The sequence below is a fragment of the Aotus nancymaae genome, unplaced genomic scaffold (assembly GCF_030222135.1).
Source record: "Aotus nancymaae isolate 86718 unplaced genomic scaffold, 86718_ANA_hifiasm-v0.15.2.pri h1tg000062l, whole genome shotgun sequence".
NCBI classification, from domain to species: Eukaryota; Metazoa; Chordata; class Mammalia; order Primates; family Aotidae; genus Aotus; species Aotus nancymaae.
Genome location: NW_026988476.1, coordinates 45,262,977 through 45,551,334, shown reverse-complemented (window position 1 = coordinate 45,551,334; position 288,358 = coordinate 45,262,977). Strand labels below are relative to the sequence as shown.

The following is a 288,358-nucleotide window of genomic DNA, read 5'->3' as shown; positions in this document are numbered from 1 at the left end:
ATATAAACCCTCTCAAAGTACTCTTTTATACTGAATATAATCACACTGGAAGTACTCTTTTATAAAAAATATACTCCCTCTCAAAGTACTCTTTTATATTGAATATAGTCACACTGGATGTACTCATTTATAAAAAATATACTATCTCTCAAAGTACTCTTTTATACTGAATATAATCACACTGGAAGCACTCTTTTATAAAAAATATACTCCCTCTCAAAGTACTCTTTTATTGAATATAATCACACTGGAATTAATATTTAATTTTTAATATAATCACACAGGAAGTACTATTATATAAGAAATAAACACCCTCTCAAAGTACTCTTTTGTATTGAATATAATCATACTGGAAGTACTCTTTTATAAAAAATATACTCCTTCTCAAATTACTCTTTTATACTGAATATAATCACACTGGATGTACTCTTTTATAAAAAATATACTCCCTCTCAATGTACGCTTTTATATTGAATGTAATCACACTGGAAGTACTCTTTTATAAAAAATGTACTCCCTCTCAATGTAGTCTTTTATATTGAATATAATCACACTGGAACAATTATTTTATTTTTAATATAATCACACAGGAAGTACTATTATATAAGAAATATAGACCCTCTCAAAGTACTCTTTTATATTGAATATAATAACACTGGAAGTACTCTTTTATAAAAAATATGCTCCCTCTCAAAGTACTCTTTTTTATTGAATATAATCACACTGGAACTACTCTTTTATTTTTAATATACTCACACAGGAATTACTCTTTTATAAAAAATATAGACCCTCTCAAAGTACTCTTTTATATTGAAAATAAACACACTGGATGTACTCTTCTATAAAAAATATACTCCCTCTCAAAGTCTTATTTTATATTGAATATAATCACACTGGAAGTACTCTTTTATAAAATATATACTCCCTCTCAAAGTACTCTTTTATATTGAATATAATCACACTGGAAGTACTCTTTTATAAAAAATATACTCCCTCTCAATGTACTATTTTATATTGAATATAATCACACTGGAAGTACTCTTTTATAAAACATATACTCCCTCTCAAAGTACTCTTTTATACTGAATATAATCACACTGGAAGTACTCTTTTATAAAAAATATACACCTCTCAAAGTACTCTTTTATACTGAATATAATCACACTGGAAGTGCTCTTTATAAAAAATATACTCCTTCTCAATGTACTCTTTTATACTGAATATAATCACACTGGAAGTACTCTTTTATAAAAAATATACTCCCTCTCAATATACTCTTTTATATTGAATATAATCACACTGGAAGTAATCTTTTATAAAAAATATACTCCCTCTCAAAGTACTCTTTTATATTGAATATAACCACACTGAAACTACTATTTTATATTTAATATAATCACACAGGAAGTACTCTTTTATAAAAAATATAGACCCTCTCAATGTATTCTTTTATACTGAATATAATCACACTGGAAGTACTCTTTTATAAAAAATATACTCCCTCTCAAAGTACTCTTTTATATTGAATATAATCACACTGGAACTACTCTTTTATTCTTAATATAATCACACATGAAGTACTCTATTATAAAAAACGTAGACCCTCTCAAAGTAGTTTTTTATATTGAATATAATCACACTGGAAGTACTCTTTTATAAAACATATACTCCCTCTCAAAGTACTCTTTTATACTGAATATAATCACACTGGAAGTACTCTTTTATAAAAAATATACTCCCTCTCAAAGTACTCTTTAACATTGAATATAATCACACTGGAACTATTCCTTAATTTTAATATAATCACGCAGGAACTACTCTATTATAAAAAAAATAGACCCTCTCAAAGTAGTCTATTATATTGTATATAATCACACTGGAACTACTCTTTTATTTTTAATATAATCACACAGGAAGGACTCTATTATAAAGTACTCTATTATAAAAAATATACTCCCTCTCAATGTACTCTTTTATACTGAAAATAATCACACAGGAAGTACTCTTTTATACAAAATATGCTCCCTCTCAAAAGACTCTTTTATACTGAATATAATCACACAGGAAGTACTCTTTTATAAAAAATATTCTCCCTCTCAATGTACTCTTTTATATTGAATAAAATCACACTGGAACTACGGTTATATTTTAAATATAGTCACACAGGAATTACTCTTTTATAAAAAATATACTACCTCTCAAAGTACTCTTTTATATTGAATATAATCACACTGGAACTACCCTTTATTTTTAATATAATCACACAGGAAGTAATCTATTATAAAAAACATTGACCCTCTCAAAGTAGTCTTTTATATTGAATATAACCACTCTGAAAGTACTCTATTATAAAAAATATACTCTCTCTCAGTGTGCTCTTTTTTACTGAATATAATCACACAGGAAGTACTCTTTTATAAAAAATATACTCCCTCTCAATGTACACATTTATACTGAATATAATCACACAGGAAGTACTCTTTTTTAAAAAATATAGACCCTCTCAAAGTACTCTGTTATATTGAATATAATCACACTGGAAGTACTCTTTTATAAAAAATGTACTCCCTCTCAAAGTAGTCTTTTATATTGAATATAATCACACTGGAACAATTATTTTATTTTTAATATAATCACACAGGAAGTACTATTTCATAACAAATATAGACCCTCTCAAAGTACTCTTTTATATTGAATATAATCACACTGGATGTAGTCTTTTATAAAAAATATACTCCTTCTCAAATTACTCTTTTATACTGAATATAATCACACTGGAACTACTCTTTTATTTTTAATATAATCACACAGGATGTACTCTATTATAAAAAACATAGAACCTCTCAAAGTAGTCTTTTATATTGAATATAACCAGTCTGGAAGTACTCTACTTTAAAAAATATACTCCCTCCCAATGTGCTCTTTTATACTGAATATAATCACACAGGAAGTACTATTTTATACAAAATTCGCTCCCTCTCAAAGTACTCATTTATACTGAATATAATCACACTGGAAGTAATCTTTTATCAAAAATATACTCCCTCTCAAAGTACTCTTTTATATTGAATATAATCACACTGGAACTACTCTTTATTTTTAATATAATCACTCAGGAAGTAGTCTATTATAAAAAACATAGACCCTCTCAAAGTAGTCTTTTATATTGAATATAACCACTCCTTTAGTACTCTTTTATAAAAAATATACTCCCTCTCAATGTGCTCTTTTTTACTGTATATAATCACACAGGAAGGACTCTATTATAAAAAATATAATAACACAGGAAGCACTCTTTTAAAAAAAATATAGACCCTCTGAAAGTACTCTTTTATACTGAATATAATCACACTGGAAGTACTCTTCTATAAGAAATATACTCCCTCTCAAAGTACTCTTTTATATTGAATATAATCACACTGGAACTACTCTTTTATTTTTAATATAATCACACAGGAAGGACTCTATTATAAAAAACATAGAACCTCTCAAACTAATCATTTATATTGAATATAACCACACTGGATCTACTCTATTATAAAAAATATACTCCCTCTCAATGTACTCTTTTATACTGAATATAATCACACTGGAAGGGCTCTTTATAAAAAATATACTCCTTCTCAATGTACTCTTTTATACTGAATATAATCACACTGGAAGTACTCTTTTATAAAAAATATACTCCCTCTCAAAGTCCTCTTTTATACTTATTATAATCACACAGGAAGTACTCTTTTATAAAAAATATACTCCCTCTCAAAGTACTCTTTTATACTGAATATAATCACACAGGATATACACTTTTATAAAAAACATACTCCCTCTCAATGTACTCTTTTATACTGAATATAATCACACTGGAAGTACACTTTTATAAGAAATATACTCTCTCTCATAGTACACTTTTATATTGAATATATTCACACTGGAACTACTCTTTTATTTTTAATATAATCACACAGGAAGTACTCTATTGTAAAAAACATAGACCCTCTCAAAGTAATCTTTTATATTGAATATAACCACACTGGATGTACTCTATTATAAAAAATATACTCCCTCTCAATGTACTCTTTTATACTGAATATAATCACACTGGAAGTGCTCTTTATAAAAAATATACTCCCTCTCAAAGTACTCTTTTATACTGAATATAATCACACTGGAAGTACTCTTTTATAAAAAATACACTCCCTCTCAAAGTATTCATTTATATTGAATATAATCACACTGGAACTACTCTTTTATTTTTAATATAATCACGCAGGAAGTACTCTATTATAAAAAACATAAACCCTCTCAAATTCCTCTTTTATATTGAATATAAGCACACTGGAAGTACTCTTTTATAAAAAATATACTCCTTCTCAAATTACTCTTTTATACTGAATGTAATCACACTGGAAGTACTCTTGTATAAAAAATATATACCCTCTCAAAGTACTCTTTTATATTGAATATAATCACACTACAACTACTCTTTTATTTTTAATATAATCACACAGGAAGTACGCTTTTATAAAAAATATAGACCCTCTCAAAATACTCTTTTATACTGAATATAATCACACTGGAAGTACTCTTTTATAAAAAATTTACTACCTCTCAAAGTACTCTTTTTTATTGAATATAATCACACTGGAACTGCTCTTTTATTTTTAATAAAAACACCCAGGAAGTACTCTATTATAAAAAACATAGACCCTCTCAAAGTACTCTTTTATATTGAATATAACCACACTGGATGTACTCTATTATAAAAAATATACTCCCTCTCAATGTACTCATTTATACTGAATATAATCACACTGGATGTACTCTTCTATAAGAAAATATACTCCCTCTCAAAGTACTCTATTATATTGAATATAATCACACTGGAACTACCCTTTTATATTTAATATAATCACACAGGAAGTACTCTTTTATAAAAAATATAGACCTTCTCAAAATACTCTTCTAAACTGAATATAATCACACTGGAAGTACTCTTTTATAAAAAATATACTCCCTCTCAAAGTACTCTTTTATATTGAATATAATCACACTGGAACTACTCTTTTATTTTTAATATAATCACATTGGAAGTAGTCTGCTATAAAAAACATAGACCTTCTGAAAGTTGTCTTTTATATTGAATATAACCACTCTGGAAGTACTCTATTATAAAAAATATACTCCCTCTCAATGTGCTCTTTTATACTGAACATAATCACACAGGAAGTACTCTTTTATAAAAAATATACTCCCTCTCAAAGTACTCTTTTATACTGAATATAATCACACTGGAAGTACTCTTTTCTAGAAAATATACTCCCTCTCAAAGTACTCTTTTATATTGCATATAATCACACTGGAACTACTCTTTTATTTTTAATATAATCTCACAGGAAATACTCTTTTATAAAAAATATAGACCCTCTCAAAGTACTCTTATATACTGATTATAATCACACTGGAGATTCTCTTTTATAAAAAATATACTCCCTCTCAAAGTACACTTTTATATTGAATATAATCACACTGTAATTACTCTTTTATAAAAAATATACTCCCTCTCAAAGTACTCTTTTATACTGAATATAATAACACGGGAACTGCTCTTTTATAAAAAATATACTCCCTCTCAATGTTCAATTTTATATTGAATATAATCACACTGGAAGTACTCTTGTATAAAAAAATACTCCCTCTCAAAGTACTCTTTTATATTGAATATAATCACACTGGAACTACTATTTTATTTTTAATATAATCACACAGGAAGTACTATTTTATAAAAAATATAGATCCTCTCAAATTACTCTTTTATATTGAATATAATCACACTGGAAGTACTCTTTTATAAAAAGTATACACCCTCCCAAAGTACTCTTTTATATTGAATATAATCACACTAGAAGTACTCTTTTATAAAAAAATATACTCCCACGCAAAGTACTCTTTTATATTGAATATAATCACACAGGAAGTACCCTTTATAAAAAATATACTCCCTCTCAATGTACTCTTTTATATTGAATATAATCACACTGGAAGTACTCTTTTAAAAAAAATATACTCCCTCTCAAAGTACTCTTTTATATTGAATATAATCACACTGGAACTACTCTTTTATTTTTAATATAATCACACAGGAGGTAGCCTTTTATAAAAAATATAGACCCTGTCAAAGTACTCTTTTATACTGAATATAATCACACTGGAAGTACTCTTTTATAAAAAATATACTCCCTCTCAAACTACTCTTTTATATTGAATATAATCACACTGGAAGTACTCTTTTATAAAAAATATACTCCCTCTCAAAGTACTGTTTTATACTGAATATAATCACACTGGAACTACTCTTTTATTTTTAATATAATCACCCAGGAAGTTCTCTATTATAAAAAACATAGACCCTCTCAAATACTCTTTTATATTGAGTATAACCACACTGGATGTACTCTATTATAAAAAATATGCTCCCTCTCAATGTACTCTTTTTTACTGAAAATAATCACACTGGAAGTCCTCTTTTATAAAAAATATACTCCCTCTCAATGTACTCTTTTATATTGAATATAATCACACTGGAACTACTCATTTATTTTTAATATAATAACACCCGAAGAACTCTTTTATAAAAAATATAGACCCTCTCAAAGTACTCTTTTATACTGAATATAATCACACTGGAAGTACACTTTTATAAAAAATATACTCCCTCTCAAAGTACTCTTTTATACTGAATATAATCACACTGGAAGTACGCTTTTGTAAAAAATATACTCCCTCTCAATCTACTCTTTTATACTGAATATAATCACTCAGGAAGTACTGCTTTATAAAATATATACTCCCTCTCAAAGGACTCTTTTATATTCAATATAATCACACTGGAACTACTCTTTTATAAAAAATATACTCCCTCTCAATGTACTCTTTTATATTGAATATAATCACACTGGAAGTACTCTTTTATAAAAAATATACTCCCTCTCTAAGTTCTCTTTTTTATTGAATATAATCACACTGGAACTAGTCTTTTATTTTTAACATAATCACACAGGAAGTACTCTTTTATAAAAATATGTAACTTTTCAAAGTACTCTTATATATTGAATATAATCACACTGGAAGTACTCTTTTATAGAAAATATACTCCCTCTCAAAGTACTATTATATACTGAAAATAATCACACTGGAAGTACTCTTTTATAAAAATATACTCCCTCTCAATGTACTCTTTTATACGGAATATAATCACACAGAAAGTACTCCTTTATAAAAAATATACTCCCTCTCAAAGTACTCTTTTATTCTGAATATAATCACACTGGAAGTACTCTTTTATAAAAAATATACTCCCTCTCAATGTACTCTTTTATATTGAATATAATCACACTGGAAGTAATCTTTTATAAAAAATATACTCCCTCTCAAATTACTCTTTTATATTGAATATAATCACACTGGAACTACTCTTTTATTTTTAATATAATCACGCAGGAAGTACTCTTTTATAATAAATATATATCATCTGAAAGTACTCTTTTATATTGAATATAATCACACTGGAAGTACTCTTTTATAAAAAATATACTCCCTCTCAAAGTACTCTTTTATAATGAATATAATCACAGTGGAATTACTCTTTTATAAAAAATATACTCCCTCTGAAAGTACTCTTTTATACTGAATATAATCGCACAGGAAGAACTCCTTTATAAAAAATATACTCCCTCTCAAAGTACTCTTTTATACTGAATGTAATCACACAGGAAGTACTATTTTAAAAAAAATATACTCCCTCTCAAAGTCCTCTTTCATATTGAATATAATCACACTGGAAGTACTCTTTTATAGAAAATATACTCCCTCTCAAAGTACTCTTTTATATTGAATATAATCACACTGGAAATACTCTTTTATTTTGAATGTAATCACACATTAAGTACTCCGTTATAAAAAACATAGACCCTCTCAAAGTACTCTTTTATATTGAATATAACCACACTGGATGTACTCTATTACAAAAAATATACTCCCTCTCAATGTACTCTTTTATACTGAATATAATCACACTGAAATACTCTTTTATTTTTAATATACTCACCCAGGAAGTACTGTGTTATAAAAAACATAGACCCTCTAAACGTACTCTTTAATATTGAATATAACCACACTGGATGTACTCTATTATAAAAAATACATTCCCTATCAATGTACTCTTTTATACTGAATATAATCACACTGGAAGTACTCTTTTATAAAAAATATACTCCCTCTCAAAGTACTCTTTTATATTGAATATAATCACACTGGAAGTACTCTTTATGAAAAATATACTCCCTCTCAAAGTACTCTTTTATATTGAATATGATCACACTGGAAGTACTCTTTTATAAAAAATATAGACCCTCTGAAAGTACTCTTTTATACCGAATGTAATCACACTGGAAGTACTCTTTTATAAAAAATATACTCCCTCTCAATCTACTCTTTTATGTTGAATATAATCACATTGGAACTACTCTTTTATTTTTAATATAATCACACAGGAAGTACTCTTTTATAAAAAATATACTCCCTCTCAAAGTACTCTTTTATACTGAATATAATCACACAGGATATACACTTTTATAAAAAACATACTCCCTCTCAATGTACTCTTTTATACTGAATATAATCACACTGGAAGTACACTTTTATAAGAAATATACTCTCTCTCATAGTACACTTGTATATTGAATATAATCACACTGGAACTACTCTTTTATTTTTAATATAATCACACAGGAAGTACTCTATTGTAAAAAACACAGACCCTCTCAAAGTAATCTTTTATATTGAATATAACCACACTGGATGTACTCTATTATAAAAAATATACTCCCTCTCAGTGTACTCTTTTATACTGAATATAATCACACTGGAAGTGCTCTTTATAAAAAATATACTCCCTCTCAAAGTACTCTTTTATACTGAATATAATCACACTGGAAGTACTCTTTTATAAAAAATACACTCCCTCTCAAAGTATTCATTTATATTGAATATAATCACACTGGAACTACTCTTTTATTTTTAATATAATCACGCAGGAAGTACTCTATTATAAAAAACATAAACCCTCTCAAAGTCCTCTTTTATATTGAATATAAGCACACTGGAAGTACTCTTTTATAAAAAATATACTCCTTCTCAAATTACTCTTTTTTACTGAATGTAATCACACTGGAAGTACTCTTGTATAAAAAATATATACCCTCTCAAAGTACTCTTTTATATTGAATATAATCACACTACAACTACTCTTTTATTTTTAATATAATCACACAGGAAGTACGCTTTTATAAAAAATATAGACCCTCTCAAAATACTCTTTTATACTGAATATAATCACACTGGAAGTACTCTTTTATAAAAAATTTACTACCTCTCAAAGTACTCTTTTTTATTGAATATAATCACACTGGAACTACTCTTTTATTTTTAATATAATCACATTGGAAGTAGTCTGCTATAAAAAACATAGACCTTCTGAAAGTTGTCTTTTATATTGAATATAACCACTCTGGAAGTACTCTATTATAAAAAATATACTCCCTCTCAATGTGCTCTTTTATACTGAACATAATCACACAGGAAGAACTCTTTTATAAAAAATATACTCCCTCTCAAAGTACTCTTTTATACTGAATATAATCACACTGGAAGTACTCTTTTCTAGAAAATATACTCCCTCTCAAAGTACTCTTTTATACTGATTATAATCACACAGGAAGTACTCTTTTATAAAAAATACACTCCCTCTCAAAGTACTCTTTTATATTGCATATAATCACACTGGAACTACTCTTTTATTTTTAATATAATCTCACAGGAAATACTCTTTTATAAAAAATATAGACCCTCTCAAAGTACTCTTATATACTGATTATAATCACACTGGAGATTCTCTTTTATAAAAAATATACTCCCTCTCAAAGTACTCTTTTATATTGAATATAATCACACTGTAATTACTCTTTTATAAAAAATATACTCCCTCTCAAAGTACTCTTTTATACTGAATATAATCACACGGGAACTGCTCTTTTATAAAAAATATACTCCCTCTCAATGTTCAATTTTATATTGAATATAATCACACTGGAAGTACTCTTGTATAAAAAAATACTCCCTCTCAAAGTACTCTTTTATATTGAATATAATCACACTGGAACTACTATTTTATTTTTAATATAATCACACAGGGAGTACTATTTTATAAAAAATATAGATCCTCTCAAATTACTCTTTTATATTGAATATAATCACACAGGAAGTACTCTTTTATAAAAAGTATACACCCTCCCAAAGTACTCTTTTATATTGAATATAATCACACTGGAAGTACTCTTTTATAAAAAAATATACTCCCACGCAAAGTACTCTTTTATATTGAATATAATCACACAGGAAGTACCCTTTATAAAAAATATACTCCCTCTCAATGTACTCTTTTATATTGAATATAATCACACTGGAAGTACTCTTTTAAAAAAAAATATACTCCCTCTCAAAGTACTCTTTTATATTGAATATAATCACACTGGAACTACTCTTTTATTTTTAATATAATCACACAGGAGGTAGCCTTTTATAAAAAATATAGACCCTGTCAAAGTACTCTTTTATACTGAATATAATCACACTGGAAGTACTCTTTTATAAAAAATATACTCCCTCTCAAACTACTCTTTTATATTGAATATAATCACACTGGAAGTACTCTTTTATAAAAAATATACTCCCTCTCAAAGTACTGTTTTATACTGAATATAATCACACTGGAACTACTCTTTTATTTTTAATATAATCACCCAGGAAGTTCTCTATTATAAAAAACATAGACCCTCTCAAATACTCTTTTATATTGAATATAACCACACTGGATGTACTCTATTATAAAAAATATGCTCCCTCTCAATGTACTCTTTTATACTGAAAATAATCACACTGGAAGTACTCTTTTATAAAAAATATACTCCCTCTCAATGTACTCTTTTATATTGAATATAATCACACTGGAACTACTCATTTATTTTTAATATAATAACGCCCGAAGAACTCTTTTATAAAAAATATAGACCCTCTCAAAGTACTCTTTTATACTGAATATAATCACACTGGAAGTACACTTTTATAAAAAATATACTCCCTCTCAAAGTACTCTTTTATACTGAATATAATCACACTGGAAGTACGCTTTTGTAAAAAATATACTCCCTCTCAATCTACTCTTTTATATTGAATATAATCACAAAGGAAGTACTCTTTTATAAAATATATACTCCCTCTCAATGTAATCTTTTATATTGAATATAATCACACTGGAAGTACTCTTTAAAAAAAAATATCCCCCCTCTCAAAGTACTCTTTTATAGTGAATATAATAACACTGGAAATACTCTTTTATAAAAAATATACTCCCTCTCAAAGTACCATTTTATATTGAATATAATCACACTGGAAGTACTCTTTTATAAGAAATATACTCCCACTCAATGTACTGTTTTATATTGAATATAATCACACTGGAACTACTCTTTTATTTTTAATATACTCACACAGGAAGTACTCTATTATAAAATACATAGACCCTCTGAAACTACTCTTTTATAGTGAATATAACCACACTGGATGTACTCTATTATAAAAAATATACTCCCTCTCAAAGTACTCTTTTATACTGAATATAATCACACTGGAAGTACTCTTTTATAAAAAATATACTCCCTCTCAAAGTACTCTTTTATACTGAATATAATCACACTGAAACCACTCTTTTATAAAAAATATACTCCCTCTCAAAGAACTCTTTTTATACTGAATATAATCACACAGGAAGTACTCTTTTATAAAAAATATACTCCCTCTCAATATACTCTTTTATATTGAATATAATCACACTGGAAATACTCTTCTATAAAAAATATACTCCCTCTCAAAGTACTCTTTTACATCAAATATAAGCACACTGGAAATACTCTTTTATTTTTAATATAATCACACAGGAAGATCTCTTTTATAAAAAATAGAGAGCCTCTCAAAGTACTCTTTTATACTGAATATAATCACACTGGGAGTACTCTTTTATAAAAAATATACTCCATCTCAATGTACTCTTTTATATTGAACATAATCACACTGGAACTACACTTTTATTTTTAATATAATCACACAGGAAGTACTCTTTTATAAAAAATATAGACCCTCTCAAAGTACTCTTTTATATTGAATATAATCACACGGGAAGTACTCTTTTATAAAAATATCCTCCCTCTCAAAGTACTCTTTTATATTGAATTTAATCACACTGGAACTACACTTTTATTTTTAATATAATCACACAGGAAGTACTCTTTTATAAAAAATATGGAACCTCTCAAAGTACTCTTTTATATTGAATATAATCACACTGGAACTACTCTTTTATTTTTAACATAATCACACTACGTACTCTATGATAAAAACATAGATCCTCTCAAAGTACTCTTTTATATTGAATATAACCACACTGGATGTACTTTATTATAAAAAATATACTCCCATTCAATGTACTCTTTTATACTGAATATTATCACACTGGAAGTACTCTTTTATAAAAAATATACTCCCTCTCAAAGTACTCTTTTATATTGAATATAACCACACTGGAACTACTCTTTTATTTTTAATATAATCACACAGGAAATACTCTTTTATAAAAAATATAGACCCTCTCAAACGACTCTTTTATATTGAATTTAATCACACTGGAATTACTCTTTTATAAAAAATATACTCCCTCTCAAAGTACTCTTTTATATTGAATATAATCACACTGTAACTACTCTTTTATTTTTAATATAATCACACAGGAAGTACTCTTTTATAAAAAATATATATCCTCTCAAAATACTCTTTTATATTGAATATAATCACACTGGAAGTACTCTTTTATAAAAAATATACTCCCTCTCAAAGTACTTTTTTATACTGAGTATAATTACACTGGAAGTACTCTTTTATAAACAATATACTCCCTCTCAAAGTATTCTTTTATACTGAATATAATCACTCAGGAAGTACTGCTTTATAAAATATATACTCCCTCTCAAAGGACTCTTTTATATTGAATATAATCACACTGGAACTACTCTTTTATGAAAAATATACTCCCTCTCAATGTACTCTTTTATATTGAATATAATCACACTGGAAGTACTCTTTTATAAAAAATATACTCCCTCTCTAAGTTCTCTTTTGTATTGAATATAACCACACTGGAACTAGTCTTTTATTTTTAATATAATCACACAGGATGTACTCTTTTATAAAAATATGTAACTTTTCAAAGTACTCTTTTATATTGAATATAATCACACTGGAAGTACTCTTTTATAGAAAATATACTCCCTCTCAAAGTACTATTATATACTGAAAATAATCACACTGGAAGTACTCTTTTATAAAAATATACTCCCTCTCAATGTACTCTTTTATACGGAATATAATCACAGAGAAAGTACTCCTTTATAAAAAATATACTCCCTCTCAAAGTACTCTTTTATTCTGAATATAATCACACTGGAAGTACTCTTTTATAAAAAATATACTCCCTCTCAATGTACTCTTTTATATTGAATATAATCACACTGGAAGTAATCTTTTATAAAAAATATACTCCCTCTCAAATTACTCTTTTATATTGAATATAATCACACTGGAACTACTCTTTTATTTTTAATATAATCACACAGGAAGTACTCTTTTATAATAAATATATATCATCTGAAAGTACTCTTTTATATTGAATATAATCACACTGGAAGTACTCTTTTATAAAAAATATACTCCCTCTCAAAGTACTCTTTTATAATGAATATAATCACAGTGGAATTACTCTTTTATAAAAAATATACTCCCTCTGAAAGTACTATTTCATACTGAATATAATCGCACAGGAAGAACTCCTTTATAAAAAATATACTCCCTCTCAAAGTACTCTTTTATACTGAATGTAATCACACAGGAAGTACTATTTTAAAAAAAATATACTCCCTCTCAAAGTCCTCTTTCATATTGAATATAATCACACTGGAAGTACTCTTTTATAGAAAATATACTCCCTCTCAAAGTACTCTTTTATATTGAATATAATCACACTGGAAATACTCTTTTATTTTGAATGTAATCACACATTAAGTACTCCGTTATAAAAAACATAGACCCTCTCAAAGTACTCTTTTATATTGAATATAACCACACTGGATGTACTCTATTACAAAAAATATACTCCCTCTCAATGTACTCTTTTATATTGAATATAATCACACTGAAATACTCTTTTATTTTTAATGTACTCACCCAGGAAGTACTGTGTTATAAAAAACATAGACCCTCTAAACGTACTCTTTAATATTGAATATAACCACACTGGATATACTCTATTATAAAAAATACATTCCCTATCAATGTACTCTTTTATACTGAATATAATCACACTGGAAGTACTCTTTTATAAAAAATATACTCCCTCTCAAAGTACTCTTTTATATTGAATATAATCACACTGGAATTACTCTTTATGAAAAATATACTCCCTCTCAAAGTACTCTTTTATATTGAATATGATCACACTGGAAGTACTCTTTTATAAAAAATATAGACCCTCTGAAAGTACTCTTTTATACCGAATGTAATCACACTGGAAGTACTCTTTTATAAAAAATATACTCCCTCTCAATCTACTCTTTTATGTTGAATATAATCACATTGGAACTACTCTTTTATTTTTAATATAATCACACAGGAAGTACTCTATTATAAAAAACATAGACCCTCTCAAAGTACTCTTTTATACTGAATATATCCACTCTGGATGTACTCAATTATAGAAAATATACTCCCGCTCAGTGTACTCTTTTATACTGAATATAATCACACTGGAAGTACTCTTTTATAAAAAATATATGCCCTCTCAAAGTACTCTTTTATATTGAATATAATTACACTGGAACTACTCTTTTATTTTTAATATAATCACACAGGAAGTACTCTTTTATAAAAAATATAGACCCTCTCAAAGTACTCTTTTATATTGAATATAATCACACGGGACGTACTTTTTTTATCAAAAATATACTCCCTCTCAAAGTACTCTTTTATATTGAATATAATCACACTGGAAGTACTCTTTATAAAAAATATACTCCCACTCAACGTGCTCTTTTATATTGAATATAATCACACAGGAAGTACTCTTTTATAAAAAAAAATAGACCCTCTGAAAGTACTGTTTTATACCGAATATAATCACACTGGATATAGTCTTTTATAAAAAATATACTCCCTCTCAATCTACTCTTTTATATTGATTATAATCACACTGGAACTACTCTTTTATTTTTAATATAATCACACAGGAAGTACTCTATTATAAAAAACATAGACCCTCTCAAAATCGTCTTTTATGTTGAATATAGCCACACTGAATGTACTCTATTATTAAAAAATATACTCCATCTCAATGTACTCTTTTATACTGAATATAATCACACAGGAAGTACACTTTTATAAAAAATATAGACCGTCCCTAAGTACTATTTTATATTGAATATAATCACCCTGGAAGTACTCTTTTATAAAAAATATACTCCCTCTCAAAATACTTTTTTATACTGAATATTATCAGAGAGGAAGTACTCTTTTATAAAAAATATACTCCCTCTCAAAGTACTCTTTTATACTGAATATAATCACACATGAAATACTCTTTTATAAAAAATATTCTCCATCTCAATAAACTCTTTTATATTGAATATAATCACACTGGAAGTACTCTTTTATTAAAAATATACTTCCACTCAAAGTACTCTTTTATATTGAAGATAATCACACTGGAAGTACTCTTTTATAAAAAATATACTCCCTCTCAAAGTACTATTATATACTGAATATAATCACACTGGAAGTACTCTTTTATAAAAATATACTCCCTCTCAAAGTACTCTTTTATACGGAATATAATCAAACAGAAAGTACTCCTTTATAAAAAATATACTCCCTCTCAAAGTACTCTTTTATACTGAATATAATCACACAGGAAGTACTCTTTTATAAAATATATACTCCCTCTCAAAGTACTCTGTTATATTGAATATAATCACACTGGAAGTACCCTTTTATAAAAAATATACTCCCTCTCAAAGTACTCTTTTATTCTGAATATAATCACACCGGAATACTCTTTTATAAAAAATATACTCCCTCTCAATGTACTCTTTTATATTGAAAATAATCACACTGGAAGTAATCTTTTATAAAAAATATACTCTCTCTCAAAGTACTCTTTTATATTGAATATAATCACACTGGAACTACTCTTTTATTTTTAATGTAATCACACAGGAAGTACTCTATTATCAAAAACAAAGACCCTCTAAACGTACTCTTTAATATTGAATATAACCACACTGGATGTACTCTATTATAAAAAATTCATTCCCTATCAATGTACTCTTTTATACTGAATATAATCACACTGGGAGTACTCTTTTATAAAAAATATACTCCCTCTCAAAGTATTCTTTTATATTGAAGATAATCACACTGGAAGTACTCTTTTATAAAAAATATATGCCCTCTCAAAGTACTCTTTTATAATGAATATAATCCCAGTGGAATTACTCTTTTATAAAAAATATACTCCCTCTCAAAGTACTCTTTTATACTGAATGTAATCACACAGGAAGTACTCTTTTATAAAAAATATACTCCCTCTCAAAGTACTCTTTCATATTGAATATAATCACACTGGAAGTACTCTTTATAAAAAATATACTCCCTCTCAAAGTACTCTTTTATATTGAATATAATCACACTGGAAATACTCTTTTATTTTTAATATAATCACACAGGAAGTACTCTTTTATAAAAAATATACTCCCTCTCAAAGTACTCTTTCATATTGAATATAATCACACTGGAAGTACTCTTTATAAAAAATATACTCCCTCTCAAAGTACTCTTTTATATTGAATATAATCACACTGGAAATACTCTTTTATTTTTAATATAATCACACATTATGTACTCCGTTATAAAAAACATAGACCCTCTCAAAGTACTCTTTTATACTGAATGTAATCACACATTATGTACTCTTTTATAAAAAATATACTCCCTCTCAAAGTACTCTCTCATATTGAATATAATCACAATGGAAGTACTCTTTATAAAAAATATACTCCCTCTCAAAGTACTCTTTTATATTGAATATAATCACACTGGAAATACTCTTTTATTTTTAATATAATCACACATTATGTACTCCGTTACAAAAAACATAGACCCTCTCAAAGTACTCTGTTATATTGAATATAACCACACTGGATGTAATCTATTACAAAAAATTTACTGCCTCTCAATGTACTCTTTTATACTGAATATAATCACACTGAAATACTCTTTTATTTTTAATATAATCACACAGGAAGTACTCTATTATAAAAAACATAGACCCTCTTAAAGGACTCTTTTATATTGAATATAGCCACAGTGGATGTACTCTATTATAAAAAATACATTCCCTCTCAATGTACGGTTTTATACTGAATATAATCACACTGGAAATACTCTTTTATAAAAAATATACTCCCTCTCAAAGTACTCTTTTATATTGAATATAATCACACTGCAACTACTCTTTTATTTTTAATATAATCACACAGGAAGTACTCTTTTATAAAAAATATAGACCCTCTCAAAGTACTCTTTTATATTGAATATAATCACACGGGACGTACTTTTTTTATCAAAAATATACTCCCTCTCAAAGTACTCTTTTATATTGAATATAACCACACTGGATGTACTCTATTACAAAAAATATACTCCCTCTCAATCTACTCTTTTATGTTGAATATAATCACATTGGAACTACTCTTTTATTTTTAATATAATCACACAGGAAGTACTCATTAAAAAAAACATAGACCCTCTCAAAGTACTCTTTTATATTGAATATATCCACACTGGATGTACTCAATTATAGAAAATATACTCCCGCTCAGTGTACTCTTTTATACTGAATATAATCACACTGGAAGTACTCTTTTATAAAAAATATATGCCCTCTCCAAGTACTCTTTTATATTAAATATAATTACACTGGAACTACTCTTTTATTTTTAATATAATCACACAGGAAGTACTCTTTTATAAAAATTATAGACCCTCTCAAAGTACTCTTTTATATTGAATATAATCACACGGGACGTACTTTTTTTATCAAAAATATACTCCCTCTCAAAGTACTCTTTTATATTGAATATAATCACACTGGAAGTACTCTTTATAAAAAATATACTCCCACTCAACGTGCTCTTTTATATTGAATATAATCACACAGGAAGTACTCTTTTATAAAAAATATAGACCCTCTGAAAGCACTGTTTTATACCGAATATAATCACACTGGATATAGTCTTTTATAAAAAATATACTCCCTCTCAATCTACTCTTTTATATTGATTATAATCACACTGGAACTACTCTTTTATTTTTAATATAATCACACAGGAAGTACTCTATTATAAAAAACATAGAACCTCTCAAAATAGTCTTTTATGTTGAATATAGCCACACTGGATGTACTCTATTATTAAAAAATATACTCCATCTCAATGTACTCTTTTATACTGAATATAATCACACAGGAAGTACACTTTTATAAAAAATATAGACCGTCCCTAAGTACTATTTTATATTGAATATAATCACCCTGGAAGTACTCTTTTATAAAAAATATACTCCCTCTCAAAATACTTTTTTATACTGAATATTATCAGAGAGGAAGTACTCTTTTATAAAAAATATACTCCCTCTCAAAGTACTCTTTTATACTGAATATAATCACACATGAAATACTCTTTTATAAAAAATATTCTCCATCTCAATATACTCTTTTATATTGAATATAATCACACTGGAAGTACTCTTTTATTAAAAATATACTCCCACTCAAAGTACTCTTTTATATTGAAGATAATCACACTGGAAGTACTCTTTTATAAAAAATATACTCCCTCTCAAAGTACTATTATATACTGAATATAATCACACTGGAAGTACTCTTTTATAAAAATATACTCCCTCTCAAAGTACTCTTTTATACGGAATATAATCAAACAGAAAGTACTCCTTTATAAAAAATATACTCCCTCTCAAAGTACTCTTTTATACTGAATATAATCACACAGGAAGTACTCTTTTATAAAATATATACTCCCTCTCAAAGTACTCTGTTATATTGAATATAATCACACTGGAAGTACCCTTTTATAAAAAATATACTCCCTCTCAAAGTACTCTTTTATTCTGAATATAATCACACCGGAATACTCTTTTATAAAAAATATACTCCCTCTCAATGTACTCTTTTATATTGAAAATAATCACACTGGAAGTAATCTTTTATAAAAAATATACTCTCTCTCAAAGTACTCTTTTATATTGAATATAATCACACTGGAACTACTCTTTTATTTTTAATGTAATCACACAGGAAGTACTCTATTATCAAAAACATAGACCCTCTAAACGTACTCTTTAATATTGAATATAACCACACTGGATGTACTCTATTATAAAAAATTCATTCCCTATCAATGTACTCTTTTATACTGAATATAATCACACTGGGAGTACTCTTTTATAAAAAATATACTCCCTCTCAAAGTATTTTTTTAAATTGAAGATAATCACACTGGAAGTACTCTTTTATAAAAAATATATTCCCTCTCAAAGTACTCTTATATAATGAATATAATCCCAGTGGAATTACTCTTTTATAAAAAATATACTCCCTCTCAAAGTACTCTTTTATACTGAATGTAATCACACAGGAAGTACTCTTTTATAAAAAATATACTCCCTCTCAAAGTACTCTTTCATATTGAATATAATCACACTGGAAGTACTCTTTATAAAAAATATACTCCCTCTCAAAGTACTCTTTTATATTGAATATAATCACACTGGAAATACTCTTTTATTTTTAATATAATCACACAGGAAGTACTCTTTTATAAAAAATATACTCCCTCTCAAAGTACTCTTTCATATTGAATATAATCACACTGGAAGTACTCTTTATAAAAAATATACTCCCTCTCAAAGTACTCTTTTATATTGAATATAATCACACTGGAAATACTCTTTTATTTTTAATATAATCACACATTATGTACTCCGTTATAAAAAACATAGACCCTCTCAAAGTACTCTTTTATACTGAATGTAATCACACATTATGTACTCTTTTATAAAAAATATACTCCCTCTCAAAGTACTCTTTCATATTGAATATAATCACAATGGAAGTACTCTTTATAAAAAATATACTCCCTCTCAAAGTACTCTTTTATATTGAATATAATCACACTGGAAATACTCTTTTATTTTTAATATAATCACACATTATGTACTCCGTTATAAAAAACATAGACCCTCTCAAAGTACTCTTTTATATTGAATATAACCACACTGGATGTAATCTATTACAAAAAATTTACTGCCTCTCAATGTACTCTTTTATACTGAATATAATCACACTGAAATACTCTTTTATTTTTAATATAATCACACAGGAAGTACTCTATTATAAAAAACATAGACCCTCTTAAAGGACTCTTTTATATTGAATATAGCCACAGTGGATGTACTCTATTATAAAAAATACATTCCCTCTCAATGTACGGTTTTATACTGAATATAATCACACTGGAAGTACTCTTTTATAAAAAATATACTCCCTCTCAAAGTACTCTTTTATATTGAATATAATCACACTGCAACTACTCTTTTATTTTTAATATAATCACACAGGAAGTACTCTTTTATAAAAAATATAGACCCTCTCAAAGTACTCTTTTATATTGAATATAATCACACGGGACGTACTTTTTTTATCAAAAATATACTCCCTCTCAAAGTACTCTTTTATATTGAATATAACCACACTGGATGTACTCTATTACAAAAAATATACTCCCTCTCAATCTACTCTTTTATGTTGAATATAATCACATTGGAACTACTCTTTTATTTTTAATATAATCACACAGGAAGTACTCATTAAAAAAAACATAGACCCTCTCAAAGTACTCTTTTATATTGAATATATCCACACTGGATGTACTCAATTATAGAAAATATACTCCCGCTCAGTGTACTCTTTTATACTGAATATAATCACACTGGAAGTACTCTTTTATAAAAAATATATGCCCTCTCAAAGTACTCTTTTATATTAAATATAATTACACTGGAACTACTCTTTTATTTTTAATATAATCACACAGGAAGTACTCTTTTATAAAAATTATAGACCCTCTCAAAGTACTCTTTTATATTGAATATAATCACACGGGACGTACTTTTTTTATCAAAAATATACTCCCTCTCAAAGTACTCTTTTGTATTGAATATAATCACACTGGAAGTACTCTTTATAAAAAATATACTCCCACTCAACGTGCTCTTTTATATTGAATATAATCACACAGGAAGTACTCTTTTATAAAAAATATAGACCCTCTGAAAGCACTGTTTTATACCGAATATAATCACACTGGATATAGTCTTTTATAAAAAATATACTCCCTCTCAATCTACTCTTTTATATTGATTATAATCACACTGGAACTACTCTTTTATTTTTAATATAATCACACAGGAAGTACTCTATTATAAAAAACATAGACCCTCTCAAAATAGTCTTTTATGTTGAATATAGCCACACTGGATGTACTCTATTATTAAAAAATATACTCCATCTCAATGTACTCTTTTATACTGAATATAATCACACAGGAAGTACACATTTATAAAAAATATAGACCGTCCCTAAGTACTATTTTATATTGAATATAATCACCCTGGAAGTACTCTTTTATAAAAAATATACTCCCTCTCAAAATACTTTTTTATACTGAATATTATCAGAGAGGAAGTACTCTTTTATAAAAAATATACTCCCTCTCAAAGTACTCTTTTATACTGAATATAATCACACATGAAATACTCTTTTATAAAAAATATTCTCCATCTCAATATACTCTTTTATATTGAATATAATCACACTGGAAGTACTCTTTTATTAAAAATATACTCCCACTCAAAGTACTCTTTTATATTGAAGATAATCACACTGGAAGTACTCTTTTATAAAAAATATACTCCCTCTCAAAGTACTATTATATACTGAATATAATCACACTGGAAGTACTCTTTTATAAAAATATACTCCCTCTCAAAGTACTCTTTTATACGGAATATAATCAAACAGAAAGTACTCCTTTATAAAAAATATACTCCCTCTCAAAGTACTCTTTTATACTGAATATAATCACACAGGAAGTACTCTTTTATAAAATATATACTCCCTCTCAAAGTACTCTGTTATATTGAATATAATCACACTGGAAGTACTCTATTATAAAAAATATACTCCCTCTCAAAGTACTCTTTTATTCTGAATATAATCACACCGGAATACTCTTTCATAAAAAATATACTCCCTCTCAATGTACTCTTTTATATTGAATATAATCACACTGGAAGTAATCTTTTATAAAAAATATACTCTCTCTCAAAGGACTCTTTTATATTGAATATAATCACACTGGAACTACTCTTTTATTTTTAATAAAATCACACAGGAAGTACTCTATTAACAAAAACATAGACCCTCTAAACGTACTCTTTAATATTGAATATAACCACACTGGATGTACTCTATTATAAAAAATTCATTCCCTATCAATGTACTCTTTTATACTGAATATAATCACACTGGAAGTACTCTTTTATAAAAAATATACTCCCTCTCAAAGTATTCTTTTATGTTGAAGATAATCACACTGGAAGTACTCTTTTATAAAAAATATACGCCCTCTCAAAGTACTCTGTTATATTGAATATAATCCCAGTGGAATTACTCTTTTATAAAAAATACACTCCCTCTCACAGTACTCTTTTATACTGAATGTAATCACACAGGAAGTACTCTTTTATAAAAAATATACTCCCTCTCAAAGTACTCTTTCATATTGAATATAATCACACTGGAAGTACTCTTTATAAAAAATATACTCCCTCTCAATGTACTCTTTTATATTGAATATAATCACACCGGAAATACTCTTTTATTTTTAATATAATCACACAGGAAGTACTCTTTTATAAAAAATATACTCCCTCTCAAAGTACTCTTTCATATTGAATATAATCACACTGGAAGTACTCTTTATAAAAAATATACTCCCTCTCAAAGTACTCTTTTATATTGAATATAATCACACTGGAAATACTCTTTTATTTTTAATATAATCACACATTATGTACTCTTTTATAAAAAATATACTCCCTCTCAAAGTACTCTTTCGTATTGAATATAATCACAATGGAAGTACTCTTTATAAAAAATATACTCCCTCTCAAAGTACTCTTTTATATTGAATATAATCACACTGGAAATACTCTTTTATTTTTAATATAATCACACATTATGTACTCCGTTATAAAAAACATAGACCCTCTCAAAGTACTCTTTTATATTGAATATAACCACACTGGATGTAATCTATTACAAAAAATTTACTGCCTCTCAATGTACTCTTTTATACTGAATATAATCACACTGAAATACTCCTTTATTTTTAATATAATCACACAGGATGTACTCTATTATAAAAAACATAGACCCTCTTAAAGGACTCTTTTATATTGAATATAGCCACAGTGGATGTACTCTATTATAAAAAATACATTCCCTCTCAATGTACGGTTTTATACTGAATATAATCACACTGGAAGTACTCTTTTTTAAAAAATATACTCCCTCTCAAAGTACTCTTTTATATTGAATATAATCACACTGCAACTACTCTTTTATTTTTAATATAATCACACAGGAAGTACTCTTATATAAAATATATAGACCCTCTCAAAATACTCTTTTATACTGAATATAATCACACTGGAAATACTCTTTTATAAAAAATATACTCCCTCTCAAAGTACTCTTTTATATTGAATATAATCACACTGGAACTACTCTTTTCTTTTTAATATTATCACCCAGGAAGTACTCTATTATAAAAAACATAGACCCTCTCAAAGTACTCTTTTATATTGAATATAACCACACTGGATGTACTCTATTATAAAAAATATATTCCCTCTCAATGTACTCTTTTATACTGAATATAATCACATTGCAAGTACTCTTTTATAAAAAATATACTCCCTCTCAAAGTACTCTTTTATATTGAATATAATCACACTGGAACTACTCTTTTATTTTTAATATAATCACACAGGAAGCACTCTATTATAAAAATATAGACCCTCTCAAAGTTCTCTTCTATATTGAATATAATCACACTGGAAGTACTCTTTTATAAAAAATATACTCCCTCTCAAAATACTCTTTTATATTGAATATAATCACACTAGAAATACTCTTTTATAAAAAATATACTCCCTCTCAAAGTACTCTTTTCTACTGAATATAATCACACTAGAATTACTCCTTATAAAAATATACTCCCTCTCAAAGTACTCTTTTATATTGATTATAATCACACAGGAAGCACTCTTTTATAAAAAATATACTCCCTCTCAAAGCACTCTTTATACTGAAAATAATCACACAGGAAGTACTCTTTTATGAAAAATATACTCCCTCTCAAAGTACTCTTTTATACTGAATATAATCACACAGGAATTACTCATTTATAAAAAATATACTCCCTCTCAATGTATTCTTTTATACTGAATATAATCACAGTGGTACTACTCTTTTATTTTTAATATAATTACACAGGGAGAACTCGTTTATAAAAAATATAGACCCTCTCAAAGTACTCTTTTATATTGAATATAATCACACTGGAAGTACTATTTTATAAAAAATATACTCCCACTCAAAGTACTCTTTTTTACTGAATATAATCACACTGGAACTACTCTTTAATTTTTAATATAATCACAAAGGAAGTACTCTATTATAAAAAACTTAGACCCTCTCAAAGTACTCTTTTATATTGAATATAACCACACTGGATGTGCTCTATTATAAAAAATATACTCCCTCTCAATGTCCTCTTTTATACGGAATATAATCACTGGAAGTACCCTTTTATAAAAAATACACTCCCTCTCAAAGTACTCTTTTATATTGAATATAATCACACTGGAACTACTCTTTAATTTTTAATATAATCACAAAGGAAGTACTCTATTATAAAAACATTGAACCTCTCAAAGTACTCTTTTATATTGAATATAACCACACTGGATGTACCCTATTATAATAAATATACTCCCTCTCAATGTACTCTTTTATACCGAATATAATCACTGGAAGTACTCTTTTATAAAAAATATACTCCCTCTCAAAGTACTCTTTTATATTGTATAAAATCACACTGGAACTACTCTTTTATTTTTAATATAATCACACAGGAAGTTCTCTATTATAAAAAACATATACCCTCTCAAATTACTCTTTTATATTGAATATAACCACACTGGATGTACTCTATTATAAAAAATAAACTCCCTCTCAATGTACTCTTTTATACTGAATATAACCACACTGGAAGTACTTTTTTATAAAAAATGTACTCCCTCTCAAATACTCTTTTATACTGAATATAATCATACTGGAACTACTCTTTTATTTTTAATATAATCACACAGGAAGTACTCTTTTATAAAAAGTATAGAACCTCTCAAATTACTCTTTTATATTGAATATAATCACACTGGAAGTACTCTTTTATAAAAAATATAGACCCTCTCAAAGTACTCTTTTATATTGAATATAATCACACTGGAAGTACTCTTTTATTAAAAATATACTCCCTCTCAAAGTACTCTTTTATATTGAATATAATCACACTGGAAGTACTCTTTTATAAAAAATATAATCCCTCTCAAAATACTCTTTTATACTGAATATAATCACACAGGAAGTACTCATTTATGAAAAATATACTCCCTCTCAATGTACTCTTTTATATTGAATATATTCCCACTGGAAGTACTCTTTTATAAAAAATATACTCCCAATCAAAATACTCTTTTATATCGAATATAATCACACTGGATCTACTCGTTTTTTTTTAATATAATCACACATGAAGTACTCTATTATAAAAAACATAGACCCTCTCAAAGTATTATTTTATATTGAATATAACCACACTGGATGCACTCCATTATAGAAAATATACTCCCTCTCAATGTACTCTTTTTACTGAATATAATCACACTGGAAGTACTCTTTTATAAAAAATATACTGCCTCTCAAAGTACTCTTTTATATTATATATAATGACACTGGAACTGCTCATTTATTTTTAACATAATCACACAGGAACTACTCTTTTATACAAAACATACTCCCTCTCAAAGTACTCTTTTATACTGATTATAATCACACAGGAATTACTGTTTTATAAAAAATATACTCCTTCTCAAAGTACTCTTTCATACTGAATATAATCACACAGGAAGTACTCTTTTATAAAAAATATAGACCCTCTCAAAGTACTCTTTTATACTGAATATAATCTCACTGGATGTACTCTTTTATAAAAAATATACTCCCTCTCAAAGTACTCTTTTATATTTAATATAATCACACTCGAACTACTCTTTTATTTTTAATATTATCACCCAGGACGTACTCTATAATAAAAAACATATACCCTCTCAAAATACTCTTTTATATTGAATATAACCACACTGGATGTACTCTAGTATAAAAAATATACTCCCTCTCAATGTACTATTTTATACTGAATATAATCACACTGGAATTACTCTTTTATAAAAAATATACTCCCTCTCAAAGTACTCTTTTATACTGAATATAATCATACTGGAACTACTCATTTATTTTTAATATAATCACACAGGAAGTACTCTTTTATAAAAAATATAGACCCTCTCAAGTTACTCTTTTATATTGAATATAATCACACTGGAAGTACTCCTTTATAAAAAATAACGACCCTCTAAAAGTACTCCTTTGTATTGAATATAATCACACTGGAAGTACTCTTTTATAAAAAATATACTCCCTCTCAATGTACTCTTTTATATTGAATATAATCACACTGGAAGTACTCATTTATAAAAAATATACTCCCTCTCAAATTACTCTTATATACTGAATATAATCACACAGGAAGTACTCTTTTATAAAAAATATACTCCCTCTCAAAGTACTCTTTTATACTGAATATAATCACACAGGAAATACTATTTTAAAAAAAAACATACTCCCTCTCAAACTACTCTTTTATATTGAATATAATCACACTGTAACTACTGTTTTATTTTTATTATAATCACACAGGAAGTACTCTTTTATAAAAAATATAGACCCTCTCAACGTTCTCATTTATATTGAATATAATCACACTGGAAGTACTCTTTTATAAAAAATATACTCCTTCTCAAAGTACTCTTTTATATTGAATATAATCACACTGGAAGTACTCTTTTATAAAAATATACTCCCTCTCAAAGTATTCTTTTATACTGAATACTATCACACAGGAAGTACTCTTTTATGAAAAATATACTCCCTCTCAAAGTACTCTTTTATACTGAATATAATCACACAGGAAGTACTCTTTTATAAAAAATATACTCCCTCTCAATGTATTCTTTTATATTGAATATAATCACACTGGAAGTACTCTTTTATAAAAAATATACGCCCTCTCAAAGTACTCTTTTATATTGAATATAATCACACTAGAAGTACTCTTTTATACAAAATATACTCCCTCTCAAAGTACTCTTTTATATTGAATATAATCACACTGGCAGTACTCTTTTATAAAAAATATACTATGTCTCAAAGTACTCTTTTATACTGAATATAATCACACTGGAAGTACTCTTTTATAAAAATTATACTCCCTCTCAAAGTACTCTTTTATACTGAATATAATCACACAGGAAGTACTCTTTTATAAAAAATATACTCCCTCTCAATGTATTCTTTTATATTGAATATAATCACACTGGAAGTACTCTTTTATAAAAAATATACGCCCTCTCAAAGTACTCTGTTATATTAAATATAATCACACTAGAAGTACTCTTTTATAAAAAATATGCTCCCTCTCAAAGTACTCTTTTATATTCAATATAATCACACTGGAAGTACTGTTTTATAAAAAATATACTATCTCTCAAAGTACTCTTTTATACTGAATATAATCACACTGGAAGTACTCTTTTATAAAAAATATACTACCTCTCAAAGTACTCTTTTATATTGAATATAATCACACTGGAACTACTCTTTTATTTTTAATATAATCACACAGGAAGTACTCTTTTATATTGAATATAATCACACTGGAAGTACTCTTTTAAAAAATATATACTCCCTCCCAAAGTACTCTTTTATACTGAATATAAACACACTGGAAGTACTCTTTTAAAAAAAATATACTCCCTCTCAAAGTACTCTATTATACTGAATACAATCACACAGGAAGTACTCTTTTATAAAAAATATACTCACTCTCAAAGTATTCTTTTATATTAAATATAATCACACTGGAACTACTCTTTTGTTTTTAATATAATCACACAGCAAGTACTCTTTTATAAAAAATATAGATCCTCTCAAAGTACCCTTTATATTGAATATAATCACACAGGAAGTACTCTTTTATAAAAAATATACTCCCTGTCAAAGTACTCTTTTATACTGAATATATTCACACTGGAAGTACTCTTTTATAAAAAATATACTCCCTCTCAAAGTACTCTTTTATATTGAATATAATCACACTGGAACTACTCTTTTACTTTTAATATAATCACACAGGAAGTACTCTATTATAAAAAATATAGACCCTCTCAAAGTTCTCTTTTATATTGAATATAATCACACTGGAAGTACTCTTTTATAAAAAATATACTCCCTCTCAAAGTACTCTTTTATATTGTATATAATCACACTGGAACTACTCTTTATTTTTAATATAATCACACAGGAAGTACTCTTTTATAAAAAATATACTCACTCTCAATGTACTCTTTTGTACTGAATATAATCACACAGGATTTACTCTTTTATAAAAAATATTCTCCCTCTCAAAGTACGCTTTTATACTGAATATAATCACACTGGAAGTACTCTCTTATAAAAAATATACTCCCTCTCAAAATACTCTTTTATATTGAATATGATCACACTAGAAGTACTCTTTTATAAAAAATATACTCCCTCTCAAAGTACTCTTTTCTACTGAATATAATCACACTAGAAGTACACTTTTTTAAAAAATATACTCCCTCTCAATGTACTCTTTTATATAGAATATAATCACTGTGGAAGCACTCTTTTATAAAAAATATACTCCCTCTCAACGTACTCTTTTATACTGAATATAATCATACTGGAGCTACTCTTTTATATTTAATATAATCATACAGCAAGTACTCTCTTATAGAAAACATAAATCCTCTCAAAGTACTCTTTATATTGAATATAACCACAGAGGGTGTACTCTATTATAAAAAATATCCTCCCTCTCAATGTACTCTTTTATATAGAATATAATCACACTAGAAGTACTCTTTTATAAAAAACATACTCACTCTCAAAATACTCTTTTCTACTGAATATAATCACACAGGAAGTACTCTTTTAGAGAAAATTTAGACCCTCTCAAAGTAGTCTTTTAAATTGAATATAATTACACTGGAAGTACTCTTTTATAAAAAATATACTCCCTCTCAAAGTACTCTTTTATATTGAATATAATCATACTGGAAGTACGCTTTTATAAAAAATATACTCCCTCTCAAAGTTCTCTTTTATATTGAATATAATCACACTGGAATACTCTTTTATGAAAAATATACTCCCTCTCAAAGTACTCTTTTATACTGAATATAATCACACTGGAAGTACTCTTTTATAAAAAATATACTCCCTCTCAAAGTACTTTTTTTTTCTGAATATAATCACACAGGAAGAACTCTTTTATAAAAAATATACTCCCTCTCAATTTACTTTTTTATATTGAATATAATCACACTGGAACTACTCTTTATTTTTAATATAATCACACAGGAAGTACAGTTTTATAAGAAATATAGACACTCTCAAAGTACTCTTTGATATTGAATATAAACACACTGGAAGTACTCTTTTATAAAAAATATATACTACCTCTCAATGTACTCTTTTATGTTGAATATAATCACCCTGTAACTACTCTTTATTTTTAATATAATCACACAGGAAGTACTGTTTTATAAGAAATATAGACCCTCTCAAAGTACTCTTTTATATTGAATATAAACACACTGGAAGTACTCTTTTATAAAAAATATACTCCCTCTCAAAGTACTCTTTTATACTGAATATAATCACACTGGAAGTACTCTTTTATAAAAAACATAGACCCTCTCAAAATACTCTTTTATATTGAATATAACCACACTGGTAGTACTCTATTATAAAAAATATACTCCCTCTCAATGTACTCTTTTATACTGAATATAATCACACTGGAAGTACTCTTTTATAAAAAATATAGAACCTCTCAAAGTACCCTTTATATTGTATATAATCACACTGGAAGTACTCTTTTATAAAAAATATCCTCCCTCTCAAAGTACCCTTTTATACTGAATATAATCACACTGGAAGTACTCTTTTATAAAAAATATACTCCCTCTCAAGGTATTCTTTTATACTGAATATAATCACACAGGAAGTACTCATTTATAAAAAATATACTCCCTCTCAATATACTCTTCATATTGAATATAATCACACTGGAAGTACTCTTTATCAAAAATATACTCCCTCTCAATGTACTCTTTTATATAGAATATAATCACACTGGAACTACTCTTTTATTTTTAATATAATCACACAGGAAGTACTCTTCTATAAAAAATATAGACCCTCTCAAAGTACTCTTTTATATTCAATATAATCACACTGGAAGTACTCTTTTAAAAAAAATATACTCCCTGTCAAAGTACTCTTTTATATTGAAAATAATCACACTGTAACTACTCTTTTATTTTTAATATAATCACACAGGAAGTACTCTTTTATAAAAAATATAGACCCTCTCAAAATACTCTCTTATACTGTATATAATCACACTGGAAGTACTCTTTTATAAAAAAATATACTCCCTCTCAAAGTACTCTTTTATATTGAATATAATCACAGTGGAAATACTCTTTTATTTTTAATAAAGTCACACAGGAAGTTCTCTGTTATAAAAAACATAGACCCTCTCAAAGTACTCTTTTATATTGAATATAACCACACTGGAAGTACTCTATTATAAAAAATATACTCCCTCTCAATGTACTCCTTTATACTGAATATAATCACACTGGAAGTACTCTTTTATAAAAAATATACTCCCTCTAAAAGTATTCTTTTATATTGAATATAATCACCCTGGAAATACTCTTTTATTTTTAATATAATCACACAGGAAGTACTCTTTTAGAAAAAATATAGACCCTCTCAAAGTAGTCTTTTATATTGAATATAATTACACTGGAAGTACGCTTTTATAAAAAATGTACTCCCTCTCAATGAATTATTTTATATTGAATATAATCTTACTGGAAATATGCTTTTATAAAAACTATACTCCCTCTCAAAGTACACTTTTATATTGAATATAATCACACTGGAAGTACTCTTTTATAAAAAATATACTCCCTCTCAAAGTACTTTTTTTTTCTGAATATAATCACACAGGATGTACTCTTTTATGAAAAATATACTCCCTCTCAATATACTATATTATATTGAATATAATCACACTGGAAGTACTCTTTAATAAAAATATACTCTCTCTCAAAATACTCTTTTATATTGAATATAATCACAATGGAACTACTCTTTTATTTTTAATATAATCACACAGGAAATACTCTATTATAAAAAACATAGAACCTCTCAAAGTACTCTTTTACATTGAATATAACCACACTGGAAGTAATCTGTTATAAAAAATATACTCCCTCTCAATGTACTCTTTTATACTGAATATAATGACACTGAAAGTACTCTTATATAAAAAATATAGACCGTCTCAAAGGACTCTTTTATATTGAATATAATCACACTGGAAGTAATCTTTTATAAATAAAATTCTCCCTCTCAAAGTACTCTTTTATATTGAATATAATCACCCGGGAACTACTTTTTATTTTTAATATAATCACACAGGAAGTACTCTTTTATAAATAATATAGACCCTCTCCAAGTACTTTTTTATACTGAATATAATCACACTGGAAGTACTCTTTTACATAAAATATACTCCCTCTCAAAATACTCTTTTATATTGAATATAATCACACTGGAACTACTCTATTATTTTTAATATAATCACACAAGAAGTACTCTATTATAAAAAACATAGACCCTCTCAAAGTACTCTTTTATATTGAATATAACCACACTGATAGTACTCTATTTTAAAAAATATGCTCCCTCTCAATGTACTCTTTTATACTGAATATAATCACACCGGAAGTACTCTTTTATAAAAAATATAGACCCTCTCAAAGTACCCTTTATATTGTATATAATCACACTGGAAGTACTCTTTTATAAAAAATATACTCCCTCTCAAAATACTCTTTTATACTGAATATAATCACACTGCAAGTACTCTTTTATAAGAAATATACTCCCTCTCAAATTACTCTTTTATACTTAATATAATCACACAGGAAGTACTCATTTATAAAAAATATACTCCCTCTCAATATACTCTTTTATATTGAATATAATAACACAGGAAATACTTTTATTAAAAATATACTCCCTCTCAATGTACTCTTTTATATTGAATGTAATCTCACTGGAACTACTCTTTTATTTTTAATATAATTACACAGGAATTACTCTTTTATAAAAAATATAGACCCTCTCAAAATACTATTTTATATTGAATATAATCACACTGGAACTATTCTTTTAGTTTTAATATAATCACACAGGAAGTACTCTGTTATAAAAAACATAGACCCTCTCAAAGTACTCTTATATAGTGAATATAACCACACTGGAAGTACTCTATTATAAAAAATATACTCCCACTCAATGTGCTCTTTTATACTGAATATAATCACACTGGAAGTACTCTTTTATAAAAAATATTCTCCCTCTCAAAGTACTCTTTTATACTGAATATAATCACACAGGATGTACTCTTTTATAAAAAATATACTCCCTCTCAAAGTACCCTTTTATACTGAATGTAATCACACAGGAAGTACATTTTATAAAAAATATACTCCCTCTCAATGTACTCTTTTATATTGAATATAATCACACTGGAATTACTCTTTTATAAAAAATATACTCCCTCTCAAAGTACTCTTTTATATGGAATATAATCACACTGGAACTACTCTTTCATTGTTAATAGAATCACACAAGAAGTACTCTTTTATAAAAAATATAGACCCTCTCAAACTACTGTTTTATATTGAATATAATCACACTGGAAGTACTCTTTTATAAAAAATATATTCCCCCTCAAAGTACTCTTTTTTATTGAAGATAATCACACTGGAACTATTCTTTTAGTTTTAATATAATCACACAGGATGTACTCTGTTATAAAAAACATAGACCCTCTCAAAGTACTCTAATATAGTGAATATAACCACACTGGAAGTACTCTATTATAAAAAATATACTCCCACTCAATGTGCTCTTTTATACTGAATATAATCACACTGGAAGTACTCTTTTATAAAAAATATACACCCTCTCAAAGTACTCTTTTATATTGAATATAATCACACTGGAAATACTATTTTATTTTTAATATAATCAAACAGGAAGGACTCTTTTTGAAAAAATATAGACACTCTCAAAGTAGTCTTTTATATTCAATATAATCACACTGGAAGTACTCGTTTATTAAAATTATACTCCCTCTCAAAGTACTCCTTTATATTGCATATAATCACACTGGAAGTACTCTTTTATAAAAAATATACTCCCTCTCAAATGTCTCTTTTATATTGAATATAATCACACTGGACGTACTCTTTTATAAAAAATATACTCCCTCTCAAAGTACTCTTTTGTACTGAATATAATCACACTGGAAGTACTCTTTTATAAAATATATACTCCCTCTCTAAGTACTCTTTTGTACTGAATACAATCACACAGGAAGTACTCTTTTATAAAAAATATACTCCCTCTCAATGTACTCTTTTATACTGAATATAATCACACAGGATGTACTCTTTTATAAAAAATATACTCCCTCTCAAAGTACTCATTTATACTGAATATAATCACAAAGGAAATACTCTTTTATAAAAAATATACTCCCTCTCAAAGTACACTTTTATATTGAATATAATCACATTGGAACTACTCTTTTATTTTTAATGTAATCACACAGGAGGTACTGTTTTATAAAAAATATAGACGCTCTCTAAGTACTCTGTTATACTGAATATAATCACACTGGAAGTACTCTTTTATAAAAAATATACTCCCTCTCAAAATACTCTTTTATATTGAATATAATCACAATGGAACTACTCTTTTATTTTTAATATAATCACACAGGAAGTACTCTTTTATAAAAAACATAGACCCTCTCAAAGTACTCTTTTACATTGAATATAAGCACACTGGAAGTACTCTGTTATAAAAAATATACTCCCTCTCAATGTACTCTTTTATACTGAATATAATGACACTGGAACTACTCTTATATAAAAAATATAGACCGTCTCAAAGGACTCTTTTATATTGAATATAATCACACTGGAAGTACTCTTTTATAAATAAAATTCTCCCTCTCAAAGTACTATTTTATATTGAATATAATCACACTGGAACTACTTTTTATTTTTAATATAATCACACAGGAAGTATTCTTTTATAAAAAATATAGACCCTCTCAAATTACTTTTTTATACTGAATATAATCACACTGGAATTACTCATTTACAAAAAATGTACTCCCTCTCAAAATACTCTTTTATATTGAATATAATCACACTGGAACTACTCTATTATTTTTAATATAATCACACAGGAAGTACTCTATTATAAAAAACATAGACCCTCTCAAAGTACTCTTTTATATTGAATATAACCACACTGGTAGTACTCTATTATAACAAATATACTCCCTCTCAATGTACTCTTCTATACTGAATATAATCACACTGGAAGTACTCTTTTATAAAAAATATACTCCCTCTCAAAATACTCTTTTATACTGAATATAATCACACTGGAAGTACTCTTTCATAAAAAATATACTCCCTCTCAAAGTACTCTTTTATAATGAATATAATCACACAGGAAGTACTCATTTATAAAAAATATACTCCCTCTCAATATACTCTTTTATATTGAATATAATCACACTGGAAGTACTCTTTTATAAAAAATATATTCCCTCTCAAAGTACTCTTTTATATTGAATATAATCACACTGGAACTATTCTTTTAGTTTTAATATAATCACACAGGAAGTACTCTATTATAAAAAATATAGACCCTCTCAAAATACTCTCTTATACTGTATATAATCACACTGGAAGTACTCTTTTATAAAAAATATACTCCCTCTCAAAGTGCTCTTTTATATTGAATATAATCACAGTGGAAATACTCTTTTATTTTTAATAAAGTCACACAGGAAGTACTCTGTTATAAAAAACATAGAACCTCTCAAAGTACTCTTTTATATTGAATATAACCACACTGGAAGTACTCTATTATAAAAAATATACTCCCTCTCAATGTACTCCTTTATACTGAATATAATCACACTGGAAGTACTCTTTTATAAAAAATATACTCCCTCTAAAAGTATTCTTTTATATTGAATATAATCACCCTGGAAATACTCTTTTATTTTTAATATAATCACACAGGAAGTACTCTTTTAGAAAAAATATAGACCCTCTCAAAGTAGTCTTTTATATTCAATATAATCACACTGGAAGTACTCTTTTATTAAAAATATACTCCCTCTCAAAGTACTCTTTTATATTGAATATAATCACACCGGAAGTACTCTTTTATAAAAAATATAGACCCTCTCAAAGTACCCTTTATATTGTATATAATCACACTGGAAGTACTCTTTTATAAAAAATATACTCCCTCTCAAAGTACTCTTTTATACTGAATATAATCACACTGGAAGTACTCTTTTATAAAAAATATACTCCCTCTCTAAGTACTCTTTTGTACTGAATATAATCACACAGGAAGTACTCTTTTATAAAAAATATACTCCCTCTCAATGTACTCTTTTATACTGAATATAATCACACAGGATGTACTCTTTTAGAAAAAATATACTCCCTCTCAAAGTACTCATTTATACTGAATATAATCACACTGGAAATACTCTTTTATAAAAAATATACTCCCTCTCAAAGTACACTTTTATATTGAATATAATCACATTGGAACTACTCTTTTATTTTTAATATAATCACACAGGAGGTACTGTTTTATAAAAAATATAGACGCTCTCTAAGTACTCTGTTATACTGAATATAATCACACTGGAAGTACTCTTTTATAAAAAACATAGACCCTCTCAAAGTACTCTTTTACATTGAATATAAGCACACTGGAAGTACTCTGTTATAAAAAATATACTCCCTCTCAATGTACTCTTTTATACTGAATATAATGACACTGGAACTACTCTTATATAAAAAATATAGACCGTCTCAAAGGACTCTTTTATATTGAATATAATCACACTGGAAGTACTCTTTTATAAATAAAATTCTCCCTCTCAAAGTACTATTTTATATTGAATATAATCACACTGGAACTACTTTTTATTTTTAATATAATCACACAGGAAGTACTCTTTTATAAAAAATATAGACCCTCTCAAAGTACTTTTTTATACTGAATATAATCACACTGGAATTACTCATTTACAAAAAATGTACTCCCTCTCAAAATACTCTTTTATATTGAATATAATCACACTGGAACTACTCTATTATTTTTAATATAATCACACAGGAAGTACTCTATTATAAAAAACATAGACCCTCTCAATATACTCTTTTATATTGAATATAACCACACTGGTAGTACTCTATTATAACAAATATACTCCCTCTCAATGTACTCTTCTATACTGAATATAATCACACTGGAAGTACTCTTTTATAAAAAATATACTCCCTCTCAAAATACTCTTTTATACTGAATATAATCACACTGGAAGTACTCTTTCATAAAAAATATACTCCCTCTCAAAGTACTCTTTTATAATGAATATAATCACACAGGAAGTACTCATTTATAAAAAATATAATCCCTCTCAATATACTCTTTTATATTGAATATAATCACACTGGAAGTACTCTTTTATAAAAAATATATTCCCTCTCAAAGTACTCTTTTATATTGAATATAATCACACTGGAACTATTCTTTTAGTTTTAATATAATCACACAGGAATTACTCTATTATAAAAAACATAGACCCTCTCAAAGTACTCTTTTATATTGAATATAACCACACTGGAAATACTCTATTATAAAAAATATACTCCCACTCAATGTGCTCTTTTATACTGAATATAATCACACTGGAACTACTCTTTTATAAAAAATATACACCATCTCAAAGTACTCTTTTATATTGAATACAATCACACTGGAAACACTACTTAATTTTTAATATAATCACACAGGAAGGACTCTTTTAGAAAAAATATAGACCCTCTCAAAGTAGTCTTTTATATTCAATATAATCACACTGGAAGTACTCTTTTATTAAAAATATACTCCCTCTCAAAGTACTCTTTTATATTGAATATAATCACACCGGAAGTACTCTTTTATAAAAAATATAGACCCTCAAAGTACCCTTTATATTGTATATAATCACACTGGAAGTACTCTTTTATAAAAAATATACTCCCTCTCAAAGTACTCTTTTATACTGAATATAATCACACTGGAAGTACTCTTTTATAAAAAATATACTCCCTCTCTAAGTACTCTTTTGTACTGAATATAATCACACAGGAAGTACTCTTTTATAAAAAATATACTCCCTCTCAATGTACTCTTTTATACTGAATATAATCACACAGGATGTACTCTTTTAGAAAAAATATACTCCCTCTCAAAGTACTCATTTATACTGAATATAATCACACTGGAAATACTCTTTTATAAAAAATATACTCCCTCTCAAAGTACACTTTTATATTGAATATAATCACATTGGAACTACTCTTTTATTTTTAATATAATCACACAGGAGGTACTGTTTTATAAAAAATATAGACGCTCTCTAAGTACTCTGTTATACTGAATATAATCACACTGGAAGTACTCTTTTATAAAAAACATAGACCCTCTCAAAGTACTCTTTTACATTGAATATAAGCACATATATACCATGGAATACTATGCAGCCATAAAAAAGAAATTAGTTCAACCATTGTGGAAGACAGTGTGGCAATTCCTCAAGGACCTAGAAATAGAAATTGCATTTGACCCAGCAATCTCATTACTGGGTATATATCCAAAGGATTATACATCGTTCTACTATACGGACACATGCACACGAATGTTCATTGTAGCGCAGTTTGCAATAGCAAAGACCTGGAACCAACCCACATGCCCATCGATGATAGACTGGACAGGAAAAATGTGGCACATATACACCATGGAATATTATGCAGCCATCAAAAACGATGAGTTCACGTCCTTTGTAGGGACATGGATGAACCTGGAAACCATCATTCTCAGCAAACTGACACAAGAACACAAAATCAAACATCACTTGTTCTCACTCATAGGTGGGTGTAGAACAATGGGAACACATGGACACAGGGAGGGGAGAACTATACACGGGTCTGTGGGGGTGGGGTGGGGGGGACAGCAGGGGGTAGGGAGTTGGGGAGAGATAGCATGGGGAGAAATACCACATATAGGTGAAGGGGAGGAAGGCAGCAAATCACACTGCCACGTATGAACCTATACAACAATCTTGCATGTTTTTCACATGTACCCCCAAACCTAAAATGCAATAATAATAAAAAAACCCTAGATGAAAACCTAGGCAATACCACCCAGGGCATAGACATAGGCAAGGGCTTCATGACAAACACACAAAAAGCAATGGCAACAAAAGCCAAAATAGACAAATAGGATCTAATTAAACTTAAGAGCTTCTACATAGCAAAAGAAACTATTGTTAGAGCTAACTGGCAACCAACAGAAGGGGAAACATTTTGCAATCTACCCATCTGAGAAAGGGCTAAAAACGTGAATCTACAAAGCACTTAAACAAAGTTTCAAGAAAAAAAAAAAAAAACATAAAAAAGTAGGCAAAGCATATCAACAGATACTTCTCGAAAGCAGACATTTATGCAGCCAACAAACATGAAAAGAAGCTCATTGCACTGGTCATTAGAGAAATGCAAATCAAAACCACACTGAGATACCACCTCATGCCAGTTAGAATGGCCATCATTAAAAAATCAGGAGACAACAGCTGCTGGGGAGGATGTGGCAAAATAGGAATGCTTTTCCACTATTGGTGGGAGTATAAATTAGTTCAACCATTGTGGAAGACAGTGTGGCAATTCCTCAAGGATCTAGAACTAGAAATATCATTTGACCCAGCAATTCCATTACTGGGTATACACCCAAAGGATTATAAAACATTATATTATAATGACACAGACACACATGTTTATTGAGGCAATGTTTACAATAGCAAAGATTTGGAACCAACCCAAATGCCCATCAAAAATAGACTGGATAAAGAAAATGTGGCACATATATACCATGGAATACTATGCAGCCATAAAAAAGAAAGAATTCATGTCCTTTGCAGGGACATGGATGAAGCTGGAAACCATCATTCTCAGCAAACTGACACAAGAACAGAAAACCAAACACTGCATGTTTTCACTCATAAATGGGTGTTGAACAATGAGAACACATGGACACAGGGAGGGAAACATTACACATTGGGGCTTGTTGGTGGCTGGGGGTGCCTAGGGGAGGGATAACATGGGATGGAAGAATCAGGGAGGGATAACATTAGGAGAAATACTTAATGTATATGACGGGGGGATGGATGCAGCAAACCACCATGGCACCTGTATACCTATGTAACAAACCTGCACCATCTGCACATGTACCCCAGAACTTAAAGTATAATTAAAAAAATAAAAAGAACAATTATTTTGTATACAAGACAGCTGAAAAGGAAAAATCTACCATGTCCATATAGGAATAATTTGTGCTGTGTGCCAATAAGAACCTGGTTTAGGTTTCTATGCCAATTTACAACTCCCATACTGTACCAGGGAAGGTTAGTGGCTATGGAAAATACCACCAGGGTGTGCTATCTAAAGACACATCCATTAGTGTGTTAACTATAAAAAAGGAACATTGCACAGTTTAAAAACAAATCTTACAGAGACTTTTCAATTATTTTCTTTAAAAGGAGTGAATTGTGTATAGGAGAATTAAATGCTTTGCAGACAAGAAAAAAAAAACAGTAGAACCAACTATTACTACTGTCTCCTCCTCCTTCTTCCCCTCCTCCTCCTCCTCCTTCTTCTTCTTCCTCTCCTTCCTTTTACTCCTCCTGCTTTTTCCTCCTCCTTCTCTTCATCTTCCTCCTCTTCCTCTTCATCTTCCTCCTCTTCCTCCTTTTCCTCACTTTTTCAGCCTTGACATCTCTCATTTTTTTTGCTGCATCAGGATTTCCTTTAGCTTGGTATGCATCAGTACCCTTTACATAGTTTCTTTTCAGCTTTACAGCCTTCTTCTCATAAGGTTGCTTGTCATTTGCAGAAGTGTTATTACACATCTCTCCCAGTTTCTTTGCCTTATCACCAATAGATAGACTGGGATATTCTTTTTTGACTTTTGGGCAATATTCGGAACAGAACAAGAAAAAAGCCAAAGGAGACCTCTCTGATGGAAAGAGTTCCTTGAAATTTTTTGCATCCCCTTTAGGAAATATAGATTTTCATTACTTTTTCATATCCACCTTTGCCATGTTTTCACATTTTCCTTTCTCTTTAGCAGACATGATCTTCCACTTCTCTGAGCACTTCTTGGAGAACTCTGAGAAGTTGACTGAAGCATCTGGGTGCTCCTCCCAACAAGTGTGCACAAAGACTGCATATGAGAACATTTTGACTCTCAGCTTCTTAGGACCTCCTTTGCCCATGGTTAGTTATTTCCTCTCAATGAGGCAGAGTCATCCAGTGCCCATTCAGCTCTCACTTGCCCCAGCACTGTCTCTATGGAGCTCAATGTACTGCCATAACTGTGCTTCCATTCTTTATTTTTGTTAGGAAGTATTCTGTGATATTCTTTTCCCCCTCCTTCTTCACCTCCTCTCTTTACTATCTTCATCCCATTCTCTTTTTACCATTCTTCTTACTATCCTCTAAGCATCATTCTCACCACCTTCTCTTCATCATGTGATTTTTTTGTAGTGTAATGTGATTATGCACTATATTAAAATATTAACTCCTTAGTGTGAATTACAGTAATATAATTTAGACCTTTTTTTCACTCCTCACACATATCTGGCAAAACTTTGACTCTGGATTAATAAAACCATCTGCTTTCTCCATTCATACACCTGGGTTCCTGAGCATTGGTAGAGAAAAATCACACAGTCTGTGCCTTGGAGCCACGAAAAATTCTTAGTCTCCAACTTCAGCTCACCTTCAAGTTGCCTAGCAGCATTTCCACATGTACTACAACATCTCCTTAAGGCCCAAGAGATAAGACATCCTAAGATCATATTAAGAATATTATTGCAATGATGAGACAGGATTCTAGCTGGGCAGTAGAAAAAAACTTCCCTTTCACCCACTCCTTCTACTAAAATCCTTCCAATCCTTCCAATACCATTTCTGCAAGACCAGGATGGTTTTCTTAATTCCATAATTGCCCCCTAATGTCTCTTCTCCATATAAGATCCAGAGTAAGTCGTTAAAAATGCAAAACTGACTGGATAATTCCCCTGCTTACTCTCATTGGCCTCCTGCCACACTTACAATAAAACATACTTCTTACTAAGGCCTATCAAACCTGACACAATCTGGCCACTCCCCACTTCTTCCCTAATCTTCTCTAGTCACATTAGTATTCTTCCTGATCCTCAAACCTGAAGCGCATGCCCACTTCTTTTGTGCTTGCTTTTCCCTTGTACTGGAACACTCTTCTTCAGAGTTGGACATGGTTCCCTCCCTTCTTTCATTCAGGTCTCTGTTCATATGTCACCTTCCTCTGCCTACATACTGATCCACTTTCTTGTACCATTAGCCTGAGCACAGAGAAATGTCAGTACTGAGATCTACTTATAGCATCATAATGGAACTTTATTATGCTGCATGTTACATACGTTCACGTTCCATTCCTTACTGTGTCCTTGGGCCTCCAACAGGCTTATACATGGAAAGATAAATACATCTTTGTATTCATCAGAAAGAATATAAACTTGGCAAAGACACCGTGTAGAATGGCAACAGCAGGAGAAGGGCATGGAGAGTAAGGACAAGAGAATCCTCATCTGAGTTTGCCCATTCAGGCCCTGGGTGCTTTTTTTTAAATTTTATTTATTTTTAAATTTATGTACAGTAAAATTTACTGTTTGTGGCGTATACTTCTATGAATTCTGACGTATGACTAGAGTCATTTATCTACTCCCACAATCAAGATATGAAGCAGTGTCATCACTCCCCAAAACTCACTCATCCAGCCAATTTATAGTCAATCCCTTCCCCACCCACTCCCAACCTCTGGCAACTACTTATGTGTTCTCCATCTCTATTGCTTTTAGACCCTATTATTGTTACTCTAACCATTATTTGAAGTCTAGCTAGTCCTAATAATATCTGCAGGAGTCATTCAAATCAGAACTTGAGGATAGCTAAATAATTAGTTGAGCATGACTGAAAGAATATTAACTTAAGCATAGATATATTTAATAAACAAAATGGAAGCTTTACTGAGAATGTGATATAGACTCTCAGGGCAAAACCTCAGCTGGAGTGGTTAGAATAATTTCCATGTTGGTCTGGCTTGGCTCAGATTCCTCCTCTCCTGAGAAGGAGGAGCACTATATGTTCATTCAGGCTTCTGCTAATTCCCTTCCCAATATCTGTTCCTGTCCCTCATAAATTACCTTTATATACGACTGCCTTAATATTAATTGCAGTATTTCCATTGGACTTACCAAAGTCCAAAGATCCTTTTAAGCACTGAATAAACTGTCACTGAATTGCTGAAGGTTATTATAATGATGTCTGCAAAATGCTATTTTTCTATGCAGTTCCTGCAACTCCCACTCTCCTTCCATTTGAGCCCTGCCTTCTGAGTCTGCTCCCTCACTTAGGAACCAGCTGCTTCTTACCCTGAGTGTTCTGTGCTCTGGCCTCGATTCTTTGGTTTGCCACATCTAGGTTTTGAGTGTGACCTGGGACAAGAGGGTTTAAAAGTTAGAGTCCAACTTCCACCCTGGTTACTGTGGCCTTATTGTATCATATCACATCCACTAATCACTCATGTCTACTAGAAACTCTGACCCATGAATTACATAGTGGCATTGAGTTTCCCACAGTAGGAATTAAAAGTAGGAATAACAAGAAAGCTCACAGGTTAGCTCCTGTACCTGCAACTGTAGCATCAAAACTGCAAGTTAACAAATCTGGCAGGCTATGATTGCAAAGTGGCTTCAACAACATTTGATGATTCATAGCTTTGCTTAGGCCTTGTCTCATATAATATAGTGGAACTATACTAGATTCTAGCTCTGAATTCACCTTGGAGGTCTCTTTATTTCCTAGTTCCAGCCACTCTTCACAATATTCCTGAGGGAGATATGTGTCCAAAGGGGCAAAGGAAAACAAAGAAGCCCTTTAGTATTAGTCTGGTATGACCATATGGCCAGGTTTGCCAGGACAATGGTAGATATAAGGTGCAATTATCATAGCACATTTTTCACTCTCAAAGTATACCCATTTTGATGATATATCATATGGTTACCCTAATTATATACAGCAAGCATAGTCTCCCTTTCCCTGCAGCTCTGGAGGGAATATGGAATCACCAAAAGTCAGACAGACAAGGTGAGTGGTAGAGCATCAAAGAAAGGAACCAAAGTTGTTTATACCATGGAGTAGTAAAATTGGCAGCCAGCATTTTGCAATGCTTCTCAGAGTGGAAACAACACCTATACAGAGGGTTCTTAGGATGGAACTTGAATTTTCACAAATGTAGAGACTAAGGACAAATATGAAACTAGAAAGTAACATCCCAGAAAAGAAATGTTGTCAAGCAGGAAGGAGATGCTGGAAAGCCATGCAGATTGGATCAGTAGTTAAGAACTCTATTCTGACCAATAGTTAAGAACTATTATTATCTTTTCAGTACTAGTATATATGAAAAGATTTATTAAATGACAAATAGTTCTTATTCCAAGGTATGTTTTGTTGTTCTCAACAAATCTATCAGTTTCACAAAATCCTGAGTTGAATAAGCCTTAAGCAGGTTTGGTGGACCCAACATGAGTTTTACAATAATAATTCCAAAACCCGGAGTGGAGAAAATCAGATAATCAGCACTGGTAACAAAATGCTTTCTTAACATAGCTTATTCCTGTCTAGGCATGTCGTATGTTTCAGAAGTCCATGGTAATTCTATGCTTGTTATGATAACAGAGAGACACTTTTGCAGTTTTACCACCATGTAAGTAGAATGACATTTGGGGCAAAGATAAGGGAGACATGTCATGAGTAAGAAAATAGGTGCTGGTTCTGCAATGTCACTTGAGGACATTCTTGTGGCTTTTGACTTGTGGTTTAGTTTATTCCTTCTGGGTACTGCATTTGTGTGTCAGGTGAGCTGGGATGTGATTGGTTTTTATGGTTCTTACAAGTAATAAAATATTAACTGTAGTCAGTTTTGTTTTTGCTACCATAAGCCCCACACTTGCTCCTGCCATTAAGTATTTAGATGGCCCTGTGACCATGATGTAACTTCTCTAGGCCTGAGGTTCCTTATCTCAGGACATAAACAGAGCTTTGGATTTCATTAGATGCTATCTACAGTTCCTTATAGCTCTATGATTTTACTTTGTATTTCTAGGAAGGTATCTGTGTTTACAAATCTTAAGTTTATGTGACAAACCCCTGAGAAGGAGCACTATGTGTTCATCCAGGACAATACCTAAGACAAAAAGTAAATAAAAAATAAAACAGTGATTTCATACTTCAGGCAGCCTGGAAGAAGGTCTTTCAGGGAAGCCTCCCTTCTCTTCTCCCAACTCCTTCCTTCCTGTTAGAAAAGGCTAATTGGTCACATTCCAGGCGTCTCTGTGAACCATTTGCATTCCTGGATGGGATCATCATGCACTGAATACCATGTACATGGGTACAGCATGAATTCTTCTTACTTATACCCACAAGTCTCATCCTAGCTGTCTCTTGCATATTATCTTTCTCACTCATGCAGAAACAAATGAAAAACTGAGCTAGGTTCCATTGGCTTTCTTGCCCTCTTCTCTCTCTTGAGCACTGAAGTTCTTCCTACAGGACTCCTGTCCTTTTGGTATCCCTCTTTCTGGAACATGAGAAGATCCTGGTATCCAAATGTAGGCCACATGCCCCTATTAAGCATAGCAGAACATGGCATGGGCCTGGGGGATGGGAGTATGAGCTTTAAGGTCCAAGTGGGGTTACCATATAATATCTGGCAGCTCTACCTTAGTTATATAAGTGTTCTATACAACATTTCTATACAACATATTCTATGCAACATTTCCCTGAAACAAAAGAACCACTTTATGATTGTGGTCTGAATTGAAAACAAGTCCTGTTATTGGACAAAATTATAATAACTATGATATGATATTTCAGTATCAGCTCCAGGGCCAGGTCAATAATAGCCACTTATAAGGATTACTATTTAATCACATGTGAGCTGCTTCATTTATACAGTTGTGACAGCCCTGAAGAATGATTATACTCCTTACTTAATGGTTCCTATAATATCTTAGGTAATGTCACTAGAAGTTAAAAATTCAACATATTTTACCCCACAATATAAAATGTCTTGTATTTCACTTCAGAAAAGTAATTTTGGTATGTGTCACACCACACAGCATCCAGATCCAAATAAAACAGTTGTTCTTTCCATACATCTATGTCTTTGTCTTCATGAGTTAATACAGAAATCTAATTCTTTCTAATGGCTTAGGCTGGACTGCAGCAATTTCTGTTCTTATGCAACAGAGTGATTCTTTAAATACTTGGATATGTTTTTGCCATCTGAATTCTTATTGGTAAGAACCCAGAGCTTTGGGTCTGCTTTTCTCTTGCTTCTATAAAAGTTATTAGAGACCCATACCAATCAAGGTGCAAATTACATTTAAAACTGCTGGCCAGAAATGGTGGGTCATGCCTGTAATTCTAGCACTTTGGGAGGCCAAGGCAGAAAGACTGCTTGAGGCCAGGAGTTCAAGACCAGCCTGAGCAACATAGCAAGACCCATCTCTACAAAAAATCATGTGCCTATAGTCCTAGCTAGCTACTCAGATCACTTGAGCCAAGGAGTTCAAGGCTACAGTAAGCTATGATCACACTGCTGCAATCCAGCTTGGGCAATAGAGTGATACTCTTGTCTTTAAAACAAAAAGAAAAATTACCACAGTCTTTATGCATGTTGGCTTGGGAATCTCTCCATCTATTTGGATGGTCTTTGCCCAATGACAGATTCCTTGGCCTCCACCTCAATTCAGTTTCAGGCCTTGCTGGCTTTCTTTATCTATATCCATTTGGAAATTAGATCAATTTTTAGCTACTTTACCTCTCGTAGAGCTTGGCTTTAGGTGACTGTCTTCGGGTAAAAGCCAAAGAGCAAGTAAACCCATTGATGCAGCCCATTTAGGTCAGCCTTGTTGAGGGAAAAAACAGGGTAAAGAAGGGTGGAGAGAAAGGACAAATGGAAAGAATCCAGCACAATGGAGAACTCGATGTTGGGAATTTTGTTCTTCTTGAGGTTTTCCCTCATTTTGACTCTGAAGCATCCTTCTTTCACCCAGCAAACAGATCTCTTATAACCTCATTCTACAGGTTCCCTAGATAAGTTCAGACAGGTTGAAGTCCTAAGGTGACCGCACTGAGCATACCAAAATGGGACCTTACCTCACAAAGTGGTGATTCCCAAAGGTATATTTTTCTGAGCATGAGAATTCTTGGCTCTCACCGTGAATGAATTCTCTCTGCCTTTTACTCTTTCACTGTGAAGAAAACAACTGATATATATCCAATGCCAACAGACAAATTGCCGTGGTAGTTCCAAGATGGCTGTCCTATGGGTGTTCTTGAATGGCATGTAATTTTAGAGTAGTCTTTCTTTAATTTATTTGAGGACTATATACAAGCCATTGTGTTAAATGTTATGGGTTACTATGGACTGAATGCTTGTGTTCCCTACCTCTGAATTCGTGTGTTGACACCCTAACTCCCAGTGTGACTATATTCTGAGATACAGCCTATAAAGTGGTAACTAAAGTTAAATGAGGTCATAAGGATTGGACCCTGATCTGATAGGAATAGTGTCCTTAGGAGAAACAACACCAGGGTGACCACTCTCTCTCATGAACATGCTCTCTCTCTCTCTCTTCTCCTCCCTCCCTCCCTTCCCACACACACAGAAGAAAGGTCATGTAAGGACATAGGAAAAAGAAGCCTTCTGCAAGTCAGGAAGAGAGCCCTTACCAGAAACTAATTTGACTAGAACCTTAATCTTAGACTTTCCATCCTCCAGAACTGTGAGAAAATTGATTTTTGTTGCTTAAGTTATGCCATCTATGGTATTTTATTACAGCAGTGGAGTGAATATAGAGGTATAACAAAAACTATTGCCCTAGAGAAGCTTACAGTTCAGAGAGAATATACTCTGATTCCATTGGAGTGGAAGTGAGTACCTAAATACTACCTAATATTAGGCAGAATAAAATGAGAGTTAAAAAGGTGTTGCAATAAAAACGCCTGTGAAGGCTCAGGGGAGAGGAGTTAATTACAAGAATATGACAAAACGTTTTAGAGAGGACACAGCAGAAAAAGTTTTGGCTCTGTTCAGCCTGATATACCTCCTTAAACAGCCTGATATACCTCCTTAAATAGGTGATCCTGTCTCTACATTATACACCATGTTTTGACATGGACCACCTACCTCGTGTTCAACAAACCTATGGTTTGCATTGAACCTACCCATTTTCCAGTCTTCTGACCACTGACTTTAACACTGATTTTTCAACTTCTCCCATCTGAAAGATAGGATTCACAATAATATTTTCTTGGCCACAGCACTGGCTCACATAAACTGGGCTTCTGCCTCCTCATGCTGGAAATTGAGCTTAGGATCAATTTTGACTTTGGTCTTCCCTGCTGACATTCTCACTTGGTGCTACCATTTTCCTAGGTTTCTGCTGGACCCAGACAAGTTGGATCTTGAGAAAGGGAAATAGTTTAATGGAAAGAAAATGACGTTTCAACATTAAAAATGAAATCAACATTAAAACCTGAGGCACAACAAAAGCAAATCCAAAACTCTTGAAACAGTACCCTTTTATTATGGAAAGAAGAATAATGTGTGATTGAAATTTTTGCATACTTTGTACTCTGTGTTCTGAAATCTGCAATCAGAGTGTCAGAAGTTGTTGAAATGCCCACTATAATCTGTGAATTGTCTTACGTAGCTGTATTTCTTGTTTTGTTGACAGAGTTGGTAAGAGTTTTCTGCTTGTGTATTGTGAAAAGTATAAATTTTTTCTTTTTTTTTAATTACATTTTAGGTTTTGGGGTACATGTGAAAAACATGCAAGATTGTTGCATAGGTGCATATGTGGCAGTGTGATTTGCTGCCTTCCTCCTCTTCACCTATATGTGGTATTTCTCCCCATGCTATCTCTCCCCAACTCCCCACACCACGCTGTCCCCTCCACTCCCCAACAACAGACCCCAGTGTATAGTGCTCCCCTCCCTGTGTTCATGTGTTCCCATTGTTCAACACCTCTCTAGGAGTGAGAACATGTGATGTTTGATTTTGTGTTCTTGTGTCAGTTTGCTGAGAATGATGGTTTCCAGGTTCACCCATGTTCCTAAAAAGGACACAAACTCATCGTTTTTGATGCCTGCATAATATTCCATGGTGTATATGTGCCACATTTTTCCTGTCCAGTCTATCATCGATGGGCATTTGGGTTGGTTCCAAGTCTTTGCTATTGTAAACTGTGCTGCAATGAACATTCGTGTGCATGTGTCCATATAGTAGAACAATTTATAATCCTTTGGATATGTACCCAGTAATGGGATTGCTGGGTCAAATGCAATTTCTATTCCAGTTCCTTGAGGAATTGCCACACTGTCTTCCACAATGGTTGAACAAATTTACACTCCCACCAACAGTGTAAAAGTGTTCCTATTTCTCCACATCCTCTCCAGCATCTGTTGTCTCCAGATTTTTTAATGATCGCCATTCTAACTGGCATGAGATGGTATCTCAATGTAGTTTTGATTTGCATTGCTCTAATGGCCAGTGATGATGAGCATTTTTTCATATGCTTCTTGGCCTCATGTATGTCTTCTTTTGTAAAGCATCTGTTCATATCCTTCATCCATTTTTGAATGGGCTTGTTTGTTTGTTTGTTTGTTTTGTAAATCTGTTTTAGTTCATTGTAAATTCTGGATATCAGCCCTTTGTCAGATGGGTAGATTGCAAAAATTTTTTCCCATTCTGTTGGTGACCGATTCACTCTATTGACTATCTTTCACCATGCAGAAGCTGTGGAGTTTGATTAGGTCCCATTTGTCTATTTTGGCTTTTGTTGCCAATGCTTTTGGTGTTTTGGTCATGAAGTCCTTGCCTACGCCTATGTCCTGAATGGTTTGCCTAGTTTTTCTTCTAGGGTTTTTATGGTGGTAGGTCTTATGTTTAAGTCTTTAATCCATCTGGAGTTAATTTTAGTGTAAGGTGTCAGGAAGGGGTCCAGTTTCTGCTTTCTGTATATGGCTAGCCAGTTTTCCCAACACCACTTATTAAACAGGGAATCCTTTCCCCATTGCTTGTTTGTGTCAGGTTTGTCAAAGATTGGATGGTTGTAGATGTGTTGTGTTGCCTCCGAGGCCTCTGTTCTGTTCCATTGGTCTATATCTCTGTTTTGGTACCAGTACCATGCTGTTTTGATTACTGTAGCCTTGTAGTATAGTTTGATGTCCAGTAGTGTGATGCCTCCCGCTTTGTTCTTTTTGCTTAGAATTGACTTGGCTATGTGGGCTCTCTTTTGGTTCCATATGAAGTTTAAGGTGGTTTTTTCCAGTTCTGAGAGGAAAGTCATTGGTAGTTTGATGGGGATAGCATTGAATCTGTAGATTACTTTGGGCAGTATGGCCATTTTCACGATATTGATTCTTCCGAACCATGAACATGGAATGTTTCTCCATCTGTTTGTGTCCTCTCTTATTTCGTTGAGCAGTGGTTTGTAGTTCTCCTTGAAGAGGTCCTTTACATTCTTTGTTAGTTGTATTCCTAGGTATTTTATTCTCTTTGTAGCAATTGTGAATTGCAGTTCATTCTTGATTTGGCTCTCTTTAAGTCTGTTATTGGTGTATAGGAATGCTTGTGCTTTTTGCACATTGATTTTGTATCCTGAGACTTTGCTGAAGTTGCTTATCAGTTTCAGGAGATTTTGGGCTGAGATGATGGGGTCTTCTAGATACACAATCATGTCATCTGCAAATAGAGACAATTTGACTTCCTCCTTTCCTAGTTGAATACCCTTTATTTCTTTTTCTTGCCTGATTGCTCTGGCTAGACCTTCCAGTGCTATATTGAATAGGAGTGGTGAGAGAGGGCATCCTTGTCTAGTGCCAGATTTCAAAGGGAATGCTTCCAGTTTTTGCCCATTCTGTATGATATTGGCTGTTGGTTTGTCATAAATAGCTTTTATTATTTTGAGATAAGTTCCATCGATACCTAGTTTATTGAGGGTTTTTAGCATAAAGGGCTGTTGAATTTTGTCGAAGGCCTTCTCTGCATCAATTGAGATAATCATGTGGTTTTTGTCTTTGGTTCTGTTTATGTGGTGAATTACATTTATAGACTTGTGTATATTGAACCAGCCTTGCATCCCCGGGATGAATTCTACTTGATCCTGGTGGATAAGCTTTTTGATGTGCTGTTGTAATCGGCTTGCCAGTATTTCATTGAAGATTTTTGCATCTATGTTCATCATGGATATTGGCCTGTAGTTTTCTTTTCTTGAGTCTCTGCCAGGTTTTGCTATCAGGATGATGTTGGTCTCATAAAATGATTTGGGAAGGATTCCCTCTTGTTGGATTATTTGGAATAGTTTCAGAAGGAATGGTACCAGTTTCTCTTTGTATGTCTGGTAGGATTCGGCTGTGAACCCATCTGGACCTGTGCTTTTTTTGGGTGGTAGGCTCTTAATTGCTGCCTTGACTTCAGACCTTGTTATTGGTCTGTTCAGGGTTTCAACTTCTTCCTGGTTTAGGCTTGGGAGGAGGCAAGTGTCCAGGAATTTATCCATTTCTTCCAGGTTTCCTAGTTTATGTGCATAGAGTTGTTGTAATAATCTCTGATGATGGTTTGAATTTCTGTGGAATCTGAGATGATATCCCCTTTATCATTTTTTATTGCATCTATTTGGTTATTCTCTCTTTTCTTTTTTATTAGTCTGGCTAGTGGTCTCTCTATTTTGTTGATCTTTTCAAAAAACCAGCTCCTGGATTTCTTGATTTTTTGAAGGGTTTTTCATGTCTCTCTCTCCTTCAATTCTGCTTTTATCTTAGTTATTTCTTGTCTTCTGCTAGGTTTTGAGTTGTTTTGATCTTGCTCCTCTAGCTCTTTCAATTTTGACTTTAGGGTGTCAATTTTAGATCTCTCCTTTTTTCTCATGTGGGCACTTATTGCTATATATTTTCCTCTAGAGACTGCTTTAAATGTGTCCCAGAGATTCTGGTATGGGGTGTCTTCATTCTCATTGGTTTCGAAGAACATCTTTATTTCTGCCTTCATTTCATTGTTTATCCAGTCAACATTCAAGAGAAAGTTGTTCAGTTTCCATGAAGATGTGCGTTTCTGGGTTGGTTTCTGAATTCTGAGTTCTAACTTAATTGCACTGTGGTCTGAGAGACTGTTTGTTATGGTTTCTGTTCTTTTGCATTTGCTGAGGAGTGATTTACTTCCAATTATGTGGTCAATTTTAGAGTAGGTGTGATGTGGTGCTGAGAAGAATGTATATTCTGTGGATTTGGGTTGGAGAGTTCTGTAAATGTCTATTAGGTTTGCTTGTTCCAGGTCTGAGTTCAAGTCCTGGATATCCTTGTTAATTTTCTGTCTGGTTGATCTGTCTAATATTGACAATGGTGTGTTGAAGTCTCCCACTATTATTGTGTGGGAGTCTAAGTCTTTTTGTAAGTCTTTAAGAACTTGCCTTATGTATCTGGGTGCTCCTGTCTTAGGTGCATATATATTTAGGATCATTAGCTCTTCTTTTTGCATTAATCCTTTTACCATTATGTAAGGTCCCTCTTTGTCTCTTTTGATCTTAGTTGCTTTAAAGTCTATTTTATCAGAGATAAGAATTGCAACTCCCGCTTTTTTTCTGTTCTCCATTTGCTTGGTAAATCTTCCTCCATCCCTTTATTTTGAGCCTATGTGTATCCTTGCATGTGAGATGGGTTTCCTGGATACAGCACACCGATGGGTTTTGGCTTTTTATCCAATTTTCCAGTCTGTGTCTTTTGATTGGGGCATTTAGTTCATTTATGTTTAGGGTTAATATTGTTATGTGTGAATTTGATCCTGCCATTTTGATGCTAGCTGGCTGTTTTGCCCGTTAGTTGATGCAGATTCTTCATTGTGTTGATGCTCTTTACCATTTCGTGTGTTTTCAGAGTGGCTGGTACTGGTTGCTCTTTTCTATGTGTAGTGCCTCTTTCAGGATTTCTTGTAAAGCCGTTGTGGTGGTGATGAAATCTCTGAGTACTTGCTTGTTCAGAAAGGATTTTATTTATCCTTCACTTATGAAGCTTAGTTTGGCAGGATATGAGATTCTGGGTTGAAAGTTCTTTTCTTTAAGGATGTTGAATATCGGCTCCCATTCTCTTCTGGCTTGTAGGGTTTCTGCTGAGAGATCTGCTGTGAGTCTGATGGGCTTCCCTTTGTGGGTAACCCGACCTTTCTCTCTGACTGCCCTTAGCATTTTCTCCTTCATTTCAGCTCTGGTGAATCTGATGATTATGTGCCTTGTGGTTGCTCTTCTTGAGGAATATCTTTGTGGTGTTCTCTGTATTTCCTGGACTTGAATATTGGCCTGCCTTGCTAGATTGGGGAAGTTTTCCTGGATAATATCCTGAAGAGTATTTTCCAGCTTGGATGCATTCTCTGTGTCACATTCAGGTACACCTATCAAACGTAGATTAGGTCTTTTCACATAGTCCCATATTTCTTGTTGACTTTGTTCATTCCTTTTTACCCTGTTTTCTCTAATCTTGCCTTCTCATTTTATTTCATTCAATTGATCTTCGACCTCTGATATCCTTTCTTCTGCTTGGTCAATTTGGCTGTTGAAACTTGTGCATGCTTCGCAAAGTTCTTGTGTTGTGTTTTTCAGCTCCATCAATTCACTTAAATTCCTCTCTAAGTTGTCCATTCTCGTTAGCATTTTGTCAAATCTTTTTTCAAGGTTCTTAGTTTCTTTGCATTGGGTTTGAACATGTTCTTTTAGCTCACTAAAGTATCTTATTACCCACTATCTGAAGGCTGATTCTGTCATTTCATCACACTCATTCTCCATCCAGTCTTGTTCCCTTGCTGGTGAGGAGTTGTGATCCCTTGTAGGAAGAAAGGTGTTCTGGTTTTGGGTGTTTTCATCGTTTTTGTGCTGGTTTCTTCCCATCTTTGTGGATTTATCCACCTGTCAGCTTTGTAGTTGTTGACTTTCTGATTGGGTCTCTGAGTGGACGTTCTGTTTGTTGTTGATGAAGCTATTTCTGTTTCTTAGTTTTCCTTTTAACTGTCTGACCTCTCTGCTGTAGGACTGCTGAGGTCCGCTCCAGGTCCTGCTTGCCTGGGAATCACTTGCAGCAGCTGCCGAACCGTAAGGGTTGCCCCAGCTTCTTCTTCTGCTTTGTCCCAGAAGGATACCTGCCAAATGTCTGTCTGAGCTCTCCTTTATGAGTTGACTCTTTGGATATATGGGGGTCGGGAGCTGCTTGAGGAAACAGTTCTTTATATTAGCTCAAGTGATGAGCTGTGAGCCCCGTTGTTCATTCAGAGCTGCTGGGCTGGTAAATTTAAGTCTGCAGCAGCAGAACTCATAACCCCCCCACCTTTTTTTTCCCCAGGTGTTCTGTCCCAGGGAGTTAGGGCTTTATGAGTCTCAGCCGTACTGCTGCCCTTTTTTTTTTCTTCAGGGCTGCCCTGCCCACAAGGAGGCAGCCTAGTCACTCTCAGCCTGCAGAGGCTTCACTGAGCTGCTGTGGGCTCTGCCCAGCTGCCATGTGAACTTCCCTGCAGTCCTGTTTATATGGGTGTAGTTAGAGCTGCTTCCACAATGTTGGCCCACCTCTGCAATCACGGACTTTCTCTGTAATGGCGCATTGCCGTAGCAACAGCCGGCTGCCTCAGTAATGGTGGACGCCCCTCCCCCACAGAGCTGGACCATCCCAGGTTCAGCTGTGTTTGCTGTCAAACTCTCAAAAGAGAGCCTTTCCAATTGCTGTTTTTCTTTATTTTGCTTTTGTTTTTGTGGGGGTGGGACCAGCCAGACCTGATCTCCTGGCTCCCTGCCTCAGAGCCTTTTATTTTTTCATTGAAGGTTGGCTCTCTACCAGGCGACCTGGTCTCCTGTTGAATAGGTGCCGGGATCTGTGTGTTTTCCCATGTGGTGACCCACTGTGCCACTGAAACTGCAGCTCTGAGATTCGCAGCACTTTTTTTTTGCCCGGGAATCTTCTGGCCTGTTTCCCTGTTTCAGCTCCCCTTGCTGGCTAAGTGGGAACACAGTCCCATTTACACTGCTCTGGGAGTGGTTGCACTGGCTGAAACCATGGCTCTTAGATTCATGGTGCTTTTTTTGCCCAGGAATCTCCTGGTCTGGCTCCCTGTTTCAGCTCCCTTTGCTGGCTAAGTGGGAACACAGTCCTGTTTACTCTGCACCCAGAGCTGCTGCACTGGGAAGCAGGCAATACAGCCGCACCAGCCACACCAGCCACGCTGGTGACCCGTGGGCTCCTCTGCCTGTGAATCTCCTGGTCTGTGGGCAATAAAAATCCGTCTGGAAATGCGGCATCCACTCACCCTCTGCACTTTCATTCGGAACTGCAATCCTGAGCTGGATCTAACTGGCCATCTTTGACTGGGGACCGAAAAGTATTATTATTAAAAACCCTTCCTTTGATATCTGAACCACTTAGTAATACAATCTTAGTAATGAGAACCTTTATCTTAGCAATTCAAATGGTCAAGAAGTTTTGAAAGGGTTTATTGTGGCCATCACAAAGTGGTAGGTCCTGCCCTATGACCTAAGAAATTCTAAAATTTATAGTGATAATAGGGTGATACAGATTGATAATATACATTTTTAAAATTTCATCTCTGAGCAATGACTGGTAGGATTTTTAACTACTACTTTAAGCAATTAAATAATTTTCTTTTATGTTCTAAACCTAGGCAAACAGAGACATTGAAGGCCTTTAATACAATAGGGATTTGGGCATGTTATGTTATTAAAGTTGTAAAAGTGGAGAGTTCTTTAATCTCATTTGTTGAGTAGTCTCTCAGCAACTGCATAAATTATTAATTCTAAAACTGCATTGATGTGTTTATAACATACTGACGTGTGACAATAGCACAAAGGAAGGGGAAGAAATGGAGCTATATCAGAGCAAATTTTTATATACTATTAAAATTACAATGGTATTAATCTGAACTTGATTGCTAATGTTAAGACATTAATTGCAATCTCCAAGGAAACCACTAAGAGTATTTCTCAAAAAAATATAGTAAAAGAAACAGCAAGGGAATTAAAATTATATGCTAGAAAATATTTATTGGCTGGATGTGGTGGCTCATGCCTGTAATCCCAGCACTTTGGGAGGCCAAGGTGGGTGGATCATGAGGTCAAGATTCGAGACCAGCCTGGCCAATATGGTGAAACCTCATCTCTACCAAAAATACAAAAATAAGCCAGATGTGGTGGCACGTGCCTGTATTCCCAGCTACTCAGGAGGCTGAGGCAGAAGAATCGGTTGAATCCAGAAGGCAGAGGTTGCAGGGACATTGTGCCACTGCACTGAAGCCCGGGTGACAGAGTGAGATTCTGGCTCAAAAAAAAAAAAGAAAAGAAAAGAAAAAAATATTTAACACAGAAGAAAGAAGTAATAAAGGAATAAATATACAAAAAAGATGTAACACATATAGAAAACAAATAGAAACATATGTGTGCATGTGTCTTTATAATACAATGATTTATAATCCTTTGGGTATATACCCAGTAATGGGATTGCTGGGTCAAATGGTATTTCTAGTTCTAGATCCTTGAGGAATTGCCACACTGTCTTCCACAATGGTTGAACTAATTTACACTCCCACCAACAGTGTAAAAGTATTTCTATTTCCCCATATCCTCTCCAGCCTCTGTTGTCTCCTGATTTTTTAATGATGGCCATTCTAACTGGCATGAGATGGTATCTCAATTGGTTTTGATTTGCATTTCTCTGATGACTAGTGATGATGAGCTTTTTTCCATATGTTTGTTGGCTAGGTGAATGTAAACCTGCACATTGTGCACATAACCCCAGAACTTAAAGTATGATAATAATAATAAAGAAAACAAATAGAAAATAGCAGACATAAATCCTACCTCATTAGTAATTTTAACAAATGTAAACTAAACACGAATCAAATTTAGTAAACAAAACACTCCAATCAAAAGGCCAATAACTGTAGAATAAATAAAAACATGATCCAACTATATGCTGTCTACCATATAATGCACTTTAGATTCAAATGTGCAAATAGGTTGAAATAAAAAGATGGAAAAACATATAGCATGCAAATGGTAAACAAAAGGGAATGGGAACAGCTATATTGATATCAGATGAAATAGACTTTAAAACAAAAGTGTTACCAGAGGACTTTTCTAATAATAAAATGATCAATGTATTAGGAACATAAATAAATGGGTCAATTCAACAAACACAAAACTATTACAAATATATGCACTTAACAACAGAGTTCCAAAATACATGAACCAAAAATTGAGAGAATTGAAGAAGGCCTAAGACAATTCAACAATAATAGAGATTTCATTAACCCAGTTTCAATAATGGATAGAATCAATAGACTATCAACAAGAAAGCAGAAGATTTGAAAAATGCTATAAACCAGCTAGACCTAATAGACATCTGTGAACACTCCACCTCAAAGAGCAATGTACACATTCTTCACAAGTGCCCATGATATATTCTCCAGAAAACATCATATGTTAGGCCATAAAACAAGCCTCAATAAATTTTTCCTACAACAAAAATGGAATAAAATTTAAAAATCAATAAGAGAAGAAAATTTGGAAAATTCTCAGATATGTAGAAATTGAATGACATAATCCTAAATAATCGATTGGTCAAAGATGAAATCACAAGGGAAATTAGGAAATACTTTAAGATGAATAACAATGAAAGTACAATATATGGAACACAAGCTATACTTAGGAATTTCTAGCTCTAAAGACCTATATTTAAAAAGAAGAAAGATCTCAAGTAGAAAGCCTAAATGTCTGCCTTAATAAACCAGAAAAAGAAGAGTAAACTAAATTCAAAGCAAGTAGGAGGAAGAAAATAACAAAGATTAAAGTAGAAATAAATAAAACAGAAACTAGAAAAACAATAGAGAAACAGCAATGCTAGAAGTTGGTTCTTTGATATGATTCACAAAACTGATATATCTTTAGCTAGACTGAAAAGGAAAAGAGAAGGGAAGACTTAAATTCTATCATTAAGAATAAAGCAGGGGGTGGGGATCTACCTACCTTACAAAAACTAAAAGGACTGTAAGGGAATGAGTAATTGTTTGCCAATGAACTCAGTAGCCTAGATGAAATGTGTGTTATTCGTAGAAAGACAAACTAGTCAAACTGACTCGAAAATACATAGAAAATCTGAATAGATCCATAACAAGTAATGATATTGAATTTGTAATAATAATTAAAATTTTCCTATAAAAATCCCAGGCCCAGATGATTTACCAATAAATTCCACTCAACTTTTAAAGAATTAACACCAATCTTTCTCAAGCTCTTCCATTAAAAAATAGAATACTTCCCAATTCATTCATTACCATCATACCAAAATCAGACAGACTTCACAAGAGAAAAAATCTACAGACCAATATTCCTTATGAATGTAGATGTTACAACCATCAATAAAATACTAGCAAACCATGTCTAGTCATATAAAATATCCAGTGTTTTACACCATGACCAATTGGAATTTATTTTAAGAACACAAAGTCAGGTAAACATCTGAAAATCAACTAATATAATACCAATAGAATTTTAAAAAACAAAACCCACATGATCATCTAAATAAACACAGAAACAAATTGACAATTTCTAACATCCTTTCTTAATAAAAACTCAGCAAATTAGGAATAGAAGGAAATTTCCTCAACCTAACAAAAGACCATCCATGAAAAACCCACAGCTAATATCATACTTGATAGTGAAAATCCTAATATCGTTAGGATGGTAATACTCCCCTAAATGATCTGCAGATTCAAAACAATTTGTATCATAACTCCAGCTAGCATGTTTCACATAGATTGACAAGCTTATCATAAAATTCATATGGTAATACAAGTAATTCAGAATAACCAAAATAATCTTGAAAAAGAACAAAGTTTAAAGACTTACAGTTTCTGATTTCAAAACTTACTACAAAACTACACTAATGATAGTGCAGTACTGGCATAAGATTAAATATATAGATCAATGGTAAAGAATTGGGAATACAGGGGGAAAAAAGTCCTTCTATTTATGGTCAACTGGTTTTTAGCAACGCTGTAATATAATTCAATGAGAAAGGTAGTCATTTCAACGAATGGTCCTGGGACCACTGGATGCCCTTATACAAAAAAATAAAGTTGGACCCTTTCCTCATACACTATACAAAAATTATTTCAAAATGAATCATAAGCCTAAATGTAAGAGCTAAAACTATAAAACTATTAGAACAAAGCAGGAGTAAAAATCTTCCAGGAATGACCTCTTAGATATGATACCAAAAGTACATGCAACAAAAGAAGAAAATAAACTGGACATTAACAAAATTAAATTAAAAGCTTCCATGTTTCAAAGGACATCATCAATAAAGTGAAAAGACAACCCACAGAATGAGAAAAAACATTTGCAAATTATATATCTGATAAAGGTCTAATACCCAGAATAAAGCACCCTTACAACTCAACAATAAAAAGACAAAAAATTCAATTAAAGAATGGGCAAAGGAATTGAATAGACATTTCTTCAAACAAGACAAATAGTCAGTAAGTATATGAAAAGATGTTCAGTGCCATTAGTCATCAGAAAATGCAAACTGAAGACAATGAGATACCCATTTTACACCCAATAGTATGACTATAATAAATAAGATAGAAATAACAAGTATTGGCAAGGATGTGAAGAAATTGGAAACCTCATACACTACTGTTAAAACGTAAAATAGTGCAGCTGCTTTGGAAAACAGTTTGGCAGTTCATCAAAAGTTAAATGTGGTTACCTAAAGACCCATCGTTTTCACTCCTAGATATATACTGATGAAAACTGAAAATATGTCTATGGACAAACTTGCACAGATGTTCACAGTAGCATTATTCATAAAAGCTAAAATGTAGACAACTCAATTGCCCAACAACTAATGAATGGTTAAACAAAATGTGATATAACCAGTTAATGAAATATTACAAGGCTATAAAAATAAAGGTATCAGTACAAACTACAACACAGATGAACTTGGAAATATTAGGCTGGTTAAAGACTCCAGACACAAAAGGCTATATATAATTCCATCTTTATGAACTATCCAGAATAGGCAAATCCATAAAGACAGAAAGTAGATAAGTGGTTTCCAGAGATTGGTGGTAGGGGAGAATGGCGAGTATATGCTAATGAGTATGAGGTTTCTTTTGGGGCTGATTAAAATATTCTAAAATTAGACCTTGGTGATTGTACAACTCTGCAAATACACTAAAACCCACTGCATTGTACGATTTTAAAGGGTGAATTTTAAGGTATGTAATTTATGTCAACAAAGCTGTTATTTATTAAATACCTGGCCTACATTGGACATTTAATAAATGTAGGTTGGTTTTATTCCCATCAACCTCAATTCAAATTACAGAGCTGTTGCTATTTCCTGCTGAGGGTTTTACACCTTTTATCTTCTCAGTCCTTGCAGTGGCCAGATGGGACCACCTAATGATTGCCAGTGAAGGAATTGGAAACAGCTGCCCAGATTGTTGGGCTAGGGAGAGGAGCTGTGGCAAAGCATGGTAAACCCAAAAGTGGGGAAGAGATTCAGGATCTCACTAGAGGTTGTTTAGACAATAAGCTTGGGGAAAGGGTAGAGGATAAACATTGAGGTAAGAGACCAGTGGCCTGTGATCCGGAGGCACCTCAATTCAGTTGACAGCTTCTTATATCCCTCTTTCTGAGTTTCATTCAGCTGCCAGCTTGATTTCTTAGAGAGCTAGGGCAGGTGTCCTACTGCTTGTACTCACAGATATTTAGTCATTTTCCTCCTGGGAAACTGTATTTTATATGAATAATTATGTTACTGAGCACAGCCAGGAAAAACAAAGGAGAGTTGAGATTTCAAACTACCCTGAATACGAGTGAAAAAAAGACGGTTGAGATTTATTGGGCATATTAGCAACAGGTAAACTAAATATAACTGTATTAATGGGCTGTATAAGTTTCTTTTAATTTTTAATGTTTCATGGGTATGTAGTAGGAGTATGTATTTATAGGGTACATGAGATATTTTGATACAAGCATGCAATGCACAATAATCACATCAGGGTAAATGGAGTATCCATCACTCAAGCATTTATCCTTTCTTTGTGTTACAAACCTTCCATTTATAGTCTTTTAGTTATTTTTTAAATGTACAATCATGCATAATCACCTTATTTTACTATAAAATCGTAGATCTTATTCAGTCTAACCATATTTTGGTATCCATTAAATATCCCAACTTCCCCAATCCTAAACTCCTTCCCAGCCTCTAGTAACCATTATATCCATGGTAACCATTATATCCATTGTATTCCATTGTATATCCATTGTATCCATTGTATCTCTGGTAACTCTCTATATCCATGAGTTCAATTGTTTTAATTTTTAGCTCCTACAAATGAGTGATAACATGTGAAGTTTGTCTTTCTGTGCCTGGCCCATTTCACTTGGCATAGTGGCCCTCAGTTCTATCCATGTTGTGGCAAATGACAGAATATTGTTCATTTTTATGGCTGAATAGTATTCCATTGTGTATAGGTGCCACATTTTCTTTATCCATTCATCTGTTGATGGACACTTAGGTTTCTCTCAAATCATGGCTATCGTGAATAGTACTGCAATACACATGGAAGTGTAGATATCTCTTTGATATATTGATTTCCTCTTTTTTTTTTTTTTTTTTTTTTTTTTGGCTATATACCTAGCTGCCTAGCAGTGGCACTGCTGGTAATTCTATTTCTAGTTTTCTGAGGAACCTCCATACTGTTCTGCATAGTGGCTGTACTATTACATTTACACCAACAATATACAAGGGTTATCTTTTCTCTGCGTGCTCACCAGCACTCATTATTGCCTTGTTTTTGCATAAAAGCCATCTTAACTGGTGTTATCTCATTGTAGTTTTGATTTGCATTTCTATTGAGCGTCTTTTATATGTCAGTTTGCAATTTGTATATATTCTTTTGAGAAAAGCTGTTGACATCTTTTGCCCATTTTAAAATCAGATTATTACATTTTTCCCTTTGAGTTATTTGAGCTTCTTGTATATTCTGGTTAGTAATCCCTTGTCAGATAGATAGTTTGCAAATATTTTCTACCATTTAGTGAGTTGTTTCTTCACTTTGTTGATTCCTTACTTTGCTATACAGAAGATTTTTAACTTGATATGATCCTATTTGTCCATTTTTGCTTAGACTGTCTGTGTTTATGGGGTATTACTCAAGAAATCATTGCCCAGTCCAATGCCCTGGATAGTTTTCCAATGTTTTCTTGTAAGAGTTTTGTATTTTGAGGTCTTAGACTTAAGTGTTTAATCCACTTTGATTTTATTTTTGTGTATGGTGAGAGATAAGGGTTGAATTTCTTTCTTTTGTATATAGATACTCAGTTTTCCCCGCATATTTTATTGAAAAGACTACCTTTTCCCCAATGTATGTTCTTGGCATTTTTGTCAAAAATGAGTTCACTGTAGATTTATAAATTTATTTCTGGGTTCTCTGTTCTGTTCCTTTGGTCTATGTGTCTGTTTGTTTGCAGGAACCATGGCGTCTTAATTACATTAGCTCTGTAATATAATTTGAAACTGGTAATAAAATTCCTCCAGTTTTTTTCTTTTTGCTCAAGGTGGCCTTGGCTATTCTGGGTCTTTTGTGGTTCCATATAAATTTTAGGACTTTTTTTCCTATTTCTGTGAAGAATGTCATCAATGTTTTCACAGGGATTGCAATGAATCTGTAGATTGCTTTGGGAAATATGGACATTTAAACAATATTCTTTCAATCCATGAAGATGGAATATTTTTCTGTTTTTTGTCTTCTCAGTTTCTTGTGTCAGTGTTTTATAGTTTTTATTGTAGAGATCTTTTACTACTTTAGTCTATTCCTAGGTATTTAATTGTATTTGTAGTTAATGTAAATGGGGTTACATTCTTAATTTCTTTTTCAGATTGTTCATTGTTGGCATATAGAAATGCTACTGACTGACTTGAACCACAGGAGTTCCAGAACAGCCTGGGCAACATGGAAACACCTGATTTCTATAAAATATACAAAAATTAACCAGGCATGGTAATGCATGCCTGTGCTCTCAGCTACTCAGGAGGCTGAGGCAGGAGGATAGCTTGAGCCCAGGAGGATCAGCCATGATCACACCACCACACTCCAGCCTGAAGGACAGAGTGAGACCAAAACCAAAGACACATTGTAGTAAGAAAATTACATATATCTGATGAAAATTCATGAGAAAATTGTCAACAAAATACTAGCAAACTAAATTAAACAACACATTAAAAAGATCATTCATCATGACCATGACCGTCATGGGGTAAAGTGGGATTTATCCTATGAATGCAAGGATGGTTCTACATACACAAATCAATTAATGTGATGCATCACATTGACAGAATGAAGGACAAAAACCATATAATCATTTTAATAGATGATGAAAAAGCATTTGATAAAATTCAACATTTCATAAAAACCTTCACAAAACTGGATACAGAAGGAAGATACCTCAACACAATAAAAACCATTTATGACAGACCCATAGCTAGTATAATACTGAATGAGGAAAGACTGAAAACCTTTCCTCTAAAATCTGAAACAAGAATGTTCACTTTGACCACTGTTATTCAGCATAGTACTGAAAGACCTAGCTAGAGCAAACAGACAAGAGAAAGAAATAAAGGGCATCCAAAATGAAAAGGAAGAAGCCAAAATCTCTTGTTTTCATAATGATCACACCACTTCACTCCAGAGTAATATTGGCCTCATAGAATGAGTTTGGAAGTATTCTCTCTCCTTCTATTTTCTAGAATAGTTTGAGTAAAATTGGTCTTAGTTTTTTGTTTTTGTTTTCTTTGAGACAGAGTCTTGCTCTGTCACCAGGTGCCAGGCTGGAGTACAGTGGCAGGATCTTGGCTCATTGCAACCTCCACCTCCCAAGTTCAAGCAATTCTCCTGCCTCAGCCTCCTAAGTAGTTGGGACTACAGGTGCACACCACCACACCCAGCTAATTTTTGTATTTTTAGTAGAGACAGCGTTTCACCATGTTGGACAGGATGGTCTTGATCTCTTAACCTCATGATCAGCCCACCTTGGCCTCCCAAAGTGCTGGCATTACAGGCATGAGCCACCGCACCCCACTGGTCTTAGTTCTTTAAGTGTTTGGCAGAATTCAACACTAAAGCCATAAAATCCCATGCTTTTCCTTGCTGGGAAACTTTTTATTATAGCTTCCATCTCATTACTTGCTATTGGTCTGGTCAGGTTTTAGATTTCTTCATGGTTCAACCTCAATAGGCTGTATATGACTAGAAAGTTTTCCATTTCCTCTGGTTTTTCAATTTATTGGCATATACTTGCTCATAATAGTCTCTAATGGTCCTTTGAACTTCTGTGGTATTGATTGTAATGTCTACTTTTTCATCTCTGATTTTATTTATTTGGGTCTTCTCACTTTTTTCTTATCCTAAATAAAGGTTTATAAATTTTATCTGTTCAAAAAATCAACTTTTCTTTTCATTGTTTTTTGTATTGTCCTTTTCATTTCCATTTCATGTATTTCTGCTACTAATACAGCATTTTGTTCACTTTTGCTTTTTTAGAAAAGCAAAAATAATGATACATCATCAGGGTGTTTTTGAAATTTTTCTTCTACTTTGATGTAGGTATTCATTGCTATAAATTTTCCTCTTAGTACTTATTTTGTTATATCTCATAGGTTTTGATATGTTGTGTTTCCATTTTCATTTGTTTCAAGATATTTTAAAATTTCTCTCTTAACTTCTTCATTGATCTTCTGGTATTCAGGAGCATATTATATAATTTCCATGTATCTGTATAGTTTCCAAAGTTCTTATCAATTTCTAGTTGTCTTCTATTGTGGTCAGAGAAAATACTTGATATTATTTCTATTTATCTGAATTTTTAAATATGAGTTTTGTGGCCTATCATTATGGTCTATCCTTGAGAATGATCCATATGCTGAGGAGAAGAATCTATATTCTGTAGCTATGGATGAAGTGTTCTATAAATATCCATTAGGTTTATTTGGTCTATAATACAGATTAAGTCCAATGTTTCTTTGCTGATTTTCTGTTTGGATGATCTAATTGGTATTCAATTAGGAAAAGAGGAAATCAAATGGTCTCTATTTGCAGATGACATGATTGTATATTTAGAGGACCCTATCATCTCAGTACATCTCCTTAAACTGACAAGCAACTTCAGCAAAGTCTCAGGATATAAAAATCAATGTGCAGAAATCACAAGCATTTCTATACACCAATAGCAGACTAACAGAGAGCCGAATCATGAGCAAACTCCCATTCACAATTGCTACGAAGAGAATAAAATACCTAGGAATACAATTTCAAAAGGATGTAAAGGACCTCTTCAAGGAGAACTACAAAACACTGCTCAAGGAAATAAGAGAGGACACAAACAGATGGAGAAACATTCCATGCTCATGGTTAGGAAGAATCAATATTGTGAAAATGGTGATACTGTCCAAAGTAATTTACAGATTCAACATGATCCCTATCAAGCTACCAATGACCTTCTTCACAGAACTGGAAAAAACCGCCTTAAACTTCATATGGAACCAAAAGAGAGCCCACATAGCCAAGACAATCCTAAGCAAAAAGAACAAAGCCAGAGGCATCGCACTACTTAATTTCAAACTATACTACAATGCTACAGTAATCAAAACAGCACGGTACTGGTACCAAAACAGAGATATAGATGAATGGAAAAAAACAGAGGCCCTGGAGGCAATGCCACACATGTACAAGCATCTGATCTTTGAGAAACCTGACAAAAACAAACAATGGGGAAAGGATTCCCTGTTTAATGTATGGTGTTGGGAAAACTGGCTAGCCATATACAGAATGCAGAAACTGGACCCCTTCCTGACACCTTACACTAAAATTAACTCCAGATGGATTAAAGACTTAAACATAAGACCTAAAACCACAAAAACCCTAGAAGAAAATCTAGGCAACACCATTCAGGACATAGGCATAGGCAAGGACTTCATGACTAAAACACCAAAAGCAATGGCAACAAAAGCCAAAATAGACCAATGGGATCTAATTAAACTTAAGAGCTTCTGCACAGCAAAAGAATCAATCATTAGAGTGAACTGGCAACCAACAGAATGGAAAAAAAATGTTTGCAATCTACGCATCTGACAAAGGGCTAATATACAGAATCTACAAAGAACTAAAGCAGATTTACAAGAAAAAAGCAAACAAACCCATTCAAAAGTAGATGAAGGACATGAACAGACACTTTTCAAAAGAAGACATTTATGCAGCTGACAAACATATGACAAAAATGCTCATTATCACTGGTCATTAGAGAAATGCAAATCAAAACCACATTGAGATACCATCTCACACCAGTTAGAATGACAATCATTAAAAAATCTGGAGACAACAGATGCTGGAGAGGATGTGGAGGAAAAGGAACACTTTTACACTGTTGGTGGGAGTGTAAATTAGTTCAACCATTATGGAAGACAGTGTGGCAATTCCTCAAGGATCTACAACTAGAAATACCATTTGACCCAGCAATCCCATTACTGGGCATATACCCAAAGGATTATAAATTGTTCTATTATAAAGACACATGCACATGTATGTTCATTGTTGTGCTGTTTACAATAACAAAGACCCGGAACAACCCAAATGCCCATCGATGATAGACTAGACAGGGAAAATGTGGCACATATACACCATGGAATACTATGCAGCCATAAAAAAGGATGAGTTCGTGTCCTTTGTAGGGACATGGATGAACCTGGAAACTATCATTCTCAGCAAACTGACACAAGAACAGAAAGCCAAACACCACATGTTTTCACTCATAGGTAGGTGATGAACAATGAGAACACTTGGACACAGGGAAAGGAACAACACTCACTGGGGTAAGTGGGGGATTGGAGGGAGGGGTAGGGGAGGGACAGCATGGGGTGGGAGGTTGAGGAGGGATAACACCTGGAGAAATGACTGATGTAGGCAATGGGGGGATGGAGACAGCAAACCATCATGGCATGTGTACCTATGCAACAATCCTGCAGGATGCAGCATGTGCACATGTACCCCAGAGCCCAAAGTACAATTAAAAGAAAAAAGAAAAAAAATAGCAGAAAGCTTTCCAAATCTGGTGAAATACATACATATGCAGGTATAGAAAAGTTAAAAGTCTCCAATCAGATTCAATACAAACAAGACTACACCAAGACATTATAATCAAACTGCCAAAAATCAAAGACAAAGAAAGGATCCCGAAAGAAGCAAGAGAAAAGAAGCAAATTATATTTAAGGGATTTCTGAAAAGTCTGTCAATGGATATCTCAGCAGAAACCTTATAGACCAAGAGAGAGTGAGATAATATATTCAAAGTGTTGAAGGAAAAAAACTGCCAACCAAAAATCCTGTATCTGGTAGAGGTATTCTTCCATAATAAAGCAGAGGTAAAGACTTACCCAGACAAACAAAACACCTGAGTTTATCACCCAGAGACCTGCCTTTTAAGAAATGCTAAAAAGGGTTCCTCAAACTGAAAGAAAAATATGCTTATTAGTAACACAAAAAAATATATAAAAGTATAAAGCTAGTTAGTAAAGCAAATTCTTGTGAAAGCTAGTAAAAAAGTCATCAAGGAAATGCAAATTAAAAGCACAATGAGATATTACTTCACACCTATTACAGTGGTTATTAGCAAAAAAGACAAAAGATAAGCATGGACAAGAACATGTAGAAAAGAAAACCCTTGTACACTATCACTGTTGGTGAGATTATGAATAGTACAGCCATTATGGAAAATAGTATGGATATTGTTCAAAAAATTAAAAATTCAACTATCATATGATCCAGCAATCTGACTACTGTGTATATATCCAAAGAATATGAAATCAATATGTCAAAGAGATACTTGCACCGTCCTGTTCATGCTGCAACATTATTCACAATCGCCAAGATACTGAATCTACCTAAGTGTTTATCAATGAATGAATGGATAAAGAAAACATATACATACATAATGAAATACTATTCGATCTTAAAAAGGAAGGAAACCCTGTCACATGTGACACCATGGATGGCCCCAGAGGACATAGTTAAGTGAAATAAGCCAAGCACAGAAGAAAAAATACCATATGGTCTCATTTATATGTAGAACTTTTGGAAGTCAAACTTACAGAAACAGAGAAAACAGTCACTACCTGAGGCTGAGGAGGTTATATAGATTGAGGAGATATTGGTCAAAAGACAAAAAATTTCAGTTAGGAAGAATAAGTTTAAGATATCTATTGTTCATTATGATGACTACAGTTAATAACAATATATTGTATAATTGAAAATTGCTAAGAGAGTATATTGGAAGTGTACTCACCACAAGAAATAAGTATGTAAGATACTACATATGTTAAATAGTTTTATTTGCCATTATATGATATACACATATATTAAAACATCATGTTATATACCACAAGTATATATACATATATTTCACTTGTCCGTTAAAATATATAAATTAAAATTTTTTTTTAAGTTCTTTGCTTTTCACCCAGGAGCCTTGTGTCTTCTGCCAACATTCCTGAAACTATGTCAGGCTTAGATGTTAGCATGCAAGTCGGGTTAAATCTCAGATCCCATGAAAAGCAGGGAAAAGAATGATGGTAGGAAGTTTCTACTCTAGTTATGGCTAGTATTTAAGTAATTATTATACAGCACCCATCCAACTTGAAGTTTAACTTTATTTAACATAATCTATGTATAAAAAGATTTGTATTTCTCCTATTGACATAACTTTGATTTCATTTATTGCAAACTTGGGCCATTATGTCAAATATAGAGCATCCTCCATGTCCTATGCTATATTACAAAGCATTCTGACATCAAGTAACAGTAAAAACCACTCTGTTCAAATTGGTTTTTCCCTATCCCTGAGTTTCTCCCCCAACTACAGGAAGGAGAATATAGAAATAATTGTCTCATCTGCCTCTACCTCAGTAGAAATATTACTAAAATATAGTTATAAATATGACAAATTACATGCAAAACCCAACTAGAAATTTCTAGTAAGCACTTGGATGCTACTTGGAGAAAATGTGAGAACTAAAAATATGGTAATTTGAATATCAGTCACAAGTTTGGCTAAGATATACCACTTTATTTTTCTACATTTCAACTTTCCAATCCTGAGCCTCCATTGCACTGGCTGACAGGAAAATTGATCTCTGCCATTCTTGGGGATATCCTTCTTCCTGGGTTGTACTATAATTTCAGTATCTTTCACAGTGCGAGGGTAAGAAAGGGAATTTAAACATTTCTCACTGAAGTCTGTTGCCCTATATCCAATGGTCTCTACAATTCTAGATGTGCTCTGCTGCTTTTATGCCAGTTTAGTAGCTGTGGATCTTTTTTAGGCTGCCTGTGTCCTGTCTGCCTAAATGCTCCAAGAGTCATTTTTCTCTGGCTGCTCTCTTTCTCTCTGCTGTCACCCTAGTGGCAGTAGCTAATGTGCCAGTGCCTTATCTTGGGACCCCAAAGAATTCATTTTTATCTCCTATCCTCAGTCTAAGAAGTTGCTATTTTAATCTGAGGTAGATCTCTGTACTTTCATGTTTCTTTTGAAACATGCCATTTATGCATAGGAAACGTCTCCCTTTCTTTTAACGTCCCCTTTCAGTTTTCCTGAGTGCTTACGCTTTTGGAATGCAACAACCAAGAATTGTGGAGTATTTCTGCTTTTTGTTCATCTGCGTACCTCCTCCAAGGCAATGATCACAGAAGAGGGAAAATACAGAGATGGAAACTCCATAGATTCATATCTCAAAATAGTTTTCAGACACACAGATTGCATCAGAAGCTGAGTAAAGGCAAAGTCATAAAAATTAATCAAATATTTTTTAATCTATTACATAAAAATCCAAAGGCCCATCTTGCACTTTAAACTGTACTTCTGCCATTCAATTTTTCTATTTCAGTCCGTGGTGATTTTATTTCCTTCTAAACTCATGGAAACTAATTGCTACTATTTTCATTTTGCAGTAATAATCAAGTGCTACCTTGTCACTTAGTTTGTTCTCCAAGTATACTGAGGTTTCACCTATAATTTTTTATGTTGCCCAACTAATATGTATTCATTACAAAGAATTTGGGGATTTAACTTTGTGCCATGGCAGGCAAATTATTTAAACTAATGCTCATACTGAAAACATCAAAAAATAATCAATAAAATAGGTTTTAATTTCCTTAAGAGTACTGAAGAATTGAAAAGATTTTAAGGAACTAGCAGGCCAAAATTCAAGGGAAGGCTGAAATTCAAAGAAAAAAAGCCATTAACACCAAAGCCACTTTAGGCCTGAAGGCTCTGTCCTTTCTGCATAACTTGAATTCCCTTTTGGCAAACTTGCAGGGTGGTGGAGATAGAAGTCAAATCCAAATGGGAAGAGAGAGTTTAGTAGAAGATTTTCCCAAATTAAATTGTAACCCAAAAAGCTATACCCTTAGGGTCTAAGGTGTGTACCCAGATGTAATTCAAGTTAAGGATCTTGAGATGTAGAGATTATCTCTGATTAACTAGGTGGGCCCAGAGTCATCACAAGGGACCTTATAAGAGGGAAAATCAGAGTCAGAAGTAAGAGACATGATGGTGGAAGCAGAGCCTGAATGATGTGAGAAAGGGGCCAAAGTATACAGGCAGCCTCTAGAAGCTGAAAAAAGGAAACAGATTCTCCCGTAGAGTCTCCAGAAAGAATGCAGCCTGGCAGAAACCCTGATTGCAAACTTCAGGACTGTAGCAGGATATACATGTATTGTTTTAACCCATTAAGTTTGTGGTCATTTGTTACAGCAGCAATAGGAAACATATACATTATAGGTCTAAAAGAATCCCCACAAATAATTGTCACAAACATGAGCCATACACTGCCAAAATAGCAAGTGTGGAAAAACACAAGGCACAATGAATGAAACCAGCAGAAACAACAGAAGAAATAGATGCACAAAGTATTCAGACATAAGAATCATCAGATGCAAATCTGAAAACCCTCTATGCCTACTATGTTTAAAGAAACACAAGATAAATAGAAACTTTCTGTAGAGAAAGGTAAAAATCAGACCCCAAATGACCAATTAGAAACTTACAGAAATAAAAAATAAAATACATAGTAACCACAATTTAAAATGTAATGGATATGTTTATCAGCAGATTAGAGCCAGCTGAAGAAAGAATAAATAAAAATATTAAAAAATTATCCAGAATACATCATATAAAACAAAAAGACAGCCAGGCGCAGTGGTTTATGTCCATAATCCCAGCAGTTTAGTAGGCCAAGGCAGGCAGATCACCTGAGGTCAGGAGTTCAAGACCAGCCTAATCAACATGGTGTAATGCCGTCTCTACTAAAAATACAAAAATTAGCCAGGCATGGTTGTGGGCCCCTGTAATTCCAAATACTTAGAAGGCTGAGATAGAAGAATCACTTGAACCCAGGAGGCAGAGTTTGCAGTGAGCCGAGATCATATCATTGCACTTCACACTAGGTGAAAAAGCAAGACTCTGTGTCAAAAAAAAAAAGGATATAAAATGTGAAAGAAAAATTTTAAAACATTCTAATATACATGTATCAGAATCCCAGAAGGAAAGAAAAGAAAGAATAAATAGAGGCAATACAGTATTTGAAAAAAATATGGCTAAGAATTTTCCATAACTCATGAAAGACAACAATTCCCAGATTTAAATAGAACAAATTGGACAAATAAAAAGAAATCACCATCTAGGTACATCACAGTGAAAATGCAGAACACCAAAGATAATGTCTTAAAGGGAGCCAGATGTAAAATATCACATTCAAAAGCACAACTGTTATGCTTATGACTGATTTTTTGAGTAACCATGGAAGACAGGAGACATCTTTGACTGTTCTTAAAGGCAATAACTGCCAACTTGGAATTCTACATACCAAGAGAAAACATTTTTGAGAGTGAAGGTAAAGTAAAAACAATCAGAGACATAAAAATCAAGAGAGTGCAACTAGCAGTCCTACACTAATGAAAATTTTAGAGGATGTACTGCAGGCAAAGGAAAGTAATTTCACAGAAGGTGTGAGATACAAAAAGGCATAAAGAGCAAAAAAAAAAAAACTGCATATATGTGGGTAAATTTAAATGAATAATGATTTAAAAGAGATAAAATAATGTGAGATAAAGAAAGTTATAATACAGAATTAAAATATTCAATAACATATAAGTTAAGGTGGGAGAAAATGATCTTGATGTGTTCTAAGAAACTTACATTATTCTGGAGGAATGTAAAGGTATTGATTAACTCTACACTTTGAAAAAGTTAGTTATAAATTATTAAATTTCTAGTATTGCCACTAAGAAAACAGGAACCTAATGGATAACTTCCAAACTAGAAGCAAAATGAATTAAAAAGATTGCTTTTAAGTGACCAAAAAGAAGGCAAGAAAGGAGAGAAAAAGAAACATAGAAAAGATGGAAAAAGTAAAAATCACAAAATAACATGATAGCTGTAATACACAATGCTGTAGGTAAAAAACATAGATTCAGGCTGAGTAAAATTACAAAATATAACTACTATATGGTGTTTACATAAAACACATTTAAACAATGACTCAAATAAAATAATTATTAAAAATACCATACAAATATTAAATTCCTCCCCAAAAAGCTAGTGCAGCTGTAACTATATTAATCTCAAACAAATAAATGCAAAGGCAGAAAGCATTATTGAAGATAAAGGGGAACATTTCATTATGAGAAAGCTGTAGTTGGCCAGAAAGATACAAGCACTTTAAATTCATACAATGCCAATAACATAGTCTCACAATGTGTAAAGCAAAATTTCATTAAATCTAAAAGCATAATGGAACATTTTTAATGCACCTCTCAAAAATGTATATAAAAGAATACAAAATAATCCATGAATATACAGCAGACTTGAATACAATGAGCAAGCTCGACCTAAATAAAAGATTATTGCTGAATATACACAGTATTTTCAAGCACACATGGAATGTTCTACAAAATTGAGCTATAAAGCAGGTCTCAACAAATTTAACATGATTAAAATCATACAGAGAATACTCTCTTGCCACAGTAAAATTAAGCTGGAAATCAATAACCAACAATAGTCAAAACAGAGAGACCAAATGTGGGCACCGCTTAAGTCCTGTTGGAGAAGATCAGAACTTGGAAAAAATGGTCAAGCCATTGGCAGTGAGGATAGAAGGTGGAAAATATAGGATATATTTAGAAAGCGAAACAGCTACAGCAATGTAGGATGCATAGTGGATAGTAGGGCCATCAAGTAGAACTGGAAATACTTGTAAAGAGGTTGGAGAGAGAAATGAGTTCGATTTGTCTGCAGAACTAGTCAAAAATTATGTTTCCTTCCAGTCTTATTCCTATATATTTCCTTATTTAACACAATAATAATAGTAATACTATTATTTAATAATATAATTTATATTCCTTATTTTTACTTAATATATAACACAGACATTTGTACATGTGATCACATACACTTGATAAAATGGTAATATAATATTCTTTCCAGATAATATCATAGTTTACTTAGCCAGTCTCTAATTGCTGAACAGCCTTTGAAAGAACATTTTGATTAAGTTTTATGAACAAAGTTTTAATAAAATATTTAGGATTACTTCTTTAGGATATATTCAAGGAAATTAGGATGGGCATTGTGGCTCACACCTGTAATCTAGCACTGTGGGAGGCTAAGGCAGGAAGATCACTTGAGGTCAATAGTTCAAATGCCAGCCAGGGCCACATAGCAAGACACTGACTCTCATTAGAAAAGGAAAAAAAAAAAAAAAGAAGTGTAATTACTAGGTCAAAAGACATAAACATTTTTAGGGCATTTGACACATTGCCAAAATGTCGTCTACAAGATTTGTATTGATTTACATTTCCATCGGCAATAAATGAAGTCTCATTAATAATATTAGAAACCACATTATCAATTGTTAAAAATCTGTTTAATTCATACTTATGAAAAATAGAAAATTGTCTTAATTTAAAGTTTTCTGATTACTATGAGGAAGAACATTCCCCGTATTTGCTGGAGACATGTTTTCTTTTCTGTGAATTCATCCCTTTGTATATCAATTTAAGTCTTAGTATTTTACCAAATTTATATCAAAATTACCAAATTAATTGTGATTTCTTTTTCTTCCAGGCTTATGTTTGTCTCCTAATTTTAACTGCGGGTTTTTTTGGAGGGGGGATAAACAGAAGTTTTTAACAATCACACGGGTAAATATTTATTTACTTTTTTCATTACTTTTTGGCTGCCTTCTTCTAAAAATTTGACGAATACTATTCCTTTTCCTATGTTTTGATTTGTTTTTAGATATGTAACTCAAACCATCTGAAATTGATTTTGATGCTTGATGTGAAGTGAGAATCTATGCTTTTCCCCCAAAATTGCTAAACAATTGCTGCAACATAATTTATTGAATAACTCTATATTTTTCTCTTGATTATATGTCTTTTATGTACATTGGATTCATATTATATTCAAGTTTATTTCAGGGCTATCTTGCACCAAAAGGTATAAAGGTATTTATAACTGCACTGTTAAAATGTGCTTTAATATCTAGTAGATATTTTTGAATACCATCTGATAAGATATTATTTTGTTGCTTTCCTTATAGAAATATTCCTAGTGAGGATTATTCATTGATTGCCTATGTCTTAAAACACCAACATAAAGAACCAAAAAAAAATTACAACAGTATAACATGGTCATAGAAGCAGTGTAAATAATATAAAGGGGATAAAGCAAAAAGAAAACAGCTTCCCCTGTGTCCCTTTAAACTCTCAGTTCTGCTTGTTGAGGACCACTCTTAACATTTTGTTGTATTTTTCCAGAAACTGTATGTATGTGTATATGTACAAACACACACACATATGTACACACTATAAAAAAAAACACATATAATGTTTATTCTCCATTTTCAAAAATTGGATCATATTATACCCTCAGTCCTCAAACTTATTTTTTAACCTCACTTTTCATAATAGTAGCAGTTTCTTTATCCAGAACAAACTTTAAAATAACTAGTGCAGGAGAGAGATACAAGATGGCTGGTTAGGAGCAGCTCAGGATCGCAGCTCCCAGTGAAAGCGCAGAGGGTGAGTGGACGCCGCATTCCCAGATGGATTTTTATTGCCCACAGACCAGGAGATCCCCAGGTGGAGGAGCCCCACAGGTCACCAGCACGGCTGTTTTGGCCAGCACAGCTGTTTTGCCAGTGCCCCAGTGCAGCGGTTCCTGCTACAGAGTTCCCCTGCCCCCCCATTAGCCAGCAAGGGGAGCTCCAGGAAGCTCCAGGAAGCTCTGGGAAGGCAGAGTCACTCACTCATCTTATTGAAAAAAAGGGGACTGAAACAGGGAGCCAGGCCAGGAGATTCTCAGGCAAAAAAGCACCACGAATCTCAGTGCCGCTGTTTCAGCCAGCACAGTGGGTTGCCGCACGGGAAATCACACAGATCCTGGTGCCTTTTCAACAGGGGACCATAACACCTGAGAGAGAGCCGACCGTTCAACTAAAAAACAAAAGGCTCTGAGGCAGGGAGCCAGGTGATCAGGCTTGGCTGGTCCTACACCCACAAAAAAAAAAAAATTAGCAATTGGAAATGCTCTGGGTTGAGAGTTTCACAGCAAGCACAGCTGAACCTGGGATGGTTCAGCTCTGTAGGGGAGGGCCATCCGCCATTACCGAGGCACTCCACCACTACGGAGGCAGTCCGCCATTGCTGAGGCAGCCTGCCATTGCCAAGGGAACCCGCCATTGCTGAGGCAACCCACTATTTCAGAGAGAGTCCATCATTACAGAGGCGGGCCACCATTGCTGAGGCAGTTCTAACTACACCCATATAAACAAGACTGCAGGGAAGTTCACACGGCAGCTGGGCAGAGACCACAGCAGCTCAGCAAAGCCTCTGCAGGCAGACAGTGACTAAGCTGCCTCCTTGCTGGGCAGGGGAGCCCCGAAAAAAAAAAAAAGGCACCAGCACAGTGGAAACTCATAAATAAAGCCCTAACTCCAGGGGACAGAACACCTGGGGGAAAAAAAGGGGTTTATGAGTTCTGCTGCAGCACACTTAAACATACCTGCCCAGCAGCTCTGAATGAACAACAGAGTTCACAGCTCAGCACTTGAGCTATGATAAAGGACAGACTGCCTCCTCAAGCAGCTCCCTGACCCCCACATAACCAAAGAGTCACCTCATAAAGGAGAGCTCAGACTGACATTTGACAGGTATCCTTCTGAGACAAAGCAAAAGAAGAAACTGGTAGCAACCCTTACTGCGCTGCAGCTGCTGCAGGTGATCCCCAGGCAAGCAGGGCCTGGAGTGGACCTCAGCACTCCTAGAGCAGAGGGGCCAGACTGGTAGAAGGAAAACTAAGAAACAGAAATAACTTCATCATCAACAAACACGACATCCACTCAGAGACCCAATCAGAAAGTCAACAACTACAAAGTCGACAGGTGGATAAATCCACAAAGATGGGAAGAAACCAGTGCAAAAAGGATGAAAACAGCCAAAACCAGAACACCTCTCCTCCTACAAGGGATCACAACTTCTCACCAGCAAGGGAACAAGACTGGATGGAGAATGAGTGTGATGAAGTGACAGAATCAGGCTTCAGATGGTAGGTAATAAGAAACTTCCATGAGCTAAAAAAACATGTTCTAACCGAATGCAAAGAAACTAAGAACCTTAAAAAAAGATTTGATGAAATGCTAATGAGAATGGACAACTTAGAGAAGAATATAAGTGAATTGATGGAGCTGAAAAATACAACACGAGAACTTCACAAAGCATGCACCAGTTTCAACAGCCAAATTGACCAAGCAGAAGAAAGGATATCAGAGGTCGAAGATCAACTCAATGAAATAAAATGAGACGGCAAGATTAGGGAAAACAGGGTAAAAAGGAATGAACAAAGTCAACAAGAAATATGGGACTATGTGAAAACACCTAATCTACCTTTGATAGGTGTACCTGAATGTGACGAAGAGAATGCATCCAAGCTGGAAAATACTCTTCAGGATATTATGCAGGAAAACTTCCCCAACCTAGCAAGGCAGGCCAATATTCAAGTCCAGGAAATACAGAGAACACCACAAAGATATTCCTCAAGAAGAGCAACCCCAAGGCACATAATCGTCAGATTCACCAGGGTTGAAATGAAGGAAAAAATGCTAAGAGCAGTCAGAGAGAAAGGTTGGGTTACCCACAAAGGGAAGCCCATCAGACTCACAGCAGATCTCTCAGCAGAAACCCTACAAGCCAGAAGAGAGTGGGAGCCAATATTCAACGTCCTTAAAGAAAAGAATTTTCAACCCAGAATTTCATATCTAGCCAAACTAAGCTTCATAAGTGAAGAAAAACAAAATCCTTTGAGAACAAGCAAGTACTCAGAGATTACATCACCACCAGGCATGCTTTACAAGACATCCTGAAAGAGGCACTACACATAGAAAAGAAGAACCAGTACCAGTCACTATAAAAACATACCAAATGGTAAAGAGCATCAACACAATGAAGAATCTGCACCAACTAATGGACAAAACAGCCAGCTAGCATCAAAATGGCAGGATCAAATTCACACATAACAATATTAACCCTAAACATAAATGGACTAAATGCCCCAATCAAAAGACACAAACTGGAAAATTGGATAAAAAGCCAAAACCCATCAGTGTGCTGTATCCAGGAAACCCATCTCACATGCAAGGATACACATAGGCTCAAAATAAAGGGATGGAGGAAGATTTACCACGCAAATGGAGAGCAAAAAAAAAGCAGGAGTTGCAATTCTTATCTCTGATAAAATAGACTTTAAAGCAACTAAGATCAAAAGAGACAAAGAAGGTCATTACATAATGGTAAAAGGATCAATGCAACAAGAAGAGCTAATGATCCTAAATATATATGCACCCAATACAGGAGCACCCAGATACAAAAGGCAAGTTCTTAATGACTTACAAAAAGACTTAGACTCCCACACAATAATAGTGGGAGACTTCAACACACCATTGACAATATTAGAAAGATCAACCAGACAGAAAATTAACAAGGATATCCAGGACTTGAACTCAGACCTGGAACAAGCAAACCTAATAGACATTTACAAAACTCTCCAACCCAAATCCACAGAATATACATTCTTCTCAGCACCACATCACACCTACTCTAAAATTGACCACATAATTGGAAGTAAATCACGCCTCAGCAAATGCAAAAGAACAGAAACCATAACAAACAGTCTCTCAGACCACAGTGCAATCAAGTTAGAACTCAGAATTCAGAAACCAACCCAGAACCACACATCTTCATGGAAACTGAACAACTTTCTCTTGAATGTTGACTGGATAAACAATGAAATGAAGGCAGAAATAAAGATGTTCTTCGAAACCAATGAGAATGAAGATACCACATACCAGAATCTCTGGGACACATTTAAAGCAGTCTCTAGAGGAAAATATATAGCAATAAGTGCCCACATGAGAAAAAAGGAGAGATCTAAAATTGACACCCTATTGTCAAAATTGAAAGAGCTAGAGGAGCAAGATTAAAAAACTCAAAGCTTAGCAGAAGACAAGAAATAACTAAGTTAAAAGCAGAATTGAAGGAGATAGACACAGAAACCCTTCAAAAAATCAATAAATCCAGGAGCTTCTTTTTAAAACGATCAACAAATTAGACAGACCACTAGCCAGATTAATAAAAAAGAAAAGAGAGAATTACCAAACAGATGCAATAAAAAACGATAAAGGGGATATCACCACAGATTCCACAGAAATTCAAACCATCATCAGAGATTATTACAAACAACTCTATGCACATAAACTAGTAAACCTGGAAGACATGGATAAATTCCTGGACACTTGCCTCCTCCCAAACCTAAACCAGGAAGAAGTCGAAATCCTGAATAGACCAATAACAAGGTCTGAAGTCGAGGCAGCAATTAAGAACCTACCACTCAAAAAAAGCCCAGGTCCAGATGGGTTCACAGCCGAATTCTACCAGATATACTAAGAGAAACTGGTACCATTTCTTCTGAAACTATTCCAAATAATACAAAACGAGGGAATCCTTCCCAAATCATTTTATGAGACCAACATCATTCTGATACCAAAACCCGGCAGAGACTCAACAAGAAAAGAAAACTACAGGCCAATATCCATGACGAACATAGATGCAAAAATCTTCAATAAAATACTGGCAAGCCGATTGCAACAGCACATCAAAAAGCTTATCCACCAGGATCAAGTAGGATTCATCCCGGGGATGCAAGGCTGGTTCAACATACGCAAGTCTATAAACATAATTCACCACATAAACAGAACCAAAGATAAAAACCACATGATTATCTCAATTGATGCAGAGAAGGCCTTTGACAAAATTCAACAGCCCTTTATGCTAAAAACCCTCAATAAACTAGGTATCGATGGAACATATCTCAAAATAATAAAAGCTATTTATGACAAACCAACAGCCAATATCATACAGAATGGGCAAAAACTGGAAGCATTCCCTTTGAAATCTGGCACTAGACAAGGATGCCCTCTCTCACCACTCCTATTCAATATAGTACTGGAAGTTCTAGCCAGAGCAATCAGGCAAGAAAAAGAAATAAAGGGTATTCAATTAGGAAATGAGGAAGTCAAATTGTCTCTATTTGCAGACGACATGATTGTATATCTAGAAGACCCCATCATCTCAGCCCAAAATCTCCTAAAACTGATAAGCAACTTCAGCAAAGTCTCAGGATACAAAATCAATGTGCAAAAATCACACGCATTCCTATACACCAATAACAGACTTAAAGAGAGCCAAATCAAGAATGAACTGCCATTCACAATTGCTACAAAGAGAATAAAGTACCTAGGAATACAACTAACAAGGAACATAAAGGACCTCTTCAAGGAGAACTACAAACCACTGCTCAATGAAATAAGAGAAGACACAAACAGATGGAGAAACATTCCATGCTCATGGTTAGGAAGAATCAATATCGTGAAAATGGCGATACTGCCCAAAGTAATTTACAGAGTCAATGCTATCCCCATCAAGCTACCAATAGCCTTCTTCACAGAACTGGAAAAAACCACCTTAAACTTCATATGGAACCAAAAGAGAGTCTGCATAGCTAAGTCAATTCTAAGCAAAACGATCAAAGCGGGAGGCATCACACTACCGGACATCAAACTATACTACAAGGCTACAGTAATCAAAACAGCATGGTACTGGTACCAAAACAGAGATATAGACCAGTGGAACAGAACAGAGGACTTGGAGGCAACACAACATATCTACAACCATCCGATCTTTGACAAACCTGACACAAACAAGCAATGTGGAAAGGATTCCCTGTTTAATAAATGGTGTTGGGAAAACTGGCTAGCCATATGCAGAAAGCAGAAACTAGACCCCTTCCTGACACCTTACACTGAAATTAACTCCAGATGGATTAAAGACTTAAACATAAGACCTACCACCATAAAAACCCTAGAAGAAAACCTAGGCAAAACCATTCAGGACATAGGCGTAGGCAAGGACTTCATGACCAAAACACCAAAAGCATTGACAACAAAAGCCAAAATAGACAAATGGGACCTAATCAAACTCCACAGCTTCTGCACAGCAAAAGAAACAGTCAGTAGAGTGAATCAGCAACCAACAGAATGGGAAAAAGTTTTTGCAGCTTACCCATCTGACAAAGGGCTGATATCCAGAATTTACCAAGAACTAAAACAGATTTATAAGAAAAAAAACAAACAAGCCCATTCAAAACTGGGCGAAGGATATGAACAGATACTTTACAAAAGAAGACATACATGATGCCAACAAACAAATGAAAAAATGCTCATCATCACTGATCATTAGAGAAATGCAAATCAAAACTACATTGAGATGCCATCTCACACCAGTTAGAATGGCGATAATTAAAAAATCTGGAGGCAACAGATGCTGGAGAGGATGTGGAGAAATAGGAACACTTTTACACTGTTGGTGGGAGTGTAAATTAGTTCAACCATTGTGGAAGACAGTGTGGCAATTCCTCAAGGACCTAGAAATAGAAATTCCATTTGACCCAGCAATCCCATTACTGGGTATATATCCAAAGGATTATAAATCGTTCTACTATAAGGACACATGCACACGAATGTTCATTGTAGCGCAGTTTACAATAGCAAAGACCTGGAACCAACCCAAATGCCCATAGATGATAGACTGAACAGGGAAAATGTGGCACATATACACCATGGAATACTATGCAGCCATCAAAAACGATGAGTTCGCGTCCTTTGTAGTGACATGGATGAACCTGGAAACCATCATTCTCAGCAAACTGACACAAGAACGGAAAATCAAACACCACATGTTCTTACTCATAGGCGGGTGTTGAACAATGAGAACACATGGACACAGGAAGGGGAGCACTACACACTGAGGTCTGTTGGGGGGAAATAGGGGAGGAACAGCGGGGGGTGGGGAGTTGGGGAGAGATAGCATGGGGAGAAATGCCAGATATAGGTGAAGGGAAGGAAGGCAGCAAATCACACTGCCACGTATGCACCTATGCAACAATATTGCATGTTCTTCACATGTACCCCAAAACCTAAAATGCAATAAAAATTTAAAATAAATAAATAAATAAATAAATAAATAAATAAATAAAAATAATAATAATAAAATGTTAAACAGAAAAAAAAAGAACTTAAGAGAAAATAGCCTTTTCTCTTAAGGCTATATTCTCTTGTATGTATGTAATAACATACAAGACTATGTTATATTTACTTTTTAAATTTGTGTATATAAAAATATTAAAATGTACCCAAATTTAAAAAGTAAATATAACATAGTATTGTATGGTTTTCTGTGTATGAAGAAGTAATTTTTTGACAATTGTAACAGTAATGTCAATAAAGAGAAACTACTTGAAAAAATAAATAACTAACTAATGCAGTTCCAAAATATCCCACCAAAGTTTTGTCTGGAATTATATCAAATCTTATACAAATTAACAGGCATATTGAATTTCCTTCACTTGGCAATATCAAGGAAGTGCTTCCTCTAGCCCTTAGGTCTTTGCTAAGGAATTTTCCACATCTACTTCAGTCCCATTTTTCACCCTTTCAACACTCTAACTCTTAACGACCCTTTAGTTATTATTAATAGCTTAGGATATTTTTTCCCACAAGCCTTTGTATATACATTTTTCCTGGACTTAGTGTTTTAATAAAAATCATAGTAATTCTAATGGGTTTTGGAGATTCTGATGGGATTTCTTGATATCTAAGAATATAACTTGAAAATAATAAAAGTTTATTTCTGGTTCATCTTTATTGCACTGATCAGAACTTCCTATGCAATATTAAGTAATAATGGTATGGTAGTATTATGCCTACTCTTACTGAATATGCCTTTTGGGTTTTACTTTAAAATATGTTATTTACTGGGGGTTCAAAATAAGTACTCTTTACCATGTTAAGAAGGTGAATGTTTACTTCTATTCTTGCAGATAATATATTAGGAATGACTTTGATTTTATTAAATGTCTTTTTGGCATCTGTTGAGATGATTGTGATGTTTTAAATGACTTATTTACATTAAGAAATATAAATAATTTTCTCTAAATAGAAAAATATTTCCCATTATGGAATCTTGATTATATTCCTAGAATAAAATTAAAATTAAAAATACATATTGTTGCTTTCTTTTTCTCATATTTTCTTTAGAAGTTTTTCAACTATGTTAAATAAAAAGGGTTAGCAAAAATCTCTTTTTTTATTTGATAGAAGCATTTAGAATCATAAAACATCAACATTTAAGGGGTAAGTATTCTCCACTCAGGCTAGAAATGAGAAAGTTATAAATGAAGAAGTTGATGTTCTTGTTCATGAAAACAGTATCTTGTGAATTTCATTAGCATGAACCGATATAATCTAATCATCCCTGGATGAATCAATTTCCTCAAACTGCAGATCTTAGGAATGGATACTGTATTTGGGTAGAGCTGTAAAGCATAATAATAACTATGAGAACTGACTAAAAGCAGTCACCCATACAAATTCTCATTACCAATTCCTAGGTCAAAGACTGTTTATAAGGTCAAAAATATTACAAAATTACTTCACTGGGTAGATAATGTAGATTTTTTATATTTTTCAGTTATTTTGACTATCTGAGGACTTAAACCAGTGGTCCCCAACCTTTTTGCCACCAGGGACCAGTTTCATGGAAGACAGGTTTTTCATGGATTTAGGGGTTGAGGGATGAGGGACTGTTTTAGGATGACACTGTTCCACCTCAGATCATCAGGTATTAGATTCATAAGGAGCGCACAACCTAGATCCCCAGCATGTGCAGTTGACAGTAGGATCGGGACTCCTATGAGAATCTAATGCCGTGTCTGATCTGACAGGAGACGGAGCTCAGGCAGTAAAGCTGGCTTGCTGCTCCCCTCCTGCTGGGCAGCCCAGTTCCTAACCAACTACGATCAGTATGAGTCTGCAGACTAAGGGTTAGGGACCCCTAGCTTTAACTGTATATTAACCTCTGTTAACCAGTACCTTTGAAGGGATTTTATTTTCATTTAACTTTAAAGGGGTTCTACTTTTCCTCTCACCATTCTGCAACCCAAATATATTTTAAAGCATCTGAAACATACAACAAACTTTATATTCAAAACTACCAGCAACTTTGGTAATGCTTAAGACAATACGCAAGTAATTCAGATGTCATTTAACCTCTTTAATACAAGAATTCTATCACAGACAATATCTTTCTTACCTATCAGTGAAAAAAAGTCCTGTAGCACCTCTTAATTCAAAAGAAAGAATCTTAAACTCGTTAAATCCCTCTGAAGCTAGGAAGGTCAACTTTGCTTTGCCTTCTGATTTAAGTCATTTACTGATACCCCAACACATGGTTGAAATTACTTTAGTAGATCTATGCTAGGCATAAGTTACTCATCTGGCTTTGCAATAACATTGGTTTTTCTAATTAATGCTCGCTCTTAGGCATAAAATCTGGCTTGAAAATTTAAATGATTTAGCCAGGGACTGACAGATGTGTGAATAATTCCCAGCTTCAACGATTCTGTTATGTACCTCTTTAGATAACTTTCTTCAGTACAATCAATTCTCTGAGATCAAAAATATATTATGACAGTTATGTTATTTTCTATTTTTCTTACAGAAAAAGTTTCCTTTCCCTATAAATCTATTGGAAAATTGTTAGAATAGGCATAACCTTGCCTTCATTTGTAGCAACCACATTTATACATTATTTAACTTGGCTCATGTAATTTATTCCTTACACAGAGAAGTTTATATCTATCATTATCCCTCCAATCTTTGCATTTGGGTAAAATGTTCAGAAGATACAAGGAATGTTATCCCTCTTCTAAGGTCATTCGTGCATAAAGTACATATTTTTCCAGGCTTACACAATGTAAAGGTTTAACAGTAAAATAAGTAATATCCTTCATTTCCCTAGACCTAAAGCCCTTGTCACATGGCAGTTTAAGTTGTCATCAGAGATCATGGCTGGGGGCGGGGTGGGTGGAGAGTCTCTAGATCACCTCTAGATATTTATATAGCTATTCCTCAATGTATGATAGGGTTATGTACAGATAAACCCATCACAAGTTAAAAATACCATAAGTTAATGATCACCATTCTAACTGGCGCGAGATGGTATCTCAATGTAATTTTGATTTGCATTTCTCTAATGACCAGAGACAACAGATGCTGGAGAGGATGTGGAGAAATAGGAACACTTTTACACTGTTGGTGGGAGTGTAAATTAGCTCAACCATTGTGAAAGACAGTGTGGCGATTCCTCAAGGACCTAGAAATAGAAATTCCATTTGACCCAGCAATCCCATTATTGGGTATATATCCAAAGGATTATAAATTGTTCTATTATAAGGACACATATACATGAATGTTCATTGCAGCACAGTTTACAATAGCAAAGACCTGGAATCAGCCCAAGTGCCCATCGATGATAGACTGGACAGGGAAAATGTGGCACATATACACCATGGAATACTATGCAGTCATAAAAAATGATGAGTTTGTGTCCTTTGTAGGGACATGGATGAACCTGGAAACCATCATTCTCAGCAAACTGACACAAGAACGGAAAATCAAACACCACATGTTCTCACTCATAGGCGGGTGTTCAACAATAAGAACACATGGACACAGGGAGGGGAGCATTACACACTGAGGTCTAGGGGAGGGACATTGGCAGATAGGGAGTTGAGGAGGGATAACATGGGGAGAAATGCTAGATATAAGTGATGGGGATGGAGGCAGCAAACCACATTGCCATGCATGTACCTATGCATCAATCCCGCATGTTCTTTACATGTACCCCAGAACCTAAAATGCAATAAAATATATATATAAATAATAATTAATAAACTCCCACATATATAATCCATAAGTTAAAATGCATTTAATACAATTAACTTACTGAACATCATAGCTTAGCCTTGCCTGCCTCAAATGGCTTAGAACACTTACATTAGCCTATGTTTGGGCAAAATCATCTGACAACACAGTACACTGTAGAGTATAGGTTGTTTGCCCTTGTGATCATGCAGCTGACTAGGAATTACACCTTGCTGCAATCTGTCCAATAGTGCAAGAGCATCATATCCATTTCTATTGAATGCATACTGCTTTCACACCATTGTAAAGGTGAAAACTTGTAAGTCAAAGCATTGTAAGTTAAGGTACTATATGTAGTAATGCCACATTTTTAAAATTTTCTGAACACAAACAATATTTCTGGGTAGTTTGCTTCACTTTAGTAAATTATTCTAAAAAATATTTTCTGTACTTTGGAGTAAGATAAAAATATGAATACATACTTTTTTAATGTCACTCTAAATTATTGTGCAACAGCCCTCTTCAAGAATTATTGAATTATTTAAAAGATTTTGTTGTTGCTTGACTTTCTCTTTACTCTTAATTAGGGCTTAAATTCCATAAAATTAGGTGTTAACGTTTGGATTTCTCTCTGGAAGTAAAGGTAATGCCAGTGGTTGTGGTTTTCTTACCATGTAGGACATTAAACCCTGTATCTATTAGCAAACTCATTTTAGCTTTCCTATGACTAGTTAACTATATATCTCAGGTTCCTCAAACTCTTGTTTGAACCAGCTTTACCATCTTGTTGATTCCCTTGATAATGAATTAAGAAACATTTAACACATGCTTACTATAGTATCCAGACAAGAGATAAGTCTTATTTTTTAAAAAAATTATTCCTTAACAGGTCTCCTGTTTAACGCAGTTCACTTTTAAGGCCAAAGCCTCCTATATGTGATTTTCTTCCCAAGCTCTTCTTAACAAAGTAGAAAGTTGGTGGTTTCAAATAGGTTAAAACATGAAAAAACTATAAACTCCTAAGGTACATTTCTGTATGCAAACACCAAGTAAAGCATTTTAAAAATCCTTGTCACTGGCAAGTACAGGCATGCCTTTTTTTTCCCTTAAAATTGTGTGTGTGTGTGTGTGTGTGTGTGTGTGTGTGTGTTATAAGTAAACTTAAAATATCTTATTAAGCCAATGCTCCAAATGCAGCAATTAGAGGAAAAATAAATAAATGACAAAAGTCATGTTTTTAAGGACATCAGAGTAATGGAGAAGCAAGGACTAAACAGTATTCCAGAAGAAGGAGATCCCTTTTAAATAAGATTTTGCTAGCAATCAATTTTCTTTCCCCCAGGAAATTTGCTAATTCTAAGCCTTCATTAAAGGCTGAACTTGATGCAGGTAGAAGGAGGGACTGAGTGGGTGGGAAAAAAAACAGTGGATCTCTTGGTAGTTGTGGAGGTTGTCATGACAGTTGGAAAATTTGAGGAACCCAAAACATGTGACAAGTTTTCCTCATGAGATGTTTATTGAGTTTTGGGCCTGGGGGGAAAGTGGAAAATATCAGTCATAAGCTGCTAAAAGGCAGAATAAATATCATGGAGTTCAAGACAGAAAGTCTTTCAAAAGGAAGAACTGCTTCAAAAACACTAGCCATATCCCCATCAAGACATTTTCTAGAAAGCAGAGGCTAAAAAGCTAATCCCAAAATTTCTTAAGGAAAGAAATGAATCTTCCACAGTGCCCAGGCTGAGGATACAAAACATGGTGGACTCAGTCAAAATGGGATGATGGGCCCAAAGAAGAAGACACTACAGTAGTGCATTTGCAATTTACTAAAACTGCAACTCACACCTAACCTAATCTTTGTTGGATTGAAGGAATCAGCCTTTCACGTTACCTGCCATATAGAGAAAAGATTAAATACTTGCTGGTGGAACATACAGCATCTTCTTCTCTATGATACTTTCATGCATAATATCTGGCATTAAAAAACATATAAGGATAAATGGTAATATGTGCAATAATCAGGTTTAAAAATAGACAATAGAAGCAGGCCCACAAATGCTATAGATTTTAATGTTTAATATAGAAGGAGATTAAAATGACAATGATAAATATTGTAAAGAACAAATAGGAAAAAATGGACAGATTGAATAAAAACATTGAAAATTTTAATGCAGTACCAGAATCTATAAAATGGAAACTAGTCTGTATTCTACAATTGAAAAATATAATATCTGAAATTAAGAACTCATAGCCTGGGTTTAACAAACTGAACACTAATGAAGTCAAGATTGATAAGGGCAAAAATAAATGTGAACTGAAGCAAAAAAAAAAAAAAGATGGAAATAAGATAATAGAGTGTAATAAACATATAAAGCACAGTTGAATAATTTAACACATATGTAACTGGAATCCTATAAAAGAAGCAGAGTAAGAATGAAGCAGACACAATTTTTATAGATTTTATTTTTGGAGCAGTGTTAGGCTCATACATAATTCAGCAGAAAGTAGACTTAACATATATGCTACGGCCTCCACACGTGCAAGCCTCCTTCACTGTAAATATCCCATGGCACGATTATTTTAAAAGGCAACAATGGCCAAAAATTTTATAAAATTGATTAAAGACATAAAACTAATGATTTAAGAAGTTTAGAACTGGAGGAAGACCATGATGGGAGCTGCAGCACAGTCAGAGGTGTAGGTTATGGGGACAGTAAGGATTGTATCCTGGAGCCACTTTCCCTGCCAGATAGTCCAGGTGGCAGCACCACATTAGAAGGTTCTCCATCTGTGCCTTGTATTTTCTGTGAAGAACATTTCCCTGTGGCTGAACAAGACAAACTTCTGAAGCACGTGAATATTGAACATAATGTCATCATAGCTGATATCAAGTTGGTTGCTGACTTGCAAAGGTACATTTTATGTTGGAGAAAAAGGTTCACTGAACAGTGCATCACAGATTTTTGTAGTGTGATAAGAGTTAATTCCATTGCTCCATTTGAAGAACAAGAAAATCATTTTTTGTTATATGAAGTTTTACCAGAACATAGAATTCTTAGAGAAGATCTTCAGAAACACAGACTGATGCCTCTTAGGAGTTAAGACTGTTGTATTCAGGATCTGACAAGCTGGCAGAATAGGTACAACTCCAGTCTACAGCTCTCAGCAAGACAAACACAGAAGGCAGGTGATTTTTGCATTTCCCACTGTGTGGTACCCAGAACCTCAGGGAGAAAGCAATTCACTTCCCTGGAAAGGGGGCTGAAGCCAGGGAGCCAACTGACCTTGCTCAGCAGGCCCAATTCCCATGGAGCCAGCAAGTTAAGAACCAATGGCTGGAAATTCTTGCTGCCAGCACAGTAGTCTGAAGTAGACCTGGGATGATCCAGCTTGGTGGGGGGAGGGGCAACTGCCTCTCTAAATTCCTCTTCACTGAGCAGGGCATCTCTGAAAGAAAGACAGCAGCCCCAGCCAGGGGCTTATAAATATAACTCCCATTTCCCTGGGACTGAGCTCCTGGGGGAAGCAGCAGCTATGGGCACAGCTTCAGTGAACTTAAACATTCCTGCCTGCTGGCTTGGAAGAGAACAGCAGATCCTGACACGAAGGGCTCTCCAGTAGAGCACTCAAGCTCTGCTAAGGGACAGACTGCCTCCTCAGGTGGGTCCCTGATCCCCATGCCTCCTAACTGGGAGCGACCTCCCAACAGGGGTTGACAGATACCTCATGCAGGACAGTTCAGGCTGGCATCAGGCTGGTGCCCCTCTAGGATGAAGCTTCCAGAGGAAGGAGCAGGCAGCAATCTTTGCTGTTCTGCAGCCTCTGCTGGTGATACCCCGGCAAATAGGGTCTGGAATGGACCTCCAGCAAACTGCGTAGACATGCAGAAGAGAGGCCTGACTGTTAGAAGAAAAACTAACAAACAGAAATCAATAACATCAACATCAACAAAAAGGATACCCACACACAGAAACCCCATCCAAAAGTCATCAGTCTCAAAAATCAAAGTTAGATAAATCCACAAAGATGAGGAAAAACCAGAGCAAAATTGCTGAAAATTCCATAAACCAGAATGCCTCTTTTCCTCCCAATGATCGCAACTCCCATCCAGCAAGGGCACAAAACTGGACAGAGAATAAGTTTGAGGAACTGACAGAAGTAGGCTTCAGAAAGTGGGTAATAACAAACTCCTCTGAGCTAAAGGAGCATGTTCTAACCCAATGCAAGGAAGCTAAGAACCTTGAAAAATGGTTAAAGGAATTGCTAACTAGAATAATCAGTTTAGAGAAGAACATAAATGACCTGATGGAGCAGAAAAACACAGCATAAGGATTTCGTGAAGCATACACAAATATCAGTAGCCAAATTGATCAAGTGGAAGAAAGGATATCAGAGATTGAAGATCAACTTAATGAAATAAGGCATGAAGACAAGATTAGAGAAAAAAGACTGAAAAGGAATGAACAAAGCCTCCAAGAAATAGGGGACTTAGTGAAAAGACCAAACCTACAATTAATTGGGGTCCCAAATGTGATGAGGAGACTGAAACCAAGTTGGAAAACACACTTTGGGATATTATCCAGGAAAACTTCCCCAACCTAGCAAGACAGGCCAACATTCAAGTTCAGGAAACACAGAGAACACCACAAAGATACTCCTCAAGAAAAGCAACCCCAAGACACACAATCCTCAGATTCTCTAAGGTTGAAACAAAAGAAAAAATGTTAAGAGCAATCATTTAAGAGAGAATGTTAAGAGAGAAAGGTCAGGTTACCTACAAAGGGAAGCCCATCAAACTAAAAGCAGATCTCTCTCCAGAAATGCTACAAGCCAGAAGAGAGTGGGGCCCAATATTCAACATTCTTAAAGAAAAGAATTTTCAACCCAGAATTTCATATCCAGCCAAACTATGTTTCATAAGCAAAGGAGAAATAAAATCCTTTACAGACAAGCAAATGCTGGGGGATTTTGTCACCACCAGGCCTGCCTTAAAAGAGCTCCTGAAGGAAGTGCTAAATATGGAAAGGAAAAACTGGTACCAGACACTACAAAAACACACCAAAATAAAGACTTAGAGACACTATGAGGAAACTGCATCAACTAATGTGCAAGAAAACCAGCTAGCATCATGATGACAGAATCAAATTCACACATAACAATATTAACCTTAAATGTAAATGGGCTAAACATGCCAATTAAAAGAAACAGACTGAAAAACTGGATAAAGAGTCAAGACCCATAGGTGTGCTATATTCAGGAGACCCATCTCACCTGCAAAGACACACATAGGCTCAAAATAAAGGGATGGAGACATATTTACCAAGCAAATGGAAAGCAAGAAAAGGCAGATGTTGCAATCCTAGTCTCTGATAAAACAGACTTTAAACCAACAAAGATAAAAAAAGACAAAGAAAGGCATTACATAATAGTAAAGGGATCAATGCAACAAGAAGACCTAACTATCCTAAATATATATGCACCCAATACAGGAGCATCCAGATTCATAAAACAAGTACTTAGTGACCTACAAAGACTTACACTCTCTCACAATAATAGTGGGAGATTTTAACACCCCAATGTCAATATTAGACAGATCAATGAGACAGAAAATGAACTAGAATATTCAGGACTTAAACTCAGCTCTGTACCAAGTGGACCTAATAGATATCTACAGAACTCTCCACCCCAAATCAACAGAATATACATTCTTCTCAGCACCACATAGCATTTACTCAAACTTTGACTGCATAATTGGAAGTAAAACACTCCTCAGCAAATGCAAAAGAACAGAAATTATAGCAAACAGCCTCTCAGACCACAGTGCAATCAAATTAGAACTCGGGATTAAGAAACTCACTCAAACCACACGATTACATGGAAACCAAACAATCTGCTCCTAAATGACTATGGGAATAATGAAATTAAGGCAGAAATAACGAAGTTCTTTGAAACCAATGAGAACAAAGAGACAACATACCAGAATCTCTGGGACACAGCTAAGGTGATGTTTAGAGGGAAATTTATAGCACTAAATGCCCACATCAGAAAGTGGGAGAGATCTAAAATCAACACCCTGACATCACAGTTAAAAGGATTAGAGAAACAAGAGCAAACAAATTCAAAAGCTAGCAGAAGACAAGAAATAACTAATATCAGAGCAGAACTGAAGGAGATAGAGACACAAAAACCCTTCAAAAAAATCCATGAATCCAGCAGCTAGTTTTTTTTAAAAGATTAATAAAGTAGATAGACTGCTAGCCAGACTAATAAAAAAAGAAAAGAGAGAACCCAAATACACACAATAAAATAAACAAAGGGAATATCACCACTGATCCCACAGAAATAAACTACCATCAGTGAATACTATAAACACCTCTATGCAAAAAAAAAAAAAAAACTAGAAAATCTAGAAGAAATTGATAAATTCCTGGACACGTACACCCTCTCTAGACTAAACCAGGAAGAAGTCAAATGCCTGAATAGACCAATAACAAGTTCTGAAACTGAGGCAGTAATTAATCACCTACCAATCAACAAAAGCCCAGGACCAGATAGATTCACATCCAAATTCTACAAGAGATACAAAGAGGAGCTGGTACCATTCCTTCTGAAACAATTCCAAACAATAAAAAAGACGGCATCCTCCCTAACTCATTTTATGAGGCCAGCAGCATCTTGATTCCAAAACCTGGCAGAGGCACAACAAAAAAAGAAAATTTCAGGCAATATCCCTAATACACATCAGTGCGAAAATTTTCAATAAAATGCCGGCAAACCAAATCCAGCAGCACATCAAAAAGCTTATCCACCACGATCAAGTCAGCTTCATCTCTGGGATACAAGGCTGGTTCAACATACACAAATCAATAAATGCAATCCATCACATAAACAGAACCAATGACAAAAACCACAATTATCTCAATAAATGCAGAAAAGGCCTTTGATAAAATTCAACACCCTTCATGCTAAAAACTCTCAAAAAACTAGGTATTGATGGAACGTATCTCAAAATAATAAGACTTATTTATAACCAACCCATAGTAAATATCATACTGAATGGGCAAACGCTGAAAGCATTCCCTTTGAAAACTAGCACAAGACAAGGATGCCCTCTCTCACCATTCCTATTCAACAAAGTTTTGGAATTTCTGGCCAGAGAAATCAGGCAAGAGAAAGAAATAAAGGGGTATTCAATTAGGAAGAGAGAAAGTCTAATTGTCTCTGTTTGCAGACAACATGATTGAACATATAAAAACCCCATTGTCCCAGCCCCTAAACTCCTTAAGCTGATAAACAACTCAGCAAAGTCTCAGGATACAAAATCCATGTCCAAAAATCACAAATGTTCCTATAAACCAATAACAGACAAGCAGAGAGGCAAATCATGAGTGAACTCCCATTCACAATTGCTACAAATAGAATAAAATACCTTGGAATCCAACTTACAAGGAACACGAAGGACCTCTTCAAGTAGAACTACAAACCACTGCTCCAGAAAATAAGAGAGAACACAAACAAATGGAAAAATATTCTATGCTTATGGATAAGAAGAATCAGTATCCTGAAAACTGTCACACTGCCCAAAGTACTTTATAGATTCAATGCTATTCCCATCAAGCTACCATTGACTTTCTTCCCAGAACTAGAAAAAACTACTTTAAATTTCATATGGAACCAAAAAGGCCCATATAGCCAAGACAATTCTAAGCAAAAAGAAAAAACCTGGAAGCATCACACTACCTGATTTCAAACTATACTAAAAGGCTATAGTAACAAAAACAGCATAGTACTGGTATCAAAAACGACCAATGGAACAGATCAGAAGCCTCAGAAATAACATCACACATCTACAAGCATCTGATCTTCAACAAACTTGACAAAAACAAGCAATGGGAAAAGGATTTCCTATATAATGAATGATGCTGGGAAAACTGGCTAGTCATATGCAGAAAACAGAAACTGAACGCCTTCCTTAAACCTTATATAAAAATTAACTCAAGATGGGTTAAAGGCTTAAACATAAACCTAAAATCATAAAATTCTAGAAGAAAACCTAGGCAATACCATTCAGGACATAGGCATGGGCAAAAACTTCATGATTAAAATACCAAAAGCAATTGCAACAAAAGCCAAAATTGACAAATGGGATCTAATTAAAGTGAAGAGCTTCTACACAGCAACAAAACAAAACAAAAAAGCCTATCATCAGAGTGAAGAGGCAACCTAGAAATGGGACAAAATTATTGCAATCTATGCATTTGACAAAGGTCAACTATCCAGAATCTACAAGGATCGCAAACAAGTTTACAAGAAAAAAAAATCACATCAAAAAGTGGGCAAAAGATATGAGCAGACAATTCGCAAAAGAAGACATTTATGCAGCCAACAAACACATTTTTTAAAAAGCTCATCATTAATGTATTAATGCAAATTAAACCACAATGAGATAACATCTCACGCCAGTTAGAATGGTAATCATTAAAAAGTATGGAAACAACAGATGCTGGTGAGGATGCGGAGAAATAAGAATGCTTTTACATTGTCGGTGGGAGTGTAAATTAGTTCAACCATTGTGGAAGACAGTGCGGCAATTCCTCTAGGATTTAGAACCAGAAATATCATTTGACCCAGCAATCCCATTATTGGGTATATACCCAAAGGATTATAAATCACTCTACTATAAAGGCACATGCACACATATGTTTACTGCAGCACTATTTACAATAGCAAAGACTTGGACCACCCCAAATACAGATCAGTGATAGACAGCCTAAAGAAAATGTGGCCCATAAACACCATGGAATACTATGCAGCCATAAAAAAGAATGAGTCCATGTCCTTTGCAGGGACATGGATGAAGCTGGAAACCATCATCCTCAGCAAACTAACACAGGAACTGAAAAGCAAACACCATATGTTCTTACTCATAAGTGGGAGTTGAACAATGAGAACACATGGACATCAGGAGGGGAACATCACACACCAAGGCCTGTCAGGGGGTGGGAAGCAACAGAAGGGAAAGCATTAGGACAAATACGTAATGCATGCAGGGCTTAAAACCTAGATGACAGGTTGATAGGTGCAGCAAACCACCATGACCCATGTATATCTATGTAACAGACCTGTATGTTCAGCACATGTATCCGAGAACTTAAAGTAAAACAAAATAAAAATTTTTAAGAATGAAGTTTACAGAAGTTCAAGAAAAATACAAAAGAGACCACACTCAAGAACATTATAGTCAAATAGCTGAAAACTAATGAAAAAGAGAAAACTGTAAAAACAGAGAAAAGAGACATGTTGCCTTCAAAGAAGCAACAGGACATAAGACTGACTTTTCAACAGAATTTTTGGAAGTCAAAGGCAATGGAATGGCATATGTAAAGTGCTAAAGGAAAATATAACTGCCAACTATAAAACTGAGTACTCTTTGAAAAATGAAGACAATTTATTGAAAGCAGATCTATGGTATAAGAAAAAAATGGATACAGTTTTTAAGGCTAAACAAGAATGAATGGAAGCACAGTTTTACATGAAAGAATTTAGAAAAGGTATAGTTCAGAAAAGTTAAATCTATTGGTAATATAAGAAAATGTTGAGCATTTTAAACAATAATGACAATAAAGTCCTGTGGGTTCATAAAATATAGACAAACAAAATATTCAACAATAATAGCACAAAGGGCAAGAGACTGACTTACCTAGGCAGAACCAGGAAGATGGGGCCACTGTAAAAGTGGGTAAGATGAACTCAGCTAAAATTTGTAAACAAATTGCTAAAGGCTGATATGAGCTAACATAAGAGTATAAAATCCTTTGGAACCATGACATGAGTTTGCACCCCTTCATAGGCTCTTCTCCCTAGGGCTCATGAGGTGTTCATTAGAAAGACTGGGGTCAGGGCAAGAGACCAGAAGAAGCATCCATTGAAGATGAGCCTTAGAAAATGGTAGTAGCCAAGTTATGGGAAAGACACCATTCTATGGTTGGTCCTTTTTCCACTAGGAAAAAGAACAAAACATTTAATCAATCAGCTGGGGTATGGGGTTTGGAGGGGTGGATAGAAAACCACCTCATTCCTAGGACACCATTGGGCTGGGAGCTGGGGAGGAAAAATCTTCCAGTCTCTGGGGAAGGAGACATAAAACCATCCTGGATCTAGACCACTAGAAATTTGTTGCTGGTAGTAGAGTGAAAGAATTAAGAAAGCACCATCCTTAGATATAGGGACGTGAGATCTACTGAAGAATGAGGCTAAACTAAGACAACAGGGAATTCCTCTGGCCTTATCAGCAGAAAAATCAAACACTGACAATTTGCTGTTGGCAAATAAGATAGCTTGGAGAGTGACCTATTCTGAGGCTCAGGAACACAGGGAAGGCTAAAATCTCAGGGTAGGATTAGGAACTTCAAGAAAGTTTGCTATCCAGCAAACTGATCCTCGCCCTAAAGATAAAACAATACAGATGAAAGAAGCCAGTGGTACAATGAAGACAAACATAGCAACAGCAAAACATAAAACCAGCTCCATTCCTGAGAAGTTTGACACAACCTTCTCCCACATACACAAACATGGTAAAAGAAAAAAAAAATGCCTGACCATTTTCAGATATAAATACTACTTACCTAAATCTTACTGTTCTGCACACTCTCTGGTAATTAATAGAACATTAGGAAAGTGCTCTCTTTGGCAGTACATACACTGAAATTGGAAAGATACAGAGATGATTAGCATGTCCCTGTGCAAGGATGACAGACAAATTCATGAAGACTTTCATTAAAAAAAGAGACAAAGAGACATGTAAAAGCAAGAAAAAACAAACTCACTGTCAAAAAACAATGCAACCAAAAAAACAAGATTCAAGAGATAATGTAGACATTAAAATTATCCAACAAGTAACTTAAAATAACTACAATTCATATGGTTCTAGTGGGAAAAAATTAACAACATGCACAAGAACACAGCATTTCAGCAGAGAAATGGAAATTATAAGAAATTAATGGAAATGCTAAAAATAAAAAGTGGTAACAGAGATGAAGATTACTTTCAATGCACTCAAAACATCAAGGAAAGTCAGTGAAATTAAATGTAGGTCAATAGAAATTATCCAAATTGAAGGACAAAAAAGACAGTGGGAAAATAAAAATGGCTCAGAGCCCCCAAGAGCTGTGGTATCATATCAAATGGTCTACCATATGTAGAATGGTAATCCCCACAGATGGCTTTAGGGGTGGAAATGACAGAGAAGAGAGAGAAACCAAATAAATATTTGGAGAGTTAATGGTTAATATTTTTCCAAAATAATGTAAGACATGAAGCCACAGATCTAAGAAGGTCAGAGAACCATAAGCAGGATAAACAAGAGCAACAAAAATAAAACCACCTGGATATATCATATTGAAAGTGCTAAAAGTGAAAGATAAAGGGATAATCTTAAAGACAACCAGAAGTAAAAAGACATGTTACAAATAGAACAACAAAGATAGGAACTGAAGTAGATTATTAATCAGGAATTATACAAGCTAGGAAAGAATGAAAATAAATATTTAAAGTGCTGAAAAAATTGTCAAACCAGAATGTTATGGAACTATCTTTCAAACATAAAGAAGAAATAAAGACTTTCAGACAAATATAAACAGAAGTGTCAAAAAAATCTTCAGAAAGAAACAGAGCTAGACAGAAATTTAAATCTACACAAAGAAATGATGAAGATAAAAGACTTTTTTCCCTTATTATAATTGTTCTAAAAGATAACCAACTTTTTAAAGGAAAAATAGAAAGAGTACTTTGGGTTTACAATATGTGTAAAGGTGAAACATAAGAAAATGATAGAAAAACAGACTGGAGGGAGCAACTGGGAATATCCTGTTGTAAAGTACTAACATTACATGTGAGTGATATAATGTTATTTGAAGGTAAACTGTGAATAACTAAGACATTCATCATAAATTCTATGTCAACCACTAAAAAGTCAAAAAGAAGTGTAAGTAAACCAACAGTAAAGATAAATACTGAGTTACAAAAAAAAATACACAATTCAAGAGCAGACAGAAAAAGACAGAAAGAGAAAAAAGGACAAATTAAACAAAATAGCAAACAACTAGCAAGATGATATATTTAAATCTGACCATATCAATAATTTCATTTAACGTAAATGATGTAAACACACTAAATAAAAAAGAATGTTATATGTCATTTTTTTAATGTCAAACCTATCGGGAAACAAAATGGTGCAGCCACTGTGGGAAAGAGTTTAGCAGTTCCTCAAAAAGTTAAAAATAGAGGTACCACATGACTCAGCTGTTCCACTCCCACATATATGCCCAAGAGAAGGGAAAACACATGTTCACACAAAAAGCTGTACATGAATGTTCATAGCAGCATTATTCAAAATAGCCAGAAAGTGAAAACAACCCAAATGCCTATCAACTGATGAGCTGGATAAATAAAATGTAATATATCCATGCAATAAAATCTTGTTCAACCATAAGAAGAAATGAAAGAATGATACATGCTGTAATATAGATGAAACTTCAAAACATGCTGAAAGAAGACAGACATAATCGGCCACATATTGTATATTGCATTTATATGAAATATCCATAATATGAAAATCCATAGAGAAATAAAGTAAATTAGTGATTGCCAGGGTTGAAACAAGGAGAGAATTGGAACTGACTGCTCACAGGTATGAGTTTCTTTTTGGAATGATGGAAATGTTCTGAGATTAAATATTGATGACAGCTGCACAACATTGTGAATAGTCTAAAAACCACTAAATTATACATTTTAAAATGTTTAAAATGGTGAATTTTATATTTTGTGTATTTTATCTCAATTTTAAAAATTAAAGAGACCTGACTACATTGTATCTATGAGAAACTCACTGAAAATGAAAAAAACAAAAACAGTTCAAAATAAAAGAGTAGAAAATCATATGCCATACAAATGGTAATCATAAGAAAGCTAGTGTGGCAATATTAGTATCAGAAAATAAAACTTCAGTATAGGAACATTTCCTGGGATAAACAGGAAAATTAGCCGGGTGCAGTGGCTCACACCTGTAATCCCAGCACTTTGGGAGGCCAAAGTGGGTGGATTACCTGAGGTAAAGAGTTTGAGATCAGCCTGACCAACATGATGAAACCCCATCTCCACTAAAAATACAAAATTAGCTGGACATGTTGGTGCACACCTGTAGTCCCAGCTACTTGGAAGGCTGAAGCAGGAGAATCATTTGAACCGGGGAGGCAGAGGTTGCAGTGAACCAAGATGGCACCACTGCACTCCAGCCTGGGTGACAGAGTGAGATTCTGTCTCAAAAAAAAAAAGGAAGAAAATTACATAATAACAAGAAACCAATTCACCAAGAACATACAGAAAATGCGTAATATGCACACATCTAACAAAAGATTTGCAGAATACAGGAAGCAAAATATGAAGAATAAATGATATTAGATAAGTCCAAAATTATGGTGGGTGATTTCAACACTTTTCTCTCTGTAATCAAGAAAGCAGTAAGACTGAAAATCAGTAAGGGATTAAAAAGCTTAAAAAGATTAAAAATAAAAAGGTAGAAAATCATATGCTATACAAACCCTAATCACAGAAAAACTTACCAAAAAATTGGAAAATAGTTGCAATTGAATGAACAGGAAAAAACATCGTATCAAAATTATTGAGATGTGGATAAAGCTGTCCTCATAGTGAAAGTTTTAGCATTAATGCTTATATTTAAAAATTATAAGAAGGGTATGGCAGCTTATACCTGTAATCCTATCACTTTGGGAGGCCAAGGCAGGAAAATTGCTTGAGGCTAGGAGTTGGAGACCAGTCTGGGCAATATCAGGAGACCCCGTCTCTACAAAAAAATAATTTAAAAAAGCTAGACCTGGTAGCACATTCCTGTAGTTTCAGCAACTCAGGGGGCAGGAGGATTGCTCCCTTCCAGGAGTTCTAAGATACAGTGAACTATGGTTGCACCACTGCACTCCATGCTGGACAACAGAGTGAGACCTATGCAGCCATAAAAAAGGATAAGTTCATGTCCTTTGCAGGGACATAGATGAAGCTGGAAACCATCATTCTCAGCAAACTGATAAAAGAACAGAACACCAAACACCACATGTTCTCACTCATAAGTGGGTGTTGAACAATAAGAACACATGGACACAGGAAGGGGAACATCACACACCAGGGTCTGTTGGGGGCTGGTGAGGTGACTCGAGGAGGGATAGCAGGGGGTGGGGGGATTGGGGAGGGATAACAGTAGGAGAAATACCTAATGTAGATGACAGGGGGATGGATGCAGTAAACCAACATGGCATGTGTATACCTATGTAACAATTCTGCACGATCTGCACATGTACCCTAGAACTTAAAATATAATTTTTAAAAACCACAAAAAAAGGAAAAGGAAATCAGAAAGTTCTCAAATCAATGATCTGGGCTTTTATCTTAAGTAAAATATTTATAAGGAAAGATGAAAGAGCTAAAAGGAAAAAAAAAAAACTGAAAAGAAGAACAAAATTGGAGGACTTACTACAAGATTTCAAGATTTACTATAAATAATCAAGTAACCAAGAAAGAGGGTGATATTGGTGAAAGGACAGACACAAAGATCAGTGGAACCACACAGTCCAAACATAGACGCTTATATCTGTTTTAACAGAATTGCAAAGGCAATTCTATAGAGAAAAAATGATCATCTTTCCAAAAACAGTATGGAAAAGGGCATCCATTTGAAAAAGAAAACAAAAACTCAATCCATGCCTCAGAACATACACAAAAAATGAAGTCAAAATAGATAATAAGTATAAATGGAATATTTGAATCTGTAAAACTACTACAACACAATGTAGGCTAAAGTCTTTGTGACAGTAGGTCATACGAATGTGTCTTAGATATTCCTTAATCAATAATGCTGTGGACTGTGAATCATAAAAGTAAAAAATGATAAATATCTGTCCATCAAAATTTTGAAAAACTTAGCTCTTCAAAAGACCATGTAAGAAAATTAAAGACAAGCAAAGACAAGGATAAAATACCTGAAAAACTCTTAGCATTTAAAGGTCTCCTATTCCAAATATATAAAGCATTCTAAAAACTCAATGTGAAGAAATTAAACAACCCAGGGAAGAAACTTTGTGAAAGGTGTGAGCAGATACTGTATGAAAAAAAGATGTGGATGACAAATAGGCACATAAAAAGGTGTTCTACATCAGTAGTGTTTGGGGAAATACAAATTAAAACCACAATGAAATTCCACCACACACCTATTAGAATGACAAACAAAAAACCTGACAATACCAAGGGCTGCTGAAGATGTGGTGCAAACTGGAATCCTTATAGGTTATTGCTGGGAGTTCAAAAATGGTGTGACTATTTTGGAAATGAGTTTTCAGTTTCTTAATTTAAATGTATACTTACATGGCACAGCAACTCAACTCACAGGTATTTAGACAAGAAAAATGAAAATGTATTCACATTAAAACCTGTATGTGAAAAGAAAAAAACCAGAAAACCTGTATGTAATGTTTATAGCAACTTTTTCAAAGTAATGAAAGACTGGTAGCAAGCCAAACGTATTGTTTATAGTTGCCAAAAAGTGGAAACAACTCAAAAAATGTCTTTCAACTGGTGAATGGATAAACAAATTGGTATATCCATGCAGTAATACACTATTCAGTAATAAAAAACAAATGGTGGAAATAATAACATGAATGAACTGAGAGGTATAATTCTACAGAAAAGAAGCCAAACACAAAATACTACATATTATATGATTCCACTTATATGGTATTTTATAAAGGCAAAACTCGAGGGATAGAAAAGAGGTCAGTAGTTGTCAGGATCTGAAGATATGGGGAATGGCTGATTTCAAAGAGGCACAGACAAATTTAGGAGAATGATGGAACTGCTCTATACCTTGATTGAGGTGGCAGTTACATAACTATGCTTTTTACAAAACTCATACAACTATCTAGTAAAAATGGTGAATTTTACTGTATGGAAATTGTACCTCAATAAACCTGAATTAAAGAAAAACTAATAAAGGAAGTAACATGGAATAACAATAAAATTTAACCCCAAGAAAATTAGGAAAGGAAAAAGAAAAAGAGAAATAATTTTAAAAACAGAAGCAAAATGGCAAACATAAAGCCAATTACATGAGTAATTACATGAAGTGCAAATGGACTAAGCACACTAATGAAAAGGCAAAAATTTTCAGACTGTATTTTTTAAAAAATCCATGTGTATTGTTATCCTTTAAATATACGTTCACAAACTGATTGAAAGGAAAAGAATGGGAAAGGTAATACCATGCAAACAATAACCTAAAAAAGTTTGAGGTTATATTAATATCAGACGAAGTAAACTTTTTTTTTTTTTTTTGAGACTGGAGTGTCTTGCTCTGTAGCCCAGGTTGGCGCGATCTTGGCTCACTGCAACCTCCACCTCCTGTATTCAAGAGATTCTCCTGCCTCAGCCTCCCGAGTAGCTGGGACTACAGGCACGTTCCAAGGCAACCCGCTAATTTTTTGTTTTTAGTAGAGATGGGGTTTCCTCGTGTTAGCCAGGACGGTCTCAATCTCCTGACCTTGTGATCCACCCACCTTGGCCTCCCAAAGTGCTGGGATTACAGGCATGAGCCACCGCGCCCAGCCCAGACAAAGTAAACTTTAAGGCCAGAAGTGTACTAGAGATAAAGGATGGCATTTTATAAAGATCAAGCGGTCAATTCAACAGGAAAAATTTTAAATTCTAAATTTTTATGTCCATGATAACCTAGTTTCAAGCAATATAAGCAAACATTGGTAGAAGTAAAGAAGAAACAGACAAAACCTTAATCAGTTTAATATACCTTTCTCTGATGTGTTAGATGCAAGAGGATAATTAGATAACAAAAATTAGAAATCATATAGAATATTTGAACAAAATGATTAACCAATCTGATCTACTTGATATATCGAAAGAATACTACACCCAACTGTGAATTCTTTTCAAGCACACATAAAATGTTTGTGAAAATAACTATATGCTATGCATAAATCAAACCTGAACAAGCTTCAAAATTATCGAAATCATATAGGTTATATTCTCAGACCAGGGTGGAATTAGCCTCAAAACCAACTAATAGAAACATAACTAGAAGATCTGAAAATGTTTGGAAATTAAAGAAAGCTTTTCTAAATAAACCAGTAGTCAACATAATGAAAATGAAAATTCAACTCATCAAAATTTATGTGGTGTAGCTAAAACAGTGTGTGCTGGTTACTGAATTATTGCCTCTCTGCTCCAAATTCCTCATTTGCCTGTTGTGTGGCCCTTTAATTATTTGTCCTTGCCAGCTGGAACTTTGTCCATTAGAGGGCAGTAGAAATATGCTGCAGGAGGAAAAGATTTTTTGCTTCCTGGTTCTGGTGTACTTGCTACTCCAGGATGCATAGTTTTCCCCAGCATCAAGTTTCTGCAGTTCACGGTAGCCAGCAACACCCAGCAACCAGCAGGGAGTTTTGTAGTGGAAAGACTCCACTGAAGCATCTCCCCACGAATGTCTTTCACTGGCACCCCAGAATGTGGATTTCCAGCATATTTTGTCATTAAGGCATCATGGCAACTTCTCTGCTATCCAATGAGCCACAGCACTGCCCTCTACAACAGGCTGTTGATCTTAGGCCTGGGTGGTATCTTCCTTGAGTCAGCTATGTCAGCTCTGAGGGGAGAAAGCTGCAACCTGTATCTACTATTCCTATACCCTTTGGAATCCTCTTCTTGCTAGCAAATCTCTCATGACTTCAATTACCTAGTATGGTTAATAGTTACTTTTTTTTCTTTTTTTTGAGAGTCTCTCATACTATTTCCCAGGGTGGGGTGCAATGGTGTGATCTGGGCTCATTGCAACCTCCTCCTCCCAAGTTCAAGCGATTTTCATGCCTCAGCTTCCTGGGTAGCTGGAACTACAGTTGAATGCCACCGTAACCGGCTAATTTTTGTATTTTTAGTAGAGACAGGGTTTCCCCATGTTGGCCAGGCTGGTCTCGAACTCCTGACCGCAAGTGATCTGCCTGCCGCAATCTCCCAAAATGCTAGGATTATAGGCATGAGCCATTGCACCTGGCCTAATAATTCTTTATATTAAATTTTTTATTAAAATTACTGTGTGAGTTATCTCTCCTGATTAGATTTTTTAAATTTACAATAATTAGAAGAAAGTTGACTTTACATGCCTATATCAGAAAAGAAAAAAAATTAAAAATTAATTTATAAGTGACCATCTCAAGAAGTGAGAAAAAGAACAGAAAATAGAGGGAAGTTAATAAAAATGAAAACAGTAATTGATGAAATAGCTGACATAAAACTGAGAAAAATCAACAAAGCCAAAGATTTTTTTTCAAAGAATATCAGTAGATTTGATAAACCCTTAGCAAGACCAACCGAAAGCAAAAGTATAAATTACTAATATCAGAATAAAAGGGCAATATCACTACAGATCCAACAAAAATAAAAAGATAAATCAGAAGTATTTGGAATAATTTTATATAAATAAATTTGACAATCTATATAAAATGAATGATTTTATATAAAATAACAAGTCATCTAAATTGATAAAAGAAAAATTAAAAGAAATCAAAATCATTACTAAATATATTCTATCTATAATTTAAAACTTACCCTCAAAGCAAATTTAAGCTTGGATGTATTTAGTGGTGAATTCTCCAAAATATTTAGGAAAAAATATCAATCCTACACAACCTCTTTTAGGGAATAAAGAGAGTACACTTCCTCCTAATTTATGTTTTTTGAGGCTAGACCAACCCTAATACAAAAATATGACAAAGATATTATAATACAAGAAAATTACAAGCTAATAATTCTCATGAACATAGGGACAAAAATTAGAACAAAGTATTAAATAATCAAATCCAAAGAATATATAAAAAGGATAACATATCATAATCAATTTGGTTTATTCTAGGAATAAAAATCGGTTTAAAAAGTTAATATAATTTATCTCACTAAATTGTATTTGCTTTTATTATGTAAGTAATAAAATAAAATAATAATAAAAGTAAAAATCACTGATCACCATGCCAAAAAACCTTCAATTACCCACTAGTTCATAAAAGCTCTCAGCAAATTTGAAATATGAGAACTTTTTAATGTGATAAAGTTTATGTACAAAAGGCCTGCTGCTAACATATTTAGTGGTGAAATGTGGAGTGCTTTCTTCCTGAATTCAGAAACCACTCAAGCACATTTATTTTCATTACTTCTATTAATCATTGCATTGCTGGTCCTAGTTAGTGCAACAAGGCATGAAAGAAAAGTTGTCAGGTTGGAAAGAAGGAAGTAAAACTGTCATTTCAGATGACATGGTTGTAAATACAGAAAAATCCAAAAGAATATATACACAATTAGAGTTAATTAATAAATTTAGATCAGTCACTGAATACAAAATCAACATATAAAAATCTATTGTATTTGTATGTGTTTGCAAAAACAGTTGGTAAATAAAAATTTTAGAACAATACTATTAGCAGCATTGGAAAACCTCGAATACCTGGGAATAAATTTTATAAAAGACTTGTAAGATCATTAAAGTAAAAACTGTAAAACATTTCAGAGAAAAATTATATAAGATCTGACTAGATGAGTAGATACCATGTTCATGGACTTGAAGACTTAATATTATAAATTACTTTTATAACTTAAAAATCTATTTTTCAAACGTTAATTATTGATTCAATGCAACCCCAATCAAGATCCCAACAGAGTATTTTGTGGAAATGTATTAGGGATTTCCATAAGTTATATGAAAATGCAAATGACCTATAGCAGCCAAGAAATCAAGAAGAAATTGTTGGAAAAGTCATCATATCAGATAGCATGACTTACCATAAAGCTACAGTATTTAATGCAGTGTGGTATTAGCATAATAATAGATGCATACACCAGAAGGGAAGTCTAGAAATAGGTTCATATATGTACTTGATGTACAACAATGGTGCCACTGCAATTTTGTAATAATAAGATTTTTTTCAATAAATGATGCTGGAGCAATTAGATAATTCACATGAAACAGACTTTAACCTTAATTTACACTATCTACAAAAATTAATACTGATTAAATTATAGACCTTCATGTGAAAGAAAAACAGTAATATCCTAGAACATAGGTTGGTAAATTTTTCTGTAAAGGGACAAATAAGTAAATATTTTCAGCTTTGTAGGTCATATGGTCTCTGTTGTAACTACTTAACTCTGCTGTTGTAGTTCAAAGGCAGCCATAGACACCACATAAATGAATGAATGAGAATGGCTGTGTTCCAAATTTTATTTACAAAAACAAATGGCAGGTCACATGGGCCGTAAATTTCTGACCCCTGCTCTAGAAGATAACAGAATAATTTCATGACATTGGGTAGACAGTGATTTCTTAAATAAGATACCCCCAAAACATAAAACATAAAAGATGGATTAATTGAAGTTCTGAGGTTCTGTTTATTGAAAGACATCATTAAGAGGATAAAACAGCAAGACATAGTTTAGTAGAAGATATTTGCTATATATGTGTACTTATACATGTATCATGTATGTTTTATATATACATATAGCTGTGTATATGCATGTATTTATATACACACATATATTGCATATATATCCAACAAATAACATATCTACAATATCTAAAGAACATCTACAAATCAATAAGAAAAAGACAAATCAACAAACAAAATGAGCAAAAAACTTGAGCTTCCATTTTCCAAAAGAGACTATCAATATGAATATAAGCACATGAAAATATGTTCCATATAATTAGTAATCAGAGAAATGCAAATAAGAATAAACCATAATCAGATACAAGTCCATCCCCTGCAAAATGGATAAAATGAAAAAGAATGACACAAAAATTAATGTGCAAAAATTGCTAGCATTTCTATACACCAAAAACAGGCAAGTCAAGAGCCAAACCATGAATGAATTTCCATTCACAATTGCTACAAAAAGAATAAAAAACCTAGGAATGCAGCTAACAAGGGAAATGAAGGACTTCTTCAAGGTACAAATCACTGCTCAAAGAAATCAGTGATGACACAAACAAACGGTAAAACATTCCATGCTCATCAATATTGTGAAAATGGCCATACTGCCCAAAACAATTTATAGATTCAATGCTACTCCCATTAAACTACCATCAACTTCTTCACAGAACTAGAAAACACAATTTAAAAATTTATGTGGAACCAAAAAAGATCATGAATAGTCAAGCCAGTACTAAGCAAAAAGAACAAAACTAAGGGCATCAAGCTACCCGATTTCAAACTATACTACAGGATTACAGTACCTAAAACAGCATGGTACCAGTACAAGAAAAGACACATAGACCAATGGAACTGAATAGAACACCCAGAAATAAGATCACACACCTTCAACCATCTGATCTTTGAAAACCTGATAAAAATAAGCAATGGGGAAAGCATTCCTTATTTAATAAGTGGTATTGAGAAAACAGGCTAGCCATCTGAAGAAAACTGAAACTGGACTCCTTCTTTATACTATATACAAAAATCAACTCAAGATGTATTAAAGACTTAAATGTAAAACCCAAAACTATAAAAACCCTGGAAGAAAACCTAAGCAATACCATTCAGGACATAGGCATAGGCAAAGATTTCATGATGAAGATGTCAAAATCAATTGCAACAAAAGCAAAAATTGACAAATGGAATCTAATTAAACTAAGGAGTCTCTGGACAGCAAAAGAAACTGTCAACAGAGAAAACAGAAAATCAGTAGAATGGGAGAAAATTTTGGAATTATGCATCTGACAAAGATCTAATATCCAGCATCTACAAGGAACTTAAACAAATTTACAAGAAAAAACAAATAATACTATTAAAAAGTGGGCAAAGGACATAAACAGACACTTCTCAAAAGAAGACATTCATGCAGCCAACAAACAAAAAAAAGCTCAACATAACTGATCATAAGAGAAATGCAAACCAAAGCCACAATGAGATATCATCTCACACTAATCAGAACAGTTATTATTAAAAAGTCAAAATATAATATATGCTGGCAAACTTGTGGAGAAAAAGGAACACTTCTATCTGTTGATGGGAGTATAAATGAGTTCAACAATTGTGGAAGACAGTGTGATGATTCCTCAAAGACCTAGATACAGAAATAACATTTGACCTAACAATCTCGTTAGTGGGTATATACCCAGAGGAATATAGTATTAAATCATTCTATTATAAAAACACATACACATATATGTTCATTGCAGCACTGTTCACAATAGCAAAGACATGGAATCAACCTAGATGCCCATCAATGATAGACTGGGTAAAGATAATGCAGTACATATACACCATGGAATACTATGCAGCCATAAAAAGGAATGAGATCACGTCCTTTGCAGGGACATGAATGGAACTGGAGGCCACTATCCTTAGCAAACTAATGCAGGAGCAGAAAATCAAATACTATATGTTCTCACTTATAAGTGGGAGCTAAATAATGAGAACACATGGACACATAGTGGGGAGCAATACACACTGGAGCCTATTGGGGGGCAGAGGGTGGGAAGACGGAGAGGATCAAAAAACGTAAGCAATGAACACAAGGCTTAATACCTGGGCGATGAAGTAATCTGTACAATAAATCCCCATAACACACATTTATCTATGTAACAAACCTGCACATCTTGCACATGGACCCCTGAACTTAAAAGTTTTAAAAAACAAACAAATAAATAAACAAATAAAAATTAGTTTAGATTCAATATTCACTTCAAACTTTTCAAAATCTATTTCATACCTATAATTATATATCCTTCTAAATTCTAAAGCTGATAACTCTTTTTTTTAACCTTGGTCAGACATTCCAGACTTTTGACATTTTTGGTTCTTTTGAAAAAAATCATCTCTTAGTTTTATACAAATTTATCCCACCCCAAGCTCCCACATTTTATTCATTTGTTTTTTTCTTTAGTAATATCCTTGCTTCCACTTTATGTATTTTTTTCCACTAGCTTTTTAAGCTTTATACATGATTTATTTCTAGCCAATCTTTTCTCATTTTTAAAACATGCATTCCTGGCTGCATTTTCTCTGAGTATATGTAGATTTTGATTTGTATTGTTTTCATTGTCATTCTTGTTGTTGCAGTTAATTACACTAGCTCTGGATCATGCTATCTAGGTTCAAATCCCAACTCTGTCATTTATGAATTGTGTGCCCTTGGCCAGGTTAGTTAGTAGAGCTTTCTGTTTCAGCTCCTCATCTGTGAAATCAGATGATAATGGAATCAACTTCCCAAGATTACTGTGAAAATAAAAAGATAATCCAGGTAGATCACTTAACATAATGCTGGTTTTATAATAATGTTCAATAATTTTAAGATATTATCATTTCTAAATAATTTATAATTTCATTTTAAATTTCTTCGTATTAAAGTTATTTAAAGGTGAGGTTTTTATTTCCAAGTTTATAAACAATTTGCTTATTTATTGATTAATTAAAATTTTATTTCAGTATAAAAAATGTGACCTAAATGATTTATGTTGAAATTTAACATTTTCTTTGAGTTTTAGTAGCCAGTTAATATTTCATGTGTGTTTGAAGAGACCATGCATTCACTGCTTATTGCATACAAAGTCCTTTATTCAATCAGACTTCTTTGTTATTATAATCCTCTCTACCCTTACTTATTTTTTCCTACTTGATCTATCAATTTGAGATATGTGTCAAAGTCTTCCAAAATGGCTCTGTATTTTTCATTCCTACTTATATTTCTATCATTTTCTGCTTGTTATATTGTTAGATTTATAAAGGTTCATTATTAATAGAGCTTCTTATAGAATTATATTTTCCACCAATATGAATGTTTTTTTATCTTGTCAAATCCTTTTCACATCATTCTTTTTTGTCTAACATTATGTTACTATATTTGTTATCCTTATTAGAACTTGCCTGATGTATCTTTCTATGTTTTTATTTTCAATTTTCTTTTTAGATGTCTTTTTCTAAATAACAGATAGACAGATTTGCTGTTGATGTTTTACCAAATTTGAGATTCTCTTTATTAAAGAAATTCTGTTCATTTGTCATGTGTTGGAATTATTGATGGCTTGACTTTTTTTCTGCCATCTGGTTGTCCATATGTGTGTGTATGTGTTTATCATATAAACAGCTATATAAAAGTTATAAAACATATAGCTTTTAGAACTTCCCTCCTATCTCTACATTATGCCTTGTCCCTGCCATCTTTATGTTGCAATCACCTAGAATAGGAGTTCTGCTCCCTCCTTTTGTAATGTCTTATTGCACATTCATTTACATATTATCTGTGGCTGCTTTCACACTACAAAAGCAGAGCTGAGTAGTTGTAACAGAGGCTATATGGAACACAAAACTGAAAATATTTACTATCTGGCCTTTTACAGAAAACATTTGCCAATGTCTAATCTAGATTTAAATTTCATGTTATTAATTTTAAATATATGTCATATTTAGACAAATTATCTAATTTCTTTTATCTCCACTGATTCTTGAATCCTTCATCTTCATCTTCTTGGATTCATCATTTATTTTGTTAAAGTTTATCCTATAGTCATCCTTTCAAAGAGATTCTATTGGTGATACACATCTGCTAAGTTTATTTCAAAAATCATGTTTTTAAATTTCTGGGATCATTGTTTCATTTTCATGGATGTAATATCTTGAAACTCGTTGAGGATAATTATATTTGTGATACTTATAAGCATATATTCTACATACAATAATTATATTTTCCTAAAATTATAAAATTTATAAAAAGAATTTGTACTTATCTTTTTTAAATTTATAAACTCTCTTTCCTTAGGTATTATTTTTTCTGAGTTTGGTGTCTCTGCAAACTTGTATTATTCTTGTATTGGATTATTCTCATACTTTATAAATGAGAATCCCAGTTAGCTCTCTCCTTCTGCTTGATGTGGGTCGACTTGTGATTATAGGGGAAGGGAAGGGCATATTGCTGGGGAGAGTGTTTCTTTTCAGATTGAGGAGCCTCCCTGTGCCTCCTGGGGTCCACTGCTACTCTTCTGACCCTTTGCTCTCAGAATCCACAGGCTCACTACTTTAATCTGTGAACAATTACAAACAGGAGAAGGGAATGTGAATAGCAGTCCAGCTGCTCCAAATGCAGTGTTTCAATTAATCACTCTGGTCATTACCCTAGGATGTCCTATTCACAGAATCTGCTCTCTCTTAGCTTGTAGCTTTCCTGAAATTTCTCCTACCTCCTCAGCAATCTGGAGCCTATGAGTATGTATGGCACAGTTTCTCTAGTATGTTTTTCTAAAGTTTGATATCATCTCCTAAAAATTTCTCATACACTTAATGGCACTTTTTTGCACCCAGTCCTGTCTCCACCCCTCTTAATCTTTTCAGTCATTTCCTAAGATTTAGTAGAGGTAACTTCCCTGCAGGGTGACATGTTGAGTTATTCTTCATACACAGGATTTTTCAATTAACTCTGTCAAAACACCATGAAATATAATTTGTGGGTGATAAACTATGTTCTTGCCATTTTTATTTCAAAACATTTAAAAAGATACTCAGAGTTTCTGTGACACAGAAAGAAAAGTGAAGCCCTACTGCAACAATTGTCTGAGGGGATTTAAAATGATAAAATTTCACCAACTATAGTGCAAAGGGGTACTTAGCCTCAAGTCACTTGCCTTTAACAATACATTGGATAGTCTATTCTATTTTTTCAAATGTTCTTTCATGGGGGTGAGAGACACCGATTGCAAAGAGCTGTAATTTTTAGCCACTTTTTCCACCTTATACACTGGGCAGTGATTAGTGACATTTTCAGTCAGATTTGGCTAACAAGCTCATCCTGTTTTGGAATTCTACTCCCCTCCCTGCCATACCTCAATTCCTGACTGCTGAGTCTCCTGTTCAGAGTACATCAGGAATTAACTTTAACAGATTTAATACTCCTTAAGAGAACCCTTCCGAGAGTACCTAGAAAGCAGAGACCCTCACCTCTAATATTATTTAGGCTTTCGAGTCCCTGAAAAGAATAGCTGGTGTCATTTGGCTCTCTTGAGGGTCCTCAGAAGGGATATATGTTTGAAATTCCTATAAATATTGTGTAAGATTTTCCAACTGATTATGAACATCCTCCCTCCCTTCTTTCTCCTTTTTCAGTTATGGGATTGATATTTGCAGGGGGTCAAAGTCAGACATCTCTGTACACTCCCAGAACCTTCTGACATAGCATGTATTGAACCTCTCCTTTTTTGTTGTTTTTTGGTTGTTGTTGTTTTTGCTTGGTGTAGGCTAAATTTTTTCTTCTTGCCATCCAATGGTGCCAATTTCACTATCTGCTATACACATTTCAAACTCACAGAGTTTGAATGTCCTTCTGTGCTCTGATCAAGGAATTTCTTGTAGCAGCTATCTTAGGTGCAATGTGGCTTTCAGTGATCGTGACCTGTGCTTTATCAGATTTTAAAGTAGTGGCATGTAACAACTAGGCTGCCACCACTATTGGTTTCACGGCTTCTGTCAGTTTTAGGGCCCTTATCCTTTGCCATCAATCTATTGCTTGTCTTCTCTTCTCCACCTCCCAGAGAAAAAAAGGAAAGCAAATTCATATTTATTTGGCTCTTACTATGTGTAAAGCATTGTGCTGGGTATTTTCAGAAATATTTTTCATTAAATTATCAGTACAACTGAGTGAGGGAGTTATTATCCCCACTTTTACCAGTTGGAAAATTGAGGCTCAGAGAAGTGAAGAACTTCCTTGAGATCACAAAAGTGGCAAGTGGTAGAGCTGAGATTTGGATCCTGGACTCCAAACTCAGAAGCCTGGGGGATTTCCCTGAGGGTCATCCTCAAGCTTCATCTGCCCAAGAGTGTGGATCTGAATTCAAATGAGAAACTAGAGGTTATAGGAAGCATGTAGCAGACTCTTTTCCTTGAAAGGAACAAGGCTGGCCAGAGTACCTTTAAATGTGGAGAACTGTAGCACCAGACAGGCTGAACAGACAAAGTTGGTTGCCTGAAATTTTTCCGTAGAGTCATGGAGACATGAATTTTAAGTACAAATGAACTCAGTTCTGAGCTCCTGCACTATTATTATAAATAAAATATTGAGCTTTCTTATTAGCTCATTTTGCTTTTTCTGACATTCTGCTTTTATTTCTTAACATAGACAAAAGGAGATTTTTCTAATTCAATACCTCAATTCAACAAACATTTATTGTTTGGCTACTTTGTGGTAGGGACTATAGCATATGTTGGAGATAAAGAGAAGATTAAAAACATGCTTCCTGACCACATATAGTTTGCAGTATTAGAAGTCAGGGAGAGGGAGTGTTGATGCAAGAAAAGGCAAACAAACCCACAATTAGCCTACAACGAGACAGAATAACATAAAGCTGTGCAAGGTGCCACAGAACCACAGAAAAGAGACAGCTAACACAACCTGGCTGGGAGTGGATAGGGAATGGATAAGGGAAAATTGCTGAGAGGGTGCAATTCTTGATAAATGTGTGACCCCTTCAGACCAGCAAGACCATAACTTTTTGTGTAGAACTCTAGTGGAAGGAGAAAATCACACTAAACTAAGGAAGTAATGAAAGTCTTCTCCTGAGTGTCTGAGAAGATAATTCCGTTGCTAGAGCTGCACTGGAGCCTAAATGAAACTTTCATGCCCCAGCTCTCTTTAATTTTCTTGTATGTAAGTTCACTTGTATGTCTGTTCCTGGATTTCTGGGTGGCTATCTGGAATTTCCTCAAGGCCTGGCTAATAATCCATTTCTCTTCATTTGTACCCCCTTTCTCTAGTGCTCCATCCGGAAATTTACTCAGCTCCTATCAATCCCTGGGCCTACTGCTCCTACATTACTAAGCCACTATCTTATCTTCTGTAAGCCCTATGAGCTTCTCTTCACAGTTTCTGCTTAATCATTGCCTCTACTGGTTGTTGTCTAATGGTTTTTGAGGTCAGCTTTCTCTTGTGTATCCTTTAGCTACTGTTTTTACTCCCAACTGCCTAACTTTCTCTCTTTATCATATTCATACTCTCCAAAAAAGGAATCAGTTCGTTAGCTAATTACTAACCTCTTCCTTGGGCAAAGGCTTTATTGAGTCAGCTCACAAGCCACTGTCTAACCAGAAGATTGATTGCCATGTTGAGCCCTGTTCCAACCAGGAGGCCAGAGTTACAAGAGACAAGGACAGAAGCTTACATCGATAGAACCAGCCTTAGAGGGGGACTGTGGATATGGCAGACAACCTGAGGCTTTGCTGAATTAGAAGAATCACACTACAGGCATAATTAGACGCATTTTAAAAGAAGAAAACATACTAACATCAGCCACAATACAACACTGACATAACTTCAGGGGATGGCAGGGGAAAAGGGGATAAAGAAAAATAGAAATTCATCTTTAGGAATAAACATTTATGTACAGGAAAGAGCACAGAAAATAGATCTATTTTCAGAAAGGAGACAGGTTGATCCACTTCATAGCAAATTACCTTTCCTGAGATCCACATAAAGGAAGTCCAAAGACATCTTCTTCTTCTCAAATATATGAGTGACTTACCAAGTGTGGTAAGTGTCATGGTTCCTCAGCCTAGCCAAGTTGACACATACCCAGTTATTCAATCATACTCTAAGCTGGATGTTGCTGTAAAGGTATGCATTTTGCAGATGTGGTTAATTATCTACAATCAGTTGACATTAAGTAGATTATCCTAAATAATCTGGATGGGTCTCATCCAATCAGGTGAAAGGTCTTAAGAGCAAAACTGAGGTTTTTTTCCTAAAGAAGAAGAAATTTCACCTGTGGGTTGCAGCCTCCACTATGCAAGGGATTTTTGACCTGCTGGCCTGCCCTAAAGATTCAGACTTGCCAGCCTCACAATTATGTAAGCCAATTTCTTTAAAATAGATAAACATACAAATATAAAATATGTATCTCCTACTAGTTCTCTGGTAAAACCTCGCTTTGTGCAGTGCACAGTATGGAAGCACAAATTCCTCAGACTAGCTTCAGTAGACTCAGAATTTGGTACCCCATAGAAGCTTTATCATCAGTTGCTCACTCCAATTAGACCAGACTCCTGTGTGTCTTGTCATTTGCATGCTCATTTCCCTGCTTCCACTCACACTGCCTTTCCCTTTGTACTTGTCTCCATTCTTTCTCCCACCTTTATATATCCTTCCTTTTATTTGCACTCTAGCTCCATCCCAAGTCCTCCACAAAGCAGCTTTTATCTTCAGCTCCTTTTGCTCTTTCTCTAAATTCCCTTAGCAGTTATTAGCTATGCCATTCAGTAAAGTTTTTAATCTTATGTATCTTACCTGACACTGTTTTTTAATATATAATATCCACCACTAGGAGGTATAAATTTGCAAGTACAAATTTGGATGTACATGACATGTCACTATTCTTTAAATCAAATTAAATTTATCACAGACTTAAGTGATCTCAGCCTTAATTCTGCTGGAGTAGAAGGAAATCCAATCTCAGCTCTTACTGGGCTTCCCTCTCTTCCTAATATTGTAATAGAGTTTGACTTATGTTGAGCGTAGAAAATGGAAGATGGACTTTGACATCCTCACTGGTCCCTAGAAGCCAGGCAATTCCTCCACTTACGGGCCAAGAGGGGCAAGGGAATCCAGTCTCCCTGACAGCACCATGCATCCATATGAGGTTAAAATATCTCCCTGGGGTACTCTTATTCTCACTACTGGAACCCTAATCTTTCATTTTCTACAGTTTGGGGGAAGTTTTGGTTCTCTGTAATTCCATCTGCCCATAGCCCCTTCTACTTTCTTTCTCATTCTCTGTCTTCCCAGATGTGCTTACCTTTTTAATCCCCTAGCAATATCTCCTCAAGGAGCAACAGACTTGGAAGGTAGATTGCTGGGTACAACTCCAGAAATAATATTGACACAGCATTCTAAGGAGTCCTGTTCCAAGGGGTTTCATTTACAATGTGAATAATGCCCCCTGGAGTTGCCTAAGAGAGAGCTCTTGTCAGACAATGTTCTGCCTAGTAACACAAAATTCCCTTGAAGCCTGGCTGGAATGGAAGGGAGGGAAAATATAAGGAGAACAAAACCCAAATAAATAGCTCAATAAATTATCCTATCACACACCTTTTCTTCTTGTGTTTTTATTTCACTTTAAAAAATATGTATGGGCTGACATGAGTAGTGTTCCAATTAGATTATGAGCTTCTTGAAAATGAGAACAATATTTTATTTACTACTTATTTTTAACCTTTCTAAGGTTGCAACATAATAACTTGTACATAACAGGTTCTCAAATGTGCCTTGAAAGGAATGGAAGAATGACTGAGTTTGTGAATTATTGGTTAGGCCCTGACCTGTTCAGACTGCACTGGCACCAACTTCCTCACTGCAGGATTGACTCTGGTGTCTTTTTATTGTCACTTTTAGTGTTAGGTAAATAACTAAACCACTTTTAGTGTCACAATTTCGTGTTTTCCTTTACCAGCTTCTGTTCACAGCCACTCCTTTCTTGAATTTCTGAGATATCAAATTTCTCCTAGGGACATTTTTGGCCCAAGTAGAAGTAAACATTTCCTTTAAAATTTAGATAGATGATATTAACTTGAAGCTTCTTTAATGTAAAAGAATGGAAGGTTACAACATAAACATGTATATGGTACCAACAGTGGAAAATGTCTAAGTGAAATCAAAGTGGGACCTGGCATTCGTTTCAATATACTACTCAATTGAAGAGCTGAGTACATTATGTGAACTTTATTCCACTAATCCTCAGAGATAAGCAAAAGAACTTGAAAGAATGGCTTGTATAGATAGGGTCATATAGCCAGGTAGTGACAGTGTTGTTAACAGCCTGCTGCCTTGCCAATACTCGAATAGTTAGGCTACTTAGCCTTAACACCGGGCTATACATTGCTTTAATGACATAATGACATATTTGTGCTCTAACAGAAGAATTCACATTTTCACAGCATATTTACATTAGCATTCCTGGTATTGAGAACATGTATCCAAATCTGCCAATATTCACTTAGTTCTGAACCTTACAATTTCCCTTTTCTGTAATCTTGCTGCTGCTTTTATTTTTCTCCTCTCCACTCCTTCCCACATCCCCTTCTCTCTAATGATATTAAAAGTAAGACTGAAAGAAAGCTCAACCACATTATAGCACTGAAACTTAATATATCAGCCCTCCTAGGACTACTTGGACTTTGAAAGACAACTTAGCTGAAAGAAATTATCTATCACTTTCTGCTATCAAGGAAGATCTTGGGAAAGTAAAAAGCCTTCTTTCCGTGTTCTCTTACGTAACATGTAGGTGATTACACATTCTACTTTCAGCTTCTAGAGGAGAAAGTTTGCAATGGAAAAAGACAGAGGAAGTAATGATAGGGGGAAAGAGGATGAGGGGAGTATTTCATTTTAATATTTAAGTGAGGAAAGAAGGAAACAGGGTAGAACTTTACCTTTTCCAAATCTGGTAAACCACCATAGTTTGTGGAAAGGAAATGTATACTTTCAGTACTTAACCAATATGCACCAACAAGGAAACCGTTTTCCAGGCCTTCTTTTGACAGAACAATCCTAACTAATAATGCAGACTGACATTTTGTAAAATGTGTTTTTGTCTCCCTCTCCTTCTTTTCCCTCCCCTATACTCATTTAGGATCTGATCACAGAGTCAGCACCGGGCTATGCATTATCCCTCATCAACCAGTGCCCTTTCATGGCTTCACACCAGCATGTTATTCCCTTTACCTGAAATCATCTTCCCGCTGTTGCTCTGCCTATTCAACTCCTATTCATCTAGCAAAACCCAATTAAAACGCCAGCCATGATGCCTTCTCCAGTTCTATCCTGAGCAAGACTAATCCCTCCCTCTATTATGACTCCAGAGCACTAGTGAACATGTTTATATTTTATAACTCATCATCTTATATAATTAATATATGTTGATATGTTGCTCTACTCCACAAAATGTAAACTACTTTAAGTTGGGGCCAGGTCTTATTTATTCATATTTTCTGTGCCTAATACTACTATATATCAGGCATGATAAATATATATACTACAGTCTGAACAGTGTAAAATATTTACAGTTTCATAAGGGAGACAAGGTTTACAGACATAAGAGAGCAAGATGGTATAATGGATTGGACTAGGAAAATGAGGGTTAGGTAAGTACTAAATTCAACAATATTTATTAAATAGCTAGGAGACAGGAATTATATCCTGGGAGTACTAGGATAAATAAAACAGTCATTTCCTTTAAGGTGCTCACAATTCACCTTGTAGATACTCTTTAAAAGTAGACACTTCCCTGGTTTACCTATCACTTTACGTGTTGTTCCTGACAGAAACCCTGTGATGTACGTCATTATTTTCATTTTTATAGAGATGGAAACAGAGGGTTTGAATTCCCAGGTCTTCTGACTCCAAGGCCAGATTTTTCTTCCCCACTACATCAGTGTTCCTCCAAATTTTCCTCTAGTGTACACTTTCCCAGTAGAGAATAAACTTAGGCTCCTCAGGGTTGGGAAATACTTGTATGTTATCTTAAAAAGTAATGCTTACTACAATCTCTTACCTTATTTACCAGACAGTCAAAATGATGCTCTGAGAAAATGAGCCACATTGATTCTGGATCCATGAGGGTCCTCAGTACAGAGTTTCACAATCAGAGTAGTCCACATAACGTGAGAAGCATATGGCTACACTCCTGCCTTTATCCAGGGTCCCTGGGTTTGGCTTGAGTCCACATCCAAAATTGTGGTTAACTTCATCAGACTTCTTAGTGTCATAATTTTATTCACAGTCTTCTCTGAAGACTAGAACAAAACTCCCAGATGTTAAGTGAGCAGTGAGGGCTGACCCTTTCCTCCCTGAAAGGATATCTCATTCTGGCAATAAGGACTCCTCAGTCTGATACTATTTGCCACGCCTCCCATTGCTGGTCTCCTACTCCCTGAGGGTCCTCGAAGACCCGAAAAGGCTTACCACCACACTCCGGTCAGCACCGCCGCTAGAGGGCAGCCCGCGGTTGCAGCTTCCTGAGCCCTCTAGTGGCTGCTAGGGTGACCTGGCTCTTTTATGGAACCCATTAAAAACTCAGAAGTTGCACTTGGGAAGCCAGCCTGTGTGACACCCGGTAGCGAACTTCTTAGAAAACGTCTTGGTTCTCAGCTTCCTTTTCTTAAGGCCTTTGGCAGGCCTTAGATACGTTACCTCTCTTGATGAGTCTCCTACTCCCTAAGGATGTCCCCCGCCCAGGGTGTTGGAACTTGGAGCCATCATTCTCTCTTGGCAAGGCAAAAACTTAGAATCTTGGGGAACTTGGCAACTTTCCTCGATGTGATATAGGGAGCGCGCGCGCGTGCACGCGCACACACACACACACACACACACACACACACACACACGTATATATATATACCTACATCCAAGATTTTTCAGCGTAATTCTAGTTTCAGCATTGCTTGCAGGCTCTGGAATTAAACTTCCAGGACTCAAATATTGGCTCCTGCATTTACTAATAGGGTAATTTTGAGAATGTTAATTAACCTAAGCTTCCATCTCATCAGTAACATAGGGAGAATAATAATACCTACATTATACACTTTTGGGGAGGAATAACTATGATAATGTATGGAAAGTGCTAGTCTGGAACACCAAGCGTTCAACAAACATTAGCTATTTTTATTCTTCAAAGCTTCTGTCTAGTGCACACCATGTCTATCAATTTGGTCCAGAAAAATACTGTCTTTACACACCCACACGAATATATGCATGCAAAATGAATTTCATAAACCACCTATAGTTTTCTAAAGTGACTACGCTAATAGAGACCTTAGAGTAAGGAAAAGGGGGCTCATTTGTGTGATGCAATTCGTGCAATGGGTATTTGGAGCACAACCTAATCCAAGAGGCCTGGATCCTCACGGGGTGGGGGAGGGGGGGACGGTGTTTCGCACACAGGTGTTCTTCCTCCCCACACCCCCACCCTCACCCCTCACCAAGTGCAAACATTCAGGGTGAGTCTGGCCCTTGAGTCTGTGGGTCAGGGCAGAGGGCACAGTGGACAAAAGCAAGAGAGTTTCAGGCCAAGGCAGGGAACTGAGAACTCAAAGGCCAGGCAACCCAAGCCAATCAGATTCACCACCCACTAGGAATCTAAAAGGTGGCCGAGCCTCACAGCCCAAAGTCCACGCACAGCAGGAAAGTGGCCAGAGAATCTGACAGGTAGAAACCTGATAGAGACGCTATCAGAAAAGTTAAAAGCTGAAAGGCTCATAACACCCACAGACCCAAAGAAAGGTCAGTGTGAGCTGAACAGCTGTTGTATCTGGTGCCAGGTGCCTTGGCTGCTGTCTTCTACATCCAGGCAGCCTCCCTGATTAGCCCCACCTAGAAAAGCCAATTCTTCTGCTCTTAAAGGAGACTGGCTTATTTGTGGCAAAGCTATCATTTAGGTATGAATGGGAAGTAGGCGAATGGTGTGGAGTCTGCGGGGGGAGGGGGGGTGTTCAACGGGCTTCAAAGCAAGGAGCTCGTGGCTGAAGCCTGAGCCTCCATGTTGTGAGTACTACGAGCGTTTCTTTCAGAGACAGACAGGGGCCTTGTCTGCCAGGGACCCGGACAAGCCGCGACTGGAGGTATGCCTTAGATCCTGGGTTGAAATGGGAGCGGTATAAAGGAGGAGGGAAGGCATTCCTGGAAAGCGGGCGGGGTGGGGTGGGTAGGTGGAGGGGAACAGCACGAGCAAAGGCATTAAAGAAGAATGAATCTGCTGCGGGTTGAGGATGGCATGGAGACTTCCCTGATTGGAGCCGGGAGTTCTTGCAGGGGGATGGAGGCCGCTATGATTGGATAGCTAAAGTGGGGCCAGATTTGGAGGGCTTTGAATGCCCGACCGAGGAGCACTCAACCCAGCTCCTGACTGGCGATTTCCGTTCAAGACCGAATTACCTAAAGGGTGGTTAATTCCAACGGGTGTTCTTCTTTGGGGGCTTCTGAAAAGTCAGTTTATCCTCTTACCTGTTTCAGTTCTATTTACTCGGGGAGGAAGTAATCCTTACATGTCGAGGGGAGGGGGAAAATGTTGATAAATTTCTCTTTACTTGCTTTGAAGATGCCTCCCCCGCCCCAAATCCCATTTCCACGTCAAATATTATTAAATTTGGTAATTTGGTTTCTCCTACTCCTCACGCAAGATCTCTTTCTCTCGCCAGCACCTCCCCCACGTTTTCCTGCTCTCCACCAGCCAGGCCTGTCGCCTCCCGGCCCCCAGTGGCGTGCTCCCCAGCCCGCCCCGGCCCACGCCGCGCGCCCCCGCTCCGCGCCGCGCGCCCCCCTCCCGGCCCACCGCGCCCGCGGTCCGCACACTCTGGTCCACGCCCCCCCGGCGGAGCGGTAGGTGTTGTGCGGTCTGCGCCGGGCCGCAGTGCGGCTGCGCGCACTGTGCTGCCTCCGGGGCTGGCAGAGCAGCGGCGGCCGCGGCGGCGGCTGGGCCGGGAGCGAGCGGCGGCGGCGTGGGGAGTGGCGTGGAGCGGATCCTGGGGCTGCAGCCGCGCGGGGACTCCGGAGTAGAAAGCCCCGGGGACAGGGAAGGAAGGCCCGGCCGCCAAATCCCTGAGCAACCGTTCTTCTTCGATTTTGGGGGAAGCCTGCCCCCCACCTCGTCTTCAAACGTCCTCATCTCACCCCCCAGCCCCGGCCGCTGACAGGAGGAGGCGGCGGCGGCAGCGGGGGGCTGAGGGGCGCCGCCATGCCTCTGCCGCGGTGAAGCGCCCCGGCTGTGAGGAGCCGCTGATCTCCCCGGTGATGTCCCCCAGGCGGCAGGCGAAAGCGACTCACTCGAGCCCTGGGGTAAAGGCCTAGCTTATCCAGCTTCCTTCCTCCTCCTCCTCCTCCTCCTCTTCCCCTCCCCCCATCCTCCTCTCCCCATTTCGTCTTCCCCTCGCGGTCTCTTCCCTTACCCTTCCCCGAGCCCCCATCTTTCCCTCCCTCCCTCCCACCCCTCCAGCAGCGATGGCAGAGGAACAACAACAGCCGCCACCACAGCAGCCTGATGCCCATCAGCAGCTTCCCCCCAGCGTCCCCAACTCGGGGGTGGCCCTGCCAGCCCTTGTGCCCGGGCTGCCAGGGACAGAGGCCAGCGCGCTGCAACACAAGATCAAGAACTCCATCTGGTAAGAGGATCCTCCATCGCTGGGGTAAAAAAGCCCAGGCACATTTCTGCTGCAAAGTGGGTGGGGGGCGGCGGGCGGCGGGCGGGGGAGCGGAGGAGGAGGCTGATGCATTCATTCAATGTGGCTTTCCCAAGTCGGGTGCACATTTGTAGGACCTCTGGAAGTCTGGGGACTTTGCATCAATCAGCGCCTGTCTCCTTAGCTAAAAAAATGCTTTTACCCCCTCCTCAATTTTGAGTGCAGGTAAACACGTTTTGGTTTTTTCACTCATTATAAAAGAAATATGGGTCGAAATTAAGTCATATTGCATGATGGTGGCATGAATTTGGAACTGGAGAATGTGAAATATGTTTACTCCTTTTTGCAGCCATAGAAGGAGGAAGAAGTGTATTGTGAATTTTCACCAAACAGACATTGTGCATAAGAATATTAATATGCAGCACAAAACCTAATGTGTCTCTTCCTTTCATTTTGGGTTTCTGAATGTTTTTGCCTCCTTTATTCTAATATTAGATTTCTCTTTCAGGGAGTTTATTCTTTGCATTGATTGTGAAGAAAGTACTTCTTGAGTATAAAATATTTTAAGATGGTAGTTTATACCATAAAGTTATTTTTTTACTTAAAAATAGGGAATCAAATGTCTTGCCATTTGTGCGTCTTTTTAAAAGAAACCATAGATAAAATATCTTCTGCTATTTTACTTTCTTGTATGAAAATTTCCAATATTTCAGCATTAGATTGAACTCCTAAAGTCTAGTGGGAATCTTTTAATAATTAAATACACTGAGTTAAGTCCATCCACTGTTAGAGCCATTGCAATATTCTTTGAACATGAACTTGCATTGTTTTGTAGGATTCTTCATTAACCGACTTTTTTTTTTTTTTTTTTTTAATATAGCACTATTTTTTTAAATGGAAAGCAATATTTGAAATTTGGTCTAAGAGATTGCCTTTAATAGAAGTTTAAAAAGAGAATTTCATATGGCATTTTTAAAAGCCTTGATTTTGAAAATAGAAATGAAATCTTTGCAGGTCCATCATTGAATATGAGTACTAAAATATCAAAACTCCTTTTATCATTTTGAAAACATATTGTAAAGCAACTGGCATTGCATGTACAGTATTTACACATTTTAAAAGTGACAGTTTTTAAATACAAGGTTAAGGTTAGTTATATAGTAATTTTCATTATTTTCTTGGCTTGCATCCATGTTGTCATGATGCTCAAATGAAGTAGGTCAATACAGGCTTTAATAGTTTCATCAACAGTGGTTGACAGTTGAATATCTTGCTTTCAGTTTTAATTTTAAAATGAAGTTTATTTTGAAGAAGAATTTTTTTGGCTTTGACAATAGTCATGTTGTAGCAACTTGAATAGGTCCCGTAAATACGATTGGGGTGTGTGTGTGACAGAAAACAGTCTTTATTCTTCATTGAATACCCTCACCCCCTTTTTAAAGCTACAGTTTAAAAGAAGAGATAGTGAATATCTTGGTTACCGTCAAGGTTTTCACAAAACCAGAGTGGTTTTTTTTAACCTGTAGTGACATGAAACTTTTTGTTTCTGAAAACCTCATTAAATTAAATTAAGCAACTTGGTTTTTACATTCAGATGTGGGATATTCAAGTCATGAACTAAAATTTTTTTAAGAGAGGCAAATTTTAAAAGTTGAATTAGTAATGTATATTTCACTATGAGAACAAGAGGGGAAAGGAATCTTCACTTTATAGTTTTAAAATAGGTGAGTTGTAGAGTCAGCTGAGTGAAATGTTTAAATGACAGTCAAGTACATTTTTTGATTAAAAAATGTGTAAATTTAATTATTCTTTATTAGTTGATATTTGCACATCCATTACAGCCTTACTGCTCTGATTTTAACATAAGAAATACTTCTGAAGTAGAATACACTCCAGTTTTTGGTACTTGTTCTGAAAAAATAATGGGTAACAAACACGTGAATCCCAAAATATGAAATTTTATGTTTTTGTTTTAAAATTGTGATGGTATACTTACTAGCATCTAATGTTCAATTTTAGAAATCCTATTGGCAAAAATGATTTTTATGTACTTAAAACTTTAGAGTAAACAACATTTGTAGATAATAAACAAGATAAGTGCATATATTTAATAGTCTTGTACCCCCTGCTCCAAAAGAATGGATTTATATTATTCATTAAGTGACTGTTTAAAATAAAGATATCAAAAGTGAAGACTCCTTTACTACCATATTCTCCTAAGAAATATATGTATTAAATTTAAATTACATTTTTGAGGCAATAATATTATTTTACAAATTATTTTATCACCTGATAATGTTCTGAGAGAGGATCAGTTTTGTACTACTTCCTGAATAATCCTTGATACCATTATTAATGAGAATTTAAAATTACAGTCAAAAGAAATGTGACATTTAAAAATTATCAAATGGGTTTTGCATTTGGTTTATCATAGTTTCTAAATTACTAGGCTTGCATATCACAAACAAGTCTGTACTTGTCCTCCTTTACAAATATAAATATAGTTTGTGATGTAGGCCTTTGACTGGACAATGAGTTATTTATCAGTTCATAATTAATTTATTCTGTTTATTAAACTGAAATCCTGTTTGATAAAAGTATGCCCATTGAAATATCAGGCATTAAATGAGTCTTTGAAGACAAGCATTCAACTTTGATTGGAAACTATTTCTTAAGAGTTACAAATATATTTTAAAGGTGTATATAGAAAATAAAGATAGTACAAAATTGATAGTATTGTTATATTTCTATAATATGGTTATGAATACCTTCAACTTAAGTGTAAGTTAATAAGCTTACACATTTCTTACTGTTACTCATTCTTACTCTGTAGACAGAAAGTCCAAATCACTGACATTACTCACTAGAAAGGAGATTTCTTAGTAGGCATATGTTTTAGTACTGAATATGCTGTAAGGTATTTATAATTTCTAAGGAGTAGAATTCCAAAATAAGCTTTTTGTTGTTAAAACTAGTAACCCATGAATTTTTACCTAAAACAAAGCCACAACCTAACTGCAAATTTTTTTTAACTTAAATTGCACCCCTCTTTGGTTACTTTAAAAAAAAAAAAAAAAAAAACCAAAGCAAGTTTTCCCTTCCTTTTATCTCTCAGTGTCTTCATAGTTCAGTGAAAAATATTTAGTGTTAAGCAACAATAAACAAATTTACTAAGTCCTTTTGTTTACTTTTTAAGGCAGTTTTACTTGAAACCCTAATTGCTGTGAAACAAAAGGATTGAGATGGTTTCTGCCTGTTTGTGGTTACTTATGTTTGAGATCATACCTACATGAGTGGGAGCAAATAACATATTTGCAATGAGTCTATAACACAGATACAGGTTGATCATCCCCAATCCAAAATCCAAAATACCCCAAAATTCAAAATGCTCCAAAATCTGAAAGACTCCAAAACCCCAAACATTTTTGGTGCCAGAAGTGAAAAATTCCACACTCAACGTTGTATCATGCACAAAATTATTTAAATTACTGTATAAAAATTACCTTCAGGTTATGTGTATTAGGTGTATATGAAACATAAACGAATTTCATGTTTAGGCTTGGGTCACATCCCCAAGATACTCATTACACATGCAAATATTCCAAAATCCAAAATAATCAGAAGCACGCCAGGCCTGGTGGCTCATACCTGTAATCCTGGCACTTTGGGAGGCCGAGGTGGGCGGATTGCCTTAGCTCAAGAGTTTGAGACCAGCCTGGGCAATATGGTGAAACCCTGTCTCTACTAAAATACAAAACGTTAGCCTGGCATGGGAGCTGGCGTCTGTAGTCCCAGCTACTTGGGAGGCTGAGGCAAGAGAATTGCTTGAACCCAGGAGGCCAAGGTGCAGTGAGCTGAGAACATGCCACTGCACTCCAGCCTGGGCGACAGAGCGAGACAAGGCTCAATAAGTAAATAGGAAGCACATATGAGCCTAAGCATTTCAGATAAGAGATAGTCAACGTATACCTGAAAATTCAAAAAAAATACTGGTGTTTTATTTTAGAAAATATTCCACTACTACATTTATTCAAATTCAGGGATTATTAAAAGAATTTTTTATCAATTACTATAAATTTATTGGCAGATGAGACTTCATAAGCTTCTTATTAAAACAATCCTATAATATTGTTTTACCTACTTTATGGAAAGAGAGAAACAATAACAGAAGACCTGTAAGATTCTGCTGATTCCTTATTAGACTGTGAAAAAAATTCTGGGGTCAGAGTTCTTTATCTTTACTCAGTCCTGCAAGGCATACGTACTTCTGTATCTGCTATATTTTAGGCTTAAAATTATAATAAAAGTGGTATTACATATATGATCTATTTTGGATGTTCTCTGAATTCTAGTTAAAACCCAAATTGAACAATTTTGTTTTACTTTCTTATGATAATGACAATTGACATCTAGATGTTAAGTGATTAATCTCTTGTTTCCATCTTAGTTAGAGCAAGCAAAGTTTGGTAAATCCAGAAGATTTACATAGTGGTGCCATATAAGTTCTGATTTCCGTTCCCTGTTCTAGAAGGCAGTGGTTGAGTCTTATTCTTGGTTTTGAGTCAGGTAGCTTGTTAACCTGTTGAGAAATATTATTGTTCCTTCAACTACAGTGGAAAACATTTACTATAAACTCATGATGTTAAAGTTTACTTTAACTGGAAATCCAGGATTTTCATTTTTCTTTAAAAATAGAGACTGACTAGCACATCAGCTGGCTTCCATATATTTTTGATGAGTAGTTTGACTTGCTACCTACCTTGAGTTTAGCCTGTTTTCAATACCAAGCATGCAAAAGACAAGATGCATTTTGTGTATCCATATTGAGGCTGTGTCCCAACACAGTTTCTAGTTCCAGAAGTAAGGCAGTTCCTTGCTCTCCTATGATTTGAAACTGATGAAATTGTCTTCCCTATTGATGAAAGGCAAGTTACACAATTTAAAGCCTGTTGATTTTCTTGTCTTCTTTAGGTTGGGTAGCACATATGTATGTATGTAAATGATTGACCAATTTGTTCTCTCCTTTGAAAGGTGTCTTGAATGATGGTATGTGCAGGACTGATTGGGTTTCTGTCTCACTGTTAATTTTTGGTATTATTTGGGGAAAATGAGCTTCACAGTAGTAGAAAAGACAGACATGTCTTGTTTTGAAAGATGCTTTGGATTAAGAATTATATCACATTACTTTTTCCATTAGAAAATAATGTTGCATGCTAAAATTATACAAATGAAAATTAAAATAAGCCTTATCATTTACTTACATTTGAGCACTTTAAGCAAGAACAGTTTGTAAGTACTCAAATGAATACCTGCTATATACAAAGTACTATGCTAGAGACTGGCATTTGAGGAATGCCCATTCACTTGTAATATTAACCTTGTAAAATTGACCTAAGCAAAAATATGCAATAAAACTTCTCTTTTATTCAGTTTAGGGGACCAGGAAAAGAAGTGACAAGTGTCAAGGTATGGACTGTGGAAAAAGTAGACCTTAGTTTCCTCATTTACAAAATGAGAGGTTTATACTAAGTGACCTTGAAGGTTCCTGTAGCTAAGTTTCTAACTCTGTTAGTAAATCAATATTGACAACAATAATAAAACCATAAGCACAGTGAAAGACTAACATAATTAATTTATCATAGGCAATCAGCAGAACATTTTCATTGGATGAATTATTAGGATTTCTCAGTGTTTCCTTGGGTGTTAGCAGAGGAGGACTTGGTTATTGCTACCTTGTGCCAAGGGTTCTGTTCTGTGAGATTAAGTCTGCAAATCTTTACTGAGCATATATTATATTTAAAGTAGTTAAAAGTTATTTGTTGTGTAAAAGTAAGGCTATGCGGTAATCCTGGTTTTCGGGGAGTTTACTAACTACTGGTTGAGAGATTGTAGTAGGGAGTCTGTTTGGGTGCTGCATTTGTTTTGTTTTCTTTATAAAGAGATGCTCAGTGTTTAATCTTATCCCATGATAGTATTTTAATATTTTAAGGTAGTAGCGAATGTTATATTGTAAATTCGATTATATAAATAAGAAAAGTATGTACCCTTTTCATAATAATTTAGTTCAGAGTTGAGCTTCACAGCTATTCCTCTTCATCTAGGATAGATATTTTAGTAAGTGATTGTGACAGAATGTTATTTGTAAATTATAAGGAACATGATAGTAAGATGGTTATTCCACATCTCTGAGCAAAGTTTACCACGCTTGTCCAGTGTCTCCTATTCCACCATTCTCTGTTTAGTCTTTTAGTTGCTTTCTCTTCTGCTTTCTAGAGGGTTAGAACCCTCTAGAACCTACTTAGAAGTTCAAGTTAAAGATGAGCAACATAGGCCAAGAGGAGGAAGAATCTTCCTGCCCTGGGTAGGATAATAAAATAAGGAACAATAAGCACTAAAGCCTTAATACACTTGATTGCTGACTATGAGAGTAAGATATTTAGCACTCAACTCACGTAAATAAAAACATTAAAACATGATTTTTCTTTTTTGCCACTGTAAGTAGGCATTACTTTTTCTGTTTCATTAACTATATGCCTCCTATTTATAAGACAAAATAGAAACATAATAAGATTTGGTTAACTACGTACACCCGCTCTATTAGCATCTATTACTGTAGCTTATATGTATATAAAGTTGTGTGGGAGGTGAAGTTTTCTATTTCCTCATAACTGAGCACAAACGGAAAACTGCTGATATTCCTTGCTATTTGAATCTTTTTTTTTTCCTGAGTGCAGAGAGTGAGAGGTCAGAAAGTGACAGATTCCAATCTGTTCTGTCTTAGATTTTTGGAAGGCATTAGTCCATATGGTACACAGTACCATCTCTTCCAAATAGCCTTATCTAAAATAAAAAAAAAATTATCTGAACCCATTTGTTGTCTAAATTTGGATAGCAAGGATTTAGATAACAAAGGATACCTATATACCCATTCCGACACAGGATTAGCAAATCGATTTGAACTTGCATGTTAAGTCTGATTGATTAGTGATATTTCTAGCAAGGGCATGGGAATAAGAAGTAATGATATACATACCCTATAATTGCCACCCTTTTTCTGTCCGAAATCAGTAATTTTTAGAATTGGAGCTCTCTTATAGATGAAGCAGTAGAGCAATGGCTATCTTGGGAAGGGAGAGTCACTAGGGCTATTGTCTTGCCATTTATGATACCTAATTTTAAAGTACAAACCAAGCATGGAGAGCACTTGAGTTTGTGTGTTTTTCTGTTTTTCTGTGGCTTTTCTGTTTTAAGCACCTGTATTGCCAAGTAGCTACCAGATGAAAAAAGGAGATTACTGTATGAAGTGGCTGCTTCAATTTGTACTGTCTATTACCCTTTCTCTTTGCTTCCATTATTTTGCTTCTCTGCTTATATATGTGCTGGTGTGGTCCTATTACCTGCTACCTTGAGAATGTTGTTTCTGCTGATATAAGTGTCTAACTTTAAGATCCAGCTCATGAAGCCTGTCGTATGAATCTTTCCTCAGCTTCCAGGGGAACAATGATTTGAGTTGTATAATTTAATTTTTTTCAGTAGTTTAGACTGGCCTTACCTAAGATAAGTTCATATTAGTGAGTTTTTACTGAATTTAAAGGAAGCACTCTCATTTTCTAATATGTAAAGTTGATAGGAATTTGGAGATTAAATATATCTGAAACAAAGTAATCACTTGCAGAATCAGTAGTTTACAATATGACAGTAAAATGTGTTATTTATATATAGCAGAACCAAGAACTTACCATTGTTTTTGCAGTATGTGTTAAATTTTAAAATTTAATTGGATGAGTGTTACTTCAGTTACGTTTTGCTTAAAGTTGGTGCTTCTGGGAACCTGGGAAATGTATTCCAACAAGATGCTTTAGTTAATATAAGTGAATCTCTTCCATATTTGATTGTAGTCATTAGATTTATTAATAAGGTATGTCAAATCAATCTTTGATCAAAATTTAACTGTCAGATTATTAAATGCATGTCCTTGTTTCTGAAGCAGGAGCTACGAGCAAGCAGTATTTTAGGCAGATTCTACATGTACAAGTTTTTAATGAAGTCAGAATGTCAAAGATAAATTCTGAATTTATAGAATCATATAGTCAGGGAAAGCTGAATGCAATACACATTTATTTTAATGACTGCTACATAGATGGCATAAAAAGGTTAAAAAAGAATAAGACATTATCCTTACCTTTAAAACATTCATCCTCTTTTGTGGTAGGTTCATCAATTGAATTTATCAAAAGTAAGATTTTGTTAAATGCAGTAAGGGTATGTAAGCAGTGGCATAAACAAATACAGAATTAGGTGAGGGAGGGATTCAATGAGGACATAATATTTTTACTGGCAAAATTCAGAATAGTGGCCTTAATGAAAAATCAAGTGATGGGCTATCCTAAAACACTTAACAGTATACTTACTTGGTCATTGTTATTCTCACTAGCAGAATTTGGATTGAGTTGTTGATGATGACAGTGAGCTTTGCCAATAATGTGAATAAATAGAGGAAAATAGCTTGGAAGAAAATTTACTTGACTAAGGAATAGGGTTTCCGCTAACTAATCACAATCCTTTTATGTAAGCTTTCATCTACAAAATAGAAGAAAGAATATAAAGTAATAGTAGAGAAGAAAAGGATGTGAGCTGGGTGGGAACTGGGGCAGAGTACCAGAGTGTAAGTAGCCACAACCTATGTCACCTTAAACTTGGCATTTCACAACAGCCTTTCTTCTATGCCGTAGTACCTTACCACCTCAAATTGCTTTCATTTATAGTTACTCTACTTTTGATAGTAGATATCACTATTCCTTCTTTCCATCAGTCTGGCAGCACCCATTTCATCTTTGATTTTTCTCTCATCCTCGTGTTCAGTATTTTAACAAGTTTCCCAGTTTGCAGTGTAGCTTAAATTTCTCGTCTTCCCATTTCCAATGCTGATAAGGTTTGGCTATGTCCCCACCCAAATCTCATCTTGAATTGTAGCTCCTGTAATTCCCATGTGTTGTAGGAGGGACCTGGTGGGAGATAATTGAGTCATGAGGGCAGTTTCCCCCATACTGTTCTCGTGGTAGTGAATAAATCTAACGAAATCTGATGGTTTTATAAAGGGAAACCCCTTTCACTTAGCTCTCATTCTTTCTTGTCTGCCACCATGTAAGATGTGCCTTTCGCCTTCCATCATGATTGTGAGGCCTCCCTAGCCACATGCAACTGTCAGTCCATTAAACCTCTTTTTCTTTATAAATTAACCAGTCTCAGGGATGTCTTTATCAGCAGCATGAAAATGGATTAATACAGTAAATTAGTACCAGTAGAGTGGGGCACTGCTGTAAAGATACCCAAAAATGTGGAAGTGACTTTGGAACTGGGTAACAGGCAGAGATTGGAACAGTTTCAAGAGCTCAGAAGATAGAAAATGTGGGAAAGTTAGGAACTTTCTAGAGACTTGTTGAATGGCTTTGACCAAAATGCTGATAATGGTATGGACAATGAAACCCGGGCTGAGGTGGTCTCAGATGGAGATGAACCTGTTGGAAACTGGACTCTTGCTAAGCTTTAGCAAAGAAACTGGTGGCATTTCGCCCCTGCCCTAGAGATTTGTGGAACCTTAAACTTGGGGGAGGTGATTTAGGGTATCCTGCGGAAGAAATTTCTAAGCAGCAAAGCATTCAAGAGGTGACTTGGGTGCTGTTAAAAGCATTCAATTTTAAAAGGGAAACAGTGTAAAAGTTCAGAAAATTTGCAGCCTTATAATGTGATACAAAAGAAAAACTCATTTTCTGAGGAGTTCAAGCCTGCTGCAGAAACTTGCATAAGTAGTGAGGAACCAAACGTTGGTCACCAAGACAATGGGGGAAAATGTCTACAGGGCATGTCAGAGGTTTTCACAGCAGCCCCTCCCATCACAGGTCCAGAGGCCTAGGAGGAGAAAATGGCTTCATGGGCCAGTCTTATGGCCCCCTTGCTCTATGCAGCCTAGGAACTTGGTGCCCTGCATTCCAGCTGCTCCAGTCATGGCTGAAAGGGGCCAAGGTACAGCTTGAGCTGTGGCTTCAGAGGGTACAAGCCACAGGCATTGGCAGCTTCCATGTGGTATTGAGCCTGTGGGTGCACAGAAATCAAGAACTGAGGTTTGGACTGACTCCACTTAGATTTCAGAGGATGTATGGAAACACCTGGATGTCCAGGCAAAAGTTTGCTGCAGGGGTGGGGCCCTCATGGAGAACCTCTGCTAGGGCAGTGCAGAATGGAAATGTGGGGTTGCATTCCATACACAGAGTTCCCACTGGGGCACTGCCTAGTAGAGCCATGAGAAGTGGGCTACCATCCTCCAGACCCCGGAATGGTAACTCTACCAACAGCTTGCACTGTGCGCCTAGGAAAACTGTATACATACACTCGATACCAGCCCATAAAAGCAGCCAGGAGAGAGGCTTTATCCTGCAAAGCCACAGGGGCGGAATGGTCCAAGACCATGAGAACCCACTTCTTGAATTAGCGTGACCTGAGTGTGAGACATGGAATCAAAGGAGATCATTTTGGAGCTTTAAGATTTAACTGCCCCACTGGATTTCAGACTTGCATGGAGCCTTTAGCTCCTTCATTTTGGGCAGTTTCTCCCATTTGGAATGGGTGGCTTTATCCAATGCCTGTACTCCCATTGTATCTAGGAATTAACTAGCTTTTTGATTTTACAGGTTCATAGGTGGAAAGGGCTTGCCTTGTCTTGGGTAAGATTTTGGACTGTGGACTTTCAAGTTAATGCTGAAATGAGTTAAGACTTTGGGGACCATTGGGAAGGCATGACTGGTTTTGAAATGTGAGGACATGAGATTTGGGGGTGGGCAGAGTGGAATGTTACGGTTTGGCTGTGCCCCAGCTCAAATCTTAACTTGATTTTAGCTCCCATAATTCCCATGTATTGTGGGAGGGACATGGTGGGAGATAATTGAATCATGGGATGATTCCCGCATATTGTTCTCATGGTAGTGAATAAGTCTCACAAGATCTAATGGTTTTATAAAGAGAAACCCCTTTCGCTTGACTCTCTCATCTTCTGTTGTCTGCCGCCATGTAAGACATGCCTTTCGCCTTCCACCATGATTGTGAAGCTTCCCCAGCCATGTGGAACTTTGAGTCCATTAAGCCTCTTTTTCTTTATAAATTACCCAGTCTCAGGTATGTCTTTAAAAGCAGCATGAAAATGGACTAATACAACTGCCAAGACCATAATTCAGTGCTTCACTATCTCATTCCTAGATTATTACAGCAGCAACATAGCTGTTCTGTGCCGTTGTTCTTTCTCCCCTACTGTGCTGTTCTGTATGTTACGGTCAAAATAAGCCGCCTTGCTATTCACCAGCATTCAACATCCACTTCAGTCCCTCAGGTATCTCGCTGTTGGCCTTATATTTTGTGATCCTGCTTTCATTTCTGCTTTACATCTTTCCTGTTTCACATCATTTCCTTGTTTCCAAACCCTACTTAATTACATCTTAACCATTTTTGAAGCCATAGCTCAAGTCATTGTACTATGAAACATTCCGTACCTACTCTAGTACACATTGACCTTTCCTTGACTTCATAGTGTGTAGTGAGTTCTGTACAATTTAGCACTTAATCACTCAATATTTTTCCTGTGCTGTTGTAATAAACAAGTTATTTGAAGGTGGGGACAACAAATTTTGCATCTTTTTTTTTTTTCATCTAGTGGTAGGTACTAGTGAATATCTTTTTTTGTTTACTGCATTCTTAGTGGCACTTTCCTTTTTTCTATATATTAATGTTTTTGTATTCGATAACATAATGTGGTAATTTTCTCCCAAAACAAGTTATTAAATGAATGGTGCATTTTACAGAATAGAGGACTTACAGCAGTTGATATTTTTTAAAATTGCATTGGTGAAACTCAATGAATCATTTATTAAGAGTTTCAGTTTTACTAGTCCTATATCTTTCACTGTATACCTAGATTTAAAAATAATCTGTGTTCCAAATGAAAGCCATTGTGTCCTTCATTTAAAAGCCACTGAGCGAGTGAGTACTACATGGCTCAGTAACCTTTCATGACTGAGTATACAATAGTAGTTAGGGTTTTATGGACTGATTAGTTATTCTGTATCCCAGCCTAGTTCCGAAGAGAGAAATTAAAGATCCCTTAACATTGAAGTGGAGATGGCTTTTTTAAGTTTGGTCCTAGCAGAGGGTTTTAGCTAATTTTTTTAGGAGACAAGACCCAAAGCTAAGGTAACTTGAGTTATGGCCAAAGCCTGAAGGTGACAAAGGAAACTTGTCGGCGAGGGCAGATAAGGAAGGAGGTAGATTTATTGGGGAAGTATGAAAAGGATAGGAGTAAAATAGGAAGACAACAGAGAGGGCCTGAAGTGTTTCGGGTTCATACAAGTGGCTACCTAGGCTACTGATGTAGAGCTTTCTTTCTTTTCTTTTTTGATGAGGGGCAGGGTTCTAAGGATCTTCATTTTAGAGACCCTTTCAGCTTTAAAATTGTATTTTGTATTGTGCTGCTTGGTTACAGCAGTGGTTCTCGAATTATTACCCTATTCTTACCACCTGGGACCTTGTTAGAAATTTAAATTTGGGGGCTGCCCCACAACCCAGAATTACTATAATAGAAACTCTAGGGCTATGGTCAGCAGTCTTTGTTTTAACCAGTCTTCCAAGAGATTCTGATTCTCTAACTGAAACTGAAATTTGAGAACCACTGGATTAAAGGAGTCATCTTCTTAAAAACAAAACAACAACAATTAGGCCAGAGTCCCATGTGGCAAAGTTGCAGTATGGTAGTCCCCGCTTATCTGCAGTTTCACTTTCTGAGGTTTCAGTTATTTGCAGTCAACCACAGACTGAAAATACTAAATGGAAAAATACCAGAAAAAAAATTATAAGTTTTAAATTGCTCCCTAGTCCAAGTAGTGTGATGAAATCTTGTGCCATCCTGCTCCATCCTGCCCTTTAGTCACTTGGTAGTCATCACAGGGCTTTGGTAGTGCTATGTTCAAGTAACCCTTATTTTACTATGTAATTATTACAGTTACTTATTTTACTATCCTATTTTGTTATTAGTTATAATTAACCATTAATTATTGTTTTTCCCTATGTCTAATTTATAAATTAAGCTTTATTATAGGAATATATAGGAAAAAACATATATATAAGTTTCTGTACCATCTGTGGTTTCAGGCATCCACTGGGGGTCCTGGAAGGTATCCCTCAAGAATAAGGGAAGACTACTGTATTCTCAGTCATTCTTAAGTCCTCCAAGGTGGGATTCATAATTCCATAATTTTAATGTTTTTGAATATAGTTCTGCTACAGCCTCATTTTTAAATTTTAAAGTATTGTAAGTATATACTTTTCTTCTAAACTAAAATCTTTAGTCTCAGTAATTGTGTATTAAATGAACTGATGAAGAAAAATTAAACACATAGCATTTAGTCACTATTATCTTCTTTTTCCTTTAGAGCACTTAGTATACTAATCATAGTTATTTTGAATTTCCAGTCTGACAATTCCAAAATCTGTCATATCTGAAACTGGTTCTGATGCTTGGTCTGCTTCTTAAGTTAAATGAGAAAATGAAACATAGTTTCATAGTTCTTAGTTATTCTAAAAACTATGGGACAGTTACAAAAAGTATAACATAAGCATAAGTGGAATATCAGAAGTAGAAGATAGAAAGGAACAGAAGAAATATTTGAGGTAATATTAATTTGAGAATTTCCCAGAATTAATGACAAACACCAAATCCAGGAAGATCAGAGAACACTAAGCATGGTAAATACAAATATACATATACATATATATATATATATATATATGCCCAGGCATATTTTTACTCAGCCTATAGAAAATTAGAGAAAATCTTGAAAGAAGCCAGAGAGAGAGAAAAAAAAAAAAAAAAAAAAACACTTTTCCTACAGAGGAATAAAGATAAGAATTTTATCAGATTTGAACTCAGAAAGTATGCAAGCAAGAAGAAAATGGAGTTAAATATTGGTGTCAAAGTAAGAAAAGTAAAACCACCAACCTAGAATTTTGAATCCAGCAAAATTATTCTTCAAAAGTGAAAGAGAAATAATGATTTTCTCAGAGAAACAAAACTTGGAATTTGTCACTGATAGATCTGCCTTGCACAAAATATGAGGAGGTCTTCAGAGAGATGGAAAATGATATAGGTCAGAAATTCAGATCTATATAAAGGAAGAGTAAGAAGAAATAAATAAAGATAAAATAACACTTTTTTCTTGTTTTTTTTTTCTTCTTCTTCTTTTTTTTTTTTGAGATGGAGTTTCACTCTTGTTCCCCAGGCTGGAGTATAATGGCATGATCTCGGCTCACTGCAACCTCCACCTCCTGGGTTCAAGCCAGTCTCCTGCCTCAACCTCCCAAGGAGCTGGGATTGCAGGCGCCTGCCACCACGCCCAACTAATTTTTACATTTTTAGTAGAGATGGGGTTTCAACCATGTTGGCCGGTCTGGTCTCAAACTCCTGACCTCAGGTGATGCGCCTGCCACAGCCTCCCAAAGTGCTGGGATTACAGGTGTGAGCCACCGTGCCCAGCCCATTTTTTTTCTTATATTTACTTGATTTAATAGATAACAGTTGAAAATAATAACAGTGTATTCACTGAGTATAGTTCATGGATAAGCGAAATGAGTAACAACAGTTCATTCACTGCTGGGATGAAAGACTTGAGAATACTCTAAAGTACTTGGACTAACCATGAAGCAGTATGATGTTATTTGAAAGTGGACTTGGATTAGTTATAAATGTATATTGCAAAGTCTAACCACTAAAATTTTTTTTCAAATAAAGGAAGTGTAATTGGTTGCTAAGAGACTTGAGAATATGGAATCATATAAAATGCTCAAACTCAGAATGGAAGACAAAAGAGAAATAGAAACAAACAAAGGGCAATATCTGATACATGTCAGTTCATTTATACCAATAATCATTTCAAATGTGGATGTTTTAAATAACACCAATTAAAAGACTGTCAGAGTAGATAAAAAACAAGACTCAACTATATGTTTACAAGTTTACCATTTACAGTAACCAGTTTCATTTTATCATTTGCTAACCAATTACTTGTAACATATTTCATGAATGTCTTGTAGCAGAAGTTGAAAACCTTTGCAAAATACTTCAAGCTAGTGGCAAAGTGCTTAAATTACAGAGATGAAGAGGAAATGGCCGTATTTGATGCCCAGTGTTATGTATAAACCACTTAATTTCTTCCACTTAGAATTAATTTTCCAAGTAATTATTGAGCACTTCTTATGTGGATTCTAATTTTTATAAAACAGCTTGATTGAGATAATTTACATACCATTAAATTCACTCATGTTAAGAATACAATTAAATGGTTTTAGTATGTTTACAAAGTTGTGCTGTCATCACCATGATCTGATTTTAAAACAATTTGATTTTTTTAAGCAGTTGAAAACTCAACTATAGTGACAGAGTTGCGTAGCAATTACAAGTAGAAAGGTTATTTATCTAATTATAATTCTGGAGGGTCAAAAGCAGTAGGAGCATTTGAGGTGGTGTTTCGGTTTCACATGCTGAAAGTTAACAGAACCATGTTCTTTTAACTCTGCAGGTTAAAGGGGTTTGTTCTTTTTCTCTGCAGTCTTTCCATGTCTTTATCCTTTTTTGGATCAGTCTTTTATTACTTTAGATACACTAGAAAGCTTTCTTCTACTTAGACGCTTACTTCTAAAAAAATTGTCAAAGTATTGTTTTGAACTTCACCATAAGTTGTGTGAGTCTTACTGTGATTCACATCATTTTAAGACACTTATACTTTATGTATTTGTAATTAGAGAGCACTGTATGTAAGCTGTCTTGTTTTTCTGCAGTGTATTTTGAACCCTCCAGTAGTTATATCTTCCTAAATTAATTTCTCTGCCAAGCATAAAACCCTCCAAATAGAGTAACTTTTATTAAAATTCTTATATTTTTAACAGTTTTGAAGTGAAAAAGTGTCAGAATCACAGAATGACAATCCAATGTAGTTGTATAATAAACAATTATAATTCCTTTTCTGGAATTAGTTGCCTGAGTTTGCCATCCCAGTCACCGATTCTTTTGAAGGTGTTTCCTTTTTCAGTAAAATAGAACTGGCAGTAATGCTTATCTTATAAAGGTATAGTGAAGATTAAATGAGATAATTCAGATGGAACATTAATGTAAAATCTGGTACATGATAAGTACTGGGTAAATGTTGCTTATTATCTTTTAACTGTACTATAATTAAGAACGTTTTTATTTTAACATACCATCTATATACAAGATTATATGATTACTTCTGATTTTTATTACTATATTAGTATATTGTAATGTTAGGAAGCATGATGATATGTAAAGGAAGAGTTTTCCAGACTGTGAGAACAGCAAATACAAGTTCTTAAGGCCACACACCAGGAAGCCAAGGCATAAGAGTACCATGAGTACAGTGGAGTGTGGCACTTGAGGTCAGAGGTAAAGGAAAAACAGATTTGTATAGGACTTTGCTTTTTTTTTTTGAGACAGAGTTTCACTCTTGTTGCCCAAGCTGGAGTGCAGTAGCATAATCTCTGCAATCTCCACCGCCTAGGTTCAAACGATTCTTCTGCCTCAGCCTCCTGAGTAGCTGGGATTACAGGCACACGCCACCACATCTGGCTAATTTTTGTAATTTTAATTGAGATGGGGTTTCACTATGTTGGCCAGACTGGTCTTGTACTCTTGACCTCAGATGATCCGCCTACCTTGGCCTCCCAAAGTGCTGGGATTACAGGCATGAGCCACCATGCCCAGTGTGCTTTCCAGGTCTTGTAAGCACTTACAAGTGAGTGCTTCATTCTGAGTGAGATGGACACCATTGGAAGACTCAGGGCAGAGTGAAATATGACCTGACTGATGCTTTAACAGCTCGTTTGGCTGCTGTGCTGAGAGGATGGTGTAGACTATGGAGCAAGGGCAGACACAGGTAAACCAGACTGGGCTTGGTTACTGAAGTTTTTACACTGGGAATGTGTGTGAAAGATGAAGTACATGCAAATATTAATAAGTGGTGGTGTTAGGGTTAGTTATGAGTGATTTTATTTATATTTTTCTCTATTTTACAAAAAATGAGTGACATATTAGGCTCTTTGATTAGGAGGATGTATTTCCATATTAAGTACAGTATTATCAGTGCAGTTACTAAATCTGAAGGATTTGCTGTTAGATTAAATGTTCATAATCTGTCTACTGGAATACAATGAAGCATCAGCAATTTCCAATAAATGACCTAAGTTAACTAGAAAAAGAGAATTAATGAATAAAACATTTTACATAATGCAATTAAAGTAACTAGAATTGAACTAGACTATATTAACAATAGAAAATGTAAATAATTATTATTAAAACAGTCTAGTGGCCTTATTAATACTACTGTTAGTTTCCTCTTAGAGTTTTGTAAATTACTGTTTTGAAGTCTCAAACTCTTGTTTTAAGTAATTGCATTTAGATAGTGGTTTTAACAGAACACTCTATAATTGGCCTTGTTCTTTCCTTCATCTGTTTTCTTTTTGCCTGAGTCACTTTCTGCCAGCCCTACCTCCTTAGTAAATTTCAGTTTATCCTTCAGAGCTTCTCTTAACTACAAAAAGAGTCTTTTCCAAGTCCTTTAAGTCTTTGATCACTCTTCCACTCAGTTCCATTTTTGTTGTGGTGGTGGTGGTGTTTGAGACAGGGTCTCACTATGGTGCTGAGGCTGAAGCTCAGTGGTGCAATCAAGGCTCACTAAAGCCTTGAACTCCTTGGCTGAATGGGAAACGATCCTCCCATTCAGACTCCCAAGCAGCTGGGACTACAGGTGCATGCCACCATGCCCAGCTAATTTTTAAATCTTTTTGTAGAAACAAGGTCTCACTATTGCCCATGGTGATCTCAAACCCATCAGCCCAAGCATTCCCCCTGCCTTGACCTCCCAAAGTGTGAGGATTACAGGCATGAGCCACCACACCTGGGCTTCACCCTCAGTTCTGATTCTTGTTACCATACATGACAATTGTAATAAAATAATTATTTGTGTAATTTGTACAGTTGTTTAGATTTTTTTGTTAGATTATCAGTACCATAAGGATGTATTTTATTTCCCTTATAGTTGTTTACCGAGTGCAGAATGGATACATGTATGAATTAATGAGTTAATTTAGTTCTTTTTTCCTCCAGCTCTGCTTCTGAAATTAAGTGCACAGATTGGGCTTCCTGAAAATAATCAGAGTTTCTTACTTAACAGTCTCCCTGAACTGATTTCCCCTAGGGTGTATTGCATCTGTTTGTCACTCTTCCCAAAGGTATTTCTTGCTTTTAGTCCTTCTGTAGGTGACTTCCCTCTGGGTAACTAGTGTATTCTTGTTGAATATACCTACACTTGTATTTCCTCTTAATCTTTTGGTTAATCACTAATTCCCCACTTTTCCTGATAGTCACTACATTAGGTATGCTCTTTACGTGGTCCCAAAATATCTGCATTGGTATATTATTACATCTACTTTAAAGCTTATATTTAATAAATATGGATCCCATTTTTATCTAGTCTAAAGAAACAAGACAATATCCAATATGGTGAAAGGAAGTATTTCCTCAACACTTACATAGTACAGAGTGTTTGTAGTGGAAAATTCAGAAGCTCCTACTTTGTCTCCCTGTCTTTTGATGTTCCTTGAATTTTTCTCCATCCTTTTTGTTTTCTTGTCTTTCCTCTCTTGTTCTTACCCTTTTCCCCTCCTCTTTTATCTTTTTTCTCAGTCTCCCACTTCTTCTCCCATCATAAAAGAAGTTTTTAATGTAATTTATAAAAATATTATGTCGGCTTTTCTTACATTTAGAATCTGAGAAGTTTGCAGCTTTTTATTTCTTTATCAGGTTGTTTCAAAGATTAATTAGGTTGTTTAAGAAAATATGTGATTAGCTTTTGATATAAAAAGATTATTACAAAATTATTTAATAATGTCCTATAGAAAAGGTGTGAGTCAGCAAGCAGGTTTACAGAAGGAAAGGGTTATGCTAGACTGCTTGCTTCTAGTCTCTAGATAAAAAGATACCAAATTTCAACCGGTTGCAGGCACCTGTCGAAGGCAGAGAGGAATTAAGCTAGAAAAACAGTTTGGGATTCCAAACTTCTAAAGTGAGTTGTGAAATGTTGTGAAATATCTACATTTTGAGCCTATTTGGATAGAAGCACGATTTATGTTTTACTTTAAATAATAGAATAAAATTTCTATAATTGTTTAAAATCAGTTTTTAAGTAAGTCGAAGTGCATATTCCAGCATTGACAGTGCAATATGAACAGTGGAGAGGTTGCTCAGACAGCTGCTCTCCTTGATGAAGACAGTGACCTGTGAATGACTGTAACTGAAAACCCAGCAAGAGAAATCCAGTTTTATAGGAAATTGTTTTGGGATGTCAGTTGTCCAGTGTTGGTTACTTGTTTATATAGCTGAGGTTACATGTGTTAATCTTTGCTTGACTTAAAAGAGATAAATGGGCTCTGGAGTAATTGTGGCAGATTAAAAAATGAAACAATTATATTTTAGACCTGCATATTTTGTCTGTTTTGGACTACAAATATTCATCCCTTCAGTTCCAAATGTAAAAATGTTACATTTAGTAATTGTGAAATCTTGTTATTGCTATTCTTGTTCTTTTTTATTTAGAATCATAATCAAGTAGTATTTTTGTTATAATACTAATACAAATCAATGATAAAGGAAGCATCAACAAATCATCAGGAGGATTATTTGAGAAATAGTATTAGTGCAGTTGGATAGCTGTTTGGCAGAGGAAGAGAATAGATTAACCTCAACCCATAACAGTCATCAACAGAATTCCAGGTGAATACATAGTTAAATGAAAAAAAAACAGTGGGATGATTTTCAAAAAGAACAAATAGAAATAAGCTTCTGATGGAATGAAAGATTTTCTCTATTAAGTAGAAGAAGACATCTCAGAACAAACAAGTGAAAATAGATGTTACCACTTAAAATAACCTCCCCCCTCCAAAAAAAAAAGTATGTGTTTTTTTCACTCATACTGAATCCATATTAAAAGACAGGGCAAAGGAAAATTTAATGATTTTACCTAATTACATTAGCAAATTCTTCTGTTAAAATATTAGTGGGGTAAAAAAAATGTATAGTTATGCAGCTGGATACAGAGAACTTGACATATACATACACACACACAAAAAAAAAAATCCTAATCTTAGCAAAAGAGAGTGGAAGAAAAATACACCAAAAAATGTTGCTTTTTGGTAATGTTGGGAGTGGTGAGATAGTTTTCAAAATATTTATTTTCTTTTCATATTTTTTTAGCCTTTCTGAGATGAACCATTTACATTAAAAATATTTATTTTAAAATTGCTTGCTTATAGAATTCAAATATGTCATAATTTCCTTCCAACTTGAGTTTTCAGCTTATCTTCTCTATCCTTCTTTCTCTTACATGCAGTTCCCTCACCAGGAATAGCACTGTTCATTTTACAAAATTTTATAAAAATTTTAATATGAATGCCTTCAACTTGCTCCATTTTACTACGTGGCTCACCACATCTTATTTACATTATGTCCAGCTGCATCACACATTTATGTTATTTGCCTAGCTTTGAAGAATATCTTTACTTTGAGACTGTTCTCTGATAGTTATGGAAGGAGTACTTGCTGTCTATCTTGTAGTCTTCCATCTCTTTCTTTAGCTTTGGTTGTACCCTTTAGCAGTAATGCTTCTCTTTTCCCTCTGCTTATTGAAAAACAGCTTTCAAGACCATGATAAATGACACCTCAGTTTACTTTATACTTTCGATTGTTTTTTTAACCACATTTAACCTTGTACTTCCATTATAACATTTGTCACAGTTTGCATGTACCACATTTTTAAACCACGTATGTCTTTCTCTTCCAGTAGATATTGAGCCCCTGATGGGCAACAACTATATGTTACTCATTTTTTAATCTCCCACAGTGATGTGTAACAAATATTTATGGTCTTAAGTTGATTTAAATAATAACTTGTCACAGTTTAAATCACTAGTCAGAAAGGTGTTTTATTCCATTTTTACCTATAACACGTTTCTTCTTGTTTAATGTGTAATCTTAATGCACTGTATTTTACTTATAAAAAGGACTTTTATTTTTTACATATTAAAAGCAGACTAGGTGTGGTGGCTCACACCTGTAATCCCAGCACTTTGGGGAGACCGAGATGGGCAGATTGGTTGACTCCACGAGTTCATGACCCACCTAGGCAGCATGATGAAATCTCATCTCTGCCACAAATAAAATAACCATTAGCTAGGTGTGGTGGTATGTGCCTGTAGTCCCAGCTACTCAGGAGGCTGAGGTGGGAGAAGGATCACCTGAAACTGGGAGGTTGAGGCTGCAGTGAACCATGATCATGCTACTGCATTCCAGCCTTGGTAACAGTGATCTTTTTCTCAAAACTCGTAGACACACACACCACACACACACAGAGCAAAAGCATACTCATTACAGAAAAAAATTTAAAGCATAAAAGAATGTTTTCACCATCTACATGTTTCTTTTATTTTTTCTTTACATAGTTGTTTTGTTTTGTAAACCATGTATATTTTTTCTTAATATTTATATAATTCATTCAATAAATGTTAATTAAAGACTGATTATCAGGCAGTTACTGTTAGAATTCTAGGGCTGTAGCAGTAAACAAAATAGTCAAAAATACTTGATTTTATTAAGTTTATATTGTAGAGGGGGACATAACAAACAAGTAAAAAATATATATACTCTGGGATATGATAGTAAATTTTCTGAAGAAAAGCAGGAGAATAGGGAGTGTGCATGTAAGGAAGAGGATTAAAGTTTTAAATAGGTTGGTTTATGAGGAGATCACCAGCAGGGTAACATTTGAATAAAGACCTGAATTATGTAGTGATCTGGGTGAGTATCCGAAGATAAAGCATTTATTTATAGTAGTGGAGCCTAAATATTCAACAAAAAAAGAATGTTTAATATAATTTTAAAATTACTGCCAAGATTTTACTGTATAGCTATAAAAATACTTTGTTATTTATGTATAATGTCTTGAGAAAATGCCTACCATACAATGTTAAATGGGAAAAGGAAAATATAAAACTAATTTTATCCTAATTTTAAAAAAGATTTTACATACATAGTGTACAAATAATGTAAGCAGAAGAAAATATGCCCCAAGTAAACAGATGTTCTTTGTAGGGCTTGGTTTTTTAATTTCTTGAAAATTGTTCATTTTTCTGTTTTCTTGATGAGTATGTATTAAACTTTAAAAGTATATAAAAATTAATTTTGATACATTTTAACTTCCAGGTCTGGCCTTAATGAGGTAATGGGTATTAAACTTACCTTCCCTCCATGATCAACTATAAAAGTAGATAAAAGCCATGAAGGAACTGGTTTTATTTGGCATTAGATAGCCAACCATAGGGCTGTGATCCTTAGGAGAAGGGGAACCCAGTAGGTAAGCTCACAGTGGCTATTTAAACTGTAGCTGAGGGAAATAAAGCTCAAATACGGACTAGAGGTTTAGTAGGATAGAGGAAACAGTGATTAGAGGGCATGGCTGCTGAAGCAGTTGGATTTTTAAGGCTTCTACTTTCTGCTTAGGGAAGAAGCATCAGAAACCTTTACAGGGATCACCCTGATTCTTTAGCTGAATGCTGAACTCCACATGTGCAGGGCCAGTCTCTTCTGAGAACACCTTTTGGGATCTGTAGTCAAGAGGAGGTTCTGGAGATTACACAGTGCTGAGAGACAGAATTTCAGACAGCCAGATGGGAGAGATCTTGCTGAGCACCTTGGGCATTCATTAAGACTTCAGGAAGTCTAGACCATAAAGACTAGGGCTACTTTACCCATAGAGTAAGAGCTTTTCTAGTTCATTTCTAGCAAAGTGTAAAGCTAACCTTCAAAAATATCAGGTTAAACTGCCAGTAAATCACTTGATGCCAAACCAAAACACACTTTAAAAGAATGTCAGATGTTCCACAACATAGTACCCACAATGACCAGCTATATAAAAAATTACTAAACAAATGAAGAAGCAGGGAACTGTAGGGAAAAAGAAAATAAAAAAAGACCCAGAGATGACAGAGGCATGGAATTAGCAGCCAGCTATTTTATATTGTCTCTGGTAAATATGCTCAAATATTTAAAGGAAAAGATGGACACTGTTGATGCACAGATAGGGAATCTCAGCCAGAGTAGAGCTCTAAATAAGAATCAGATGGAAAACCTAGAACAAAAAAATTTAATATCTGAAATAAAAAATTCATTGAATATGCTAAATGGCAGATTGGAAACTACAAAAGAAAACTTCACTGAAGTTAACCACAGAAAAAGGAGAGGAAAAAGAAATGAACAAGACTCTGTGACTCATGGGCCAATATTAAGTGGTAGAACATAGTGTAAGTGGAGTCCCAGAAGAAGAGATACTCAGAGAAAGCATTTGAAGATACGATTATTTAAAGATTTATAAATTTGAAGAAAACCCACAGACCAATGGAGGTCAACAAATACCAGACACAATAAACACAAAAGTAATCATAGTAGTACAACTAGTACAATTACTTAAAACTGAAGATAAAGAGAACATCTTAAAGACAGCTAGAGGGGGTAGGAATGGGGAAGACACATGATATACATAGGGAAACAATAACATTAATGAAGACTGACTTCTCATTAGAAATAATGAAGGCTGGAAAACAATGGAATGTCCCCTTTAAAATGCTGAAAGAAAAAATTGTCAATCTGGAAATTTAAATTGAACAAAAATATCTTTCTGAAATGTAAACAAAATAGACATTTTCAGATTTACCAAAAGCTAAAAGAATTCATCACCATCAGATTATCACTGTAAATAATGCTAAAATAAGTCCTTCAGGCTCAAGAAAACTGATACCGGTCAGAACCTCAGATCTAAATGAAGGGGTGAAGAGAACCAGAATTGATCTCTCTGTAGGATAATACAAATGACTTAAGTGTTTATTTTCTGTGAAAGACAATTGTTGGTTTAGAGCAAAATGTTATCATTGTTTATATCATGTAGAAGTAAAAGATCATGAAACAGCACAGAGAACAGTAGTAAGATAGATTGAATTCCACTGTTGTAAGATGATGAACTTAAAATACTCAGTGAAGGTAGACTGTGATAGATTAAGGATATATACTGTAATCCCTTGAGCAATTGCCCAACAAAGTGGTACAGGTAAGAAGCCAATAGAGGTGATAAAATGGAACACTAAAAAATACCAAATGAATAAAAAAGACAGGAAAGGAGGAACAGTGGAACAAAGAACAGAATGATAGATTTAAAAACAAGACAGTAAACTTAATCATATTAATAATTACTTTAAATTTAAATGGGTTAAACATTATGGTTATGAGGCAGAGATTTTCAGACTAGATAAAAGAGCAGGAGGGACTCCATGTTTGGATCCCCTTCCACGACACTCCCTTCAGGGAAGCTTCTCTTCTCCTCCTAAACTCCATCTGTCTCTATTCCCTTCCACTCAGTGTGGAAGCTGCTTTCCTCTCCTGCATTCCATCTTTCTGGATTCTCTCACTCAGTGTGAGAGTTAGCTGTTTCTTTCTCTCTCCTTCTCCTGTTTTTTTTCTCTCTCTCTAAATCAAAGAAAAAAAAAAGCAGGATCCAACTATATACCATCTACAAGAGATACACTTTAAAGTGTGTATTATATTTAAATATAAAGATTTAGAATAAATATAACCTAAGAATACAGCTTACCAGGGAGGTGAAACATTTGTACAACAAGAACTACAAAACACTGCTGAAGGAAATCATAAATGACACAAACAAATGGGAAAACACATTCCGTGCTAATGTATAGGAAGAATTAATGTTTTTTAAATGGCCATACTGCCCAAGGCAATTTACAGATTCGGTGCTATTTGTATCAAACTACCAATGACATTCTTCACAAAATTAGAAAAAACTATTAAAATTTTACCAAAAAAGAGCCTGAATAGCCAAGGCAGTCCTAAGCAAAAAGAACAAAGCTGGAGGTACCACATTAACCTGACTTGAAACTATTATATAATACAAGGCTACAGTAACCAAACAGCATGGTACTGGGACAGATACAAACACATAGACCAGTGGAATAGAATAGATAGCCCAGAAATAAAGCCATACACCTAAAACCATCTGATCTTTGACAAAGTCTACAAAAATAAGCAATGGGAAAGGACTCCTTATTCAATAAATGTTGCTGGGATAACTGACTAGCCATATGTAGAAAATTTAAACTGGACCCATTTCCTTATATACAAAAATCAACTCAAGATGCAATAAAAACTTAAGTGTAAAACCTAAAACTTTAAAAACCCTGGAAGATGACCTAGGAAATACCATTCTGGTCACAGGACACAGGAAAGGAAAGATTATGACAGAGGCCAAAAGCACTTGCAACAAAAACTGACAAATGGGATTTAATTAAACTGAAGAGCTTCTGCACAGCGGAAGAAACTATCAACAGTAAAGAGCTTATAGAATGGGAGAAAATATCTGCAAACTATGCATCTGACAAAGATCTAATACCCAGAATCTATAAGGAACGTAAGCAAAAAGCAACCCCATTTGGCTGGGTTTGGTGTTTCACTCCTGTAATCCCAGTACTTTGAGACGCTGAGGCAGATGGATCACCTGACATCAAGAGTTTGAGACCAGACTAGCCAACATGATGAAATCCCATTTCTACTAAAAATACAAAAGATTAGCTGGGCGTGATGGCAGGCTTCTGTAATCCCAGCTACTCAGAAGGCTGAGGCAGGAGAATTGCTCGAACCTGGGAGGCAGAGGTTGCAGTGAGCCGAGATCACACCACTGCACTCCAGCCTGGGCAACAAGAGCAAAACTCGTGTCTCAAAAAAAAAAAAAAAATTGAGAAGTTGGTATGAACAGACGCTTGTTAAAAGAAGACATTTGCATGGCCGACAAGCATATGAAAGAGTGTTGAACATCACTAATCGTTAGAGAAACGCAAATCAAAACCATCCAGTCAGAATGGCTATTACTAAAAAGTCAAAAAATAGAAGATTATGATTCCTGGTCAGGGAACAACGACAAAAAAGAGATGCTGGTGAGGCTGTCAAGAAAAGGGAATGCTTATATACTGCTCAATGGGATATAAATTAGTCCAGTCACGGTGGAAAGCATTTTGGAGATTTCTCAAAGAACTGAAAACAACTACCGTATGACCTAGCAATCCCATTATTGGTTATATACCCAAACAAATATCAGTCTTTCTACCCCAACGATTCATGTACATGCATATTTTCATTGCAGCACTATCTACAATAGCAAAGACATGGAATCAACCTAAATGCCCATCCATGGTAGACTAGATAAAGAAAATGCGGTAAACATACACTATGGAATACTACACAGCCATAAAAAAGAATAATATTACATCCTTTGCAGTGACATGGATGTAGCTGGAGGCCATTATCCTATGCAAACTAATGCAGGAAGAGAAAATTAAATACTGCATGTTCTCATTTATACGTGGAAGCTAAACATTGAGAATACATGGACACAGAAGAAAACAGACACTTGGACACACAGAAGAAAACAATAGACACCGGGTCCTACTTGAGGGTGGAGGGTAAGGGTTAAAAAAGCTGCCTATCAGATACTGTGCTTATTACCTGGGTAACAGTAATCTATACAAAATCCCTGTGACATAGCAATTTAACTGTATAACAGACCTGCACATGTACTCCTGAATCTAAAAGTTAAAAAAGATTTAGAATAAATATAAAAGGATGGTAAAAAGATGTACTAAGCAAACAGTAACCATTAGAAAGCTGGAGTGGCTCTATAAATACCAGACAAAATAGTCTTCAGAATAAATATTACCAGTGATAAAGTGGATATTTCATGATAGTGAAAGTACCTACCAGACATCAGACATAAAATCGTATATATTTATTTATACCTAATTATGGAATGTCAATTTATATGAAGCAAGAACAGATTTAAATAAAGGGACAAGTAAAAGTTAATTTTGTCACTTGACAACTAAGATTATTACATTTTAACTTTTTATAATAAACCTCAGAAGGTATTAATGTTTGTATGCTGCCAATTTTTTTCTCCCATTGTCATACTGCTCACTAATTTTTTATCTAATTTGATTCCTTCACTCATTTCCATTTGTTTATTCACTGTTGTAATATATATTCTCTAATTGTGCAGTTTAATCTTTCTGTTTTCCAATATTGGTGTGTAGTGGGAATTTTAGGTTTGTAATAAGACAGACATAGATTTGAGTCCTGGTGTCATTTCTAGATTATATTTGTACCTCATTTTGCAAGCAATGTTTGTAAAGCACAATGTATTGAGTGCTCAATACATGATACCATTTTTATTTGAGAGAGTTTTGTTCTATTTGTTTTACTATTTTCTGGTTTGCTTAGTTTGGATGGAGGTGATTATTGCTGCCTTTGTTGCTCACTACACATGCTGTTAAAGTTGGTTTTCCACTTTTCATTATTGAATAAGTACTCCCATGCCTCTTCACCTCTAAAGGCCTAGATGCCATATGGCAAGCAGTTCCTCTGTATCTGTGGGGAGTTGGTTCCAGGACCCCCATAGATAACAAAACCAGGGATGCTCAAATTCGTTATGTAAAATGACATAGTATTTGCATGTAACTACATGCATTCTCCTGTATACTTTAAATCATTTCTAGGCTGGCGCAGTGGCTCACACCTGTAATCTCAGCACTTTGGGAGGCCGAAGTGGGCAGATCACTTGAGGTCAGGAGTTCAAGACCATCCTGGCCAACGTGGTGAAACCCTGTCTCTACTAAAAATACAAAAAATTAGCTGGGTGTGGTGGCAGGCGCCTGTAGTCCCAGCTACTCGGGAGACTGAGGCAGGAGAATCACTTGAACTCAGGAGGCGGAGGTTGCGGTGAGCTGAGATCACGCCACTGAACTCCAGCCTGGGTGACAGAGCAAGACTCCATCTCAAAAAAAAATCCCTTTTAGATTACTTGTAATACCTAATACAATGTAAATGCTATGTAAATCATTTTTATATTATGTTGTTAGGGAATGATGATCCAAAAAATGCTTGTGTATGTTCAGCACAGTCACAACCATCTTTTTTTTTCCCTGAGTATTTTCAATTTGTGGTTGGTTAAATCCATGGATGCAGAACTTATAGATACAGAGAGTTGACTGTATATCCATACACCATGCTCACTGGGTTTTCACCGGTCTCCCAGGTGGAGAACTAATAAAAAAGATAAAACACGACAGATTGGTTTGATTGAGTAAAAGAATATGGATCACTGTCATTTTATGAGTTATTTATAGCATTTATGCCTCAATATGTTACTACTGAGTAACAGCTATGCCTATCATTAAAACTGTTCAGTTGAAGCTGTAATTAACTAAATTGTATATATCATGCACTTCAACTAATGTGTAGACACACTTCATAACTAGTACTCAAGTTGTATGAACACTGACTCATGAGTTAAAACATTGAGTGGAAAAGATGTCCATGTATTATGAAGAATACCTAAGGTTTATGTTTTAGAATTATATGTGCATTTCTTTATGACATCAAGAGAAAGCTGTCACACAAATTCAGAGTATGTGACATTCTCAAGACAATTGTCCTGGGCTCTTCAGAAAGGGAATATCGTAGATTTTTTTTTTTTTTTAAAGATGTAGCAGCCACTTACAGTGTTGAACCTAGATTTTATGTGGTTCTAGGGGTAAAAGCTCTGTTAGACATTCTTGATAATTAGGGAAAATGTGAATGTGGACTGCATGGTGTATTGTGGAATTACTGTTAATGTTTTTAGATGGCATAATGAAAATTTTGCTTATTAGTAGATACATTTGTTTTATTCTTGGGAGATGTCAGGCATTGTAATGTGTACAACTATTAAAATACAGCAGAATGAATTATAGTACATTGTGTGACTATAGAAAGAAAATAAATTTGATAAATAATGGTCAATCTAGGCATATAGTTTTTGGTTGTACTATTCTTTCTATTTTTTATTTTGTCTGTTTTTATGATAATAAGTTTGAAAATACTTGAAAATACTTGGCAATTAAAACTAGATCTCCAAAGAAGAAAATCATTGGAGCCAGGCTTGGTGGTGTGTCCCTATAATTCTCGCTAATCTAGAGGCTGACAGGAGGATCACTTGAGCCCAGGAATTTGAGACCAGACTGAGCAATGTAGTGAGACTCTATCTATATTTGTTAAAAAAAAATTGTGACAAAAATTAGAAAATATAGAAAATTCTATGATAATGAAAAGACTTCACATCAGAACTTGTAGTTGTACCTAATTGATATTTATAGAAAAATTTATGCTTTAACTGGCTTGTACTGGGGGGGATGTTGAAAATTAATGAGATAAGCTTTCAATTTTAGATAAAAAATGAACAGAACATTCATACAGTCAAGACAGAACGTTTTTGTCACTGCAAATATTCCTCATAGTATCCTTCTATATCCCTACCGACTTCTTACCTTTCACCCTCAGCTGCTGGCAATCACTAATCTGTTACCCTATTTCTAAAACTTTTGTCACCTCAAGAATGCTATGTAGATGGAATCATAAGTAATCTTTTGGGATGGGCTCTTTTCACTCAGCGTAATTCACTGGGCATTTATTCAGATTGCTCTAGCTATCAGTAATTTATTCCTCTTCATTACTGAATAGTACTTCATAATATGGATATATCACAGTTTAACCATTCTCCCATTGTAGGATATCTGGATTGATTCCAGTTTTTGGCCCTTACGAGTAAAGCTGCCATCAACAGTTATGTACAGGTTATTATGTGAACATAATCTGCATTTCTCTGGGATAAATACCCAAGAGTGCAATTGCTTGGTCATATGGTAGTTGCATGTTTAATTTCTTAAAGAAAAGCAAAACTTTTCCAGAATAACTGTACCATCTTACATTCCCACAGACAATGTCTGAGTGATCCAGTTTTTCAAAATCCTTTGCCAATATTTCATGTTGGCACTCTCTAATAGCTGTTCTTATAGGTATATAGTGATATCTCATTTTGATTGTATTAGTATTTCCCTAATGGCTAATGATGTTAAATATCTTCTCATGTGTTGTTTACCATTTATACAAACATCTATACTATTTGTATATACTCTTTGATGATATATTTTTTCAAGTATTTTGCATATATTCTAATTTGATTGCTTTTTTGCTGTTGAGTTTTGAGAGCATTTTTAACATATTCTAAATGTTAGTCCTTTGTCAGATATACATATGAAATTTTTTACACTGAAGCTTGTCTTTTTAACTTTTTTTAAAGAATAAACTTTATTTCTTAGAGCAGATTCAGAATCACACCTAAAAGAATCAGAAGATGCAGACATGTATAGCCTCCCAATTATCAACATCCTGCGTTACAGTGGTACAGTTGTTAAAACTGATTTACCTCCATTGATACAGTATTACCCAAAATCTGTAATTTACATTAAGCTTCACTCCTACTGGTGTACATTCTATGCGTTTAGTGAATGACATGTTTCCACCATTAAAGTATCATAAAGATTAAGTTCACTGCCCTAAAAATTCTCTGTGCTCTGCCTATACGTTCTTATCTCCCTCCAGCACTAGGCAACCACTGATCTTTGTACTGTCTCCATAGTTTTGCTTTTTCCCCCGCATGTCTATAGTTGTAATCACACAGTATGGACCCTTTTAATATTCGATTCTTATACTCAGTGTAATATGCATTTCAGTTTCTTCCATGTCTTTTCATGACTTGTATAGCTAATTTCTTTTTTGCACTGAATAATATTCCATTAGTGGATATACCACTGTTTATCCATTCACCTACCAGTGACATTTGTGTTGCTTTCAAATTTTGACTGTTACAAATAAATCTGCTAAAAACATGTGTACCAGTTTTTGTATGAACATATTTTTTCACCTTCTTTGCGTAAATTTCATGGAGTGCAATTGCTCGGTCATAAAGTAGGAATATTTAGTTTTGTAAGAAACTGCCAAAATGTCTGGTTGATCTACATCCTTCTCAGGATTTAGTGGTGTCAGTGTTTTGGGTTTTGGCCATTTTAATAGGTATGCATAATATCTCATTGGTGTTTTGATTTGCATTTCCCTGATGACACATGATGTGGAGCATCTTTTCATATGCCTATTTGCCATTTGTGTGTCTTTGGTGAAGTCCATCTGTTCAGGTCTTTGTCCCATTTTTAATAGGTTTGAGTTATAAGAGTCTCTGTATTTTGGATAAGTCTTTTATCTGACGTGTCTTTTGTAAATACTTTTTTCTCCTTCTGTAGCTTATTTTATTCTCTTGGGAGTGTCTTCTTCAGAAGAGAAATTTTTTGTTGTAATGAAGTTCAGCTCATCAATGTTTTCTATTATGGATAATGCATTTGGTGTTATATCTAAAAGTCATCACGAAATGCAAGGTCATCTAGTTTTTCTTCTACGTTGTGTTCTAGGATAAAGTTTTGCATTTTACATGTAGTTCTGTGATCCATTTGAGTTAATTTTTGTGAGGAGTATAATGTCTGTCTCTAGTGTTGTTTGTTTTGGTTTTGCTTGTGGATATTCAGTTCTAGCACTATTTTTTTAAAAGACTGTCTTTGTTTTATTTGCTCCTTTGTTAAAGATCAGTTGGCTATATTTCTGTGACTCTTCTGAAAAGGATTGTAGAGAATTGATATACTTTCCTTCTTTTTTAAATGTTTAGTAGAACATACCAGTGAACCCATCTTGATCTTTTGCTTTTGGTTTGGAAAGATTATTAATTATTAATTCAATATCTTGGCACCTATAGGCCTATTCATATTTTCTATTTGTTTCCTAATTTTGCATATTGTGTCACCCAGGAACTGATTCATTTCATGTATGTTATTACATTTGTTGACATAGAGTTGTTCATATAACTCCTTTATTCCTTTAATGCCAGGGGATCTATAGTGATGTCACCTCTTTCATTTCCAGCATTAGTAATTTGTGTGTCCTTTTCTTTTCTAACCCTTCTTTTCCTAGTCTCCTACGATGGAAGCTTAGTTTATTTATTTTAGGTCTTCTTTTCAAATATATGCATTCAATGCAATAAATTTCTTTCTAAGTACTGTTTTTGTTGTTTTTCCACATATTTTGACATCTTGCATTTTCATTTTCATTAAAGTATTTTAAATTTTCTCTTGAAATTTCTTCTTTGACCTATGCGATATTTAGAAGTGCATTGTTTAATTTCCATATATTTTGGAATTTTCCAGCTATCTTTGTTTTCGATTTATAGTTTAATTCCTCTGTGATCTGAGAGCAGATACTGTGTAATTTCTATTTTTAAAAAATTTGCTGGGCTGGGCATGGTGGCTCACGTCTGTAATCCCAGCACTTTGGGAGGCCAAGTCAGGAGGATCATGAGGTCAGGAGTTCGAGACCAGCCTGACCAACATGGTGAAAGCCCGTCTCTACTAAAAATAGCTGGATGTGGTGGTACGCACCTATAATCCCAGCTACTCAGGAGGCTGAGGCAGGAGAACACTTGAACCTGTGAGGCTGAGGTTGCAGTGAACTGAGATTGCTCCACTGCACTCCAGCCTGGGTGACAGAGTGAGACTCTGTCTCAAAAATAAATAAATAAATAAATAAATTGTTAAGATGTGTTTTATGGCCCAGGATATTATCTGTCTTGGAGAATGTTCCTTGTGAGCTTGAGAAGAATGTGTGTTTTTTAGATGAAGTGCTTCATAAAAGTCCCTTATATCCTGTTGGTTATGTTGTTGAGTTCAACTGTGCCCTTCCTGATTTCATACCTATTGAACCTGTTAATTTCAGATAGAGGGATGTTGAAGTCTTCGAGTATAGTCGTCTATTCTGTTTCTTTGTGCAGTTCTTTCTGGTTTTGCCTTACATCTTTGAAGTTATATTTTGAGGCTCATATACATTCAGGATTGTTATGTCTTCTTGGAGCATTCACCTGTTTATCACTATGTAATGCCTCTCTTGCTTTGAAGCCTGCCTTGTCTGAAATTAATATATTAACTTCTACTGTCTTTTGACTAGTGTTAGCATGGCATATCTTTTTTCATCCATATACTTTTAATCTATATGTATCCTTATATTTAATAAAGTGAGTTTTTGTAGATAACGTATAATTGGGTTTTGTTCCTCACCCACTCTGACAGTCTCTGTCTTTGAATAGGTACATTTAGACCATTGACATTCAAAATAATTATTGATGTAATAGTTGGATTAATATTTATCCTATTTATTTTCTATTTGTTGTCCTTGTTCTTTGTTCTTATTTTTGTTTTCCTCTCTCTTTTTTTTTTTTTTTTGCCTTTTGTTGTTTTGATTTAGCATTTTATTTGATTATGTTTTCTTTCTTTTATTGGCATACGAATTACTTTTCTTTCTTTTGCATTTTTTAGTGTTTGCCCTAGAGTTTTCAGTATACATTTACAACTAATCCAAGTCCACTTTCAAATAACATTTTACTGCTCACAGGTATTGTGAAAACCTTATAATAACAAAATAATCCTAATTCCTGCCTCTGGTTTCTTATATTACTACTGTCACTCATTTTGTTTATATAGAAGCATATGTGTCTCTATAAAAGCATACATAATTCAGTACTTTGTTTCTGTGATTCTTTTGAACAAATTATCTGTTGGATCAATTAAAAATAAAAAAAATTAAAACTTGATTTTACCTGCACTTTTTCCTTCTCTGATGCATTTTCCTTATTTACATAGATTTGAGTTCTGACCTTTATTTAATTTTTCTTCTCTCTAAAGAATTCTTTTTACACTTTCTTGCATGGCAAGTCACTGGGAACAAATTCCCTCGATTTTTGTTTTCTTCTTCACTTTTGAAAGAAAATTTTGCAAGTATTAGTATTTTAGGTTGGGTTGTTGGTTTTTTTTTTTTTTTTTTTTTTCTCTTAACACTTTGAGTGTTTCACTCCACTCTCCTTCTTGCACTGTTTGTGAGAATCAGATATAATTCTTATGTTAGTTCCTGTATAGGTATGGTATGTGTTTCCTCTAGCTTCTTTCAAGAATTTTTCTTTATCTTTGGTTTTCTGTAGTTTTGAGAATTACATGCCTAAGTATAGTTTTTTTGTTTGTTTGTTTGGTTTGGTTTTCGACGTTTAGATTGGTGGATGTTCTCTGAGCTTCCTGGATCTGTGGTTTCATGTCTGACATTAGTTTGGGGAAATTCTTTTGTCATTGTTTCAGAAATTTCATGTATTCCTCTTTTTCCTATCCTTCTGAAATTTCCATTACACATATGTTATGCCTTTGAGTTGTCCTACAGTTCTTGGATACTCTGTTCTACATTTTGTTTTCTTTTGTTTTTTCTGTTATTTTTCTTCTTGCTTTTCAAATTTGGTAGTTTCTGTAGAGTTAACCACAAGCTTAGATTCTAACCTAAGCTGTGTCCAGCCTACATTAAGTCCATCAAAATTATGTCTCATTTCTGGTAGTGTTTCTAATCTCTAACATTTCTTTTTGGTTCGTATAATTTTTGTCTCTTTATATTGCCCATCTGTTCTTGCAGTCTGTGTACTTTATCTATTAGAACCCTTAGCATCTTAATCATAATCATTTTAAAATTCCTAGTCTGATAATTCCAACATCCCTGCCACATTGGACTATATTTTGCTCTTTGCTGTGCTCTTGAAACTGGATTTTGCCTTTGACTGTCTTATAACTTTTTCTTGATAACCAGATATATGTTACTGAATGAAAGGATCTGCTGTTAATAGGCCTTTAGTCATGTGGTACTGAGGTACAAGGGGATGGGGAAGCATTCTGTAATCTTATCTGAAGGTCTCAGTCTTTCAGAAAGCCCGTACCTCTGCCCTGTAAACTTCACAAGTACCTCTCAGTCTCTACAGTGCCCCCTTACTTGAAACAGGATGGCTAAACTGGTCTGGAGTTTGTTTTTCCTTTTGCCCAGGACTGTTATGCTCTGATAAAGCTCCAGCAGGATAGGCTGTAGTTGATCTAGTTTATCCTGAAGGTAGCCTTATTAGGAGCAGAATGCTTTGGTGTTTTTCACAATGGTTCCTTTTCTCCTTCCGTTGCCTGAGGCATGAAATTTGTCTCCAATATTCAGAGGAGGTTTTTCTTAAATATTCACCGTGAAAACCTGGTCAACCTCTTGGAGGTAAAAGTTTGCAGATGCTTGATTACTGGATTCCCCTGGAGTTTATCTCAGACTTGTTCACTCTGAACCTCTTGTAATTCATCAGTTATAATTTGTTTCCCTGCTTTGGTACTGAATCTTAGGGAGGTTTGTGCTTGGGAGTTACTGCTCCGGCAAACTACAATTCTCTGTACTTGCCTATTGGTCGCTCCAGTGTTTGATGGGGGGCTGTAATTAGACCTCTGACGTTAGCGCTCTGACAGATCCTAAGAAGAGTTGTTGATTTTTCAATTTTTTTTCAGCTTTTTTCTTCTAGGACTAGTGTTGACTTATAGCTTCTTACATGCTGGACCAGAAATCAGAAGTCCTAGCTCTTTTAAAAAAATTAATCTACTTAACAGTCTTTTGCAGAGCACAGGTCCTTTTATGGATAATATGTTTGGTGCCAAGTCTAAGAACTTCGCTTTGCCCTAGATATGAAAGATTTTGTCACTTTTTTTCTCAAATGTTTTGTACATTTGTTTTACATTTTTAAATCTGTGATCCATTTTGAGTTAATTTTTCTGTAAGGTATGAGGCTTAGCTTGATGTTCATTTTTAAAAAATTTGTTTTAATTATAGTAAAATGCACATAAGATTCAATTTACCATTTTAGCCATTTTTAAGAGTACAGTTGAGTGGCATTAAGTATATTTACACTGATGTGCAGCCATCAACACTAGCCATCCACAGAACTCTTTTCATCTTGCAGAACTGAAACTCTGTACCCATTAAACACTACCACCTCATTTCCTTTTCCTTCTGATTTCTGACATCCACAGTTTTACTTTCTGTCACTGAATTTCACAACTCTAGGTACCTCATGAAAGTGAAATCTTACAGTATTTGTCTAGTTTGAGGTCTTTTTTAATTTTTAATTTTACATAGTAATTTTAATAATACATGTGGGTAACATGAAATATTTTGATACAGGCATGCAAAGTGTAATAATCACATCAGAGTAAATGGGGTATCCATCACCTCGTGCATTTATCTTTTGTGTTATAAATAGGACAGTTATATTTTAGTTATTTTTAAATGTACATTATTTTTTACTGTAATCACCCTGTTGTGCTAGCAAATGCTGGGTCTTATTCATTCTTTCTGGGTTTTATTTTTATTTTTATTTTTTGGAACTATCAACTATCCCTGCTTCTCACGACCCACCCCCCCACCCCCACCGACCCTCAAGCCTCTGGTAGCCGTCCTTCTCTCTCTCCCCCTCATGAATTCAGTTGTTTTAATTTTTACCTTCCACAAATAAGTGAGAACATGTGTGCTTCTTATTTCACTTAAAATAATGACCTCCAGTTCCATCTATGTTATTGCAATGACAGGATCTCATTCTTTTTTATGGCTGAATAGTGCTCCGTTGTGTACATGCACCACATTTTCTTTATCCATTCATCTGTTGATGGACACTTAGGTTGATTCCATATCTTGGCTATTGTGAATAGAGCTGCAGTAAACATGGGAGTGCAGATATCTGTTTGACAAACACATTTCCTTTCTTTGGTCTAATACCTAGCAGTGTGATTGCTGGATCTTATGGTATCTCTATTTTTAGATTTTTGAGGAGCCTCCAAACTATTCTCCATCGTGATTGTGCACCAACCACTGTGTCCCACTAACAGTGTATGTGGGTTCTCTTTTCTCCCCATCCTTGCCAGCATTTGTTATTGAGTATTTTTCTGTGACTGGCTTCTTTTACTTAGCATAATGTCTTCAAGGTTCATTGTACATTGTACTTCAAGGTACATTGTAGCATGTATCACAATGTTTTTCTTTCTTATGTCTGAATAATATTTTTTGTCCATTTATCCATCAGTAGACACATGGGTTGCTTCCACTTTTTGGTTATTGTGAATAATGCTGCTCTGAACATTAGTGTACAAACATCTGTTCTACTCTGTGCATTTATTCTTTTTGACATATACTCGGAAGTGGAACTGCTGGATCATATGGTAATATTAATATTTTTGATGAACCACCATACTGTTTTCCATAACAGCTACACCATTTTACATCCCCACCAGTAGTACACAAGGATTCCACTTTCTTCACATCTTCATTAACACTTGTTATTTTCTGGGTTTTTGTATGTTTTTTTCTTTTTCATGGTAGCTATCCTAATGGATGTGAGGTAGTATTCTTTTTTTTTTAACCTGTGAGAGTCTGATTGCGTTCCTTCATTTAATCCCTTTCACTTTTTTCAAAACTCAGGCATATTTGAGTGAGTTTATTTCCAGGTTCTTAGTCACGCTCCGTTGATGTATGTTTCTGTCCCTTTGCTAATAGCAGCATAATGACTAACTTCATAAAATAAATTGGGAAGTTTTCTCTTATCTTCTGTTTTCTGTAAAGCAATGTGTAGAATTGGTGTTCTTAAATTTTTTTTTTTAATTTTAATTTTTTTTTATTATACTTTAAGTTCTGGGGTACATGTGCAGCACATGCAGGATTGTTACATAGGTATAGTTCTTAAATGTTTAGTCGAAATCTCTAGTGAAAACATCTGGGCATTTACATTCAATTTTAAACTTTTGTTAGTCAAACTTGTATCAACATAATGAGAGTGAAAAGGTAAAATCACTCTGAGAGGAGAAGTGAGAGAAGATAGTTGCAGTGTAACTAAATGAAGATTTGTATTTGAGATAAAGACATTTTACAGATTTCTAAGAAGCCAATCGGAATTTGGGCAAAAAGCATAATCAGGCATTTCATAGAAAGGACTTGTGTTCAAAAACCTGCAGAAACTCGTTAAAACTTGTTAGTTGTCAGGGAAAGGCAAATTAAGACAACCTTCTTCATGCCCACTAGAATTGGCAAAACTTGAGTTTCCTGCTACTGGCAGTTACAGCTATATGCTCTGAAGACTAAAGTGTTACTCACAACTTCATGTTATGTTCTCTGTTCTTTGGTGATGTAGAAAGAGCATTTAATTCAGACTAGGGATTTGGAGAAATTAGACAATATTTTTTGGAGTGTGTGCTGTCTCTGTTATGTTTTTGAAACACTCTCCACAAGCCATAGAAAAGTCTGCCTTCTTAGGGGAAAATACTCTTCTTTGGCCTTTATTGTCTTAATAGATGCCTTTTTAGGTATTCCAGTGACTTTTCGTTCTAAACAATATGATTGTTTTAGATGTTTCTGTGTGCACTACTTATTCTCGTTGTTCAGTTACTTCTTTAAACTTTGTGCTTTGAGTTTCACAGAATTCTTAAGCATGCCTAGTTTGAACTGTAGCAGCTCTAGAGTAAGGTGAGTTTCTGACCCTCACTCCTATTTGATTTCATAAAGTTCCTTTTTTGATCTTAAAAGCACAAGACTAAAATAAGATTATTTGGAGTAAGATTTTAATTAAATTCATATTATATTCCATTGCCATTATTACTTGAATGTGTGTATGGTTGGATAGTATAGCTCCATAGGTCATTGCCTTTTGGTTTTGACCAAATCAGAAAGGCATTCCTGATCATTTACTTATTAGAGTTTACATTAGAATATTGTTAGGATCTAGACCCTCAAAGCTTTAGGCTACAATGCTCTCATATTGCTTACAAATACTCTAGCACTGATTCTCCCAAGGGTTGTAGGAGTAGCCTTACGTGTGCTTTTAAATCAGCATTCTGCACATGGACTAATAGTTTCTCAAGATGATCCAGGAAAATGAAGTGTTTTTTCATTAGTTTGGGAAGTGGTGTATGGGATAGCACTCCAGCCCACTCTCAAATGGATACAATGCATGTTAGCATATTAAGGCTGGGTTCAGTGGCTCATGCCCTAATCCCAACACTTTGGAAGCCAAGGCAGGTGGATCACTTGAGTCCAGGAGTTCGAGACCAGCCTGGCCAACATGGTGAGACCCTGTCTGTACTAAAAATATAAAATTAGCTAGGCATGGTGGTATGCACTTGTAATCCCCACTACTCAGAGGCTGAGGCAGGAGAATCACTTGAACCTGGAGGGCAGAGGTTGCGGTGAGCCGAGATCGAGCCATTGCACTCCCGCCTGGGGCGACAGAGCGAGACTCTGTCTCAAAAAAAAAAAGTTTTGTTACAGGAAAGGGGTCTCAATTCAGACCCCAAGAGAGGGTTCTTGGATTGGATCTAATGCAATAAATAATTCAGGGCAAGTCCGTAGTGTAAAGTGAAAGCGAGTTTATTAAGAAAGTAAAGGAATAAAGGAATGGCTACTCCATAGACACCGCTGGTTGCACATTTTTATGGTTATTTCTTGATAATATGATAAATAAGGGGTGGATTATTCATGTCTCCCATTTTTTAGACCATATAGGGTAACTTCCTGATGTTGCCATGGCATTTGTTAACTGTTATGGTGTGGGTCGGAGTGTGGCAGTGAAGATGACCACAGGTCACTCTCGTGGCCATTTTGGTTTTGGTGGGTTTTGGCCTGCTTCTTTACTGCAACCTGTTCTATCAGGAAGGTCTTTATGACCTGTATCTTGTACTGACCTCCTATCTCATCCTGTGACTTAGAATGTCTGCGAATGCAGCCCAGTAGGTTTCAGCCTCATTTTACTCAGCTCCTATTTAAGATGGAGTAAATAGTTCACACGCCTCTGACAGTTTCATGATCAGTCTTGTATTGTAAGGATAGAGGAACTTAATCCTTAATTTAAAATCTTATTTTAAACAATATTAAAATCCTGGCTGATTTTATTTAACCCAGCAATTCCTAAATTTACTTGTTCGTTAGCCACTATTTCCCTGGGTTACTGCGTATATTAGGAGGAACAGTCTTTACAAAGTGAACTTCTAGGATACTGGCAATATGTCACTAATCTGTACTAACTTTGCAGTTTTCTATTGGTTCCAGGTTGTCATATGGTTGGCCTCTGATATTTTCATACAAACTTTATACTTGACAACTGACTCCTGCTTATAATTCCTTACCAACTATAATACATAAATGCCTCATTATCTGTGCCTGTAATTCTTGATTTTAAGTGAAGAACAGTAAGGTATTAGCTTAGTCACTTTTTTTGGTGGTGGGGACCAGATATTGAGATGCTGATCACTTTGCTGTCCAAGTAAAATCTAGAAAGGAATTAATCTGCTTGTATCATGGTTGATGGCAGTCTACCCAAAAGATTGTCAGTTTTATATATATTTTAGATGTAAGCCCTGTAAGAATAACAGATGACCTCTTTTGTCTCTGTATGCTCACCTCCGAGACAGTCAATATACTTTCTTTTTCTTTTTTAGAGACAAGGTCTTGCTCTGTCATCCAGGCTGGAGTGCAGTGGCATGATCATAGCTCACTGTAGCCTCAGACTTCTGGCTCTAGCAATTCTCCTGCCTCAGCATCCCACATAGCTGGGTGTATAAGCACACATCACCACACCTGGCTTATGTATTTTATTTTATGTTTTGTAGAGGCAGGGTTTCGCTGTGTTGTCCAAGTTGGTCTCAAACTCCTGACTTCAAGCAGTCCTACTGCCTTGACCTCCCAAAGTGTTGGGATTATAGCTATAGCTATAGCTATAGCTCCCAGCCCAAACTTTTAATTATAGCCCAGGAGACATGCTGTGCCATAGACATACACTGTCCAGCACAGTAGCCACTAGTTACATGTAGCTTTTGAATACTTGAAATGTGGCCAAATCAGATTGAGAGTGTTTTAAGTATAAAATACACATTGGATTTCAAAGACTTAGTATGAAAAAGATCTAAAATATCTCCATAATGTTTATATTCATTGCATATTGAAGTGTTAATATTTTGACATATTAAAATACTTTACTAAATGTAATATACTTTTTACTTCTTAATGTACTAGGTAATTTAAGATTTCTGTGGTTTGTATTATATTTCTATTGGATAGTGACTCTGTAGGCCCTTTTCCCATGAACTGATAGGTCTTAGAGACTCAGCCTGATTATCTAGGTTGTTAGAAAGCTTTCTCGTCTAGGGAAAAATTCTGGTATTTTGCAGTTTTTCTGTGTGGGTGTGTTTTTTAAACTATTGACCGAAAAACAAATGATTCCTTATCCATATATTGCTTTGAAGTAGCCCAAAAAGAGATTACTACCAGACATTCCTACATAGAATTATCCTTTAAGGCACAGGGAGAAAAATGAAAAATCTAGACGTTTTTAACTATATCCTTAATAAATTATTTTACCTATTTCCACTAATAACTCTTCTATCTTTAAAAATATATCAGTTTTGATATCTTCTTCTCTAAAGCATCATTTGAACATTGAGGAGATTAATGCATAATTTTTTTATCTCCTGAGATAGCGTACTCCTTTATAGATTGAAATGCTTTTAGGTTAGATTTTCCTTCCTTTGGTTCTCTTACTGCCTTGTGGAAGAGAATTTTAATATTAACTATCAAATTGGTTTTTATATTTTTTTGCCTTGGTTATAAGAAAAATTCTGTGATTCTTGGGTTTAAGTGGAGGACTGTAGGACCTTGAACTTGGTGACTTTTTTTGGATCAAATTTGGGATACTGAACTGTTTACTGCCCTAATAAACTCTTAACTCTAGAAAAGAGTAATAAGTCATATCTTGTAAGTATACCTGTAGGCCATTTAACTACAGTTTTAAGAAATGTTCTCATTAATTTATATGAGACACTGGCATAGTCCTTAATCTGCCCATGAAGCATCATTGCTTGGATAAGCCATCTTAATGGAATTCTCATTTTAACTTCAGCTCTTTAAACCATTTCCATTTTGGTTTTCTTTTTTATAGTCTCAGTTAAGCACCTAATACCATGGGTTGGTCTAATGCTTTTCAGTTTAAAAAAAAAAAAAAGACTTGGACATACAAAGCTTGTCATCTATTGGTGACACCTAAGGTACATTCAAAAAAGTGAAGTCACTTACATGTATCCCCTTGTTTTTCTCAATTTAAAGATCTGCCTTATATCTGACACAAGTTTTTCTTAATGTAACCTTAGCTACTAAGCTATGTGGATATATAACTTCTGAAACTATGCTGCAGGGGAAGAAGAGTTGTTTTCCCCACTACACAATCCAGTGATGTTGTCTTGCCTGTATTTTAGATTCTTTTTAAATGTTTGTAAGTATACAAACTGAATAACAAAAAGTTTAAAACGCTTTTTAAACATTTGAAAAGAAACTAAAGACTTAACTTCTCATCTCCCAGAAAGAACAGTTATCTTTATGGATAAGTCGCAGTGCATGCAGCTGTCTCATGTTTCATTTCATTATTTTTATGGGGATTGTTTCCTGTTCTGTAGACCAGGTAAATTTGCTCATATTTGGAACCTGCACCTACCTCTGAATGTTCAGCACTAGAGGTCATTGACCTTTAACTTATCTTTTTTACTGACAATACGTAATGTTTCTATGGAGAAGGAAGTTCCAGAATGGTGAGACTGGGGCACAAAATGTTCTTCTTGATTAAAATCCCAGTGTAAAATAGAGGTATTATTATCAGACATCATCGTAGCATTTTTAACTGTATAATGGAGCCAAATAAAAACCAATGTGTGACGTTGTACAAGTCATTTTTTGTTCTTAATTTGTAAATGAAAGGGTTTGACTAGATTTAGTTTTATATAGCATTTATTAAGAACCTATTACGTGCTTGTTATTACAATATGGCTTCTTATATAAATGTTAAATCTTTATTAAAAAAACTCTGGAGGAGATGCAGCATATAGCTAGTAGTTATAGAATTGGAATTCTTCCTTTTTTTTTTTTTTTTTTTGAGACAGATTAGTTTTGCTTGCTCTTGTTGCCCAGGCTGGAATGCAATGGTGCCATCTCAGCTCACTGCATGCTCTGCCTCTGCCTCCTGGGTTCAAGGGATTCTCCTGCCTCAGCCTCCCAAGTAGCTGGGATTATAGCCATGTGCCACCACATCTGGCTAATTTTGTATTTTTAGTAGAAACGGGGGTTTCTCCATGTTGATGAGGCTGGTCTTGAACTTCCGACCTTAGATAATCTGCCCTCCTCTGCCTCTCAAAGTTTTGGGATTACAGGCATGAGCCACCATGCCCAGCCAGAATTCTTCCTTTCAAGACCATGTTTTTGGTTCCTACCATGTTTTTGGCTCCTGCCATATTTACCATGGTGTTTCTTACTAGATAAATTTATTTGAAGATTTCTTTTTAGCTTTAAGGAATGTATTATATGTGCATATGCTTTACTGTTATTTGACATGTTTGAGTCCTGTTGACTCTTTCAGTTTTTAATATTAATATCAACCTGAAAATGTTTGCATGAAGAAAACTGGGAAAGTACATGGATTGAGACTAAAGAGAGCAGCACAATTTGTTTAGTACTCTGCCTCCCCAAAATACAGATTTTTACAATCCTGTTAGAGCAAATTAGCTATTTTTAAATATTATATGGTAAAATTCAGCATTTGGAGCAGCCAGCAATCATATAAGGAAAGATACCTATACATGGAAGGACAGCAAAAAAGGAAAATAACTCATTAGAAAGCAAAAATTAGTCACTATATTCTAAACTTTCAAATAATAGTCTTTTTGTATCACTCAGTGGTAGCTTAGGTAAATACTGATTAACAGTGACTCAGTAGACATCAATTAAAATGGCCCAATCTTTGATTCTTAGTTTTGTATACAGCCTTCTCCTGTAAATTTTAAGTGTTTCACAGTTTACATCAATGTCAGAAGGTTTTTAGGCCTCAAACTCTAGTCCCTTAGCTGTAGGTCCTACATATTTTATTTGCTTTTCCTTTTAAAAGGATCTGCTAAGTCCTTCCCCTCTTTTTTTCTTTTTTTCTTTTTTAGAGATGGGGTCTTGCTATGTTGACCAGGCTGGTCTTGAACTCCTGGCCTCAAGCGATCACTTCCTTAACAGGCGTAAGCCACTACACCCAGCCCCCTCATTTAGCTTTTCATTGTAAAAAATTTCAAATATATGTAAAAGGAAAGAAAAGACAATGAACTCTCGGGTCTTTATTATTCAGCTTTAACAATTAGTTTTGTAGCTAATCTTATTTATCCGTAACGCTTCATCGGTTATTTTGAAGGGAATCCCAGACATCATATCACTTTTACAGTTTGTTTGAATCAGTATCCTTATAGCTACTGGTTGATATCTCTTAAACTCTAGATGCCTTTAAAAAATTTTTCTTGCAGTTTTTTATTTGTTGAAGAAACTGGATCCTTTGTCCTATGGAATTTCCCACCATCTGTTTTTACTGATGTTATCTTCATGTAGCATATTCTTCTTCCCCTTTATTACAATAAATTGGTAGAGATATGTTTTAATATTTCAGCAAGAATACTTTGTAGGTGGTGGTGTGTACTTACATTGGGAGGCTGAGCTTCTTTTACTCTAATGGAACATACTTCCTTGACTATACTGAACTGGATATAATGTTGCTCTAGGGAGAGATGTTTTTCTTTTGAGGGCATCTGAGACAAAAGTCATTCTAGGTTCTATTCTTCCGCCCTTATACTCCCCACTCCCCCCACCACAGTCCTCGCCTTTGAACTTTAGGTTAGGGATTGTTGGGAAGAGATTATTACCCACCTGTTGTATGCTCCTAAATTATTTAGTTAAGAATATAGAAACCAAATGACTATTCTGAATAGTAGCAAATACAGTATATCTAAAAAAGTTTTTCCCATCTTTTTAGGTTTTCTGTGGTACATATAACCACCATCCCTACAGGGAAGGTTCACCTAGCATTGCTGTATCAAGTTCTGAATATATCATTGCCCTTTTGTTCCTAGGCTTTCTTGAACATTTTGCAAAGACTTAATAAATGATATTTATAACATTACAGTTTTCTGGACTTTGAACTAATTCAGCACTAGCAAGGCCATATTCTCATCCTGGGGGTGAGAAAGCTCAGATGCACTTAAGTGATGTATTTGCTTCTAGTATTCCAGAATCCTCGAAAACCCATCTTCCTGCAATCCACCCCTTGAACCTGTTTTAATACCCTTTGACTTGTATGGTTCTAATATAAAGTTTGTATCAAAGACCATAATCCAAATACTTTTTTCCACACTGCTATCCCTAGCTTGCTTCCCTCTCTCTCCCTTCTCTTTCTTTCTTCCATCCTTCCTTTTATTGATCACATGTTTATAATTGCCTAATGCGTACCAGGCAAAGTGCTAGACTCAGGAAGCAGGTTAACTAGACATAGGCCTGTGTACAAGGGAAAGGTTGGCCCAGTGGGACATTTAATTATTGATATAAAAAATAACTATCACGTCACACACAGAATCCAGGAAAACTCAACTCCCAAATGTGAAAAGCAAAAGTTAAGAAGAAAATAAAATATCTTTCTGAGCTCACGATAAGGAAGATTTCTTAAAACACATCAAAAGCAATTTTCATAAAGAAAAATATTAATGTTTGACTACATTAAAATAACTTTCTGTAGGACAATAAACACTGTAAAAAAAAAGCAACGTGCTGCTGATGGCGAGAAGTTATTTGTAACTCAAGTAGTTGTCAAAAGATTAGTATCTAAGGTATAAGAAGAGCTCCTGTTAGTAAATAAAATAATAAAAACCACCACGTAGAAAATGGGGTAAAGGATATAAGTAGGCAATTCACAGAAGAAAACTTAGTGGTCAGTAAATATATTAAGGTGTTCAACCTCACTGATAAAGAAATGCATTTTAAAACAACAAAATGTTTCATACCCATAAGATTGGCAGAAGTCTGTCATTACCTGTTTTGGAGAAGACAGAGAAAAATCAGTGTTATATCCAGCCAATGGAGTATAAATTGGCCAAAATTACCTGGAAAGGCAATTTGGCAATAATCAGAAAGTTGAAGATCAACATATTGTAGTGCTTGTGTTGTGTATGTGTCCAAGAAAAAGTCCTGCAATATGAATAACAAAATCTACATACCAAATGTTTGTTGCAGTGTTGTACATTACAGTACGGAGCTAGAAATACCATAAGAGTCCATTATTAAAGAATAAGTAAAGTGGTATGTTCAAACAATGGAATATTATGTATAGTAGTTTGCTAGGACAGCCACAACAAAGTACCACAGACTTGATGGCTTAAGCAACAGAAATTTATTTTTTACCAGTTCTGTCGGCTTGAGGTCCAAGAGAAGGTACCAGCATGGCTGATTCTTCCTAGTGCTGTATCCATTCCATTAAACAGCGCTCAGGGGTTAGGGCTTCAATACACAAATATGGGGAGGGGTCTGGACACACAATTTAATACACACTTCTGTGTAACAGCTACAATGGATAAACTAGAATGTATCAAAATGGATAAACTTCTAATGCCTATTAAGTAATTTTTTTAAAAAAAGAATGATACGTGCAGCAGAACTTCATGCCTGTGAAGTAAACAAAACTATTATATTGTTTATGGAGGTAGTCAGCATTTATAGTAAATGTATATACACTCATGGGAATAATAACTTCTGGATAGTGGTCACCACTGAGAAAGGAATGATGGAATGTTATAGGAAAAAAATCCCATGGGGACTTTATCTGTAAAGTTTTCTTCCTTAAGGAAAAAAGCAAAAAGTTCAGATTTATTCAGACTGGCTAGCAGGTACATGGGTGTTATATTAGTCTTTATAACTTTCCTATATATTTGGAACCTGATAATATAAAAAAAGCAAAGAAAATATTATATCAATGAATGAAATGTTATTAATCGAAGTTGAAAATTCATTTGAGTAATATGATCTAGTAATCAAATATTAGGCACAAGTTACCTCATGATAAAGTTCATTCTTCTGGTTGAAAGTAGTTTTTATGTTTAGAACAACAATAAAATCTGTAATTCTTTATAGTATCCTATGTCAAAAGCAAGAAGTTTACTTTCCACATATAAAAAAGTTTGAGCTTTTGAAATAACTCATTTGTAGAGCATTGAATTGCATATACTAGGGAACTTCTAATAATGTGACACAATACATAGCATATGACATTTTGTTCCAGAGCAGTGGCTCTCAACTAGGAACATATGGAAATGTGTGGGGCAATTTTGGTTGTCAGAATGTCTAGGAAGCACTGCTGGCATTTAGTGAATACCATCTTATGATTCCAAACATCCTATAATGGTTTTGATAAACCCATAAAGTAAAGCAAGGTGCCATCCTAAGTGTTAGTACCTGGTTGAGAAACATTGGTCTATAGGTTAATTTCCTTTAGTGAAAAGTAGAGTCTCTAAAAATTCACAAGAGCAGGCAAGCACTATGAACAATGACTATTTCAAAGGCAATTTGGATTACAGAGAAAAACAGGATTGTTACTTTGGAGTCTGTTGATTAGGCACTAATATCTAAAGCAAGTTTTTTTCTTAATTTTATGATCCTAATTTTATTAGGTAAATTAATAACATAAAGATTAACCACATAAAGTGTACTATTCAGTTGCATTTAGTAACTTTATGATGTTATGTAGCCATTACCTCTATCTAGTTCCAGAGCATTTTTCATCATCCAAAAGGAATATGCATTAAGCATATCACTTCATTTCATCAACCCCAGTCAACCACTTGTCTGCTTTCTGTCTCCCTTGATATAGCTATTCTGGAGATTTCGTATACAGGAAATCATACAAGATGTGACCTTTTACATCTGTCTTCTTTCACTTAGCGTAAAGTTTTCATGGTTTATCCATATTGTAGCATGTGTTGGTACTTCATTCCTTTTTATGGTTGAATAATATTTCATTTTAATAATATATCACATTTTATTTATCTTTTCATCACCGTTGATGGCCATTTGGGTTGTTTCCTCCATTTGACTGTTGTGAATAGTGCTGCTATAAACATTCAGCGTGTTTGTGTAGAGGTTTTTGTTTGCATACCTATTTTTATTTCTTTGAGTCAAATTGTTAGATCAGGTGGTAATTCTGTGTTTTCGCTTTTTGAGGATGTGTCAGGCTTTTCAAGAGCAGCCATACCATCTTTCATTCCCACAAGCAATGTACAAGGATTCCAATCTCCCCATCCTTACTAACAGAATCTATTGCTTTTAAGAAGACAAAATAAATGAATTTAAATGTCTGCATGGTGTGATTTTTTTATTTTTTATTTCCTTTTTTTCTGGCTACATCTTTATAGAATTAGCCACTATTATGACTATTATTATTTTTAAAAATAATATAAAATTTTGTTTTATATTATATGAGCAAACAAAAGCAAAAGTACATATTTTTAATATGAGCAAGTATAAGGTAAAAATAAGTTTTGCTATGATGGACTGAGCTAAGTCACAACCTGCAAAAGGGATCTAAAGTCAATGTGTTTTTAATGGAATTAATTTTTTTATAGGAGTAGAAGCTAAGAGTTTGATTTCTTCTGGCAAGGATAGAATGTAAGAGCTTCTCCTAGTTGATGTATTATAGGGTCCCTCCCCTATCTCAGATTTTCTTTGGGTTAAATCTAGTATCTGGTATTCACAGATACCTCTGTTTCTACAACACAAGAAATTTGAATCAAGTATATAGGAATTGTGAGTCACTCTGACTTCAGAATTGAGGACTCCAAATAAATGTAAAAATAGCATTGAACTTTTGGATAGAGGCTAAACTTGGTGTTGGAAGGGATAAGTGAGAGTCTCCTAGAATATTTTCTGCAGTAAAAAACAGTTAACCAACAATTTGTTGAAACTGGGGAAACAGATTATGAAATGTTTCTGGCAAACAAGATATCTAAAGGTTTTTTCTGTCCTACCGTTGCTTACATTGTATTACATATTATGTATGTTTGGCCCATGACTGATAATTTATTGTATCTTGCTTAAATTTGAATAGAGGGAAATATTACTTGGTATTTTTGTAATGTATTTCTTTGTGTGAAAGCAGGATTAGACTATGTTGTTGTTTTTTTTTTAATTTTTAAACACGTTTCCTAACATTTACTATTTCTTTTGTATAATTTCCCTGGATAAGAAAGCTTTATCCAGCTTCACCCTGTAGTTTGATTTAGAGGAAACAAAATGTTTTCTCGAGCTGTATTTCCATTGCTTAACTTTTTATCTGGTTTGTTTTTATCTGCTTTATTGCTAGTGTTTTCCCCCTCTTCCCTGCTACTTTACATCAATAACATTCTGATGATATGACTTGATATGTAAATCTTGAAAGATATAGAAAATGAGTGGTTAGCATGTTCCATAAATGTAATAGTTATGATACCACAGCACAATTATGGTACTGATACTTTGTTTTTTAAAATCTAATACCAAAATGCCAGATTGATACTATTTAATTAAAATTTTTATAAAAATAAAAGTTATTCAGCAAAACTGGAAGTTCAATGCTTATCGTATCAATTATCAATAATCATGAATTTAAAAAATTAGAAGAATATTAATGTTGAGCATACATTATCATTTGGACAAAAATTATTTGCAGATAAAATTAGTAATATAGTTTTATTAAAAAATAAAAAATGGCCTCAGAGACTGCCTGTCTACTGGTTCCCAAACCACACGTGCCTTCCCTGCCTGGGTCTTGTCGCAGTCACCACTGCCACTGCACCATCGCTTTCATCACCAGGCAGTTCATTTACTCTGTGTCCTCCTTGTCCACAGCCCTGGGCAAGAAAAATCGTCATCAAGCACATAATGGTCATCAGCATCACACACACTGCTGCAGTGACCAGCCACACAGTAGTGTTGCTAGACCAGACAGAGGACATCTTGGCAGAATATAAAAAGGGAATTGAGAAGAGCCTTGGGAAAGTGGCAAAGAAGTTGTTTGCAGAAAACACTAAGGCTGATGATGAATTTGTGGAGAAAACCCTAAGCAGCATATCAACCAGCAGAGATGGAGCATCCATAGTTCACAGTACAGACCTGGTGGTAGAGGCCATTGTAGAGAATCTACAGGCCATTGTAGAGAATTAAGCTCTCAAGAGGCTGGACAAGTTTGCTGCCAAACATACAGTTTTTGCCAGTAATACTTCCTCCTTGCATATTGCAAGCATAGCCAATACTACCACCAAACAAGACTGATTTGCTGGCCTCCATTTACTCAATCCAGTGCCCCTGATGAAACTTGCGGAGGTCCTTAAAACACCAGTGGTCACCCAAAAGACATTTCAATCTTTGGTAAACTTGAGCAAAACCCTGAGAAAAGATCCTGTTTCTTGCAAGGACACTCCTGGGTTTATTATCAGCTGTCTCAGGATTCAACACCTCATGGAAGCAGTCAGGCTGCATACATAAGGTGATGCATCCAAGGAAAACATTGATACTGCTATGAAGGTAGGAGCCAGGAACCCCATGGGCTCACTTGAGCTTCTAGATTACGTTGGGCTGGATACTGTGAAGTTCATTATGGATGGATTGCATCAATAGATTTCAGACCAGCCCATCCTTGAAAAAGCTGATGGCAGAGAGAAGTCTGGAGAAGGATTTTACAAATACATATTATGCTCAGCTTCTCTGGCTCTGCATAGAACTCCTGTGAGCGCTTACGAGCCAGTACCCAAAGTTCCTGTGAGAATACTCTTTGGTCACACCTTCCCTCACACAGCACAGTTTATTTGATATGCATTTTGATTGTAATCTATCTGAAGTAATTATTACACTAGTTACAGTAGTAACAGATTCTACCATTAAGAACTAATTCCCATGTTAAGTCTGTTTATTTCTGTGTATTTTCTAAAAAGCTTTACACCTTTGGTGCCTTGGAGCAAATGCTGTCATTTTGGTAAAGAACTGCCTGAATTCATTCTCTCGAAAAGGGGAAAATACTTGCTCTGAGAGTGAGAGTGAGAGTATATTGTGCTCATTCTTGCTGCATGGCAGTCACAAGCCATTGGCACAGACAGGGTATATTTGTGGAGTGCGGCAGCAAGCAGCACCTGAATCTTGCCTTTATGAGAACATTTTCCCCCTTGCAGCTTTGAGCCTTACCCTACCTTCTGGGTACAACGTAAGATGTTATGTCTCCATTCAACTCATCATCAAGACGCTGCTGCTGCAGGGGTGGGCTTATGTCCATGCACTTGGTTTGCAGTAAGAAGTCGGTTTTCCTGGCCATTCAGTTCCACAGAGTGTAATAATTACTATCTGTCTGGGTTTTTTTCCTTGAGAAATCAGTGTTCCAAATTGCCTGTAAATGGACTCTAATAAAATACAATCTTTTAGTCTGTCAAAATTTTAATTGAAATAAATATGTGTAAAATAAAATTGTTTAAGAAACCCCAAAATAATAAATGAACATTTAAATTATGAAATATTTAAAAGTCATATATTATGTACTTTTATAAAATGCAGGCTCACATGTGCATTGGTGGTTTGTTATTGAGTGATATGCATATTTCTGTGCATGTTTTTCCAGTTGCTGAAAATGCTTGATCTTAACTAGTTGGAGTAATGGTAAAAAGATAGATAATTCCAAATATATTCTTCTAACTCCTTTGTCTATAGATAATTCAATTTCTTTTTTGATAACTTTGAAGTTTTTTAATTTAAAATTTTATTTACTTGAATTTTCATATATTTAATTTTTAATCAGAGTTTTAGGTTCTTATAATTTATTGACTCAAAAAGATATTACAAAACCTGCTGAGAAAAACCCCAGTTATCCAAACCACTAACTCATTGCCTGTTAGAGAGAGCCAGGTCCTTTCTCTTCTGTTACCCCAAACAGTGACAAACATTGGCCAGAGAGGAAGGGAGCCCTGCTGATGGTGAAAAGGCCAGCTTCCTGGGTTATCACAGAGGGTAGAGAGTGATTTCAAAGAGCAAACAGAAAATAGCCAGCCTAAACATTTAATTTCTAAGACATCTCTTTTTAACTTTCTAAATATACTTTAAAAATATATATTTGTGTTTCTTGAATGCAGTGTTTTCTCTTAAACTTTGTGAGGATTAAAACTTTGTTTTCTTTTTGCACAGTGTTATTTCTTCCAAGTAAGGATTTCACCCCCTTTTTTCTCTCTCTTTCATATTGGATATTTTTTTCCAGTTGTCTGTCCATCTCAGTATATTTAAGAGTGAGACACAAAAAGTTGATAGGAAGCTCTTCACGTGTAGATGGTGCTTCTGCTTTCCAATTCAGTAGGTCCGTAGTGAGACCCGTAAATTTGCATTTTAGCTAGTTCCCAGGTATGCTAATACTGTTAGTCCAGGAATCATATTTTAAGAACCACTTTATTACGGAATGCTCTTGAGATTCATATCTATGGAAGAGAATGGATGGGAAGGAAACAGTTTGGGCAGTGGGAAAGTTGAGTTGCAATGCTGAAGAGTTACGAAGCTAGAATGACCCATCAGAGCTGTCTGAAGTTGAGGAAAGGGGCTGGGCCTTAATATCCCCATGTTGATTACTGTCTAAATATGGGCTGTCCCTGGAAATTGCTATGACCTTGAGAAGTGATGTTTTCTTCAGCCTAGATGATCATACCCAAGGGTGAAGACACTGAATCCTGACAGACCAAGGGCTTTGTGCTGCACTGCACTGTACTCCCAGCAGTAGGCAAAATTCTTTCCTGAAAAGGGGAAATGGAACATTGTATTAGGTTGTCTGTACATGATCCTTCCCAGTCAGCAGGGAAGCCTTATCCTGAGACAGCTACTTTTTCTAATTTTTCTTTTACCGTAGATTAATTTTATCTACTCTAGAAATTCATATAAATAAGATCATACAGAATGAAGTTTTCTAGGTGTTTTATATAGCTCAGTATATCTATTAGATTCATCCATGCTCCTTTGTGTATGTATCGGTTTTTTTAAATTGCCGAGTAGTACTCCATTGTGTGAATGTGCCACAAAGTGTTTATTCGTTCTGACATTGATATCATTTGGATTGTTTCCAATTTGGATTATAAAGATTCTGTGAACACTCTTACTCATTTTGTGGACATCTAGTTTTATTCCTGTTGGATAAATACATACAGTAGGTTTTTATCTAACTGCTAAACTAGTCCAAGGTGGTTTTACCTTTCACAGTCCCACCATAAATGTATGAAAGTTGTAGTTGCTTCAAATCCTTGCCAATATTTGAGTTTTTAGCATTTTTAATTTAAGCTTCCTAATGGTGTATCATTGCAACTTTGACTTGTATTTCCTTGGTAGCTTGGTTCCTTGAAGGATACCAAGCCACCAAGGAAACCAAGCTTCCTTGATTCCTTTTTGTGTGTTTATTGGACGTTTGTGTACCTTTTTTTGTGAAATATCTATTCCAGTTGTTTGCTTTTTATTAATTGAGTTACCTTTCTTTACTATGGAGTTGTAGGAGTTCCTTATATATTCTGGGCATAAGTCTTTTGTCAGATATGTTTTTCAAGGGTTTTATTTAGTTGGTGGTTTATTTGCTTACTTAATTGATGTCTTTCAGTGAACAGAAGATTATTCTCATTTTGATGGAGTCTGATTTATTTTTATTTTTAGAAACAGGGTCTTGCTCTGTTGTCTTGGCTGAAGTACGGTAACATGATCAGAGCTCATTGAAGCCTTAAACTCTTGGGCTCAAGCGATTATCAGCCTCCAAGTTGCTAGGGGCTACAGACATGCACCACCATGCCTGGCTTTTTAAAACTTTTTTTGTAGAAATAGAGTTTTTCTGTATTGCCCAGGCTGGTCTCAAACTCGTGGCCTTAATCAATTCTTCCACCTTGGCCTCCCAACGTCTTTTTTTTTTTAAATGTTTATTGTGGCAGGGCGTGGTGACTCAAGCCTTTAATTCCAGCACTTTGGGAGGCTGAGGTGGGTGGATCACCTGAAGTCAGGAATTCAAGACAGGCCTGGCCAACATGGCGAAACCTCAGCTCTACTAAAAATACAAAAATCAGCCATGTGTGGCAGCACACGCCTGTAATCCTAGCTAGTTGGGAGGCTGAAGCAGGAGAATCACTTGAACCCGGAAGGCGGAGTTGTATTGAGCCGAGATCGTGCCACTGCACTCCAGCTTGGGTGACAGAGCGAGACTGTCTCAAAAAAAAAAAAGTTTATTGCTTCTGTAACCCTAAGAAATCTTTGTCAGCTCTCACATCATAATATTTTCCTATGTGTTTCTTCTGGACACTTTAAGCTTCAGCTCAAACTTTTTATACTATGAGGTTTGTATATTTGTTTACAAACATGTCTAGTTACTCCATAAGGATTTGTAGTAAGGATTTTCTATTGTCCCTTGAATTGCTTTGGTACCTCTGCTGCAAATCAATTTACTATGTAGAAGTTAGATATCATTAGTCAGGTTTCATTCGTATAACTTTTTCACTGCATGCAGTGTTACTTTTTTCTGGCTTCTCTCACAGTGTGCTTTTTATCTTTGTTTTTTCATCCTTTTGACTATGTGTGGATTTCTTTATAATTACCCTGCTTGGAATTTTCTGAACTTCTTGGATCTAGAAGATTGTGTTTTTCCTAGAATTTGGGAAGACTTTGGCCATTTATTAAATATTATATTTTTCTGTCATCTCTTCTCTCACATTGTGCATAGACACTGGATATTGCATTTTAAATTTCTGAAGCTCTGTTTATTATTTTAAAAAGACTTTTCTTCACATTCAGTAGACCTATTCATTTTCCAGTTAAGTGACCCTTTCTCTGCCACCTGATCTCCAATTAAGGTCATCCAATGAATTTTTCATTTCAGACATTATAATTTTTAAGTTCTAGAACTTCTATTTGGTTCTTTTTCATAGCTTTCATTTCTCAGCTGAGATTTCCCCATATAAACATTTATTATGGCCATATTCTCCTTTAAATGCTTGAACATGTTATAATACTTGCTTTGACATCCTTGTCTGCTAATTCTGACATTTAGATAATTCAGGATTTGGTATCTGTGAGCTGCTTTTTCTATTGACTCTAGGTCTCTTTCCTGTTTGTTCACACTAGTGTATTTTGCTTGTGTACTGGGCATTATGGGTGATATGTTAAAGACTTTGGATCTTGTTCTTTTTCTCTGATGAGTTGGTTTTTGTTTTAGAAGACATATAATGTGACTGGAATCAAATCGCAACTTTATTTTTTCTGTGACAGGCAGCAGCAGAAATCTCATCTCAGATCCTTCCACCTTCGAGCTGTTTCTTTTTGTGGAGAACCTTGGACCTTTCCTCAAACTAGGGTCATTCAAATATTGGGCATAGTTCATATAGAAATTTTGCAGCACTTTTTTTTCTGGGATTTCACCTTTCACTTTTCAGCTGCCTTGGCAACCCCAAACTTTGTCCTTTTTAAGCTAGCAAGATGACAGATTCCTGCTTCAGTTCTAAGTGGCCATTGCCATATGGGCTGATAAGTACCCTCAGGCAAAAGCCTTATAAAAATTCTACCAGTGCTCTTTGGGAGGCTGAGGTTGGTGGATTGCCTGAGCTCAGTAGTTCTAGACCAACCTGAGCAACATGGTGAAACCCGTCTCTACTAAAATACAAAAAACTAGCCGGGTATGGCAGCATGTGCCTATAATCCCAGCTACTCAGGAGGCTGAGGCAGGAGAATCACTTGAACCTGGGAGGCAGAGGTTGTAGTGAGCTGAGATTGTGCCATTGCCCTCCAGCCTGGGCAACAGAGCAAGACTCTGCCTCAAAGAAAAAAAAAATTCTACCAGTACAGTTTTCTTATTTAAGGCTAACTTCTTTACAATTGCTACCTGCTTTTGATTACCCTTTTTACTTAATGTTTGTTTTTATATTTTGTCCAGAGTGTATAATTGTTATGTGTGGCAAGTTTATTTTAATATATGTTAACTTGTCATTATTTGAAGCAGAACATGGAAGCATTATTTTAATTGAAACAAAGTATATTCAGGTAATATTTTAGGAAATTATGAAGCATCCACTAAATGGAATATTAAAAAATACAATAAGTTTAAAGACTATTAGTGGAACATGATTTTGGTAAATTTCACTAATACCCTGCTTTGATTATAGCTGTGTTAAAAATTAGATATGTTCATGAATACATACTAGAGAGAATATGGGAAAAAAGGAAAGAGTTTATTTAGTGGTTATAGTGGTGAAATTTGGGAGAAGTTTCCAAAAATATTCTGTTAACACTGATACAAAACTACGGTGTGTTTATTATACACACACATATATGTATAGATATGTGTGTATATTATATAATTTATATATACAGTTTATATGTATATATATAGTATATATATATACACACACATATAGTAAAAGACTTCTAGACAGAATAGTTGAGCTCTTGTGGCAGTATTCTCACCCTATACTCCGGATATAAACTGTTGGTAAGATATATACAGAAAGATTATATACGTATATAAAAGCTTCAAATAGAGAAGTTAAATTCATAGGTGCTAGTAACAAGGAGTCAGGAGAGCTTACTTAAGAAAGGTGGTAAGCAGGAACTAATTCCTAAATGGCTCATAGTGGCTTTCATGTCCTCATACAGACCTTAAATGCTGGGAATTGATGTCTTCATGTTCATAGGAAAGTCTAGGCTACATACTCTGTGCCCTCACGAGGTAGTTGGAACTCATCAACTAAAGCATTGAACCTGAAAAGAGATTTTTACTTATGAAATGGGACTGAAAAAGGGAAGCCACCCAGGCAGTTTCAGGTAAGCTTGCTCTTTCCCCAGGGCATGCAGAAAAGTAAAATATGAGATCTGGAGCCTTAAGCCTATATTATAGACGAATTTGGAATTTGATTTAATATAATAGTTTCCTTTTTGTACAAGGACTCTAAATCAATAAATCAGTATAAAAATTGGTCTGGAACCATTAAACCCTTAGAGATTCAGCAGAGACAAATGTGAACTGCTTCCATAACCCAGAGGATATAAGACTCCTCTGAAAAACAATCTTTGTGAAGATAAGTTCATAATTTAAAAATTTCAAATCACAAGAGACCTGGAGAAAATATCCTCACTTGAAATGAACTCATGATTAAATTAAAAAGAATAAACCACATGATGAAAGGGAGACTGACCACAAACTTCTCGTCTGTAGTGAAAAACAGAAAACAAAAAGAAAGATGGTTTAACAGAATTAATATGCAACAGAGTAGAGTTTAAGGCAAAATGGCATTACTGAGTTTAAAGGACACTAGATCATGACAAAAGGAATATACTACCAAGAAAATGTAAAAATTATAGTCTTATTTATATAGAGTATAGTCTTAGCAGTATAGTCTTCAAGTTAAGAAAGCAAACATTGACAGTTCCAAAGAGAAATTAATAAATGTCTGGTTATAGTTGGATATTCAATATGTGTCAGAAACTGGTAGATAAAAAGCCAACAAAATATTTAAACAGCATAATTAATAAACTTGATTAAATATAAATGAATATGGAAAGCCCTCTAGCAAATAAATAGAGAATATAGATTTACTTAAAGGATACATAGATTCTTAAAAAATATGACTATGACTTGGGTTCCAAAGGAAGTTTTCATCATGAAAACCATATTCCTTGGCTGAAGTGAAAAAAATGATTTATTGGTAGTAGATAGTTTAAAAATAAAGTACATACATATACATGAACATATATTAAATTGTAAAACATTTATAATTAAATAACAAAATACAACATAGCAAAATTTGTAGTTTCCAGTTTATGGAAATTTTTCAGGAATAGAAAAAGTCTTTCTTGTTTGTGCTTATTAAAAACGAAGGGGAAAATGTGTTTTGTATTCAACTTTAACAGCATAAACACAATGCAGAAGAAAAACAAAAAATAAATAAAAACTTATGAGACGTCAAAAAAATCTGAATCAAAAAAACTGAAAGCTAGTTTTTTTAAAAGATACATAGATAAACCTCTTTGCCAGGTACTGTTCCTAGTGTTGGGAATGTAGTAGTAAGCAAATCATACCAACTTCTTTCCCTAAAAAGCTAGTGGGGATGTTGGACAAACAGATAAGTGCCATGGCAGTAATTATAATAAAGATAAATAAAGCAACATAAAGGACAAGAGTGACAAGATACTCGGTCAGGGAAGGTTTCTAAGGAGATAATCTTTGAACTGAGCACAGAAAAGTAAGGGAGCAAGCCAGGCAGATGGCACTTTTGAAAAGTGTCCCTTGGCAGAGAGAACAGAAGAGCAAAAGCCTTAAATATCATACTAATAGAACTAAAAGAAAAGTAACTTAAAATGATAGAGAACATTTACCAAAACACGTTACCAGCATTATTCTTGATTTCAAAAAGCTTAGAAGTAAATTATTTAATGTGGAAACAAAACAAGAGTACCTGCTATCACTGCTACTCTTCATTATACTGAAGATTTTAGCCAAAGTAATTAGATAAGAAAAAGGAGGGGGAGGAGACACAAAGATTGGAAAGGAAGAAAAATATTAATTATAAATGAAATGATTATCTACAAGAGAATCTACATACTATTAGAACTGGCTGAGTGCAGTGGCTTATGCCTGTAATCCCAGCACTTTGGGAGGCCAACATGGGCAGATCACCTGAGGTCGGGAGTTCGAGATTAGTCTGACCAACATGGAGAAACCCCATTTCTAGTAAAACAAAAATAAAGTAAAAAATTATCCAGGGTGGTGGCGTACGCCTGTAATCCCGGCTACTCAGGAGGCTGAGACAGGAGAATCACTTGAACCTGGGAGGCAGAGGTCGCGGTGAGCTGAGATCACGCCACTGTACTCCAGCCTGGGCAACAAAAGTAAAACAGTGTCTCAAAAAAAAAAAAAAAAGAATCTACATACTATTAGAACTAATAAGAGTTCATGAAGTTTGCTGGAGATAAGGTCAACATAGAAAACCAATAGTTTTGCTGCACATCAATACAGAGATATAATTTAATACCATCTGTAAGCTGCCTTGTGCTTTTTCTAACAAAATATTCAGAAGGGAAATGACATTTCAAGGACAGTTAAAAAATAAATCCAAATTATCAGTCATCTCCCTCATTTAATCTATAACATCAATACAGTCCAAAAATAAAGTCCTCCATAAAGTTTAGGAGGACTTTATGAAATTAGAAAAACTGATTGAAAAATTCACCTGGAAAAACAAAGGTCCAAGAATTGTCAAGACTGTTTTGGAAATGAACAAGGGGGGTCATGCAATCAAATAACTAGACCTAATTTTTATAGCAGTAATAAATTCAAAATGTGATGTTGGCTTAGGGATAGACAAGTAGATTAATAATAAAACAGAAAAGAAGGGCCAGAAACAGATAGAAATTTGGTAAAATAGAGAACAATTGATGGAAAACACCACATAGTGTATATTACACCATACTATACACAAGAATAAATTCCAATTAGAGTAAAGATCAAAATGAGAAAAGCTACCTTCAAAACTTCTAGAATTAAATATAGACTGCCTTTAACCTTAGCTAGATAGGATTTCTTAAAGAAGACATAAAAATAACTCATAAAAGAAAGAATTGTTTGACTAGATCAAAAATGTTAACTTTTATTAGAGAAAAGTTATTAAAAAGTTAAATATATATAATAGAATTAGTATCTAGAGTATATAAAGCTACTATAATGTAATAAGAAATAGCTCCACTTAAAAATATGTGAAGGTTACGAACCAACAATTCATAGGGGAGAAAATCCATATGTCGAAAAGGCAGGTGAAAAGGCACACAACATTGCTAGTAATTGGGGAAAAGGCAATTTAAAAAAAAAAAAAATTTATATCCATTGGAATAGTAACTTTTTAGTATATGTATTACATATAGCATGTATAAATGGCATATATATGCAAGGTAATAGGAATTATCATATACTGCTAATGGAAGTATAAATGGATACAAGTGTTTGAAAGAGAAATTTCTTAATGTAAAATAAAGTTTAACCAAAATCATTTATAAGCCATAGAAAATTGACTTCTAGATTTATAGCTTAGAAATTCTTATGGGTATATACCAAGAGACATGTACAAAGACACTTATTGCAGTATTGTTTGTAGAAAAATTGGAAGCTACATAATTACCTTTCAGTAGAGGAATTGATGAATAAATTTGATTATTCATTCAGTGGGATACTTCTTAGTAAATGAACTTCATCTAAGTATATGAACATGGATGGATCTCAAATACAATGTTGAGTAAAAAATTGTAGAATATGTACAAAGTAATGGAATTTACATAAACATTTAAAAGCTTCACAGAACAGTGTATGTTGCTTCTAGATTTTTGTGTATCTAATACAAGTAACAACTGGAAAGTTTACACACTGGATTAATGGTAGTTGCCTTTGAGAAGGTAGGGAGGGGTATAAGGTTAGGGAGAACAAAAGGGGGACTTAAACTTCGATATTGTTCTATTATGTTTAACTATAAAGTAAAAATAATCAAGGGGCTAAATTAAGTGATTTCAGGGCCCTCATCTACCAGAAGGGCTTTCATTTTTCTTTATAATTCTATCCTTTAAAACAGTGGTCCCCAACCATTTTGGCACCAGGGACCAAATTCATGGAATACAGTTTTTCCACAGATGGAGGGCTGGGGGAGATGGTTTGGGGGATGATTCAAGCTCATAACATTTATAGTACAGTTTATTTATGTTATTATTATGTTGTAATATATAATGAAATAATTATACAGCTCACCATAATGTAGAATCAGTGGGAGTCTGCTTGTTTTTCTGCAGCTAGATGGTTATCCCATCTGGGGGTGATGGGAGACAGTGACAGATCATCAGGCATTAGATTCTCATAAGTACCATGCAACCTAGATTCCTCATATGCACAGTTCACAAGAGGGTTCACAGGCTTCTATGAGAATCTGATGTTGCCACTGATCTGACAGGAGGCAGAGCTCAGGCTGCTTGGCTGCTCACCTGCTATGTAGCCCGGTTACTAACAGGGATGAGAGTTGGAGACCCCTGCATTAAAAGGCTATCATTTACATGTATCTTTTAGAGCTTTATCATTATACATTACATGTACCTTTTAGAGCTTTATCATTACATGTATCTTTTAGAGGATGGTAGATATAACCATCCTCCTTACATAATCCCATAGAGTAGAATGTTACTGATAGAATGTTAGTAGTAGTACATAATAGTAGTTACTGGTAGAATGAAAATATGTTGAGAGCTATATGTTATAAAATAAACATTTCATTTTCATACTAACTTATATAAAAACTCATTCTTAAGTGGTCCCAGTCTTTCCAAGGGCTTTTCTTCATCTAGGGGACTGAATTATTTTTGTCACTTATTCATTCAACAGATTTTATTGAACTCCATACACATACCAGGTGATAACACAGCAGTGAGCAATACAGACAAAGCCTGCTCTCATGAACTTTAAATTCTAGTCAAGGAAGATAGCTGGTAAACAAATTAATAAAATTATAATATGGCAGATGATAAGTGCAATGATGAAAAATCAAGCACAATGAGAGCTATAGAGAGTGATTGGGAGTATTTTATATGGGGAAGTCAGGGAAGAACTGTCTGTTAAAGATAACATGGAGCAAGGTAACAAAGAAAGTAAAGGGGTAAGTTATATAGAAAAGTCCTAGAGGGTGACAGATCAAGCCAGTGCAGGGCCCGCTCTTGCCATACTGCTATCATGGAGGTCGCCTGGCTAGAGCTAAATGAATGAAGAATAGACTACTATGAGATTAGACCAGAAAGGTAACAGAGGATTGGGTCATACAGGGCTTTTATGGCCCTGGCAGAGACTAAGGATTAATATCATCTGCAAAAAGAAGACAAGATCTTTGCGAAATCTTGCAGTGAGCCAAGATCACACCACTGCACTCCAGCCTGGCAATAGAGCAAGACTCCATCTCAAAAACAAACAAAAAAAACCTCTAAAAATACTTTATTGGATTTTGGGAAGGGGATTTCATTCCCTCTTAACCTACAGTTATCCTTTACTTTTTTGCTCCTTTTAGTCATTCTGAACTTTGCAATTAAACTGAATCCAGTCATATTTTATTGTTTAGAAAATGAAATTTGAAATCTGGGTACAGGTATAAAATATTGTTATTAATGATTGTGTTAAATGAAATTTCAATACTACTTTTTTCACATTATAGCTTAGCTGTATGGCTACATAAAAAAGCAAATAACCAGTTTTGGTTTACATTTATTTGGCTTTAGAAACTTTTGCAGAAGACAATTTGGTTTTAACATGTTTTAAAGATTGTATGTAAACTGTTCCTGAACATCTTGCACAATTTCTTTGCATTTTCACTTTCCTTTGTGTTACAACAAAATCCAAAGTTTGCAATAGTTGTTTTTTATACTGGCTTCATTTGTGTTATTTATTATCATTTCACTTATATTCAGTAGTTCAGTTAAATTGATGTATAATGGCTTTATTGTATTGTTTATTTCCTTTTTTATTTTTTGATGGAATCTCGCTCTGTCATCCAGGCTGGAGTGCAGTGGCGCATTCTCAGCTCACTGCAACCTCTGACTCCCTGGTTCAGGTGATTCTCCTGCCTCAGCTTCCTGAGTAGCTGGGATTACAGGCACGAGCCACCACACCTAGCTAATTTTTGTATTTTTAGTAGAGGCAGGGTTTCACCATGTTGGCCAGGATGGTCTCCATCTCCTGACCTCATGATCCGCCCGCCTCAGCCTCCCAAAGTGCTGGGATTATGGGCATGAGCCACCTCGCCTGGCCAATTTATTATTATATTAATCTTTTGTTATTGCTTTTATGTCTAGAGATTCTTGTTACTGGTGTGTGTGTCTGTGCGTAGAGACAGGGGTGGGGGGAACAGAATCTTTTATATGTCAAATCTTACAAGCTGCAGATCGTAGTACATCATTATGACTTTTAAGTGCTAAGCAAATTGTTGTCCAGCGTGGCAGGCAAACAGTAAAAATCATAATTACTGCAAGCTCTGTGCCATACTTTTAAGTATAGTAATAAATGTGCATTTATATACTGTTAAAAATTGTTTACTCAAAATAAACTTAGGAAATATTTTGACCATGCTTTAAGATTAAATTTAGTACAATGAATGGGAAATAGATTTTTGTTTTGCTTAGTGAAAAACACAGTTTTAGGCTACAATCCTTAATCTTAGTAGGATGCTGTATTTATTTTTTTCATAGTAAGGAAGACTAAATTACCACATTTACTGAGAATTTTGCAGATATTTCATAAACTTTTCATTTACTAACCTAACTTTCTCTTTCTTTTAGCAAAACTGTACAATCTAAAGTGGACTGCATTTTGGTAAGTGAAATAACTAATCTTAAAGTTCTTTTGCAATAAGGTTTTTACCACAATATAAAATATAAAATTTTTAAGGAAATATTGATTTTAAATATAATCCAACTCCAGTGAATAAAATTTGACATTTTAATTACAGCCCCCTCAGGTGAATTGTTTATAAGCTATCTAGATACTTTCCTATGTCTCATCAATAATAAAATCACAATCTTAGGTAATTACATGTTTTTGAATCTTACTGGCTTTTACTGAAAGATTGCTTAAACAAACATTTAATTAAACTGGATATTTATTTTTCGATTCTAATAACTTTGTAAGAATTTGTTTAGAGAAAAGTTTTTGAAGATGCTTAATCAATTAGTTTTGTTTCGATAGCCTATCTTTCATGTTTTGGTTGCTAGCCTGTGGGAATTAAGCAATAATAATAGTTTAAGTTTAGATTCTACTTAATAAACTGTAAAAATGTGTTTTAAAAAAAGCTTTTAAGATGCTTAGTGGATTAGTTTTTGTTGGGTTGCCAGCTTTTAAGATTTAAAGCCACAATAATAGTTTAAATTTAGATTGTGTTAATATAGTTGTAGTTTCTTAGGTCTTCTCTTAAAAGTGTGAGGGAAGGAGCATGCAGCTACTGGGACATCTGGAATACTGCTGATTTCTTTCATAACATCTCTGCTGAAAGGCTACCCTCTAGAGTTTAGAACATACGAAGGCTCTGTAGTGTCAGATTCCCCAAATTGTCAGTGTTGTTAGTTCTCTTTTCCTGCTTGTGACTGCAAAAGTTCTCCTATCCAGGTTTGAGTCTTGCTTATAAGCTAACTTGAGATTGGTGGTGGTGGTGGTGGTGGTGGTGGTGGTGGTGGTGGTGGTGGTGGTGGTGGTCTGTTTCAGTGTCTGGTGCTGAAATAGTATGATATCTTAATAGCTTATGTTATTATTAGGTATTCTACTCTAGGTAGGTGAATAAATAGGAACAATTTATAGGAGAAGTTATAATTTAATCAATTTTCTTTTACTTTTCTAACCTAATACCTAAAAGAGAACTTTGTGGAGGTGTTTTTCTTTTCCTTCTCACTTACTCTTCCTTTTGGGATGTGTGTGTGTGTGTGTGTGTGTGTGTGTGTGGGTGTGCAGTTTGTTTAGACACCAATGCTGTTACATTTCATTCAAAAAATTATTAAACTAAGTTATTGAACAGTTTTACTCATAAGGGATACCAAACAGAAAAGACATATTCTCTGCCCTTAAGAAATCTAGTCTGTTATAAAGAAATATATTCAAGAGTACTCTTAAGACCTGGGAAAGTGGTGATTGGGGATGGAGGAAGTAACACATTCCCACCAACCCCCAGAGCATTTCCTCTGTCTTCCAGCTCTTAAGAGTCTCATTGTTTATGTGTCATTCTGTAATTATTTCATGATTACCATATACTAGACCCTGTTCTTGGTACCAGAGTACAGTGGTAAGCAAGACAGACACAGTTCTTGTCTATCTAAGGCTACCTACTTTCTTTGCAATACTTGAGATAACTTTGGAGGATTACTCATTTTTTCTCTTCATTGAAAAGAGGCAGAAGAAAATTGGTATAAATTATAAAATATGACATTTATAAAATGCTAAGTAAGAACAAAAGTCTTTTTAAAGTCTTTTAATAGTTCAGAAGTGTTTATATTTTAGTGTAAGTTTTAGAATATATGTAAATTTTTACTCAGTAATTTAAAAATACTGTTAGGTCCTAGACATACAGTGATGAACAAGATACTAAGACCTCTCCTCTCATGATCCTTTTATTTTATTGGGTGGGGTAGACATTAAAAAAGTGAGCAAATAAGTAAGCATTATAATTCAGATAATGATAAGATACAACACAGTTTTTAAAAGGCAAAGGCAGGAAGGCGATGGTGGGTAGGGTAACCTTAGATAGGGTGGCCAGGGAAAGCTTCTCTGAGGAGATGACATTTGAGTGGCGACCTGAGTAATAAGAAGCCACCCTTGAGTCATGATCTGCTGGTGATATACACAAGGTAGAAGAGGAACAGTAGGTACAAAAATTTTGAGGGAGGAATGAGTTTGGGATCTTTGAAGAATACAGGATCCCAGTGTGCTGGAACTTATGGAAGGAAGTAGAGAGTGATAGAAAAGTTCAAGCAGGGAGTTGTTCGTGTATTGCATATTTAGTCATGGCAAGTAATATCCTATGTGCATGGGAAGCTGATTAGAGGATTTTATGCAGAGAATAGTGCAATCCAATTTTTTTTCCTCGCAATAGTTGGAACAGTGGATTGTAGGGGGATATGAATAAAAGCAGGAAAACTAGTTGGGCTATTGCAGAAGTACAGTAGATAATTCAAGGCTCTTACTCAGATGATGGCAATGGAAGTTGTTTTTTTTTTTTTTTAAGTAGATGGATTTAAGGCATATTTTGGATATAAAGCTAGTAGGCCTTGCTTGCTGGTAGATTGAATGTGGAGGGGAAACAGAGGAATCAAGGATGATTCCTTTCAGTCTAAAGCACTTCTTCTAGTATTTCTTATACCACAGGTGTGTTTGTAATGAATTTTCCCAGTCGGTTTATCTGTGAATGTCTTTATTTTGCCTTCAGTTTTAAAACATAGTTTTGCTGGAAATGGAATTTCTAGTTTACAGTTTTATTTGCTTGTTTTTTCTTTTATTATTTTGAATATGTTATTCCATTGCATTTTGGACATCAGCCATTAATTATATTATCGTCTTCCTTTACATAAGTTTTATTTTGTTGGTGTTAAGATTTATCCTAGATTCATTTTCTCAGTCATTCACTTCTCTCTCCCCGAATTTTAACAGTTTGACTATGTATATAGTGGATCACCTTCTGTTTGTCCTATGTGGGCTTTGTTGAGCTCACATAGATAGTTGGATTTGGGATGTTTTCAGCCATTATCTTCCAAATACTTTTTCAGGCCTTGATTCTCCGCTTCTAAAATTCCCATTTCACATATGTTGAAATGATTGATGTTATTTTTCTTGTCTCTCTGAAGCTCTATTTATTTTTTTCTCTGATTATCTTTATGCTGTAGTTTCTCTATCTTTACTAAGATTCCCTGTTGTCTGACTCATTGTCGTTCTGTTTTTCTTTGTGTGTTTAAATATAGTCCACCTCATCCTAGCAGCAATACTGTTCAAACCATGTGGGTTTGAACACATGGTTTCATGGGGATAGGTCATGGTAGCAGCCATGAGCAAGAATAATAAAGACTCTCATAGTTACTACTACCTGAAGTTCAGTAGTCTTTAGACCAAACACTTCCCAGTGTGCTGTTTGCCTGTACTTAGTTTCCAGAACCTAGTTTCTGACTGCTTTGTGTCTTTTTATAGTTGTAGAAAGAATTAGCCAACCTCTTTACTTCCTTTTCCAGATATCTCAATCTTTTTATATTTTATTACATTTTATTACATTTTTTTCTAAAAGTTTTATAGTCGTAACGTTTTTCTTTTAGATGTTTGAACCATCATGTGTTAAATTTGTGTTTGCTTTAAGGTGAACTTCAAGGGTCATTTTTTACATTATGAATGGATATCCAGTTTTGTTTATATATATATATATATATATAAATATATATATATATATATATATAATTGCACTTTAGGTTCTGGGGTACATGTGAAGAACATGCAGATTTGTTACATAGGTACATACATGACGGTGTGGTTTGCTGCCTCCATACCCATCACCTATATCTGCCATTTCTCCCCATGTTATCCCTCCCCAACTCCCTACCCCCTGCTGTCCCTCCCCTAGTCTCCCCCAACAGACTCCAATGTGTGATGCTCCCCTCCTTGTGTCCATGTGTTCTCATTTTTCAACACCCACCTGTGAGTGAGAACATGCGGTGTTGAATTTTCTGTTCTTGTGTCAATTTGCTGAGAATGATGGTTTCCAGGTTCATCCATGTCCCTACAAAGGACACAAACTCATTGTTTTTTTATGGCTGCATAGTATTCCATGGTGTATATGTGCCACATTTTCCCTGTCCAGTCTATCATCGATGGGCATTTGGGTTGGTTCCAGGTCTTTGCTATTGTGAACTGTGCTGCAATAAACATTCGTGTGCATGTGTCCTTATAGTAGAACGATTTATAATCCTTTGGATATATACCCAGTAATGGGATTGCTGGATCAAATGGAATTTCTATTTCTAGGTCCTTGAGGAATCGCCATACTGTCTTCCACAATGGTTGAACTAATTTACATTCCCACCAACAGTGTAAAAGTGTTCCTATTTCTCCACATCCTCTCCAGCATCTGTCTCCAGATGTTTTAATAATCGCCATTCTAACTGGCGTGAGATGGTATCTCAATGTAGTTTTGATTTGCATTTCTCTAATTATCAGTGATGATGAGCATTTTTTCATATGTTTGTTGGCCTCATGTATGTCTTCTTTTATAAAGTATCTGTTCATATCCTTCGCCCACTTTTGAATGGGCTTGTTTTTTTCTTGTAAATCTTTTTTAGTTCATTGTAAATTCTGGATATCAGCCCTTTGTCAGATGGGTAAGCTGCAAAAATTTTTTCCCATTCTGTTGGTTGCCGATTCACTCTAATGACTATTTCTTTTGCTGTGCAGAAGCTGTGGAGTTTGATTAGGTCTCATTTGTCTATTTTGGCTTTTGTTGCCAATGCTTTTGATGTTTTGGTCATGAAGTCCTTGCCAACGCCTATGTCCTGAATGGTTTTGCCTAGATTTTCTTCTATGGTTTTTATGGTGTTAGGTCTTATGTTTAAGTCTTTAATCCATCTGGAGTTAATTTTACTGTAAGGTGTCAGGAAGGGGTCCAGTTTCTGCATTCTGCACATCGCTAGCCAGTTTTCCCAAGACCATTTATTAAACAGGGAATCCTTCCCACATTGCTTGTTTTTCTCAGGTTTGTCAAAGATCACATGATTGTAGATGTGTGGCATTGCCTCCGAGGCCTCTGTTCTGTTCCATTGGTCTATATCTCTGTTTTGGTACCAGTACCATGCTGTTTTGATTACTGTAGCCTTGTAGTATAGTTTGATGTCCAGTAGTGTGATGCCTCCCGCTTTGTTCTTTTTGCTTAGAATTGACTTGGCTATGCGGGCCCTCTTTTGGTTCCATATGAAGTTTAAGGTGGTTTTTTCCAGTTCTGTGAAGAAGGTCATCAGTAGCTTGATGGGGATAGCATTGAATCTATAAATTACTTTGGGCAGTATGGCCATTTTCATGATATTGATTCTTCCTAACCATGAGCATGGAATGTTTCTCCATCTGTTTGTGTCTTCTCTTATTTCCTTGAGCAGTGGTTTGTAGTTCTCCTTGAAGAGGTCCTTTACGTTCCTTGTTAGTTATATTCCTAGGTATTTTGTTCTCTTTGTAGCAGTTGTGAATGGCAGTTCATTCTTGATTTGGCCCTCTTTAAGTCTGTTATTGGTATATAGGAATGCTTGTGATTTCTGCACATTGATTTTGTATCCTGAGACTTTGCTGAAGTTGCTTATCAGTTTCAGGAGATTTTGGGCTGAGACAATGAGGTCTTCTAAATATACAATCATGTCGTCTGCAAATAGAGACAATTTGACTTCCTCCTTTCCTAATTAAATACCCTTTATTTCTTTTTCTTGCCTGATTGCTCTGGCTAGAACTTCCAGTACTATATTGAATAGGAGTGGTGAGAGAGGGCATCCTTGTCTAGTGCCAGATTTCAAAGGGAATGCTTCCAGTTTTTGCCCATTCAGTATGATATTGGCTGTGGTTTTGTCGTAAATAGCTTTTATTATTTTGAGATACGTTCCGTCAATACCTAGTTTATTGAGGATTTTTACATAAAGGGCTTCTGAATTTTGTCGAAGGCCTTCTCTGCATCAGTTGAGATAATCATGTGGTTTTTGTCTTTGGTTCTGTTTTTGTGGTGAATTACGTTTATAGACTTGCGTATGTTGAACCAGCCTTGCATCCCCGGGATGAATCGTATTTGATCATGGTGGATAAGCTTTTTGATGTGCTGTTGCAGTCAGCTTGCCAGTATTTTATTGAAGATTTTTGCATCTATGTTCATCATGGATATTGGCCTGTAGTTCTCTTTTCTTGTTGAGTCTCTGCTGGGTTTTGGTATCAGGATGATATTGGTCTCATAAAATGATTTGGGAAGGATTCCCTCTTTTTGGATTATTTGGAATAGTTTCAGAAGGAATGGTACCAGTTCCTCTTTGTATGTCTGGTAGGATTCGGCTGTGAACCCATCTGGACCTGGGCTTTTTTTGGGTGGTAGACTCTTAATTGCTGCCTCAACTTCAGACCTTGTTATTGGTCTATTCAGGGTTTCAACTTCTTCCTGGTTTAGGCATGGGAGGAGGCAAGTGTCAAGGAATTTATCCATTTCTTCCAGGTTTCCTAGTTTATGTGCATAGAGTTGTTCGTAATAATCTCTGATGATGGTTTGTATTTCTGTGGAATCTGTGGTGATATCCCCTTTATCGTTTTTTATTGCATCTATTTGGTTATTCTCTCTTTTCTTTTTTATTAATCTGGCTAGTGGTCTGTCTATTTTGTTGATCTTTTCAAAAAACCAGCTCCTGGATTTATTGATTTTTTGAAGGGTTTTTTGTGTCTCTCTCTCCTTCAGTTCTGCTCTGATCTTTGTTATTTCTTGTCTTCTGCTAGCTTTTGAGTTTTTTGATCTTGCTCCTCTAGCTCTTTCAATTTTGATGATAAGGTGTCAATTTTAGATCTTTCCTTGCATCTCATGTGGGCATTTACTTCTTTAAAGTTTCTTCTAGACACTGCTTTAAATGTGTCCCAGAGATTCTGATATGTTGTGTCTTCATTCTCGTTGGTTTTGAAGAACAAATTTATTTCTACCTTTGTTTCATTGTTTATCCAGTCAACATTCAAGAGCCAATTGTTCAGTTTTCATGAAACTGTGTGGCTCTGAGTTAGTTTCTTAATCCTGAGTTCTAGTTTGATTGCACTGTGGTCTGAGAGATTGTTGGTTATGATTTCTGTTCTTTTGCATTTGCTGAGGAGTGATTTACTTCCAATTATGTAGTCAATTTTAGAGTAGGTGTGATGTGGTGCTGAGAAGAATTTATATCCTGTGGATTTGTGGTAGACAGAGCTGTAGATATCTATTAGGTTTTCTTGGTCCAGATCTGAGTTCAAGTCCTGGATATCCTTGTTAATTTTCTGTCTTGTTGATCTGTCTGATATTGACAGTGTAGTGTTAAAGTCTCCCACTATTATTGTGTGGGAGTCTAAGTCTCTTTGTAGGTCGTTAAGAATTTGCTTTATGTATCTGGATGCTCCTGTATTAGGTTCGTATATATTTAGGAATGTTAGCTCTTCTTGTTGCATTGATCCTTTTACCATTATGTAATGCCCTTCTTTGTCTCTTTTGATCTTTGTTGGTTTAAAGTCTGTTTCATCAGAGACTAGGATTGCAACTCCTGCTTTTTTTTGCTCTCCATTTGCGTGGTAAATATTCTGCCATCCCTTTATTTTGAGCCTATGTGTATCCTTGCATGTGAGATGGGTTTCCTAGATACAGCACAATGATGGGTTTTGACTTTTTATCCAGTTTGCCAGTCTGTGTCTTTTGATTGGGGCATTTAGCCCATTTACATTTAAAGTTAATAGTGTTATGTGTGAATTTGATCCTGTCATTTTGATGCTAGCTGGTTGTTTTGCCCATTAGTTGACACAATATCTTCATTGTATTGATGCTCTTTACCATTTTGTACGTTTTTGGAGTGGCTGGTACTGGTTGTTACCTTCCATGTTCAGTGCTTCTTTCAGGAGCTCTTGTAAGGCAGGCCTGGTGGTGATGAAATCTCTGAGCAATTGCTTGTTTGTAAAGGATTTTATTTCTCCATCGCTTATGAAGCTTAGTTTGGCTGAAAATGAAATTCTAGGTTGAAAGTTATTCGCTTTAAGGATGTTTAATATGGGCCCCCACTCCATTCTGGCTTGTAGGGGTTCTGCCAAGAGATCCGATGTGAGTCTGATGGGCTTCCATTTATGGATAACCCGATCTTTCTTTCTGGCTGCCCTTAGCATTTTTTCCTTCATTTCAACCCTGGTGAATCTGACAATCATGTGCCTTGGGGTTGCTCTTTTTGAGGAATGTCTTTGTGCTGTTTTCTGTATTTCCTGGACTTGAATGGTGGCCTGACTTGCTAGTTTGGGGAAATTCTCCTGGATAATATCCTGAAGAATGTTTTCCAGCTCGTATTCATTCTCTCTGTCAATTCAGGTACACCTATCAAACGTAGATTAGGTCTTTTCACATAATCCCATATTTCTTGAAGGCTTTGTTCATTTCTTTTTACTCTTTTTTCTCTAACCTTGCCTTCTCATTTTATTTCATTGAATTGATCTTCAATCTCTGATACTCTTTCTTTTGCTCGGTCTCTTTGACTATTGAAACTATTCCTCTCTAAGCTGTTTATTCTTGTTAGTATTTTGTCAAACCTTTTTTCAAGGTTTTTGGTTTCTTTATGTTGGGTTAGAACATGTTCTTTTAGCTCAGAGAAGTTTGTTATTACCCACTTTCTGAAGCATGTTTCTGTCAATTCATCAGACACATTCTCCAGCCTTGTTCCCTTGCTGGTGAGGAGTTGTGATCCCTTGGGGGAGGAGAAGCGTTCTGGTTTTGGGTGTTTTCATCCTTTTTGCACTCATTTCTTCCCATCTTTGTGGATTTATTTACCTGTGGTCTTTGTAGGTGGTGACTTAAAGGGATGGGGTCTCTGAGTGGACGTCCTTTTTGTTGTTGATGCAGTTATTTCTGTTTTTTTTAGTTTTCCTTCTAACAGTCAGGCCCCTCTGCTGCAGGACTGCTGGAGGTCTACTCCAGACCCTGCTTGCCTGGGGATCACCTGCAGCAGCTGCAGAAAAGTAAGGGTTGCTGCCAGCTTCTTCTTCTGTTATCTTGTCCCAGAAGGATACCCTCCAGATGTCAGCCTGACCTCTCCTTTATGAGGGGTCTCTTTGGATATACAGGGGTCAGGAGCTGCTTGAGGAGACAGTCTGTCTCTGATAGGAGCTCAAGTGCTGAGCTGTGAGCTCCGTTGTTCTGTTCAGAGATGCTGAGCTGGTACGTTTAAGTCTGCTGCAGTGGAACTCATGACTGTTCTGTCCTGGGAAGGTGGGGCTTTATAAGTTCCTGACATGCTGCTGCCTTTTTTCCAAGATACCCTGCCCAGTGAGGAGGTAGCCTAGTCACAGTCTGCCAGCAGAGGCATTGCTGAGCTGCTGTGCCCAGCTGTTGTGTGAACTTCCTTGCGGTTTTGTTTATAGAGGTATAGTTCAAACTACTTTGGTAATGGTGGTCTGCCTCAGTAATGGTGGACTGCCTCTGTAATGGCGGACTGCCTCTGTAATGGCGGACTGCCTCTGTAATGGCAGACTGCCTCAGTAATGGCGAACTGCCTCTGTAATGGATTGCCTTGGTAGTGGCAGACTGCCTCGGTAATGGTGGACGCCCTTCCCCCTACAGAGCTGGACCGTCCCAGGTCCAGCTGTGCTTGCTGTGAAACTCTCAATCCAGAGTGTTTCAGATTGCTGGTCTTTGTGAGGGTGGGACCCGCCAAGCCAGATCACCTGGCTCCCTGTTTCAGCCCCCTTTTTTTTTCAGTTGAATGGGTGATGCTGTCTCCCAGGCATTCCAGGAGCCCATATTTGTGTGAGTTTTTGTGCAGAGACCCGCTGCACTGGTTGTGCTGAAGATGTGGCGCTTTTCTGCCTGGGAATCTCCTGGTCTGTGGGCAGTAAAAATTCATTTGGAAATGTGGTGATTACTCACCCTCTGCATTCTCACTGGGAACTGCACTCCAGAGCTGTTCCTATTCGGCCATCTCGGATATCCAGTTTTCTGGCACCATTTATTGGAAAGTCTACCCCTCCCCAGTCACCTCCTATATCAAAAATCATTATATGTGGGTCTTTTTCTAGACTCTTTTTTTCCCATTGATTGCTGTGTCTATCTTTATGACATCACTACACTGTCTTGTTTACTGTGCTTTATAGAAAGTTTTGATATCAGATAATATAAATGGTTCAGATTTTTTCTGGCATTTCCATATAAATTTTAGTTACTTTGTCAATTTTTATTTTTTCAAAAAAGTTGTACTTGGATTTTTGTTGGGATTACCTCAACTTATGGATCAATTTGGGGACAATTGATGTCTTATTAACAAATTTTAATTCATGAGCTTGGTGTATCTCCATTTCAGTTGGTTCTTCTATAATTTCTTTCAGCATGTTTTGTTATTTTCTGTGTATAGGTTTTGTAAACATTTTATTAAAACTAAAGTTTTTAGATGCTACCAAGTATGGCATTTAAAAATCTTTGTTTTCCATTGTTTTATTACTAATAGTTATATTGATCTTGTGACCTGCAAACTTGCTAAATAACCTATTAAATCTAGTAACTTTTATGTAGTCTTTAGGATTTTCTGCCCACCCAATCGTATTATCTATGAATAAAGAAACGTTTATATGCCAGTTTCTTTTGCTTACCTTATTGTACTGCTAGGGGCTCTGGGAGATAGGTGAATAGAAATGTGAGAGTGAATTTCTTTGCCTTGTTTCTGATCTTAAGGAAAAAACAGTGATTCATTCACCAGACAATATGAAGTTAATTTTAGCCTGTTCATGGATACTCTTCATCAGGTTAAACGTGTTACTTTCTGTGTCTATTTTGCTAAGAGTTTTTTTTTTTTTTAATCATAGTTACATGCTGTTTTTTTGTTTTTGTTTTTGTTTTTGTTTTTTGTTTTTTGTTTTTGAGATGAGTCTCACTCTGTCCCTAGGCTGGAGTGCAGTGGTGCAATCAAACTCACTGCACCCTCCACCTTCCAGATTGAAGCAATTCTCCTGCCTCAGCCCCTCTAGTAGCTGGGACTATAGGCATGTGCCACCTGGCCCAGCTAATTTTTATAATTTTAGTACAGACAGGTTTCACCATGTTGGTCAGGATGGCCTGTATCTCTTGACCTCGTGATCTGCCTGTCTTGGCCTCCCAAAGTGGTGGGATTACAGGTACAAGCCACCACATCTGGCCATATGCTGATTTTTGTCAAACAGTTTTTCTGTACTTACTAATAGTTTCTATTTCTATATAATCATATTTCATATTTTTCCATTGAAGTATCTAATCTGCTATAAATCCCATCCAATAAATTTTCTCTTCTAGATCTTATATTTTTTCAGTTCTAGAAATTCAAATTGGTTTTTTTTGAGATGGTGTTTCACTTTTGTTGTCCAAGCTGGAGTGCAGTGTCAGATCTCGGCTCACTGCAGCCTCCACCTCCCAGGCTCAAGTGATTCTCCTGCCTCAGCCTTCCAAGTAGCTCGCCACCATGCCCAGCTAATGTTTGTATTTTTAGTAGAGGCAGCGTTTTGCCATGTTGGCCAGGCTGGTTTCCAACTCCTGGCCTCAAGCTATCTCCCAACATTGGTCTCTCAAAGTGCTGGGATTACAGGCATGAACCACTGTGCATGGCCTGAAATTCTACTTTTTTATAGTTCTTTTTTATATCCTTCATTTTGTTCCTTTCTTAAATACTTGTCTTAAATTCCCTCCTTGACTGCTAATTGTAGTATCTGTACCATTTGTTTCTCTATCATTTTGTCTATTATCGCTATTATTTTGTTTGTCTTAAATACCTGTCTTAAATTCTTTGATTGCTAATTGTATTATTTCTGTCATTTTTGTAGTTCCTTTTTTTTTTTTTTTTTGAAATAGAGTCTCTATCACCCAGGCTGGAGTACAGTGGCACGATCTCAGCTCCCTGCAATCTCCGCCTCCTGAATTCAAGCGATTCTCCTGTCGCAGCCTCCCAAGTAGCTGGGATTACAGGCGCCTGCCCCCATGCCCAGCTAATTTTTGTATTTTTTTTTTTTTAGTAGAGAGAAGGTTTCACCATGTTGGCTAGGCTGGTATTAAACTCCTGACCTCAGGTGATCTACCTACCTTGGCCTCTGAAAGTGCTGGGATTACAGGTGTAAGCCACGGTGCCCAGCCTTTTGTTTTGTTTTGTTTTGTTTTTGTTTTTGTTTTTTGAGACAGAGTTTCACTCTTGTCGCCCAGACTGCAGTGCAGTGGCACGTCCCTGGCTCACTGCAACCTCTGCATTCTGGGTTCAAGCAATTCTCTTTCTTGAACTCTGGAGTAGCTGGGATTACAGGTGCCTGCCTCCACACCCGGCTAATTTTTTTGTATTTTTAGTAGAGACAGGGTTTCACCATTTTGGCCAGGCTGGTGTCAAAATCATCACCTCAGGTGATCCACCCACCTCAGCCTCCCAAAGTGTTTGGATTACAGGCATGAGCCACCATGTCCAGCCTGTGGTCCATTTTATTTCCTGATTTTTGCTGCAGTTACAGGTCATATTTTTCTGCTTCTTTGCATATCTAGTAATTTTTACATTAGTGCTGAACACTGATTTTTATGGGGTTTTTTTGAGCATTTGAGTTTTCTTCTCTTCTTTAAAGTGTATTGAAGTTTGTTTCAGCAAAACTGGAACATGTGTCAGCCAATTGTAGATCACTAGTAGCTCTTTGCCCAATCTTATGGAATTTTCATCTACATATATACAGTTTAGTTTTCACCTATAGATTCCAAATCCACATAGGGATTTGTGTAGATTTTGAAGCTGTTTCTTTATCTTTCTTCCATATGGTACTTTGCCACCTTGAACACTAACCTCTTTCTCTTTAGCTCTGCAGTACTGCCTTGCTCTGCTTGAGTTGCTCCTTTCTGCACCAACAGTCAAGTTGTCTTTAGATAGAAGCATCTCATTTGTTTTTTTCTCTCTCAGGTCTAACAGTCTTTACTTTTTGTTGTCCAATTTCTGAAAACACTTGTTTCCTATATTTTGTTCATGTTTTGAGATGGTGGAGCTGGGAGAGTTGTTCCAGTATCAGGTACTCCACTGAGGCCACATGCAGAAGTCTCTTAACACCTATTTTAAGGATTCAATAAAATATATAGGCCCCTTCTCACCTTCTGTTTCTTTAGTGATTTATTTTCCACTATTCTTCACTAAACCTGTTTCAAACTTCTTTAGCTCAAGCTACTAAACTCACCTCTTCTTTTCTTGCTGCCAGCAAATGATCTTGCCTTCTACTTCTCTGAGAAAATAGGAAGTTGCCATGTAGGTACTCCACTAAATTAATGCCATTTCTTGTCCCTAACTTAATATTTGCTCAGTTATATACCAGTTCTTGTCTTCCTTCCCTTATCTCTCAACAGAAGAGTTGTCCTTCTGCCTGTCTGAATGCTGATCTCTCTCTCCCTACCCTCTAGGTCCCATCCCTTCCCATCTCAGAATTCACGTCATGATTTATTTTCTTTCTCCTACTTCTTTATTTTCTTATTTTCTACTGGCCTATTTTCATTAATAGTTAAATGCTTAATTTTACCCCATCTTTAAAAAAGAAATCTTTCCTGAAACCCACAACCTTTCTCTAGCTACCACTGTATCTTTTTCCTTTTGAAAGAGTAAAGTCAAAGTTTAGTCAAAGTGTTTATTGTACTTAGTCTCATGTCTCACCTTCCATTCAGTTTTGAACCCCAGTAACAAAAATCTTCTAATACCACTCCTCTAAAACTTACATTTATAGAAGATACCATGACCCCTTTCTGCTGAATATAATAGGTAATATCAGTCCCAGCTGACAACCCTTTTTCATTTCTCCCTGTTGTCCATTTCCTTACACATGCTAACCCCTCGTCCCCCCATTTTGTCACATTCTCAGTTTTTAAATCCTTTAAGATGCCACACTATCCTGGTTTTCATGTTACATTTTAGGCCGTTCCTTCAAGGGTGTCTGTTCCTTTGTATTTTGTCTGTATTTGTCCAAAGTAATCTCATCTACTTTGATGGTTTCAATTAATCTCATTATACTGATGACTCCTAGTTATACGTCTCCATCCTAGGCTCTAGGCCCATATATCCAACTCTGTGTCAGCTAATCAGTTTTACTGGGATGTCACATAGATACTTCAAACTCAACTTTTCCAGAGCCAAACTCCTATCATACTCTCAATTCTGCATCTATCTGTTTTAGTTTCCTATTGCTGCTATAACAAATTTACATAAACTTAGAGGCTGCATAAAATAACAGATTATTTTAATAGTTCTGTGGGCCAGCAGTCTGACATGGGTCTCACAGGAATAAAACTAAGTTGTTAGCAGTGCCATGGGTTTTTTGTTTTATTTTGTTTTTTTCTGGAGACTCCAAGGGAAGAATATGTTTCTTTGCCTTTTTTAGCTTCTGATAGCTGCATCTTCAAAGCCATTAATGGCTGCTTGAGTCTTTCTTACATTGCATCACTCTGACAAAGCTCTTTTTTGTGTCCTTAAACCTCACTCTTACCAGGATACCTGAGTATATATTGATCCTAGTCAGATAAGCCAAGATAATCTCCCCATTTTAAGATTCTTAATTTAGTCCTATCTGCAAAGCCCTTTTTCCAATGCAAATTCCCAGGGGTTCAAAGATTAGGACATGAACATTTCTGGGTTCATTATTCTGTCTGTCATACGTCTTAGTGAATGGTACTGACTCATCTAACCTAAAAACCTAGAAGTCAGTCTCAACTCTTCCTCAACCTGCTTTTCAACTAGTCAGTTACCAGGTCCTATCAGCAATTCCTTGGTTGCTCTATTTTTGTCTATTCCTACTGCTGCTGCATTAATTCAGATCATCATAATTATTCTAGATACTGCAACTCTTTTTCTACTTCTAGTCTTTCCACATTCGTTATTTTCTCCACACCATCATCATAGTCATCTTTATAAAGTTCTGTTTGTTTCACACCATTGCTTAAAAGTTTTCATTGGTTCCATATTGCTCTGCCTTATGGCCTGGAAGATTGTTCATACTCAGACCTTACCTTTTTTGTCTAACCTTATCTTTCTCCACTCTCCCCACAGCCTATCAGCAAGCTGTGGAGTAGAAGAGAATATTTACTCCCTCAGTCTGTAACAGCATTATCCATGAAACTTTCTATGGTGGTAAAATGTTTTATATTGTACATGCACTATTTAATATGGTAATCAGTAGCCATGTGTGCCTACTTAATACTTGAAAGGTGGTTAGTATGACTGAGGAGTTAACTTTTAATTTTAATTCTAATTAATTTGCAGTTAAATAGCCAAATGCGGCTAGTGGCTACCACTTGGACAACAGCGATCTCCAACAATGGTTCTCAACCAGGCAGTATTTGTTCTCCACATCCCTAGGGGACATTTGACGATATATTGAGACATTTTTGGTTTTCATACTTGGGGAATACTTCCGGTATCGGATGGGTAGAGGCCAAGGATGCTCTTTCAACATCCTACAAAACAGGGTGTCTCCCACCCCCGTAACAGACTTAGCCCAAAATGTCAGAGTGCTGAGGTTGAAAAAGTCTGATGTAGACTGTTCCTTCTTTTTTTTTTTTGTAATACCTGCTTATATTTTAGGATTCGTCTTAGATACCAATGCTTCTGGAAACCTTCTGTGATTTCTCTGTTCCATGACATCCTGTGCGTACCCTTATTTATGTGATACAGTAACCTTTGTGGTAGTTATAATTGGCATTTATATTTTTTTCTTCACTTAAGTATAGGAACATATGCATTGGAATATACCCAGAGGCACATGAACCAGATCAATAAATATTTGCTGAATGTATGAATGAATATAAACTAATGAATCAATCATTAAACATACTGTAGTTTAAAATATAAAGAAGTGTTGCCACCTTAAATTTATACCTTTTAGAGATAATACACTTATAAAATATTGGGAAATATTTTTGAGAGTTACTCTTGCTTTACCAGTAAGTAAAGATAACTCGTTCCTTTAGAAGGAAAGAACTTTTTTTTTTTTTCTGTCATTCTCCCCTTTGCTCCTGCTCTACTCAATGTAGTATGCCCCTTCCTTCCATACTCACCTGTTAAGAGGTAAACAATCCGATCCACCCCCACTCTGATCCCTAGAGTGGTTTTGGAAAACTAAAACTTTATTACATAAATGCAGGAAGGATTTAAGCAGGTGAAGTAGGACAAATAGACTAGAAACTAAAAAAAGCTGACTAGCAATATAGCAGAGTGGCTCCAAGTTGAGCCTATAGAATGAAACAGAACTGAGTTTGAATTCTTATCCTGCCATTCTTTTCTGAATTCCCATAATTCTAACCTGACTTAGGTAGGTATAAAGAAGGATTAATAGTATGTATTCCACTGAGTTGTCATAAATATTAAATGAGATAATTAGTGTAAAAATAGTGCATGGCACATAAGCACACATGGCAGCTTTAGTTGAAGGTGTTATATGTGTAAATTCATAATGTGGATCTAATTGACTTAATTTCCATAAATATATGTTTTTAAGTCTAAACATTAGTCAAGGATTGCATTTTATGTTCATCATCACAGAACTTACTGTTTAAAAATAAATGCTCACCATATGGAATTACTGAGGGCATAGTATTCAAGTTCTTAAACATAGGCAGTGGAAGATGGAGAAAGTTTGGAACCTGGCTAAAGCCATCCAAGAAACTGTAAGGTGTATAATGTAGAACACTCCATATTTCCTACCTTTGTAGGCCTTTGTAGGTGAGATTCACTTTACCAGCAGAGCTCTTCTTGAGTTTCTTCACTTGCATAAGTTCTGCTTCTTTTTTTGCACTAGCTCAGAAGTTATCTTTTTCAGAAATCTTTGTTTATCTACTAGGACTATGTATTTATCTGCAGATAACAGAAAATCCTAACTATAGAATGAAACAGCTGGTGGCTTAAAGTAGTAAGAGTTCGTGTCACCAAATGAGAAGTTCAGAGTTAGGTGTTCAAGAGTGATGCAGTAACTGCAATGCCTCCAGTGTCCTAGTCTCTTTTTTATTTGCTGTGTTATCTTTGGTTCTATCACATCATTGATGGCCTGCTGTACCACTATGCCATTAGTCCAAAGACTAAGGCAAGAAAAGGGGAAGAAGGGCAAATGGGCTTGCTTCTAGGGAAGCTGTCTTTTTCTTCAGCATATCTCCTTATATTCAGGAAAGCCACTTTAGGAACTTCAGCCTCCAGAGTAATGTCACATGGCTACTCCTACCTGGAAGGGGAACTAGGACATATTTTGTTTTCTAGTCTCTAAACCAGAGGGAGAAAAAGAATGTGGTGGTTAGCAGCATATGTATCATGAGACAACCTATTAGCCATGCTGTCCAGTGTTAAGGGCCCCAGCTTTCTTGTACGCTGTATATATCCCTATCGAAACTATTACTGTGTAGTATGCTATCACCAGCTTAATTTGTTTTCTTCTCCAAAAATAAGTTTTGGAAGTAAGGGCTGGGACTTATGTCTCTATATCCCTAGTACTTAACATTGTCTTTTCATGGAAGACACTCAGTAAATATTTACTGGTTGGTTATTTACAAACAGTGATTATCAAAAAGTAAGTAAATATGGACATAATATCCCCTAAACAGTTTGTTTTTTATTGTTATTGTTAGTATTTATTGAGTAATTACCATGTGGCAGACAAAGGCTTCACATGTTTTATCATTCAATCTTCATAATTTGCCTGTGAGGTTAATGTGTCATCATCGTCATTTTCTAGATGGAGAAACAGACTCAGACAAGTTTAAGTAATTTACCAAAGGTTTTAAAATTTACTTATTGGTAGAATTAGACATTTAATCCAGATAATCTGACTCCAGGGCCCAGACTTTTAAAAACTATGCTATATACTATATCATTCTTTACAAATTTTCTCAAGTATGAGCTTATAATCAAGAAAATGTCCCTTAAATTAACTTTCCAATAGAAAGTAATCTGAAATGAAAAATTAAAAACTGGCTTCATCTTACTGAATTTTAGTAATCAAGAATTCTAAATGCAGTCTGTTTTTATAAGCAGGTTGTCTCAATGCTGTTTTAAAAACTTATGCTCACTAAGCAAAATAGATAAAATAATGTTAGATATTTAAGTTGATTACAGTTATGAAGACAATATTGAAATCGCTAGAAGTAAAAAATATAAAGTATCTATGCTAGTTTTAAAGCTATAAAAAAAGTATCAGTAGAGAAATGAAAATGTTTGTAGTAGCATAATTATGAATATATTTTTTGTTAATGTTTTAATGTTTTTACAGTACAAATGTAATTTTTACTTTAAAAATAACCAGCATATCTTAAACTAAATTTCTTACCTGAATTGTAACACTTTTAGATGTATAATGTCATAGTACACTTATAAAGCTGATCTAATTAAATTTTTCATAATCAGTTTAATAGTCAAAGTAAAATTTTACCCTGGATATATCTGACACCAGAGTATTATTAGCTAGACCCAGCAGAGTGTGAAAGTTTTTCAGTCTATATTACTTAGTCCCCTTATTTTACTTCAGCTATACCTGAGAGGTATAGTAGGGACTAAAATGTAAGAGAAATAACTTTTTTTTTCCTTGAGACATCGTCTCACTTTACCACCCAGGCCGGAGTGCAGTGCCATGATCATAGCTCACTGCAGCCTCAAATTCCTGGGCTTAACTCAAGTGATCCCTCTGCCTCAGCCTCCTGGGAAGCTGGGACTATACATGCACACCACCAAACCTGGCAAAAAAAATTTTTTTTTTTTTGTATGAATGAGGCTTCATTATGTTGCCAAGGCTGGTCTTGAATCAACTCCTGGTCTCAAGTGATCTTCCTCCCTCAGCCTCCCATGATAAATAATTCTTAATATTTGGTGTACAAAAGGCCTAGTCTGCTGAGAGTCAACCAAAGGAGGATGGGAAATACTCTTCTTGGAATTCCCAAAATATGCTCCTTGGAGTAGTAATTCCATGAAATAGGAATATGTTGTGCCAAAGATTCTATAGCCAGGAATGGTAGCTGTAGTCCAGCTACTCAGGCTGGAGGACTACTTGAGTTCAGGAGTTCTAGACTACAGGATCTACAGTTGTGCCACCACACTACAGTCTGGGTGACAGAGAAAGACCTCATCTCTTTAAACAACAACAGCAACAGAAATGTTCCATAGTCAAGTACGTTCATGAACTCAATTTAAAAATGTCTTAAATGGTGTATCATATTCAGTATGTTCCAAAATTTTTTTCCTCTGAATTTCTCTTCCCCCATTTCCTCATCCAACTTCTTATGAAACTGGTGTTATGAAACACACTGTTTATGCACTAGTAAAGTCTATAGGGCAAGTTTTTAGAGTAGAAAGAGAAATTACTTTTTACAGGTTATCATCCAGAAATAACAGGAAGCAGTCTCCCGACTAGATCTAATGTTTGGGTCCCCTAAATTGACTAGTTTGGCTTTGGAGTTATTAGAACAAATAAAAGTTAAGAGGGGTCTATATTTTGGTTCCCTTTAGCAAGGTTAATGTAAAATTAAATAACATGTAGCTTGCCAGGAACTCGGCTGAAAACAAGAGAAAAATATTTCTATCTCATGGATTCAGTAATTCCACAGCAATCCTCATAAGATTTTAGAGGTAAGAGTAGACAACCTAGGCTGCATGCCGTGGCTCACACCTATAATCCCAGCACAATCCTAGTAAGATTTTAGAAGTAAGAGTAGACAACCTAGGCTGGGTGTCGTGGCTCACATCTATAATCCCAGCACTTTCCAAGGCAGGAGGATCTCTTGAGCCCAGGAATTTGAGACTAGCCTGAGCAATATAAGGACATCCCATCTCTACAGAAAATAAAAAAATCAGCTGGGCATGATGGCATACACATGTAGTCTTAGCTACATAGGAGGCTGAAGTGGGAGTATCTCTTGAGCCTAGGAGGTCAAAGGCTGCAGTGAGCCATGAATGGGACACTGCACTCCAGCCTGGGTGACAGAGTGGCAGCATGTCTCAAAAAAAAAAAGTAGACAATCTTTGTTTACTTTTTCACCATCAACTGGCTGGAGAAATCAGAGGCTTAAAATGAGGAATAAAGGAGCCTGAGTATTTTAAGTTAATTTCAGTCTATTTTATACCTTCCAGGAAGAGTGTATCATCTTATTTTCTAGTTATCTTTTAGGGCTCTCTACCTGACCAGTGTTATAAGAAAGAAAGCATTTTTATGTCTTGGCAGCTATTTCTAGGTTTAAAAAATGCAGTTAGCCTATCTTTTTGGTGACTTAGCATAGCCTAATAAAACATCTGCTTTACAGAGCATGCTATGCTCAGCATCTCGAAGGCCAGCTAAACTCACCAGGTAAAAAGAGGAACATATCTAATGAGTTCCTTGTCACTGGTAAGTATATGGCTTTCTGAATTAAGTCAGCTCTACTAGGGTAGGGTTTATTCATGAGAATTGACCAATGGAGGATTTTTTTAGGACTATCATTAGGAGAGAAAAATTGAAAAATGATGTGGGGTTACCAGAATACCTGTTGCTTCTGGAGGGTTAAGGTTATTGTCACTTCCTGAAACTAGGTGACAGAGGCCATCATTCAGTTAATTGTGTAGTGAGTTGGGTTTCTTCCACGGGAGAAGTAAGACTTCTTCTCCCGTGGAAGAAAGCAGTGGTGTCCTCTTGCAAGGGAGTATAGCAAAAAACTAGTAGTTGTTGTATCTACAAGTTTTAAACACTGATTATGTAATCCTTTAAAACAGGGGTCCCCTAGGTACTGGTTCATGGCCTGTTAGGAACCAGGCCACACAGCGGTAAGTGAGCAGTGGACCAGCAAGCATTCTGCCTGAGCTCCGCCTCCTGTCAGATCAGCAGTGGCATTAGAATATTATAGGAGCACAAACCCTATTGTGAACTGAACATGTGAGAGATCTAGGGTTATGTGTGCGTTATAAGAATCTAATGCCTAATGGTCTAAGATGGAACAGTTTCATCCCAAAACCATCCCCTGTAAACCCTACCCCATCCATGGAAAAACTGTCTTCCATGAAACTGGTCCCTGATGCCATAAAGGTTGGGGACCATTGCTTTAAAAGACTTCTCCTCTCTACCTTCCAACTCTACTGGCATAGTGTTTGTACTCCTGAGGCAAATGATCAATATTAACAGCCTACGCTGTGTTCTCTAAAAACTGTCCTACTTTAGTGAGCTGCAAAGCCTATTATCAGGTAACCTTAAGAACCAACTTTCTGGCCACACATGAGTTGCCCATTACAAAAATCTAAAACCTAAAAAAGAAAAAAAAAATCATGGCAGAGGTACTAACTACCCCGTGTAATTTTAGCATAGTTAAAATCAGGCAAAGGAAGGCAGTGCAAGCAGTCTGTTGGTAGGAAGTCTGTTCATGTATTATGGTTATCTGTGTGGAATTTCAGTGGTACCTGAGTTCTCACCAGGATCCTATCTGGGACACTGCAATAGAGAATATTTCCTGGGTGTAACTTTCCTACTCTCTGCTCCGTATTAAGTACTGTATGTTTCACAGATCCTGGATTTTAAAACATATGATTGCTCAGGTGTAGACTGGATGGTAAAAACAAACAGGCGTGGTCCAGCAAATCGAGCATCTGGTGCTTATGACCCTGTAAGGAATCAGCTCCTGACCCTGTAGATGGGCCAGAAGGGCTAAACTTGAGACTGACAAGCTGAATCTGTTCCTCAAAAGTGTTTTCTTTGGACCACACTGATGTTTTAAAATTTTTGAATTGGTTGCCATATTTTGGAATTAGGAGAATTCACAGAAAATCATAGGTGTTTGTTTTCTGTTTTCTCGAAAACAAGACACTGAGCCCTTGTTTTCACATGACAACAGCTGAACCTAAGTAGTGATTATTCCTTTTAAACATGACATGCACTCTTTAATCCTATCAGTCCCCACTATGCTTTTATCCCCTTTGTACTCGTGCATTACCCGCCTGGCCTTTGAGTTTGTGGCTTTTGTGTTAGATGATTTGGGGGCAAGGTTATTGTAAGAGCCATTCTTTACAGGGTTGAGGACCCATAATAGTATAGATGAGGATAGATAATGAGAAGAAAGCCTCGGTTTTTGTTTCTTAGTAATATAGAGTCTTTACTGTCAGTTCCTGCCTTACCTGGCCATTACAACAGCCAGTCAATAGAAAGCAAAAGTAGTATATAACAAAGAATAATGATAACTCTTGAGTCTCTGCTTTGGATCAGCCACTGTGTAAAACATGTTGCCTTCTCACTTCCCTGTGAGACCATCCTTGATGACTGTATTTTAAATTGTGGTTTAACATTTAAACCTCCAACACTTTTTCTTCCTAGCATTTATCATCATCATGTAACGTATGTTTTACTTTTAAATTTTATTGTCTGTCTTCCTGTTACTAAAATATACAATAGTGCCTAGAGCATAATAGGTACTTGATGCTAGATGAATATATGTGAATAATCTCATTTAATTTTTAAACTTTCCAAGTCTATCCCATGGTTTAGTTTTTTTAAATCAGAAGTCAGTTTTCTTCATATACTTACTGCTAAAATGATTGAATGGAAACTGAAAACTATCTGGAACTTTAGGATATACGATACCTGCTTCCTGAGAAACAGACCTAATATTAGAATGGTGCCTTCTAAGAGAGATGACATACTCCCAGCAATAAATTTGAGTAGCTCACTACAGTAGTAATTCTTAACAAGAGGCACAGCTCCTTTCTTGCCCTCTAGAGATACGTGCTGCATCTGTGAGGGGTTATGGATGTGGAGTATGCAATTCCAAAAAATTACCTTCTTCCCTTTACAGGAGAAAGCATCCTTTTTCACCTCAAATCCTTGTTCTAATGAATGCTAAATGGTGACCAAGGTCAACTCAGTGACCCAGACTTGATTGAAAGTAAAAATTTTGTTTGCAGTAATTAAAATATATCAAATAAATAAGTAACAAAAATTAACATATGTTATGGCTTGAAAAAGGCTCATGGTTAGAAGATCGGATTTATTTTGTGATATGGCACTGGAGTTACTGTTAGTAAGATTTATCTCAGAATCTTATTTTTTCTTTTCATTCACTTAGTGGAGAAGAAATAGGCAGTTTTCAAAATGTAGAGCATGTCTGTGTAGAATTTACTTGAGTGGGAAAACTTGGCAGTGGGGCTAGATTTAAATAGCTAGTTTGGTTTTGTTTTTGAGTATCACCAAAAGAAATAATCTGTCTAAGGCCATGCTGTTTAAAGGATTTTGAACCTTTTACTCTCTCCTTTTTTTACATTAAGCACTTGAATTATTTCATCTACCTTTAGTATGTGAGGAAAACATAGTTATTAATGTTTTTGTTTTTTACTCCTGTTACTGACTCAACTGGACTAAATTGCCACTGAGGCCCAAAAAATGAGTTCTGGTAACTTTTGTATTTCATAATTATAAACAATGCGCTAACCATTGTCAGCTAGCTTTCAAATTTATTACATTGTCTCAAATAGGAATAGGAAGAAATATGATGGCAATCTCTCATCATTACCTGAAAGGAATGCAATTTTCATTAATATTTTTATATTCAAAGGATGACATAATACACAAAAGTGTGCTCTGATAGGAAACAAACGAATTCTTATAGTATTCTGATTTTTCTATCTTTGCATTTTAAGTCATTTCAAACTTGCAGAAACGCAAAGTCTTGGGGAGAAAAGGAGGAGAGGTTACTAGGAACAGAGAAAACAGGGACTAAAGAATTGACTTTTCCTCTCCATGGCCTACATCATTGTTAAGACTGTAGCTTTGTAATCTTGAAGAATCCAGTAGAAATCCAGTTTTTTGGAAGCATCAGGGTAGCTGGGCTGTGAAGTACCATCATTTCTTTCCATGCCGCAAAAAGTTAAAAGCACAGTGACAAGAAAGATCTAAACCTCATCCTTCTTGCTGATACCTCCACCCATCCTCACCTGCTAATAGAACCCTGGGATATTTTCAAATAGCACAGAAATGTTAATAATAACCTGGCCTTCACCTGAGTGATTCAGAGTGAATTTAGAGGAATGTTACATGATGATCCCATGATGGTCAGTTTTTACAGAATTTTTTTTTTTTTTTTTTTTTTTTTTTTTTGAGAGAGAATAGGAAGGAGGAAAACGGAAGAGAAAGAGAGAGAGAGAATGGGGAGGAGGGAGAAGGAAAAGAAAGAGGGAGAGAGAATGGGAGTATTGCTTTCTTGCCCAGGCTAGAATGCAATTTAGTAATGGGTATTGAAAACCTCTTTTATACTGATAATTATACTTAATGATGTAGTCAGGAAGGAATAAGGGAAGAAGATAACAAACAAACAGCCAACCAATATTTAATTTAAACCTATGAAATGCTATGCAATTACTGAGGAGTGATTTACTTCCAATTATATAGTCACCTTTGGAATAGGTGTGAGGTGGTAATGTATGTTTTGTGTATTTGAAGTGGAGAGTTCTATAAATGTTTATTAAGTTTACTTGTTCCGGGTCTGAGTTCAAGTTCTGAATATCCTTGTTAATTTTCTATCTCGTTGATCTATAGAATCGTTAGCTCTTCTTGCTGCATTGATCCTTTTGCCATTATGTAATGTCATTCCTCGCCTCTTTTGATCTTTGTTGCTTTAAAGTCTACTTTATCAGAGGCGAGAATTGCATCTCCTGCTTTTTGTTTATTAGTTTATTTTTACTCTCTGTTTGATTGGTAAATCTTCCTCCTCCTCTCTGAGTCTTTGTGTATTGTTGCATGTAAGATGGGCCCGGATGCAGCATACCGATGGGTTTTGGCTTTTTATCCAATTAAAATATATATAGGTTTAATACCGGCGTTTGATGCTAGCTGGCTGTTTTGCCCATTAGTTGATGTAAATTTTTTATTGTGTTAAAGTTCTTTGCTTTTTGATATATTTTTGGAAAGGCTGATATTGGTTGTTCCTTTATATGTATAGTGCTTCTTTCAGAAGCTCTTGTAAAGCAGGCCTGGTGGTAGTGAACTCTCTAAGTACTTGTTTGTTCGCAAAAGATTTAATTTTTCCTTCGCTCATAAAGTTTAGTTTGGCTGGATAGGAAATTCTGGGTTGAAAGTTCTTTTCTTTAAGGATGTTAAATATTGGTCCCCACTCTTTTCTGGCTTGTAGGGTTTCTGCTGAGAGATCTGCTGTAAGTCTGATAGGTTTCCCTTTATGGGTAACCTGACCTTTCTCTCTGGCTGCCCTTAGTATTTTCTCCTTCATTTCAACCCTAATAAATCTGGCGATTATGTGCCTTGGGGTTGGTCTTCTTGAAGAATATCTTTGTGGTGTTCTCTGTATTACCTGGAGTTGAATATTACCCTGCCTTGCCAGGTTGGGAAAATTTTCCTGAATGATATCCTGAAGAGTATTTTCCAACTTGGATTCATTCTCTTCATCACATTCAGGTATACCTATCAAACGTAAATTAGGTCTTTTCACATAGTCCCATATTTCCTGGAGACTTTGCTCATTCCTTTTCATCCTTTTTTCTGCATTCTTGTCTTCTTGTTTCATTTCACTGAGCTGGTCCTCGACTTCTGATATCCTTCCTTCTGCTTGATCAATTCGACTGTTTAAACTTGTGCATGCTTCGTGAAGTTCTCGTGTTGTGTTTTTCAACTCCATCAATTCACTTATATTCTTCTCTAAATTGTCCATTCTCGTTAACAGTTCGTCAAACCTTTTTTCAAGGTTCTTAGTTTCTTTGCATTGGGTTAGAAGAAGTTCTTTTAATTCACAGAAGTTTCTTATCACCCACGTTTTGAAACCTGCTTCTGTTATTGGAACACACGTGTAATCTATTAAGCCTTGTTCCGTTACTGATGAGGAATTGCAATCCCCTGTAGAGGGAGAGGCATTCTGATTTTGAGTATTCTCTACCTTTTTACGCTGGTTTCTTCCCTTCATTATATATTTGTCCGTCTGTCGTCTTTATAATTACCGACTTTCTAACTGGGTCTCTGACGTCCAACTTGTTGATTCCCTGCGCCGAGATCTGAGCAATCCACTGAGCCGGCCAAAACAGTGGTGTTAAGATTGATGGTGCTTTTCTGCCTGGGAATCTCCGGACTCTGCACCAAGAACTGGCATGCTAAGGCACCAGCAAAACCACCACGCCGGCCACAAGAGTCGCCCTGGCGACCCGTGGGGCTCCTCCACTGGGAATCTCCTGGTCCGTGAGCAACAAATATTCGTCTGAAAGTGTGGCGTCCTCTCGTTCTTTGCGCTTTCACTGGGAGGTACATGCCCGAGCTGCTAATCATCAGCCATCTTGGATCTCTCTCCCAGAATTTAACAATGGAAAGAAGTGTTCTTAATATGGCTCTCATTTGAATTCTATTTCAAGGGGACTCAAATCTTTTGGCTTTGGTACCCTCTGGCTATTTGAACTCTAGTTCCTCTATATGAATGTTTTAGCAGTATGCCCTTGTCTACGCATTTCATTTGGTTCTTACTTTGGCACTTATGTAGCCAAAGATGCTATGATATTATGATACTTTCTCCCATGTTATTCATTATCTCAGTTGCAGAGATTCAGCTTCCTTTTTTACTATTAAGTTATAAAAAATTCCTCGTTATGTTCCTTTCCTGGGTTTATCTTTTTATTATCATCAATTTATGAACTCAGTTTTTAAGACATATTAAACAGGCAAATATAAATAGCTAAGAAAACCAAAATATATTTTAGAGCACATTCATAAAAATTACCAGTTTAGATACAGTGAATGTCCCTGGAAATATCTCTAAGTTTTTTGTTTTATAATGTAATTGATTCCTAATTTTATGTGCAGAAACTTCCCAATATTAAGCACAGAATCTACTTAGGAATATCTAAGTTGGAGTAGGAATTTGTCGGTGCTAACATTGCAGCCCCATGGGGCTCCTTAATGTTGGAATTTCTCCAGGCTTGATTATAGCTGAAGCAAGTTGAAAAGGAATTTTTAAAATTTTTTTAGCTGCCTGTAATCCCAGCACTTTGGGAGGCCGAGGCGGGTGGATCATGAGGTCAAGAGATCGAGACCATCCTGGTCAACATGGTGAAACCCCGTCTCTACTAAAAATACAAAAAATTAGCTGGGCATGGTGGCGCACGCCTGTAATCCCAGCTACTCAGGAGGCTGAGGCAGGAGAATTACCTGAACCCAGGAGGCGGAGGTTGCCGTGAGCCGAGATGGCGCCATTGCACTCCAGCCTGGGTAACAAAAGCGAAACTCTGTCTCAAAAAAAAAAAAAAAAAATTTTTTTTAAGCTTGTTTTTACATGGCTGTAAATTCTCTAGGTCATCTTGCAGGATTAGGAAGAAAACATGTGAGAAACAAGTTTTGGGTTTTGCTCAGGTTTGCTTGTCAGCATTGCTTCACTTTTTCTTAGCTGTTCTCTAAGTACTGATGTCTTTCAGATTGACTCAGATCATATTCCTTATCTTGGAGCAGCATATTTTGAACAGAAAATTAAGCCATTTTCATTTATATACCTAATTCAGTAGGTTTACAAATAGAAGGACAAATCCTCACAATAATACAACTACAATAAAAATTACTCACCCCAATTGATTTATATTTTCTGGAACTGAGAAGAGAAAAACATTACCTCTTACATTGTTTATAGGAGGTAGCCCTCAAAAGAAAATCACTTATCTCTACTCTGCCCAGTGATCCTCATAACAAGTTAGGACACTAAAATTGCTGAAAATTAAGAATTCTAAGCAACAAGCATGGAAAATAGAGTCCTCATACCTGACCTTTTTCTCTATCTTCCTTACTCAATCCTGTGGAACAACTGCTGGGGCCTCAGAGAATATAATATCAGGTATGTTGATTGTTTCCATAAATTTAAAGAGGCTACAGAATAAGCTTTATACTTTCTCCTTTTGATCCTTCTGTCAGTGATGCTGGTGAAGAAGAGTCCTTTTAGAAACTGCTCCTGAATCAGTGTCGCCTGAGGTGGGGAAAATTAGAATTTTTTTTTTTTTTTAGTTTTGTTTTTGTAGCTTAAAAAAATCAAGGGCAAACAAATTTAATCATAATTATTAGTGTACTTATGCCCCCTCCATATGTGGTAACTCAACTGAAGAAACAGTTAAACTTGGTTATTTAGGTTTCTGGATTTTAAGCTGACTATTCCAAATACAAAGTTAAATTAAAACTTAAAAAAAAAAAACTACTGATACCAGTTTGAAAACTTTCATGGACTAATTATGGCCATGATACCCAGGTTGGTCATCTTCTACCAGAACTCAGTTATTGTCAACCTGGCCAGTACTTTGGAAGGTGATTATAAGTCTCAACAAGCATTTCTGCAGCTTCTGGAAATAATGATCCTCAGATATAATTTCACCATCAAGGATCTGCATGAAAGCTCCTCAGTGAAGTACTAATTGTTATGCTCTTTATAAGCATCAGCCCTTCCCCAGTTTTTTAACCTTGCTTAAAAAAAAAAAAAAAAAAAAAAAAAAAAAACAGAATAACACAAGAAGGAAGACTGTCGTTACAGGAAACAAATCACTACAGATTTCAAATGAGGGAAATCACTTTTCATTAACATTTGTGAAGTTGTGGCTTAAACCTGATGCTTCACTTTTTCACAATGATCCCTAAAAACAGGAGCAGATCTCTCTATTTAGACTACTTTTAAACTGCATAGTATGCCAACAAATAATGAAAACATAGTTCCTTACCAGCTGCTTAAAGGTCTTTAAGTTCGGGTAATAAGACATTGAAAACTCTGTCTGGTTCTCTGCAGTCCATCTGGTATGTATTGACAGTTCAGAAACAGATGTCCTGAGCAAACAGGAACAACAAAAAATTAGTATTTGCAATATAGAATATTATTTCAGATATTTCTTTAAGACAGAAGAGAAATGAAAAGTTACACATTTTGTTCCTGACTGAACCTGGGATAACTTATTTCTGATCTCTTCTGCTTAGATTGATTATTTCTTTCTCCCTAGTAACACAGTTCTTGTCAGAAATACTTTCTAACTTCAATTGTATGTTGATAGCTCAGGAAAAAAATAGTATCTATCCTTTTCTGCACTCACCCTAAAGAAAGCCAGTACTTCTGTAACATGATCTTCAATGATATGTGACATAGGACCCTTGCTCTTGTGGTATTCTAACCAAGTTAGTAGAGATTACCAGGCTAAATATGTCCTGAAATTCTTTTTTTTTTTTTTTTTTTTTTTTTGAGACAGAGTTTCGCTCTTGATACCCAGACTGGAGCGCAATGGCGCGATCTCGGCTCACCGCAATCTCCGCCTCCTGGGTTCAGGCAATTCTCCTGCCTCAGCCTCCTGAGTAGCTGGGATTACAGGCACGCGCCACCGTGCCCAGCTAATTTTTTGTATTAGTAGAGACGGGGTTTCACCATGTTGACCAGGATGGTCTCGATCTCTTGACCTCGTGATCCACCCGCCTCGGCCTCCCAAAGTGCTGGGATTACAGGCTTGAGCCACCGCGCCCGGCCCTGAAATTCTTAAAGATGCCTTAGCTACTCCCAAGTTCATTGAAGCCTTATTCACAATACCTAAGATAGGGAAGCAACCTAGGTGTCCATCATCAGATGGATGGATAAAGAAAATGTGATTTATGTACACAATGAAGTAGTATTCAGCCTTAAAAGGGGGAAGCTTCTGTTATTTACAATAACATGGACTAACCTGCAAGGCATTATACTAAGTGAAATAAGCCAGGCACAGAAAGACAAATACTACATGATCTCACTTATATGTGGAATCTAGAAAGGTTGAACTCATATACATAGAGAGTAAAATGATGGTTACCAGAGACTGAGAGGTGGCAGGGAGGGATATGGTAAGGGGAGATGTTTATCAAAGGGTACAAAGTTTCAGTAAGACGGTAGTAATAAGCTTTAGCGATCTATTGCACAGAATGGTGACTATTATAATAATAACACATCGCATATTTCAGAATTGTGAAAAGAGTTATTTTTTTGGGTTGGGGGTCATTTTGTTTTGTTGAGACAGGATCTTGCTCTGTTGTCCAGGCTGTAGTGGCATAATCCCGACTCACTGCAGACAACCTCTCTGAGCTCGAGCAGTTCTATTTCAGCCTTCCAAGTAGCTAAGACTACAGGTATGCACCACCACACCAGCTAATTTTTGTATTTTTTGTAAAGACAGGGTTTTGCCATGTTATCCAGGTTCTAAGAGTGGATTTTAAATGTTTTTGCTACATAAAAAATATGTGATTAATTTAATTATTAAATTTAATTATCTGATTTAATTATTCCTCATTGTAAATATATGGCAAGACATCACATTGAACTCCATAAATATTTACAATTAATATTTAATGATTAAAATTTAAGGGGCCAGGTATGGTGGCTCATGCATGTAATCCTAGCACTTTGGAAGGCTGAGGCAGGAGAATCATTTGAACCCAGGAATTCGAGGCTGCAGTGATCTGTGATTGCACCACGGCACGCCAGCCTGGGTAACAGAGTGAGATCCTATCTCTTTAAAAAAATTTTTTTTTCTTAAATGTTTTAAAATGCCTGACTTTTTCACATAAAAGATTCTATACTAGTTGATAGAATTTAAATTATAAACTCTTCTGCCAGAGATCTGATTTTAAGCAATTTTATATTTTTTAATAACATTTACATAACAATAATACCTATAATAAGTTTTATATCACAAAAATTTATGAGCATTTTGTCACTGTGTTTTTTATTTTGAAATTGATACTCAGCTTAAACAGCTTGCCTAATATTACAAAGCTAATGAGTGGCAAATCTGGAACTCAGATCCGGGTCTTCTAATTCTGTATCCTATACCTTACCCCGCTATATCTTACAGCTTGAGATAGACATCAAGTTCAAGTAACAGCTGCTTCATTCATCTATTTTATATATATATATATATATATATATATATATAAATATATGTCATATCCTTATTATAGTTCTTATGTAATATGGCTTATTCTTTATTATTAAATTTGTCAGGAGACTTGCCTGTTAACCTCAGATTTATAAAAGCTTCATCAAAGTTACTGTTGTTACTCTGCTAATCAGTTACTAGGTGATATTCTTATATGAAAAGTCTCTATGACATAAGTTCTAGAAGAGTCAGCGAATCATACATTTTGCTATATGACCACCTTAAGGATAAATTGTTAGGTTTTTTTCCTAAATTAAATACCAACTCAGAGAAAGATATTTTCATATGCTGAACATAAAAATGGCATTATTTTTAACCTGTAATAAAGATTCCCATGATAGAGGTAGCACAAAAAATCAGTAGAGAAAGTGTGAAATACTCAATAAGTGATAACTGGGACAATTTTTAGTTAGGTCCCTACTTTATATCTTACAGAAAAATAAATTCCAGAGCAAGTAAAGGCCCAAGTGTGAAAAACAAAAATTTTAAAGTTTAAAAAGAAAATATAAGATACTATCTTTATGACAATGGAATAGGGGAAAATTTCAAAAACTAAAGACCAAAAGCTCAGATTATGAATGAAAAGACTGATATATTTGACTGCCTGGAAATGACAAACTTTGACATCACAAGACTTCAAAAACAAAATGAATAGACAGGCCAGTACTAGGAGAAGATATTAGCAGCACTTACAACCACTAGAAGATTAGCATCCAGACTGCCTGATAAATATCCCCATATTTAGATGAGCAAAAGAAATGAATGGGCAGTTCCTTGAACAGCGTGGTTCTCCAAGTGTAATCCTCTGACTGCATCACCTGGGAGCTTGTTAGAAGTCCAGATTCTCAGGTCCCAACTTCAGACCTACTCAATCAGAAACTCTGGAAGTGGGGCTATGCAGTCTCTGTTTTAACCCGCTCACTAAGTGATTCTTGTGCATGTTAAAATTTTAGAGCTACTCTGTTAAATGATAAATAATATGAAAAGATTTGGTCTCATCATCAATCAGAGAAGTATAAAACAATGATACACATTTTCACACCCATAAGAGTAACTAAAATTTAAAACTTAAGTTTTAGCAAGAATGTGGAGAAATTGTAGTATTGATATCAGGAACATAAATTGGTGTACGTTTTGGAGAGCAATTTGAAAATATCCAATAAGGTTGACTATGTACATTCTTTGTTACCAGGTATTTGTGCTTTCAGGTTACATACCTTAGACAAAAATGCTCACACAAGGTCACAAGAGTCACAAATAAAGGATTTCCATTGCAGCACTATTTGAAATAATGAAACTTTGTTATAATTTATTGTCTATCAGTAGAGACATGAACAAACTGTGGTTTTGTTCCATGGGATACTATTTCTATAAGCTGTTAAATAAAGTCCAAGATCTAAAGCAAATATGGCAAAAGGTTAGCATCTTGTAAATGTGGATATTGACACATGCATGTGCACATTCTCTACTATGTTTGAAATACTTTGTAGTTTTAATTTTTAACAATTAAATGAGATATTAAAATATTGAAAGGGTTTCTGTCTGGCTCTGTCTTATCTTTCAGGATTCTGCCTCAAAGGTGGATTGAGTTTGGAAAAACCAGATCATTATAGTTGAGGTGGTGTAACCAGACAGTGGAAAACATTTTTTGAAACAGTCAGTAAATTGTAATAAACAATCAGTATAACAGTAAACAATCAGATTAATTGAGGATAAGCTGCATACTTTCCTGAGTAAATGCTGTGGCCCAAAGTAGAGGAACAGACTGATATATTGCAAGATCATGTATATTAAACTTATTAGAGCTGAATTTTTAATCAGTTTTTGGATTTTTTTTTAAAGTAATAGTTAACTGGAAGAGAGCATGAAGGCTGTATATTCTAAACTAGTGCTTCTAAACCATTTTTTAGCCCATACCCTATTCTGATAAATGCAATTATATTCTTGTTTAGTATCATTTGAAATTCAAAATAAGTTAAATACTCTTCTAAAAAATGAATGAATGAAAGCCTTTTTGATATTTTATTATTATAACCTTCTCTGAATTTAATATGATTGTCATTGTTGTGATTAAGTGGGTGATGTTAATAATATTGAACAATGGTTCATGCCTACTATCCCACCACTTTGAGAGGCAGGAGGATCACTGGAGGCCAGGCAGGAATTCAAGACCAGCCTAGGCAACAAGAAGACCCTGACACTATAAAAAATAAATTAAAAAATTAGCTGGCTGTGGTGGCACACACCTGTAGCCCAAACTACTTGGGAGGCTTAGGTGGGATGATCATTTGAGCCCAGGAGTTTGAGGCTGCAGTGAGCTATGATTATGCCACTGCACTTCAGTCTGGGCAACAGAGTGAGATTCTCTTTAAAGAAAAAAATTTGTTTGACAAAAAAATACTTCAGGAACCATATTTAAGACAGATTAAAGTAGGGAGACATTGGAGGTAGGAAAACCAGCTAGACATTTTAGAAATTTAAGTGTCATTAAAAGTCCCTTAAGGGCAAGAACTATGCTGGTGGTGTGTTACTCCTCTATGTCGTATTGTTCACTCTTTGTATGATTTGTGATATATAGTATAGGTTCATAGTTATTTTATGCCATTTGTGGAACATAGCAGAAAACAAAAGTAATGGATAAGCAAATGAATTATTCTTATTGTTGAAAGACAGCTGAAGACCTACACTACTGTGGTGGCAGTGAAAAATCAAAAGACTGGAAGAAGATGGGGCAGAGAGTTAGAGGGCTAAATAAAGGATTAACATGGAATGCACCAAGAGAATTAAACAGACTCCAAAACTGAACACTGTGGAAACTAGAAAAAAGAAGGTGATGATAAGTAGCAGTTAAGAAGGGAATGTGTGTCCGTTTTCTTTGAGGGGAGAGCTACACACAGGGTATAGCTGGTATTACTAGGTATTGGAGCAAGAACTAATTGGAAAATACCTGTAGGCCATAGGATTTTTTTTTTAGAGCTAGCTGAGGTTTTATTTTGGACCAAAAGAAAAAGCGATTGAATTGTTTTGCAGCTGGAGGCATGGGCAAGGGGGGTCCCCAGGCAGTAAACTCCCCCGCAGGTGGGCTGAGGGCTAGGGCTGAGCCTCAGGTGGGTCTCCTGTTCCCTGTGCTCCCCTGCACAGGGGCCTCCCTCCAGGGCTCTGGGGCAGCCTCAGGAGGCGCAGGCTGGGAGGGGCCACTGCAGCTTTTCACTTAGGCAAGAAGTCAGAGGACTTAGATGCCAGCTTCCCATCGGACACCAGCTTCCTATTGCGAGTCTCAGTCTTCACAACTATAGCCCTGGTGGTGCTGGTGGTCCTGGTGGTGCTGGTGGTGCTGGTGGTGCTGGTGGTGCTGGTGGTGCTGGTGGTGCTGGTGGTGCTGGTGGTGCTGGTGCAGCTGAACGAGCTGGAGTCCGTGCCAGAGCCAAAGCTGGAGCCCAGGCTGTAGCTGAGGCTGGGGCTTGTGAGGACCCCATAAGGCCACAGGGTTTTAAAAATGTAAATTTGGGAGCTGTTTGCATGTGATTGGTTAAATGATGATGTGGATGGATTCTAAGATTAAACTTTTGTGGATGTCTTCTAATGAGACTAAGAATAGGCTTGATTATATCATTTTAGATTTTTTCAAAAACTGAATCTCTGTTTAAATTATGCCTTATTAAGTAAGAATAAATTCTACCAGGAATGCCAATAATCTTTCCACATTCTTCATTGCAGTGGAGTTTTGCTTGAATTAGGCTACCAGAATTTTACTATGGATATTTTTATTATAATAGGATTTGTGGCACATTTGAAGCCATTATGGCAAACTCAATTTAGAAAAAAGTTACAAAGAAAGAGGAAGGCAAAAATTATTTTAAAGGGCACATTTATAGACAAAATGACATGGTTGCAGGACAATAGCAATAGAAAATCTTACAGGTAGATTCTTTATATAGCAGCCACTGTTGCAAGCCAACAAGTAATTACATCTGTAATATCCAGAAAGAGTTATTGGTTTTATTTCAATGTTTTTAACCTCAGTTCCATTCACAGGTAACAGTAGCACCACCAGTCACATGTCCTAAATATTTAAAAATTAGAAAAGGATTCTAGAAACTATATCATTCATTTTATAGTTGTACGGAAAATTTGCCATAAAACTGAAAACCTCATAGCCAGTTAATGGTCAGACGAGGACTAACTAATAAAGTTTCTCTTAACTCCTGGTCCAGTATTTGTCCCATAACTACTGTAAAACTCTCTTTCTTTAAATGTGATTAAAAATGAGAAGCTTTTGTCTGAGTATTGGTCTATAATTTTATTTATGCCTATGATATAAGAACTAATAGGGAAGTACCATTTTATTAAATTTTTGCATGTAATAAATTTATTTGAACAACCTAATTGTATTATTTTAGTGATGAGAAAAAATGCCTAGATTTTGTTTTATTTGGCAAATGATTCATCTGTTTTAAATTTAAACAGTAATTAACTTTTAGGGAGATGTTAGTAAATTTTGTTTGGGGAAAAATGAGTGTTTTTTTAAAATGATCTTTTTAATCCTTTGTAAACAGCAAGAAGTTGAGAAGTTTACAGACCTAGAGAAACTCTACCTCTACCTTCAGCTGCCTTCTGGTCTCAGCAATGGAGAGAAAAGGTATATCTATTCTTGGTTTTGTAGAATTACATTGTTTATAGGAAGTCCCTAGGATATATGTGAGGGGTGTGTATGTTGTGGTTGTTACAGTTTTTACAATATTCCTAAAATCATTAGAAAACATGATGGCAAAACAATACATCATTTTAGTCTTTGATGATATTTGGTTAAGTATCTCCTTGCAGTTTTTGCTAATCTATTTTTGCAACTGGGTAGATGCTATGACATGCAGTTTGGGTTTTGTTTCATAGATGGATGAATATGTTTATGCGTATGTGAGGGATTGTGAAAATTGAACAGAAAATCAAAGAATAAACAGATAGGTATTGTAAGGAATAAGGTATGAGTCTTTTTTTAGTTACTATCAGGTAAACACATCAGAGAATATAAAACAGAAAATAAAGTGAAATTGCCTTACGAAACATGAATTCTTGATAAATGGAAGGTGTATTAAGTGCTTGGGGTATTACTATAGTTTCGTCATTAAAAAATTTAGAAAATGTGGAGAGAAGTTGTTCATTCAGTCATTCTATTTTTTTAAGTTTCTTAACCTTTTAAGTATTTCTCAGAATTCATTTTATTTATATAAATTGTGCTTACCACTCTATTTTTTTTAAACTGTGTGTAGAAATAAATGAAGTGAAAATTTTAAAACTGTTTTAATCATGTTATGTCCTAGACACTTGCTCAATGTTTTATTTGAAATTAAATAAATTATTCTTATAGATAGCTGAGATAGATGTCAGAACCAGTAGAGTAGCTTCTCTTGTGCTATCTTTGGTGTCATTTCATGATATTTATTTACAAATAATACTTCCATATAATAAAAGTTTACAATGTTTAATGGATCTGTCAGCCTGGGGCAGGGGGCATGGCTGTAGGAAGGATTTAGGAGGAAATTTGTCTGTTGAGGATCTCTCTGATGTGAATTCCATTCTGGAGCATATTGTGCTTTAGTAAGATTTCCGAGAAGTTAATTAATTTTTGTTTTAAAGTTTGATGATTTATTTGGTAAGTGTAGGCAAATGAACAGACAAGTGCATGGGCAAATATCCACTGAAAAGTGATTTTGACCAAAACAAATACTTTGTCAGTGCTCCATCACCTGCAAGGACGGGGATGGAGCAGGGCAGTAACTTCAGTCTTAAACTAGCTGTAGAAAACAGCTCACAACCATAGGTGGACAATTATCTACTAGATGTCCTAAGTTTGGTTTGGTCATTTATAGTATATTTGCACACAGTTCTTTAGTGGAACATTTAGGCCTAGCTCAAAAATTATCAGTGAATTGCTGTCTGGTCAGCTAAAACATGTTTTCATTCTATTAGTGATCAGAATGCCATGTCGTCTAGTCGGGCACAACAAATGCATGCCTTTTCCTGGATTCGGAATACCCTAGAGGAACATCCTGAGACTTCACTGCCCAAACAGGAAGTCTATGATGAGTACAAGTAAGTACTATGTGTAATATGGCATGCTGATGTGTTAAAGAAGTAAAATACTATACTTGGCCATAGTGATTTGTTTTATTATTGGTGAATATAAAGCTGGTATATGGGAATTACACTTAGAAATATCTTAAGATTCATTCCAGCTCTAAGGTTCTATAGTAGTATGTGTAATAAAGGGCAGGATTAATGAATAAAAGGATTTCTGTAGAGTTCTTCAGGATGACAGGAGGGAGGTCAGGGATTACAAGGACAGTGATGTAGGATTGGTGAATAAAAGGATTCCTGTAGAATTCTTAAGGATGATAGGAAGTATGTATCTGGGGTTAGAGAGTGACAGGCAATAAATAAGTCAATACAGAAGAAAAAACTAAAACATGATTTTTTACTTGGACTTTTTAAAGGCCATTTTCATGAATCTAAAACTCTTCTAATTCTCCATACTAAAGAATATTGTATATTATTTATTCAAGGACCAGAGAGTTCAGTGACTTGCACATATTAGATACTCAAATAAATGTGGTTGTACATACAATTTATTTAAATTCAGGAAACTAAAGTATAGAGGCTGATGAGCCCTTCTGGTTAGAAAAAGTTTAATAGGTGCCAAATATAGTCTCATTTAACATTTTTATAATTGATCTGGAAGGAGGAATTTATTCTGGCAGAGCAAATAAAACCAAATTTGGGGACATATTGAAATGTAAAACCAATAAGCATTAACATTTTGTACTTACATATGTGGGGAGAAAAGTGTCAAATAAGGCTGTTGCTCACCAGTGTAAGGTAATGCGAAGGAATTGTACTTATTGAGATTATTGGTGTCTACTGAAAATTCTTACTACCTTACCAAAAGATACATAATGGAGCTAGACAAAAGTCTAGATAAATGTATCTTAAATGATCAAGCAAACAAAGTTAAACTGAAAAACTCTAGATTTATTTTCTCTTTATAAAGATTAAAACTGAAAGTGAATATCATCCAACTTGTTCATTCATTCAGGCAACAACTAAGTTCCATTGAATACCTATATGCCAGACCCTGTAATAAGTTCTGAGGATACAGTTATAAGACAGACACAGCCCTTGCCCTTATTAAGCATATATACATATACTTAGAGTAAGCAGGAATTCTTCATTAAATTCAAGTTAGTTAAAATTGAACACTCTGAAACTTCAAAGAAGCAAATTTAAATTCAGTAAAAGGTTACAGAAATCAGGTAAACTTGTGTGACATGTTGAAACTCTGGATTGATGATCAAGAGAATAGATTCTGTCATTAAACTTGTGTGATATAGACAGTTATTTTAACCACTCTTTGTCAGTTGGTTCATCTATAAAATGAAGCAGTTGAAGATGTATGAGTTTTGTTTTGTTTTGTTTTATTTTTTGAGACAGGGTTTAACTCTGTCACCCAGGCTGGAGAGCAATGGCACGATCATGGCTCACTACAGCTTTAACTCCCACCTCCAACCCCTGGGCTCAAGCAATCCTCCTGCCTCCGCCCTCCAAGTAGCTAGTACTACAGGCACACACCACTATGCCTGGCTAATTTTTGTATTTTTTGTTTGTTTGTTTTTTTTGAGAGAGAGAGTTTTACCATTGCCCAAGCTGAGGTTTCTTTTAGCTCTTAAATTGTAAAAGTTGTTTGAAGTAGAAAATGTTAAAGGACTAATTATCCAAAGATGTCTTGCTGGTTTTCCAAAAGGCACATTGGGCAAATAATTGTATGACATTTCCATAACGGACTAATGAGGGAACACAAGATACTCATATATTTTTGAAGTAATGACTTTCCTCTGCACCACCCTTCGTATTACCTTGGAGATAGTATGCTGCATTTGTGGAAGGGTGATCCTGGGCCATGAAAGCAGTCCTTATATTCCTAAATTCTGCCTTGGGCAAGGTATGGTTGTTTTTCTATAATATTTGAATTTTTCCTTGAAATATTTTTATGAGATTCCCATAAATCTATATGATTTTTTTTCTAAAAACAGTTAAAAGATTTTTTACACAAAAGAGACCCAAAACATCACATTGTTTGGGAGGAGTAGTGAGAACTCTAATTTTGAGCAATTAATTTACAGTTCAGTAGAGAGCAACAGAGGTAAAAGAAAGTGATTTAGATAGGCTAAAGGCAGAAGTAGGTAAGGAAGACTTTTTATAGTGCATGAATAGGAAATAAATGCCAGTTCTGTTCATGGAGTTGGAGAGAATTATACTAATGATAATAAGTAGAGTACTATACACAAAATATTTGAGTCTGGGCATTTTAGTTCAAAAAAATTCACTAAGAATTTTTCATTTATCAATGTTGTATTCCGCATAGTGTTTCCACATAGTAGGCACTAATTAAATATTAAGAGTGATTAGAATGGAGTATGATCCCTGACATTGATAATAAAATTTGTATTGTAACAGACCTTGTAGTCTTCCACTATGTTCCTATCCTCTTTTTATAGATGAAAACATTGAAACCTGGAGAAGTTAAGTGACTCTTCCAGTATAACAGAACTAGTTAGGGGCAGATCTAAGACAAGAACTCAGATCTCATGAGTGGGTTCATAATGGGTTTAGAAGGTAAGCTTGTTACAGTTGAGTAATATCAAATTGCATGGGTAGAAAACATTGGACAAGTAGTTAGAAATACTGCTAATATTATTTGGCCAGGACTTCCACTTAGTGTGGATAAATAAAGTGCTCAAAGTATAAATTAGTTAACATATGGTTAGTATACCTGCATACAAATAATATAGTTATTGTAAGAGACACAGCATAGTAACATGACATGCACTAGTAAGAAAATATTGGTGTTTCCACAGAATTATATCATGTAGAAGCTTGACGTTCTTCTGTTATTTGATTGTACATTGCCTAAAATCATTATTTGCCATTTGGTTTTAAATAATTTGAAAGAAAGAAAAAAAATTGTAGAAACACTACCGAAAGGCAAAATGTAAATTAAAGTATTAGGAAATAGTTAAAAGTTTTTAAATTATGTTGTCTAAAGAAAACAAAATAGAATATAGCTATATATTTTAAGTATAAGGGTTTTAAATCACAGGAGACATTTCAGTTAGAGCCAAAATCATTAGACATGCATTATCCTGTTTAGAGTGCCTACATGAAACTTCCTGAATAAAAACTTAACATAGAATGATCAGTCTTAAACTGATGCTGTTTTCAATATTCACGGAAAGAAATGATGTTATTAATATGAGGTATCCCTTTAAGTTATTTGTTGTTGTGTATGGATCCTTTCATAATTTCATTGCAGTGTGTTTAGATGTACTGTGTGAAAATCCTTTTAATAGTCATTAAAAGCAAAATCCCTTTGAGGAAAAAAAATGAAGATGTAATCTCAGATAATAATAATTGGCTTCTTTTAACTGTGTTTTCATGCTAAATTAAGATATTAATAGAAATAAACTTTAAGGAGTTTTCAGCATGCAAAGACAGTTTAACTTAGAAATGATTGAGCTGGCGATTGGAGCTCTGGGAAGGCAGAGTTATCCATTTATCTGATTAAAAGGGGGACTGAAAAAGGGAGCCAAGCTAGGAGATTCCCGGGCAAAAAAATGCCGCGAATCTCAGAGCTGCTGTTCAGCGAGAGCAGTGGGTTGCCTCACGGGAAATCACACAGATCCTGGCACCTTTTCGACAGGCAACTGGAACACCGGGGAGAGTGGACCGTTCAACTAAAAAAAAAGGCTCTGAGGCCAAGAGCCAGGTGATAAGGCTCAGCTAGTCTCACCCCCACAAAAAAAAGGCAGTTGGAAATGCTCTGGGTTGAGAGTTTCACAACAAGCACAGCTGAACCCAGGAAGGTCCAGCTCTGTGGGGGAGGGGCGTCCACCATTACCAAGGCAGTCCACCACTACGGGGCCATTGCTGAGGCAGCCCACTGTTGCCAAGGCAACCCACCACTACAGAGAGAGTCCGCCATTACAGAGGTGGGCCGGCTTTGCTGAGGCAGTTCTAACTACACCCGTATAAACAGGACTGCAGGGAAGTTCACATGGCAGCTGAGCAGAACCCACAGCAGCTCAGCAAAGCATCTGCAGGCAGACAGTGACTAGGCTGCCTCCTCGCTGGGCAGGGCAGCCCTGATAAAAAGGCAGAAGCACAACAGAAACTCATAAATAAAGCCCTAACTCCCCAGGACAGAGCACCTGAGAAAAAAAAAGGGGGTTTAGGAGTTCTGCTGCAGCAGACTTAAATGTACCTGCCTAGCAGCTCTAAATGAACAACGGAGATCACAGCTCAGCACTTGAGCCCCTATAAAGGACAGACTGTCTCCTCAAGCAGCTCCCTGACCCCCGTGTATCCAAAGAGTCACCTTATAAAGGAGAACTCAGACTGCCATTTGGCGGGTATCCTTCTGGGACAAAGATAGCAGAAGAACAAACTGGCAGCAACCCTTACTGTTCTGCAGCTGCTGCAGGTGATCCCCAGGCAACCAGGGCCTGGAGTGGACCTCAGCAGTCCTACAGCAGAGGGGCCAGACTGTTAGAAGGAAAACTGAGAAACAGAAAGAAATAACTTCATCATCAACAGACTGACATCCACTCAGAGACCCAATCTGAAAGTCAACAACTACAAAGACGACAGGTGGATAAATCCACAAAGATGGGAAGAAACCAGCGTAAAAAGGATGAAATCACCCGAAACCAGAACACCTCTCCTCCTACAAGGGATCACAACTCCTCACCAGCAAGGGAACAAGACTGGATGGAGAATGAGTATGATGAATTGACAGAATCAGGCTTCAGAAGGTGGGTAATAAGAAACTTCTGTGAGCTAAAAGAACATGTTCTAACCCAAGGCAAAGAAACTAAGAACCTTGAAAAAAGATTTGATGAAATGCTAATGAGAATAGACAACTTAGAGACAAATATAAGTGAATTGATGGAGCTTCAAAACACAACACGAGAACTTCGCGAAGCATGCACAAGTTTCAACAGCTGAATTGACCAAGCAGAAGAAAGGATATCAGAGGTCAAAGATCAACTCAATGAAATAAAATGAGAAGGCAAGATTTAGAGAAAAAAGGGTAAAAAGGAAAGAACAAAGTCTCCAAGAAATATGGGACTATGTGAAAAGACCTAATCTCCATTTGATAAGTGTACCTGAATGTGATGGAGAGAATGAATCCAAGCTGGAAAATAATCTTCAGGATATCATCAAGGAAAACGTCCCCAACCTAGCAAGGCAGGCCAATATTCAAGTCCAGGAAATACAGAGAACACCACAAAGATATTCCTCAAGAAGAGCAGCCCCAAGGCACATAATCATCAGATTCACCAGGGTTGAAATGAAGGAGAAAATGCTAAGGGCAGCCAGAGAGAAAGGTCGTGTTACCCACAAAGGGAAGCCCATCAGACTCACAGTAGATCTCTCAGCAGAAACCCTACAAGCCAGAAGACAGTGGGGGCCAATATTCAACATCCTTAAAGAAAAGAACTTTTAACCCAGAATTTCATATCCAGCCAAACTAAGCTTCATAAGTGAAGGAAAAATAAAATCCTTTGCGAACAAGCAAGTACTCGGAGATTTCATCACCACCAGGCCTGCTTTACAAAAGCTCCTGAAAGAGGCACAATACACAATGAAGAAACTGCATCAACTAACGGGCAAAACAGCCAGCTAGCATCAAAATGGCAGTATCAAATTCACACATAACAATATTAACCCTAAACATAAATGGACTAAATGCCCCAATCAAAAGACACAGACTGGAAAATTGGATAAAAAGCCAAAACCCATCGGTGTGCTGTATCCAGGAAACCCATCTCACATGCAAGGATACACGAAGGCTCAAAATAAAGGGATGGAGGAAGATTTACCAAGCAAATGGAGAGCAAAAAAAAGCAGAAGTTGCAATTCTCATCTCTGATAAAATAGACTTTAAAGCAACAAAGATCAAAAGAGACAAAGAGGGACATTACATAATGGTAAAAGGATCAATGCAACAAGAAGAGCTAACGATCCTAAATATATATGCACCTAATACAGGAGCACGCAGATACATAAGGCAAGTTCTTAATGACTTACAAAGAGACTTAGACTCCCACACAATAATAGTGGGAGACTTCAACACACCATTGTCAATATTAGACAGATCAACCAGACAGAAAATTAACAAGGATATCCAGGAGTTGAACTCAGACCTGGAACAAGCAAACCTAATAGACATTTACAGAACGCTCCACCCCAAATCCACGGAATATACATTCTTCTCAGCACCAAATCACACCTACTCTAAAATTGACCACATAACTGGAAGTAAATCACTCCTCAGCAAATATAAAAGAACGGAAATCATAACAGTCTCTCAGACCACAGTGCAATCAAGTTAGAACTCAGAATTCAGAAACTAACTCAGAACTGCACAGCATCATGGAAACTGAACAACTGGCTCTTGAATGTTGACTGGATAAACAATGAAATGAAGGCAGAAATAAAGATGTTCTTCGAAACCAACAGGACTGAAGACACAACATACCAGAATCTCTGGGACACATTTAAAGCAGTCTCTAGAGGAAAATATATAGCAATAAATGCCCATATGAGAAGCAAGGAGAGATCTAAAATTGACACCCTATCATCAAAATTGAAAGAGCTAGAGGAGCAAGATCAAAAAAGCTAAACACCTAGCAGAAGACAAGAAATAACTAAGATCAGAGCAGAACTGAAGGGGATAGAGACACAACCCTTCAAAAAATCAATAAATCCAGGAGCTGGTTTTTCTAAAGATCAACAAAGTAGACCACTAGCCAGATTAATAAAAAAGAAAAGAGAGAATAATCAAATAGATGCAATAAAAAACAATAAAGGGAATATCACCACAGATTCCACAAAAATACAAACCAGCATCAGAGATTATTACAAACAACTTTATGCACATAAACTAGTAAACCTGGAAGAAATGGATAAATTCCTGGACACTTGCATCCTCCCAAGCCTAAACCAGGAAGAAGTTGAAACCCTGAATAGACCAATAATAAGGTCTGAAGTTGATGCAGCAATTAAAAGCCTACCACCCAAAAAAAGCCCAGGTCCAGATGGGTTCACAGCCAAATTCTACCAGACATAAAAAGAGGAACTGGTACCATTCCTTCTGAAACTATTCCAAATAATCCAAAAAGAGGGAATCCTTCCCAAATCATTGTTTGAGACCAACATCATCCTGATACCAAAACCTGGCAGAGAATCAACAAGAAAAAAAAACTTCAGGCCAATGTCCATGATAAACATAGATGCAAAAATTTCAATAAAATACTGGCAAGCTGATTGCAACAGCACATCAAAAAGCTTATCCACCATGATCAAGTAGGATTCATCCTGGGGATGCAAGGCTGGTTCTACATATGCAAGTCCATAAACGTAATTCACCACATAAACAGAACCAAAGACAAAAACCACATGAGTATCTCAATTGATGCAGAGAAGGCCTTTGACAAAATTCAACAGCCCTTTATGCTAAAAACCCTCAATAAACTAGGTATCGACGGAATGTATCTCAAAATAATAAAAGCTATTTACGACAAACCAACAGCCAATATCATACTGAATGGGCAAAAACTGGAAGCATTCACTTTGAAATTTGGCACTAGACAAGTATGGCCTCTCTCACCACTCCTATTCAATAGAGTACTGGAAGTTCTAGCCAGAGCAATCAGGCAAGAAAAGGAAATAAGGAATATTCTAATAGCAAAGGAGGAAGTCAAATTGTCTATTTGCAGATGACATGATTGTATATCTACAAGACACCATTGTCTCAGCCCAAAATCTCCTGAAACTGATAAGCAACTTCAGCAAAGTCTCAGGATACGAAATCAATGTGCAAAAATCACAAGCATTCCTATAAACCAATAACAGACTTAAAGAGAGCCAAATCAAGAACGAACTGCCATTCACAACTGCTACAAAGAGAATAAAATACCTAGGAATACAACTAACAAGGAACGTAAAGGACCGCTTCAAGGAGAACTACAAGGCACTGCTCAACGAAGTAAGAGAGGACACAAACAGATGGAGAAACATTCCATGTTCATGGTTAGGAAAAATCAATATCATGAAAATGGCCATACTGTCCAAAGTAATTTACAGATTCAACGCTATCCCCATTAAGCTACCAATGACCTTCTTCACAGAACTGGAAAAAACCACCTTAAACTTCATATGGAACCAAAAGAGAGCCCGCATAGCCAAGTCAATTCTAAGCAAAAAGAACAAAGCAGGAGGCATCACACTACCGGACTTCAAACTATACTACAAGGCTACAGTAATCAAAACAGCACAGTACTGGTACCAAAACAGAGATATAGACCAATGGAACAGAGCAGAGGTCTTGGAGGCAACACAACATATCTACAACCATCCGATCTTTGACAAACCTGACAAAAACCAGCAATAGGGAAAGGAGTCCCTGTTTAATAAATGGTGTTGGGAAAACTGGCTAGCCATGTGCAGAAAGCAGAAACTGGACCCCTTCCTGACACCTTACACTAAAATTAATTCCAGATGGATTAAAGACTTAAACATAAGACCTACCACCATAAAAACCATAGAAGAAAATCTAAGCAAAACCATTCAGGACATAGGCGTAGGCAAGGATTTCATGACCAAAACACCAAAAGCATTGACAACAAAAACCAAAATAGACAAATGGGACCTAATCAAACTCCACAGCTTCTGCACAGCAAAAGAAACAATCATTAGAGTGAATTGGCAACCAACAGAATGGGAAAAAATTTTTGCAGCCTACCCATCTGACAAAGGGCTGATATCCAGAATTTACAATGAACTAAAACAGATTTACAAGAAAAAGCCCATTCAAAAGTGGGCAAAGGATATGAACAGATACTTTACAAAAGAAGACATACATGAGGCCAACAAACATATGAGAAAATGCTCATCATCACTGGTCATTAGAGAAATGCAAATCAAAACTACAGAGATACCATCTCACGCCAGTTAGAATGGTGATCATTAAAAAATGTGGAGACAACAGATGCTGGAGAGGATGTGGAGAAATAGGAACACTTTCACACTGTTGGTGGGAGTGTAAATTAGTTCAACCATTGTGGAAGACAGTGTGGCTATTCCTCAAGGACCTAGAAATAGAAATTCCATTTGACCCAGCAATCCCATTACTGGGTATATATCCAAAGGATTATAAATCGTTCTACTATAAGGACACATGCACAGGAATGTTCATTGCAGCACTGTTTACAATATCAAAGACCTGGAACCAACCCAAATGCCCATCAATGATAGACTGGACAGGGAAAATGTGGCACATATACACCACGGAATATTATGCAGCCATCAAAAACAATGAGTTTGTGTCCTTTGTAGGGACATGGATCAACCTGGAAACCATCATTCTCAGCAAACTGACACAAGAACAGAAAATCAAACACCACTTGTTCTCACTCATAGGCGGGTGTTGAACAATGAGAACACATGGACACAGGGAGGGGAGCATCACACACTGGGGTCTGTTGGGGGGAAATAGGGGAGGGACAGCAGGGGGTGGGGAGTTGGGGAGAGATAGCATGGGGAGAAATGCCAGATATAGGTGATGGGTAGGAAGGCAGCAAATCACACTGCCACGTGTGTACCTATGCAACCATCTTGCATGTTCTTCACATGTACCCCAAAACCTAAAATGCAATAAAAAAATGAAAAAAAAAGGTTAAACAAATAAATCAAGTCATTTTCTCTTTTTCTTTCTCTTTTTGAAGATAAAATGGGTTATTGCTGAGGTATTACAGGGTTAAGTGAAAATTTTTAAGAATTATTTTTTTTTATTGCATTTTAGGTTTGGGGGTACATGTGAAGAACATGCAAGATTGTTGCATAGGTGCATACGTGGCAGTGTGATTTGCTCTTTCCTCCCCTTCACCTATATGTGGCATTTCCCCCCATGCTATCTCTCCCCAACTCCCCACCCCCTGCTGTCCGTCCCCTATTTCCCCCCAACAGACCCCAGTGTATAGTGCTCCTATACACTAAGAATTATTTTTTAAGGTGTGGGGAATTTTTTTTTTTTTTTAAAGAAATGATTTTGAGCTTTTTTATGTGTTGGAACTTTTGACTTCTAATGTTCATATCTTCAGGAAAATTATCATTAATGCAGTTATTTTATACTCTTTTTCTAATTATAAAATGCATATTCATCATGCAAGTTTGGGCAAATAGTTACAAATGGATAAAGAAGAAAAATAGCACCTGTAATCTCACTACCTGAAAATAACCATCTTGCTTTATTTCCTTTTAGTTTTTCTAATGCCTTCTTTAATGTATACATTTTTGTTATTGTGTAACCAAATTTGGCCCCCTGTTGATGCCATTCTTGGGTCAGAGGTTAGTTGCAAGTAGCACTGCAGTGAACATCCTTGGCTGTATAATTTAATGTAAATTATCAAAATTGGAATTGCTGGCTAAATAATTTTTTTGTTAATCACTTAATGGATTTCTTTCTGATATATTCGTTCTAGCCTTTTACATGTCCATTTCTTTTTTTTATGTATATGTCCATTTCTTAATGATTATTAGTCTTTATATATTAAAGACATCAATATTAAAATGTAAATGTTTGTTCAAGATTATTATTTTAGTTAATTTTTAAATACTTCTGATCTTTACACTTTTATCACAGCTTGTAACATTACTATTATGCTTAAAAAAAAAACTTCTCCATGCCACCAGCTGCTAAATACTCACCTAGATATTTTTATTTTTTTATATATAATTGTTGAATCTATGTGCAATTTTTTTAGTAAATGCTATTAGATAAGGTACTTCTTTTAATTTTTTCTAAATGGTTACCTAATTTTCCCAGCTTTTTTATTGAATAATTTTTCTCTGTTAACACTAATCTATAATGTACTATCATCTTACTGAAGCCTTCTGGACTTAATTTTCTTCCTTTATGTTCTCTGTTTTTATGGTAATACTATACTACTTAGATATATTTATACTACTTAAGTATTTCAGTTATTAAATGTTTAAATAGCTGACAAGACCAGTCTTTCCTCCTTACCCTCTTTTTCACAAGTTTCCTTGGTTTTATTTTCTGACCAGTTAATTTTTTTTATAGGAAGTTGCTAATCACTTTTCTGATTATAGAAAAGGAAACTCTAAAGGGATTTTTATGCAAACACATTAAGTGAAAATTTTAGAAAAATTAACCTCAGACTAGAAATATGTTTCTTAATTTACATGTTTCTTTCATGCCTTCAGTAGCGTTTTGCCTTTTCTCCCTTAAGTCCACTTTCTCATTTAACTTATTCCTTGGTAATTTTTATTATTTATATTGTGAAAAATGTTTTATTCTTTGTTTTGGTTTATAGGAACTTCCTAGATTTCTGTTATTTTTATGTTGTACATTTTGTATTTACTGAATTTTGTCTAGTCCTTATTTTTCAGTTGCTACTTTTGACTTTTCTAGGTAATTTATCCTGTGTATCTATCTTCTTCTTTGTCTTTACTTTGTTATTATATTTAATAGACTTACCTTCCAATTTTACATATAGCAGTGAGAGACGTCATTTCCTCTTACAGTAAATTCACTGATGTTAAGTATGTATCACTTAGAGTTGACCAAAACTTTATTTTCTTTTTAATGAGAAGTGAGTATTGAAAATCACTAAATACTTTGGCATCTAAGTGAAATTATTTTGCAGTGCTTCTTATTTGAACTGTTGATGTGGTATATTTTATAAAGATATTACTTAACATAGGTCAGACACAGTGGCTCATGCCTATAATTCTCACCACTTTAGGAGACCAAAGCAGGAGGATCACTTCGGGCCAGAAGTTTAAGACCAAACTGGGCAACAAAGCAAGACCCTGTCTCTACAAAAAATTAGCTGGGCATGGTGCTGTGCACCGTTAGTCCTAGCCACATGAGAGTCTCAGTTGGGAGGATTGCTTAAGCTCAGGAGGTGGAGGCTGCAGTTAAGCAATGATCCGCACCAGTGCACTTCAGCCTGGGTAACAGTGAGATCCTGTATCCAAATAAAAAAAGAGATACCTAAGATAAGCTCTTATTTCTAGAATGAATGTCTTCCTTATGTCAAGATATGTTATCTTGTGGTGTACCATTGAGTTCTGTTTTCAAGTATATTAATTAGGAACTTTACATCTACATTCATAAATGAATTTGATCTGTAATTTTTTTTTATGCTATCTTTGTCAGGTTTTGATATCAGGGTTAGGCCAGCTTTGCAAAATGGATTGGAACTCTTTCCCTAATTTTCTGTGCTCTGGAACAGTTTATGTAGCATGGGACTTACTTATTCTTGAAACTTTTAAAGAGCTCAACTGTAAAAACATCTAGGCCTAGAGCCTTTGTTGGAGGTAATTCTTTGACAATTTTTTGTGTTTTATACTGGTTAGGTTTTTACTTTATTAGTCAATTTTGGTCATTTGTTTCTCTCACAAATTTAATATCTTCTATATCTTCTTACATGCTTTTTGATATTTCTAGTTTTGTACATTGAATTTTCCTCTTTTTTCATATTTCTTTTAGCCTAATTTTTTTTTTTTTTTTTTTTTTGGTTTTTCTTTTTTAGACAAGTAAAATCAAATATGTCAGTTTTATTTTCTTGTCTGTTTTTTTTTTTCATTTATTATTTGCCTTTATTTTGTTCTTTCTGGTTTTCTCGGGTTTTTTTCTTACTCTTTAAATGGAATGCTTAACTTTGTTTCCATTCTTTCACATTTAAGATAAGAATATTTATATCTATTAATTTACCTCTCATTATAGTTTTGGCTATATTCTGTTTGACATGCTTATCAGTTGTTATAATTGCCATTACTTTCCAATAGTGTAGAATTATTGTTTTGACCTAGAATTAGTTAAAAATTTATTTTTAAATTTTTCATGTGTTTGAGGGAGTTTATTCCATTTTATTTTGTTTTACACTTTCTTATTTTTAGTTTTATTATACTGTGGTCAGACAAATGAGGCTGAGTTTCTGATATTTTTATTGAGATTTTACTTTCAGCCTAACAAATTATCAATATTTAAAATATTTCTAAACGTTCTTTTTATATAGCTCTGTATATTCCATTGATTCCACTAAATCAACTTTTTAATATTTTTCAAATTTTGCAAAAAATTCTTTTTGTCTTTTTACTCAGTCGAAGATGAGCAGTGTGTTAATCTCTCACAAAAATCATGTTTATCACAGTCCTTAGAGTATTTTTTATGAGTTTTGCTTTACAAATTTTAGGACTGTTTGACACAAAAGTTTCACGACTTTATATCCTTAGTAGAGTTTCAAGAAAACTAATTTTAAGCAAATACAAGTACATTTAAGAAAATTAACTGTATTACAGGATAGAAAGTTTTCAGCTACCATTTACAAATGGCTTGGGAAAATCTTCACAAATTATATCCTGGGAGAAGTAGCCATATGTACCTTGGCCATAAAGATCAACCATAGGGACATCAAAACAATACCAAAACCCGAAATGTTTCACCCTTGTACAAAACCATGATAATGCCAGATAACTCAGCCTGAACTTTGCCAAGTAGATGTTACAAGAACTTTATGAATTCCTAGTTTTAGAAATACCATTACTGTTATAGATCTCTTCACTTTGCTATCATCACCTACCCTGGAGGACTGCTTTGTTTTCAGGGCAGTGTCCTCCCCAACTTCCTGGTATAAAAATTTTCAAACATAACAGAAATGTTGAAAGTATACTGTAAGAATATCCATATTCCTATGTGCTTCACCTAGGTTCAACAGTTTTTTTTTCTATACCGTTTGAAAGTAAGTTGTGAATATGATACCTCTCCTAAGAATAAGAACAATCACTTTTATAATTATAATACTTTGATTACATCTAAGGAAATTAACATCAGTTCTATAATTCACCTATTACCTAATTTAGAGCTTTTTTTTTTTCACTCTATCAGCCAGGCTGGAGTGCTGTGGTGCAATCTCGGCTCACTGCAATCTCTGCGTCCCGGGTTCAAGCGTTTCTCCAGCCTCAACCTCCCCAGTCGCTGGGACTACAGGCATGCACCTCTACACCTGGCAAATTTATTGTAGAGATGAGTTTTAACCATGTTGGCCAGGCTAGTCTCGAACTCCTGACCTCAAGTGATACACCCAGCTTGGCTTCCCAAAGTGTTGGGATTACAGGCATGAGCCACTGTACCTGGTCCTATTTTTAATATAGGAAAAAATAACTTACTCTTCTGATCTATGAACATGGGTTTTTTTGTTTACTTAGATATTTAATTTCTTTCAAAGATGTACACATCTTAAACTTTTGTTAAATTTATTTCTAAATATTCTTTTTAAGTAGAATTATTTTTAATATCATTCTTAAATGACTTGTTGCTAATATACATAAATAAGAATGGTTTTGTATATTGATCTTATATCCTGGAATTTTGGTCACCTTTATTAGCTCAATTACAGGTTTTAGTGTATTTCTTAGGATTTTTTAAATATTTCATCTGAAAATAGAGATAATTTTACCTCTTCCTTTCTAATCTGGATGTCTTCTCATTTATTTTCTTGCCTGATTGCCATGGCTAGAAACTTGAGTACAGTGTTGAATAGGAATGGTGAGAGTGGACACCCCTTCCTTGTCTTTTGCCTGATCTGAAGAGGAAAGCTTTCAGTCCTTTGCCAATAAGTATGATATTATCTGTGGGTTTTTATAGATGGCCTTTATTAGGTTAAGGAATTTCCATTTTGTTACTAGTTTGTTGGATATCTGTCAAACTTTTTTCTGCATCTATTGAGATGGTTATATCAGAGGGTTTTTTTAATGTACTGAATTAGTGTATTACGTTATTATTTTTGTATGTTGTACCTATCATTCATTTCTGGGATAAATCACACTTAGTCATAATATCTAATCCATTATATATGCAGTGAGTTTCAGTTTGTCAGCCTTTTTTTCAGTATTTTTGCATCTGAGGGATATTGGTCTATGGTTTGCATTCTCAGAATGCTGTCTGATTTTGGTGACAGGATAGTGTTGGCCTTAGTATAATGAGTTTAGAAGTATTCCCTTCTAAACTGTGAAACATTGATTAGAATTCACCAGTGAAACCATCTTGTTCTTTGCTTTCTTTGTAGTTACATTTTAAGTTACTAATTCAGTCTCTGTTATTGGTCAGGTTATCTATTTCCTTTTGAGTCTATTTTGATAGTTCGTGTTGTTCTAGAATTATTCTTTCATGTAGATTTTCCAATTTGTTGTCATACAGTTTTTCATAGTAATACCTCCTCTTTCATTCCTGATTTTAGTTGAGTCTTCTTTTTGTTTTTTTACTTGGTCAGCCTAACTAAACATTTGTTAGTTTTGTTAGTCTTTTCAAAAAACCAATTTTGGGGTTCACTTTTTTCCTAATGTTTTATGTTCCTATTATATTTCTTTCCACTAGATTCTTTATTAATTCCTCCTTCTGCTTGTTTAGGAGTGAGTTTTCTCTTTTGTTTCTAGTTTCTTTCTTTCTTTGTGGGTTTTTTTTTTCTTTTCTTTTTTTTTTTTTTTTTTTTTTTTTTGAGGCAGAGTTTCGCTTTTGTTGCCCAGACTGGAATGCAATGGCACAATCTTGGTTTACCACAACCTCCGCCTCCTGGGTTCAAGCAGTTCTCCTGCCTCAGCCTCCCGAGTAGCTGGGATTACAGGCATTTGCCACCACACCTGGCTCATTTTGTATTTTTAGTAGTGACAGGGTTTCACCATGTTGTTCAGACTGGTCTTGAACCCCCAACCTCAAGTGATCTGCCTACCTCGGCCTCCCAAAGTGCTGGGATTACAGGCTTAAGCCACCATGCCCTGCTTGTTTCTAGTTTCTTAACATGGTCCTCCACTAGTTTATTGATTTGACACCTTTCTCCTTTTTTAATATAGGCATATGTCCCTATAAATTTCCTGCTAAGCACTGCTTTGACTACATCCCATACATTTTGATATGCTGTGCTTTCATTTTTATCTCAAGTATTTTCTAATTTCTTTTGTGATTTTTTTGACCAATTGATTTTGTAGGAATTTGTTTTTCAGATACTTGTGAATTTCCTTTTCCTTTAGTTATTGATTTCTAGTTTCTTTCCACTATGACCAGAGAAAATATATTTTGTGATTTCAGTTCTTCTAAGTACTGAGTACTTATTTTATAGCCTTAGCCTAACATATGATCTATCCTGGAGAATATTCCATATGCACTTGAGAAGAATATTTTTTTCTGCTATTGTTGGGTGTTGGAGTGTTCTTAGGTGTCTGTTAGATCTAGTTGGTTTATAGTGTTGATCAAATCATCTGTGTCCTTTTTGATCATCTGCTTATTATCGAAGTGGAGCATTGAGGTCTTTGACTGTCATTGCTGAATTGTCTTTTTTATGTATTTTGGAGCTCTGTTGTTTGCTGCATAAAAGGTTATGATTGTCACAGCTTCTTGATGGATTGACCATTTCATCTTAATGTCTTCGTCTCTGTTAACAGTTTTCTTCTCTGAAATTAGTATAGCTACTCCAGTTCTCTTTCAGTTGTTGTATCCATGCTATATATTTTTCTATTCTTTTATTTGTAGCCTATTTGTGTCTTTGAATATAAATATATACATAGCATGTAGACAACATATAGTTTGATGATGTTTTATTTTAAATTCACCCTGCCTTTTACTGGAGAATTTAATCCATTCACATTTAGTGTAATTACTGATAAAGTAATGTTTACATTTGCCATTTTGCTATTTGTTTTCTGTATGTCTTATGCTTGCCTTTTGTTCCTCTGTATCAGGTGGGGTCCCTAAGGGAATCCACCACACAAGTGAAATAATGACAATTGTTTGTGATGAGGATTTGCAAAGCACTCCAACTACTTTGTTTTATTTCAGTGAACACAAGACTGCACTGGGAATTTAGGGTAGTTTTCAAGGCTCCTAATGGGGAATGAGAGATCAGACTAGGCGCAAAATGGCACAAAGCTATTACTGTAGTTCAGCCATTTTTCTTAAATAAATGCCCCCAGTTTGCTGCAGGTCTTTGGTTCATTTCCAGATTTTTTTTATTGTTTTATGGAGGAGTCAGTTTAGGAATTTTACTATGCAATTCACTGATATCACCGTACTAAAGAATTTAAATCCCTAAATGTTGGTGAATTAAATTCCTAAATGTTGATGGATCAAATAATGGTCAGTTCTAGTTGCCACACTTTATTTAAAAATTAACTGAAATGATCTAGCAAATGAAATAGCCATTTTAACTATAAGAAATAAAAACTATGAAAACATAGAAGATTAAAGCCTTTATAAAGACTTTCTTATGGTCCATAAAAAGCATAAACTATGAAAAAGACTCCTTCCAAATTGTATTTAATATTTCCCTCTGCTACAGAATAAAGCCCCAAACCATTTATTTTTCTGGGAAAGGAGGACTTATACAGGGGAGAAAGATTGGACTTGGAAAGTAGCTATATGTATATAAGTTTGAGTCCTAATTTGCTTAGACATGTACTGGGATTTGTAACCATGAGGAAGTCCTTAACCTTTAATGTTTGCCTACTAACCTTTTGTAAAATAGAAAAATATCATACTTTTTTTAAGATTAAAAGCTATGAACTAGCTGAAAAAAGCAATCAAGAAGATAATCCCACTTATGTTATCACACACACACACACACACACACACACAACACCCAAGAAACCCTCAGAATACACTTAACGAAGGATGCAAAAGAGCTCTAGGAGGAAAACTAAAAAAACTGATGAAGGAAATTAAAGACTATCAAATAAATGGAAAGACATCCCATGCTCATAGATCAGAAAAACTAATATTATTAAAATTACCATGTTACCCAAAGCAGTCTACAGATTGAATGCAGTTTCTATCAAAATACTGATTGTATTCTTCACAGAAATAGAAAACAAAGAAAACCTAAAAATTTATATGGAAGCACAGAAGACCCAGAATTACCAAAACAGTGCTCACCAAAAAGAAAAAAACTGGAAGACTCACATTACCAGACTTCAAAATATACTGCAAAGCTGTAGTAACCAAAACAGCATAGTGCTGGCATAAAAGTATGCATATAGACAAATGGAACAGGATAAAGAATCCGAAAGTTAATACACATATCTACAGCCAACTGATTTTTGACAAAGACACTAAGAACATTCATTGGGTAAAGGACAGTCTCTTCAATAAATGGTGCTGAGGAAACTGGGTATACCTATGTAGAAGAATAAAATTAAACTCATATCACTCACCCTATACAAAAATTAACTCAAAATGGATCAAAGACATAAAGGTAAGACCAAAAATACAAAATTAGCAGAAGAAAAAGCAGGGACTTAAGGACATTGGCCTGTGAAAAGGTTTTATGAATAAGAGCTCAAAAGCCTAGGCAACAAAAGCAAAAGTAAACCAGTGGGAATATATCAGACCAAAAAGCTTCTGCACAAAAAAGGAAACAATCAATAGAGTGAAAAGAAGACTTACAGAATGGGAGAGAATATTTGCAAACTATTCATCTAAACAAAGGATTAATATCCAGATCATTATATACAAGGAACTCAAACATCTAAGCTGTGAAGAAAAATCTGGTTCTTAAATATGCAGAGGACATGAGTAGACATTTCTCAAAAGAAGGCATACAAATGGCCATAGGTTTATAGGAAAATGCTTGACATCACTAAACATCAGAGAAACGCAGATAAAAACCACAGTGAGGTATCATCTTACCCATTTAGAATAGCTACTTTCAGAAAGACAAAAATTAACAGGCCAGGCAAAGTGACTCACTCCTGTAATTCCAGCACTTTGGGAGGCCAAGGCAGGTGGATCACAAGGTCAAGAGAGCAAGACCATCATGGCCAACATGGTGAAACCTGGTCTGTACTAAAAATACAAAAATTTGCTGGACATGGTGGCACATGCCTGTGTCCCAGCTACTCGAGAGGCTGAGGCAGGAGAATCACTTGAACCCAGCTGGCAGAGGTTGAAGTAAGCAGAGATTGTGCCACTAAACTCCAGTCTGGTGACAGAGCAAGACTCCATCTCAATCAATCAATCAATAACAAATGCTGGAGAGGATGCAAAGAAAAGGAAACACTTATACACTGTTAGTGGAAATGTAAACTAGTACAGCCACTATGGAAAACAGTATGGAAGTTCCTTAAAAATACAGAGAGGTGTACCAAGATAGCCAAGTAGAAGCCTCCACTGATCATCCTCCCTCTTGGAACACCAAATTTAACAGTGATCTACAAAAAAAAATCTTCATAAGAACCAGAAATTAGGTGAATGGTTACACTACCTGGTTTTAAGTTGAAAGAGGCACTGAAGAAGGTTAGAAAAGAGAGTTGAATTGCTGACACCACCTCTCCCCTATCTCCCAGCACCTACCATGGAGAATAAATCCACTTGCAGGAGGGGAGAGTAAGCAGTTGTGGAACTTTGCATTGGAACTCACTGCTGCCAACACTACACAGAACTCAGCCGGCTCCTGTGTAGAGAGCATTCAGACCAGCCCTAGCCAGGGAGGAAATCTCCCATTCCAGTGGTTGGAGCTTGAGTTCCCACAAACCTCGCCACTGCAGGCTAAAGTACTCTGGAGTCCTAAATAAACTTGAAAGGCAGTCTAGACCACAAGGACTGCAATGTATAGGCAACTCCTAGGGCTTTGCTGGGCTTGGAGCCAGTGGAATTGGGGGAATACCACCTAGTGAGACACCAATGAGGGTGGCCAAGGGAGTGCCTGCATCAGCCCTCCCTCAACCTGAGGCAGCACAGCTTGCAGCTCTAAAAGAGACCCCTCCCCTTCCACTTGAGAGGAGAAGGAAAGTGAAGAGGACTTTATCTTAAAGCTTAAATACCAGTTCAGCCACAGTAGTATAGGGTAACGGGCAGAGTCATTGAGACCCCCATTTCAGGCTCTAGCTCCCAGATGACATTTCTAGACACACCCTGGGCCCAAAGGAAAGCTACTACAGTGACAGGAAGGACCCAGTCCTGTCAGGATTCATCACTTGCTGACTAAAGAGCCTTTGGGCCCTGAATAATTAGCAGTGGTAACCAGGTAGTACATGTCAGAGGTCTTAGGTGAGATTCTGCTGGCTTCAAGTATGACCCAGTATATTTACAGCTGTGATGGCTGCAAGGTAAGACTTCTGCTTGGAAAAGGCAGAGGGAAGAATAAAGGGGACTTTGTTTTGCTGCTTAGGTGCCAGCTCAGCCACAATCGGGAAGACCTCCAAGAGGGCTTTTGGGGTCCCCACTTCCAGGCCTTGGCTCTTAGATTGTATTTCTTGACCTATCCTGGGCTAGAAGGTAGCCCACTGACCTGAAGGGTGAGTCCCAGATTTGAGAGCATTCACCACAAGCTGACTGAAGAGCCCTTAGGCCTTAAGTGAACATTGGCAGTACTCCCTGTGGGCATGTGATAACAGACATGGGGAGAGACTCCTCTGCCTGGGGAAAGAAGAGTGGGAAGGATTTTGTCTTGTGGTTTGAGTGCCAGCTTAACCATGGTAGGATAAAGCACCAGGAAGATTTTTATGGTTTCTGGAATCAGATCCTGCTCTTGGATAGCGTTTCTGGACCCATCTGGGGCCTGGGGCACCTCAGAACCCCGAAAGCAAGAACAAAAGACTGGCTGGCTTCACAAACTGCTGATTGTAGAGCCCTAGGGCTTGAGTGAGAACATATATGGTAGCCATGTAGTAGTGACAGTGAGCCTTGGGCAATACCCAATGCTATGCTTATTTCAGGTCTAACCAAGCACAGTCCCAGTAGTAATGGTCACAGGGCTGCTTGTGTCACCACTCCCCCAGCTCCAGGCATTTCAGCATAGAAGGAGGGAGAGACTCCATTTGTTTGGGAGAAAGCAACGGAAGAGAACAAGAATCTCCACATGGTAATGCACAGAATTCTTGCAGACCTCATCTAAGACCATCAAGGTGGTGCCTCTGTGAATCCACAAAAACCACATTACTGGACTGGTATGCCCACAAAGGCAGATATCTCTGCAGTGGCCAAAAACAGATGATAGCACAAAAGTCCCTTTGAATACCTTGAAAGTATTTCCCAGTAGGATAGGTACAAACAAGTCTGTGAATCTGCAAGAACCACAACTTAATGGACCGGAATGCCCACAAATGCAGATATCTCTGCAGTGGCTGAAAACAGATGATAGCACAAAAGTCCCTTCAAATACCTGGAAAGTCTTTCCCAGTAGAATAGGTACAATCAAGCCCAGACTGTGAACACTACAACAAATACCTAACTCTTCAATGTCTAGACACTGATGAACACTCACAAGCATCAAGACCATTCAGAAAACATGACTTCACCAAACGAACTAAATAAGGCACCAGGGGCCAATCCTGGAGAGACAGATATGTGACCCTTCAAAAAGAGAGTTCAGAATAGCTCTTTTGAGGAAGCTCGAAGAAATTCTGAAAAACAGAGAAGGAATTCAAAACCCTATTCCATAAATTTAACAGAGATTAATTTTTGAAAAGCAAATTCTGGAGTTGAAAAATGCAATTAATATACTGAAGAATGCATCATAGTCTCTTACTAGCAGAACTGATCAAGAAGAAAGAATTAGTGACCTTGAAGACAGGTTATCTGAACATACACAGTCAGAGGGAGACCAAAAAATAAGCACACCAAAAGATCTAGAAAGTAGCCCCAAAAAGGCAAATCTAAGAGCTGTTGGCCTTGAAGAGGAGACAGACAGAAATAGAAAGTTTATTCAGAGATAGTAACAGAGAACTTCCAAAATCCAGAAAAAGATAACAATATCAAAGTCCAAGAAAGTTACAGAACATCAAGCAGATTCAACCCAAAGAAGACTACCTCAACGCATGTATAATCAAATACCCAAAGGTCAAGGATAAAGAAAGATCCTAAAAGCAGCAAGATAAAACAAACAAATAACATACAATGGACCTCCAGCAACAGACTTTTCAGTGGAAACATTGCAAGCTAGGAGAGAGTGGCTTGACACATCTGAAGTGCTGAAGGAAAAATACTTTTACCCTAGAATATATTTCACTCAGTGAAAATATCTTTCAAACAGGAAGGAGCTAAAAAGATTCACAGACAAATGAAAGCTTAGGGATTTCATTAACATCAGACCTGACATACAAGAAATGCTAAACAGAGTTCTTCAATCTGAAAGAAAAGGATGTTGTGCAATAAGACATCATCTGAAGGTACAAAACTCAGTGGTAATAGTATATACACAGAAAAAACACAGAATATTATAACACTGTAATTATGGTGTGTAAACTACTCACAGCAGGAAGACTAATAGATGAACCAATCAAAAACAATAACTGCACAACTTTTCAAGTCATAGTATAATAAAATATAAATAGAAACAAGTTTTTAAATGAGAAGACAATATTTGAGTATAAAGGTTTTATTAGTTCTCTTTTAGCTTGTTTCTTTTTGCAGTCCAATAATTTATCATCAGTTTAATATGTTGTAAGATATCTGCATGCCGCATGGTAACCTCAAATCTAAAAACATGCAACAGATATACAGAAAAATAAAAAGCAGTAAATTAAAGCATACCACCAGAGAAAATCACCTTCACAAAAAGGAAAGACAGGAAGAGAAGACCATTAAAAAAAAACAACAACAAAACATAAAACAACCAAATGGCAGGAACAAGTCCTTATCGATAGTAACATTGAATGCAAATGGGATAAAGTCTCCAATCAAAGGACATGGAGTGGCTGGATGGACTGAAAAAACAAGACCCAACAATCTCTTGCCTGCACTTCACCTGTAAAGACCAACAGAGACTGAAAACAAAGGGATGGAAAAAGATATTCCATGCAAATAGAACCCAGAAAAGAGCAGGAGTAGCTATACCTATATCAGATGAAATACATTCCAAGACAAAAACTGTAAGAAGAAACAAAGAAGATTATTATGTAATGATAAAGGGGTCAACTGAACAACAGGATATAACAGTTGTAAAGATGTATGCACCCAAAACTTAGAACACCCAGATATATAAATAAATATCATTAGCACTAAAGAGAGAGAGAATACAATACAATATAATACAATACAATACAATACAATACAATACAATACAATACAATACAATAATAGCTGGAGAATTCCACACCTCACTTTCAGCATTGGACACACCATCCAGACAAAAAGTCAGTAAAGAAACATCAGATTTAATCTGCAGTATACTCCAAATGGACCTAATAGATATTTACAGAACATTTCATCCAACAGCTGCAAAATACACATTTTTCTCATCAGGATATGAATCATTCTCAAACACAGTCTATATGTTAGGTCATAAAACAAGTATTTAAAACACTCAAAAAGTTAAAGTAATATCAGGTATCTTCTCTGACCAAAAGTGAATAAAACTAGAGGTCAGTAACGAGGAATTTTGGAAATTATATAAACACATGGAAATTAAACAATATGCTTCTGAATGACAAGTGAGACAAGGAATATATTTAAAAAGAAATTGAAAAATTGAAACAAATGATAATGGAAACACAACATACAAAACCCTGTGGAATCCAATGAAAGCATTACTAAAAGGGAAGTTTATAGTTATAAGTGCTTACATCAAAAAAAGAAGAAAAATTTCAAATAAACAACCTAATGATGCATCTTAAAGAACTAGAAAAATAAGAGCAAACCAAACTCAGAATTAGTGGAAGAAATAATAAAGATCAGAGCAGAAATAAATGAAACTGAAACAAAGAAAACAATACAAATAATAGAGGTCAGAGCAGAAATAAATGAAGTTTAAACAAAATACAAAAGATTGACAAATGAAATGTTTTTTTTGAAAAGTTAAAATTGACGAAACTTAAAACTTTAGCTACACTAAGAAGAAAACAGAGAAGACACAAATAGCTAAAATTAGAGATGAAAAAGGATACATTACAACTAATACCACAGAAATTCAAAGAATCATTAGTGGCTACTGTGAGGAAGAACTATATGCAAATAGACTGGAAAACCTGGAAGAAATGGATACGTGCCTAAAAACATACAGCTTACCAAGATTGAACCATGAAGAAATCCAAAACCTGAAGAAATTATTATTATAGTTTGGATCAAAGCTGTAATAAAAAGTCTCCCAGCAAAGAAAAGCTTAGAACCCAATGGCTTCACTGGTGAATATTATCAAACATCTAAAGAATTAATGCCAATTCTACCCAAACTATTCCAAAAAAATGGAGGTGGAGGAAATACTTCCAAACTCATTGTATAAAGCCATCATTACCCTGATGTTGAAACCAGACAAAGACTCACCAAAAAAAAAAAGAAAGTAAAAACTTCAAGCCAACATCTCTGATGAACACAGATGCAAAAAACCTTAACAAAACACTAGCAAACTGGATTCAGCAATACATTTAAAAGACTATTTGGCCAGGCATGGTACCTCATGCTTGTAATCCCAGCACTTTGGGAGACCAAGACAGACAGATCACTTGAGCACAGGAGTTTGAGACCAGCCTTGGCAACATGGTGAAACCTTGTCTTTGCAAAAAATATATAAATTAGCTGGGTATGGTAGCACATGCCTGTATCCTGATTGCTCAAGAGGCTGAAGTTTGAGCCCAGGTGGTTGAAGTTTGAGGAGGATCATTTGAGCCCAGGTGGTTGAGGCTGCAGTGAGCCCTGATTGTAGCATTGCACTCCAGCCTGGGCAACAGAGCAAGATTCTGTCTCAAACAAACAAAAATCATTCATTATAACCAATTGAGATTCATTCCAGGGATACAAGAATGGTTCAACGTACACATGTTAATGTGATACATCATCATATCAACATAATAAAGGACAAAAACTATTTGATCATTTTAATTGATGCTGAAAAAGCATTTCATAAAATACAACATCTCTTCATGATTTAAAAAACCCTCAAAAAACTGGGCATAGAATGACATACCTTAACATAATAAAAGATGTATATGACAGACCCACAGCTAGTATCATAGTGAAAGAGGAAACACTGAAAGCTTTTCCTGTAAGATCTGGAACATGACTTGGATGCCCACTTTCACCACTGTTATTCAAATAGTACTAAAAGTCCTAGCTAGAGCAGTCAGATGAGAAAAAGAAACGGAGGGCATCCAGGTTGGAAAGGAAGGGTCAAATTATCCCTATTTATAGATGATATGACTTTATATTTGGGAAAATCTAAAGACTCCACCAAAAAAACTATTTAAAATTGATAAATTCAGTAAAGTTGCAGAATATCATATCAGCATACAAAACTCCGTAGCATTCCTATATGCCAACCATGAAGGATCTGAAAAAGAAATCAAGAAAGTAATCCCATTTATAATAGCTACAAATAAAATTAAATACCTGGGAACTGACTTAACCAAAGAAGTGAAAGATGTCTACAGTGAAAACTATAAAACATTGATGAAAGAAATTGAAGGAAGCATAGAATAGAAAGGTATTCCATGTTCATGAATTGAAAGAATCATTATTAAAACAGTTATACTACCCAAAGCAATCTGCAGATTGAATGCAATCCCATCAAAATACCAATGACATTCTTCACAGAAATATAGAAAAAAAAATCCCAAATTTATATTAAAAGACCCAGAATAGCCTGAGGTATTCTAAGCAAAAAGAACAAAACTGGAGTAATCACATTACCTGACTTCAAATTCTATTACAGAGCTATAGTAACCAAAACAGTATGGTACTGGCATAAAAGCAGACACTTAGACCAGTAGAACAGAATAGAGAACCAATTCATACATCTACAGTGAACTCACTTTCTTTTTTTTTGTTTGTTTTTGAGACACAGTCTCAGTCTGTCACCCAGGCTGGAGAGCAGTGATGCAATCTCAGCTCACTGCAGCCTCCATCTCCCAGGTTCAGGCGATTCTCCTGCCTCAGTCCCCCAAGTAGCTCAGACTTCAGGCATGCACCACCATGCCTGACTAATTTTTTTGTATTTTTAGTAGAGATGAGGTTTCACCATGTTGGCCAGGCTGGTCTTGTAACTCCTGACCTCAGGAGTTCCACCTGATCCACCCACCTCAGCCTCCCAAAATGGTGGGATTACAGGCATGAGCCACCGCACTCAGCCAGTGAACTCATTTTCAACAAAGATGCCACAAGTATACATTGGGGAAGTTGGATGATCTCTTCGATAAATGATTCTAGGAGAACTGGATATCCTTATATAGAAGAATGAAACTAGACCCCTATCTTTTGCTATAAACAAAAATCAAATCAAAATGGATTAAAGACTTAAATCTAAAATCTCAAACTATGAAACTACTATAAGAAAACACTAGGGAAACTCTCCAGGACATTGCACTGTGCAAAAATTTCTTGATCAATACCCTACAAGCACAGTCAACCAAAATGAAAGTGGACAAATGGAATCACGTGCAGTTAAAAAGTGGCACAGCAAAGAAAGCAGTTAACAAACTGAAGAGACAACCCACAGAATGGGAGAAAATATTTGCAAACTCTCCATCTGACAAGGGATTAAAAACCAGAATATAGAAGGAGCTCAAACAACTCTATAGGAAAAAAAAATCTAATAATTTGATTAAAAATGGGCAAAAGACCTATATAGACAAATACAGATGGCAAAAAGGCATGTGAAAAGGTACTCAACATCATTGTTCATTAGAGAAATACAAATCAAAATTACCATGTATAATCTCATGCCAGTTCAAATGACTTTTATCCAAAAGACAGACAATAACAAATGATGGCAAAGATGTGGAGGAAAGGAAACTTTCATACACTGTTGGTGGGAATATAAACTACTAAAGCTACTGTAGAGAATAATTTGGAAGTTTTTCAATAAACTAAAAATAGAGCTACCATCTGATCTAGTAATCCCACTGCTAGGTATATATCCAAAAGAAAGGAAATCTGGATATCAAAAAGATATCTGCACTCCCATGTTTATTGCAGCACCATTCCCAATAACCAAGATTTGGAAGCAACCTAAGTATCCATCAAAAGATGAATGGATAAAGAGAATGTAGCACATATACAAGATGGAGTACTATTCAGCCATAAAAATAGAATGAGATCCTATCATTTGCACTAACATAGATGGAACTGGAGGTCACTATGTTAAGTGAAATAAACCATTTACAGGAAGACATCATATGTTCTCACTTATTTGTGGGAGCTAAAAATTAAAATAATTGAACTCATGGAGATCGAGAGTAGAATGATGGTTACCAGAGGCTTGGAAGGGTAATGAGGGGATAGTAGTGAAGTGGGATTGGTTGATGGATACAAAAACATAGTTAGAAGGAATGAATAAGATCTAGTGTTTGATAGCACAACAGGGTGACTATAGTCAAGAATAATTGTACATTTTAAAAGAACCAAGAGTATAATTGGATGGTTTGTAACACAACAAATACTTGAGGTGATGGATACCCCATTTACCCTGATGTGATTATTATACATTATATGCCTGTATCAGAGTATCCCATATACCCCATAAATATATATACCTAATATATACTCACAAGAAAATTTAAAATATATATTTATAGACAGATAGGACTACCATATGATCCATGGAAAGAAATCTGTATATCAAAGAGACATCTGATACCCACGTGGTTTACTGCGACACTATTCATTATACCCAAGATAAATAATCAACCTAGGTGTACAACATATAAATGAATAAAGAAAGATATATATACACGATGGAATACGATTCAGCCATTAAAAATGAGATCCTGTCATTAGCAGCAACATGAGCGGATCTGGAGGTCATTATGTTAAGTGAAATAAACTGGTAACAGAAAGTTAAACACTACATGCTCTGACTCATGTGGAAGTTCATAAAAGTTCATTTCATAGAAGTAAAAGGTAGAACAGAAGATACTAGGTGCTGGGAAAGGGAATGGGGATATGAAGAGAGTAGTTAAAAGATACAAAATTAGAGCTAGATAGGAGGAATAACTTGTATAGCACTGAAAGATAACTATGCTTAACGGTAGTATATATTTTCAAGTAGTTTGGAGGATATTGAATGTTCCCAGTACCAAGAAATGATACATGTTTGAGATTATGGATATGCTAATTACCCTGATCTGTTCACTATACATAAGTGTACACCTTAGCTTTTTTGAAATTCTTGGTTTCAAAACCACATGCTGCTCTTCTCAGGTTTTGCTCACATTCTTTCCTCTACGTGAAATAACCCTGCCTCACCCTCCACATATTCTGACACCCATCTGATTAAATCTACTTGATCTCTAAGGCCCAGTTGAAATCTACTTTCTCCATATAATATTAGACCCTTAGTTCTAGCTCAGGCATGGCATTTTATTCACAGTACTCTATGTAACTTTTATTGGAAAGTAATGTACACACATAAAAATATATAGATTATAAGTTTACAGCTTCACAAATTTTTACAAAATAAATACCCTCATATTACCAGCATCTAGATTCAGAAATCACACATTGCCATAATCCTGCCTTATATCCTCTTATAATTACTCTCTTTACCAGCACCTAGCTTCTGTCCTGCTTTTAATGTCAGAGGCTAGCTTTGCTTGTTTTTGAGCATTACATGAATGAAATTATGCAATATGCTGCATTTTGTATCTGGCTTTTTTATTCAATATTACATTTGTACAATTTATGCATTTTAGTTTATTCATTCACACTATTTAGCATCCCATTTCTGAATACATACCATAATTTCTTAGTTCATTCTACTGTGTGCAAACATTATCCTTTTCTTCCCTTGTAGTTTTAACTTGCATTTCCCTGATGACTAATAAAGTTGAGTGCCTTTTTCATATGTTCTTGGGCCAATTGGGTATTGTCTTCTGTGGAGAACCTATTTAAGTCTCTGTCCATTTTTCTTACCTCTTCTATACATTCATTAATGGTAGGTAACTACATCTCACTCATTTTCTACTGACACAGATTCTATAAGAATGTCATACTGTGTATATTAGAGCTGCATGTATTTATTAAGATTTTATGCAGAAAATTAAAATTGAGGACTGATCAGTGTTCTTCAGAAAGAACCTTTTGAAAATGTTACAGTGCAACCAGTCAATACATATGTATTGAGTACTCATTGTGTGAAATTTTGCTTGAGTCATCAGTAAAGAACCACTTACTTAACTACCTTGCAAACCATCTTTACCTCTTTTCCTTAGTTTTCTCATCTTCAAAATGGTATGATTATATGAGATAACACTAGAGTCTCTTGGCTTTTTTTTTTTTTTTTCAGGTATACAACCTTGTTAAAATTTGAATTTATCCTTTTACTAATGTGATTTCAGAAATGTTCCCAACTATTGCAGAACTAAGTGTAGTAAAATTGATCTGGATGGAAATCAGAGAAGAGAGATGGTCACTCAGGAATTTACTGGGTCAAGTCCCCTTTTTCAATGTTTGTTAATTCTTACTCTATAGGTAGTTACTGTTGATAATCATAAATCTAAACATTTTATATACAGTTAATTGAAAACAAAGGAGAACTTAGGTAATCCAAAAATGAAAGTGTATATACAAATAGAGCTCATATTATATGCAGAGTATGATCAATATATTGATCATGTATATATGTGTGTCTCTGCTTTAAAAATAACAATCCAAATTCACCAAAAGAATAGTCATTTTTTAAAAGCCTGAATACAATAAGCAGACAGTCCCAATTTCCCCCTCTACCACACACCTGTCAACTACAAATATTTCTGTCTGTATGGATTTCCGTACTGTGAATATTTCATATAAATGGAATCATACAATAAAAAAAAATAGTCATTTTAGCTGGGCAAGGTGGCTCACTCCTGCAATCCTAGCACTTTGGGAAGCCGAGGTGGGCGGATCACCTGAGGTTAGGGGTTCGAGACCAGCCTAGCCAACATAGCGAAACCCTGTCTCTAGTAAAAATACAAAAAATTAGCCAGGCATGGTGGCAGGCACCTGTAATCCCAGCTACTCCAGAGGCTGAGGCAGGAGAATTGCCTGAACCCAGCGGTAGAAATTGCAGTGAGCTGAGATCACACCATTGCGCTCCAGGCTGGGCGACAGAGTGAGACTCTGTTCTGAAAAATAAAGTAAAAATAAAAAAAGAGTAGTCATTTTAAATGGCTTCTGTTAAAATGAGGAGCCATTTAAAATGGCCCATAATAAGAAGCCTTTCTTTAAGATTTACTTTTTACTGATATTAAAGACCCAAATTTCTTTTTAAAATCTTGAGGATTTATCAGATGACTTCATAAACTATAGGTTTTTAATTAATAATTTATAAACTTCAGGTTGAGATTCTTAACCTGTCAATCCCGATTCACCATGACTGAATCTTTTTTATAGGATTATTAAGCAAAATGATGGAAAATAAAGGCAAGTTCTGGTTAAGGAGGTCATACATGATAGTTTTTTATATATACATGATAATTTAACTCTTCTTTAATTTTGAATTCAACCAGAGTAATCTTTCAGATATATTGTTCATCCTGTAGTTATTACATAAAAAGTATTATTGGTGAGTTTCAATATGATCAGCATATTAGTATGATCCTAGTCTAAGACCAGCTTACTATTACTAGTACTATCAAAATTGTTAGTGCATACTATATTATTGTTCTGCCCAAAACACAGAACACTATGAAAAACACAAATTTCTTTCTCTTTTTTTTTTTTGGAGACAGAGTCTCACTCTGTTGCCCAGGCTGGAATGCAGTAGCGTGATCTCAGATCACTGCAACCTCCACCTCTTGGGTTCAAGCAATTCTCCTGCCTCAGCCTCCCAAGTAATTGAGACTACTGGTGCCTGCTACCATGCCCGGCTAAAATTTTTTTGTATTTTTAGTACAGATGGGGTTTCACTATGTTGCCCAGACTGGTCCTGAACTCCTGAGCTCAGGCGGTCACCCACCTCGGCCTCTGAAAGTGCTAGGATTACAGGCATGAGCCACCACACCCAACTGAAAAAGACAAATTTCTTTATGGTTAGGGTCAGCCACTTTCAAAGAGTTTTCTATCCAGAGTATTAAGATCTAATTACTCCTTAAAAATAAAAGAGAATGTCAGCAGTTTTTCTGCTTTGTAAGTCTCAGGCTAATAAGATATTTGACCATATTACTTTTATCTCATTTGTCTTTCAGATTATCTACCGAATGTTTGGTTTGATTAATACTTTTAAGGCAGTGTAACTCTACCATGTCTTTGGGACCTCCCAAAATTCCCATATCCTTTATTGTCATTTATAGTACATGAATACTAAGACTCACTAAAATAACATTATGGGTCTAGGTAAGTCTTAAGAGGCCCTTTAATAGAAAATTGATCATTCTTAATAAATTATTTTTATAATATTAGAAAAAATTTTACTGATGTAATTTTGGTTATAATATAAGCATTGAGTATGCTATTTTATTTTACTTTAAGTTCTGGGATGCAGGTTTGTTACATAGGTAAACATGTGCCATGTTTGCTGCACCCATCAACCCGTCACCTAGGTATTAAGCCCTGCATGCGTTAGCTATTAGTCCTAATGCTTTTCCCTCCCATTGCTGCTCCCCAACAGGTCATGGTATGTGTTATTTTCCTCCCCATGTCTATGTGTTCATATTGTTGAGCTTCCACTTATGAAAACATGCAGTGTTTGGTTTTCTGATCCTGCATTAGTTTGCTGAGGATGATGGCTTCCAGCATCATCCATGTCCCCTGCAAAAGACATTATCTCATTCCTTTTAATGGCTGTGTAGTATTCCACGGTGCATATGTACCATATTTTCTTTGCTCAGTCTATCGTTGATGGGCATTTGGGTTGGTTCCATGTCTTTGCTGTCGTGAGTAGTGCTGCAGTAAACATGTATCTTTATAATAGAATGATTTCTATTCCTTTGGGTATATACCCAGTAATGGAATTTCTGGGTCAAAAGATATTTCTGGTTCTAAATCCTTAAAGAAGCTCCACACTGTCTTCCACAATGGTTGAACTAATTTACATTCCCGTGTAAAAGTGTTCCTCTTTCTCCACATCCTCGCCAACATCTTTTGTTTCCTGACTTTTTAATAATTGCCATTCTGATTGGCATGAGATGGTATCCTTATTGTGTTTTGCATTTTTGATGTCCATTTCTCTAATGAGCAGTGATGTTCAGCTTCTATCTTATGTTTGTTGGTTGCATAAATGTTTTCTTTTGAGAAGTAGCTGTTCATGTCCTTTGCCCACTTTTTGATGGGGTTGCTTTTATCTTTTTTTTTAATTGCATTTTAGGTTTTGGGGTACATGTGAAAAACATGCAAGATTGTTGCATAGGTGCATACGTGGCAGTGTGATTTGTTGCCTTCCTCCCCTTCACCTATATGTGGCATTTCTCCCCATGCTATCTCTCCCCAACTCCCCACCCTCCGCTGTCCCCCCTACTCCCCCCGAACAGACCCCAGTGTATAGTGCTCCCCTCCCTGTGTCCACGTGTTCCCATTGTTCAACACCCGTCTATGAGTGAGAACATGCGATGGTTGATTTTGTGTTCTTGTGTCAGTTTGCTGAGAATGATGGTTTCCAGGTTCATCCATGTCCCTACAAAGGACACAAACTCATTGTTTTTGATGGCTGCATAATATTCCGTGGTGTATATGTGCCACATTTTTCCTGTCCAGTCTATCATCAATGGGCATTTGGGTTGGTTCCAGGTCTTTGCTATTGTAAACTGTGCTGCAATGAACATTCGTGTGCATGTGTCCTTATAGTAGAACGATTTATAATCCTTTGGATATATACCCAGTAATGGGATTGCTGGGTCAAATGGAATTTCTGTTTCTAGATCCTTGAGGAATCACCACACTGTCTTCCACAATGGTTGAACTAATTTACACTCCCACCAACAGTGTAAAAGTGTTCCTATTTCTCCACATCCTCTCCAGCATCTGTTGTCTCCAGATTTTTTAATGATTGCCATTCTAACTGGCGTGAGATGGTATCTCAATGTAGTTTTGATTTGCCTTTCTCTAATGACCAGTGATGATGAGCATTTTTTCATATGCTTCTTGGCCTTATATATGTCTTCTTTTGTAAAGTATCTGTTCATCTCCTTCACCCATTTTTGAATGGGCTTGTTTGTTTTTTTCTTGTAAATCTGTTTCAGTTTGTTGTAAATTCTGGATATCTGCCTTGTGTCAGATGGGTAGGCTGCAAAAATTTTTTCCCATTCTGTTGGTTGCCGATTCACTCTAATGACTGTTTCTTTCGCCATGCAGAAGCTGTGGAGTTTGACTAGGTCCCATTTGTCTATTTTGGCTTTTGTTGCCAATGCTTTTGGTGTTTTGGTCATGAAGTCCTTGCCTACGCCTATGTCCTGAATGGTTTTGCCTAGGTTTTCTTCTAGGGTTTTTATGGTGGTAGGTCTTATGTTTAAGTCTTTAATCCATCTGGAGTTAATTTTAGTGTAAGGTGTCAGGAAGGGGTCCAGTTTCTGCTTTCAGCATATGGCTAGCCAGTTTTTCCAACACCACTTATTAAACAGGGAATCCTTTCCCCATTGCTTGTTTTTATCAGGTTTGTCAAAGATCGGGTGGTTGTAGATATGCTGTGTTGCCTCCAATGCCTCTGTTCTGTTCCATTGGTCTATATCTCTCTTTTGGTACCAGTACCATGCTGCTTTGATTACTGTAGCCTTGTAGTATAGTTTGATGTCTGGTAGTGTGATGCCTCCAGCTTTGTTCTTTTTCCTTAGAATTGACTTGGCTATGCGGGCTCTCTTTTGGTTCCATATGAAGTTTAAGGTGGTTTTTTCCAGTTCTGTGAAGAAGGTCATTGGTAGCTTCATGGGGATAGCGTTGCATCTGTAAATTACTTTGGACAGTATGGCCATTTTCACGATATTGATTCTTCCTAACCATGAACGTGGAATGTTTCTCCATCTGTTTGTGTCCTCTCTTATTTCGTTGAGCAATGGTTTGTAGTTCTCCTTGAAGCGGTCCTTTACGTTCCTTGTTAGTTGTATTCCTAGGTATTTTATTCTCTTTGTAGCAGTTGTGAATGGCAGTTCATTCTTGATTTGGCTCTCTTTAAGTCTGTTATTGGTGTATAGGAATGCTTGTGATTTTTGCACATAGATTTTGTATCCTGAGACTTTGCTGAAGTTGCTTATCAGTTTCAGGAGATTTTGGGCTGAGATGATGGAGTCTTCTAGATATACAATCATGTCATCTGCAAATAGAGACAATTTGACTTCCTCATTTCCTAATTGAATACCCTTTATTTCTTTTTCTTGCCTGATTGCTCTGGCTAGAACTTCCAATACTATATTGAATAGGAGTGGTGAGAGAGGGCATCCTTGTCTAGTGCCAGATTTCAAAGGGAATGCTTCCAGTTTTTGCCCATTCTGTATGATATTGGCTTTTGGTTTGTCGTAAATAGCTTTTATTATTTTGAGATACGTTCCATCGATACCTAGTTTATTGAGGGTTTTTAGCATAAAGGGCTGTTGAATTTTGTCAAAGGCCTTCTCTGCATCAATTGAGATAATCATGTGGTTTTTGTCTTTGGTTCTGTTTATGTGGTGAATTACATTTATACACTTGCGTATGTTGAACCAGCCTTGCATCCCCAGGATGAATCCTACTTAATCATGGTGGATAAACTTTTTGATGTGCTGTTGTAATCGTCTGCTAGTATTTTATTGAAGATTTTTGCATCTATGTTCATCATGGATATTGGCCTGTAGTTTTCTTTTCTTGTTGAGTCTCTGCCGGGTTTTGGTATCAGGATGATATTGGTCTCATAAAATGATTTGGGAAGGATTCTCTCTTGTTGGATTATTTGGAATAGTTTCAGAAGGAATGGTACCAGTTCCTCTTTGTATGTCTGGTAGGATTCGGCTGTGAACCCATCTGGACCTGGGCTTTTTTTGGGTGGTAGGCTCTTAATTGCTGCCTCAACCTCAGACCTTATTGTTGGTCTGTTCAGGGTTTTGACTTCTTCCTGGTTTAGGCTGGGGAGGAGGCGAGTGTCCAGGAATTTATCCATTTCTTCCAGGTTTTCTAGTTTATGTGCATAGAGTTGTTTGTAATAACCTCTGATGACGGTTTGAATTTCTGTGGAATCTGTGGTGATATCCCCTTTATCATTTTTTATTGCATCTATTTGGTTATTCTCTCTTTTCTTTTTTATTAATCTGGCTAGTGGTCTGTCTATTTTGTTGATCTTTTCAAAAAACCAGCTCCTGGATTTATTGATTTTTTGAAGGGTTTTTTGTGTCTCTATCTCCTTCAATTCTGCTCTGATCTTAGTTATTTCTTTTTTTTTTTTTTTTCATGATCTGTGGTTTTCTTTTTAATTATCTTAAGTCTTATGATCACACATCATTTTTAAATTTGTGCATATCTCCTCTACTTTAATCCTTTTAAGTTGGCAAAAGCACCATTCCCAATCACAAATACACAGCAGTTGTACAGTTTTGTTTCTGAATGGCTGTTTAAAGACAATCCTAAATTATAACTCAGTTTGACTTAGATTGTAAAGAATGCAAGAGTGAAGTTTAATTGGCTACTATTTTGAAAGCACGTGACCTTATAGATCATCTATAAAATGTGTGAAGTGTTAAATAATTTTTGATATTACACATAAACCACACAAAATGCCTTTCAGTAAGTAAAAGGAACCATTTTAAATACAGGGAATTCTAATTAGATTGGCATAGTTAAGGCCAAAAATATAGCCATTGCTACCTATTTATCTTCAACCCTTGCCTTTAAGAGGCAAATGAACACAAAACACAGGTGAATCTTTCTTGGTTCTGAGACAGTGAAGGAATTTCCCCCATATTTAAATATATTCACATAACCAGTTATATAAATCTAAATATAAAACCAATCTCCAGTAAGTTTGAAGATGGCACTCACCATCTTTGCGAAAAGTTTAACGTTACTAACGAAGTCTAATCATATCTTTAGAAGGGGTAAACAGTGATAGAATTTACTAAATTGGAATTATTATTAAAATCCAAAAACTGAACATATTCATTTAACCACAAGCCAGTCTTAGTTTTAAATCAGGACTGCCCAACAAAATATTCTGTCAGTCATTCATGATGTAAATTCTGATGTATGAGATCTATTAAAGTATGGTACACATAAAAAAGTCATGAGACATTTGTTTCATAATAAATAAGGCAGTGGCCAATTATTACTCATTAGTAGCTTTTTTGAGATAAGCTATTAAGTCTTCCCTTTCTCCCTTCTTCTTAATGCCGACAAAGATCATTTTTGTTCCACGGATATACTTCTTGGGATTCTCCAAATATTCCATCAGTGTATCCTCTCCCCAGATGATGCCTTTGTTCTTATTGGCTTCAGTGTAAGTGAATCCAGAGGCCTGACCTGTCTTCCGCCCAAAGAGACCATGGAGATTAGGCCCAGTCTTGTGCTTGCCTCCCTTTTCCACGGTGTGACATTGGAAACACTTCTGAATAAAAATCCTCTTGCCTTTCTCAACATCACCCATATTTAATTCTTTTTCATCGTTAGCGCAACAAAGGTTACCGCTCAGAAGCCGGATGTCCCACTCTCTTGATCTTAGTTATTTCTTGTCTTCTGCTAGGTTTTGAGTTTTTTTTGATCTTGCTCCTCTAGCTCTTTCAATTTTGACAATAGGGTGTCAATTTTAGATCTCTCCTTGCTTCTCACGTGGGCACGTATTGCTATATATTTTCCTCTACAGACTGCTTTAAATGTGTCCCAGAGATTCTGGTATGTGGTGTCTTCATTCTTGTTGATTTCGAAGAACATCTTTATTTCTGCCTTCATTTCATTGTTTATCCAGTCAACATTCAGGAGAAAGTTGTTCAGTTTCCATGAAGCTGTGTGGTTCTGGGTTGGTTTCTGAATTCTGAGTTCTAACTTGATTGCACTGTGGTCTGAGAGACTGTTTGTTATGGTTTCCGTTCTTTTGCATTTGCTGAGGAGTGATTTACTTCCAATTATGTGGTCAATTTTAGAGTAGGTATGATGTGGTGCTGAGAAGAATGTATATTCGGTGGATTTGGGATGGAGAGTTCTGTAAATGTCTATTAGGTTTGCTTGTTCCAGGTTTGAGTGCAAGTCCTGGATATCCTTGTTAATTTTCTGTCTGGTTGATCTGTCTAATATTGACAATGGTGTGTTGAAGTCTCCCACTATTATTGTGTGGGAGTCTAAGTCTCTTTGTAAGTCATTAAGAACTTGCCTTATGTATCTGGGTGCTCCTGTATTAGGTGCATATATATTTAGGATCGTTAGCTCTTCTTGTTGCATTGATCCTTTTACCATTATGTAATGTCCCTCTTTGTCTCTTTTGATCTTTGTTGCTTTAAAGTCTATTTTATCAGAGATGAGAATTGCAACTCCTGCTTTTTTTTTTGCTCTCCATTTGCTTGGTAAATCTTCCTCCATCCCTTTATTTTGAGCCTTTGTGTATCCTTGCATGTGAGATGGGTTTCCTGGATACAGCACACTGATGGGTTTTGGCTTTTTATCCAATTTTCCAGTCTGTGTCTTTTGATTGGGGCATTTAGTCCATTTATGTTTAGGGTTAATATTGTTATGTGTGAATTTGATCCTGCCATTTTGATGCTAGCCGGCTGTTTTGCCCGTTGGTTGATGCAGATTCTTCATTGTGTTTATGCCCTTTACCATTTCGTGTGTTTTTGGAGTAGCTGGTACTGGTTGTTCTTTTCCATGTGTAGTGCCTCTTTCAGGAGCTCTTGTAAAGCCAGTCTGGTGGTGATGAAATCTCTGAGTACTTGCTTGTTCGCAAAGGATTTTATTTTTCCTTCACTTATGAAGCTTAGTTTGGCTGGATATGAAATTCTGATTTGAAAGTTTTCTTTAAGGATGTTGAGTATCAGCCCCCACTCTCTTCTGGCTTGTAGGGTTTGTGTTGAGAGATCTGCTGTGATTCTGATGGGCTTCCCTTTGTGGGTAACCCGACCTTTCTCTCTGGCTGCCGTTAGTATTTTCTCCTTCATTTCAACCCTGGTGAATCTGACGATTATGCGCCTTGGGGTTGCTCTTCTAGAGGAATATCTTTGTGGTGTTCTCTGTATTTCCTGGACTTGAATATTGGCCTGCCTTGCTGGGTTGGGGAAGTTTTCCTGGATAACATCCTGAAGAGTGTTTTCCAGCTTGGATGCATTCTCTTCGTCACATTCAGGTACACCTATCAAACATACATTAGGTCTTTTCACATAGTTCCATATTTCTTGTTGCCTTTTTCATTCCTTTTTACCCTGTTTTCTCTAATCTTGCCTTCTCGTTTTATTTCATTGAGTTGATCCTCGACCTCTGATATCCTTTCTTCTGCTTGGTCAATTCGGCTGTTGAAACTTGTGCATGCTTCGCGAAGTTCTCGTGTTGTGTTTTTCAGCTCCATCAATTAACTCATATTCCTCTCTAAGTTGTCCATTCTCGTTAGCATTTCATCAAGTCTTTTTTCAAGGCTCTTAGTTTCTTTGCATTGGGTTAGAACATGTTCTTTTAGCTCATGGAAGTTTCTTATTATCCACTTTCTGAAGGCTGCTTCTGTCATTTCATCGCACTCATTCTCCATCCAGTCTTGTTCCCTTGCTGGTGAGGAGTTGTGATCCCTTGTAGGAGGAGAGGTGTTCTGGTTTCGGGTGTTTTCATCCTTTTTGCGCTGGTTTCTTCCCATCTTTGTGGATTTATCCACCTGTTGACTTGTAGTTGTTGACTTTCTGATTTTGGTAAGTTTAAATCTGCAGCAGCAGAATTCATAACCCCCCTTTTTTTTCCCCAGGTGTTCTGTCCTAGGGAGTTAGGGCTTTATGAGTTTCTGCTGTGCTGCTGTCATTTTCCCTGCCCACAAGGAGGGAGCCTAGTCACTCTCAGCCTGCAGAGGCTTTGCTGAGCTGCTGTGGGCTCCGCCCAGCTGCTGTGTGAACTTCCCTGCAGTCCTGTTTATATGGGTGTAGTTAGAACTGCTTCCACTATGTTGGCCCGCCTCTGTAGTGACGGACTCTCTCTGTAATGGCGGGTTGCCTTGGCGATGGCAGGTTGCCTCTGGAACTGCAGCCTGCCTCCGTAATGGCAGACGCCCCTCCTCCACAGAGCTGGACCATCCCGGGTTCAGTTGTGCTTGCCGTGAAAGTCTCAACCCAGAGTGTTTCCAATTGCTGTTTTTTTGTTTTTGTTTTTGTTTTTTTGGGGGTGGGACCAACCGGGCCTGGTCACCTGGCTCCCTGCCTCAGAGCCTTTTGTTTTTTAGTTGAACGGTCGGCTCTCTACCAGGTGACCTGGTTGTCTGTTGAATAGGCGCCGGAATCTCTGTGATTTCCCGTGCAGCGACCCACTGCACTGGCTGAAACTGCGGCTCTGAGATTGTGGCGCTTTTTTGCCCAGGAATCTCCTGGCCTGGCTCCCCATTTCAGCTTCCCTTGCTGGCTAAGAGGGGACACAATCTAGTTTACTCTGCACTGGGAACCCCTGCACCAGGGTGCAGGCCAAACAGCCGCGCCAGCCAAAACAGCCATGCTGGCAACCCGTGGGGCTCCTCCGCCTGTGAATCTCCTGGTCTGTGGGCAGTAAAAATCCGTCTGGAAATGTGGCGTCCACTCACCCTCTGTGCTTTCACTCGGACCTGGAATCCTGAGCTCCTCCTAACTGGCCATCTTGGCTCTGGATCTTTTTATCTTACAATTTTAAGTTCCATGTAAATTCTGAATTTAGACCTTTGTCCAATAGGTAGATTGCAAATATTTTCTCCCGGTCTGTAGGTTATCTGTTCACTCTGATGATAGTTTCTTTTACTGTGCAGAAGCTTTTTAGTTTAATTAGATCCCATTTGTCAATTTTAGCTTTTCTTTGAATTGCTTGTGGTGATTTCTTCATAAAATTTGTGCCCATGCCTATGTCCTAAATGGTATTCCCTGGATTTTCTTCTAGGATTTTATGGTTTTGGGTTTTAAATTGGAGTCTTTAATCCAGCTCAAGTTAATTTGTGTATAAAGTATAAGGAAGGGGTCCAGTTTAAGTTTTCTGCATATGGCTAGCCAGTTTTCCTAGCACCATTTCTTAAATTGGGAAATCTCTACCCATTGCTTGTTTTTGTAAGGTTTGTCAAAGATCAGATGGTTGCAGATGTGTAGTCTTATTTCTGAGGTCACTATTCAGTTCCATTGGTCTGTCTGTTTTGCTACCAGTACCATGCTGTTTTAGTGACTGTAGCCTTGTAGTACAGTTTGAAGTCAGATAGACTGATGCCTCTGGCTTTGTTCTTTTTGCTTAGGATTGTCTTGGCTATATGGGGTCTTTTTTGGTTCCATATGAAATATAAAGTAGTTTTTTCTAATTCTGTGAAGAAAGTCAGTGGTAGTTTGATGGGAATAGCAGTGAACCTGTAAATTATTTTAGGCAGTATGGCCATTTTGATGATATTGATTCTTCCTATCCATGAGGATGGAATGTCTTTCCATTTGTCTGTGTCCTCTGTTTTTCCTTGAACAGTGGTCTGTAGTTCTTGAAGAAGTCCTTCACTTTCCTTGTTAGCTGTATTCCTAGGTATTTTATTCTGTATAGTAATTGTAAATGGGAGTTCATTCATGATTTGGCTGTCTGCTTGTCTGTTGTTGGTGTATAGGAATGCTTGTGATTTTTGCACATTGATTTTGTATCCTGAGACTTTGCTGAAGTGGCTTATCAGCTTAAAGAGATTTTGGGCCGAGACAATGGGGTTTTCTAAATATAGGATCATGTCATCTGCAAACAAACAATTAGACTTTCTCTCTTCCTAATTAAATATCCTTTATTTCTTTCTCTTGCCTGATTGCCCAGGCCAGAACTGCCAGTACTGTTTGAATTGGAGTGGTGAGAGAGGACAATACTTGCCTTGTACCAGTTTTCAAAGGGAATGCTTCCCATTCAGTATGACATTGGCTGTGTTGGTCATAAGTAGCTCTTATTATTAAGATACGTTCCTTAATACCTAGTTTATTGAGAGTTTCTAACCTAAAGGGATGTTGAATTTTATCAAAAGCCTTTTCTGCATCTATTGAGATACTCATGTGTTTTTATTCATTGGTTCTGTTTTTGTGAAGAATTACATTTATTGATTTGTGTATGTTGAACCAGCCTTGCTTCCCAGGGATGAAGCTGACTTGATCATGGCAGATAAGATTTTTGATGTGCTGCTGGATTCAGTTTACCAGTATTTTATTGAGGATTTTGGCATTGATGTTCATCAGGGATATTGGTCTGAAGTTTCTTTGTTGTGTCTCTGCCAGTTTTTGATATCAGGATGATGCTGGCTTCATAAAATGAGTTAGGGAGGAGTGCTTCCTTTTCACTTATTTGGAATGGTTTCAGAAGGAATGGTACCAGCTCCTCTGGTATAATTTGGCTGTAAATCCTTCTGGTCCTGGGCTTTTTTTGTTTGGTAGGCTATTTATCATTGCCTTAATTTCAGAACCCGTTAATTGGTCTATTCAAAGATTCGACTTCTTCCTGGTTTCGTCTTGAAAGGGTGTATGTGTCCAGGAATTTATCCATTTCTTCTAGATTTTCTAGTTTATTTGCATAGAGGTGTTTACAGTATTCTCTGATAGTAGTTGTATTTCTGTGGGGTCAGTGGAGATATCCCAGTTTTTTTTTATATATATATTGTATTGCACTTTAAGTTTTGGGGTACATGTGAAGAACATGCAGGATTGTTGCATAGGTACATACGTGGTAATGTGGTTTGCTGCCTTCCTCTCCATCACCTGTATCTGGCATTTCTCCCCATGTTATCCCTCCCCAACTCCCCAGCCCCTGGTGTCCCTCCCCTGTTTCCACACCCCCCCCAGACCTCAGTGTGTGATGCTCCCCTCCCTGTGTCCATGTGTTCTCCTTGTTCGACACCCACCTATGAGTGAGAACATGCGGTGTTTGATTTTCTGTTCTTGTGTCAGTTTGCTGAGAATGATGGTTTCCAGGTTCATCCATGTCCCTACAAAGGACATGAACTCATCGTTTTTGATGGCTGCATAGTATTCCATGTTGTATATATGCCACATTTTTCCTATCTGGTCTGTCATCGATGGTCATTTGGGTTGGTTCCAAGTCTTTGCTATTGTAAACAGTGCTGCAGTGAACATTCGTGTGCATGTGTCCTTATAATAGAATGATTTAGGAGAGAGATCCAAGATGGCCGATTACTAGCAGCTCAGGATTGTAGCTCCCAGTGAAAGCACAGAGAGCGAAAGGACGCCATGCTTTCAGACGAATTTTTCTTGCTCACGGACCAGGAGATTCCCAGTGGAGGAGCTCCACGGGTCGCCAGCGCGACTCTTGTAGCCAGTGCAGCAGTGTTGCCGGCACCTTGGTGCAGCAGTTCTTGGTGCAGAGTAAACGGGTCTGGGTCCCCTTCTGGTTGATGTTTGGAGCTCCAGGAAGGCAGAGTTGCCCATTCAGCTCATTGAAGAAGGGACTCAGGAGGGAAGCCAGACCGGAGATTCCCAGGCAGAAAAGCACCATGAATCTTAATGCCACTGTTTTAGCCGGTGCAGTGGGTTGCTCAGATTCCGGCGCTGGGAATCAATAAGTTGGACATCCACTCAGAGACCTAATTTGAAAGTCCGTAATTACAAAGATGACAAGTGGATAAATTTACAATGACGGGAAGAAACCAGCATGAAAAGGCTGAGAATACCCAAAATCAGAATGCCTCTCCCTCTACAGGGGATCACAGTTCCTTATCATCAGGGAAACAAGGCCTGATGGAGAACGAGTGCATTCCAATAACAGAATTAGGCTTCAGAAGGTGGATAATAAGAAACTTCTGTGAGTTAAAAGAACATGTTCTAGCCCAATGTAAAGAAACTAAGAACCTTGAAAAAAGGTTTGACAAAATCCTAACCAGAATAGACAATTTAGAGAGGAATATAAGTCAATTAATGGAACTGAAGAATACGAGAACTCCACGAAGTATGCACAGGTTTTAACAGTCGAATTGATCAAGCAGAAGAAAGGATATCAGAGGTCGAAGACCAACTTAATGAAATGAAACGAGAAGACAAAATTAGAGAAGAAAGAGTAAAAAGGAATGAGCAAAGTCTCCAAGAAATACGGGACTATGTGAAAAGACCTAATTTACATTTGATAGGTGTACCTGAATGTCATGAAGAGAATGAATCCAAGCTGGAAAATATTCTTCAGGATATTATTCAGGAAAACTTTCCTAACCTAGTAGGGCAGGACAATACTCAACTCCAGGTAATCCAGAGAACACCACAAAGATATTCCTCAAGTAGAGCAACCCCAAGACACATAATCATTAGATTCACCAGGGTTGAAATAAAGGAAAAACTTCTAAGGGCAGCTAGAGAGAAAGGTCAGGTTACCCATAAAGGGAAGCCTATCAGCTCACAGCAGATCTCTTAGCAGAAACCCTACAAACTAGAACAGAGTGGGGGTCAATATTCAAAGAAAAGAATTTTCAACCCAGAATCTCATATCCAGCCAAGCTAAGCTTCATAAATGAAGGAAAAATAAAATTTTTCACGAACAGGCAAGCACTCAGAGATTTCATCACCACCAGGCCTGCTTTACAAGAGCTTCTGAAAGAAGCATGACACACAGAAAGGAACAACCAGTATCAGTCATCCCAAAAACTTACCAAAAGGTAAAGAGTATCTCCATAATGAAGAATCTATATCAACTAATGGGCAAAATAGCCAGATAGCCTTAAGTGACAATATTAAACTCACAAATAGCAGTATTAATCCTAAATTTAAATGGATTAAATGCCCCAATCAAAGACACAGACAGGCAAATGGAATAAAAAGTCAAAACCTATCGATACGCTGTATCCAGATCCATCTCATAAGCAAGGACACACAAAGATTCAAAATAAATGTTTGGAGGAAGACTCACCAATCAAATGGAGAACAAAAAAAAAAACAGGAGTTGAAACTTTCATCTCTAACAAAATAGACTTTAATAGTAATAAAGACTAAAAGAAACAAAGAAGGACATTACATAATGGTAAAAGGATCAATGCAACAACAGCAGTCAAAGATCATAAATATATATGCACCCAATATAGGAGCACCCAGATACATAAGACAAGTTCTTTTTTTTTTTTTTTTTTATTGCATTTTAGGTTTTGGGGTACATGTGAAAAACATGCAAAGTTGTTGCATAGGTGCATTCATGGCAGTGTGATTTGCTGCCTCCCTCCCCCTCACCCATATCTGGCATTTCTCCCCATGCTATCCCTCCCCAACTCCCCCTCCCGCTGTCTCCCCCACTCCCCCGCAACAGACCCCCGTGTATAGTGCTCCCCTCCCTGTGTCCATGTGTTCTCCTTGTTCAACACCCTCCTATGAGTGAGAACATGTGGTGTTTGGTTTTGTGTTCTTGTGTCAGTTTGCTGAGAATGATGGTTTCCAGGTTCATCCATGTCCCTACAAAGGACGCGAACTCCTCATTTTTAATGGCTGCATAATATTCCATGGTGTATATGTGCCACATTTTTCCTGTCCAGTCTATCATCGATGGGCATTTGGGTTGGTTCCAGGTCTTTGCTATTGTAAACTGTGCTGCAATGAACATTCGTGTGCATGTGTCCTTATAGTAGAATGATTTATAATCCTTTGGATATATGCCCAGTAATGGGATTGCTGGGTCAAATGGAATTTCTATTTCTAGATCCTTGAGGAATCGCCACGCTGTTTTCCACAGTGGTTGAACTAATTTACACTCCCACCAACAGTGTAAAAGTGTTCCTATTTCTCCACATCCTCTCCAGACTTATAAAGAGACTTGGACTCCCGCACAATAATAGCAGGAGACTTTGACACCACATTGTTAATATTCGATGGATCAATGACATAGAAAATTAACAGGGACATCTATGATTAGAACTCAGAACTGGAACAAGTAAACTCAGTGAATATTTATAGAATTCTTCACCCCAGATCCACAGAACATACATTTTTCTCAGTATCATATTACACCTATTTTGAAAGTGACCACATAATTGGAAGTAAATCACTCTTCAGCATTTGCATAGCATTTCACAGACTTAAATGAAATATTGGTTAGCTGTTTGTTTGTTATTTTCTTCCCTTATTCCTTCCTGTCTCTGCTGTTAAGCACAATAATTGGCATAAAAGAGGTTTTTAATACCTATTTTTAGATTGCATTCCAGCCTGGGCAATAGAGCAAGACTCCTGTTCTCTCTCCCCCTTTCTCTTTCTCTTTCTTTCTTTCTTTCTTTCAAAAAAAAAAAGTCTCACTGTGTTTCTCTCTGTTGCTGTTTCTCCCTCCTCTCTCTGTCTTTCTCACCCACCCACCCTTTATCCCCCTTATTCTGTGTTATTTCTCTCTTTTAGTTTTCCTTCCTTCCTTATTATTCTTCCTTTGGCTCTTCTGTCCCACTCATTAAAAAAAAAAAAAAAAGAATAGAATGATAGTTACCAGAATATGGGAAGGGTGAGAGGTAAAGAAACTTTGGTGAATGGGCACAAACATACGTTTAGATAGAATAGTAAGTTCTAATATTCGATAGCACACTAGGGTGACTATAGTTAACAATAATGTATATTTCACAATAGCAAGAAGAGATTCGAAATGCTCCTAACAAATGTGAGGTGATGGATATCCTACGTAACCTGCCTTGATAATTATGCATTTTATGCATGTATCAAAATATCACATATACCCCATATACATGCACAATTACTATGTATCAATTGATCATTCAATACATTCCTTTAAAAATCCAACTATGTACGAAAGACATACTTCAGAATGAAAAATACAAACAAATGAAAAGTATAATAATGGGAAAATAAATTATTTAAAAAACAGAGTAGCTAGCAGATGGATGGGGCAAAATAAACTATAAACCAAAAACTTTTAGATATAAAGTAGAACTTTTTATTGTAATAAGTTAATTAATTAATAATGTTAACATTAATTAACACACACACACAAAAAAAAAAGTAGAATGATTTATAATCCTTTGGATATATACCCAGTAATGGGATTGCTGGGTCAAATGCAATTTCTATTTCTAGGTCCTTGAGGAATCACCACACTGTCTTCCACAATGGTTGAACTAATTTACACTCCCACCAACATTGTAAAAGTGTTTCTATTTCTCCACATCCTGTCCAGCATCTGTTGTCTCCAGATTTTTTTAATGATCACCATTCTAACTGGTGTGAGATGATAGCTCAATTTTTGATTTGCATTTCTCTAATGACCAGTGATGATGAGCATTTTTTCATATGTTTGTTGGCCTCATATATGTCTTCTTTGGTATAGCGTCTGTTCATATCCTTCGCCCACTTTTGAATGGGCTTTTTTCTTGTAAATCTGTTTTAGTTCTTTGTAGATTCTGGATATTAGCCCTTTGTCAGATGGGTAGATTGCAAAAAATTTTTCCTTTTCTCTTGGTTGCTAATTCATTCTAATGATTGTTTCTTTTGCTGTGCAGAAGCTCTGGAGTTCAAATAGGTCCCATTTGTCTATTTTGGCTTTTGTTGCCAATGCTTTTGGTGTCTTAGTCATGAAGTCCTTGCCTATGCCTATGTCCTGAATGGTTTTGCATAGGTTTTCTTCTAGGGTTTTTATGGTGGTAGGTCTTTTGTTTAAGTCTTTAATCCACCTGGAGTTAATTTTAGTATAAGGTGTCAGGAAGGGGTCCAGTTTCTGCTTTCTGTATGTGGCTGGCCAGTTTTCCCAACACCATTTATTAAACAGGAAATACTTTCCCCATTGCTTGTTTTTGTCAGGTTTGTCAAAGATCAGATGGTTGTAGATGTGTTGTGTTGCCTCCAAGGCCTCCATTCTGTTCCATGGGTCTATATCTCTATTTTGGTACCAGTACCATGCTGTTTTGATTATGGTATAGTTTGAAGTCAGGTAGTGTGATGCCTCCAGCTTTGTTCTTTTTCCTTAGAATTGACTTGGCTATGTGGGCTCTCTTTTGGTTCCATATGAAGTTTAAGGTGGTTTTCTCCAGCTCTCTGAAGAAGGTCATTGGTAGCTTGATAAGGATAGCATTGAATCTCTAAATTACTTTGGGCAGTATGGCCATTTTCACGATATTGATTCTTCCTAACCATGAGCATGGAATGTTTATCCATCTGTTTGTGTCCTCTCTTATTTCGTTGAGCAATGGTTTGTAGTTCTCCTTGAAGAGGTCCTTTACGTTCCTTGTTAGTTGTATTCCTAGGTGTTTTATTCTCTTTGTAGCAGTTGTGAATGGCAGTTCGTTCTTGATTTGGCTCTCTTTAAGTCTGATACTGGTGTATAGGAATGCTTGAGATTTTTGCACATTGATTTTGTATCCTGAGACTTTGCTGAAGTTGCTTATCAGTTTGAGGAGATTTTGGGCTGAGACAATGGAGTCTTCTAAATATACAATCATGTCATCTGCAAATAGAGACAATTTGATGTCTTCTTTTCCTAACTGAATAACTTTATTTCTTTTTGCCTGATTTCTTTTGCCTGATTGCTCTGGCTAGAACTTCCAATAGTGTATTGAATAGGAGTGGTGAGAGACGGCATCCTTGTCTTGTGCCAGATTTCAAAGGGAATGTGTCCAGTTTTTGCCCATTCAGTATGATGCTGGCTGTGGTTTTGTCATAAATAGCTTTTATTATTTTGAGATACGTTCCATGAATACCTAGATTATTGAGAGTTTTTAGCATAAAGGGCTGTTGAATTTTGTCAAAGGCCTTCTCTACATCTATCGAGATAATCATGTGGCTTTTGTCTTTGGTTCTGTTTATGTGGTGAATTACGTTTATAGACTTGCGTATGTTGAACCAGCCTTGCATTCCCAGGATGAAGCCTACTTGATTGTGATGGATAAGCTTTTTGATAGGCTGTTGCAATGGGTTTGCCAGTATTTTACTGAAAATTTTTGCATCTATGTTCATCATGGATATTGGTCTGAAGTTTTCTTTTCTTATTGAGCCCTGTATCATTTTTTATTGTGTCTATTTGATTATTCATTCAGTATGCTTATAGTTATTAATTAGCAATAAAAGTACCTCATCTATTAAATAAAGGGATTAGTACACTTTTCTGTATAAGTTCCTCATGTATAAAGTATGTCTAATAAAACTACCTGTCTTAAGGTTGTTGAGAAGATTAAATGATTTAAGACAAAGAAAGCACTCAAAAAATGTCAGGTATGGTTATATCCCACAAGTATATTTTGCCATAAGTCTGTTGTGATTCATTGTTTATATTTTTGTACCATTAAACAATGTTTACCTTTAACTTGTACAATTAAATTTCTAAATGGCTTGAATGAATATTAAAGAAAGACCGAATTGTTACTATGGATTTTGAGTGATGTGTTCATAGTCATATTGAATATTAGGTTTAATTTCAGTCTTGAAAGCATACTTTTAAATGGGAGCAAGAAAAAAAAGCAATGATCTGATTTTTAAAATGACATCAGTGTGTTAGTGAGTGTGTGAACAGAACATTCTCTGTTCCTCACCCTTTTGGAGTCTTGCATAAGTATCATCTGCTGCTGAGTTAAGAGTTAATTGACACCATATCTTGCTTGGTCAATCTGCAGTTAAAGTTATAAAGCAGGAAAATAAGATAAACCTAACCCAGATCTCCACGTGGCCTGGAATTACCTATGGTTTATTATATAGCACAAAATTATGAATAAATATGTAAATACTTATTACATTCGACTTTTTCAAGAATCATTGAATATCTAGATTCTTCTTAATGGGGAAAGGGACCCTATTGGAATTCTTTTTCTTTAAAATTTATAACCACTGAAAATTGGATAGACCACCTCACAATAAAGAGTCCTCCCCATCAGAGAAGCATTGGTGTTGAAGTAACCCATCCTTTAGGAGTATGACCATTTCTACATCTGGCTAGAAGTTGAACAATACAACTTCTTGATTTTTTTTCCAATTCTAACATTTCACAAAATTAAAGAAATTGAGAACCTATTCAAGGTATTGTTTTTGTTTTTACATTGACACTTTATTTTCTCTTTGACATGAGTTACCAAAGCATAAAGTTTTGAATCATAGGCAGTTTTCTGACATAATTCAGGAGGAATAATTTCAGCTATTTATAATGTCTATAAAGTACTTTTAATATTTATCCAGAGTATTTGACAATGCGGTTGTTGTAATTTATCCCTCTAAAAAAAGTAGAATAAGTATCAAAAACCAGATGGAATTGGATGATTTTGTGAAATAACCATACAATATAAATTGTATTTGAAAAACAAATTTGGCATTGGTCATCTTGATACTGAGAAAGACAAGAAGCTTTTTATCTGGGGAACGTGAGCTCTTTTAAATTGTCAGACCCAGTGGGGCATTAAAATGTGAAAGTAGTCATGTCTCATTCCCTTTCTCGAGCTAAGTAATCTGCCTGCTGTATGGATTTTATACGAAGTAGCCATAAATTATCCTAACAATGCCGGATGATGGGCACCATAACTTATACCCTACAGTTCAACAATGTGGAGCCAATTACTAATCACTTATTTCTGTACACCAGTGAGAATTCCAGACAAACAATTTTTATAATTGCCCCCTCTCCTAATTTGTCCTGTTTTCTTTAAAAAACATGAGCCTCTCCTTTCTTCTCTGGAGCACTTCTCAGCATTTCCCAGCCTGCAGTCCTCAACCTTGACCCAGATAAACTCGCTATATTAATTTTGCTCACTTTATTTCTTTAGGTCAATGATACTTAACATTACTTCTTGTGCCAACCTTTCTCCTACCCACCTTCTGTCAAAGTAAAAAATGTTGGTATACTAATGTAATGAAAAAAAAAAAAAACAAAATCTGAAACACCGACGGAGAACAGAACGGATACCTTATCTCTGAAATGTCTCATTATACTGCTTCTCTTTATTTGATTTCAGTTTTTTAAGCCCATCTCTGCCAGTGCTGTCTTAGGAGCCAGGGGGGCAATGTTTCTTCTTTGCTTTTTTTTTTTTTTTTTTAGGTCTTTTGTTTCTTTAACGTTTATGATAGTTTTTCTAATTTTCTTTTTGTGCTGGTTTGAACCATCAAGAACTAATTTAACTTGCTTCTGAAATTGATTCGATGCAACTCATTTTCATTGTTAGCACCCAAAAATAGTTACCTCTTCACTTTGTACCTTGAACCTTGCAAGACCCCCGAGCCCTCAAAGTATCAAATTTAGTCTCAATTTAAATATGAGGCTGCTGATACTTCCCATATGGGAAACTTTCAGTACATGTTAGTTCCCTTTCTCTTCCTGCTCTTCAGCATTGTTGGTGATGTGTTTGCTGGGCTACTCCTTCCCTTTTAACCCTCAATGGTATGCAGGATTTGTTGTGGGAATAGGGAAGGGAAATACCATTGTCTCCAGACCTACACTATTTTTGTATTAAGGCTCCCAGGGGTCTTTGCTTCCTCTTGAGTCTCTCCCAACTTAATTTCTTGAGTTCAGGTCACTTGAGGGATGTTGTCAGGACATTCAGCAATCTACAAAAAGACCCAAGTCCCGATTTCCATTACACCCTGCCCACCATGTGTCCCAGTTGTTTTCGTTTCTTTTCTGCATGACTTCACCAGGAAGCTGTCCTGGTTGATGCTAAATGAGAGGTGAGGCGGAGACAAAGGGAATTCCTCTGGCTTCCTCTTCATTCATATTTCACAGGTAGTGGTTCTTCCAAAGGCCTTGGTGGCCAGAATGAGGTGTGGCCTTGGTCTGCTGCTGAACTGGTAGAGGATTGACACTTTACTATGACTAGCAGCTCTAGAGAAAAACAGAACATCTGATTCCAGTAGTGGTTAAGACTTGGTGTGTCTCTTAGATCCCACTTGAAGTTACTGTCTTACAAAGTAACATTTTTTTCTGGCAGTACTAGGGCTGATGAGGATAGAAGGAAGAACACTAGGACCTTTGGAACTTTTCCCTGTGCCTCTGTTTTTTCTCTTATCAGTAAAATAAGAATGTTGGTGCATTCCTAGGGTCCCTTTTAGTTCAAACATATCACATTTCTAAATTTTAAACCATCTAGTAGTGTCATCTCTGTCTGATGTGCATGGTATGTATATTGGAAATTATCCCAGTATGTAAGCCTGATACATATGGGGAAACTTACAGCCCTACCTGCGGAGCTGGATATGTTCATTTATGAGTGGTGGTTGGCATTGTAATTAGAAAACTTTGTACCAACATTATAACTTACTGCAAGATTTGTGAATGTTATTGAAAGCATGACTATATATCCTGAGGGTGAAGCCAGTTAACTAAACCTGAGTTAACATGCATTGCCAAAGAGTGAAGATCATAGACGTTGTGGTAAATGACTTGAAAGATCCTTTGCTTCACTTTGTCAAAAGAATCAAATTGTATTGAAATAGCACTCCGTGTCATATAATTCTGAATTCTATCTAAATTGGCCCTTCCTTCTTTTGCAGGAGCTATTGCGACAATCTTGGTTACCATCCATTAAGTGCTGCTGATTTTGGAAAGATCATGAAAAACGTCTTTCCAAATATGAAGGCACGTCGTTTGGGCACAAGAGGCAAATCTAAATATCCTTTACCAGAATGGTTTTAGTAACATCTCTTATGTTCTCACTTGTTATAAGAACATCTGTTGTAAACTGGCAACTTTATTTAGAAAAAAATTAACAAATAAAAGTAACCCAAAAGCATTTAGTAGAATTGCAAATGTAACTTTCACAGGTATTTATCACACTGTGAGAGAAATAGCAAATAATGGTTTATTCATATATTAAGATTATGATTGACTTTACCTTACTCTATCAATGTAAAGTGTTATTAATGGTCTGATCTCCTTTGTTTTAACAGTAAGAAGTTTTGAGGCCTGCCATATGTTCAGCAATTATATGAATAAAAGTTGAGAAAGATGCTAGCTTATGTTCTTTTCTTCTTTCAGTTTAGAAACATATGGGATCTCCTTAGCCAAAAAAAAAAAAAAAAAGAATCAAAAAATTTTCTCATGGAACTGTAACAGAAACACTAATCTTTCAGTACAAATATTTTTCAGCCATCCATTTAAAGCCTGTATTAAAATTACAGCCAGAGTATAGAAAAGGTCCTTCTTGTGATGGAGGAATACTTAGGAGCAAACAGAAGTAAGGAAATTAAAATTAAGAATTCATTATAGTTCTTTCTTCTCTTAGAATAAGATTGTAAAATAGAGAGTCTCTGTATCATATTAGATTACATTCATTTTCTCCTTCCGTAGCTCTTCTTTTTTTTCAGAGCATAAAATTAACCACTATGGAGGAGATGAGAAGAAGGGGAAGGGAAGAAACTTATTTTTCTAAAATGGTTCCAGGTGTTCTCTAACCACTTGTTGCATGACCTATTCTTGCTTCCCAAATGCAAACAGAAATGTTTTGATGTGTCTTTGGCATGTTATAGGCGATAATCCTGTATGTTTCAGTGGAAAAAGAGAAACGAAAAGGTTAAAGCCCTTGTGACACTCTTAAGAGTTGTTTTTGTCCCAGTGCCCTGGGCTAAAGTTTCCCTTCCCTGTGCCAGGTTTCCATCTGGCTATTCCTTTCCTTCTGACCTGTTTGTTACTGGTGGCTGGCACAGCATATTAGGAACATTTATTCATAAAATTTATAACAGATGAGAATCCTTTCATTTAAGACAGTAGTATTTAACATTCTGAAAGGGTATTTCAGTTTCAAAAGAGTACAGGTGTCCCAAGTTTTTAATATTAAGGTTATTCTTACTGAAGAATTCAGAAAGTAGATGTTATCTCATGTTGATTTTATTCTCATTTCATATATGGTTAATTCTAAAGTGCTATCTGTATAAGAAATTCATTTAATTTCAGATATTTAGACCTTAACTGTTTGTTACATATTGCTACAGTGGACTAAGAAAAAAAGCTTTTGTTCATATGCCAACACTGCCCAACCTTGACTTTCACAAAACTGGAGATGGGGTAAGAATTCAGCCTTTTCTTTTTAATAAGTAAAACTGTACCTTTATATCAACATTGAAATGTATCCTGCAAAGTCTCATTTGGTTAAGACCAGGGACTGTGCCTTTTAAAATTTAAATAAGAAAAAAAAAAAATATATATATATATATATATATATATCCCATAGTGGCTGAAACATCAACATGAAATTTGGGGGAACAAAGTTTCGAAGTTACCGATTTCTCTTATTTCCTTAATATATTTTGGACTGCGTGTGTGTGAGAGAGAGTGTGTGTATATTGTAGTAAAGAGGAAAAAGTCAGTCATAGTGTAATATGTTTTATAGGAATTTTTTAGAAAAAATATATGGCTATTGGCATAGTTTTATTTCTGTTAGGAAGATTCAAAATATCTATCAGTCTTCATGTATGTTCAAAAACCATTTAAAATGTTATATTCGCAAGGCTGCTGACTGCTGTGCCCTAGTGGGTATGAATCTCTTATTTGCAAAGCTCCTATATGTCTGCCGGTGGGTCAGTTCATACTACTTTAACCCATGGATTTACATTGTGTCTTCTAATTAAGAATACCCATCTTCAACGTGCTTCAATTTAATTTCTCTGGTATTTTACAAGTTAACTTTTCCTTTTTTCTTTGCTTAGTTGGAAGGAGCCGAACCTTCTGGGCAGCTTCAAAATATAGATGAAGAAGTTATCTCTTCTGCTTGCCGTCTTGTGTGTGAGTGGGCCCAGAAAGTGTTAAGCCAACCATTTGACAACATCTTGGAATTAGCTCGCTTCCTTGTAAAAAGTCACTATATAGGCACCAAGTCAATGGCAGCTCTAACTGTAATGGCAGCAGCACCAGCAGGTACGACATTATTGTAAACAAGCTAACAATGGACAGAGGTATTGTTGTATTTAGAACTGGTAGCAGAAGAAGAGTTAGATCAAAGAACTTCATCTTTTAGTACTTCTATGAGTTCATTCTTACTCCACTTAACACTAAATTCAGGTGGGTTTGTTGAGCCAACGAAATAATAATCCTTTCATCATAACAGAGCTTAATGCTATGTTACTGTATTATGCTTTGCTGGCATATGAAACTGTAGATTCTCCAGATGATATGTTATTAATATTTCTATTTTTACATTTATAGGATGTGTTTATGTGTACTTTTATTTGTACATACATGTATATGTGTATCTAAGTTAATAAAATATTAGAGTAAAATAAGATTCAATTTTAAAATTACTTGTTCAGTTCCTATTCCAGAAATTAATGCTTATAAGTAAAATCTTTTTTAGACACTGTGACAGGTAACTTGGTCTCAAAAAAAAAAAAAAAAAACTGTAAGAAGCCTTACTATAAAATAACAAGAGTGATATTTTTTAATATGTATTCATATGACTATTTTTATTCAAAGAGGAATTTTTGGAATCAACAGTTTTGGGATTGACAGTCTTGATAGAATGATTTCTTCCTAAATTAATAGTTTTGTAAAATATCAGTTCTGATGAATATTTTAAAATATCTTATTTCAGTTACACCTTAAAAACCTAGAGTGAATAAATTATCATTCTAGAAAATTGTGATTTCTATTAAAAATAGAGTGATACAGTGATCTGAGACTTATTTTTTTCAAGGACAGTCCTTCTAAGTGTTAATTCTAAATATTTTTAAACCTACAATAGATTTATCCTGGCCAGAACTGTAGTCACTTAATTAACTTCACTTCTTTTTTTAGTATTTTTTACACATTAATAATGACTCCATTTTCTTCTAGTTTACATTTAGTTTGTGGTAGGGGGGTGTGTATAACCTCTCATTTTGTGATCAATTGAAGATCCATTTCAGAAAAAAAAAATGTGTTATATAGTTTTTCCTGTCTACATGTAAACTATGACCTAAATCTGCTTATTCATTATACTGACGAGCAGGAGAATGCTTGACCAGCCTTATCGAGCTAAACAGCTCATATATGTTACCTCATTTAATTCCCCCAGCAGTCCTGTGAGATAGGTGATATTTATTCCCAATTTATAGACTTGGGGAAGTCAATAAACTAATCAATGGGCATATAAGTAGTGGAGCCAGGATTTGAATCCTAAGTTGTCTGTCTCCAAAGCCCAGGTTCACTCAATTGTATCATAATGTCATATAGTAGAATGAGCTTGAAAAGGAGTGAACCCTTCAATTTGCTCTGTTCTCTCCTACCCCAGCCAACACCTAGAAGAGCACTTCAACAGATGGAGGGAGGATTTAGGAGGTATCATGGGGAACAGAAACATCTCTTCCCTATTTCTCACAATATTCACAAAGTCTAACTGAGGAAAATGTTGAATGCATTGGATGAATTAATTTTTAAGGTATAAGTGTAAATAAAGGTGTAAGTTTTTTAACAAAAGTACTAAAAGTTACATATATAAAGAACAGGGGTTTTTTTCCCTTTTTGAAAGCAATCAGCCTGAGAGGATAAACACTTTACCAACGTATCATTACTCAAAACATTTTTAGAATGTCTCTTAAAATTTTAATCTCAGCCCTTACTACATTTTTCAAAAAGACCTTTGATAGTAAACTAATTTCCATCCTTTGAAGGTGAATTTGGTTTTTTATAGTCTCCATATTAAGAACAGGTTGTGTTACAAATGTCCTTTTGTAAGTCAGCTGCTTGGAACTCATTCCTGTCTAAAAACCCTGGCAAGAAGGATAAGACAGCCAAGCTGTGAGCCATTGGCAGAGGCTCTCTGGGGTGCAGGTGCTGAGAAGCCAGAACTGAGGCTGGGGGCCCGGAAGGGGCAAAACAATTGGAGTTGGATTTGAGAGGAAAAATCGTGATTTTTTTAAAAGGGGTTAGGGGTTCAGTAGATCAAGTTATAGCCTCTTAGTTCTCTATTTCTTGCTCCCCACATCAAGTTGTTGTTGTTAACCAGAATGATGAAAAGCAGAAACTGGGATTGGGAAAAGAAGGGGCAAGGTGTACCAGCAGTTTAGTTGTTCCTCCCCTTTCTTGTTACTATAAAATAACAAGAGTAGTCATTGTTTTTACTACCCACAACTTACTTTCTAATGATCTCAGTGCCACACTCTAAATCTGAAAAGAGCTTTCTAAAATTTTTATAGAATTTTTCTTAAAATTTATAATTTCCTTATTTTGTCGACTTTTTTTCAATGTTTATCTTACTACTGTTTTAAAGGTTTTCTCAGTGACACTTTTTGGGAATATCTTAACCTTAGTCTTATTCAGAAATTCTGCTTCTTAATTTCTTCTAGATCATACTGGAATAACTGTATAGTAACAATAAAATAATAGTGCCTATTTCCATGAATTTCTGGTAGGATTAAAAACTTGTTCTCTCCATACAATTTTTTTCCAAGATGTGGAGTGGCTTCAGCAAATATTTATTGAATTATTGAATGCCCATCATGGGCTAAATATTAAAATCATGAAAATGCATGAACTTCTTTCTGATTAGAAATGGGGGGAGGGAAATTTACTGACCTTTGAGTAAAAGTAAAAATGCTGTGTTGGCATTTATCTTAGCTTCTTCACATTTATGACATAGCTACTGATTTTTAAATCCTGTTGTTGTTGATTTAACTGAAACTGTCACCTTAGTTGAACCATATTGTAAAATGACAAGGCTATATTGACAATTGTTTATAAATTCAAAGTCTAATACTTGATGCTTTATAAAGAAATTGAGTTAAAATTTGCTGTTTTTGTTGCTTTGTCCAGTAGATGGCTACATTTTCAAAGAAATTCAAAGGAACCTGCATTCTATAAAAGAGAGTATTTATTTTAGCTTTCCTTTCTGTTTATTTTCAGGAATTAAAGGAATTACCCAGCCTTCTGCTTTTATACCTACAGCTGAAAGTAATTCCTTTCAGCCTCAGGTGAAGACTTTGCCATCTCCAATTGATGCTAAACAGCAGTTGCAACGGAAAATCCAAAAGAAGCAGCAAGAGCAGAAACTACAATCCCCTTTGCCAGGAGAATCCTCAGCAAAAAAATCAGAAAGTGCTACAAGCAATGGAGTGACTAGTATTCCTAATGGAAATCCTTCAATCCTTTCTCCTCAACCTATTGGTATCGTTGTGGCAGCTGTTCCTAGTCCCATTCCGGTAATATAATTAAATAGTATTTGGCCTTATTGGGATGGTGGGTAATCAATTGTTTACTTAAAAGTGGCAGATGAGGGACTCCATGTTTGGATCACCTTCCATGAACACTCCCTTCGTGGAAGCTGTTTTTCTGTCTCCTGGATTTCCCCTCTGGGGTCCCCTTCCACACTCTCTTGGAAGCCTGTCTTCTCCTCCTAAACTCCATCTCTCTCTATTCCCTTCCACTCTGTGGAAGCTGCTTTCCTCTCCTGGATTCCGTCTTTCTGGATTCTCTCACTCAGTGTGAGAGTTAGCTATTTCTCTCTCCTTCTCCTGTTTCTCTCCCTAAATAAATGACTTTCTACAAACAAACAAAAAAAAAAGTGGCAGATGAAAAGAAGGCAAGTATAGGTTTAGCTGCAGACTGGTTTTGTGACCACAAGCAGCTTCCCCTTCAGTTGGTTCTCTCTTATTCAAGATGTATGCTGTTGATTACAAACTGAGCTATGAAACATTATTGAAAATATTAAGATCCAAGACATGCAAAGTATGCACATAACCACTCAGAGCTTTATGTAAGAGTGAGTCATTTTCTCATTTTCAGAGTTGTTTCATCCCTGGCCAGGCCAAGATAATTTTTTTTTTTTTTTTTCTTTTTAGACAGAGCCTGCTCTGTCACCCAGGCTGGAGTGCAGTATTGCAGTCTTGGCTCACTGCAGCCTCTACCTCCTGGGTTCAAACCATTCTTCTGCCTTAGCCTCCCAAGTAACTGGGATTGCAGGCACCTGCCACCACACCTAGCTAATTTTTGTATTTTATATTTTTAGTTGGCCAGGCTGGTCCTGAACTCATGACCTCAAGTGATCCACCCACCTTGGCCTTCCAAAGTGCTGGGATTACAAGGGTGAGCTACTGCATCCAGCCAAGCCAAGATAATTTAATTGCAAACTTTTTTTTAAATTTAAACGCTTTTCTTTTTAACATTCAGATGGGGCAAAATTATAATATGTACTGATAACATTTAAATGTAGGCCTATCTGTGGCTTGCCAGATACAGAACTAGAACCTTGGCCAAGTTCTTTAGCTAGCTAGTTTGTTTCCTTATCTACAAATAGAGGTTAATAGTCTTCTTTCCTATCTCACACAACTGAGGTTATGATGAAGGGACTTTTAAAATGAGAGTACATCATGCCATAGTAAGTTGGTACTTTATGTTATTATTGATAATAATATTTAAGAGATATTTTATCTTGTTTTTCTTTTTCCTATTATCATCATCATCATGTCATTAAAACATGAAATACCTGGTAACCGCACTATTCACTGTAGGGCAAACTGGGGTACATACTGCTTTTATCTTATATTCAGTGGTTTAGTAACAGACGTTTAAGGTAGACACATTTTAAGACAGTTTCCCCTCAGTGAGCCATTTTTGCATAGATTCTGGTAGGTAACCTTTATAGTTGTATGTTTTTCAAGATTTTATGTCTTCTTCCTATAACCCCCTTAAATCATCGTTTCAGCAAATATTCATCACACTTGTGAAGCTTTTCATTTTGTTAGCTGAAAAGTGACTTAATATTCTTTTTTTTTTTTTTTTTAGACAGAGTCTTGCTTTGTCACCCAGGCTGGAATGCAGTGGTGCAATCTTGGCTCACTGCAACCTCCGCCTCCCAGGTTCAAGCAATTCTCCTGTCTCAGCCTCCTGAATAGCTAGGATTACAGGCGCCTGATACCACGCCCAGCTAATTTTTGTATTTTTAGTACAGATGGGGTTTTGCCATGTTGGCCAGGGTGGTCTTGAGCTCCTGACCTCAGGTGATCCAACCACCTCAGCCTCCCAAAGTGATAGGATTATAGGTGTGAGCCACCATGCCCAGTCTCTTCTTACCTATTTTTTATTTACAATGCATTATGGTTGCATTTGTTATATTTGTGTGTCTGGTTGTGTAGAACCTGGTCTAGAAGGACTCTCTTCTAACATAGGAACTTTTTTCTTTTTAATATTAACATTTAATGAATGCCTTGAAAGTATATAAAGATACATGAATTTACTATTTATAACCTAGACCTGTTAAATCTGACTTTTTGCTGTCTTTTAACAGGTCCAGCGGACTAGGCAATTGGTAACTTCACCGAGTCCAATGAGTTCTTCTGATGGCAAAGTTCTTCCTCTCAACGTACAGGTGGTCACTCAGCACATGCAGTCTGTGAAGCAGGCACCAAAGACTCCCCAGAATGTTCCAGCCAGTCCTGGTGGAGATCGTTCTGCCCGGCACCGTTACCCTCAGATCTTACCCAAACCAGCCAACACCAGTGCACTCACCATTCGCTCTCCAACTACTGTCCTCTTTACTAGTAGTCCCATCAAAACTGCTGTTGTACCCGCTTCACACGTGAGTTCTCTAAATGTGGTGAAAATGACAACAATATCCCTCACACCCAGCAACAGTAACACCCCTCTTAAACATTCTGCCTCAGGCAGCAGTGCTACAGGAACAACTGAAGAATCAAGGAGTATTCCACAGATCAAGAATGGTTCTGTTGTATCACTTCAGTCTCCTGGGTCCAGGACCAGCAGTGCGGGGGGAACATCTGCTGTGGAAGTCAAAGTGGAACCTGAAACATCATCAGATGAGCATCCTGTACAGTGCCAAGAGAACTCTGATGGGGCTAAAGCTCCCCAAACACCTAGTGCCCTTTTGGGACAGAAAAGTAATACAGATGGAGCACTGCAGAAACCTTCCAATGAAGGTGTCATTGAAATAAAAGCAACTAAGGTCTGTGACCAGAGGACCAAATGTAAAAGTCGCTGTAATGAAATTCTGCCAGGCACATCAACAGGCAATAATCAAAGCACTGTCACTCTATCAGTTGCTTCTCAGAACTTAACTTTCACCAGCACCAGCTCACCATCTAATGGTGACTCAATCAATAAAGACCCTAAATTATGCACTAAAAGCCCAAGAAAACGACTGTCTTCTACATTGCAAGAGACCCAGGTGCCTCCTGTAAAGAAACCAATTGTGGAACAGCATTCAGCAGCTACCATAGAAGGGCAGAAACAAGGCAATGTTAAGAAGGACCAAAAGGTTCCACATTCAGGGAAAACAGAAGGTTCAACAGCAGGTGCTCAGATTCCTAGCAAGGTATCAGTAAATGTCAGTTCACACATAGGAGCGAATCAACCCTTGAATTCTCCTGCCCTTGTTATCAATGATTCAGCTTTGGAACAGCCAACAACTCCATCATCATCTCCAGATATAAAAGTAAAACTTGAAGGAAGTGTCTTTCTCTTAGACAGTGATTCAAAGTCAGTTGGCAGCTTTAATCCAAATGGATGGCAACAAATCACTAAGGATTCTGAGTTTATATCTGCCAGTTGTGAACAACAGCAAGATATCAGTGTTATGACAATTCCTGAGCACTCTGATATCAATGACTTAGAAAAATCTGTTTGGGAATTAGAAGGAATGCCACAGGACACATATAGCCAGCAGCTACATACCCAGATACAAGAATCTTCTTTGAATCAAATACAAGCACATTCTTCAGATCAGTTACCTCTGCAATCTGAACTGAAGGAGTTTGAGCCTTCTGTTTCCCAGACAAATGAAAGCTACTTTCCTTTTGATGATGAACTTACACAAGATAGTATTGTGGAAGAGCTGGTGCTTATGGAGCAGCAGATGTCAATGAACAATTCGCATTCCTATGGCAACTGTTTGGGAATGACCCTTCAGAGTCAGTCAGTAACTCCAGGAGCTCCAATGCCATCTCACACCTCCAGCACCCACTTCTATCATCCAATCCATAGCAATGGCACTCCAATCCACACACCTACACCCACACCCACACCCACTCCTACTCCAACCCCAACCCCCACCCCAACATCTGAAATGATTGCTGGATCTCAGAGTCTATCACGGGAGAGCCCTTGCTCCAGGCTAGCCCAGACTACACCTGTGGATAGTGCTTTAGGAAGTAGCCGACATACACCCATTGGTACTCCACATTCTAACTGCAGCAGTAGTGTCCCTCCCAGCCCTGTTGAATGCAGGAATCCATTTGCATTCACTCCAATAAACTCCAGTATGGCATATCATGATGCCAGCATTGTGTCAAGTAGTCCTGTGAAACCGATGCAAAGACCCATGGCCACACACCCTGACAAAACAAAGCTTGAATGGATGAATAATGGGTATAGTGGGGTTGGTAATTCATCAGTTTCTGGCCATGGCATTCTTCCAAGCTATCAGGAACTAGTGGAAGACCGTTTCAGGAAACCTCATGCTTTTGCTGTGCCTGGACAGTCTTATCAGTCTCAATCCAGACATCATGACACCCATTTTGGTCGTTTGACTCCTGTCTCTCCTGTGCAGCATCAAGGTGCCACTGTAAATAACACCAACAAACAGGAGGGTTTTGCAGTCCCTGCCCCTCTTGATAATAAAGGAACTAATTCATCTACCAGCAGCAACTTCAGATGCCGGAGTGTGAGCCCTGCTGTTCATCGCCAACGTAATCTTAGTGGAAGCACCCTGTATCCAGTATCTAATATCCCACGATCTAATGTGACCCCCTTTGGAAGTCCAGTAACCCCAGAAGTTCATGTTTTCACAAATGTTCACACAGACACATGTGCCAACAACATAGCTCAAAGAAGCCAATCAGTTCCATTAACAGTCATGATGCAGACAGCCTTCCCAAACGCTCTTCAGAAGCAAGCAAACAGTAAAAAAATAACCAATGTTTTGTTGAGTAAACTTGATTCTGACAATGATGACGCAGTGAGAGGTTTGGGAATGAACAACCTGCCCTCTAATTATACGGCCCGGATGAATCTCACTCAGATTTTGGAACCTTCTACTGTTTTTCCTAGTGCCAACCCACAAAATATGATCGATTCCAGCACTTCTGTTTATGAATTCCAGACACCATCTTACCTCACCAAAAGTAATAGCACCGATCAGATCAATTTTTCTCCTGGAGATAATCAAGCACAATCAGAAATTGGAGAGCAACAGTTAGATTTCAATAGCACTGTTAAAGACCTGTTGAGTGGAGACAGCTTGCAACCCAACCAGCAGCTGGTAGGTCAGGTAGCATCTGATCTCACTAATACTGCATCTGATTTCTCTAGCGATATCAGGTTGTCTTCTGAGCTCTCAGGCAGCATCAATGATTTGAACACTTTAGACCCAAATCTACTGTTTGATCCAAGTCGTCAGCAGGGACAAGATGATGAAGCTACACTGGAAGAATTAAAGAATGATCCATTATTTCAACAAATTTGCAATGAATCCATGAATTCTATGACTTCATCAGGTTTTGAATGGATAGAAAGCAAGGACCATCCTACTGTTGAAATGTTGGGTTAAATTGTGTTTTATAATATGTAGCACACTGTATCTAAAGACATATGTATTGTATTTGTCTTAATGGAAGTGCCTCCCGCAGCAGAAATACTATTAATTGTGACATTTTAAAAGCGTTTGCTGCAGAAGTGGTTTCTTCTTCAGTAGGAAATGGTTAGACTTGCCTCAGTTCTTAACAAGTGTCTAAAGACAGTAGTCTGTAGAAGAACAAGTATTAGGTTTTAAATTTTATGATGTGCCCCATTTAATCACATTGTTTGCTGTAAACAATTGACTATCCAGCTGTTACAAGAGCAGTCAATCTTTGTTTTGTGTAAGTTGGTTTCATCAGTTGATCTTCACAAAACTCAGAATAAACCATCAATTTTAGATATAGGCTATTTTGTTGTTGGCATTATCTTTTAGATATAAAATCATTGCTAAGGTAAACTGTAGACAAGAAGGTCTTCCTTGAAACAGGGATAATATTCAGGTTATTATAAATATTTAGGCTTGAAGCATAGAGCTACTGTAGGATGAAAATCTCTGTAGGACTTTCTGGGGCTTCAGTACCATTTATACACCCATGATGAAGGGCTTAAATAGGAAAAAATAATGGAAAAGTAAATATTACTTTAAGGAAAGCAAAGCTGCACTAAAATTTTTAAGAGAAAAAAACAAGTAGCCATTTATATTTGTGACCCTGCATTAATATTATTTGTAAGTATTGATTTTAATACAGAGCTAGCCTACATGGATGCGCAGGCACGCACACACAAACAAGTAAATGTAACTCGGCATCTGTAATATAATAAATACAAGCATGTTAGAAAAATGCTTTATGTTTTGTTGGTTGAGGTAGGGAAATGAGAAGGAAAACGCATTCTCTTCGTTTCATCACACTGACTGCATGCACTTATTGAGATTCTAATTGAGATTTATTTTGAAATTTTTCATTAAAATATATCTCAGTAACCAATTTTTTCCTCTTCAGTGGAGTGACTGATTCCTTCGCTCCTCTTGAATATAGTAACATAGTTTGATCGTAGGATCCCTTTGAAAAACAAGCAGGAAGGAGGAAAACAAACAGCCAAAAACATTTCACCACATAAGGTCTGAAGCCACATATTTTTGTATCTCTGATGAAACAAAGGGGTTATCAATAGTACTTGAAGAAGAGGAGCATTTTATTACTTGCTTTATTTATTTATTGTGATAACCACAATTGCAAATGAAGAACTCAGGATTTGTTTTAAAATATTTCTCTCTATGGCTCCCTTTTTTTGTGAATAATTATTTATGAGTTGCATATTGACACAAATCTTCTCACTGGTTGAAAGCTCCATTTAAGTGAGTATCAAGATCACTTTCAAAAAGATTTTTAAATTGCCATTGTTTTTAAAGCTAACACAAAACCATTTGCTATGCTACCTTGAACCTAGCTAAGCTTTCCTTTATCTTAGTAAGCCAATCAGAAGACTACAGTCAATGAATATTTAGCAAATGTGCTGAAGAGTTTAATAAGGTTTTCTTCAATAAATTTGCAAGGTAGGGTATTAACATATTTTGATAAATAAATGGTGCTAGAGTTGGCGCAGAGGTTTATAAATTGATATGTCTTAGTTATTGGCATTTGTGTGTGTTTGCTGTTATCTTGATTTAATGATTTGTTAGGTACTTTTTTCTTGATGCTAGTTATTTCTTCACTGTACATTGAGACAGAGCACTACTGCACACCAAAGTATGCAATACCCAAAGGAAATTATGTGATTTCTTCTAACAAATGATGGGAGCCTTTCTTTCTCTATGAGATACTCTGAAAAGGAGATTTTGAGGCCATTCTAATCCCTTGTTTACATTATTAGCTTCCTACTAATATAAAAATAATGGAAATCTTTTTTGATAAAAATATAAAGACTGGAGGATTTTTAACCCCTGTACAGTATTGCAGCAAACTCTTTAAATTTGGTTGAATTCGTCCAGCAAACTTTCTGGGGTTCCTATATTGCACTAAATTTGTTGAACCTGTGGTAGGCACATCTCTTAGGATAAATGCAACCAATACAGTCCACAGATTAAACTTTTTAAATGTGTTTCATTATGAAAAGACAAAATGTCATCAAAGTGACAGATAAAATTGTCTTATGTAGCAATGTGCATTGATCTCAATGAGATATTTCTATTATTCTCTTACATGAGAATATTAACAGCAGGAAGAATTAAGTTTAGTTTGCTTCACCATGTTAATACATGATCACAAAATGTGCATGAGTGTTATTGACTTATCTTGTACAGTACTAGGATTCCTGTAACCACTCTTTTTTTTCTTCGCTGTATTGAAACTGGTTCACTGTTAACCAGGCAAGCATAGTTATTCACAGGTTATTTACTTTATGTTTACTAATTCTGCTTAGTTATTGTTGAACATGTTCTGTTCCAGATTATTTTTTATTGTTTTGATGTTTAAAACATTTTGCATACTGTTTATCATAAGACTTCATGAAGTAAATAATTTTGCATATAATTGCAATAAGCACTGACTTTTGAACTGAAAAGAAGGAAAGTGTTTTTTTGTGCAGTGCATCTGAGGTTCATATAATAGTCTTGTACTATAATGTGCTTTACTACATGATAAATGACAAAAACAAGCCCTGTTTCATGTTTCATTTAGTGCAAAAAGTCAGATTTCCCCAGTGTTTTGTTGTCTGTTGTACCTGCTGAAACTACAGTAGTTGAATATTGCGGTAGCATTTCAGTTCTCTTTTTTTATTAAAAGTGCTTAAAAATTGTTTTTTAAATGTTTTCAAAAACAATTAAAAACATTTTATATTAAACTGACTGGATCTGAAGGTGTTTTATGGGGCGTATTTTATATAGGCATCACATTTTGTAAACAGACCCAATGTTATTCTTCCTTTGATGTCATGAACTTTGGGGAATGAATAAAAATCAGCAGAAGGCAGAACAGTGCTGCTGATCTGCTTTGTGCTATTAATCCAGAAGAATACACAGATCTTTTTTCATTCATTGAAACTCCGCTGTTCATTTAATGATTATTACCAATGAATGGTGCATGGCATAGAACTTTATGTTGTCCAAAAAGCCATCTTTTTCTCCTTCACATAATGTTCATTTTTAAATATTAGCCAATGGAGTACCTAGGTAAGTTTATTTCTGGAGTTTTGAATAGAAAAAGAAAATTTTAAAGCACAGCTGTGTTCAAAAGCAGTATAGGCATTTCCAGGTATCAAAAATAACAAACTGATAAGTATAATGAATTTGTAAGCCAGAACCTGGGCTATAGGTCTGGAAGCAAGCCAAAGTAGCCAGAAATGTCAGCTCCTGTAAACTAATGAAACCAGGGTCTAGAATAGAGTTTCCTTACTCTTGAAACTGAGAAGCAAAAATAACCAGTGCCTGGGACTACAATTTATATTGTAGACAGATCTTGAGTCAAACAGCCTACTCCTTTGTTTACGTAGCTCTTTGTAGATCTGCGATAGTGCCACTATCACCACAGATCTGGAACCCTCAGTTTGAACAGGTGGTAGAAGCAATTGTAAAAGTAAAGAAGAGTGGAGATTAGGAAGGGAGAGATAAAGAGCAGGAAGGCTCCCATGCAAGCTGAGCCTGCAAATCAAAATTCCAAAGTACTTGAAGAACATGAAACTAATCCTAAGAAAGGCAATCACTCAAGAGAAAATGAAAGTAATGAACTACGTAGATATTACTATAAGTATGTTAGACTCCTCAGTGCTCAATGATATGAAAGGGTAAAATGTAGAGCAGGTAAACAAGAACCAGTCCATATGGTCAACCAGTAAAAAAATTCTGGAGGTGAAAATACTGTGTCATCTGAGGTG

General features: G+C 35.5%; 2 protein-coding genes, 1 non-coding gene and 1 pseudogene across 3 annotated transcripts; 3 read left to right on the top strand and 1 right to left on the bottom strand.

Annotated features, from left to right (window-relative positions):
- The first annotated feature begins 96,405 nt into the window (after positions 1–96,405).
- LOC135270448 (U6 spliceosomal RNA) lies at positions 96,406–96,511 on the top strand. Its single transcript, XR_010338628.1, has one exon. It is a non-coding gene; the product is annotated as a U6 spliceosomal RNA (small nuclear RNA).
- Positions 96,512–121,606: 25,095 nt separating this feature from the next.
- Positions 121,607–287,502, top strand: RFX7 (regulatory factor X7). Its single transcript, XM_064365711.1, has 9 exons — positions 121,607–121,970; positions 185,233–185,266; positions 220,596–220,678; positions 222,007–222,129; positions 273,544–273,664; positions 274,973–275,053; positions 275,695–275,902; positions 278,864–279,159; positions 281,244–287,502. The coding sequence occupies exons 1-9, from the start codon at positions 121,810–121,812 to the stop codon at positions 284,517–284,519; spliced, it is 4,383 nt and encodes a 1,460-aa protein (XP_064221781.1). The 5' UTR covers positions 121,607–121,809; the 3' UTR covers positions 284,520–287,502.
- On the top strand, positions 171,612–172,521 carry LOC105729152 (hydroxyacyl-coenzyme A dehydrogenase, mitochondrial-like; annotated as a pseudogene).
- LOC135270409 (cytochrome c-like) lies at positions 257,876–258,611 on the bottom strand. Its single transcript, XM_064365752.1, has one exon. The coding sequence runs from the start codon at positions 258,609–258,611 to the stop codon at positions 258,294–258,296; it is 318 nt and encodes a 105-aa protein (XP_064221822.1). The 3' UTR covers positions 257,876–258,293.
- Positions 287,503–288,358: the final 856 nt, after the last annotated feature.

What these genes read in the sequence shown, in the direction of transcription:
- RFX7 (XM_064365711.1), top strand. Translation starts at nt 121,810, where the DNA reads ATGGCAGAGGAACAACAACAGCCGCCACCACAGCAGCCTGATGCCCAT. An exon ending in GAAGTCTATGATGAGTACAA is followed by an intron (nt 222,130 to 273,543) that starts GTAAGTACTATG and finishes CTTCTTTTGCAG; the next exon opens with GAGCTATTGCGACAATCTTG. An exon ending in AATGGCAGCAGCACCAGCAG is followed by an intron (nt 275,903 to 278,863) that starts GTACGACATTAT and finishes GTTTATTTTCAG; the next exon opens with GAATTAAAGGAATTACCCAG.
- LOC135270409 (XM_064365752.1), bottom strand. Translation starts at nt 258,611, where the DNA reads ATGGGTGATGTTGAGAAAGGCAAGAGGATTTTTATTCAGAAGTGTTTC.